The sequence below is a fragment of the Carcharhinus amblyrhynchos genome, chromosome 11 (genome assembly GCF_965287045.1).
Source record: "Carcharhinus amblyrhynchos chromosome 11, sCarAmb.v2.hapA, whole genome shotgun sequence".
NCBI lineage: Eukaryota > Metazoa > Chordata > Chondrichthyes > Carcharhiniformes > Carcharhinidae > Carcharhinus > Carcharhinus amblyrhynchos.
The window spans coordinates 90,252,084-90,468,012 of NC_137334.1; the positions used below are offsets into that span (position 1 = coordinate 90,252,084).

The 215,929-nt window shown below is 44.6% G+C and overlaps 3 protein-coding genes across 9 annotated transcripts; all 3 read left to right on the top strand.

Annotated features, from left to right (window-relative positions):
* The first annotated feature begins 30,613 nt into the window (after positions 1 to 30,613).
* cnppd1 (cyclin Pas1/PHO80 domain containing 1) lies at positions 30,614 to 61,435 on the top strand. The gene is made up of 8 exons (XM_080199536.1): positions 30,614 to 30,711; positions 40,842 to 40,944; positions 43,938 to 44,019; positions 44,987 to 45,107; positions 46,623 to 46,751; positions 49,064 to 49,125; positions 51,743 to 51,860; positions 55,214 to 61,435. The coding sequence occupies exons 1-8, from the start codon at positions 30,643 to 30,645 to the stop codon at positions 55,940 to 55,942; spliced, it is 1,413 nt and encodes a 470-aa protein (XP_080055662.1). The 5' UTR covers positions 30,614 to 30,642; the 3' UTR covers positions 55,943 to 61,435.
* Positions 61,436 to 74,781: 13,346 nt separating this feature from the next.
* On the top strand, positions 74,782 to 155,677 carry ttll4 (tubulin tyrosine ligase-like family, member 4). 3 transcript variants are annotated; one of them, XM_080199537.1, is made up of 19 exons: positions 74,782 to 74,854; positions 104,541 to 106,089; positions 113,066 to 113,130; positions 114,193 to 114,295; positions 115,168 to 115,292; positions 118,231 to 118,341; positions 121,291 to 121,367; positions 122,046 to 122,240; positions 123,931 to 124,013; positions 129,374 to 129,502; positions 130,527 to 130,649; positions 132,484 to 132,582; positions 135,906 to 136,040; positions 141,687 to 141,803; positions 143,120 to 143,207; positions 145,006 to 145,216; positions 151,103 to 151,173; positions 153,717 to 153,796; positions 155,445 to 155,677. In XM_080199537.1, exons 2-19 carry the CDS (start codon positions 104,630 to 104,632, stop codon positions 155,533 to 155,535), a joined length of 3,363 nt encoding a protein of 1,120 aa, XP_080055663.1. In that variant the 5' UTR covers positions 74,782 to 74,854; positions 104,541 to 104,629; the 3' UTR covers positions 155,536 to 155,677. The 3 variants fall into 3 exon arrangements, with proteins under 3 accessions (XP_080055663.1, XP_080055666.1, XP_080055664.1); XM_080199538.1 differs by lacking the exon at positions 74,782 to 74,854 and adding an exon at positions 75,082 to 75,128; XM_080199540.1 differs by lacking the exons at positions 153,717 to 153,796; positions 155,445 to 155,677 and adding an exon at positions 151,678 to 151,759.
* Positions 155,678 to 166,536: 10,859 nt separating this feature from the next.
* Positions 166,537 to 208,724, top strand: LOC145350324 (5'-AMP-activated protein kinase subunit gamma-1-like). 5 transcript variants are annotated; one of them, XM_080199542.1, is made up of 13 exons: positions 166,537 to 166,632; positions 179,470 to 179,521; positions 181,254 to 181,360; positions 185,357 to 185,438; positions 187,733 to 187,791; positions 189,593 to 189,638; positions 193,093 to 193,147; positions 194,915 to 195,041; positions 195,915 to 196,080; positions 197,936 to 197,973; positions 201,152 to 201,298; positions 203,811 to 203,973; positions 208,060 to 208,724. In XM_080199542.1, exons 1-12 carry the CDS (start codon positions 166,603 to 166,605, stop codon positions 203,925 to 203,927), a joined length of 1,026 nt encoding a protein of 341 aa, XP_080055668.1. In that variant the 5' UTR covers positions 166,537 to 166,602; the 3' UTR covers positions 203,928 to 203,973; positions 208,060 to 208,724. The 5 variants fall into 5 exon arrangements, with proteins under 5 accessions (XP_080055668.1, XP_080055669.1, XP_080055667.1 ...); XM_080199543.1 differs by having other exon boundaries at positions 203,811 to 203,904; XM_080199541.1 differs by lacking the exon at positions 208,060 to 208,724 and adding an exon at positions 205,554 to 206,049 and having other exon boundaries at positions 203,811 to 203,904.
* The last annotated feature ends 7,205 nt before the right edge of the window (positions 208,725 to 215,929 follow it).

Sequence of the window (215,929 nt, forward strand, 5' to 3'; positions counted from 1 at the left end):
TCCCGGGACAGAGACTGGACAATCCTCTTGGGACAGAGACTGGACAATCCTCTTGGGACAGAGACAGGACAATCCTCCCAGGACAGAGACTGGACAATCCTCCCAGGACAGAGACTGGACAATCCTCCCAGGACAGAGACTGGACAATCCTCCCAGGACAGGGACTGGACAATCCTCTCAGGACAGAGACTGGACAATCCTCCCAGGACAGAGACTGGACAATCCTCCCAGGACAGGGACTGGACAATCCTCTCAGGACAGAGACTGGACAATCCTCCCAGGACAGAGACTGGACAATCCTCCCAGGACAGAGACTGGACAATCCTCCCAGGACAGAGACTGGACAATCCTCTTGGGACAGCGACTGGACGAGGCAGGAGTTGCAGACTGCAGGCTGGAGGTTGAAGTTAGTGGCTGGAGATGTAGACTGAAGGCTGGAGAGGTGGGGGTGGAAGCTGGAGTGGAGGCTGGTGAAGATGGAGGTTGGAGGTGTGGAGGGTGGAGGTGCAGGCTGGAGGTGGGGGCTAGACTGGAGGCTGGTGGGGGTTTAGTAAATGGGTAGATGTCTCCTCTGTGTCCGGGGCAGTGACCCTGCCTGGGGCTCCAGGGAAGCAGCAATGGGGAGGGGTGTGAGCGGACCTGCTGCTCCCAGGAAGCAGCTCTCCAGGACGGGGAGAGGCTGAATTCGGGCGAGGCTGGCAGCAACTCCTCAGCGGAGGAAAGTGAGGAGCAGGTTTGTCTCGATCACTGAGAGAGGCTCCTCCAGAGCCCGGGGGGGAGACATGGGGAGGGGTCCCGCGGGAGGAGGTAACTGTCTCTGTCCCTCACCTGAATGTACAGCTCTGGTCACCTGGCTGAGAATTAGTGAGGATCTGGGATCCTGCCGCAGCTTAGACTCAATTCAGGGAGAGAGAGAATTCAAACAGTAACAGCTCATACCGAGACGTGAAACGGAGGAAAAGCAGATGGACCTTTATTCACCCGAACCCCTTTTACAAAAATCCCTATCCAAAACGCCAGAAATCCGACACCCAAAATCCCAACAATCTCACTGTCCCGAACTGCTCAGAGCTGGAGAACTGTCCTGTATTCCAGAGAGAATCCCTATTCCCCCTCCACTTCCTGAATGACAGTAAACTTTCTCCACTTCCAAACTTTCTCCCCAATTACAAAACTTTCCCCTCCCCAGTTACAAACCTCCCCAATTACAAACTTTTTCCCCAATTACAAACCTTCTCCCACAATTACAAGCTTTCTCCCCCAATTACAAACTTCCCCTCCACAATTACAAACTTTTTTCCCCAATTACAAACTTCCCCTCCACAATTACAAACTTTCTCCCACAATGACAAACTTTTTCCCACAATTACAAACTTTCCGCCCCTCAGTTACAAGCTTTCCCCAATTACAAACTTTCTCCCCAGTTACAAACTTTCTCCCACAATTACAAACTTCCCCTCCACAATTACAAACTTTCTCCCACAATTACAAACTTCCCCTCCACAATTACAAACTTTCGCCCACAATTACAAACTTTCTCCCACAATTACAAACTTTCTCCCACAATTACAAGACTTTCGCCACAATTACAAACTTTCCGCCTCTCAGTTTCAAACTTTCCCCAGTTACAAACTTTCTCCCCCAATTACAAGCTCTACCCCCAGTGTGAACAGCCAGAAAACAAAATAAAAAGCAGTGAACAAGATCAGAATGAACACACACACACACACACACACACAGAGCTCTCTGAGGACAGTCAGTGGTGTGACTGCAGTTTGGGACAAGCTGTGTGGAAGGGCTCACTCTGCACTGTCAGCTCTCTGTGTCTCTGGCTCCGGCGCTCTGCTCTCTCCTGTTCTGTGAAGTGTTGGGGAATTTGCCAGCGAGGGAACAATTACTTACTCTTCTCCCACACATTCGCTCATCTTACGCTCCTCGCTGACGTCGCTCCCGGCCAGAAAATGTTTATGTGTCAGTCAGTGAGGAGGTTTGATCGTTTCAGCGGAGATGGGAGGGGAGGTGATGGGGAGCCAGGGTCGCTGGCGGATCTGTTTACTGTAAGTATTGTAAGAATCCAGCATCAGAGAGGGGAGGGGGGAAACCACACGGTTATTCACCTGGCAAGCAGCACAGGTAGAAAGGGAGAGGGAAACTGACAGAGAGAGAGAGAGAGAATGTGTGTGTGTGTGAGAGAGAGAGTGTGTGTGTGTGACAGAGAGAGAATGTGTGAGTGAGTGACTGGGAGAATGTGAGAACCAAAGTGTGATGAGACTAAGAAAAAATATGAGAGAGTATGTGAGAGAGAGAGAGACAGAGTGTGTGAGAGAGACTGAGCGAGAGAGAATGAGAGAGAGAGTGTATGAGTGAGACAGTGTGAAAGACTGATTGTGTGAGAGAGAGAGGAAAAGAGGGAGAGAGAGGAAAAGAGGGAGTGAGAGTGTGTATGTTTGAGACAGTGTGAGACTGAGAGTGTGAGAGAGAGAGACTGAGAGAGAATGTGTATGTGTGAGAGACTGAAAGGATCTATAAGAGTATGTGAGAGTGAGAGACTGTAGAGAGAGAGAGCGAGAGAGACAAACAGACAGAGATAAAGAGAATCAGAGAGAGACTGTTGGAGAAAGAGTGAAAAAGACTGGGAGAAACTATGAAGGAGACTGAGAGAGTGAATGTGAGAGATAAGAGAGTGAATGTGTGAGAGAGAGATAGAGTGAATGTGAGAGAGGAGAGTGAATGTGCGAGGGAAATAGAGTGAATGTGAGAGAGATAGAATAAATGAGAAAGAGAGAGTGAATGTGAGAGAGATAAAGTGAATGAGAGAGAGATTGAATGAGAAAAGGAGTGAATGAGAGAGATAGAATGAGAAAAGGAGTGAATGAGAGAGATAGAATGAGAAAAGGAGTGAATGAGAGAGATAGAATGAGAAAAGGAGTGAATGAGAGAGAATGAAAGAGAAAAGGAGTGAATGAGAGAGAGATAGAATGAGAAAAGGAGTGAGTGAGAGAGAATGAATGAGAAAAGGAGTGAGTGAGAGAGAATGAATGAGAAAAGGAGTGAGTGAGAGAGAATGAATGAGAAAAGGAGTGAATGAGAGAGAATGAATGAGAAAAGGAGTGAATGAGAGAGAATGAATGAGAAAAGGAGTGAATGAGAGAGAGAATGAGAAAAGGAGTGAATGAGAGATAGAATGAACAAGAAAAGGAGTGAACGAAAGAGATAGAATGAACGAGAAAACGAATGAACGAAAGAGATAGAATGAACGAGAAAAGGAGTGAACGAAAGAGATAGAATGAACGAGAAAAGGAGTCAACGAAAGAGATAGAATGAACGAGAAAAGGAGTCAACGAAAGAGATAGAATGAACGAGAAAAGGAGTCAACGAAAGAGATAGAATGAACGAGAAAAGGAGTGAACGAAAGAGATAGAATGAACGAGAAAAGGAGTCAACGAAAGAGATAGAATGAACGAGAAAAGGAGTCAACGAAAGAGATAGAATGAACGAGAAAAGGAGTGAACGAAAGAGATAGAATGAACGAGAAAAGGAGTCAACGAAAGAGATAGAATGAACGAGAAAAGGAGTCAACGAAAGAGATAGAATGAACGAGAAAAGAAGTCAACGAAAGAGATAGAATGAACGAGAAAAGGAGTCAACGAAAGAGATAGAATGAACGAGAAAAGGAGTCAACGAAAGAGATAGAATGAACGAGAAAAGGAGTGAATGAGTGAGAGATAGAGTGAATGAGAGAGGGAGTGAATATGAGAGAGAGAGATCGCGTGAATGTGAAAGAGAGAGAGGGAGTGAGACTGAGAAAGTATAGTAGAGAGTGCATGAGAAGGACAGAGAGACTGAGAGATAAAGAGAAGGAAACTCAGAGATACACTGTAAGAGAGAGAGTAAAAAGACTGGGAAAACACAGAGACTGATGGAGAGAGTGAGTGTTAGAGTGAAGCTGAGAGTCTGTGTGAGACTGGGAGACACAGAGACTGTGAGAGAGGATGGTGAAAGATAGAGAGAGAGTCTAAGAGAGAGTGAGAGACTCTTGAACAGGATTGTGTGAGACAGACTGACTGACAGATCAGACTTTGAGAGAGAATGAGACAGTGGGTAACTGAGAGTGAGAGAGAAAGGAAGACATTAGAGAGAGCACCTGAGGGAAATAGAATGTGAGAGGGAGACTGAGAAAGACAGAGAAGGAGATAGATAGAGAGAAGGAGACAGATAGAGAGATGGAGAGAGAGAGAGAATATGAGAGAGAAACTTAGAAAGAGAGAGAGGTTACATGAAAGAGAAAGACATTTGAAAAGAGTGGGGAAAGGTATTTATTGGGGATTGGAGATAATCAGGATGGGAAACAGTGGAACGAGAGAAAGAATGAGAAAACAAGAAGCGCAACACAAAAACAGTGTGAAAAACAATAAACAAAGGGGAAAGCTGCAAAAGAGAGTGGGAAGAATGAGAAAAGAGGCTGTAACATAGGAAACAATCGAGCCAGTAAGCCCCCACAACACAGCAACGTGACACGTTAATCTGGTTTTGTGATGATGATTGAAGGATAAACATTAGCAAGGACACAGAGGAACATCTCTGCTGGTCTTTGAAATACCGCCTTGGATTATTTTCCCTTCACTGGGGCGGCCCTCGGTTTAACATCTTTTGAGAAAGGTGGCAGCTCCAGCAATGAAACAACTCACTCAGTGTCCCACCAAACTGTCTGCCTGGATTTTACACTGTGGATGAAGGCGCAGTGGGCAGAGGTATGAAATAGAGGAACAGAGAGAGGGGAAGAGGGTAGGGAGCGAAGACAGAGAGTTTGAGATGGTAATGAAAGGAAGACAAGGCCGTTTAAGATGATTGACCAGAAAATTGAAAACAGCATGAGGAAAAAATGTCTTTTTTTTTGCAACGAGTGGTTAGGGTCTGGAATGCGCTGCCTGAGAGTGTGGTGAGGGCAGATGCGATCGTGGCTTTTAATGGGGAATTGAAGAGAAAATATTCACAGTGCTTTGGGGACAAAGGCTGGGGAGTGGGATTCGCTGGTTTGCTGTTGTAAAGAGCTGGCACAGATACAAGGTGCTGAATGGCCTCAATCCGTGCTGTAACCATTTAATGAAATAGGGAAGCAGGAGGAAATGTAGGGCAAACAAACTTCTCTGGCTGGCAAAGGAGATAAAAATTGAGACAAAGAGGAAAAAGTGTACTTACAACGTGTCAGGCAGAAAGTACAGTTAAGAAGCAGGCTGAAGGTTCAGAGGGGAGGTGAAGGAGCAAATATGAGAAGCAAAGAGGGAGTATGGAAAGAGACTGGCAGCTAACATAAAAAGGAATCCTAAAGTATTTGATAGGCATATAACTAGCAAAAGGGCAGTAAAAGGAGGAGTAGGGATGTTGAGGGCTGCAGAAAGGGAATTTACACATGGAGACTGAGGGCAGAGCTGAGGTATTAAATCAATATTTTGCATCAGTCTTTATCAAGGAGGAAGAAATTATCCAGGTCATGGTCAATTGGAGGTGATTCAGACGCTAAAATGGCTTAAAATTGAAAAGGAGGAGGAATTAGATAGATTATCTGCACTTAAAGCTAATGAGGTACCGGGATGGAATGAGATAGAAACGTAGAAAGTAGGTGCAGGGGTAGGCCATTCGGCCCTCCGAACCTGACCACCATTCAATATGATCATGGCTGATCATGCACTTTCAGTATCCCACTCCTGCTTTCTCTCCGTACCTCTTGATCCCCTTAGCCACAAGGGCCACGTCCAGCTCCCTCTTGAACATATCTAATGAACTGATCCCCAACAGCTTTCTGTGGTAGAGAATTTCATAGGTTCACAACTCTCTGAGTGAAGAAGTTCTTCCTCACCTCAGTGCTGAATGGTTTACCCCTTATTCTTAGACTGTGATTCCCTTGTTCTGCACTTCTCCAACATTAGGAACATTCTTCCCGCATCTGGCCTGTCCAGTCCCATTAGGATTTTATATATTTGGATGAGATCCCTTCACATTCTTCTAAATTCCAGTCAGTACAAGCCCAGTCGATCCAGTCTGTCTTCATATGTCAGCCCCACCATTCCAGGAATCAGTCTGGTGAACCTTCTCTGACTCCCTCAATAGCAAGAATGTCCTTCCTCAGGCCAGGAGACCAAAACTGCACACAATACTCAAGGTGTGGCCTCACCAAGGCCCTGTCTAACTGCAGCAAGACATCCTCACTCCTATACTCGAATTCTCTTGCTATGAAGGCCAGCATGCCATTAGCTTTCCTCACTGCCTGCTATACCTCATGGCAACCTTCAGCGACTGTTCCACCGTGGCACCCAGGCCACGTAGCACTAAACTGCCACCATTCAGATAATAATCTTCCTTCCTGTTTTTGCCAACAAAGTGAATAACCTCACACTTAATCTACGTTATATGGCATTTGCCAAGAATTTGCCCACTCAGCCAACTTGTCCAAGTCACCCTCTTTCATCCTCCTCACATCACACACTGCCGCCCAGCTTAGCGTCATCTGCAAATTGGGAGATATTGTATTCAATTCCCCTTCGTCCAAATCATTAGTGCATATTGTGAACAGTTTGAATCCCAGCACTGAACCCTGTGATACCCGACTCGTCACTGCCTGCCACTCTGAACAGGACCTGTTTATTCCCACTCTCTGCCTCCTCTCTACCAATTACTTCTCCATCCACGTTAATGCATTAGCCCCGATACCGTGAGATTTAATTTTGCTCACTAATCTCTTGTGTGACCTTGTCAAAAGCCTTTTGAAAGCCCAGAAGGTACACAAGGATACTGACGGAAGTGACACTGGAAACTACAGGGACCATGGCCATAATTCTCCAATCTTCTTTAGACTCAGGATGGTTCCAGAGGAGCGGAGAACTGCAAACTTTGCACCCTTGTTCAAAAAAGGGTGTATGGATCAACCCAGCAGCTATAGGCCAGTCAGATTAACTTTGGCAATGGGGAAACTTCTAGAAACAATAATTCTGGGCAAAATTAATAGTCACATGAGCACGAGAGTTAATTGAGAAATGGCAGGAGGAATTTCTTCAGGGAAAATCATGTTTGACTAACCTGCCGGATTCTTTTGAAGAGGTAACAGGGAGGGTTGATGAGGGTAATACTGTTGATGTGGTGTACATAGATTCCCAAACGGCATTTGATACAGTGCCACATAGCAGACTTCATAGATTAATAGAATCCTAGAGCGCCGAAGGAGGCCATGCGGCCCATCGAGTTTGCACCAACCACAATCCCACCCAGGCCTCATCCCCACAACCCCATGCATTCAACCCCCCGGCACTAAGCGTGGTAATTTAGCATGGCCAATCCACCTGACCTCCACATCTTTGGAGACGAGTGAGACTTGTGAAAAGAGTTATAGCTCACTCACCTGATGAAGAAGCAGCGCTCCCAAAGCTCGTGATTCCAATTACACCTGTTGTCTGATACCGGAGTTGAGGGGGTTGAGCGATGAGGAGAGGCTGAATAAACTAGGCTTGTACTCGTTAGAGTTTAGAAGAATGAGGGGCGATCTCACTGAGACGTATAAGTTGATGAATGGGATGGATAGGATAGAGGTGGAGAGACTCTTCCCGCTCAGAAAGGACAGTAGGACTGGGGGCACAGCCTCAAGATAAAGGGGGGGCAGTTTAGAACGGAGTTGAGGAGGAACTTCTTCACTCAAAGGGTGGTGAATCTCTGGAATTCTCTGCCCGTTGAGGTGGTGGAGGCTGCCTCGCTAAATATTTTTAAGACGCGGGTTGATGGGTTTTTGATAAGCGAGGGGATTAAGGGTTATGGGGAGAGGGCGGGAATGTGGAACTGAGCCACGACAGATCAGCCATGATCTTATTGAATGGCGGGGCAGGCTCGAAGGGCTGGATGGCCTACTCCTGCTCCTATTTCTTATGTTCTTATGAATTTTACCTGGTGTTGTGAGACTTCTTACGTAGCTCGTGGAGTGAAAGGGATGGTAGCAATGTGAATACAGAACTGGCTGAGTGACAGAGAATGGTGACAAATGGATATTTTTCAGACTGGAAGAAGGTTTTGCAATGGAGTTCCCCAGGGGTCAGTGTTTCGACAGTTGATCTTCCTAATAATGTAGAGTTTGGCGTGCAGGCGATAATTTCAAAGTTTGCGGATGATAGAAGATTCCTCAGCATTGTGAGGAGAGTAGTGCAGAAATTCAAAAAAGCACAGACAGGTTGGTGGAATTGGTGGGTGGGCAGATCACAGTTGAAGCTCAAAGCAGAGAGATGTGAAGTGATTCGTTTTGGTCGAAAGACCACCAAGAGATAGAACAAAATAGAGATACAATTCTCAAGGAGCAGAGGGATCATTGAAAGTGGCAGGACAGGAGGCAAGAGTGGTTAATCAAGCATAGGATATCCTGGATTTATTAATAGGAGCATTCGCAAGCAACCTATGTTGAACTAGTTTGGCCTCAGCTGAAGTATTGTGTCCGGTTCCGGGGGCTGCACTTCAGGAAGGATGCAAAGGCATCGAAGAGTGCAGAAAAGACTCACAGTGCCTCAATGAGCGGCATGGTAGCACAGTGGTTAGCACTGCTGCCTCCCAGCTCCAGGGATCTGAGTTTGATTCCCGGCTTGGGTAGCTGTCTGTGTGGTGTTTGCATATTCTCCCCGTGTCTGCGTGGGTTTCCTCCAGGTGCTTCGGTTCCTCCCACACTCTGAAAGACATTGGCCATGCTAAATTGCCCCTTAGTGTCTCAGGATGCATAGGTTAGAAGGATCAGTGGGGTAAGCATGTGGAGTTAGGGCCTAGGTGGGATTGTTGTCTGTGCAAACTCGATGGGCCAAATGGCCTCCTTCTGCATTGTAGGGATTCTATTTAAAAAATAGTTTCGGGGATGAGCAAATTCAGTGATGAAGATAGATTTTTTTGTTAAAATTGTCACAATTTTACATTAACACTGCAATGAAGTTACTATGAAAATCCCCTAGTCGCCACACTCTGGCATCTGTTCGGGTACACTGAGGGAGAATCTAGCATGGCAATGCACCTAACCAAAATGTTTTTCAGACTACGAGAGGAAACAGGAGCACCTGGAGGAAACCCACACAGACACGGGGAGAATGTGCAGACAGTAACCCAATCTGGGAATTAAACTGGGATCCCTGGCGCTATGAGGCAGCAGTGCTAACCACTGTGCCACCGTGTGGGGAAGTTGGGACTGTTTTCCTTAGAGAATATAAGGCTGTAAGGAGATTTGATCAAGATGAGGGGTCTGGACAGAGTAGATAGGGAGAAATTGGTGGAGGGATGGAAAACCCATGGACACGGATTTAAAGTGATTGGCAAAAGAAGCAAAAGTGAAATGAGGAAAATCTTCTTCCTGCAGCGATGGTTAAGATCTGGAGTCATCTGTCCATGGGGGCCAGGTTACAGGGAGATGGCAAGAGACTGGCACTAGCTGAGTGGCCCATTTGGAGAGCCTGTGCTGATATGATGGGTCGAATGGCCTCTTTCTGCACCATAACAATTCTGCAGTTGTGTGAAAGGAGAAAGAAACGATAGAGACAGTCAGTGTGAGTGAGAATAGACAGAGAAAGGTGCAGGTTGGAGCAAAACATAAATACGTTGGAAAGGAATGTAAAAGGAGCATCTGAAAAAAAAATCAAAGTGTGAAGTGGAAGTGCCAGGTGATAGCCGAGACACACGGGAAAAATCAAAATAAACAAAGCAAAAATAGGCTCAGGAAGTGAAGGAACAGGAGATAATAGAACAGAGAATGTGAGGGTTAATGTGTGAGACGGAAAGACAAATAGAATCATAGAATCCCTGCAGTGCAGAACGAGGCCATTCAGCCCATCAAGTCTGCACCAACACACTGACGGAGCACCTTACTCAGGCCCTTACCCTGTAACCCTATGTATTTACTCCAATTATCCCCCGACCTACACATCTTTGGACACTAAGCATGGAAACAACTTAGCATGGCCAATCCACCTAACCTGCACATCTTTGGAGGAGAGAGAGAGCAAAAGGGAAAAGGAGTGAGAGAGATAAAGAAAGAAAGAGTGAGAAAGAGATTGAGAGAAGTGAAGAGAGAAAGAAAGATTGCCTATTTCTATCTCTGTAACATCACTTGTCTCTGCCTCAACTCATCTGCTGTTGAAACACTCATCCTTGTCTCAATTTCCTCTGGCCTTCACCATTCCAATGCTGGCCTCATGCAATGGGTGGCACGGTGGCACAGTGGTTAGCACTATTGCCTCGCCAGGGACCCAGGTTCAATTCTGGCCTTGGGTCACTGTCTGTGTGGAGTTTGTACGTTCTCTCCGTGTCTGAATGGATTTCCTTTGGATGCTCCAGTTTCCTCCCAAAGTCCAAAGATGTGCGGGTTAGGTTGACTGGCCATGCTAAATTGACCCTAATGCCAGGGGATTAACAGGGTAAATGTGTGGTGTTACGGGAGAAGGGCCTGGGTGATTGGTACTGATTTGATGGGCTAAATGGCCTTCTTCTGTACTGTAGGGATTCTATGATTCTATGAATCATAAGCTTGAGGCTATCCAAAACTTTGCTGTCCCCTGTTTTGACGCAGCAAAAGCCCCATTCCCTTATCTTCCCTGCACTCACCAACAATCACTGGTTCCTGATTCAGGTATTAAACATTTCATTCTCTTTGCAACTCTGGTGCAGTTGTTGGGTCCAGCACAGACATCGATTGCCTCGGTAAGCAATGACACACGGTGAGTAAAGATGGCTCACAATTAAACGAGAGGAAAAGTCCGACAGGTTTATTTGGAATCACGAGCTTTCGGAGCACTGCTCCTTCATCAGGTGAATGGAGAGGTCGGTTAAACAATGCCTTTCCCCTTTTCCAGGGTATTGCAAATGAAGCCTGGCTGGAGTGTGGTCCCCGCTATAACATTAGAAATGTGGCTGCTGATTTGCGCACAGCAAGCCCCCACTATGATTACGACAGATAACCTCTTCTTTGTGATGTTTGAGGGAGGATATATTTTGATTCCTGTCCCCCTCCAGCAATGGGATCTTTTAATATCTACCCTGAGAGGATAGATGGGCTTTCAGTTTAACACCTCGTTCAAAAGATGGCATTGCTGACAGTGCAGCACTCCTTCATAGAAACTAAAAGCAGAATTAGGCCATTCGGCCCTTCGAGCCTGCTTCTCCATTCATTTTGATCATGGCTGATCATCGAAGCCAATATTGGAGCGTCAGCCTAGTTTTTGTGTTCAGGTCTCTGGTTTGAACCCATGCATTTCAGGCTCAGGGACAAGAGTGTTTTCTTTATTCAGTCGTAGGACATGGGCATCACTGGCTGGCCAGCATTTATTGCCCATCCCTGACTGCTCCTGGCTGGGCCATTTCAGAGGGCAGTTGAGGGTCAACCACATTGCGGTGACTCGGGAGTCACAAGTAGGCCAGACCAGGTAAGGACAGCAGAATTCCTTCCCTAAAGGGACATTAGTGAACCAGATGGGTTTTTCCGACAACCTACAATGGTTTCATGGACATCAGTAGATTCTTAATACCAGATTTATTTTATATTATTGAATTCAGATTCCACCATGGCGGGATCCGAACCCGGATCCCCAGAACATTAGCTGAGTTTCTGGATTAATAATCTATTGTTTATTGCCTACCAAATTAACGACAGCTGACACTACGGTGATACATGTTAATATCACAAAAGGCAATTTTACATTGCCAATTTAACTCTTTCTTTGTACAGAAAGGGACATTCATGGACCTTTCTCCATCTTTTAGAACGCGATATCCATTGCTTTAAGCTTTGTTGTTGAAAACTGAGTGACAGTGGGTGGGATTTTCCAACTCTTCCTGCCCATGAAATCTTCCAGTCTCACCGAAGATGGCACAGGTTCCTTGGCAGTCGGGTGACGCAGAAATGGCACAATTCCTACCCTCACCCAGTAGACAGGAATGTTGAGTATAAAAGCAAATAATAGTTTCTGAAATGATACTAAGATCTTGGTTGACTGGATCTCGGTCAGAGAAGGGGTGGAGTGAGGTCTGTTCTTCGTCTTGGAACATAATTTTCCTCCTTGGATGTCCAAGTCTGGACGCTCCATGTAAGAGTAACATAACAAGAGATAAAAAAGGTCAGCCAGATTCACAGTGCAGATGGGGATAAAAGATTATTGATAAAAAAGTGATGTGCTGTCAAAGTTTTCTGTCTTGCACTCATCAGAACAGATGCAAAAAAAACAAATTTAAGATTGTTGCCTCTTTTGAAATTTGGCATTATTGCATCTGCCCTGATGAGTACAAGGCCAAAAGATTTGACAGCTGTCCCTTTTTTCAACAATGCTCAAGTTCTGTATGAACAAGCAAAATGGCTTGGAAATTAAATTGGTTTGCATTGGAACAGTATTTGACAAGGATGAATATTGGAGATAGTGGAGAAAAGGGACAATATGGTATTAACACATGATGCATAGGCTGAAGGGCTAACACTGACAGAGGGCAATGGGCCCAATGGCCTCCCTCTATACCGCACTTGATTTTTTATTCACTTATGGGATGTAGGCACCACTGGCTGGGCCAGCATTTATTGCCCATCTCTGAAGCAACCACATTGCTGTGGCTCTGGAGTTACATGTAGGCCAGACCAGGTAAGGAGGCAGGTTTCCTTCCCTAAAAGACTTGCTAAGATTATTATAGGAAAACTGATAATTCCTCCAATCCCACCCCTCATGACTGGGACTTCTGTGTCTGCGTAGGTTTTCTCTGGGTGCTCTGATTTCCTTCCACAGTCCAAAAATGTGCAGGTTAGTGGATTAGCCATGGTATATGCACTGGTTAACGTGGTTAGGGCAGAGGTATCTGGGCTTGAGTCAGACGCTCTTTTGGAGAGTCAGGGCAACCTTGATGGGCTGAATGGCCTCTTTCTGCACTGTCGAAATTCTGTGGTTCTAATATCTGTCCAGGAAACTGACACTTTTTGCCAACCCTAACCTATATAAGTGACTGTACCTGCTAACCCCATCCATTATGGTAGCCTGTGGGGTGACACAGTGGGACAGTGGTTAGCACTGCTGCCTCACAGTGCCAGGGACCCAGTTCAATTCCCGCCTCAGGTCACTGTCTGTGTGGAGTTCACACATTCTCCCTGTGTCTGCGTGGGTTTCCTCCAGGTACTCCAGTTTCCTCCCACAGTCCAAAGATGTGCAGGTTAGATTGATTGGCCGTGCTAAATCAACCCTTGTTTTATGGGATTAGTGGGGTAAATATGAGGGGTTACGGGAATAGGGCCAGGGTGGGATTGTCATCGCTGCAGATTCAATGGGCTGAATAGCCTCCCCCTGTACTGTCGGGATTCTATGATTCTCAAGCTTTATTTCTTGTGATGGTTTTTCTCGCTAACCCTTACCCTGGAGCTGCTGTGTGTTTTCCATTTCACCCCCGTGCTATCAGTGATGTGGAGATGCCGGCGTTGGACTGGGAGTGGGCACAGTAAGAACTCTCACAATGACAGATTAAAGTTCAACAGGTTTACTTGGAGCCACAAGCTTTCAGAACACGGAGGTGAGTGCTGGGAAGGAGCAGCGCTCCGAAAACTCATGATTCCAAATAAACCTGTTGGACTTTAACCTGGTGTTGTGAGACTTTCTTTACCATGTAATCAGTGGCTAATGCAATGTTAGGGGGATTAGCAGGGTAAATATGTGGGGTTATGGGAATAGAGTCTGGGTGGGATTGTGAGTCGTTGCGGACTCAATGGGTTAAATGGCCTCCTTTTGCACTGTATGGGCAGCACAGTGGTTAGCACTGCTGCTTCACAGTGCCAGGGTCCTGGGTTCGATTCCCGGCCTTGGGTCACTGTCTGTGTGGAGTTTGCACATTCTCCTCGTGTCTGCGTGGGTTCCCTCCGGGTGCTCCGGTTTCCTCCCACAGTCCAAAAATGTGCGGGTTAGGTTGATTGGCCGTGCTAGAAATTGCCCCTTCGTGTCGTGAAATGTGTAGGTTAGAGGGATTAGTGGGTAAATATGTAGGGATATGGGGGTAGGGCCTGGGTGGGATTGTGGTGGGCACAGACTCGATGGGCCGAATGGCCTCCATCTGCACTGTAGGCTTTCTATGATTTAGTGTCAGTTCTGCAGGATGCCTCCAGCGAGTAATGCTGCCATTGAATTGCCAGCTCAGAAACAGGCCACTCGGCCCCTCTGCTGGCTGCTGGTGTTGCCAGACTTGTCGAAGGGAAAGGTGCCGGGTGGAGGAGGGGAAGGTTTCATTGCACTCTGAAAATCAGCTGCAGTTTTTGCAACTGGGCAGTCCAGCCTGGATCATGTTGGAACTCTCTGCTCTGTTAACACTGCTGGAGTCACAGCAGCGCCCGTGGGCTGCGAGTAAGGAGCAGCGATTGCGGGATTGGCCTGAATCTTGAGTGTATTTGGTCAGTGAGATGCTGCGGATATTTTTAAAACCCTCTCTCCTTTTCCCCAGGTGTTGGAGAGAGGTTCCAGGTTAGCTCGACAGCGCCTCCCCGCGGGGGTGGGAACCCTCCAACTAGTTGACTACAGAGAGGCGAACTCCACAAGTTGAATACTTTTGGGGGTAAACTTGAACTGAAGCGGGGTGGGGATAAACATCCTCCCGTTAATCAGGGCTGAGATTTTGTGTTCCCTTTCTTACAGAAGTTTTTAAAACAAGACCCACCTCCCCCGCCCCCCGAACCCCTGCCTCCAAAGGCAATAACATCAGTGAACTCATTCTAACATACTCACGTCCTAAAGTATCTTTTCTGACCAGGTGGAAATATTGTATCGGGGACAGAGTGAGGAGAGTAGAAGCAGCTGCTTGTCGGAGAGTGAAGGTTTAATTAGAGTAAATAAGGAGAAACTGTTTCCTTCTGGCAGGAGGTTTGGTAACCAGGGGATGAGGAGTTTGAGATAATTGGCAAAAAGACAAGAGGCAAGAGGAGGAGGAATGAGTTATTTAAGCCATGAGTTATGGTGAGCTGGAATTCAGCTCCTGACTGAGGGATGGAAACTTTTCAGGAAAAACTCCCCGAAAGGAAGCAGATAAAAAAATTGAATTTTTTTTTTAAATTGATGACCTATGTCCCATTTGGGACTCCTGTGAGAAATGTCATCTCAGTTGGGAACTGTGTGAAAATTGTTGTTCCTGTTGGGACTCAGGTGCCCTCGAAGGTGAAGTAAGAAAGTCTCACAGCACCAGGTTAAAGTCCAGTTGGTTTATCTGGAACCACGAGCTTTCGGAGTGCTGCTCCTCCATCAGGTGAGTGGCCTGAAGACTCACCTGATGATGAAGGAGCAGCGCTCCGAAAGCTCGTGGTTCCAAATAAACCTGTTGGACTGTAACCTGGTGTTGTGAGACTTCTTGCTGTGCCCACCCCCCCAGTCCAACACTGGCATCTCCACATCATAGAAGGTGAATCTCTGGAAGATGAAACTCTAGACGGCATAACCTTGGAATGAAAAGCCCTGGAAGGTGAAACTCTAGAGAGATAGGGTGACAGATATCTTAGAATGAATTCCATTCTCACTGGAAGAAAGGTTGTTTGCTGCTGTACCAAGGAAGGTAGATTTGCCATTGACACTGTAATTCTCGCAGCTGGTTTTCATAATTTATCATTGAGAAATTGGAATGTATTTGGGTTGTAACGTACAATGTATTTGGGTGAATTGTTTAAATAAAGAGAAAGTTGGGGCAGAGGTTGGGATTATCGCCTCTTCAATGAGCTGAAACATTCTTGATGGGCCAAATGGCCTTCTCTTGTGCTGTATGATTCTGTTATCCTGAGTGTGTGAGCTGGCAGCTGGGAGGGTGGGGGTGGTCAGTTGTGTCTGCTGAGGTTAACAGTCACATTACATTGTTATGGAGGGTGGTACAGTGGTTAGTACTGCTGCCTCACAGCGCCAGGGACCTGGGTTCGATTCCCGGCTTGGGTTGCTGTCTGTGTGGAGTCAGCATGTTCTCCCCGTGTCTATGTGGGTTTCCTCTGGGGTTTAGCAGGGTAAATACGTGGAGTTGCGGGGGATAGGGCCTGGTTGGGAGTGCAGGCTCGATGGGCTGAATGGCTTCCTGCTGCACTGTAGAGACCCTATGATCTGATAATAATGGGCTGAATGGCCTCTTTCTGTACCATATTAAGGGTGGTCATGGGGGTGTGGATGGGGAAAGGGTTTCCAAACAGCAATATAGAGGGGGCACTTAAAATCATAGAATCCAGTGCAGAAGGAAGCCATTTGCCCTCTAACCAAGCATCCTGGGGCACTAAGGGGCAATTTAGCATGGCCAATGCACCTAACCCGCACATCTTTGGAATGTGGGAGGAAACCGGAGCTCCCAGAGGAAACCCACACAGATATGGGGAGAATGTGCAAACTCCACACAGACAGTGACCCAAATCGGGAAGCGAACCCAGGTCGCTGGCGCTGTGAGGCAGCAGTGCCAACTACCGTGCCACCTGTGAAGAGAGAAACACAGACAAAGGTGGGCCACTGTACATGCTTATAGAGCAAATCACACTTTGCGAAGCTGGATTCACAGGTTCCTCACATGGCAAAATTTCCTTTTGTGAAATAAAAGTTCCTTTGAGTTCAGCACAGAATACGTGTCAACAGGTGGAATGGGAGATGGTCCCAAAGCTTGTATCTTCACACCTTCTTTAGTAAAAGTCTAATTGAGTGGTTTATAAAGAAATGGATTTGGTCTAAGTATCAAGTGAGTTCACCGTAACCGCAATTGAATAAACAACTTTAGTATTAAAGAAAGAGTGCGCGTCAGGCTCTCCAACAAAGGCAAATGATTAACAGTCAACAAAGTTGTTATTGCCCATGAATAGGCCCAATTGTAATATAGTTTCCCGAGGCTACTGTACTGCAAATTTCATTAAAACTTCAATTAAATTCTGACCGCAAAAAAAAACAGGTAGAACCTGATTGCCTGGAAGAGGAACAAAAAAAGATTTTGGAGCAAGAAGAACACAAGTAGATCTTTTATAACAATTACCTGGGCAGGACAGGCTGACGGCCCAGCTTACACTTCTGCCCACACAACCTCCCTGCTCGCCAACACCACCTCCCCCTCCCCGACCCACTCCCCAACTTCACTGAGACAACCTTTACAAAGGGGATGATTTTTACTCTCATATCATCAAAAAACAATCTGTTTTTTTCTTCCCTGTTTCAGAGCTGTCTACTGCCCTCCCCTCACCCACCCCCTAGCCCCCACTTCCCTCCCCAACAAACTGAGTAACGTTAACTCCCAGGGACAAGTAAGTGAGCAGAACAGACAGGGAATTTTTTTTAAAAAAGCGGTGGCCACTTTCTGGAAATACCTCCTCAGTTTACCCGAGGCAATGAAACAGACTCCATAGTTACCGAGAAGGCAACACCAAACACGCTTCAGTTAACTCCATCATCACCCCAACATATATGAAAACAGAGAGGAAGGAGGCTGGTTTATCTATAGCATTTGTCACAACCTCGGAATACCCCAGAAGTGGAGTCTCTGCTGCATTAAGGCTGGGACCAGAGTTTTAATACAGGAAATAAGGCCTTAAACGCTAGAGCAAATTACTTCATTTTCTATCACTTGCTACGGACATATGAATTAGGAGTGAGTTTAAGTTTATTTATTAGTGTTAGAAGTAGGCTTATATTAACATTGCAATGAAGTTACTGTGAAAATCCCCAAGTTGCCACACTCGGGCGCCTGTTCAGGCACACTGAGGGAGAATTTGGCACGGCCAATGCACCCTAACCAGCATGTCTTTGGGCTGTGGGAAGAAAGAAGAGTATCTGGAGGAAACCCATGCAGATACATGAAGAATGTACAAACTCCACACAGACAGTGTGGAATCTAACCCAGGTCCCTGGCGCTGTAAGGTAGTAGTCCTAACCGTTGTGCCACGGTGCTGCCCTTGAAGTAATCTGAACCCTCTGTACCCTTAGGGTGGCACAGTGGTTAGCACTGCTGCCTCACAGATCCCGGGGCCTGGGTTCGATTCCCAGCTTAGGTCACTCTCTGTGTGGAGTTTGCACATTCTCCCCATGTCTACATGGGTTTCCTTCGGGTGCTCTGGTTCCCTTCCACAGTCCAAGGATATGCGGATTGGGTGCAATGGCCATGTTAAATTGGCCTTTAGTGTCCTGGGATGCATAAATTAGAGGGATTAGCGGGATAAATATGTGGAGTTACAGATATAGGGCCCAGGTGGGATTGTTGTTAGTGCAGGCTAGATGGGCCAAAGGGCTGAATGGCCTCCTTCTACACTGATAGGGTTTCTATGGTTTCTTAGTGATAGATTCCAGCAGTTTCCCTATTTCCTATTAACTGTTCTCTCTCGCAGGAGAGAATGTTAAAGATGTAATCATAAGAACATAAGAACATAAGAAATAGGAGCAGGAGTAGGCCATCTGGCCCTTCGAGCCTGCCCCGCCATTCAATAAGATCATGGCTGATCTGTCGCTGCTCAGTTCCACTTTCCCGCCCTCTCCCCATAACCCTTAATCCCCTCTCTTATCAAAAACCCATCAACCCGCATCTTAAAAATATTTAGCGAGGCAGCCTCCACCACTTCAACGGGCAGAGAATTCAAAAACTGTGAATGATCTTGAGGAGAAGCTGTTTCCTCAGCAGGGTCAATAACCAGAGGGAAACAGATTTAAGGTAATTGGCAAAATAACCAGGGGCAAAATGAGGAAGTTTATTTTTCCTCAGTTGTTGAAATCTGCAATGTTTATTTAATCTTTCACGGGATTTGGGCATCACTGGGGTGGCCAGCATGTGTTGCTCATCCCTAATTGCCCTTGAACTTAGTGGTTCGCGAGGCCATTTCTGAGGGCAGCTAAGACACAACCACATTGCTGTGCATCTGGAATCACATGTAGGCCAGACCAGGTAAGGACGGCAGATTTCCTTCCCTAAAGGACATTAGTGGACCAGATGGGTTTTTGATGGTAGTTTCAGGCCTGCCTAGCTTGTCCATTACTATGTGAAGTACCATCTTGAAGCAAGACCATATGATGCAGTGAATATGAAGCCAAAGGTTTTCCTGGGTGACACATTATTGGAGATGGGTGAAGTTATTCTATCAGTGCAAGAGGATGAAGAGAATGGGCACCATTAATTAGAGGAGATTATTGATATCTTGCAGCAAAAGACTAAACATTTAAGTTCCAAATAAAGTTGCTCATTTTGAAAGACTTATTTATCATTAAATGTTGATTTACCAAGATCCAGAAGGCTGTTCATTATTCAAATGGCAATTCATAAACTCTATTGCCTGAGTCCTAATTTTCACCAAGTTCCTTTAAACCACCACCTCAGGGCTTGCATGAGCAGTCCAATGATGCCTTGCTTTTTAAAATTCAGACTAATTTTCAATTCCAGACTTTTTATTTTAGTTATCGATTTCAAATTCCACCCGCTGTCATTGTGGGATTTGAGCTCTTGACCTCCAGACTTAGGCCTGGACCCAAAAGAGAAAATGATGGAAAATCTCAGCAGGTCTGGCAGCATCTGTAAGGAGAGAAAAGAGTTGGCATTTCGAGTCCAGACGACCCTTTGTCAAAGTTTAGGCCTGGACCTCAGGATTACTTATCGAATGACATTTATTGCAGAAGGTAAGGGGGCATGGAGTTGGGGGTAGAGTGTTAGCGTGGATAGAGGATTGGCTGTCAAATAGGAGGCAGAGAGTGGGGGTCAATGGGTGCTATTCGGATTGGCGGTTGGTGACTAGTGGAGTACCCCAGGGGTTGGTGCTGGGGCCTCAGCTATTTATCATTTATATAGATGATCTGGAGGAGGGAACCGAGTGTATGGTGTCGAAATTTGCTGATGACACCAAGATTGGTGGAACGGCAAATTGCGCGGAGGGTGTGGAGAGTCTGCAGAAGGATCTAGATAGGCTGGGCGAATGGGCCAGGAACTGGCAAATGGAATTTAATGTTGGCAAGTGTGAGGTGGTCCACTTTGGTAGGAAGAATGGTAGGAAGGACTATTACTTACGTGGCGAAAAACTGCAGCAGGCGACGGTGCAGAGGGACCTCGGGGTCCTTGTGCATGAGTCGCAAAAACCCAGCTTGCAGGTGCAGCAGGTGGTCAGGAAGGCGAATGGGATGCTGGCCTTCATAGCGAGGGGGATTGAATATAAAAGTAGGGAGGTCTTGCTGCAGCTGTATAGGGCATTGGTGAGGCCGCAGCTGGAGTACTGTGTGCAGTTTTGGTCACCGCACTTATGCAAGGATATTTTGGCCTTGGAGGGAGTGCAGAGGAGGTTTACTAGGCTGATGCCGGAATTGAGCTATGAGGACAGGCTGAATAAACTAGGCTTGTACTCGTTAGAGTTTAGAAGAATGAGGGGAGATCTCATTGAGACGTATAAGATGATGAATGGGATGGATAGGATAGAGGTGGAGAGACTCTTCCCGCTCAAAAAAGACAGTAGGACTAGGGGGCACAGCCTCAAGATAAAGGGGGGTGGTTTAGAACGGAGTTGAGGAGGAACTTCTTCACTCAAAGGGTGGTGAATCTCTGGAATTCTCTGCCCGTTGAAGTGGTGGAGGCTGCCTCGCTAAATATTTTTAAGACGCGGGTTGATGGGTTTTTGATAAGCGAGGGGATTAAGGGTTATGGGGAGAGGGCGGGAAAGTGGAACTGAGCCACGACAGATCAGCCATGATCTTATTGAATGGCGGGGCAGGCTCGAAGGGCTGGATGGCCTACTCCTGCTCCTATTTCTTATGTTCTTATGACATCACCACAATACCACCATCTCATTTGAATATGCTGCCTGAAGGAGTGGTGGAATACAGATTGAATAGTAACGCTCAAAAGAGAATTGGAGAGATATTTGAAGAGAAAAGGTTAAATGGTTATGAGGAAGGAATGTTGCGCGGGAGGTGGGGAATGGTGAGGGAAGAAGGAAGGTTTTTGAACAGCGTGCTATTAGACTTTGGAATGTGCACCACAACTGACTATTGAGGTTGGAACATCATTTTAAAAAGGAATGGGATAAATAGTTGATTTGGAGGAATGTCATTAGGTCAGGGATAAGGGAATGGGATTACAGGACAGAGCACCAACACTGAGGGCCGAATGGTCTCCCCCTGTGCTGTGCTTTATATCATTCCAGGAAAACTTTCTTTTCCTGCTCAAAATCATGAAGGTTTCTGGGCAGATAGAGAATTTTTTTTCCCCATTGTTGGAAGGGCTGCAAGCCAGAGGTGATTGGCAAAAGAACTAGAGGCTACATGAAGAAAAACATTTTTGTGAAGTGAATGAGTAGCATCTGGAATGCATTCTCTGAGGGTGCGTAAGAGGCAGATGCAAGTGTGGCTTTCAGATGGGAAATGGATAAATACCTGAAGAGAAATAGATTCTGGGACTGTTGAGAAAAGGCAGGAAGAATAAATAAGCAGCATATTATCTAAATGGTGAGAGATTGCATAGCTCTGAGGTACAGAGGGATCTGGGTGTCCTATTGCATGAATCACAAAAGGTTAATATACGATACAGCAAGTAGTTAGGAAAGCTAATAGAATGTTGTTGTTTATTGTGAGGGGAATTGAATACACAAAGGCTGTGCTTCAGTTGTACAGGGCATCTGTGAGACCACATCTGGAACGCTGTGTATGGTCTCCTTATTTAAAGAAGGATGTAAAAATGCATTGGAAGCAGTTCAGAGAAAGTTACCAGTCTAATGCATGGAATTGGTGAGTTGGCTATTGAGGAAAGTTTGTACAAGCTAGGCTTATATCAGCAGGAATTTAGAGAGTAAAAGGTGACCTGACTGAAACGTATAGGATCCTGAAGTGTTTTGACACGGTGGAAAGGATGTTACCTCATGTGGGAGAATGTAGAACCAGGGGCCGCTGTTTAAAAATAAGGGGCCACCCATTTAAGGGGAATTTCTTTCTCTCAGAGGGTAGTGAGTGTTTGGAACTCTCCTCCTCAAAAGCTGACTTTTAAGGGATAGATGAATAAACAAAGGAGTGAAAGATTATCAGAAATAGGTGGGAAGGTGGAGTTGAGGTCACAAGCAGGTCAGGCTTGAATAGTGGAGCAGGTTCAAAGGGCTGTGTGCCCTATTCCTGCTCCAAATTTGTACGTCTGTATACAAGGTCGCAAATGTAGCCCAATCCATCACACAAACCAGCCTCCCATCCATTGACTCTGCCTAGACTTCCACCACCTCGCCAAAGCAACCAGCATAATTAAGGACCCCACACACTCCAGACATTCTCTCTTCCACCTTCTTCCATCGGGAAAAAGATACAAAAGTTTGATGTCACAGACTAACAGACTCAAGAACAGCTTCTTCACTACTGTTGTCAGACTTTTGAATGGACCTATCTCACATTAGGTTGATCTTTCTCTACATCCTAGCTATGATGGTAACACTACATCCTGCACCCTCTCCTTTCCTTCTCTATGAACGGTATGCTTTGGCTGTATAGCTTACCAGAAACAATACTTTCTACTGTATGCAAATACATGTGACAATGATAAATCAAATCGTTTGTTCTTCTGAGTTACTTGCACAATGTAGTCGAGGTAGGTAATATGGGCGCATTTAAGGGGAACTTTTGAGAGAGAAACAGTTTCAAAGATAACTTTAGATGATGAGGAGTGTGGGATGTTTGTGTGGAACACAAATACCAACACAGAATGGTTGGACCAAATGGTTTTATTTATGTAGAGAAATCAATGTCGTCATGACTTGTTTGATTTCCAGAGTGCCAAAAAAACTGCTGGATTCCACTGCGAGGAAAGAGAAGTCAGCGAAAACGGCAGACAGGGATAGCGTGCAAATGGAAAGACAAGCAAAAAGAGGGTACGAGAGAGAAAAAAAAGTTTATCTTAACGCCACTTAACCCTGCTTGCCATCTTCAACCATCTGTGCCTGACGAGTTGCCTGCCTTGCACAGTTCCACAGACTGAAAGTCTCACGCTTTCGAATCCGTCCAGTGTCAACAGATTTGCCTTGAGGGGTAGGTGCCCAGTGGAGAGACAGCACAGCGAGAGAGGCAAAGTCAGGAGCTCTCGCACGCATCCCTGAACAGCGGGCGGTGCAGCAGCCTTGGCAAAGGCCAGCGAGGGGGGTCACATTTGCCAGCCCACACACAGCAGGCACCAGTGGATCCCGCTGGTGGGGAGGAGGGGGCATAACTTAAAGAGTGGGAAAATAACTTAGAAGAAGGAAGGAATGTGAGTGTTGTAAAAGAAAAATATTGTGATATGGGCAGAGCAGCAGGAATATTAATATTAAATGATTATTGATGTCATTCCTTTTCCATCCTTTCGCACATTCTGAATTGAATGAAGTCATGTGGCTGTTCTGTATGTAAGGTTCAACCCTAACCTTTATCCCCAGCACTTTTGAGATCAGTACTTTACAAGCTTCTAGTTAATGCTTGCCTACACCTACTTAAATCTATCGTAATACTGGAATCACTTTTACTTATTCAGTTACCAATGCTATGGAATGCCATAAGCATACACAAGGGTCATGGGTGGAGAGGGGTCTCATGGTGTTAAAATGGCAGCGCGGGCTCGTTGGGCCGAAGGGCCTGTTTCCCATGTTGTGTTGTTCTTTGTTCTTTGTTCAATGCCATCCATTCCCTCAAACCCTGCCCCAACTTCTGTCTTGTGATATCATTCCTCTGGTTGTCTAATCTCACATGCCTTCCACCCCATCACAGACCTTCCAGTTCTTTCTTCCCGCCTCTCCACCCTTTCTCTGCCTTGCTTAGAAACTATTAAATCTCTAACTTGTTCCAGCTCTGATGGAAGATTACCCAACCCTGCTTCTCCCCCGGAACGAGTTTCTGTTTTGTTTTATTTATCTTAACATCCACCATATTTTGCTTTTGGTTTGGAGATTGACCAATATAGTATTGTCTTTTGAACTGGCCAATGATACCTAATACAGAATTGTGATTGGGCAGTGGTATCCAGTGTTGCTACTGTTCAGTGAAGAGCAGATGACTCCAGTCCAGTGTCCTGGTCAATATCTCTTCCTCAACCAACACAACTAGAGAGCAAAACTTTCCTGTCCCGCCTGCCACAGGAATCATCCGGAAAGCAGGGAGGTCTTGCTGCAACTGTACAAGGCACTGGTGAGGCCGCAGCTGGAGTACTGTGTGCAGTTTTGGTCGCTGCACTTGCGCAAGGATATTTTGGCCTTGGAGGGCGTGCAGAGGAGGTTCACTAGGCTGATACCGGAGATGAGGGGGTTGGACTATGAAGAGAGGCTGAATAGACTGGGTCTGTACTCGTTGGAGTTTAGAAGGATGAGGGGGGGATCTTATAGAGACGTATAAGATAATGAAGGGGATGGATAGGGTAGAGGTAGAGAGATTCTTCCCACTCAGAAAGGACAGCAGGACTAGAGGGCACAGCCTCAAGATAAGCGGGGGGGGGCAGTTTAGAACGGAGTTGAGGAGGAACTTCTTCACTCAAAGGGTGGTGAATCTCTGGAATTCTCTGCCCGTTGAAGTGGTGGAGGCTACCTCGCTAAATATATTTAAGACACGGGTAGATAGGTTTTTGGTAGGCAAGGGAATTAAGGGTTATGGGGAGAAAGTGGGAAAGTGGAACTGAGCCACTTCAGATCAGCCATGATCTTATTGAATGGCGGGGCAGGCTCGAAGGGCCAGATGGCCTACTCCTGCTCCTATTTCTTATGTTCTTATGTTCACAGCGGGCGGGACAAAAAATTTGGCAGACCGTGCAAAGGCCTGTTGATCTCGGGCAGGGGTTTCCAATCTTGGAGTGAGGTCTTGACTGAAAAATCCTGCCAGGTTGTCTGTTTATTTGCGTATCGCTTTTGGTGGGAGCTTGCTATGTGCAAAATTACTGCTGTGTTCCCTACAAGTGACCACACTTTTCACTGGCTGCAAAACACTTTGGAACATGCTGAGATCATCAGACAGGTTTGCAGCGTCCAACGTTGATTTTGAATTGACCAGTTTTGGTCAATGTTACTTTTTTCATAATGTCAATCCCAGGATTACAGTGACATTTAGAGACTGGATGGTTCTCTTTTTCTCTGACACATGTAGGAACATTGATATGTTGAAGAGTCTCCATATGAAATTCCATAGATGCACTTCACTCACCCAGTCAGAAAAACTGAGACAGTTATGTACGAATTAAGAAAGCACAGGGTCAATCTCTGAATCCTACGATTTAATTGATTAGAAAAATACTGATATGGGCAAAATACTGCAGATGCTGGAATCATAGAATCCCTACAGTGCTGAAGGAGGCCATTCAGTCCATTGAGTCTGCACTGACCACAATCCCACCCAGGCCCTCTTCCCATAACCTCGCATCTTTACCCTGCTAATCTGCTGACACTAGGGTCAAATTAGCATGGCCAATCGACCTAACCCGCACATCTTTGAGAAGAGACGGGAGCACCCAAAGGAAACCCACGCAGACATGGGGAGAAAATGCAAACTCCACACAGTCACCCAGAAACTGGAATTGAACCTGGTACCCTAGTGCTGTGGGGCAGGGGTGCTGACCACTGTGCCATCATGCAGCCCAATCTGAAATGAAAGCAGAAAATGCTGAAGAAACTCAGCAGATCAGACAACATCTGCAGAAAAAGAACAGAACCAATGATTTGAGTCAGAGTGACCCTTTGTCAGAGCAGAGAAAAACACTGATAATTGGTATAAATCTAATATTTATCTCTGCATGAGTGGTTTAATAATCACACTCCCACCTCTGAGTCAATAGGCTGTTGTTTCAGGTCCCTCTCCAGAGAACTTCACTGCATAATCTCAGCTGATAATTCTGTACTGAGGGAGGGAAAGTTACACGTGTTACAGGTGTCATCTTTCAGAGACGACATTCAATCAAGGCCCCATCTGCCCTAAAAGAAGCCCTACTTGAAGAAGAATAATGGTGTAATGGCTAATATTCACTCCTCAACATTACTGAAAGTGGTTAATCTGATCACTAATGTTGTGGCTGTTTGTGGGATCTTGCTGTGCAAACAGGTAACCACGCAGTCTGCATTATAACAGTGGCAACACTTCAGAAGTGCTGAATTGATTGCACAACAGTTCAGCATATCATGAGGTCACAATCTGTGCTGTGGTATAAGTCTATGGGTGCTATGGTGCAGGTCTATGCAATGGGTGCTATGGTGCAGGTCTATGCAATGGGTGCTATGGTGCAGGTCTATGCAATGGGTGCTATGGTGCAGGTCTATGTTGTGGGTGCTATGTTGCAGGTCTTTGGGTGCTACAGTGCAGCTCTATGGATGCTATGGTACAAGTCTATGGGTGCTATGGTGCAAGTTGATGTTATGGGTGCTATGGTGCAAGTTGTTCAGGGTCCACACCTCAAAATTCCTCCTTCACTTTGAAGTGCTTTGCAATATCCTGAGGTCATGAAAGGCGCCATAGAAATGCAAGTCTTTCCTTTGACACTATCCTTCCTTCTACAATGCGCAAGCTTTTAAAAACTAAACTTGGCATCATCCAATCATTACTTGATGACTTGTGAGACTCCTTTCCAGCCGAGGGTATTGTCCGCTGTGGATCTGAAGCAATGGTTAATTTTCTCACTGACAAACAGGAGCTGAACTGCAGTTGGATTCAGAGTCTCCCCACCACAAGCATTGAGGGTATTTTCCTCAGGGGCTGCTTGTATCTTACAAACATCGACCCTCTGTCTCCCTGACTGACAAAGGCTATAATTCCAAAATCCCCAAGAAATGAGCTTTTTTTTAAAAGAAAGCAAGTTTGTAATGACACCCTTTTGTTTGCCAGGAATAATACCCAAGTTTGAAGCTGTAAGCTGTAATAAAATGCGCAGTATTTGTGAAGATTTAGCAAAAAAAAATGATTAAACTGCCCTAGTTACTGAGCTGATTACAAGTACTGTCATTTTATATGTTTTCTGTTAAAATACCTGTTTAAGCTCAACTACTAGACACATGATGAATGTAACCGGCGCCATCTGCAGTGCCTCCAACACATGAGCATGCCAACTCAAGCCTGTGGTCTCTAAACAGTGACTGGGTTTTGTGATTTGATTTATTGTTGTCGCATGTATTGGGATACAGTAAAAAGTATTGCTTCTTGCGCACTATACAGACAAAACATATCATTCACAGAGATAATTAGGGAGAAGGAAAAGAATGCAGAATGTAGTGTTGCAGTCAGAGAAAGATCAGCTTAATATATGATAGCCGTGATGTGGCATTGCCGGCATTAGACTGGTGTAGGCACAGTACGTAGTCTCAAAACGCCAGGTTAAAGTCCAACAGGTTTATCTGGTAACACGAGCTTTCAGAGCATTGCTCCAAGAGCTTGTGGAGTTTGCCTGGGCACTCACCTGATGAAGGAGCGGTGCTCCAAAAGCTTGTGCTATCAAATAAACCTGTTGGACTTTAACCTGGTTTTGTGAGACTACTTACTGTAGCACAGTGGTTAGCAGTGCTGCTTCACAGCTCCATGGTCCTGGGTTCGATTCCTGGCTCAGGTCACTGTCTGTGTGGAGTTTGCACATTCTCCTCGTGTCTGTGTGGGTTTCCTCCGGGTACTCTGGTTTCCTCCCACAGTCCAAAGATGTGCAGGTTAGGTTGATTGGCCGTGCTAAGAAATTGACCCTTAGTGTCCAGGGTATGTGTAGGTTAGAGGGATCAGTGGGTATAATATGTAGGGATATGGGGGTAGGGCCTGGGTGGAATTGTGTTCAGTGCAGACTCGATGGGCCGAAGGGCCTCTTTCTGCACTGTAGAGTTCTATGACGATGGTATGGTAGGTCCATTCAAAAGTCTGACGGCAGTAGGGGAGAAGCTGTTCTTGAGTCGGTTGGTACGTGACCTCAGACTTTTGTATCTTTTTCCCAATGGAAGAAGGCAGAAGAGCAAATGTCCAGGCTGCTGGAGTCCTTAATTATGCTGGCTGCTTTTCCAAGGCAGCATGAAGTGTAGATGGAGTTAATGGGCGGGAGGCTGGTTTGCGTGATGGATTGGGCTACTATTGTAAGACTGCAGATACACAAAATGAATTGACACAAGTGCCTTTAATGTTACAAGGCCCTTCACAGTTAATGCAATCGGAGAAATAATGCCTCTGGGTCAAGCAAGAAGATACTGGGTGGAATTTTACTAGCTCGCCCCGCCCATCGATGGGCAGAGTGAGCTGGTAAAATCGCGCAAGAGCCAAGAGATCAGGATCACAACTGATTTCTCGCCTCGCAATTTTGTGAGAGCCAGATTTCCAGTGAAGTCAGCCTCTTGCTGAGAGGTGGAGTAATTTATTGAAGTATATTGAAATTCTGATCTGCATGTGTTCACTGAGCCCAGCACTCAATCATCCAGGCTCAGTTGCCTCTATGGCCTCGCCGGGAGAGGTTCAATCCAGCGAGGAAAACATCTACTCCCCAAGAACGGGGAACAGTCCTATTGGCCTAGCCGATGGAACCAATGAACAAAGAACAACACAGCACAGGAAACAGGCCCTTCGGCCCTACAAGCCCTCAGTGAGTGCCTCACTCCAATCCCTCTTCTACCTACGACTTTTGTCTACATCTCATGGACTCTACAATAAAGGGGAGAGAATTTAGAGAATTATATGTGCGCCAGATTAAGGGAGATCCAATTTAGGGACAATTTATTAACACCAATGAGCCTAAAAGTCTAAATGGCCATTGAGAACCCCAGGAAAGCCAAGGGTAAAGGGGGGGTGTTGCTTGGGCAGTCCCAGCCTGGCAATGCCCAACCAGCAGTGCCAGGGGCCAGGCCTATGGGGGCAGAGCTTATGAAGAAGGGCATGATGGGACAGCCCAATGGGGTGGGGAGGACGGTGAGGGAGGCCCGCTGTGCATACTGCAATAGGATTGAATCTATGGAGGGAGAGGGGCCTGCTGCCACTCTGAAGGCAATTGGATCGGGGGGGCACGGGGGGGGGGAGCTGTCACCACCTTGTAATGTGATCGGATTGGAGGGGTCCTGATCACGCTGGACAGCGGGGGTGAGATGCCCATGCATTGTGGGGTTTGTGATTAGCTGTGCAAGGTGAGGGAGCTGGTTGAGGTTGCCTGCAGCAGTAGGGGCCTGACAGCTCTCCCCCTCTCTGTCCACCAGACCCCTGCAGAGGTCTGCATATGCATTGTAGCTTCCTCTACAGGCTATCTGGCAAATTGAGACAGCCCACTGCCTGCAGCAGCTCAAAACAATCTACAACATTTTTTCAATGACTAAGTGTATAAGATTGGGTGTGAAAACTCACCCAAAAATGGATCAGGAATTCTCCCATTTTCATACTATCTGGACACTTGGAATCAATCTTACAAAATTCCACCCATTATATAAGCAAAAGAAGATATTACAAAGGTTTGGTCAAAGTGGTAAATTTCATGGAAAGGAAGAGAGAGTGGAGAGGTTGATGGAGGGAAATAGAATCCATAGAATACTTAAAGTGTGAAGGCCATTTGGCTTTTCAAGTCTGCAGCCACTCTCTTACAGACTATCTTACTCAGGCATTCTCCCCATAACCCCGCACATTTCCCATGGCTAATCCACCTAACCTAGACATTTTAGGACAAATGGCCTGCTCTTTATCCTCATCGGCCATTTCCAATTGTCCATCCCTTTCTCACTGTTCCACTCTCCTGTCTACATTTGCCATTTCCTCCTCTTCCCTGGCTGGTTGTCCATGCACTCCCATGTAATCTTGTCCTTTTCCTCTCTCTTGCTGAATATTCCCTTTATCTCCCTCTTTGCTTCAGTCACAACAGCCAGAGAAGCTTAACAGTCACACAGTATGTTATCATTTTGAGGAAGACTCCTCTTTCCTGCTCTCCAGCTGTCTTCCTAGACTCCGTCCTGCTGTTCCAGGCTCCGCCCCAATATCTGACCCCGCCCCTCGCATAGGCTCCGCCCCTCGCACTGGCTCCTCCCCCTCTACTTCTGGCCCCTCCCCCTCACTCCAGCCTCTCTCCATGGCCTCTTCCCTTCCCCATCTTGATCATAGAGCTCTCCCTCTGGCCCCGCCCCCTGTCTCCTTGACCCCGCCTCCTCTTCCGGGCCCACCCCCCCTGGCCCCACCCTTCTCCCGTCCCCTCCATTGGTTCCGTCCCTTCCCAGCCCCGCCTACTTTTCCTGGCCACGCCCCTCTCCCGCCCCCCCTTCGCCCCGCCCCTTCCCCCCCTCCCCGTCTTCACCCTGTCACCGCCCCTTTCCCCGACTGCCCTCTCCATGGCCCCGCCTTCTCTCTGGCTCCTCCCCTCTCCCTGGCCCTCCTCTGCCAGGCCCCTCCCTGTCCTTGCCCCGTCCCCCCTTGCCCCCCCTTCCCCGACAATGTTCCTCACCATAGCCCCGCCTCCTTATCCTGGCCCCGCCTCCTCACCCCCCCCCCCCCGCCCCTCCCAGATCACTGCCCCCTCCCTCACCATTGACCCGCCTCCTCATCCTGGCCCCGCCCCTTTCCCTGGCCCCTTTCCCCGCCCTGCCCCCCTCCCTGACACCTCCCCTTTTCCCGCCCCCTCCCCTTTCCCTGCCCCCTTCCTCACCCTGGCCCCCCCCCCCTCCCCGCCCCGGCCCCCCCCAAATTCTCCTGGCCCCGCCCACGCCCCCCTCCCCTCCTTGGCCCCGCCCCCTCCCCCGGCTCCTCTCCCTGCGCTAAGATGGCGGACTGGGTGGACTCTCTCTTTGACTCCCGTTCCTTCCCGCGCTGTGGGCTCCAGGAGTTTAGTGTGAGTGTCTCTCCCGCGGCAAGGCTGCTATTCGGATCGCAGGGCTCGGCTCCGATAGCAGCTCACTGAGCCGGGCCTCCCGCCCCGGACTCGGCTGAGTCCGCTCCCCTGCGCTGAGCGCAACGCTGGCGGCGCCGCTCCAAACTCCAGGCCGCGGCTCAGGGGCCTGTGAGCGGGATTACAACTCGGGGCTGGGAAGGCGGCAGCTTGCCCTCCACTCAGCATGAAAATCTTTATAAACAATACATTCTAGGTTTTGCTTTGAGATTTGCTGTCTGAAATGTTAGTAAAAGGCTGTTTAATCTGGCAGTTGTTTCTGGGCTGGGGGAAGAGTTGGGTGTTTATCTGGGGGTCAGTGGAGTTGGGTCTGGCTTCCATGGACAATAGAGGGGCTGAGGGAGTGTGAGTTGGAGGTGTCGGAGCTCTGGGCTCAGACATGAGGCTTAGAGGATGAGGAAAAGGGATGGGAACAGCTGGACAGGCAGCCCTGACCTTGCTGAGACACAAATTAGTCATCTTTCCAATGCATTAAAGGGGTAGATTAGTTGCGGAGTCCAGGATTATAAGGGATTACTGCCAGGCCTTTCAGGGGCGAACAGAAAACAAAGTGTTGGGGAAACTCAACAGGTCTGATAGCATTCTGTGGAGAGAGAATAGAGCCAATGTTTCGAGTCTGGATGACCCCTCATCAGACCTAAACTCGCGTGAAGTTGGTTCACTTATTCGCACACAAGATGAGGGTCTGTTTAGCTCAGTTGGATGGACAGCTGGTTTATGATGTCAACAATGTGGCTTCAAACCCTGTTCCGCATTCTCAACCTTGTCCTTTGCCTGAGGTGTGCTGATCTTCAGGTTAAATCACCACCAGTCACCCCATTCAGGACTGCACAGTGGTTAGCACTGCTGTCTTACAGCGCTAGGGACCCCGGTTCGATTCCCAGCTTGTCTGTTGGAGTTTGCACGTTCTCCCCGTGTCTACGTGGGTTTCCTCCAGATGCTTCGGTCTCCCCACAGTCCAAAAAATGTGCAGGTTAGGTGGATTGGCCATGGTAAATTGCATGTTCGTGTTAGGGGGATTAGCTAGGGTAAAATGTATGGGGTTATGGGGATAGGGCCTGGGTGGGATTGTGGCCGATACAAATTCGATGAGCTAAGTGTCCTCCTTCTGCACTGTAGCGATTCTATGATTCTACAAAGTGGCTTCAACCCCTGTCCTGCCTTTCAACCTTGTCTCTTGCTTGAGCTATGCCAATCCTCAGGTTAAATCACCACCAGTCACCCAATAGTCATCTGGGAATATAGTGACTTTATAGAAAATTAGAATTCCTTTCTGTGAATGACAAATGGTGCTACGTAATTTGTTAATTGTAAGTCTGGGATTGATGTCTGGTTAATTAAAGGTATTTATGGGATATGAGAAAAGAGGTTTAGTCATGGATCGGCCATGACCTTTCTAAAATGTTTCAGGGCCTAAATGGCAGACTCCTGTTCCCAAGTTCCTACTAACTTGGTGGAGATGACAAGCAGGTGTTTGATAGATAACAAAATCCAGGGGTTACCCTTGCCTTACAGGATGATATTGGAAGATTGAGATTTGGCAGAACTGACTGTCCAATGGTTAATCCAGCTGTTCGCCAGTCATCCTCTTTGGAATATTTACTGGGTATCAGCAGTATAGTTTGACTTGATTTATTATTGTCACATGTATTGGGATACAGTGAAAAATTTTGTTTCTTGCATGCTATACAGGCAAAACATACCATTCATAGAGAACATAGGGGAGAAGGAAAGGAGAGGGTGCTGAATGTAGTGTTACAGTCATAGCTAGGTTAGAGGGAAAGATAATAAGGTAGATGCATTCAAAAGTCTACTTGCAGCAGGGAAGAAACTGTTTTTGAGTCAGTAGGTATGTGATCTCAGACTTTTATACCTTTTTCCCAATGGAAGAAGATGGAAGAGCGCATGTCCGGGGTGCGAGGGGTCCTTGATTATGTTGGCTGATTTTCCGAGGCAGCGGGAAGTGTCGATGGAGTCAATGGATGGGGGGCTGGTTTGCGTGATGGACTGGGCTACTTTCACAACCCTTCATAGTTTCTTGTGGTTTTGGTCAGAGTAGAGGCATACCAAGCTGTGATAAATCCAGAAAGAATGCTTTCTATGGTGCATCTGTAAAAATTGGTGAGAGTTTTAGCTTACATGCCGAATTTCCTTAGCCTCTTGAGAAAGTAGAGGCGTTGGTGGGCTTTCTGAACTATAGCGTTGGCGTGGAGGGACCAAGACAGGTTGTTGGTGATCTGGACAGCTAGGGAACTTGAAGTTCTCGACCATTTTCACTTTTGTTACTGGACTAATAATCCAAAAGCCTGGGCAATCAAGGATGTTAGTTCAAATCCGAAGGCAGTTGGGGAACTGCAATTCAATAAATTAAATACAATTGCCATCAAAAGCTAATATCAGAAATGGTGACCATGAAACAACTTGATTGCTGTAAAATCAGATGTACTATTGTCCTTACTGGGTCAGGCCTGCTGCACAGGATTACAGACCCACAGCAATGTGGTTGCCTCTAAAGCAGGCCTTTGTGTTGTATTCAAGGGGGCAGCTCACCACTACGTTTTCAAGGTTAAATAGTGATAGCCACATTCTGAGTTTAAAATAAAGCGTATTGAATGATAAAAAATGCGAGTGTACCAAGGAGAATAACTGGGAATGGCAACATTGAAGAATTTGCTGGGAACAATAACTGAAGGAAACAAATGGTTGAACAAATCAACCGATGCAAAAGTATCTTGGTGAATGAATAGCCAGAATCTAGGTAGTTGTATCTGCTTATTGTATTGTGTTAATTTTAAAGTGCATGTGTTTTAGTGCTGCTATTCTGTATGCTGTGAGTGTAGTTACTATCATTAGCAGGATGCTGTGAAATAATTTCACTTGAGAGAACTCCACTTAGACTTGATGCCTCAGTGTGGTGTTAATACAGGTCTAATACACAATCAGAAGTACCTCAACACCAGGTTAAAGTCCAACAGGCTAATTTGCAATCATGAGCCTTCAAGCATTGCTCCGTCATCAGTGAGTAATGGATTGGGATGCGTTCACAACCTTTTGTAGTTTCTTGTGGTCAGAGCAGGAACCATACCAAACCGTGATGCAACCAGATAGGATGCTTTCTATAGTGCATTTGTAAAAATTTGAGAGAGAAGATGAAGGAGCACCTGAAGAAGGAGCAGCACTCCAAAATCTCCTGATTCCAAATAAACCTGTTGGACTTTAACCTGGTGTTGTGAGTCTTCTTACTGAGCCCACCCCAGTCCAACGCTGGCATCTCCACATCATGATCTGTTATCAGGAAGGGAGCTGTTAAATTTTCTGGGCCTTCAGTGAACCGAGACAGATTATTATCTTCTGTTCAGAAGATCACAACACTCACTTGTTCTTTTGCAAACTTGCTGAGTAGGGAGCAGACCTTTGCCAAATTGTTTCTGCAGTTTTGGGCCATTAGCAGAGAGTGACCCCAGCCTCCGTCACCACTTATTGACCCAGGTTGAAGTTGGAATGTTTAGCAATGGAAAAAATAACATGTCACTTGCTACTCGAGAAGCCAAAGAAAAGTTTGCCAAATGTGCAGACCTTCCAACCTGATGAAAATTTTATGAGGGTAAAGATCCAGCCAAATGTGGGCTCTCACATGTGGATTCACTGGCTTGATTCATGCACCCAAGTACTCACTGGTCTATCATGAACCAATATAATAACAATGCCAATAAACCCAAGTATGGACGGAGAGTCAAGTGCAAAATATGAATAAGTAAATATTATTCTGCTTTGGAACATTTGAATAGATTGTTTCTAAATAATATTTGAAGAGTTTTGAGCTAAATCCAGGAATGTTCAGAATCCAAGAATGAAGGGAGAAGATGGGAGGGTTTTTTTTATCCATTTTCAACACCCAGTCAGTAGTACTGATAGAAGTAGAATCCATAATTGCCATTAAAAAATTATATGGATCAATATTTACATAGGCAGAAGAGAAAATAGCCATGTAACCATGCTGGTGTTTATGGTACTTTTCTTCATACTTTACCACTACAAGGTGCCACAGTGATTAGCACTGCTGCCTCACAGTGCCAGGGCCTCGGGTTCGATTCCAGCCTTGGGTGACTGACTGTGTGGAGCCTGTGCGTTCTCCCAATGCCTGCATGGGCTTCCTCTGGTTGCTGTGGTTTCTTCCTACTATCCAAAGATGGGTAGGTTGGCCATGATAAATTGCCCCTTTGTGTCGGGGGGATTAGCAGGATAAATATATGGGGTTACAGAAATAGGGCCCGAGTAGGTTTGCTATTGGTGCAGGCTTGATGGGCCAAAATTGCCTCCTCGTGCACTGTAGGGATTCAGTGCATGTGTATCCTATTCCTTTATGTGGTGTACTTACTTAGCATGCCTTTAAATTGTTATTGATAAAAGTATTTCACTGGCTTAGTTTCATTCCTCTAATGGATAGCGGAGATGCAGCCCAGTTGTGGCTGCATTGGAAAGTTCACTATGGCAGTCTAAATGGACTCTTTACAAAGAGCTCATTTATATTTAGTCTGACATTCATTATTTCCTGTCACCCTTTACCTGATAGAAGCTTCTAAGTCCAATTGGGGCAGATCAGAAGAGGTCTATTGTTAAGGGTTGGGCAGATCGCATCCAGAGTCCTATGTCAAGTCCTTAATTTCCGAAAGAGTACCGTTACTCCTGAGATTGTGCAGAAGTCAGCTTCGAAAGCGATTCCTGGCATCAGGAAAGTTAACCTATTGCCAAATGCAACAGAAGTGTAGTACTTTGTGTTTGCAGAAGGAGAGAATTTGAGGTAACCTCACTGAAGTTAAAGTTGATTAATGCGATTGTTTTTCACCATTTCAAAGTGTTGCAAAATCATAGAGTGACAGTTACAAACAAGTAAATAATGAGCAAGAATAATAAGGTGAAACCATTTTTATGGAGATAAGCTGAGTAGATTACCAAGGGAAATCAGTTCAGTGACCGTATAAATGAGTTCAAGAGACAAAGATGTTTGTTTCTGCAGAGGTCAGGAGTTGAGGGTTAGTTGGTAAGGTTGAGGGCAGTCAGAGAGACAGAATGGCCTTTTGGTATTTCAGAAAATGTTGAAGCTGAAGATGAAGTTTGTGATGAGTTTCCAGGAGTGCCAACTTTGCTTATCACTTGGACTCAAGTAAATAGTACATCAGCCTTCCATTGCAATACCACACTAGCAATCATGAGTTGTGGCAAGTAGTGAGATTGGATTAAATTAATCTGACAATTTGTCACCCAGAACCAGAGAATCAATAACCATGAAAGCTGTCAGATTGTCAGTAAAACCAAATCTCTTATGGCACCTTCCAAATGCGTGACCATTACCACCCAGAAGAACAAGGATGGCTAATATTTACGAGCATCACCACCTCCAAGCTACATACCATCTAAGTGAGTGGGCGAGGGTCTGGCAGATGGACGTCAATGTTGGTAAACGTGAGGTCATCCATTTTGGTAAGAATAACTGAAAAATGGACTATTATTTAAATGGTAAAAAATTGCAGCAAGCTGCTGTGCAGAGGTACTTGGGTGTCCTTATGCAGGTATCTCAAGGAGTTGGTTTGCAGGTGCAGCAGGTAATTAAGAAGGCAAATGGAATTTTATCCTTCATTACTTGAAGGATGGAGTTTAAAAACAGCAAGATTATGTTGCAGCTGTATAAGATGCTGGTGAGGCCACACCTGGAGTACTGTGTACAGTTTTGGTCTCCTTACTTGAGAAAGGATATACTGGCACTGGAGGGGATGCAGAGGAGATTCGTAAGTTGATTTCAGAGTTGAGTGGGTTGGCTTATGTGGAGAGACTGAGTCGACTGGGGCTATACTTATTGGAATTCAGAAGAATGAGGAGAGATCTTATAGAACTATATAAGATTATGAAGGGAATAGATAAGATAGAAGCAGGGAAGTTGTTTCCACTGGCAGGTGAAACTAGGACTTGAGCAATGCCTTAAAATAAGGAGAAGCAGATATAGGACTAAGTTGAGGAGGAACTTCTTCACACGAAGGATTGTGAATCTGTGGAATTCCCTGCTCAGTGATGCAGTTGAGGCTACCTCATTGAATGTTTTTAAGGCAAGGATAGATAAATTTTTGAGCAGTAAAGGAATTAAGGGTTACGGTGAGCGGGCGGGTAAGTGGAGCTGAGTCCACAAAAAGATCAGCCATGATCTTATTGAATGGCTGAGCAGGCCCGAGAGGCCAGATGGCCTATTGCTGCTCCTAGTTCTTATGTTCATTCTCACATGGAATTATATCACCTTTCCTTCACTCTAGCTGGGTCAGAACTGCCAGTAAACACAACTGTGCTGCATGGACTGCAGCAGTTCAAGAAGGCAGCTTGGCCTTCTCAGGGCAATTCGCAATGGGCAGAAAATGCTAGCTGGCAGTGCACAAATCCCTGAAATGAATTTTAAAAAGTTACTGCTTTCCTTGAATGAAGACTCCAATCACCACTTGTGACTCCAATTCTACTGCATAATTCAATATTCAGGGAGGGACAATATTACAGTGGTTCTTTGTGTATGGAACACTTTCTAACAAGGTCAGAAATTAATGCTTTCTGTGTAAAATGTTCTGTTTTCCTTGAAGAATTGCTTTACTGTTTTGTATAAAATGTTTTCTTTCTGAAAACATCCTCTTAGGTTCATGAAGCATTTTTCCATTCAGTTCTCAGACAGTGGATTGCACTGCATTGCAGTGCACCCCCATCCAATTTAGTGGGACCTGGTGATTCAAAGCAAAGGGATTATTAAGAGTGGCCTGAACTTGAGATACAGGCGTGAATGGAAATAGCTGAAGCTAGATGCTGCTGCTTACTCAGCTAGCAGAGGTGGTACATTTAGAAATAAATGTAAATGTTCTCTCTCGTCTCAGAGGACCATAGACTGCTTTCCTCTTTGAGAGAGAGAGAGCTGATTGGTGGTGATTTATTCTGAGGGTCACCACACCTCAGGGATAACCTCAGCCAGTACAGAAATTGAACCTGCACCGCTGGCCTCGTCCCAAATCACAAACTAATCATCCAGCCAACAATGAGATAAGTAACCAGTGAGATCAGAACGGCTTGCATTTACAGAACACCTTGCATGATATTGGGACTTCATAAGAACATAAGAAATAGGAGCAGGAGTAGGCCATCCAGCCCTTCGAGCCTGCCCCGCCATTCAATAAGATCATGGCTGATCTGTCGTGGCTCAGTTCCACTTTCCCGCCCTCTCCCCACAACCCTTAATCCCCTCTCTTATCAAAAACCCATCAACCCACGTCTTAAAAATATTTAGCGAGGCAGCCTCCACCACTTCAACGGGCAGAGAATTCCAGAGATTCACCACCCTTTGAGTGAAGAAGTTCCTCCTCAACTCCGTTCTAAACCGCCCCCCTTTTATCTTGAGGCTGTGCCCCCTAGTCCTACTGTCTTTTTTGAGCAGGAACTTCCCAAAACATTTTGCAGCCATGAGGTACTATCACTGTTATAATACAGAAAATTCAGCAGCCACTTTGCACACAGCAAGCTCCCACAAACTGTCATGAGATGATGAACAAAGTAATCTTTTTCATTGAGCGATTGACTAGGTTACAATTGTTTTTGCTGGAGTTCAGACCAATGAGGGGGGAATCTCATAGAGACTTTTAAAATTTGAACAAGTCTAGACAGGGTAGATGCAGGGAGGATGTTCCCATTGATAGGGGAGCCCACACCAGAGGTCACAGTCTCAGGATTTGGGTTGACCATTTAGGATGGGGCAGAGGAGACATTTCTTCACCCAAGAGTGGTGAATCTGTGGAGTTCATTACCATCGAAGTAACTGATGCCAAAACATTGAATATATTCAAACAGCTAGTTATAGCACTTGGCAAATGGAATCAAAGGTTATGGGGAGAAAGAAGGATTAGGCTATTGAGTGGATGATCAGCCATGATCATAATGAATGGCGGAGCAGGCTCGAAGGGCCCAATGGCCGCCTCCTGCTCCTATATTCTATGTTTCATGATGTTGGTGAGAGTTGAATTATTGAGTAAGACACGGAGGACTGCCTTCCTGTGAAACAGTGTCATCTTAGAATGGATTGTGGTTGGTGTGGACTCGATGGGCCGAATGGCTTCCTTCTGCACTGTAGAGATCCTGAGGGAGTTTTATTGTTGGTTTTGATCTCTATGTTGCCTGTCTCATTCAATCTGTTTGTCAGCTGCTGCACTTGGAACCAGTCAGCAAAGTGTCAAATGCATCCTATGCACAAGACTTTTAAAATATTAGTTGATAGATCCAGGTTCCATCATGACGGTGACATTGTCTGTTGTTGCCGGACGCTGAATTGTTGACCAGGATATGATGGGGGGGAACACTCTGGCCGGTCCAGCAAAGCATAAAGAATAATCAATCACCAGAAGGAACAAAAAGTAGGTCAGAACTGGCTTTGTAATGATGCCACTGCCCTACATGTGACCTCAATAACTAGACTGTGTAACACATAGACAGAGCCTGCAGAGACAGTTTTAACTGCATTTTAAGCCAGCATCAGGAATTGAATGACATTTTTAATATCTGTTGGAAACGATATTGATTCTCAGGTGCTATCTGCAAAGCAGTAATTTTATCCACAAAGTTTAGTGTCATTCCTATCGAGGTTTTTTTTTTAGTGGCATATTGCCAGTGCAGCTTTACAATGGCGATCAGAGGCTATTGACAAATAAACCCTGGTGTACTGCATGCCATGTAGGTTTAGACTGACTGACTGGCATATTCGGTACAAGTGGAAGAGATAATCCTAGATTACATGAAAATAACGTACGTGGTATGGTACCCATGATGTGGCAATGCAGGTGTTGGACTGGGATGGGCACAGTAAGTAGTTTCAGAATACCAAGTTAAAGTCCTATACTTTTATTTGGAATTATTCGAGATCTGTAGTCCTTTCGGAATCTTGACTGCTTTCTTTGTAAAAACTTGATATCTGTGTCAATATGTATTATCTTCTTGGAGATCCTCTCCAATTTGAGCTAGCAATTTCTCTGTGTCGATGGTAGCCATGATGTGGAGATACTGGCGTTGGACTAGGGTGGGTGCAGTAAAAAATCTCACAACGCCAGGTTGTGAGGCTTCCACTCACCTGATGAAGGAGCAACGCTCTGAAAGCTTGTGATTCCAAATAAACCTGTTGGACCTGAACCCACTGTTGAGACACCTTGCTGTGGTATGGTATGGGCACAGACCAGTCATTGAAATTAGCCATTGAACAAAGTCCTTCGTATTTAACTTGGTAAGACTGTATGAATTTTGTTTTGAGTTTTTCATGAGCTATGACAACTTAGTGCTACTGGAGATATGGTGGTGAAATTAATAAACAGTTTGTTAGTTTTTGGCACTGCTGATGAATAAACTGCCTGTTCATTGTTCTTCAAAACAATGCCGCAGGCAGCTTTCTTCAAGGCCAGCGCCAAGTGCTGTAACTGACTGCAAAATTCTAGCTAATGTATTTTTCATCTTTTGTTCTTGTCCACGGTGTTGCCTGCACGTGGCACTCCCTTAGGAAGATTGTGTGTATAATTCTCAATAAGTTTGGTCACAGATTTGTTGATGACTCTGCAGCATAATGTTCAGGCTCCCTCATTCTGGCCTCTCGTACATCCCTGCTTTTCATCGCTCCACCATAGATGGCTGTGTCTCCTCAACTGCCCCAGCTCCAGAATTCTGTCCCTAAAACTTCCCAACCCTTCTATCTCATTTTCTTCCTTCAAGACATTTCTTAAAATCGACCTCCATGACCAAGCTTTTGGTCACCTATCCCAATATCTCCTTACGTGACTGAGTGTGAAATGTTCTTTGGCATTCACTCCTGTGAAGGGTCTTGGGATGTTGTTACTGCTGTAAAAGTTGTACACCAATGCAAATTTGTAAGATTGCCTGGCTGCAACACTGGTGGTCTTTTATGGAGTTTTAGTTTCCTGAGACATATCGTAGAACTGAAAAGTTTTAAGTCCCTCTTTAAGACAGAGGCACCAGTCGGTATTTTTGCAGCTAACGCTTGCCGTTATTTCTCTCTGTAGCTTCTTCCTGGCCACAGCAAGCTGACGGAGAGAGTGAAAAAGCGACTCTACTACAGTCGGGATATGGATTACAACATGGATGCTTTGTCCTGTCCTGTCACTGGTACGTGTGTGTCTTATTGACATACAAGGCTTTGGTTAGTTCCTTGATAAAAATATTTCTAATTGTAATAATTTGCTGACAGTTGTAGAAACATATGTTGTGGGAAGATTTCAGAATGCTGACGGCTCCATTTTAAGGAACCATATAAATACAGGTTTTACATATGCAGTTCTTTGGGCGCTGTGGCTGTAGTCTTTCTGACCGCAGCTTTATCCCTTTGTCGGGGTGAAGACTGTACCAGCCTGCTTTGGCCAATAGCTTGCACATTCCATTTTAAACCAAATTGCTGACCACCAGTGATGCCATGTTTTGATTTTGATTTGATTTATTATTGTCACATATATTAATATACAGTGAAAAGTATTGTTTCTTGCTCGCGATACAGACAAAGCATACGTTCATCGAGAAGGAGTGCAGAATGTCATAACTCCCAGTAATGTCACCGTGAACATTGCGATGTAGGCGATGCCTTGAGGGGATACTCAGCGCAAGGCCAAATCCAGAAATGTTGATGGCGCAGTTATGCATTCCCGATGACCAGTTGTTGAGGTTACACTTGGCTTAAGGGTATGGTGGTTGCTTACAAACAGACTTGCCGTTTGTTTTCCCAGATCTGTGTATATCCATGTGGTTGAGCTATTTAAAAAAAAAAGCAAGAGCTTGTAATTAGAGGGATCTCTCACATTCTTCAGACATTCTGATGCAATTTATAGCCATTTAATTACTTTTGAAATGTGATTTTGTTATGTGGGCAAGCATGACAGTGGATCTGGACAAAGCAACATACCACAGACGTCAGTCAGCCAAATGATAATGGGTGGTGCAGTGGTTAGCACTACTCCCTCACAGTGCCAGGGACCCGGGTTCAATTCTTGCCTCAGGTCACCATCTGTGTGGAATTTGTATGTTCTCCCCATGTATGCTTGGGTTTCCTCCAGGTGCTCCGGCTTCCTCCCACAGTCCAGAGATATGCTGGTTAGGTTGATTGGCCATGATAAATTGACCCTAGTGTCGGGGAGATTATTAGCAGGGCAAATATGTGGGGTTATGGTAATAGGGCATGGGTGAGATTGTGGTCAGTACAGACTCGATGGGCTGAGTGGCTTCCTTCTGCACTGCTGGGATTCTGTGATAAGTTATTTAGTTTTTGATCATGTCGGTTTTGGGATGAATGTTGGCCAAGGGACAGGGAGAACTATAGTCCCGTACGATCTCCTGAGCGTTGTCTCTGTTTAGCATCTCTGACATCATAGCACTGTCCCCAGCTCTGTCCTCTAAAGTCCCAAAAGGTAATTGTAATTTTAAATACATTTTTGCAACTTGAATTTGTCACTAGTCACCAGTGATGTCGCTCAGTATTCAGCGCATACATAACATGAGAAATTTGACATGAAGAGCACATGATCCAGAGATATTAAAATTTATTTTTCACGGAATGTGGGCATCACTGGCTAGGCCACCGTTTTCTATCCAAGATGGCAGCGGAGCAAGGTGACTTTTTGCAAACTGTGCCGAGCATACCTTCTAATTCTATCTTTCACACTCATTCTATGCTTCTAAAACTTCACTCTAACTCTTTTAAACTCTGTAACAATGTTTTAATACATTCTTCATTCTCATTTTCTTCTCTATGAACGGCATGCTTTGTCTGTATAGCATGCAAGAATACTTTTCATTGTATGTTAATACATGTGACAATAAATCACATCATTTATCGTCCATCCTGAATTGCCTTGTAAACATGGTGATGACCGCCTTCTTGAATCACTACAATCCACGTTTGTGAATACACCGACAGTGGAGTTCGGAAAGGTGTTCCAGGATTTTGACCCAGCGACAGTGAAGGAAAGATGGTGTAGTTCCAAGTCAGGATGGTGTGTAGCTTGGAGGAGAATTTGCAGCAGGTGATGGTGTTCCCGTGTATCTTTTTTTCCAGGTGGTAGTGGTTGTGTTTGAAAGTTGCTGTTGAAGGAGGTTTGATGAGTTCCTGCAGTACAGCTTGTAGATGTTACAAATTGCTATCACTGTGTATCGATGGTGAAGGGAGTTAAGGTGGTAGATGGGGTGCCAATCAAGCAATTTGCTTTATCCTGAATGTTGTCGAGATTCTTTGTGTTGTTGGAGCAGCAGTTACCCAGGCAAGTGGAGAATATTCCATCATGCTCCTAACTTGTCCCTTGTGGACAACATAATATGCATTACAGGTAAGAATGAAAATATAAAGCTGAATTGGGAAACTACAAACAAGTTGCCTTTCTAATTGACTGCCTTTTTGAAAGAAGAGTTTCAAGTGAAATATCCAAAAGCCTGGAAGAAACATTAAAAAGAAAAAGTTTCAGTTTGATGTTAAAACTTTTTGGGCAAGTCCCATGTATTATATGCATGGGGACATCTGAGTGCTTCCCCAGAGCACCTTCTGGGGAACATCCAGAGACTGAGGCTTCTGGGCTAATTAATTGGGCTTATGACTCTTGCTAGGAAGCACATACATTCAGATGCATTGACCCGACTTCGGCAAACAAAAAGAATGTCTTCAAGCTTTTCATTTTTATTAGTGTCACAAGTAGGCTTACATTAACACTACAATGCTGTTTCTGTGAAAATGCCTAGTAGCCACACACTGGAGCCTGTTCAGGTACACTGAGGGAGAATTTAGCACGGCCAATGCACCTAACCAGCACATCGTTCATAGCACCCCAGAGGAAACCAACTCTTTGTGCCTGTTTTGAATGATACAGAAACATGGGGACCCTGTAGTTCCACATTACCTACTCCATGGCAACACCTTGGCCCACCTGAGTCGACTTGCCAGCCAGTCAGCTCCCTTTACTCCTATAGTATAAATTGTTGTGATTGTTTGAAATTTGCCATTCTTGTGATTGGTGTGATGAGTGCAAGACGAAGAGCTTCAGCAGCATGTGCTTCTCTCCAGCAATATTCATGTTCTGTACTATCAAATGAAGAAACTAATTTAAAGACCTTGTCTCTTTCAGACATTGCTGTAGAACTGCTTCAGAAATCAGCACCAAGTCCCATCCGAAAACTCCGGAAGAAGTATGCAGCTCATGTGGCTAGGTAGGTTTATAGATTAAGTTGCAGCAGGTAGTTGTCTAATCTCTATTTGGTGCGGATTGTTGGTGAATTATTTTTAGATGGACCTGTGATGTGCAAGAGTTCCCAACAGGCATCGTTCTTGTTCTCCAACAGTTATTGAATGTCCTGCAGAGTGCAGTTTTTGTTCTGCCGCCCTGTCTTGTATTTCTGGAGCTATGTCTTGTAGACTTTTTAGAAGGAGAAGACATGAACAGTCAAAGTTGGAGGGATATCTAGATGGGGGGGTGGTGTTGGGTGATTCATAGCTGGCAAGGCTAGGGAGTGACTTTTCCCAAGCTAGTTAATGCGGAACTTATTTTTAATTTTCAATTATTTTTGGGACATATCTGTTTAGTAACAGCAGATGTGTTGCTCATTCCTGATTTTCCCAAGGAAGTGACAGTGGATCTTATCTGTGAACTTTCTAGCTTTTCTGAAGGCACTTTGGTTTACAGCATTATTGTGCTCTGAAAGATCTTGACTAAGAGTAGCCATTAATTGCACTGTCTTCTGAAATTGTATCAGTGATATTGAAAAATCAACATAATTTCAAGCAGGCCCTCAACCTATCCTCTCCATTCTATTTTCCAACCCTAATCTTCATCTAATGCTCACCAAATAATCATCAGCATGCATGGGGTGGCATGGTAGCACAATGCCAGGGGCCAGGGTTCGATTCCCGACTCAGGTCACTGGCAGTGTGGAGTTTACACATTCTCTCCGTCCCTGTGTGGGTTTCCTCTGCGTGCTCCGGTTTCCTCCCACATTCTGAAAGACGTGTTGGTTAGGTGCATTGACCCAAACAGACGCTGGATTGTGGCGACTAGGGGAATTTCACAGTAACTTCATTGCAGTGTACTCACAAGTAAGCCTTACTTGTGACTGATGAATAAACTTTTAACTTTACTTTAAAATCTATAAGGGTTAATGATGCCTGCTTTTTCCACAGGGAGGCCTGTATTTCACCTTGTGCAATGATGCTTGCTCTTGTCTACATTGAGCGTCTACGCCATCGAAATCCGGAGTACCTGCAGCAGATCTCATCATCTGACCTTTTTCTAATATCCATGGTGAGTAAAAACCGCAGCACTGTCTTTGCTCATGCAAGCTGCAATTAGGAGTGACTTACACTCGTATAGTCTGTTTCACAACTTTGGGACATCCCAAGCACTTTGTAGCCAATGAAGAACTTTTTCAGGTGCAGTCACTGTTGTAATATGGGAAACCAGTTTGCACACAGCAAGCTCCCACAAGCAGCAGTACGAAACTGACTGGATAGTCTGTATTATTGATATGGATTGAGGGATTACCCTGCCGATTTTTGAAATAGTACCATGGGATCTGTGTTCAACTAAGAGGACAGGCATGGCCTTGGTTCTTATTCACAAAATGATACTTCCCATGGCACTGCACTCCCTCAGTACTGTTCAAAGACTTTAACCTGCTTAAAGTACCTGAATCCTTACTGTTTTCTAAGTCTTGTTTGTTTGCTGCAATGAGCATAGAGTCAGAGGTTTAAAGCATGGAAACAGGCCCTTTGGCCCAACTTATCCATGCCATCCTTTTTTTTTCAATCACTAAGCTAGTCCCAATTGCCCGCATTGGCCTACATCCCTCTATACCCGTCCTCTCATGTAACTGTCTAAATGCTTTTTAAAAGACAGAATTGTAACCTGTCTAAATACTTTTTAAAAGACAAAATTGTATCCACCTCTACTATTATCTCTGGCACCTTGTTCCAGACATTCACCATGCTCTGTGTGGAAAAAAATTGCCCCCTGACCCTTTTGTATCTTTCCCCTCTCACCATAAACCTATGCCCTCTAGTTTTAGACTCCTCTATCTTTGGGAAAAGATGTTGACCATCTAGCTAATCTATACCCCTCAATATTTTATAAACCTCTATAAGATCACCCCTAAGCCTCCTACCCTCCAGTGAAAGGAATCCTACTTTATCCAGCCTCTCCTTATAACGCACACCATCAAGTTCCAGTAGTATCCTAGTACGTCTTTCCTGCACTCTTCCTAGTTTAATGATATCCTTTCTAGAATAAGGTGACCAGAACTGTACACAGTATCTTAAGTATTGCCTTACCAATGTCTTGCACAACTTCAACAAGACAGCCCAATTCCTGTATTCATGATTGAATCTGCTGTGTCTTCTTCTGTTCCCCATCTAACTCTAGCTCCTTCTGGATGCAATGAATCTGGAATCTTCTCTACTCCAGATCCATTAGTTACTAACCCGCCTGTAATAACAGGAAATAATTTCACTCTATCTACTCTATTAATACCCTTAATAGTTACTTCAGAGTAATTAATTTGATGTGAAGACTGCTGTCATGTTTCTAAGCATTAGATAAGAAACTGTATCATTGGAAATAACATCTTCATTCTTTTAGCAAATGCTTGTTGGCTTGGGAGGCCTGTACCTCATCTTGTGCAATTAAAATACTTTCTAAATGATTGCTTAGAAAGTTCACAGAACTGTTTTTGTTAGGTAAGGTTACTTTTAGCTAGTGCTCCTAGTGTAGAGACTGTGCCTGTGAGTGTTTTGTTTTCAAGCATTTTTGGCTCTGTTACAGATGGTTGCCAGTAAGTATTTGTATGATGAGGGAGAGGAAGAGGAGGTGTTTAATGACGAGTGGGGAGCTGCGGGCAAGCTGGATGTTCAAGTGGTCAACACACTGGAGATGAACTTTCTGCGGGCAATTGTAAGTTACCTGAGCTGTCCATTTGATAATATAATAAGTATTATGTTAATAGACTTGCACCTACAATAAACCTTGCACTTGAAATGTTTCACCTGACACACTTGCAAAATGAAATAAAAACTCGCAGTCATTAACCCCATGAGAGATGTGGTGTAACACAGTTATATAGAGGTTTACAGCATGGAAACAGACCCTTTGGCCCAACTTGTCCATGCCATCCTTTTTTAAAACCCTTAAGCTAATCCCAATTGCCTGCATTTGGTCAATATCTCGCTATTCCTGTCTTACCCATGTAACTATCTAAATGCTTTACAAAAGACAAAATTGCCTCTACTACTACCTCTGGCAGCTTGTTCCAGACGCACGCCACCGTTTGTGTGAAAAAATTGCCCCTCTGGACACTTCTGTATTTCTCCCCTCTCACCTTAAACCTATGCCCTCTAGTTTTAGATTCCCCTACTTCTGGGAAAAGATACTGACTATCTAGCTGACCTGTGCCCCTCGTTATTTCTAATGTAAGAGTTAATGATGTGAATGTATTCAAGAGGCAGCACTTAACGTTAAAGTTTATTTATTAGCCACAAGTAAGGCTTACATTAACACTGCAATGAAGTTACTGTGAAATTCTCCTAGTCACTACATTCCAGTACCTGTTCGCGTCAATGAACCTGACCAACACATTTTTCAGTCTGTAAAAGAAAACCAGACACCCAGAGGAAACCCACACAGACATGGGGAGAACGTGCAAACTCCACACAGATAGCGACCCAAGAGTTGGTTCAAGCGTTATGGGGAAAAAGCAGGATTAGGCTATTGAGTTGGACGATCAGCCACGATCATGATGATTGGCAGAGCAGACTCAAAAAGCCAAATAAAGTTTGAAGTTTATTTATTAGTCACACGTAAGGCTTACATTAACACTGCAATGAAGTTACTGTGAAATTCCCTTGGCTGCCACAGTCCGGTGCCTGTTAGGATCAATGCACCTAACTAGCACATCTTTCAGAAATGGCCTCCTCCTGCTCCTATCTTTTGTGTTTCTGTGTGAAGTTCCACCAAATATTATTACTGGAGCAGGAGCACTGTTATCCAATATACCTCCCTCGTGCTTACTCCTTACAAGCCTCTGCAGCAGAATCACATCCTTGTAAAACACCCTTTTTGCATTTGCTCTGAATGCCATTTTGGGAACAAAGACCAGCAGACAATCTATAAGATTTCTCCTTGGGCTTAAATTGATAAACAAAGACAGAAGCTATTCAACCCATTGTACTTTTTCTTGGCTCTTCAGCCCTGTAATTTTTCTCCTTCAAATACTTATTAAGTCTCCTTTTGGAGGATCCTATTGAATCTGCTTCCTCCACCTTTTCAGGCAGAACATTCCAGATCAAACAACTCTTTTTTTTAAAGCTTCCTCATATTTTCCTCTGGTTATTTTGCCAGTTATCTTAATTTCTGTCCTCTGGTGCCACTGGAGATAGTTTCTCCTTATTTACTTTGTCAAAGTCATTCAAATCTTCTTTTAGCCTCGCTGCTGTAAGAACAGTTTCTCAAATAAAAGCTGTAGCTACTGGAAATACTCAAAGTCTGTCAGCATCTGTGAAGAGAGAAGCAGAATTAACATTTCAGGTCTATGAGTTTTCGTCAGAACAGTAAGTGTAAGTGAGCTCTTATTCAAACAGCCTGTTTTCAGGCTGCGCTGACTGATTCTTGGTACGGGGGAGGGGAGGGTGCTGTTGAACTTAGTCTTAAGTGCTTAGGAGATGTGTCACTTGCACCACCTCTTCAAAACCTTGACTTAAAAGTGACTTTCTGGCCGAGAGCTTCTTGATAGTCTCAGAGCTAAGTGACTCTGAGACCTAGACCAATAGGCGGCTTGGCATGTCACACAATCCTCCCCTTGTATGAAATTGCGGGCCATTGTTCATTGTGAAGCTAGAAACGAATATTCCTCACAGTGTGAGATGTATCGCCAGAGTTGTCAAGCAGAGAGTAAGATCCAAATTGAGGATCTTCAGGAGAGTTAGAAAGCTGCTTTATCAGAAGACATCAAAGAAAAATCTTGAATCTGTCTGAACTTGGAAGTGGGTGAGTATTGTGAGCAAGGTATACACTTCCCTAGATCACTTTTCTGAGTTGACCTTTTCTTCAGTCAGGCTTCAATTAATTTTATGATGTTTGTCACGCTTTCATTAGGAGCTGTCATTTGGCCAATGGCAGAAGCGTTGAAAAAGAAGTTTATTAGTCCAATGGTTAGCTGTCTATAATATGAAAACTTGTAACTAAATGTCTCTTTTCCTTTGGCTTTGCAGGATTGGAACTTGTACGTAAATACCCAGGAATTCTTTGAGCTTTTGAGTCGATTGGAGGGAAGGTAAGTGCTAGGTGTTGGTGAAAAGCACTTGTGGTTATAGTTTGATGTGTTACAGTGCTGAAGTTTACAGTGGTAAAATGAGTAAGCCAAACAAACTAAAAATGCTGTCCTGGTGACTTCTGATACATAGAAATACTCTGACCTCGGATCTTCTGCACTGGTGTTGTCCAATAGAAATTGCTGACTAGTCATACTTGTGGCTTCAGTGGCACTTTAGCTACTTAAATTGATTTTTTTTAACCTGAAAATGTCCCGAGCAACTCTCAAAACACATTATATTTTGCAAATGTTATTACTTAACAACTACCACCATTCAGTAACCAAAGATGTAATACAGCAATCTTACCATTTGTCTTGACAATTTACTGAGGAATGCACAAAATATTTAGAGTTCCCCTGCATGAGCCATGCAAATAGTTAATGAGGTCACATGCCTAACAGCAAAGTCCATAACACAATTTAATTTACTGATCTGAAATACAATTAACTGCATTGGGATTTCCAATTAGTCTCCTGTCCAATACACTGACCACAGTATTGTTGTGTGATATAGAATGGGCTCCAGAGAGCATTTCAAACTGTATAAGCTTCAACGGCAAAGGGAAAATGATTTCTCTGGGCACTCTCAGCCCATCGAGGGTAACAAATTACAGCTGTCTCCAACTGCCAACCCTGGCCACTATCCTGCCAGATGTTATCAGCCAACTTTTTTACACAGAGGATGGTGTGTGCCTGGAACTCGCTGTCAAGGGAGGTAGTGGAAGTGGATACCATAGTGACTTTTAAGGAGTCTCTTGACAAATACATAAATTGGGTGGGAATGGCGGGATATAGTCCCCGCAAGAATAGGGAGTTTTAGTTCAAATGGGAAGCATGGTCGGTGAAGGCTGGGAGGGCCGAAGGAGCCTGTTCCTGGGCTGTAATTTTCTTTGTTCTTTTGGATGAGACATTAAACTAAGGCCCTGTCTGCCCTCTTAGAGGTTCACTGGTACTGTTTGGCAGAAAAGCAGTCAAGTTCTCTTAGCTGTCTGGACAATATTTATTCCTCAACCAGTGTCACTAACAAAGATAATCTGGTCAATCACACATTGCTGTCTCTAGGATCTTGCTGTGCATGCATTGGCCATCGTGTTTCCTAACCTTACAATGGAAACTACACATCAAAATTGCTTTGTTGTCTGTAAGTCAACGGAGATCCCGAATTGACATCAGACATTGGAGCTGGAGGAACTATATGTTCTCGCCAGCCTGTTCTGTCATTCAATATGGTGCTAACCACTGCATGGTGGAGCAGCGGTTTGCACCTCTGCCTCACAGTGCCAGAGACCAGGATTCAGTTCTAGCCTCTGGTCACTGTCTGTGTGGAGTTTGCACGTTCTCCCCTGTATCGATGTGGGTTTCCTCCGGGTGCTCTGGTTTCCTCCCACAGTCCAAAGATGTGCGGGTTAGGTTGATTGGCCATGCTAAATTGGCCTTACTGTTGGATAAATGAGGGTTACAAGAATGGGGTTTGTTTGAGATTGTGGTCGGTACAGACCCGATGGGCTGAATGGCCTTCCTCTGTACTGTAGGGATTCTATGATGATGAGATCATGGTACACCTCACCAAGCTCTACTGTCCTGTTTTATCCACATATTCCTTAATTCCCTCAGTGTCCCAGTATTGATTTCAGCCTTCAGTTAGTCCCACTGTCCTGCAGACCTGTCCTTATCAGATACAATTCCCTTCAGTAATTTATTACTGAATCTTGTTTGCGCTGCCAGTCCATATGCTCCTGCTGGGTAATGGAAGGAGATTTTGCACCCAGATAGCTTTTCATGGAGCTGCTTTTGAGCAGGAATTCAAACCTAGAGCACAGCAACTAAACAGAATTCATAATTATGGCTGTAACAGTTTTACATTTATATAGCACCTTTCATGACCTCTGAACGTGCCAAATCGCTTTACTGCCAGTTGACAGTCAATTTGTTCCCACAAGCAGCTGTGACCAGACCATGTATTTAGTGATGTTGATTGAGGGATATGTTTAGTCAGACACTGGGGCTGACTCCTGAGTCTCCAGCGCTACCCACACAGCCGCAGCAGACCTGTAATTGAAAAGCTGTGTTTTGTCATGAATGATTATAATTGCAATGGTTTACATGATATATAACCTTGCTGTGGGTCACATGATCAGCTTATTAGCGATTTTACAACTATTCAAAACTACTGGGTGGCACAGTGGTTAGCACTGCTGCCTCATAGCGCTAGGGACCCAGGGTTCAATTCCTGGCTTGGGTCACTGTCTGTGTGGACTTTGCACGTTCTCCCTGTACCTGCATGGGTTTCCTTCGGGCGCTCCGGCTTCCTCCCATAGTCTGAAAAACTTGCTAGTTATGTGCATTGACCCAAACTGGCTCTGGAGTGCGGCGACTAGGGGAATTTCACAGCAACTTCATTGCAGTGTTAATGTAAGCCTTACTTATGACACTAATAAATAAACTTTAACTTACAGAATGTTAACGAGCTCCCCTTGCCCAATCCTTCAGGAATGAACTCACAGGAGCTAAAACAGAAACATATCAGACACCTTTCCAAGCCCTTTGGGTTTTAATATTGTTCCTTCACATTTTGCAGGGTTGCTGAGTCACAAGGACTGAAAAGAGGCTGGTTCACATACACTGATTTGTGCGTGATATTGGAACAGGCACTGTGGCAACAAGCGTTTGCAGAACTCTACCAGCATGTTGTTAAGGTAGTCACACCCTTATTAATAGTTTGATTCTTTACGACAAGAAAGAAGGAAGCTGCAGAGCAACTAAATGCATGTATTCAGTTTCATTCCACAGAAGAGGTTCCCCATAAGACAAGATCAAAGTCCCTATAATGCGGGCAATCCTACAACAACTCCATTGATTTCAGAAGGCATATCATGACCACATTGCTGGTTCCTGGGAAATGGGTGACACTGGCTTTGCAATGTTCAGTGGAGTCACACCCAGGCCATTTTCTCATAGTGGTATTGTAACTGGGCTAGTAATCCAGGGAGCTAGGATAATGCCCTGGGACCCAGGTTCAAATCCCACCATGGCAAATGGTGAAATTTGAATTCACTGAAACATCTAAACTTAAAAGTCTAATGAAACTAATGTCATTTAGGGAAGGAAAATTGCCATCCTTACCTGACCTAATCAACACATGACTCCAGAGCCACAGCAGTGCGGTTGATTCTTAAATGTCTTCTGAAATAGCCTAGCAAGCCACTGAGTTGTATCAAAGTCGAAAAGAAATGAAACTGGACAGATAACCCAGCATCGACCTAGGCACAGGCAAACTCAGCCCTGTGGATCCTGCAAACTTCTCCTGCCATGGGGGTCACGCTGGCACAGTGGTTAGCATTGCTGCCTCACAGTGCCAGGGACCTGGGTTCGATTCCCAGCTTGGGTCACTGTCTGTGTCTGTGTGGGTTTCCTCTGGGTGCTCCGGTTTCCTCCCACAATCTGAAAGACGTGCTGGTTAGGTGCATTGACCCGAATAGGCGCTGGAGTGTGGCAACTAGAGGAATTTCACAGTAATTTCATTGCAGTGTTAATGTAAGCTTTACTTGTGACTAATAAATAAATGAACTTTAGTAACAACCTGGGACTTATACAAGCTAGAACAAAAGGGTGGATGGTGGAATAGGTTTGTGTGTGCACATGCGCTGCTGTGTGAGCAGTGGGACAGGGATTGAGAAGAGGGGCTGTTGAGTATATGGGGTGTTGGGAAAGGGACTGTTGACTGTGTGGGGGTGTTGGAAACAGTAGCTGAATGGGAGAGGAGATTGAGAAGAGGGACCACTGGGTGGCGAGTGGGGGAAACCAGGGGAGGGGAGTTGGTTTGTTTGTGTAAGAGGAAAAGAGGAGCTGGTGTAAGGGGGAGGGGGGAGCTGAGGGGGTGGGTGTGAGGGACTCAGCTAAGTCTTTTATCATTTGGGAATATGGGGAGCTTGGCAGAAACCTACACAAGTGCATAAAATAATATTTTTACAAAATACTTTAAATTCACATGTTCATATATACAAGGTATATGTTGATCAATAATATACAAGCTTTAATAATTATATATTGAATGTTGCAATGCTTTGTTGCTGTTTTGTATGTGTTGGGAACCCGAGGTTGTTTGGGAAGTACTGGCGTAGTTAATGCTGTGGAGACGTGAGTTCAAACCCCATCACAGCCAGTGGGGAGTTTAAATTCAGCTCATTAAATAAATCTGGAATAAAAAAATTAGTACCAATAATGGTGACAGTGATAAAAACTGTGAAAAATCCCATCTGGTTCACTTATGTTCTTTAGAGAAGGATATCTGTTGTCCTTACCCAGTCTGGCCCATATGCAATTCCAGAGCCACAGCAGATCTGGCAGCACCTATAAAGAGAGAAAAGAGCTGACGTTTCGATGTCCCTTTGTCAATGCTTTGTCACAGATGCTGCCAGACCTGCTGAGATTTTCCAGCGTTTTCTCTTTCAGTTTCAGATTCCAGAATCCACAGTAATTTTCTTTTATCCAGAGCCACGGCAATCTGGTTGTCATTTAAATTGCCCTATGAAATTAACCGAGCAAGTCGTTACAGCAGAATTAATGATGGTCAATAAATGCTGGCCTTGCCAGCAATGCCCATATTCTGTGAATGAATAAAAAAAACCATTGTTCAGATTTTGAACCAAGCCAGGTAAATTTATGAGCCAAGTTGTGTATTGTTCTCTTGGGATTAATTGTCCTCAGATGTCTACCATATTTTCTATCAACCAATTAGCACTCTTGAAGAGACATTATGTATGGAGCAATAAAATGCTGCAGATGTTGAAAACGTGAACTAAAAACAAAGTGCTGGAAGTGCTGAGGTCTGGCAGAGCCTGTGAAGAGAGGAACAGAGCTTGTTTGTTTCAGGCTGATGACCTTTCATCAGAAGTAGAGAAAGTTGGAAATATAACGCGCTTTAGGCAAGGAACAGAGAAAGGAGGAAAGAGCAGGAGGGCAGGTCTGTACTAGGGTGAAGGCAAGAGAGATTTGACATAGGGGTTAAAGTTCCAATGACTTTCCATCATCGTCAAGACAGGTGCAAAATGGTAAGAGGAGGAAATGTAATTAATTCTTTGACCCACCTACTGCCTCTTAGACACCTTTTCTCAGTTGCAGGAGAGCCTTGGGTAATTAGATGGTTATTAGTTGCAGGAGAGCCTTGGGTAATTATTCTGGAATCTTGTTCATCAATAACTTTGCTTTATCTGCTGATCATATAATCTCTACAATGCAGAAGGAAGCCATTTGGCCCATCGAATCAGCATCAACCATAATCCCATCTAGGCCCTATTCCCACAACATTACATATTTACCCAGCTAGTCCCCCTCACGCTAATGGTCAATTTAGCATGGCCAGTTAACCTAACCTGTACATCTTTTGGACTGAGAGGGGAAACCTGAGCACCCAGAGGAAACCCACGCAGACGCAAGGAGAACATGCAAACTCCCCACAGACAGTGACCCGAAGTTGGAATTGAACTGATATTGGTGGTTAAGTGAAGCTTTGAAAGGCAGCTTTGGCACATCATCATGTTCTGTTTTTGCACTGGGTACACTGCAGTTTCATAAGAACATAAGAAATAGGAGCAGGAGTAGGCCATCTAGCCCTTTGAGCCTGCCCCGCCATTCAATAAGATCATGGCTGATCTGTCGTGGCTCAGTTCCACATTCCCGCCCTCTCCCCATAACCCTTAATCCCCTCGCTTATCAAAAACCCATCAACCCACGTCTTAAAAATATTTAGTGAGGCAGTCTCCACCACTTCAACGGGCAGAGAATTCCAGAGGTTCACCACCCTTTGAGTGAAGAAGTTCCTCCTCAACTCCGTTCTAAACCACCCCCCCTTTATCTTGAGGCTGTGCCCCCTAGTCCTACTGTCCTTTCTGAGCGGGAAGAGTCTCTCCACCTCTCATCAATGTCACTGTCTGTTTCATCAATGACTCTAATATGTTGTATAGATTGACTGCAGATTTGAGAAAGGATTAAAAAATTGAGCTGAATTAGATGGATTTTCAAATCTTTGGTCTTTTTTCTTTCCTTATAGGTCGCCTGCATGATGGGTCTTGTGTATCTAACCAGTGTTGCAGGAATTATCGCTGGAACTGCAGTTTTACGACAGGCAATATGCTCAAAGGGCCAAGTATATGTGATCTCCCAGAACCAGGAACCTGTTCTCAGCAGAGAGATGGTCTTGGACCCAGTGGAGTGCATGCAGGAGGCCAAGACCTTTCTTCCAACACCACTTGACACGGCTGCCATTAATTTGGCCTGGTCTCCGAGCGCTCCTTCCAGTCTTCCCTGCTGTATCGTAGGAACTGATCCTGGTCGTGGGAATTCTGGCATTGCAGTGACTGCATTCTGTCTCTGGGGAACTGTCCTGACCTCTCTCACTTACAGCACTGACCTGAGGACCATCCGAGACAAGCCCGGAACCGCACCACCCATTTCTTGCTCAAACTGTTGTAAACTGCAGAGTGAGGCCGGGCTGGCTGTCAAATGCGGGATGTTGAACCAAACGTCTGTCAAGATGGCCTTTCGTCACACCCCATTGGAAATGCACACCCCCCTCAGTACAAAGGCAATCCTGCCTCCTGTTGGATGTGACAGCTGCACAAAGCACACAGAGATAAACGGCAAACAACCTCCTTTGATTCACGGCATTGAGAGACTGATGAACATCCTGTGCCTCCCTGGTTCCCTGAGGATGAGTAGATGCCCTGTGGAAACAGCAATGGCATTTAGCCAGCTTGTGATGCCAGTCTTACCCAGTTAGGGGGAAATCAAGCTCCCTTCCGGCGCACTTTGAAATCGATGACCACAGCCTCGTTGGACTGAACTCTCGTTTCCTGATCCCAGTTATGAACACTGAAGCAATCTTAAATCCAGCAGTCAAACCAGCAAGACGAATGTTAAAGCCACAATACCATCTTGGTCAGCCACAAAACCTGGTGGCCAGAATTGGCAGCTATACCCAACCTACACACCACTTAGAAACACCATGAATTCATCAAGTTTGGGCTTGGTAGCCAACTAGCCATCATTGTATCTTCCGAGACACAATTGTAGACACAGGGAGCTATGTTCCTCTTCGCTAACATGAGCAATAAACGTGGTTTATAAAAAGGAACTTCAGACCCTTGTATCAGATGTCTCAAGGTGCTTTGCAGATGATGAACTACCTTGTTGGAAGTGCAACAGCTCTTTACGTTGGCGAACATGGCAGCAGCTTTGTGCGTAGCAGCTCCCAGTAAGAAACAACAAAGTGAATAATCTGTCTTTATTCTCGGTGCTGTTGGTTGAGGGAGAAAATCGATCTTTAAGCACAGCTGTGGGGTTTCTTTCCCATCCATCTTAACAAACTGGCACCACCAGACTGTAGCTCCGTTTGTCAACTCACCTGATGAACAGTGTCTCCAGCAGTGCGGCACCCCCACAGTCTTGCACCATAGCATCAACCTGGAGTAAGTGCTGAAGTGCTTTAACTGAAGCCTGATGCTGAATCTTTTCACAGAAGATGAAGAAAATATAACGCAAACATTGAAGGCTAGTTGTAATTTGCTGACTGTATACTTGCGATGTAGGATTTTTAGATTTTAAATCTTTTTTTATTATGGCAATCGGGGTTTTTTATTGGGAAGGTTGGATGAAAGTTGCTAAGAATTGGATGTAGGTTCCTCAAAGGTCCACATTACTGAAATGCTAGCAATGTGTTGGTCTCTGATGTTGAAGGACATGAAAAAAAGGACATACCACTCATAACGTTCGAAACTTACACACCTGTAAATTTACTAGAAGCGGCCTTTCCTGCTGTATGAATATCAGTTGTATTCTGTATTGTATATACAATGCAAGTTTACAGTGGGGAAGTACCAGACGGTGAGGCTCACTTTGTAATTGCATTTTTTTCTTTAAAAGGTGTGTTTTGTTTTGGTTAACATGGTGACTTCGGGTTTTGCTTTAATACAGCAGTTTCAGAGATTATAAAAAGTCTGACATGGACTTTATCACTGAACCAGAACTTTTTGAAAAATAAACCTTGGGTGCAACAAATGGACTCGACAGCTGTGAAGCAACAAAGTTGACATTGCCACTTTGCTCTGAAGCACTCGCTGTGCAATTGGAATAAGTCATCGTTTTTGGGCCAATTGCTGAGCAATAGTTGAGCACCTGGATAAGAGAGGACATTGAGGATTTAAATTTTATAATTAGCACTTGAGTTCATTCAATAATCACTTACTAGGACTCGGCTACAAGGATCATCTTTTAGTTGCTCCCAAAACAATGTAATGCATTAAAAAGCAGTCTTGTACTTGTGGAACATGCAGTCAAAATATAAACACCCCTCTCTCTGTCCTCCTAAGTGAGTGATTTTGGTGCGATCTATTTTTGTGACCTGTTAATTTGCTGCCCATGTCTTTGTCTTCAATGACAAGCTTTTCTCTGTTCCCCTCCTTCACCCCACTTATTTCCTAGTTTTCCGGGATGGCTGCCTTGTGAGGCTGTGCAGGGTGCCCGTTTCCCTTGCTTCTGCTGATCCTCTCTAAACTTACTTAGCAGTGTAGCTGAGATCAGAAGTTTAGGTGGGAATTCAGTCTGCTTCCCCATGCCCCCTTGTTTGCTGCATTTTATACACTGAAAGTCTGAGCTGACCAGGCAGCAAACTCTCAGGCCCCACCCCTGTTTTGCTGCTTCCAGCCAGGGCGTTTATAGGGCTTTTGATGGGACGGAAGGAAAAGTCTAGGAGACTGCTGCTTCTCATCACTGCCTAATACCCTCTCTATGTATTTGCATGTTCAGAGAGGCAAGGACAGGATTGGATCCGACTCCCCTCGGTTTGATAGCCTGCCAACATTGAGGCTTAAAACATGAAGATTGATAGGTTGATTGGCCACGCTAAATTGACCCTAGTGTCAGGGGATTAGCAGGGTAAATATGTGGGGTTACGGGAATAGGGCCTGGGTGGGATTGTGGTCAATGCAGACTCAATGGGCCAAATGGCCAACTGCATGTAGGGATTCTGTGATAGGGTGAGGAACAGGACACACATTACCTAAGATGGCACAGCCCGTTGAGGAGTCTGTCTGTGCCTCAGGAAAGGGAATTGGCAGACAGTGGGGTTGAAAAGAAGTATCAGTCCTTCAATACATTTCCTCATCATGCAACTAATTCCCAGCTAATCAAGCATCCCCCAAAAACTGCACATTTGCTGGCTGTTTTGAAGTGTAAGTCACTGCTGTCAAGACACCAATTTGTGGCGTGACAGTAGGAGGATTAGAACAGCTCCCAAAACTGTGCATCAACACAGTCAGTGTATTAAACAGTGTCACAGACAACAAAAATACCCTTTCCACCAGTAACCTTGGAAATGTTGAGTCTTAGTAGTCTAGAGAGTTGCAATTGCGTGCCTTTCTCTTATCTCTTTTGACAACCAGAAGTTTATTATAGTGTGAGATAAACCAAACTCAACAAGGCAGCAATGTAATTGTTGTGACTGAAGTGTATTTTTTTGGGATATTTGTAGATCTCTGCACAGACGCTTCAGTGCTGGCCCTGACAGGGTTGCTAAACCAGTAGAGGAGGTTAATTACAAAATGCTGGAAATCTGACATAAATACTGGAAACATGCAGTACCTCTGTCAGTGTCTGAACACAAAGACAAGTTCAGATTTTGGTTTCCCAGACTTACAGCAGCCACCGATTGCCAAAAGGCATTTGGTGTGCTGTTGCTGTGGGTTCGCCTCGTACACAATTTCACAGTTTCAGCGCTAGCCTTGCCATATAAATAAAAGCCTCCCAGCCCTCAAGCAAAATATAGATGGTGATTTGACAAAATGGAATGTTGTGTCAGGGTGGGGATTGACCTTGGCAGGTTTTTCAGACCTTATTCCCGATTCCCCACTCTGTGACATTAGAATGATCAGTATTGCTGAATTGTTTGCTTCTAGCTAATAAGTTCACTGGGAGAAAGTTTACTAGTCAGGATAGGTCTCTTGTGTCAGTTGCTTTAGGAGAATTATGTTTCAGGAACCTTCTGTTCATCCTACCACAGAAAATCAAAACTCATTTGATTCCCCTCTTCCCCAGCTTATGTCCAGCCTTTTGATTTACTGCCTTCCTCTTTGTTACTGTTTTATCTTCCCTTTGTTTTGGTCCCTCCTTCATTTTGTTTTCTCCTATCTTTAAAATGATTCAGTACAGGGTGGTACAGTGGTTAGCACTATTGCCTCACAGCGCCAGGGATCTGGGTTGGATTGCTGGCTTGGATCACTGTCTGTGTGGCATCTGCATGTACTCCCCATGTCTGCGTGGATTTCCTCTGGGGGCTCCAGTTTCCTCCCACAGTCCGAAAGACGTGCTGGTTGGCCGTGCTAAATTCTCCCTCAGCGCACCCAAACAGATGCCGGAGTGTGGCAACTGGGGGATTTTTACAGTAACTTCATTGCGGTGTTAATGTAAGCCTACTTCTGACAACAATAATTAAACTTTTCAAAAAAAAGAAAACCATTTGGCCCATCATGCCTGTGCTGGCTCTCTCAAAGAGCAATCCAAATTCTTTAACTCCCCTCACCCTAATCTTTCCCCATACCCTTGCAAAGTTTTCCTTTTGAGTACTTATGCAATTTCATGTTCTTTATTATTTATTAGCATCAATCTATTGTCACAGTCATTTGCATAATGAGCTGAGGTTCATAAGAAAAAATAATTCTTTCAAACCTTGATTTACTCCACAATTTAAATGCAGAAGATCCACAATTTCTCTGAAGCGAGGAATCTGTTATTACAACTGCAGAACATTTCATTTCCTGAAATCTCGCAAGAAGCTCTTGCTGGATGTAAGCCAATTTTTAAAATGTGATCAAGTGCTTGTGCTTTAACTTTAAATGTTAGGCTATGCCGTTAGTTTGGGAAATATGGATTTTAATAAGGCTCCATTTGGATAGCTGAGAACCAGGGTGTAACACTTGAGGGGGCCATAAAAGGGCAGCATGGTGGCACAGTGGTTAGCACTGCTGCCTCATAGCTCCAGGGACTTGGGTTTGATTCCCGGCTTGGGTCGCTGTCTGTGCAGAGCCTGCACATTCTCCCCATGTCTGTATGGGTTTCCTTCGGGTGCTCTGGTTTCCTCCCGCAGTCCGAAAGACGTTCTAGTTAGGTGTATTGGCCATGCTAAATTCTCCCTCAGTGTACCCGAACAGGTGCCGGAGTGTGGCGACTAGGGGATTTTCATGGTAACTTCATTGCATTGTTAATGAAGTCTACTTGTAACTAATAAATAAACTTTTACTTCATTTTTAGCAATTGGGGAAAGATTTTAGAGAAAGAAAAATAAATTCTTCCACCCTTGTGTTCCACAATGTGGCCCAATTGCCCATAAATAAGAACAGGAACTCTGGAAACACTGCAGATCATGCAGCAGAGAAAGAAACAGAATTAATGTTTCAGGTCAATGATCTGTTTTTATGTCAAGTGCCCCGACGTCTTTCTGCCTTTACACAACTCACACAGGTAGCTTAACTTGCAAATATTAAAAGCGTTTCTTCTTGACTGACTTTTGCTCTGGTGGTTGGTGGACCCCAACCGTAGGAGGAGCATTGAGGGTCACAGCAAGAACAAAGCATGTCAGTTCAGGCTTCAATTTAAAGGCAAAAAGTTCCAAACAAGTTGGTTAAAGAATGGCAAAGGTTCAGAGCAAGCTGGAACTTAAAAAGACCACAATGGGGTTTTTATTGAATGAAAAATGGTACAATACAGTTCCAGTCTTGCTATGCAGGATCTCTGTGCTGTGTACAGTATTTCTAATTTTTCTCATTGGCAAGTAATAATGCTGATTAAAGGAACACATCCAAACAAGGTTTAATGTTTTTCAACAGGATTTATTGTTACGGTAGATTTACCACAAACTTTGTGTTTCCATCCTACAGTTCTTTATCAATAATAGAAAATCTTATTTGGTTAATAATGCATTGAAACCAGTTTTACTGGTGAAGTCCTTCAATTTTCTGTAACGCAGTTTCACTTGCAAAAGATTTATCAATTTATATTCATTTATACTTAACATGTAATTCACTTTTGAAATTCTTACATGCTAGTATTAAAAAGGCAAAAAAAGTGCAAAATTATTCCTGTTTTTATGGTTTTGCTAGTCTTGTATTCTTGTCAATCCTTTGTGACACAGCCACACCTTTTTTCAGAGTTATTGGTTACACTCTGCATTGTTTTCCTATCAGATTGTTTGTTTCTAATAAATTATCTCAATTGCATTGAAGTTCAGTTTTAAATATTGGTGTCCATCTTTGAAAGCTGGAGTTGTAATTCAATCATCACAAAGAATGTTGCTTTGATGTGCTCAATGATTTGTTTTATTGTCACATGTATTAGTGTACAGTGAAAAGTATTTTTTCTTGCGTGTTATACAGACGAAGCATACCATTCATAGAGAAGGAAAGGAGAGAGTGCAGAATGTAGTGTTACAATCATAGCTAGGGTGTGGAGAAAGATCAACTTAACGCAAGGTAGGTCCATTCAGAAGTCTGACAGCAGCAGGGAAAAAGCTGTTCTTGATGAGTAGGTTGGTACGTGACCTCGGACTTTTTATGCCTTTTCCCAACAGAAGGAGCTGGAAGAGAGAATGTCTGGGGCATGTGGGGTCCTGAATTATGCTGGCTACTTTGCCAAGGCAGCAGGAAGTGTAGACAGAGTCAGTGGATGGGAGGTTGGTTCGCATGACGGACAGGGATTCAGTGTTAACTCATGATAAAACAATTCTCATGTCCTTTACTCTGGCAATCATATCAGCTCAATTTTGAAGTTACTAAAATTTCTCCAGAAAAAATACTTGTATATTCCTCAATCAAAATACCTCAAGCACTAGAAATTGTCAATATCTAATTTACTGTATCTTGTGCATTCATAGTTTTGAATACTTCCATTAAATAACCCCTTCTAAAAGTTATTTTCAAATTTCAAAAGTCTTTCTTTACATTTCTGTTTCCTCGTACGAGCAACGTTTGCATAGTATCCTCTCTCTGACTTCAATATCCTCCTTGAATTTTGGAGTCGCATATTAATTAGGAGCAGGAGTAGGCCATTCAGCCCCTCAATCATGTTCTACCATTCAGTAGGATCATGGCTGATCTAATTGTCGCCTCAATTTCACTTTCCCTGATACCTTTTGACTCCCTTGTTAGTGAAGACTCTTATCTCCCCGAGAGAGAGAAAAAAATCTCATCACCATCTCAAATGAGAAATCTCTTATTTTTAAACCTCCCCTTTTTTTGTATACTCCCCCACAAAGGGAAACATCCTTTCAGCATCCTCCCTGTCAAGTCTTGTGTTTTAATAATACCACCTCTTAATTCTTCTAAACTCTAATGGGCCCAATCTGTCCAGCAATTCCTCCTAAGATAATTCCGACTTCAAGGGTGAAACCTCTCTGAAACACAATTAAATAAGGAGACAAAAGCTGTACACAGCACTCGAGGTGTGGCGCCACCAGTGCCCTGTACAGCTGTACCAAAGCATTCTACTTTTAAATTCCAATCCTCTTACAATGTGAGCAGTTTTGGGCCCCATATCTAAAGAAGTATGCGCTGGCCTTGGTAAAGGTCCAGAGGAGGTTCACAAAATGATTCCTGGAATGAAGAGTTTGTCGTATGAGGAACGGTTGAGGACTCTGGGTCTGTACTTGTTGGGAATTTAGAAGGATGAGGGGGGATCTCATTGAAACTTACAGGATACTGCGAGGGTTGGGTAAAGTGGATGTGGAAAGGATGTTTCCACTAGGAGAAAAGACTAAAACCAGAAGGCACAACCTCAGGCTAAAGGGACAATCCTTTAAAACAGAGATGAGGAAGAATTTCTTCAGCTAGAGAGTAGTAAATCTGTGGATTTTTTTGACACTGGAGGCCAGGCCATTGAGTGTCTAAGACAGAGACAGATAGGTTCTTGATTAATGAGGGGATCAGGGGTTATGGGGAAAAGGCAGGAGAATGGGGATGAGAAAAATATCAGCCACAATTGAATGGTAGAGCAGACTCAATGGGCTGAGTGGCCTAGTTCTGCTCCTATGTCTTATGGTTTTAACTGTGGTGTTATTAAAACTTAGAAGAACAACTTTTGTTCATATAGCACCTTTCAGATCTCTGGATGTCTCAACGTACTTTTCTGCCCGTGGGAGAGGGAAGCCAAGTCTTCATTTTAGCATGTCAACCAATAGAGCAGCACTCCCTCAGTCCTGCACTGGAGTGGAATGCTGCATTAGATCATACATTCCAGTTCTAGAGTGGAATTTGAAACTTCGACTGGTCTCAGGTGAACACAATTTCGATAGATTCATCAATACATCTCAACTTTTGTATTCAATTCTTGCCATAAAAGCCAGCGTTTCGTTTACATTTTTCATGGGCTCAATCCAGAAGGTGGTTTTAAAGTCCCATGAATTGGGGATTGAATATAAAAGTAGGGAGGTCTTGCTGCAGCTGTATAGGGCATTGGTGAGGCCGCAGCTGGAGTACTGTGTGCAGTTTTGGGCGCCGCACCTGCGCAAGGATATTTTGGCCCTGGAGGGAGTGCAGAGGAGGTTTACTAGGCTGATACCGGAGTTGAGGGGATTGAGCTATGAGGAGAGGCTGAATAAACTAGGCTTGTACTCGTTAGAGTTTAGAAGAATGAGGGGAGATCTCATTGAGACGTATAAGATGATGAATGGGATGGATAGGATAGAGGTGGAGAGACTCTTCCCGCTCAAAAAAGACAGTAGGACTAGGGGGCACAGCCTCAAGATAAAGGGGAGGCGGTTTAGAACGGAGTTGAGGAGGAACTTCTTCACTCGAAGGGTGGTGAATCTCTGGAATTCTCTGCCCGTTGAAGTGGTGGAGGCTGCCTCGCTAAATATTTTTAAGAAGCGGGTTGATGGGTTCTTGATAAGAGAGGGGATTAAGGGTTATGGGGAGAGGGCGGGAAAGTGGAACTGAGCCACAACAGATCAGCCATGATCTTATTGAATGGCGGGGCAGGCTCGAAGGGCTAGATGGCCTACTCCTGCTCCTATTTCTTATGTTCTTATGTTCTTATGAATCTCCAAATCTCTGGTTTTCCACGTCATTCTGCTTTCTCCTGTCAAAGTGTAAGCTTTTCACCAAATTTTAGTGTAGTAACATGGCCCTTTTAAGGGGTCAATCCTTTTGATGGCCCCCCTATGGAGGGGCCATGCAGGAAGCCGAACCATTCGACTGCGGTGATAGGGAGAAGAGAGTCTCCTTGTATTGCAGTTCTGTCAGATCCTAATCTTGCATACAATATTATGTTGATAAATCATTCATTGTTGAAGCTACAATGAGTCACCTTCGACTTTACCACACTGGCAACAAGGCAAACCATTGATAGTTGTCAGGAGATTGCACTGTGCAGTTAGAAGATTAAATCTAAGTTTAAAGTATGTACGTGTCACAACTAGGCTTACATTAACACTGCAATGAAATTATAGCGATCCAAGAAGACACTTACAGTAATGTACAGAAGGCTGTGGAGGCCAAGTCATTGAGTGTCTTTAAGACAGAGATAGATAGGTTCTTGATTAATAAGGGGATCAGGGGTTATGGGGAAAAGTCAGGAGAATGGGGGATGAGAAAAACGTTAGCTATGATTGAATGGTGGAGCAGACTCAATGGGCCAAGTGGCCTAATTCTGCTCCTACGTCTTGGAGTCTTATATGGCATATAAAAATACTTTCAATTGGAAAGATTGAAGCGCTTGACCCAGAACTGGAAAGCTACAATATGTTGAAATTTTCTATTATTTGCTTGTAGCTAATGAGATCGCAACAGGTGAAAGGTGATACTACTCTCAGTCTGTGGCCCATTAATGTAAAGCCAACTGAGTCTAACATCGTCTGACACTTCAGACACACAGTCTTTTGACCAAATAGTGGAAGTGATAAAGGATCATTTTAACTCCCAACCCTCAATTATCATGTTGAGAAATAAATATAATTCTGCAGTCCAGGAGTTAGGGGAGACTGTATCCAGTTTCATGGCCAGTTTCGGAGGTTAACAGAGAGCATTGTGAGTTTGGCCCAGCTTTAGGGGAGATGGTAAGAGACTAGTGTGCAGAATCAACAACCTCACAACACAGAAAAGGCTGTTGGCTGGAACTCAAATCTCTTTGGAAAAAGCTGTGAAGATGACCCTGGCAAATGAATGTGCTGAGCAGAGCATAAGTGAACTATAAAGATAAAAGTTTTAAAGTTTAATTTTGTGCAACAAGTAGGCTTACGTTAACACTGCAATGAAGTTACTGTGAAAATCCCCTAGTCGCCCCACTCATGCCTGGCTACACTGGGGGAGAATTTGGCATGGCTAATGTACCTAACCAGCACATTTTTTGGACTTGTGGGAGGAAACCCAAACAGACAAGAGGAGAATGTGCAAACTCCACACACACACTGACCCAAGCTCGGAATCGAATCCGGGTCCCTGGCGCTGTGAGGCAGCTATGCTAACCCCTGTGCCACTGTGCTGCCCAAGGTGATCCTAATGAGGTACCGGTGAGAGTGCAGTAGAACCCAAGTAAGGTAGAGCAGCATTGGTGGCGGAAGCTTGTTTTTGATGTGGGGGAGAGCATTCCCAAGAAATTTGCTGGTGCAGAAAGTATGTATGTTTTGTTGTAAAAGTAAGAGTCATTTACAAACATGGTGCAGAATGAAGCAGGCAGAACCAAATACATTAAAAAAACCCAACAACGTTAGTTTAACTTTGTTAAAGAAGTTGGCTGCAGAGCCTAACAGGGGATCTAAATCACACACTTTACACCAGGACCAACTCAATACAGTACCACCAATAGAAATAGCTCTGATGGTCAACAGCAGATCTCTTCAACACAGTTCGACACAGGAGCCGCAGCCCCAGACTTGGGGAGCAATCATTCCGATAACTTCAAAAACACTAGCCCAAAGTTACATTTGGTGGCCAGGTATCGATAAATCAAAAGAATGGTCTACCAGTGTCTGAATGTGAAGCCCATCAGGGCCTCCACATCCCGGGACAGGAAGGGACATCAGCTGGAGCCAGGGGAGAGAAGAGTTTGGCAGTTCTGTCACACCATTATCCTGTACGTATATGATATTGAGAATAAATCGTTCACTGTTGAAGCCACAGCGACTCACCTTCAAATTTACTACATTTCGCGACTCACATTTATTGCCCTTGAATTCACGCACAAGTGAAACGAGAGAGGTTTCCGAGCATCTGGGATTGTAACCCAGCATGGCTGGCACTTTTAGAACACAGGAGGATAAAATGATATTACTGCAAATAAGTTTTTATCATTCCTGGGATATAAAAGTGGCTGCCAACGTCAGCATTTATTGTTCATTCTTGGTTGCTCTGAGGTGATGGTGTCAGACAGTTTTTGAACAGAGTGGCTTGTTGGGTCTCCTCGCAGGACTATTAAGAATCAACCATATTGGTGTGGGACTGGAGTCACGTATAGGCCAAACCAGGTAAGGTTTCTTTCCCTTAAAGGAATTCAATGAACCAGTTGGATTTTTATGACAATCCAACCTCTTGGTCTCGATTGCTGATGTCAGGTGGATGTTCTGTAGCAGTAACTGTATCCAGCTGTGAATGACTCAACTCTGCTCTTGTTGTTTGTGATGTCACCTGAGATTGCTGCGTTCCAATTCACTGCCAGTCACCTGCCAACCTCAATTATGAAGTAAATAAATAGGCAGAAATGGAAATCTTGGTTTTGAATGGCTTAACATTACAAGGCATCATCGTGACAACTGTGTGGAGTTTGCACTTTCTCCCCATGTCTGCGTGGGTTTCCTTTGGGTGCTCCAGTTTCCTGCCACAGTCCAAATATGTGCAGGTTAGATTGGCCATGCTAAATTGCCCCTTAGAGTCAAGGGGATTAGCAGGGTAAATGTGTGAGGTTACAGGATTAGGGCTTGGGTGGGATTGTAGTAGATTGTAGGCTCAATGGGCTGAATGGCACCTTTCTGTATGGCAGTGATTCTATAATAATTAAACCGGGTCTGGGAATATGCACCTTTAGTGATGAGAAATCTATCTATTTCCTTAAATAGCCACAGCTTCTGAGAACTCCAGAGGTTCACCACCTTCTGAATGAAGAGATTTCTCTTCATCTGAGTCCTAAATGGCCTACCTTACATCCTGAGACTGTGACCCCTTGTTCTAAACCCTCTATCCTGACACTGTGACCCCTTGTTCTAAACCCTCTATCCTGACACTGTGACCCCTTGTTCTAAACCCTCTAGCCTGAGGAAACAACAAATTGTGAAAGATGACAATCAACACATCCACAATTCCTTGGTCTTCTCCTTTAGTGTCCTGAAATACATAATAGTATTGATTTAGTATATTGAAAGCTGTCTCTTTTTTTTAATTTATTCATGTGACATTGGCATCGCTGGCTGAGCCAGCATTTATTGCCCATCCCTAGCTTCCAAGGGTTGAGAATCAACTACATTGCTGGGGCTCTGGTGTCGCAAGTAGGCCAGACCAGGTAAGGATGGTAGATTTCCTTCCCTAAAGGACATTAGTGAACTGGATGGGTTTTTCTGACAATTGACAATGGATTCATGGTCATTAGTAGATTCTTAATTCTAGATATTCAAATTCCACCATCTGCTGTGGCAAGATTCGAACCCAGGTCCCCAGAAGGTTAGCTTAATTTCTGGATTAATAGTCTAGTGATGATAATACCACAAGGCCACCGCCTCCCTGTTAGGAAAGTGTTTTCTTCTTTCTCTTGCAAATCCAATTCAATGATTGAAGCCAAAAGACCTGATAAAAGTATGGAACAAGAAAAAGTAGTGAGGTTAATTAAGGCTATTTGCTCCAATTCACTATGTCACTGATGCTCCTGATGAAGGTGCTACAGAGCTTCACCTCATTCACTTAAAGCTGAGTGTATTTTGCATTATTCACACTAGTTTGTTAGCTTTCTGTTCCATGGTGTCTCAGGATGTATCATATTCCACAAGACACTTAATCCCACCCTCACTGTGGATCTGAACTGGATACTCAACCAGCTGAGTTTAAAGGTGTGAACCAGGATATTCAGTCTAAAATGAATGGTCGGTACTGGTTAAACAATTGGAAGTGCAGCTCAGGTGCAGGATCAAGGCTAAGATCAGGTGGAATGTCTGTTCTTGGCAGCTTGGATCTAGTGTGTCTCTTTTGTAGGGAACCATGCATTGGTTTCAATTTTGGAGCAAGCAAGGAGATGGATAAAGGATTTTGCCCTGTGCTCGCTGCGCAGTGGCTTTGTTGTGGAGATGCCGGCGCTGGACTGGGGTGGGCACAGTAAGAAGTCCCATAACACCACGTTGTCTCACAACAACAGGTTTATTTACAGTGCTGCTCTTTCATCAGGTGAATGAAGAGTTGGGTTGACAAACTGGGCAACCTGATGCTGTGAGACTTCTCACTGTGCCTACCCCAGTCCAACGCCGGCACCTCCATATCATGGCTACCACCGACACCCCAAACTGCTGGCTGAAAGTGGACAGGATCTCCAAGAAGATTGCGCATCTCGACACAGACATTAAGTTTATCTTGTAAGTTGAGTCTGTGTCTATGTATGCCCTGTTTGTGAACTCAGCTCTTCACTCACCTGATGAAGGAGCAGCGTGCTAAAAGCTTGTACCATTGGATAAACCTGTCGGACTTTAACCTGGTGTTGTGAGACTTTTTACTACTTCATCAGGTGACTGGAGAGTTGGGTTCACAAACAGGGCATATATAGACAAAGACTTAATTGCAAGATAATGTTTGGAATGTAAGTCTTTACAGGTAATCAAGTCTTTACAGGTACAGACAATGCGAGACCTCACGCCTGCGTGATAAGAGTCCATCGTCCAGACAGCTTCCCCAGCTGTACAAATGCGGGGAAAATGTTCTCCTGGGAAGAAAAACAAACAGGAAACTGGATGGTCAGCAACTTGAAGGGTGATGCTGTTTAAAAAAAAGGATGGATCATCACTCTGCATAGCAGCCTTGCTGCTTTCCCCTTCTGACGATCAAATCAAAGCAATGATTGTTGCTCAGTTCTCAACCCAGATGGCTCACTAGATCACTTCAGAGGGTAGTTAAGAGTCTGCCACGTTGGTGCGGGACTGGAATTAAACGAAGGTCAGACTGGATAACTGCAGCTGATATGCTTTGCTAAAGGACATTCGTGAACCAGCCGTTTACTTACAACAGCTTTTTCATAAGTCCATGAGATATAAGAGCAAAATTAGGCCATTTGGCCCATCGAGTCTGCTCCGCCATTCAGTCATGGCTGATATGCTCCTCCTCCCCATTTTCCTGCCATCTCCCCATAACCCTTCAACCTATTAAAAATCTGTCTAACTCCTCCTTAAATTTATTCACTCTCCCAGCATCTACCACACTTTGGGGGTAGCGAATTCCACAGATTCACAACCCTTTGGGAGAACTAGTTTCTCCTCAACTCTGTTTTAAATTTACTAGCCCTTATCCTCAGACTATGACCTCTCGTCCTAGAATGCCCCATAGTGGTCACTTTTACTTGGACCAGCCTCACCTTGACATATTTTTATTTATAATATCACACTTGTGCATAAGGAAAAATATCTAATTGCAGTATTAAAGGAGCAAGAAGCTCGCCTACTGTCCAAGTCATTTTTCTCAGCTAATACCACCAAAACAAAAAGGAAATCAGGTTAATTTAGTTTGTGTTGTGTATCATTAGAATCCAGACAGGGCAGAAGGATGTCATTCAGCCATCAAGTCTGCACCGACCACAATCTCACCCAGGCTCTATCCCCATAACCCCATGCATTTACCTAGCTCGTCCCCTGACACAAAAGGACAATTTAGCATAGTCGATCCGCCTAAATCGCACATCTTTGGACTGTGGGAGGAAACCGGAGCACCCAGAGGAAACCCAGACAGACACAGGGAGAATGTGCAAGCTCTGCACAGACGGTGACCCAAGCTGGGAATCGAACCTGGGTCCCTGGCGCTGTGAGGCAGCAGTGCTAACTAACCACAGTGCCACCGTGCTGCCCTGTGGGATCTTGCTCTGCGAAAGATAGCTGCCATGCTCCCCTAAATGACAACAGTCAGTTTTAAAGTACTGGATATTATATCATTCACTGTTGCTAAGAGACGCGTTCAAGTGCTTTATAAGTGCAAGTCTTTCTAAAGCTGCAGATGCAGGAAATTTGAAACATAAACAGAAACATCTGGAAACACTCAGTGGGCACATTAAGCATCCACGGATCAAACAGATGATTATTATTTCAGGTACAGACAGAGTTGCCAACTCCGGTTGGATGTATTCCTGAAGGTTTCATCATATGGTTTCCTGTGCCTTTTTCAAGCAAACAACCTTTAACCCTAGCTCCAACACTTTTAAAACTAACAAACTCCCAAATTTCTCGCAATGTTGATAATTAAGTTCTTAGAAGCTCCAGCGTGATAGCGATAATTTGGCAACCTGAGGTACAGAGCAGCAGTTCTCAAGCTTTGGGTCGCCACCCCAATTTATTTATTTCGTATTCATTCATGGGACATGGGTGTCGCTGGCTGGCCAGCATTCATTGCCCATCCCCAGTTGTGGTTAGCACTGCTGCCTCACAGCGCTAAGGACCTGGGTTCCATTCCCAGCTTGGGTCACTGTCTGCGTGGAGTCTGCATGTTCTCCCTGTGTCTGCGTAGGTTTCCTCCGGGTGCTCCAGTTTCCTCCCACAGTCTGAAAGACATGCTGGTTAAGTGCGTTGGCCATGCTAAGTTCTCCCTCAGTGTACCCGAACAGGGGCTGGAGTGTGGCGACTAGGGGATTTTCACAGTGACTACATTGCAGTGTTAATGTAATATTTGTGACACTAATAAATAAACTTTAAACTTTAACTCTTTAGTTGCCTCTTGAGAAGGAGGTGGTGAGCTGCCTTCTTGAAATGCTGCAACTCATATGTGCTGTGGGTTGACCCAAATACAATTGGGGTGGTGGAAACAACAAATGGAGGTCACAGGATATAAAATCATGTTAATCTAAAGGATTAGTTAAAGCTGAAGGATAAATTATAGGATAGTGTTAAACTAGAAAGAGTTCAGAAAAGGTTTACTGAGACTTGATGGTTCGAGTTATAAGGAGAGGCTGGGACTCTTTTTCCTGGAACGTAGGAGACTTAGGGGTGATCTTATAAACGTCCATAAAATAATGAGGGGCAGAGATAAGATGGATAGTCAACTTCTTTCCCCAAAGGTCGGGGAGTCTAAAACTAGAAGGCAAAGGTTTAAGCCATGAGGGGAGAGATACAAAAGGGTCCAGAGGGGCAATATTTTCATACAGAGGGTAGTAAGCTTCCAGGGGTAGTAGGAGAGGTGGTTCAAATTTATCTTTTAAAGCATATTTAGACAGTTACATGGACAAGATGGGTATAGAGGGAGATGGGCCAAATGCAGGCAATTGGAACTAACTTAATAATAAAAACTGGGCAGCATCAACAAGTTGGGCCAAAGGGCCTGTTTCCATGACTCTATCTCCCCCACTCCTTGCATTGTCCCAGCGTTGGGACACTTAGGCCGCAGTGACTGTGATTGGACGTGCTGTCAAGTGACAATGCGTTCACGTAAGTACATAAGAGGTTCCCCTGAGGTGTCCTCACTGCAGTGACGATGGAAGGAAACGCAAATTTAACAACCGCAGGAGCCCCCCGAGAGCCTGGGATTTTCATATTCGTATGATGTGTTGATCTATAACACATGAACTTTAATAATTATATCCTGAATGTTACAATGCTGATCTAATGCTGCTTTGCTTTGGTTGGCGGCTGGGACTGTGTTAATCTTCAAGCGTGAAAATGAGATCAAATTTGAAAATAGTTTGGGAAGCACTGGAATAGAATCTTAGCCGTATATGGAAGAAATTATAGATAAGTAACCTTTCAAAAGACCAGAAGGCTGTATGTTGCCTGACAAGAGGATATAGTGATGTATCTCTCGCAACTCAAAAATAGAATCAAAAGCACAGAAACAGGCCATTCAGCCCAACTGGTCCATTCATGGTCCACTTGAGCCTCTCCCTGACCCCTCTGCAGCTTACACTATCAGCAGAACACCCCCCCCCCCACCACCCCACTGCCCCCCACCACCCTTTCTCCCTCATGCAGTTACCTAATTTCCCCTTCAATGTATCCATTTTCTCCAGGGTTGTAGATTAGGTTGTGTTTCCCAGCATTTTTGCTCTTCATTCTAATGGCAGGTCTGTGACAACAATGAGAAGTTACATTTCTGTCATGCTTTGACTATAATGAAATGACCCAAAGCACTCCACGGGTGCGTAATCAAACAATTTTGGTTCCAAGTCACATGGGGTGACAATAGAACAAAAGCTTCATCACATAAGTTCCTACCTGCTTCAAGAAGATGACCATCCCAGAACCAAAGAAAAGCCAGGTAGCATGCCTTAATGACTATCGTCCAGTGGCTCTGGCATCCATCATTATGAAGTGCTTCAAAAGGTTAGTCATGGCACAAATCAATTCCTGCCTCAGAGACTGCCTGAATCCACTATGGTTCGTCTATTGCTGCAACAGGTCCACAGCAAACGCCATCTCCCTGGCCCCACACTCAACCCTGGATCACCTAGATAACAAAGTCAGACTCCTATTCATAGACTACAGCCCAGCCTTTAAAACCATTATTCCTCCAAGACTCATCTCCAAACTTCGTGGCTTGGGGTTTGTCTCCTCCCTCTGCAACTAGATCATAGACTTCCTAACTCGCACATTGCAATCTGTAAGGAAAAGAAACAACCCCTCCACTTTCTCAGAAGACTAAGGAAATTTGGCATGGCAGCTACTTTTACAGATGCACCATAGAAAGCATTCTTTCTAGTTGTATCACAGCTTGGTATAATTAAGGACCCCACGCACCCCGGACATTTTCACTTCCACCTTCTTCTGTCAGGAAAAAGATACAAAAGTCTGACGTCACATACCAACTGACTCAAGAACAGCTTCTTTTCTGCTGCCATCTGACTTCTGAATGGACCTACCTCACACTGATCTTCCTCTACACCCTAGCTATTGACTGTAACACTACATTCTGCACTCTCTCCTTTCCTTCTCTCCGTTCATCCCAAGCACCACAGAGTGAACAGCCATTTTTGGTGGACATCCGTGCCTATCCCACATTGGGTTCTTCCATCCCCAGAGGACCCACTGAGGATGAAACATAGAAGAACACAGAAACTAGAAGGAGAAGGCCATTCGGTCCTTCGAGCTTGCCCCGCACCATTCATCTTGGGGCCACATTGGACTTGGTACAGGGTAATGAACTGGGCCAAGTGTTAGATTTGTTTGTGGGAGAGCACTTTGGAGATAGTGACCACAATTCGGTGTCTTTCATAATTGCAATGGAGAGGGATTGGGCCATATGGCAGGGCAAGCTTTATAACTGGGGGAGAGGTAATTATGATGCGATTAGGCAAGAATTAGGGAGTATAAGATGGGAACAGAAACTGTCAGGGAAAGTGGAGCTTTTCAAGGGACAAATACTGCGTGACCCTAATAGGTATGTCCCTGTCAGGCAGGGAGGAAATGGCTGCGTGAGGGAACCATAGTTTACAAAAGAGGTTGAATGTCTTGTCAAGAGGAAAAAGGAAGCATATGTAAGGTTGCGAAAACAAGGTTCAGTTGGGTCACTTGAGGGTTACAAGATAGCAAGGAATGAGCTAAAAAAGGGCTGAGGAGGGTTAGGAGGGGGCATGAGAAGTCCTTGGCAGGTTGCATCAAGGAAAACCCCAAGGCTTTTTACTCTTTTGTGAGAAATAAAAGAATGATCAGGGTGAGGTTAGGGCTAATCAAGGACAGTAGTGGGAATTTGTGCAAGGAGTCAGAAGAGATAGGAGAGATGATGAATGAATACTTTTCTTCAGTGTTTACCAAGGAGAGGGGCCATATTTTTGAGAATGAGAGTGTGATACAGGCTGATAGGCTGGAGGAGGTAGCTGTTCTGAGGGAAGATGTATTAGCAATTTTGAAAAACCTGAGGGTCGATAAGTCCCCTGGGCTAGATGGGATATATCCTAGGATTCTTTGGGACTGCAAGATCGACTGCTCTACCTTCACCTAAAATCACAAATAGCAGAGGACCCAGCACTGATCCCTGTGGTACACTGTTGGTAACTGGTCTCCAATCTGAAAATTTTCCATCCACCACCCTCTGTCTTCTTTGAGATATGATGTGGAGTTGAGTCCACGAAGAGATCAGCTATGATCTTATTGAATGGCGGGGCAGACTCAAGAGGCCAGATGGCCCATTGCGGCTCCTGGTGTTCCTAGAAATTAAATCAAATAGTAAATCAAATTAAATAAATCAAATAAATGAAAACAAATAATTAATCAATTCAAATAATTAATCAATTCAAACCATTGTTTCTCTTTCCACCCACTGCGCGCGCCCCCGCCTCCAGGCAGCGCGCACGCCCCCGCCTCCAGGCAGCGCGCGTGCGCTCCCGCCCGTCGGCGGCGCGCACGCCCTTCCTCACCCTTGTCACGTAATGTCACGTGGGCGCGCACGTTGTGAGCGCGGGATTGGCCACGCGGCGTGCGGTTGCTAAGGGAGGATCGGCCCGGCCGGCTCGCCGTCTGCTCAGCGGCATCGGCAGCAGCGCTCCGGGTGATGAAGTGAGTACAGTCCTAGTGCTCGGATCGCACACTGAAGGGAAGGGAAGGGCAGGGCAGGCCTCCCGAGCGGGGGTGGAGGGGGGGGAATGTGGTGAGAAAGCCCAGTAACGGCGGTGGTAATGATGATGAGCGGCCTGAAGCCCGGCAGCCGAGGCCTAGCGAGAGGAGCGGGGGGGGGAGGAAACAGAAGCCCAGAGTCAGAGGCTGTCAGCCGGGGCACCCCGGCCCGCGGATACACAGCGGACAGCGCTTAGCGTTACCCGCCTGAAGCCCGGTAAGGGAGGGAGGGGGGCTGGGTGCTGTTGGGGGGGGAAGGAGAGGGGGGTGCTGTTGGGGGGGGAGGAGAGGGGGGTGCTGTTGGTGGGGGGGGAGGAGAGGGGGGTGCTGTTGGTGAGGGGGGAGGAGAGGGGGGTGCTGTTGGTGAGGGGGGAGGAGAGGGGGGTGCTGTTGGTGAGGGGGGAGGAGAGGGGGGTGCTGTTGGTGAGGGGGGAGGAGAGGGGGGTGCTGTTGGTGAGGGGGGAGGAGAGGGGGGTGCTGTTGGTGAGGGGGGAGGAGAGGGGGGTGCTGTTGGTGAGGGGGGAGGAGAGGGGGGTGCTGTTGGTGAGGGGGGAGGAGAGGGGGGTGCTGTTGGTGAGGGGGGAGGAGAGGGGGGTGCTGTTGGTGAGGGGGGAGGAGAGGGGGGTGCTGTTGGTGAGGGGGGAGGAGAGGGGGGTGCTGGGTGCTGTTGGGGGGGGGAGGAGAGGGGGGGGCTGGGTGCTGTTGGGGGGGGGAGGAGAGGGGGTGCTGGGTGCTGTTGGGGGGGGAGGAGAGGGGGGGGCTGGGTGCTGTTGGGGGGGGGAGGAGGGGGGGGGGCTGGGTGCTGTTGGGGGGGGGAGGAGGGGGGGGGGTGCTGGGTGCTGTTGGGGGGGGGAGGGAGGGGGGGTGCTGGGTGCTGTTGGGGGGGGAGAGGAGGGGGGGGCTGGGTGCCGTTGGGGGGGGGAGGAGAGGGGGGTGCGATTGGGGGGGAGGAGAGGGGGGGGCTGGGCGCCGTTGGGGGGGAGGGGAGGGGGGGCTGGGCGCCGTTGGGGGGGAGGGGAGGGGGGGGCTGGGCGCCGTTGGGGGGGAGGGGAGGGGGGGGCTGGGCGCCGTTGGGGGGGAGGGGAGGGGGGGGCTGGGCGCCGTTGGGGGGGAGGGGAGGGGGGGGCTGGGCGCCGTTGGGGGGGGAGGAGGGGGGGGCTGGGCGCCGGTGGTGGGGGGGGGAGGAGAGTGGGGGGCTGGGGGAGGGGAGCAGGGGTGCTGTGAGGGGAGGGGAGCAGGGGTGCTGTGAGGGGAGGGGAGGGTTGGGGAGAAGTTAAGATGAGTGCTGGGGAAGGGAGTGGAAAGGCTGAAATGTGTGCTGAGGGTGGGGAGAGTTTGGGTTGGGTGAGATAAGTTTGTTTATTATTGTTAGAAACAGGCTTATATTTGCACTGCAGTGAAGTTACTGTGAAAATCTCCTAGTCGCCACATCTGGTGCCTGTTCGGGTACACTGAGGGAGAATTTAGCGTGGACAGTGCACATAATCAGCACGTCTTTTGGACTGTGGGAGGGAACCAGAGCACCCAGGGAAAACACAAGCAGACAGTGACCCGTGTTGGGAATCCCTGGTACTGTGAGACAGCAGTGCCGACCAGTGTGCTAGGTGCTGAGGGTGGAGTGTGGGAAGAGATTTGGATGGGTATTGGGAGAGAGGTGCAGGGAGAGTCTGGATGGTTGCTGGGGGAGGGGGTTTGGTGTATTGGAAGGTGGGTATGGCCTGGCAATGGGGAAGAGGGTGTGGTGAAGGAAATGGGTAGTGAGAGGAGGGTGGTTGGGAATGGATTACTGAAGGGTGATGTTGGGGAAGGAGGTGAGGGAAGGGGTGGTGGGTGGGTGAGGGTCCTTTTTTAAAGGCCTTGCAAAAATTGATCTCAAATGTGCCTGTCTTCAATCCTCTTTGTTATCTTAAAATAATTCAATCAAGATTTGAATGTCTGGCAAAGCTGATGAAAAAAAGCCCAAATTATAACTACAAGGTTAAGGAAATTGATTTGAATGTGTCTCTTGTCAGCCTAAAGGGATCAAATGTGGCAATGTGAAGTTGAGCAACAGTAATGAGTGATCTTGTGGAATGGTGGAGGAGGCTAGTGGAGCTAAATTGCTGCTGTGGCTCCCGTTTCTTATATAATTGGGTTTTTGCACAGTTTACTTTTCTGTTATACCAGCAAATCGGATTATCTGTTTAATTTAAACTTGTTTGTTTTTAGAAGCACCTTTGCATCATTAGATTTTTTTTATTGCAGATTAAAGCCCACTTTTGAGAGTTTTGCTTTTTCAAAAATGCCAACGCAAAATTTAGAATTGACAATTTATGGTTCATGAGTTTGGGCAAGGTAGGGATGACTTATTTCAGTCTTTGTATCTGAGCAGAAAAATCACAAGATGGGTACAGAAGAGGAAGACCATTTAAGCATCTGGTTCATAATTCCGAAATAACCTGCGCTGCTTTTCACTATTTTGAACATTCTGGGAGAACCCGTTTGTGCTGCTTATCTAGTTTACTTCCAGGGTGCTGACTCTGCTGTCTAATTTTAAGGTTGAAAGGCAGTGATTTCTCTTTACACATCCTTTGGTGCTGGATCTTGCAGGCTTTTTGCAAGGCCTCCAAGGTTTGGATGTCTCTCTATTGTCAAGCCAGAATTAGACAGGGTATGTGAGGTGTGCTCTGACTGGTACAGACTAGCTTATGTATGGATTGCTCCATTTTGTATCCTGTGCAGTTTCTGTTTCAGAATTGTATTTAGTGTATTGAATTCCTGCTTGACAAACAGTAGTCATAACTTTGAGAATCCGAAATCTGATGCAACTCTAGATAATCTAACATGTCGGTTGACAGTCATACCCCATTTCCCATTGCGATGTGTTTGTACATGAATAGATTTTTTTCTGCCCTTTATTCTGCGCTTAATACCCTAATTGATTTTAAAGGTCCTTGGCTACCTCTTGAGATGCACTAGTATCTCAATTGCATTTTCGTATTGTCTGCGAATTGAAACCCTGTAATGTAACACCTGAATTCAGTATCTCTCTTCCTCATTGAGTTATCAGGAGCCATTATTGACTTTTTAATGGAACTTAAGAAAGCATACATTTATCAGATTTGTTTGTGAACTCATAAACGTGGGCCAGGACATGCAAATAAGCCATAGCAACCAACTATCCAGTGGCACAGTGGATAGCACTTCTGCCTCACTGCACGAAGGACCTGGGTTTGATTCCCGGTTTGGCCACTGTCTGTGTGGAGTCTGCATGTTCTCCCTGTGCCTGCGTGGGTTTTCTCCAGTTTCCTCCCACAGCCTGAAAGGTGTGCTGGTTAGGTGCATTACCATGCTAAATTCTCCCTCAGTGTACCCAAACAGGCACCGGATATGTGGCGACTAAGGGATTTTCACAGTAACTTCATTGCAGTGTTAATGTAAGCCTATTTATGACACTAATAAGCTTGAACTTATTAGTAGTTTTTTGGTTCCTGTACCACTTATTCGTCTCTGCAGTTATCAAATGTAATCTTAAATAAGGTTTGGGCTGTTAAGAACTTTGAGATTCAATCTTTTAAAAATAATCCTGTTAATGTTCTAATGTTCACAGCTCCAGTGTTGAAAGCATTGACTCCTTGCTGTGGTGTTCTCCTTGATCTCTTGGTCAAGTGTTTGTTGTCCATGTGTGAGCAGTGTCAAATTAGTTGACAGAAACAGGCATTTCAGGAAAAAGTGACTGCCTTAACAAGTCCACACACATCCTTCTAAGATTCATGAGTGAAAGATCATCCTGAAGTTCTAGGCTCCATATGCCAGACTATCAAGTTTAGATTGCATAACTCTTGCACAGACTAAGATTCAACCCTGAGCCGATATGGCCTGTATGGTTAAGCTATTAAATGAGTTAGCATAATATATGAAAATGGCTTCCAAAGGAACTTGACATGAAACTTTGTGCACGTCTCTCAAAACGTTCTACATTCATGCTTAGCCTACTTCTTAAAATCACTGGTACATGTGTGACCTGTAATCTATGTATTTCAGTTCAGCAAATGCCAGCCACAGATGATATCCCACTGGAAATGTTACGTGTAATGTGCTTCGTCGCTCAAGAACATTTTTGTATCAGAGGGATCATGTTAATCGAGCAGTTAATTTTATCAGTTTAAACTTCTCAAATTACTGATGGCTCCAAGGAACTGGTCCTTGGATGGCAAACGTCTACTGGACTAGAGAGAGCATTAAGTGTTGGCATTTTGTGTGCTCTTAGTCAACAAAATGCTTCTGAATATGATGCAAGATGTTCATAGCCATGCAAAATATTATGCCAAATGCTCCCAACAGTCATACCCACTAAGTAGATGCGAGATCTGACTGGCTACTGCATTGTGCAGAGGAATCAAGGAAGGCAATGCCTTTGCAGATTAGATAGAGTGGGAAGTCGTAATTTGCGCAGAACAGATTTTTAAGCAGTGTAGTAGGTCCCATTAATGACAGCAGCCTCCACAGAAAATCTGGCTGAAATATTACAGCAGGTACTTACTGTTTTGGGGCATTTCTGGCCAAAAGTTACTCTCCTGTTTATAAACTTTGGGGAGGTGGAGTAAATGGCGGTTTTGTTGTGAATTGTAACTAGACGGAAACGACCTTGCATTGATATACTGGCATATAAGCATGATGCTAAAGCACCTGATCTCTAATGAATTTCATTTGAAACATAGCTTCTATGATGTATGTTAATTTGTACACAGCAAGGTCCTAAAAGTGAACAAAGGACTGGAAGTTCATCTACATTTAATGGTTCATTGGAGAAAGAAAAATTCTATATCAAATTGTGACAGGCCTTTGCACAGAATTAAACCAGACCTCAGTTTAGTGCCTTACCTGAAAACGATAACTTTCACGATGTCACACTCTTCTTTGTGCTCAAACCCTGGAGTGAGGTTTGGATCAGCAGTCTTCTGACTTTGCTGATGACAGTTGATTTTATTCTGTTAGCTCCTATCTCTTGTATTCTTGTGTATGTTTATGTAACTGCTTTAAAAAAGATATATGCAAGTTGCTTGCCTAAAAATGCATATTAATGTATTACATATTAATGTCATTAATTGCACAATGGCTTCATAATGTGTGAATGCAGGTGAACAATAATTTTGAAAGAGATGTATATAGTACACTTGCAGGCATAGTGTTTGCACTGGGAATAATATACAGGTGTGGACAGAGAAATAGGGGCTTAAGCACTTAACTCTCCTAATGATGAGTGCAGGCAGATAAAGTCATAAAGGCCAGTAGCATGGGTAATAGTAGATACTTGGATAAAACAGGTGAGTAGGATGGTGCTGTAGTGATTTTGTTTGCTGTAGCAAGGAGCTGGATCAGACATGACCTAAACGGGTTAATTGAGATGAGAGAAGTGTACTGGTCATATAATCAAAGTAGAATATTATGGATGCTGGAAACCTGAAATAAATATGAAGTTCTGGAAATGTTCGGCAGGTCTGGCAACTTCTGTGGAGAGAAATATGACTCTTCAGGCCAGTGTTAGCAGTCATTGTCAGATGTTGGATTGCTTTAATAGGAGAATAGTTTATGCTGAGTGGTGGACTCCACACTGCTTGGAATTTCCCCACTTCTGGATGGAATCCTAAATTGTGAACGCTCTACAAGTATTTCAGCACCATGGGGGCAGTGGGGCTATAAATGCTGAAGATAAAAAGAATCACCTCACAACTGGCAGTGAGATTTTAGCTAATCTTACTGTAGTGGTGGGATGGGGTGATAAGGGAACTTCATTTCCAATTGACTCAACCAGCCCTGCATTTGATCTGTTAGTAAAAGGCCAGTCATGGCCTTGATGTTCTAATAGCATGTTATCTGAATGGCTGGATTCAGAACCACAATCAAAATGTGTTCATGGTGCTGATCCCAGAGTCTTGAGGAGTTGTATGGAACAATGAAAATTGTGGATCACATATACATATGGTATAGGTGATGCGTTCTTCATTTGGACTTGGTGTATTTTTCTGCAGGATTTAACTCCATACCTCTTGCCACTCTGGGAGGGGTAGTCAGATGAAGTAGTGAGGGACTGTGCCACAAGACTTGGATTTGGGTATTGACTGAAATTTGTGGATCTGAAAGTCCCTGTTTAATTTCTGGTTTTATAGCCACTGAAAGCTGTTGGAGCACATTCCCAGGTTTGTTCCTGGTTCAAGAAACTTGAAGAAGGGGGAGACTAGCTTTTGAATTGCCAACTGTAAGTTGGCTAGCACCATCTGAAGTGGGTAGAGGTGGCAGGAAGATTATTCATCTTATGTTCACCATATCTAGGTGTGATATGAGCAAGTACAGTATGCATCCTGGCTAGATTAGCAAATGGGCTTATTTTGAAGGGATTAAGGGGAGTTCCTTTTTGTGGTGAGTGCTGAAGTGATGTGTTCAGTGTATCTAAAGATAATATTGATGTGGTAGGGGCGTATGATTCCTGTATATATATAGAACATAGAACATTACAGCGCAGAACAGGCCCTTCGGCCCACGATGTTGCGCCGACCAGTTAAAAAGCAGTGACCCTCTAACCTAAACCAATCCCTTTCCATCCATAAACCTATCCACGGATCTCTTAAACGCCCCCAAACTAGGCACATTTACAACTGCAGCAGGCAGGGCATTCCAATCCCTCACCACCCTCTGGGTAAAGAACCTACCCCTGACATCCGTCCTATAACTACCACCCCTTAATTTAAAGCTATGCCCCCTCGTGCTAGCTTTCTCCATCCGAGGAAAAAGGCTATCACTGTCCACCCTATCTAAACCTCTAATCATCTTATATGTTTCAATAAGGTCCCCTGTTAGCCGCCGCCTTTCTAACGAAAACAACCTCAAATCCCTCAGTCTCTCCTCATAGGACCTCCCCTCCATACCAGGCAACATCCTGGTAAACCTCCTCTGCACCCTCTCCAAAGCCTCCACATCCTTCCTATAATGTGGGGACCAGAACTGCACACAATACTCCAAGTGCGGCCGCACCAGAGTTTTGTACAGTTATGGACTCTTCTGTATTAGCTGTTGGTCAGTAAGTTTAAATGCTTCATTGATTCAGGATGTTTTAATACTGGATTTTAACAAATAGCTTGTTCACGTGAAGCATGCTATTTGCTCTGAGGCTGATCTTAGGAGCACCTTTAGCTGCCATGTTTTATACTTGTGAATGAACAAATACGTTGTCAAAGCAAAGTTTTTGCTTCAATAATCCATTTTCCTTCAAGAGCAAAATGTTTCTATTCAATTCGATGATCTCAGCAACGTAGCAGTAGTAATGCTTACTTGGCCTCAGCACCTTTGGGCTACAGGGAGGAAAAGCAGTCCAGTTTTGAACTCATGGTCTGCAGCAATGCCACATTGTTCCCATGTTCACAACAGATTTCCTTCCCTAAAGAGCGTTCCTGAAACATAGAAGATAGGAGCCAGAGGAGGCCATTTGGCCCTTTGAGCCTGCTCTGCCATTCATCAGATCATGGCTGATCATCCAACTCAATAGCCTAACCCTGCTTTCTCCCCATCATCTTTGATCCTGTTTGCCACAAATGCTATATCTAGCGACTTTGCGAATACATTCAGTGTTTTGGTATCAACTACTTCCTATGGTAATGAATTCCATAGGCTCACCAGTCTTCTGATCTCTGTCCTAAATGGTCTACCCCAGATCCTCAGACTGTGACCCCTGGTTCTGGACACCCCCACCATCAGGAACATAGACCACCTGAACGCCCTTAAAGTTGGCAAGTCCGCAACTGCTGCAGGCAGGGCATTCCACGCCTTTACTACCCTCTGAGTAAAGAACCTACCTCTGACATCCATCCTATAATTACCACCCCTCAATTTAAAGCTATGTCCCCTCATGTTAGCCATCACCATCCGAGGAAAAAGGCTCTCACTGTCCACCCTATCTAACCCCCTGATCATCTTGTATGCCTCAATTAGGTCATCTCTTAACCTTCTTCTCTCTAACGAAAATAACCTCAGGTCCCTCAGCCTTTCTTCCTAAGACCTTCCCACCATACCAGGCAACATCCTGGTAAACCTCCTCTGCACCCTTTCCAATACTTCTACATCTTATAATGCAGCGACCAGAAATGTACGCAATACTCCAAGTGTGGCTGCACCAGAGTTTTGTACAGCTGTAACATGATCTCATGGCTCCGAAATTCAGTCCCTCCACCAATAAAAGCTAACACACCATACACCTTCTTAATGATCTTATCAACGTGGATGCCAACTTTCAGGGATCTGTGCACATCTTCCTGCATTTATCCTGTTTAGTCCTGTTAGAATTTTATAAGTTTCTATGAGATCCCCTTCATTCGTCTGAACTCCAGGGAAAACCACCCTAACCTAGTCAATTTCTCTTCATACGTTAGCCCCATCATCTCTGGAATCGGCCTGGTAAACCTTCACTGCACTGAATCAGTTGGGTTTTCTGATAACTGACAATGGTTTCATGATCATCTATAGATTCTTAATTCCAGATATGTTTTAATGAATTCAAATTCCACCATCTGCCGCGGTGGGATTCGAGCCCAGGACGTTGGCTGAATTTCTGGGTTACTAGTCTAGTGATAGTACCACTAGACAGTCACCTCCGCTTGTCCTTTATCTATGCACGCACTGGGAAAATTTTTTAGCAAGAGTGCAATTGTTATGCTTCCAGTTTACAATTGTACTGATCAGTACTTGCAACTTATTTAAAAATAAATTTTTAGTATAATAAACTTGGAAGTTTGTTGTTTGTTGAAAGAAGTATAGTTAAAGTCTCTTATTCTGTGTACCAGTAGTGACGGTAACTGACCATTTTTGAGAAAATGTGAGTACAAGTTGTTTAAGATCTGACGCTTTTGAACATTTTTCTATTTAGGCAATTTTCCTCAAATTTATGTTTCTTCATGTGATACTTTGCATCTAAAGGTCAACTGTTTAATTTTAGGTAATTAGGAAGAATGCAGAAGGGGCTAAATATCATGAGTATTGCGTTAGGCTGAGATTTGCAAAATATTAATACAATTGATGTTTATAAGATTATTATAGTTTAAGATTTTTTTCTTTTGGTTTATAGGATTACTTTTTAAAGTAGAGTAGATGAAAAGGTATATGTGATCTGTGCTGATCTATGTCCTAAATGGTCTACCTCAAATCCTCAGACTGAATCCTGACAGAAAGTTGGCAATCTTGTTTTCTTGAGAGAGAAATGCAAGATTTTTACATTTGAAGGCAATGATTACAGTTTCTGAATTTACAATAGGTACACCCTGAGACTTCCAAAGTGCTGTTGTCATTGAGTTATAAATAACTGCATAAAATCTACATCTACTTTTAAGATGAAAGGAAGTTGGAATCAAAGATAACTAATATTTGTACTTATTTCCGTTTGTCATGGGAAAGATGATATAGGAAGTCGCTGAGGTCAAGTTGCAGGTTTCCCTATAATTCCAGGAATAATATCAGCAGGCACCAGTTACAATTTTGTCTTGTGTGATCTGTGGCTATCTGAGAGATCCAGCAAAAGAAAGAAGTAGTTAGGCCTGCCCCTCAAATAGAGAAAATACTGGCTATCGCTCAGTACATAGAACAGGATTAGGAGCTAATGCACATATTGAAGCCCTAGTCTGTGAGGGATTATAGGAAGCTGACAGGTTTTCCTAGTTTGGAGCTGGAGGAAGAAATTTATAGTGTAACCCTCAGTGAGAAATGCTCTAGGATACAGATTATCCAGATGGCAAAGTAAAAAGTAAGCAATCCATTGGAAACTGGGAGAACCTGTCAAGTGTTTGTGATAAAACACTGAATAAACTAGGCTTGTACTCGTTAGAGTTTAGAAGAATGAGGGGAGATCTCATTGAGACGTATAAGATGATGAATGGGATGGATAGGATAGAGGTGGAAAGACTCTTCCCGCTCAAAAAAGACAGTAGGACTAGGGGGCACAGCCTCAAGATAAAGGGGGGGCGGTTCAGAACGGAGTTGAGGAGGAACTTCTTCACTCAAAGGGTGGTGAATCTCTGGAATTCTCTGCCCGTTGAAGTGGTGGAGGCTGCCTCGCTAAATATTTTTAAGAAGCGGGTTGATGGGTTTTTGATAAGAGAGGGGATTAAGGGTTATGGGGAGAGGGCGGGAAAGTGGAACTGAGCCACGACAGATCAGCCACGACAGATCAGCCATGATCTTATTGAATGGCGGGGCAGGCTCGAAGGGCCAGATGGCCTACTCCTGCTCCTATTTCTTATGTTCTTATGTTCTTATAAGAATTGTAATTCCATACAGACAAGTAACAAAGAACTATTTATTTCTAAAGTATAAACTGCTGAGAATAGTGTTAAGTCAATAGTTGTTTCTAGTCATTTAATACTGTAAAAGTTTTAAAACTGGGAATCTCGATGTATTATTCTTTTAGCTATTAACTGGAAATTCAGATTACCCTTCAAAGTTATTCGTCCCTACAGAGATCATAATACCTATTGCTACACTTCAGATCTGCTGTTCAATCTGAATAATAAAAGAACGCTGGCCCTGTTAGGTTCTCAGTTTTCCTTTAAACTACCTGCAACATTAAACGTTGGAGTTGTCTTCTGTCCCCACCCATTGGAATAATTGTCCATAATTTTATTGTTGTACTTCAAGTCATAATTACTTAAACAATAGAGTATTTGTCCATCACTTCATTCAATAAGGTGTACCTTTTCAAAATAGTGACTTATTAAGCTGCTTGCTGCTGATGCCCTGTCAATAAATTCTAGCTAATGCTGAAATGACTCGTGTTGGGTTTTGATTACAGAGCTTAAAGGTACAAGTGTTTTGTCAGCAGTACTTGACCTGTTCTGTCAGGCACATAGGACTAAAAGCATTGTATGTTTAATTACACAGCAGAAGGATTTATAGTGCCTGTGTGAGTAAGTGAGTAATGGCTGTTGATGGCATAAGTGGGAAAATCGTGTCTCTGGAATTGTCCTACTGGCTTAATGACCTGAACAGTTGTATTATTAACACAAAGCTCTCGTACATTTTTAGCTGAAGTAAGTAACAATTATTGGTCCCTTTTGTGCAGCCAATGCCTACAGAAACACTGATTTCAGCAGCTACTCTGTTTTTATGTCATCGGTTTAGTTTCTGTTTGTTCAGCATTACAAGATTTGTTTTTAAAAACACAGAATTCCTGGTCTTATACTTTCAAATCCAATGTAATTGTGTTTTTGAATTGACCTGTTAATTCTTGTTTAGCGATCATTGTAAGCTGAAATACATGGGAAATGGATGGAATTGCAGAATTACACATTTGAAGCATTGATTTAAAAATCTCACATAATAAGAATAGAATTTGGCTGGTCCAATCATATTCTGACACAGCACTTTTTAATTCTTTAATGGGTTGTGGGCATCACCGGCTAGGCCACCATTTTGTTGCCCATCCTTAATTGCCCTTGAGAAGGTGGTGGTGAGCCTTCAACTGTTGAAGTCCAGCGGGTGTAGGCATCTTGTAGCTGTTAGGGTGGTAGTTTCAGAATTTGATCCAGCTACAGTGAATGAATGATAATATAGTTTCAAGTCTCAAGTATGTGAATACATGGAGCATCTTAAATAAAACTGGGGAGTTGCAGGCACAGATTGCATTGTGGAAATATGAAGTTGTGGCGATAACTGAGACCTTTTTCAAAGAACGGTATGACCTGTTGTTAAACATTCCTGGGTACAAGGTGTTCAAAAAAGATAGGAAAAGGAGCGGTGAGAGCATTGAAGTGCTAGAGAAAGAGGATGTCCCACAGGGTTCAAGGGCAGAATAAATTTGGCTGCGGCTGAGGAACGAGGTGTAATTACATTGCTCAGTGTAATCTATTGACCACCAATGAGTGAGAAGGATGTGGAACAAAAAACCTGCTGGTAAATTAGGGTTGCAAATTCTAGAGCAGTGATAATGGGGGACTTCAATTACCTGAATTGTCCAAGTGAGGGCAGTAGAACAGCCACGCTGATTGGCTGTTTCAGGTAAGACTTGCATACGTGCAGTCACTGCTACCAGAAGGTGGACCTCTGGAAGACACCCCACCCCCACTCCCCCACCTTTTGTGTGTGGGCAGATATCCGGGTGAGGGCAGCAGAGTGGTGATGCTGATTGGCTGTTTCAGGTAAGATTTGCATAGGCACAGTCACTGCTACAAGAAGGTGGTTTGTGGAGGAGCTGTTATAAAGGGGCAGCCTGTGAGGGGAAAAGTACCAGCAGCAGCCAAGCCTGTGGCAGCACACCTGGTTCTGCTGTAGAGCAGGGTTGGTCAAAGAGCAAGCAGCAGTAATAGAAGACTCACTAGTTAGAGGCACAGACAGGCATTTCTGTGGTCGCAGTCAGGATTCCAGGATGACCCTGGTGCCAGGGTTAAGGACATCGCTGAGCGGTTGCAGGGCATTCTTAAGGGGGAGGGTAAGCAGCCAGAATAGTTGTACATATTGGTACCAATGACATTGGTAGGAAAAGGGATGAGATCCTGAAACTTGAATGAAGAGTTAAACAGAAAGCTGAAGTGTAGGATCTCGAAGGTAGTAATTTCTGGTCTCCTCCTGTGCTACATGCTAGTGAGAGTAAGAATAAGAAGATTAAGCAGATGAACGTGTGGCGTGAGAGCTGGGGCAAGGATTTAGATTTTTGGATCATTGGATCTCTTCTGGGGAAGAGCTGACTGTTCAAGAGGGTGGGTTACACCTGAACCGGAGGGAGACTAATATCCTGGCAGGGAGATTTGCTAGAGCCACTTAAGAACATAAGAACATAAGAAATAGGAGCAGGAGTAGGCCATCTAGCCCTTCGAGCCTGCCCCGCCATTCAGTAAGATCATGGCTGATCTGTCGTGGCTCAGTTCCACATTCCCGCCCTCTCCCCATAACCCTTAATCCCCTCTCTTATCAAAAACCCATCAACCCGTGTCTTAAAAATATTTAGCGAGGCAGCCTCCACCACTTCAACGGGCAGAGAATTCCAGAGATTCACCACCCTTTGAGTGAAGAAGTTCCTCCTCAACTCCGTTCTAAACCGCCCCCCCTTTATCTTGAGGCTGTGCCCCCTAGTCCTACTGTCTTTTTTGAGCGGGAAGAGTCTCTCCACCTCTATCCTATCCATCCCATTCATCATCTTATATGTCTCAATGAGATCTCCCCTCATTCTTCTATACTCTAACGAGTACAAGCCTAATTTATTCAGCCTCTCGTCATAGCTCAACCCCCTCAACTCTGGTATCAGCCTAGTAAACCTCCTCTGCACTCCCTCCAAGGCCAAAATATCTTTGCGCAGGTGCGGTGCCCAAAACTGCACACAGTACTCCAGCTGCGGCCTCACCAATGCCCTATACAGCTGCAGCAAGACCTCCCTACTTTTACATTCAATCCCCCTCGCTATGAAGGCCAGCATCCCATTCGCCTTCCTGACCACCTGCTGCACCTGCAGGCTGGGTTTTTGTGACTCATGCACAAGGACCCCGAGGTCCCTCTGCACCGTCGCCTGCTGCAGTTTTTCGCCACGTAAGTAATAGTCCTTCCTACCATTATTCCTACCAAAGTGGACCACCTCACACTTGCCAACATTAAATTCCATTTGCCATTTCCTGGCCCATTCGCCCAGCCTATCTAGATCCTTCTGCAGACTCTCCACACCCTCCGCACAATTTGCCTTTCCCCCAATCTTGGTGTCATCAGCAAATTTCGACACCCTACACTCGGTTCCCTCCTCCAGATCATCTATATAAATGGTAAAAAGCTGAGGCCCCAGCAACAACCCCTGGGGCACTCCACTAGTCACCATCCGCCAATCCGAATAGCACCCGTTGACCCCCACTCTCTGCCTCCTATTTGACAACCAATCCTCTATCCATGCTAACACCCTACCCCCAACTCCATGTCCCTCGACCTTCTGCAATAACCTCTTGTGAGGTACTTTGTCAAACGCCTTCTGAAAATCCAGAAAGACCACATCCACCGGCTCTCCTCTATCCACCGCCCTAGACACATCCTCATAGAACTCCAGTAAATTTGTCAGACACGACTTCCCTTTAATGAAACCATGCTGCGTCCGCTCTATCAAGCAATTGCCTTCAAGATGCCTCGCAATTTCCTCCTTAATGACGGATTCTAACATTTTACCTACCACAGACGTTAAACTAACCGGCCTATAATTCCCCGCCTTTTGCCTGGCACCCTTCTTAAACAACGGCGTAACATTAGCCGTTTTCCAATCTTCCGGCACTTCCCCGGAATCCAGCGACGTCTGGAAAATAACCACCAAGGCACCCACTATCACCTCCGCCATTTCTTTCAGAACCCTCGGATGCATTCCATCCGGTCCTGGGGACTTGTCCACAATCAGCCCCTCCAGTCTGTCGAGCACCGCCTCTCTAGTAACAGTAATGTCATTAAGACCCTCCAGTCCTACCACCTTTCCATCACTAACACCCAGCAAATTATTCACGTCCTCCTCCGTGAAGAGTTTGGCAGGGGGGTGGGACCCAAAGCAGTAGAGAGACAAAGAGAAGGTTGAGGACAGCACAGAAGTTAAAAAAGAGCACATTAAATATAAAGGCAGTGTCAGTAATCCTAGTACCAGACAGATCAGACAAAAGCAAGATAGAGCAAGGGAAGTCCAGATTAAACTGCATTTATTTCAGTGCAAGAGGCCTAATGGGCAAGGCAGATGAACTCAGGGCATGGATGGGTACATGCGACTGAGATATTATAGCAGTTACTGAAACATGGCTAAGCGAGGGACAGGACTGGCAGCTCAATGTCCCAGGTTACAGATGCTATAGGAACGGGAGATAAGAGAGGAGAGGGAGTTGCACTTTTACTTAAGGAAAACATCACGGCAATACTGAGAGGGGATATGTTGGAGGGTTCGCTCGCTGAGTCTATATGGGCTGAACTGAGAAATAAGAAGGGGGAAACCACTTTGATAAGATTGTGCTATCGGCCCTCAGATAGTCGGCGGGAAATTGAGGAGCAAATATATGAGGAGATTACAGATAGCTCCAAAAAAATAGGGTGGTGATAATAGGGAATTTTAACTTTCCCAACATTGACTGGGACGGCCATAGTATTAAAGGTTTGGATGGTGAGAAATTTGAGTGTATTCAGGAGGAATTTCTCATTCAGTAAATGGATGGGCTGATTAGAGAGGGAGCAAAACTTGACCTCCTCTTGGGAAATAAAGAAGGACAGGTGACAGAAGTGTCAGTGAGAGATCACTTTGGGACCAGTGACCATAATTCCATTAGTTTTAAGATAGCTATGAAGAATGGCCCAAAAGTTAAAATTCTAAATTGGGGTAAGGCCAATTTTGATAGTATCGGGCAGGAACTTTCAACAGTTAATTGGGGGAGTCTGTGGGAAGGCAAAGGGATGTCTGGTAAGTGGGAGGCTTTCAAAAGTGTGTTAACCAGGGTTCAGGGTAAGCACATTCCTCAGAGTGAAGGGCAAGGCTGGTAGAAGTAGGGAATCTTGAATGACTTGGGATATTGAGACCCTGATCATGAAGAAGAAGGAGGCACATGATATGCATAGGCAGCTAGGATCAAATGGATCCTTTAAAGAGTATAGAGTTGTAGGAATAGACTTGAGAGAAATCAGGAGGGCCAAAAGGGGACACAAGATTGTTTTGGCCAGTAAGGCAAAGAAGAATTCAAAGAGCTTCTACAAATACATAAAGGGCAAAAGAGTAACTAGGGAGAGAATAGGACCCCCTTAAGGATCAACAAGGTCATCTACGTGCGTGTGGATCCACAAAAGATGGGTGAAATCCTAAATGAATATTTCTCATCAGTATTTGCTGTTGAGAAAAGCATGGATGTTAGGGGACTTGGGGAAATAAATAGTAATGTCTTGAGGAATGTACGTATAACAGAGAAGGAGGTGCTGGAAGTCTTAAAGTGCATCAAGGTAGATAAATCCCTGGGACTAGATGAAGTGTATCCCAGGACACTGGGAGTCGGAGGGGGGGCGGGGGTTGGTGGTGGTGGTGGAATTGCAGGTCCCTTAACAGATATTTGAATCATCGATAGTCGCAGGTGAGGTGCCTGAAGATTGGAGGGTAGCAAATGTTGTGCGTTTATTTAAGAAGGGCTGCAGGGAAAAGCCTGGGAACTACAGTCTGATGAGCCTCACATCTGTAGTGGGTAAGTTGTTCAAAGGTATTTTGAGAGACAGGATCGACGGGCATTTAAAGATGCAAGGACTGATTAGGGATAGTCAGCATGACTTTGAGTGGAAAATCATTTCTCACAAATTTGATTAAGTTTTTTGAACGGGTAACCAAGAGGGTAGATGAGGGCAGTTCAGTTGATGTTGTCTACATGGACTTTAGCAAGGTCTTTGACAAGGTACCACATGGTAGGTTGTTGCATAATATTAAATCTCATGGAAACCAGGGTGATATAGCCGAATGGATACAAAATTGGTTTGATGACAGAAGATAGATAGTGGTTGTGGAGGATTTTTTTTTCAAACTGGAGGCCTGTGACCAGCGGTATGCCTCAGGGATCGGTGCTTGGTCCACTGTTACTTGTCATTAATATAAATTATTTAGATGAGAATTTAGTAGGCGTGGTTTGTAAGTTTGCAGATGACACCAAGATTGGTGGCATGGTGGACAGTGAATAAGATTATCTACGATTGCAACGGAATCTTGATCAATTGGGCTAGTGGGCTGACGAATGTCAGATGGAGTTTAATTTAGATAAATGCAAGGTGATGCATTTTGGTAGGTTGAACCAGGGCGGAACTTAATCAGTTAATGATAGGGCGTTGGGGAGAGTTACAGAACAAAGAGATGTAGATGTACAGGTTCACCTTTCTTTGAAGGTGGAGTCACAAGTGGACAGTGGTAAAGAAGGCATTCGACATGCTTGGTTTCATTCGTCAGAACATAGAATACAGGAGTTGGGACGTCTTGTTGAAGTTGTACAAGACATTGGTAAGTCCATACTTGGAATATTGTATACAGTTCTGGTCACCCTAGTATAGAATGGATATTATTAAACTAGAAAGAGTGCAGAAAAGATTTACTAGGATGCTATCGGGACTTGATGGTCTGAGTTAAAAGGAGAGGCTGAATAGACTGGGACTCTAATCTCTAGAGCGTAGAAGGCTGAGGGGTGATCTTATAGAGGTCTGTAAAAACAATGAAGGGCATAGATCAGCTAGGTAGTCATATTTTTTCCCCTAAGGTAGAGGTAATTGGTTTAAGGTGAGAGGGGAGAGATACAGAAGTGTCCAGAAGGGCAATTTTTTCACTCAGGGTGGTGACTGTCTGGAACAAGCTGCCAAAGGCAGTAGTAGAGGAGGGTACAATTTTATCTTTTAGAAAGAGTTTAGACAGTTCCGTGGGTAAGATAGGTCTAGAGGGATATGGGCCAAACGTGGGCAATTGGGACTAGCTTAGAGTTTTTAAAAAAGGGGCGGCATGTGCCACACAACAGACCTGTGAGAAGTTATAACCCATGGAATAAAAGGGACAGTAGCAACATGGATACAAGATTAACTGTTATTCTGCTTTCTGTTATTCAGCCAATTAATACTTTTTGAGTTAGAGGGAGATTTGTACTGGTATTCCCCAGGGGCCTTAATTGTAGGGCGTTGGGGAGAGTTACAGAACAGAGATCTAGGGGTACAGGTTCATAGCTCCTTGAAGGTGAAGTCACAGGTGGACAGAGTGGTAAAGAAGGCATTCAGCATGCTTTTCTTGATGTATATTAATGATCTAGATTTTCGTGTGCAGGGGGACAATTTCAAAGTTTGCAGATGATACAAAACTTGTAAGTGATGTAAACTGTGAAGAGGACAGTGTAGAACTTAAAATGGTAATTCACAAATTGTTGCAGTGGGCAGATAGGCGGCAATTGAAGTTCAATGCAGAGAATTGAGATGATACATTTTGGTAGGAAGATCATGGAGAGGCAGTATAAAATGAGGGTCCTTAAAGGGTGCAAGAGCAGAGGGACTTGAGTACATATATACTTAAGTCATTAGAAGTGGTAGGGCAAGTGGAGAGAACAGTTAATAAAGCATATAGTATTCTGGGCTTTATTAATAGGACATAGAATACAAGAGCAAGGAGGTTTTGCTGAACTTATACAAGACATTTGTTAGACCTCAGCTGGACTATTGTGTATAGTTTGGGTGTCACATTATAGGAAAGATATGAATGAATTGGAGGGAGTGCAGAAGAGGTTTTAAGAATGATTCCAAGGATGAGAAACTTTAATTATAAGGGTGGATTGGAGAGGTGTGGACTGTTGTCTTGAAAGAAGGCTAAAATCATGAGGGGACTGGACAGAGTAGATCGGAAGAGACTGTTCCTGCCCATGAACAAGAGGGCATAGATTTAAAGTGATTTGTAAAAGAATGAAATGCGATATGAGAAAAATCTTTTTCCCACAATGAGTGGTTAGGGTCTAGAATGCTAACTGTGGTAGAGGCTGTTCAATTGAGGCGTTAAGGAGGAGAGCATTAGATGATTATTTGAATAGAAACAATGTGCAGGGGTTCAGGGAAAAGGCACAGGAATGGCACCAAGATGGTGTGATCGTTTGGAGAGCTGGTGTAGACACAATGGGTTAATGGTGGGTGGCCCCTGTTGCTGTAATGATTCAATGCTTCTGTATGCAGCTTGGAGGAGAAATTGAAGTTGTCTGCTGCCCTTGTCCTTGATGGTTTAGAAGTTGTTGTCAGAGGAGACATGAGTTTCCACCTTGAGCAGCACCTTCCAATTTCCAGCCTCTACTATTGGGAAGGATAATAAATACTTGCAGAAATTCAATGGTTCAAATCCTAAAGAAGACCTAGTGCTTGATCATAGTTCTCAATACTGACATTGGTAGAACTAACATGAACGTCTGCAGCTTGGAGTACCACATAGTCAGTTGGAAAATGATGCTGATGTCACAGAAATTGATTGTGAACATAAGAACATAAGAAATAGGAGCAGGAGGAGGCCATCCAGCCTTTCGAGCCTGCCCCGCCATTCAGTAAGATCATGGCTGATCTGTCGTGTCTCAGTTCCACATTCCCGCCCTCTCCCCATAACCCTTAATCCCCTCGCTTATCAAAAACCCATCAACCCGCGTCTTAAAAATATTTAGCGAGGCAGCCTCCACCACCTCAACGGGCAGAGAATTCCAGAGAACCACCCTTTGAGTGAAGAAGTTCCTCCTCAACTCCGTTCTAAACCGCCCCCCCCTTTATCTTGAGGCTGTGCCCTCTAGTCCTACTGTCCTTTCTGAGTGGGAAGAGCCTCTCCACCTCTATCCTATCCATCCCATTCATCATTTTATATGTCTCAATGAGATCTCCCCTCATTCTTCTAAACTCTAACGAGTACAAGCCTAGTTTATTCAGCCTCTCGTCATAGCTCAACCCCCTCAACTCCGGTATCAGCCTAGTAAACCTCCTCTGCACTCCCTCCAAGGCCAAAATAACATCTTCAATGCAAGTATGTTGAGCTATTTAAGGGCAACGGTCTAATGCTTAAGTTAGCATGCAGGTTTTATCTCTGAACCATGAGTCTTCCTATCAATCAGGTGCACTCTTTGGAATGGGTTTTAGTCAAAATTTAGCTGTAGGCCCATAACTAGGGCAGCACGGTGGCGCAGTCGTTAGTACTACTGCCTCAAAGTGCCAGGGACCCGGGTTCAATTCCTGGCTTGGGTCACCATCTCTATGGAGTTTGTACCTTCCCTCCCATGTCTGCGTGGGTTTCCTCCCACACTCCAAAGATGTGCGGGTTAGGTGGATTCGCTATGATAAGTTGCCTTTCGGTGTCAGAGGGACTAGCTAGGGTAAATGCATGAGGTTTTGGGGCCTGGATTGTGGTCAGTGCAGACTTGATAGGCTGAATGGCCTCTTTCTACACTGTAGGATTCAATGATCAAGGAATCAGACACACTATCAATGCATAACTCCTTGCTAAGATGCCATTTGGGTTTCACCTCCTATCATGCGTCTCGGAGTGAATTATAGAACATAGAACATTACAGCGCGGAACAGGCCCTTCGGCCCACAATGTTGCGCCGACCAGTCTTATTTTTTAAAAAAAAACATTGTCCCACTAATCTAAACCAATCCCTTTTCGTCCATAAACCTATCCACCAATCTCTTAAACGCCCCCAAACTAGGCGCATTTACAACTGCAGCAGGCAGGGCATTCCAGTCCCTCACCACCCTCTGGGTAAAGAACCTGCCCCTGACATCCGTCCTATAACTACCCCCCCTTAATTTAAAGCCATGCCCCCTCGTGCTAGCTTTCTCCATCCGAGGAAACAGGCTATCACCATCCACCCTATCTAAACCTCTAATCATCTTATATGTTTCTATAAGATCCCCTCTTAGCCGCCTTCTTTCCAGTGAAAACAACCCCAAATCCCTCAGTCTCTCCTCATAGGACTTCCCCTGCATACCAGGCAACATCCTGGTAAACCTACTCTGCACCCTCTCCAAAGCCTCCACATCCTTCCTGTAATGTGGGGACCAGAACTGCACACAGTACTCCAAGTGCGGCCGCACCAGAGTTGTGTACAGTTGCAACATGACGCTGCGACTCCTAAATTCAATCCCCCTACCAATAAACGCCAAGATACCGTACGCCTTCTTAACAACCTTATCTACTTGATTCCCAACTTTCAGGGATCTATGTACACATACACCTAGATCCCTCTGCTCCTCCACTCTATTCAAAGTCCTCCCGTTAGCCCTATACTCAACACATCTGTTATTCCTACCGAAATGGATTACCTCACACTTCTCCGCATTAAACTCCATCCGCCACCTCGCGGCCCAGCTCTGCAACCTGTCCAAGTCACCCTGCAAACTTCGACACCCTTCCTCACAATCTACCACACCTCCAGATTTGGTTTGTTAACTGACTTGTGTCACCTGGTGTGGTTTGATTTGAATTTGCAATCAATTAGGATACTTTTTTAACATTTGTTCTTAATGTTACCTTTAAGGTCAGCAACTATTCCCCATCTCTGTTGCCCTTGAATGTAGTGGTAAAATATCATCTTAAACTGTTGCGATCCATGTGGTGTTGGCTGGGAGGGAACTCCGGACTTTTGACTGAGCAGCAATAAAATAACAGTGCTAAAGTTTCAGATCAGGATGGTGAGTTTCTTGGAGGGAAAGTTGGGGTAGTGTACTGAAGCATTTGCTCTTTTAGGTGGTAGTGTTGTTATTCTGGGAGGTGCTGTCAAAGGCGCTTTGGCAAATTGCTGCAGTGCGGCTTGTAGATGCTACACTTGCAATGCTTGCAGTTGCATTGGTGGTGGAGAGAGTGAATGTTTAATGTGGTCAATGGAGTGCCAATCATGCTGGCTGCTTTGTCCAGGATGGTGTTGAGCCTCTTGTGTTGTTGGAACGACACTCATCCAGGCACATGGAGAATATTTCATCATGTTTCTGCCTTGTAGATGGTGGTCAGGTTTTGAGGAGTTGAGTTTCTCACTGCAAAATTCTTAATTTCTGGTTGGCTCTTATGTTGGACTTTAACCTGGTGTTGTGAGGCTTCTTACTGTGTTTACCCCAGTCCAATGCTGGCATCTCCGCATCATTGCTCTTATAGTCGCAGTATTTATATAGCTGGTGCTGTCCTGTTTCTTGTTGATGGTAACACAGTATACTCTGGTTTCTCTTGATCCTATAAATATGATGGTGAGAGATTTATCTTTTCTTGCCAAATCATCAAAGAAGTTAGATGACAGATTGAATTTTGTTTATTTTGGATTATGAGCTACTATATTTCTTAAAACCTGCAATTATCACTACTTAAATTTAAACATGATGGTTTCTGAAGCCAATTAAACCAAAAGGATTTATATAGTCATACAAATGCAAAGTACATCTACAATAGGAAACAAGAGGGCACACATGTGAGTTAGAGTAAAAGTAAAGTACAAATGATAGGAGATACACAGTTGTAGAATGGGTCACCTAGCAATTTTAAAAACAGGTGATTGAGTTCCTTAACTAGGGAACAACATTGGCTACAGAGGCAACTCAGTGTAATGCAAAATTGACTGGATTACTGTCAGACTATAGCTGAAATCGGTGTGTGAGATTAATCCAAGATTACAGCTCTTGAATGACTGACATTAACAGTAATGGATAGCCAATTTATTGGACAGATTAGAGTCTATTTGGTGGTCACCAGTGTTTCCAGAGTTTGACCATCTTGTCTTTATAAATGGTGTGGTTAAATTTATTAGTTTATTCATTTTGGTGGCATTGTTCTCCAATGCCAGGCAGATGAGCTAACTGGTGGCGTTTTCTGTTACCCTTGAATTCTCACCTCCCACTGAATTCACCCTATGCACCAATAACTATCTGAGCTAGTTGGCCTAACTTCATCTGCCTGATCTCTGATAACTTGTACTATTAAGTGAAATATGCAAGTTTTACTCTAACTCACTTATGTGCCCCCTTGTTTCCTATTGTAGATGTATCTTGCATTTGCATGACTATATAAATCCTTGTTGGTTTAATTGGCTTTAGAAACCATCATGGCTATATAGTTTGTATTTCCTGGTATTCAATTTAACAATCAATGCCATTTTCTTTCTCAGCACTTCTGAATGATTAAGCATAAATAGACTGCATTTTGATCGCTATCTATTTTCATAGATCTGAGAATAGGATCATAGAATCTCTACAGTGCAGAGGAGACCATTCAGTCCAACAAGTCTGCACCAACAACAATCCTACCCAGGCCCCATCCCCATAATCCCACATATTTACCCTGCTAATCCCCCTGACGCTGAGGCAATTTTGCATGGCCAATCAGTCCAACTTTTAAATCTCTGGACTGTGGAGGAAACCAGAGCATCTGGATGAAGCCCACGCAGACACGGGGAAAACGTGCAAACTCCACACAAACAATTACCCATGGTTGGAATTGAACCTGGATGCTAACTACTGTGCCACCATGCTGCCCATAATTTTGATTAATGTGAATTTTTTTTCAATGTTCTGTTTAACTCTACGAATTGTTTTATTTGGCTTGGGGTAGAGACCATGAGGGCAAATTTGATTGTCAAGGGTTTATGTTTCTGAAGGAATAATTTGTGTCAAATATCGGTTCAGTTCCAATGATAATCACTAATTTCAGAAAATCTTTTGCAAATGTTAGCCATTTTTATAAACAGCATTTTGCCAACAATTAAAGTACCCACACTAATGAAAAATAAATCAGTATTAAATTCCCACAACGGGAAAATCTAAGGATGCCATGATCTGCATTTGGAGGCATGGGCAATTCTAATTGAAATTATCAATTATTAATTGAAATATCAGCTGATATCGTAAAAGTATATGAAAAGCTATATGATGACGTTATCATGGGCAGCACGGTGGTACAGTGGTTAGCACTGCTGCCTCACAGCACCAGGGACCCGGGTTTGGGTTACTGATTGTGCGGAGTCTGCACATTCTCCCCGTGTCCGAAAGACATGCTGGTCAGGGGCATTGGCCATGCTAAATTCTTCCCCAGTATGGAATGTGGCGACGAGGGGATTTTCACAGTAACTTTATTGCAGTGTTAATGTAAGTACTTGTCAGTTCCTGACCAGTTCAATTGATGAATCCTTATTATGCATAGCCTAAACCAGGTGTAAGTTTAAAATATTTAATTATAGCAAAGTAGGGAAAGGAGGATAGAATTGAAAGAAAAGTAAAATTAGTTTTTAATTTTAAAATGTCTCCAACAATAATCTGAAATAATTAAATGTCATATTTGAAAAGTATATTTTCAGTACTAGAGAGATTGCTTGGATAGTAATTAAAATTTAGCTCACCATTTAATAATCGCTTCTGTTTGAGTGGATAAGTCCTAACTTCTCAGTTGGGTTTGAGACCAGGTACTTATTTGTCATGTCGAATGATTTCCATTCATTTGTCCATTTGGATTTTGCATTGAAGTCCTGTGTGGGAGGATTTTTCTAGGTCAGCTTTCTTGGTGGCTGAACTGAATAGATCAGCATGAAATGGGGCGGGGGGGGAGGGTGGTGATGGGATGGGGCATTGAGAACCTTGTCAGTTATTTTGTGGGTTGATGCAAGTCGGTGGATATATGGGAAGTGATGCTTGTCAGGACAGGGAGCCAAGGGGATGCTACACGTTTGCATGTGAATAGCTATATGTTGCAATATTGTTCAAGTTCTGACAAGTCCTTGGTTAGTGTCAGTCCAAGGTGTCTAAGTTTGGTGCTTGAATTGCGAAGCAGATTAAGTTGGCATTTATGAATTGTGGCGTGATTAGTTTTTGGAAAATTATTTACATACAAATAGAACAAGCTTGGAGCCAGTACTGAGTCTTAGGGGAATTCATTGGTTTATTTTATGCCTGTCCAAAATAAACTCTGAAGCTTTTAGTCAGCCGGTGGGCGGAGAGCTCATGATAGCTTCAGGAGGAGGTTAGTATGCCAAACGGTGTGGTAGAAAGCTGTGAGGTGCAGAAACACATCATCTATCTTCACGTTTTTCTGAAAACTGTTTTTGATGTAATTGGTAAGGGCCAGTACCTATCCCCCTGTGCTGCAGTCCTTGTGGAAAGCAGCTTGGTCTACGCTAAGGACTTTGACAATTGGGAATATGAGTTGGAGAATGAGGCATTCAAGGTTTTACATTTGCTTATTATTTAGGAAATTTTGGTAAATTATAACCAGCACATCCACTTTCTCTCAAGTTTAATCTTTTAGAACCCTAGAATATAAGCAATTAGAACCTGGGGATTTGTTAGATTTTACTTCCTTGAATTTCTCTTGTATCCTCTGTGCTAATATTACTTTGGTTTCCTAATTCTTAAGTTGCCCTTGATTTTTCGTATGCAACTTGTGTCTTTTAACATAAAAACTGATGCAAAATACCTCCACCTCATTGGTTCTAGGTAAGAGGGAAGCACAGTCAAAGTATATGTCCAAGTGATCACTTATGAAATGAATGGGATGCCATCCAACAAATTTTTGATTCTCCCCAATCTGGAGCATTTATGACTTAGAAAATAGAACAGTACAGCACAGTACAGGCCCTTGTGCCGAGCTATGTCCAAACCCAAGATCAAGCTATCCCACTCCCTATCATGGCAGAGGTGATAGTGGATGCCTTGGTGGTTATTTTCCAGACGTCGCTGGATTCCGGGGAAGTGCCGGAAGATTGGAAAACGGCTATTGTTACGCCTTGGTTTAAGAAGGGTGCCAGGCAAAAGGCGGGGAATTATAGGCCTGTTAGTTTAACGTCTGTTGTAGGTAAAACGTTAGAATCCGTCATCAAGGAGGAAATTGCGAGGCATCTTGAGGGGAACTGCTTGATAGAGCAGACGCAGCACGGTTTCGTTAAAGGGAAGTCGTGTCTGACAAATTTACTGGAGTTCTATGAGGATGTGTCTAGGGCGGTGGATAGAGGAGAGCCGGTGGATGTGGTCTTTCTTGATTTTCAGAAGGTGTTTGACAAGGTACCTCACAAGAGGTTATTGCAGAAGGTCAGGGGGCATGGGGTTGGGGGTAGGGTGTTAGCTTGGATAGAGGACTGGTTGTCAAGTAGGAGGCAGAGAGTGGGGGTCAATGGGTGCTATTCAGATTGGCGGATGGTGACTAGTGGAGTGCCCCAGGGGTCGGTGCTGGGGCCTCAGCTATTTATCATTTATATAGATGATCTGGAGGAGGGAACCGAGTGTAGGGTGTCGAAATTTGCTGATGACACCAAAATTGGTGGAAAGGCAAATTGTGCGGAGGGTGGTGAGAGTCTGCAGAAGGATCTAGATAGGCTGGGCGAATGGGCCAGGAAATGGCAAATGGAATTTAATGTTGGCAAGTGTGAGGTGGTCCACTTTGGTAGGAATAATGGTAGGAAGGATTATTACTTACGTGGAGAGAAACTGCAGCAGGCGACGGTGCAGAGGGACCTCGGGGTCCTTGTGCATGAATCGCAAAAACCCAGCTTGCAGGTGCAGCAGGTGGTCAGGAAGGCTAATGGGATGCTGGCCTTCATCGCGAGGGGGATTGAATATAAAAGTAGGGAGGTCTTGCTGCAGCTGTATAGGGCATTGGCGAGGCCGCAGCTGGAGTACTGTGTGCAGTTTTGGTCGCCGTACTTACGCAAGGATATTTTGGCCTTGGAGGGAGTGCAGAGGAGGTTTACTAGGCTGATGCCGGAGTTGAGGGGGTTGAGCTATGAGGAGAGGCTGAATAAATTAGGCTTGTACTCGTTAGAGTTTAGAAGAATGAGGGGGGATCTCATTGAGACGTATAAGATGATGAATGGGATGGATAGGATAGAGGTGGAGCGACTCTTCCCGCTCAGAAAGGGTAGTAGGACTAGGGGGCACAGCCTCAAGATAAAGGGGGGGCGGTTTAGAACGGAGTTGAGGAGGAACTTCTTCGCTCAAAGGGTGGTGAATCTCTGGAATTCTCTGCCCGTTGAAGTGGTGGAGGCTACCTCGCTAAATATTTTTAAGACGCGGGTTGATGGGTTTTTGATAAGAGAGGGGATTAAGGGTTATGGGGAGAGGGCGGGAATGTGGAACTGAGCCACGACAGATCAGCCATGATCTTATTGAATGGCGGGGCAGGCTCGAAGGGCTAGTTGGCCTACTCCTGCTCCTATTTCTTATGTTCTTATTCTGATGTGCTCCATGTACCTATCCAATAACCGCTTGAAAGTTGCTAAAGTGTCCAACTCCACTATCACAGCAGGCAGCACATTCCACACCCCAACAACTCCGAGTAAAGAACCTACCTCAGACATCCCTCCTATGTCTCCCACCATGAACCTTATAGTTATGGTCCCTAGTAACAGCTACTTCCACTAGAGGAAATTGTCTCTGAACATCCACTCTATCAATCCCTCTCATCGTCTTCTAAACCTCTAAGTTGCCTCTCATCCTCCTCTGCTCCAAAGAGAAAAGCCCCAGCTCCCTCAACCTTTCCTCAAAAGATCTACCCTCCAATCCAGGCAGCATCCTGGTAAATCTGCTCTGCGCTCTCCAATGCTTCCACATCCTCCTTATAGTGAGGTGACCAGAACTGCACACACTATTCCAAATGTGGTCTCACCAAGGTCCTGTATAGTTGCAGCATAACCCCACAGTTCTTAAATTCAAACCCCCTGTTAATAAACGCTAACACACTATAAGCCTTCTTCATGGCTCTATCCACTTGAGTGGCAACGTTCAGAGATCTGTGAATATGAACCCCAAGATCTCTGTTCCTCCACATTCTTTAGAACCCTGCCATTGACCCTGTAATCCGCATTCAAGTTTGTCCTACCAAAATGAATCACCTTGCACTAATCAGGGTTAAACTCCATCTGCCACTTTTTGGCCCAGCTCTGCATCCAATCAATATCTCCTTGCAGCCTACAAAAGCCCTCCGTTTCATCCACTACTCCACCAATCTTGGTGTCATCAGCAAATTTACTGACTCACCCTCCAGCCCCCTCTTCCAAATCATTGATAAAGATCACAAATAGCAGAGGACCCAGCATTGATCCCTGTGGTACACCGCTAGTAACTGGCCTCCAGTCTGAAAATTTTCCCTTCAGCATCACCCTCTGTCTTCTGAGATATGATGTGGAGATGCTGGCATTGTACTGGGGTAAACGCAGTAAGAAGTCTCTCAATACCAGGTTAAAGTCCAACAAGTTGATTTGATAGTAAACCCACTAGCTTTCAGGGTTTGACCGTTCGTCAGGTGAGTCACTAACCTGGTGTTGAGACTTCTTTTAATGAGATAGCCAGTTATCTATCCGATTGGTCAAATTTCCCTCTATCCTACACCTCCTTACTTTCTTCATGAGCCTACCAAAATCCAAGTATATGACATCAACGGCTCTACCTTCATCTACACATCAGAGAATTCAATCCAATTTTTGAAGCAAGACTTACCCCTCACGAATCCGTGCTGACTATCCCGGATTAAGCTGCATCTTTCCAAATGGCCATAAATCTTATCCCTTAGGACCTTTTCCATTAACTTATTGACCACCGAAGTAAGATTAACTGGCCTATAATTACCAGGGTCACTCCTACTTCCTTTCTTGAAGAGAGGAACAACATTTGCCACTCTCCAGTCCTCTGGCACAATCCCCATGGACAGCGGGGACCCAAAGATCAAGGATAACGGCTCTGCAATCTCATCCCTAGCTTTCCAAATATCCTAGGATGTATCCCGTCTGGCCCAGGGGGCTTATTGACCCTCAGGTTTTTCAAAATTGCTAATACATCTTCCCTCAGAATATCTACCTCCTCCATCCTATTAGCCTGTATCTCTCACACTTCCTCAAAAACATGGTCCCTCCTTAGTGAACACTGAAGAAGAGTACTCATTCAGTGCCTCACCTATCTCTTCTGACTCCATGCACAAGTTCCCATTACTATGCTTGACCAGCCCTAACCTCACCCTGATCATTCTTTTATTTTTCACATAAGAGTAAAAAGCCTTGGTGTTTTCTTTGATGCGACCCGCCAAGGACTTCTCATGCCCCCTCCTAGCTGTCCTAGGCCCTTTTTTAGCTCATTCCTTGCTTCCTTGTAACCCTCAAGTGACCCAACTGAACCTTGTTTTCTCATCCTTACATACGCTTCCTTTTTTCTCTTGACAAGACGTTCAACCTCTTTGTGAACCATGGTTCCCTCACGCAGTCATTTCCTCCCTGCCTATCAGGGACATACCTGTCAAGGACACGCAGTATTTGTTACTTGAACAAGCTCCGCTTTTCATTTATGCCTTTCCCTGACAGTTTCGGTTCCCATCTTATACTCCCTAATTCTTGCCTAATTGCACCATAATTACCTCTGCCCCAATTATAAGCCTTACCCTGTCATGTGACCTTATCCTCTCCATTGCAATAATGAAAGACACTGAATTGTGGTCACTATCTCCAAAGTGCTCAAATCTAACTCTTGGCCCGGTTCATTACCCAGTACCAAATTCAATGTGGGCCTACCTCTTGTCGGCTTATCCACGTACTGAGTCAGGAAACCCTCCTGCACACACTACAAAAAGTGCCCCATCCGAACTATTCGACCTATAAAGGTTCCAATCAATATTTAAAATGTTAAAGTCACCCATGATAACTACTCTGTGACCTCCACACCTATCCATAATCTGCTTTGCCATTTCCTCCTCTACAGTTCTATTACTATTTGGTGGCCTATAGAAAACTCCTAGCAACGTGACCTCTCCTTTCCTGTTTCTAACTTCAGCCCATATTACGTCAGTAGGCAGATCATCCTTGAAATGTCTTTCTGTAGCAATTAAACTATCCTTGATTAACAATGCTACTCCTCCACCTCTTTTACCATCTTCCCTACTCTTACTGAAACATCAATACCCTGGAACTGGCAACAACCATTCCTGTCCCTGTTCTAACCATGTCTCCTTAATGGCCACAACATCGTAGTCCCAAGTACCAATCCACGTTCCAAGTTCACCCACCTTATTCCAATTAAAACTTAATTGTTTTTTGTCATAAATGTCAAACCTGGCTTAGGGTGCTGTTTAATCTGTTGTGTTCATATGGAGATTGCTTGTATATTTAAATATGCTGTTCAGTTTTCACTACAATTGTATATTTCAATTTTCCAGGTTCAACGAGGATGCTTTTTTTTTCCTATTCTTCTTCTACTGTGCAACTTCTGTTGAGTTTGCCTGTGTTGTGAATAAAATGGCAGTTCATGGCTGCACCCAAGACTGAGGCGTATCCTACAGACCCCAGTTGCAAAAACAACCACAAGATTTCACTGAACTCTAGTTCAAAATCCTACCATTCTGCTCAACCACAGGAGGGTAGGCCAGCTTATTCTGTTTCCCAGCATCCACTATGGGAATGGGATGGCTACAATGTGATTGCACCAGTAAGGAAACAAACTCCTTGCCCAGGAACGTCTCAGCATGTTGGTTCTCACCCTTATCCTTCACTGCCTGGAGGTAATGGCAAATCAATACCATCGAATTCCCACACTAGTTTTCGTTCAAATATTTTGATCAGTCCTTTTGAAAATACATCCATTCATGACCGAACTGGCCATGGTTATAGATCTTACCAGCGTCTTGAGTCCTTGGGTTCACGGTTTAGTGGACTAGGAAGTAGAACTACAGTGTCAAATTCAGCATACGTTAATGACTTTATCCCTTCACTCCCCTCTAGAGCAATCTCTTGTGAAAACCTAATGAAACCCAACAGTGCCATTACCCCAGTTTCACAGCACTGTGGTTCTCGTAGTGCAGGTTGTGAACCTCTGATCTTGGGCAAAAGTAGTCCTAGCCAAACAGGTAAACCTACCTCACTATGTTGCAAACCTTTGCTGAACACAAATGCGTTCATGAGACCCACCAGTGCCAAAGTGCCTATGCACCAGAATTGGGACAAGAGTGTCAAGCCTGCAACTTTAAATGGAAACAATGAGATTGGAGACTCAGAAAATGTAGCTAAACACAATGGAAGCAGTGTTAGGACTTTATCGGGCAATGCTGTACATTTTAGCACAGATCTTAAAATCGACCGACCTTTTCATCAGACTGAACATTTCCATGGTAACTTGAAGAGCGCCATCAAGCTAACGAAGAGCAGTGCTGGGGATCCAGAATTAAAGTTTACAGAAGCAACACAAAGATTATCAGAGGACCGCGTTCTGAAGAATCATGTGTTTGAGCGATGTGTGACATTTTCAAAAGAAACAGAAAGTTTACCTTCCCAAGGTTTCCATTTTCAGAATCGTTCCTTTAGCAGTGCTGCAGCATTGTCGAAAAGAACTGTGCCAAATCCCACTTTGGAGAGGAATAATTTCCAGACAGTCTTGAAAGCTGAACGGACTAGTATCACTGCTAACCTGGAGCCCGCAACAAAAGAGAATAGCGCAAGTAAAGAAAATGTCAATGCTCGTGCTAACAAAAATCCTACTGGCATTTTGTCCACCAACGTACGCATCCAGAATAATAGTCCAGTCAGTTTTACAAGATCCCTTGCCTCGCACCATGAACCTGACCAAACCAAGAAGCTGATCTCTGTTTCTGCCCCTAAAACAAGCATTGGCTCAGTCACGCTGCAGATTGCTGCTATGCAGCTCAAGTGTGCAAATAAAATTGAAAAAACGATGGAAAAACCCAAGAATGAGGCAGGTTCTCAAGACTCGGAGTAAGTATACTTTCAGTATTTCCCATCTTGTAATTGTGTTGTCAATGTTCCATCAAGTTGTTACAAAGGACTGATTAACATTTAAGATGTGATGTGGAGATGCCAGCGTTGGACTGGGGTGGGCACAGTAAGAAGTGTCACAACAACAAGTTAAAGTCCAAGAGGTTTATTTGGTAACACGAGCTTTCAGAGTGCTGTTCCTTCGTCGTCTTCATCTGATGAAGGAGCAGTGCTTTGTAACTCCATTGTCCTGTCCAGCTTCTCCGGCAGAATTGAGAGATGTTCACTCTCCAGTGTCCTGTCTCCAACTGCAGTATATTCAGCTAAAAGCTTCCCTAACTTGCAAGAACTCCTAGTCGCTAAGCAGCCCCCTGCTACGACTAAATCTTCATGCTGTAATCCTCTCTAAGCACAAGAGGATCACAGTTGGAATTGAAACCAACTCCCACACATAACCACCTTTATCCAACATGAATCTAGCCATGGGTTTTACTTACAGGCAGGGAAACATTACATTAAACACACTTAAAACTGTACCTTATTTCTAATGTTTACCAACACAAATATAAATCTCATAAAACTACCTTTGTTTTCCTAACAATATGCTAAAAAAACTGAAAATGAAAGGTTGAGAGAGTGGGCATGTGGGGATGGAGAAGGGAGAGCATTCAAGTTGCAATGTTAACTTGAACTTGTTAGGTCACATTTCATTAGCTTTTCAATAGATACACTCTGCTCCATATTGTGCGGAGAGCTTTTTTTTAAGCATGTGTCTACTTATGAATGCAAACAATCAAAAGGAGACGTACGTTACTTTACGTATCTCCATATGTTACCATGTCTGATTTTACTGTTTGTGTTGATTATCAGAGCATAAACATTTCTTGCCAACTGCAGGAGGAAAAAAAACAGTTTTTTATATTAGAGTTTCTGGACGAATTTACTTGTAATCAACATCAGTTCTGTATTGTGCTGTGCTTATTATAAACAACAAGTCTGCTTGAAGACGCAATAGTGATAGAAATTTCTATGTTCTTTCAACTGTTGATGTGTTCAACAATGATGGCTGCCGCTACTTATGCTGTGGTTCCACAGAAGCTGGCTGACCTCTGGTTCCTTGCCCTTGAGGGTTACTTTGTCTAAGCTGGTACTTACAAAAAACAAAGCAGGTTAGCTGGCTCACTCCGCACAGATGACCTGATTGTTTCGTCGCTCACTACCCACAGGTGCGCTTCATGTAATGATACTGAACAGGGAGTCTGACCAATTTTCCCCACTCTAGCTTGCAGATCACAATCAGTGGTAACACATCCACTATAAGGCACCCTCCACCCCAGCCACTGAACTGCTAACTCGACACATCAGGTTCCTGCTGAGTCTGTGTGTCTGCTATGTGAAAGCAAGATCGAACCTAGCTGTGATGCACCAGCCTTCTTCCAGACTTCTCTGGCCTACAAGGAAGGTACACTGAAATACTGCCTGTTGTTTTGTTCTGGCCATTGGAACAAATCTGACCTCTGGAGTGAAAAACCTTTTGAAATGAAGCTTGTAAGTTATTTCTTCCCACGAGTAGACTCCAAGTGTTTGTTTCTCTACAAAACAAAGTAAAAGCTTGCGGATGTTGAAAATCTTAAGTAAAAACAGAGAAAATGCTTGGGTGATCTGGCAGCAACCACTTGTTTTTCCAGTTTAGGGTTCACACTACCAATAGAGCGACCTGGGGAGTGTCTCAGCGTGGTACAGGCTGGTGGTTTGCAATTCAGCCATCAGTCTGTGCTATAGTGATCACCAGCTGTTAAACAGCTTGTCAAGAGACATGGTTGATGCTTGTGCAAAAGGACAGAGAGTGTCACACTTAATTTCTCAAAGGCAGGAGGAAAATAAAACGTATAGAGGCATTTGAAGGTGTTGGGAACTGAGTCAAGAACTTAGAAATGCACTAAAAATGTACGTGAAAATCAACAGAACGTCATATTGTACAAGCATGGCAGAGCGCTTTCCCACTGCAACCGTTCTCCTGTAAATCTGGTCTGAATTGAAACCACGGATCCAATGTGAGAGGAGAGCACACTAAAAGCAGGATACATCAGTCCATGAAATATTTTGTTTGTATTGCTACACCAAACTCTTGAAACAAAATGTCTGCTCTTATCAAAGTGAGTGTGCATGTTGATCCTGCAGTTGCCTGCGTAAAATTCCTTAATACAGTAAGTAGCCTCACAACACCAGGTTAAAGTCCAACAAGTTTATTTGCTAGCAAACACCACTAGCTTTCAGAGCACTGCCCCTTCATCAGCTGAGTGAGGGTTCTGTTCACAAACAGGGCATATAAAGAGACAAATTCAATTTACAGAATAATGATTGGGATGTGAGTCCTTACAGCTAATCAGTTCTTAAAGTGACTGGAGAGAGCGTTAAGCATAGGTTAAAGAGATGTACGTTGTCTCCAGACAGGACAGTTAATGAAATTTTGCAAGTCCAGGCAAGTCGTGGGGCTTACAGATAGTGTGACATGAACCCAAGATCCCTGTTGAGACCATCCTCGTGTGTGGAACTTAGCTGTCAGTCTCTGCTCAGCAATTCTGTGCTGTCGTGTGTCATGAAGGCCGCCTTGGAGAATGCTTACCCGAAGATCAGAGGTCGAATGCCTGTGACTGCTGAAGTGTTCCCTAACAAGAAGAGAACACCCTTGCCTGATGATTGTCAGGAGCACTCCTTGTCACAATGGATGTCTCGGCACTCTACACCAGCATATCCCCTATGACGATAGGATTGCTGCAACTGCTTCACCACTCAACACTGACAACTGTTGGTTTCCAGACGCAATTTTATTACTCATCCACTTCACCCTGGACCACAATGCCTTCACCTTCAACAACCAGTTCTTCATCCAGACACATGGAACAGCCATGGGGACCAAATTTGCACCTCAGTATGCCAACATCTTCATGCACAGGTTCGAAGAAGACTTTTTTACCGTACAGGACCTTCAACTGATGCTATAGATATACTGATGACATTTTCTTCTTCTGGACTCATGGTGAACAATCACTGAAACAACTATATGATGGCATCAACAAGTTCCATCCCACCATCAAATTCACCATGGACAATTCTCCGGAATCGGTTGCATTCTTGGACACATGCATCTTCATTTAAGGATGGTCACCTCAGCACCTCACTATACCGCAAGCCCATGGATAACCTCACGATGCTCCACTTTTCTAGCTTCCACCCTAAACACGTTAAAGAAGCCATCCCTACAGACAAGCCCTCTGCATACACAGGACCTGCTCAGATAAGGAGGATCGCAACAGCCGCTGAAAGATGTCCTCGTAAAAACAGGATATGGCACTCACTGATCGACAGTTCCGATGTGCCACAGCAAAAAACTGCACCGACCTAATCAGAAGACAAACACAGGACACGATGGACAGAGTACTCTTCGTCTTCCAGTACTTCCCCGGAGCGGAGAAGCTACAACATCTTTTCCGGAGCCTTCAACATGTCACTGAAGGCGAATATCTCGCCAAGCCATCCCCCCCCCGCCTTCAAACAACCTCAAACATAGAACATTGCAGCGCAGAACAGGCCCTTCGGCCCACGATGTTGCGCCGACCAGTTAAAAAACAATGACCCTCTAACCTAAACCAATCCCTTTTCATCCATAAACCTATCCACGGATCTCTTAAACGCCCCCAAACTAGGCGCATTTACAACTGCAGCAGGCAGGGCATTCCAATCCCTCACCACCCTCTGGGTAAAGAACCTACCCCTGACATCCGTCCTATAACTACCCCCCCTTAATTTAAAGCCATGCCCCCTCGTGCTAGCTTTCTCCATCCGAGGAAAAAGGCTATCACTATCCACCCTATCTAAACCTCTAATCATCTTATATGTTTCAATAAGATCCCCTCTTAGCCGCCTTCTTTCTAGCGAAAACAACCCCAAATCCCTCAGTCTCTCCTCATAGGACCTCCCCTCCATACCAGGCAACATCCTGGTAAACCTCCTCTGCACCCTCTCCAAAGCCTCCACATCCTTCCTATAATGTGGGGACCAGAACTGCACACAATACGTCAAGTGCACCAGAGTTGTGTACAGTTGCAACATGACGCTGCGACTCCTAAATTCAATCCCCCTACCAATAAACGCCAAGACACCGTATGCCTTCTTAACAACCTTATCTACTTGATTCCCAACTTTCAGGGGTCTATGTACACATACACCTAGATCCCTCTGTTCATCCACACTATTCAGAGTCCTCCCATTAGTCCTATACTCGACACATCTGTTATTCCTACCAAAGTGAATTACCTCACACTTCTCCGCATTAAACTCCATCCGCCACCTCTCGGCCCAGCTCTGCAACCTGTCTAAGTCTCCCTGCAAACTATGACACCCTTCCTCACAATCTACCACACCTCCGACTTTGGTGTCATCAGCAAATTTACTAATCCACCCAACTATACCCTCATCCAGATCATTAATAAAAATTACAAACAGCAGTGGCCCCAAAACAGATCCCTGAGGCACACCACTCGTAACCGAACTCCATGACGAATATTTACCATCAACCACCACCTTCTGTCTCCTATCTGCTAGCCAATTCCTGATCCAATTTCCTAGATTACCCTCAATCCCATACATCTGCATTTTCTGCAGAAGCCTACCATGGTGAACCTTATCAAACGCCTTACTAAAATCCATATATACCACGTCAACTGCCTTACCCCCATCCACCTCTTTGGTCACTTTCTCAAAAAACTCAAAGGTTAGTAAGGCATGACCTACCTGCTACAAAACCATGCTGACTATCTCCAATCAATTCATTACTCTCCAAATAACTATAAATCCTATTCCTAATAATTTTTTCTAAAACCTTGCCCACAACAGAAGTAAGACTCACCGGTCTATAATTCCCGGGGAAGTCTCTGTTCCCCTTCTTAAACAATGGGACAACATTCGCTATCCTCCAATCTTCCGGTACTATACCTGAGACCAACGACGACCTGAAGATCAGAGCCAGAGGCTCTGCAATCACCTCTCTTGCCTCCCAGAGAATCCTAGGGTAAATCCCATCCAGACCAGGGGACTTATCTATTTTCAAACCCTCAAGAATATCCAGCACATCCCCCTTATCAACTGCAATACTGTCTAGCTTACACCCCTGTAACCCAGTGTTCTCCTCAGCTACATTCATGTCCCCCTGCGTGAACACCAAAGAGAAATATTGGTTCAATGCCTCTCCAATCTCTTCCGGTTCCACACACAACTTCCCTCTGCTGTCTGTAACTGGCCCTAATCTTGCCCTAACCAACCTTCTGTTCTTAACATACCTATAGAACGCCTTAGGATTCTCCTTGATCCTATCAGCCAAAGTCTTCTCATGTCCTCTTTTAGCCCTTCTTAACTGACTCTTCAGCTCCCTCCTAGCCAATCTAAAGCTTTCTAGTGCACTACCTGAGCCCTCAAGTCTCATCCGAACATAAGCCTCCTTTTTCTTTTTAACCAACGAATCAACTTTTTTAGTGCACCACGGTTCCCTAGCTCTACCAATTCCTCCTTGCCTGACAGGGACATACCTATCAAGGACTCGCAGTAGCTGCTCCTTGAAAAAACTCCACATTTCGGACGTTCCCAGTCCCTGTAGTCTCCTAGTCCAACCTATGCTTCCTAATTCTCTCCTAATAGCCTCATAATTACCCTTCCCCCAGCTAAAACTACTGACCCGTTCATGCCTATCCCTTTCCATCAGTAAGGTGAACGTAACCGAACTGTGGTCACTATTACCAAAATGCACACCAACTTCCAAGTCTAGCACCTGGTCTGGCTCATTTCCCAGCACCAAATCCAATATAGCCTCACCTCTAGTTGGCCTATCTACATACTGAGTCAAAAAACCTTCCTGCACGCTTTGTACAAAAACTGACCCCTCTATTGTCTGCAGCAAACTACCCAGCTTTCAGGAGAACAGCGACCACAGCACCACAGAACTCTGCCACAGCAACCTCTGCAAGACATGCCAGATCATTGACACAGATGCCATCGTCTCATGTGAGAACACCATCCACAGGTACAAAGTACGTACTCTTGCAACTTGGCCAACATTGTCTACCTGATGTGCTGCAGGAAAGGATGTCTGGAGGCATGGTACAATCACCAGGCAAGACTGTTGTCTTCCTGTTGGGGAGCACTTCAGCGGTCATGGGCATTCAGCCTCTGACCTTCGGGTAAGCGTTCTCCAAGGCAGCCTTTATGACACGTGACAGTGCAGAGTTGCTGAGCAGTGACTGATAGCCAAGCTGTGCACACGTGAGGATGGCCTCAACTAGGATCTTGGGTCCATGTCGCACTACCTGTAACCCCCACGACTTGCCTGGACTTGCAAAATCTCACTAACTGTCCTGTCTGGAGACAATATACATCTCTTTTAACCTACGCTTAACGATCTCTCCACTCACATTGTCAGTACCTTTAAGACTTGATTGGAGTGTGAGTCTTTACAGCTAATCATTTATACTGTAAATTGAGTTTGTGTCTTTATATGCTCTGTTTGTGAACAGAACCCCCACTCACCTGACAAAGGAGCAGCGCTCTGAAAGCTAGTGGCGTTTGCTATCAAATAAACCTGTTGGACTTTAACCTGGTGTTTGAGACTTCTTACTGTGTTTACCCCAGTCCAACACTGGCATCTCCACATTATAAAATTCCTTAACTCAGCTATGCCATTCAAATGAAAACCAAATGCTGTTAAGTGACTTAGTTCCTTTATTACTCCTGCTGTATTTTAAACAAAAAATCAAACTGAAACAAGCTTGCTATATGTGCAATTTCCCCTGGCCAGCCACTGAGATTCTCTCCTGTTTTGGGATATAGGGGAAGAAGTGGGTTTTAAAAGAAATGCTGCTGGCATTTAACACAATCTACATTGTAGCATTGCAATTTGTCTAAAACATGCTCTGTATCTTAACAGGCAAGAGACTGATGAGGAAGAGCTTGCGGATGGACTGGAGGAAACTAGCAGCCAGGAGTGTGATGGTAAATACAGCACCCCATGTCTTCAGTAATGAATGTTTTCTTATCCCTGAGTTCCTCCTCCGTTCCTGAAAACCACAGGATTCTGCAGCCATTGGTGTATGTTTGAACACTTTGATACAAGATGCCTTATGAAAAGTGTTATTAATGGAACAGCTGGGTGCAAGCTTATGAGCCGCTTCTGTGACTTTGTTTTAAATCTTGTCTCTAGTTTCAGCTTAGTCATTTTATTAAAAGAAAAGCTTAGACCCGCTTTCAGTCTAAACTTTTGTCCCCAGATTTTGATCTTAAGTCATGGGAAAACTTGAATCAAAATTTGTTTATTGTTTTCCACATTTTCATTCTAGACTTTTAATTTATTTTCTCCAAAAAAACCACGAGTTACTGTATTTCACTTTGCATCGCTCTGGAGGCCACCAGAAAGGGTGAGAAATAATAAACTGGAGCTTGAATGACAATTAAGATATTCTTATGTTGCATTTTCTCACGGATCTCCAAACTTGTACATTACCAACAAGCATGTTATTCCTGGAAATGTTTTTTCTGTTTTCCATCATCTTCAAAACTAATTATTTTATCAAGCTTAAAATCAAAATTTTAGTTGGTTTAAATACTTTAACCAATGACACTTAAATGTGTGAATACTAAATCTTAAGAATTAGAAGCAGGAGTTAGCCATTTGGCCCTTCAAGCCTTCTATGCCATTCAGTAAGGTATGGCTGGTCTTGTTTCTCAAATGTGCCCTATCAACATCTGTCTTGAATAAACTCAATGACTGAATATCTCCAGCCAGCTTGGGCAGAGAACTCCAAACTTTTACAATCCTCTTTTTATGAAGAAATTTTTCCTCTCATCTTTATCCTAAATGGTGACTCCCAGTTTAGACTCCCAGGCAAGGAAACATCCTACTAAAAGAGCACTCTTCCTTACATTTAGAAAATGTAATTAAATTCAATTTATTTTTTTCTATTTTTAAAGCATATACCCCCTCACAAGCATAGCCGTTAGTTGCTCATAATTGTTAATATTTGTTTTACTGTAACCATACTTGTTGGTTATTTTCAGAAGAGTCAGAGTGTTCCACTATCTCAGATTCTTTTTCTGCTGAATCAACAAATGGTTTATCTAAGGTGAACTTTAGTGATCTACCTGAATCTGCTGCTGCCAGGTAAGTTTGCCAAAGCCTCTTAACCCATTTGATTGAAGACCTTTGAGATGCTTTCCTCTTATTTCCTAGTCTTCTCTCAGGGATTCAGTTTATCTTCCTTCTCTTCTCACATCCTGTACTTCAAGAAGGGTTATTGCTTTTACATGTATTGATAGCTTGATGAGCAAGACAGCTCCTCCATATTCAAGATGGGTATATGGATATTGTCAGAAAAAGCAGAAGCCTTTTTTAATATGGAACATTGTTGATAAGAATATAAGATTCTCTATTAGGGCTGGAAACATTTCTTAAATTGCAGTTGGAGACTTTGCACTGCTGATTAATTACTGCAGTTGTAAGAGGGAATTTTTTTAGCAAATGCATGTATTACAGCCTCCACACATTGCACAGCCTTACTACATCTTTTTCAGCTTTCATATGATGCTTCCCTAATGAATCACCATCCAACTTTCTGAACAAAAATCCCACCATCCTCCCCCCACTCCAATTTTTAGAAATGAATGTTCTCATTCTGTAGCCTAGAAGTTACTTACAGTACAAATCTTCACTTTACTGCAAGGAGGAATGAAATTTAAAGTCTTCATTTAAAATTTTTTTTAAAGTTCATTCTTGTCCAGCTACAGTAAAGAGGAAAATTGTGATCGGTCTCTCCCTGCCATCTTGGTTGAGTGAACAAGCATCCTGCTTGCTCCCCATTGCAAATAAATGTTTAAAGTTCTGTATTTTCTATGTTGATGCTTTGAAAAATCTTTGCACTCTTTTTAATTCCCTGTGTCAGCATTTTTTCATATGATGGTATTTAGACTACAGCAAGTTTATCATGGTACCCTGATATACACGTAATTATTCTCTGTCCTCCTCTTATTCCTTAGGAATGTTTTTACTACTTGCTACCCGCAAGGACCTGAATGTAAAATTCAAGTTAAGCCGGCATTGATAAAAAGTCTGTTTCACGATATGCCTCTGACGATTTACTTTGGGACTGCGAATGAGAGAAGTAAGGAAGAAAGCCTAAATTTACTTGTATTTTTTAATTGTTTTAGTAAAGGAGATTATATAAATCGATAATGCTGTAGCATTGTCACAGGACAAAATTAAAATTTGCATCACTTTTCCCATTTGGGCTTCATACTTTACCTTTTATTTCCCAGTGAGTCTCTCCTTTCCCCTATCTTCTTTCTGTATGACTTTTCCTTCCTCTTTTAAACTTATCACTGAGACCAGGAGTCTCACTTTGGGACACAAACTCTTCCCCAGTGTGAATTCATCCTGAAGCTGTCCTGTAAGAGATTTTAAATTTTGATTTGTGATTTTCTTGGCCATCCCAAATTGTTGTAGGTGGCATTTGCCTTTCTGAACTCCAATAGCCCCTGTGGTAGAGGTGTGCCCACGGTGCTGTCTTGTGTTTGTGGGTTGGGTGGGGGTTGTTTTATCCAGTAAATCCATATTAGGAATAATTTATGATCACTTATTGATGCACGTTTTAAAAATTTCCACATTATTTTAAATATCACATTCTTCCAAATTTCTGATCCGGAACATAAGTACAGTTCAACCACCACATAAACATTCGAGGCCTGAGAAGGAACAGAAAATTTAGAGGCTGGTCCCAGGATTCGATTATTTCATTAGCAACATCTTTTAAGACCCGAAGATGAAGTCCATCAGGACCCAGAGGTTTGTCAGCCTGCAGCTCCAACAGTTTGCAAGGTATCATTTCCCTGGTGATTGTAATTTTCCTGAGTTTCTCCCTCCCTTCAAATGCCTGATTTACAGCTATTTCAGAGATGTCACTTGAATTCTCTACTGTAAAAATTAATGCAAAATACCTGTTCAATTCACCTGCCATCTATTTATTATCTATTGTTAGTTGCCCAGACTCATTTTCTATTGGACCAAGGTTCACTTTAACTTTTCTTATTCTTTGCTGTTCTTTATATTCTGTCCAATCTTCTGACTTGTGCTTTTATATGCTTTTTAAGTCTGATACTGAACATTTTTAGTTAACCACAGAAAGTGGGATAAGTCTGGTGAACCTTTGTTCGTTCCTTTTTTGGCCAATATATTCTCCCTTAGGTAAGGAGTCCAAAACTGCGCACACTAGTTCTGGTGTGGTCTCTCCAAGGTTTTATACAACTGCATCAAGTCTTCCTTATACGTGTACTCAAATCCAGTTGCAATAGAGGCTAATGTACTATTTGCTTTCCAAATTGCTTGATCGACCTGCTGCTTGGTTTCAGGGCTATGTGGGCCAAGAGCTTGTGGGTCCCTTTGGGCACCAATACCTCCCAATCTTTCCCCATCTAATACTCTGCTCTATTCCCCTACCAAAGTGAATAATTTCACATTTTTCCATGTTATATTCCATCTGCCATATTCTTGCTCACTCACTTAACCTGTCTGAATCCCCTTGAAGCCTCTTTGCACCCTCCACACAACTCTCATTCTCACAAAGCTTTGTGCCATTAGCAAATTTGAAAATATTACATTCGGCTCCTGTGTCCAAATCATTGATTTAGATTGTGTATAGCTGGGGCTCAAGCACTGATCCTTGTGGTAACCCACTCATTGAAGCTTGCTAACCTGTTTCTCTCTCTCCTGTTTTCTGTTCGTTAACCAATTTTCAAACCATTCCAGTAAATTAGCCCTAGTCCTATCTTGCTCAAGTTATGTTTACTAGTTTCTTGTTTGGGGCTTTATCAAAAGCCTTCTGTAAATGCAAATACACCATAAAGACTCATAAGGAGGGAACAACTAAAACACAAGAGATAGCTAGCCAGTAATACAAATACGGACAGTCACATGTCTTGGTATACAGTGAAAAGTATTGTTTCTTGCGTGCTATACAGACAAAGCATACCATCCGTAGAGTAGTGAAGGAGAGAGTGCAGAATGTAGTGTTACAATCATACCTAGGGTATAGAGAAAGATCAACTTAATGCGAGGTAGGTCCATTCAAAAGTCTGATGGCAACAGGGAAGAAGCTATTCTTCAGTTGGTTGGTACGTATCTTGAATCTTTTTCCCAATGGAAGAAGGTGGAAGAGTATGTCCGGTGTGCATGGGGTCCTTGTTTATGCTGGCTGCTTTTCCAAGGCACCGGGAAGTGTAGACCGTGTTAATGGATGGGAGACTGGTTTGAGTAATGAACTGGGTTTCGTTCCTTTGTAGTTTGCCATTTTGGACAGAGCAGGAGCCATACCAAGCTGTAATAGAATGCTTTCTATGGTGCATCTTAAAAGTTGGTGAGAGTTGGTGTTGTGGACATGCTAAATTTCCTTAGCTAATATGATCATCCAAAGATTAGAAAGTTGTGAAATGTGGTTTTGGAAATGGAAGGGGCAGGCCAATTGGAGAGGATACGAGAGCAATGAAGAAGTTCTCAGGACGGTGAAGGAGAAAAGATCATCGGTGAACATAATCAGGAAATGACAAGAAGGTTGGATTGTCCAAAGATGTGAGAGTTAGGTGGGTTGGCCATGTTAAATTGCCCCTTAGTGCCAGAGGAATTAACAGGGTAAATATGTGGTTTTATTGGAATAGGGCCTGAGTGGGATTGTTGTTGGTGTAAGCTCAATGGGCCAAATGGCCTCCTCCTACATTGCCAGGATTCTATAATTCTATGACTAATTTCTGAGAAATGAGAATTTGCTGAAACAGGTAATTGAAGGAAGATTAAAGGGATGTAGAACCAAGAGGGAGAAAGAGAATGATGGTGTTAGACAACTTGAAATTTGGCACAAAATGCAGATCAAACTTTGGACCTTTGATTTGTGTGGCTCAGCTGCTCATCGTCTTAAACAGCCAGACTTTCCTTCCTGCTGGTAATCTAAGTTTATGGCCTGCAAAGTGATCCAGTGCTTCAAATTTCATCTTTTAGAACAGAGTCTGTATAAACTCTGTTTTACTGAATGACTGACCTTTGATATTCCACAGTTGAACTGTTACCATGGGACCAACGGAGACAAATGAAATGGAAAATGTCCAACGTGACGCCAGTAGTTGTGAAAAATGCCATTGCCAGATCCCATTTCAAAATCACGAAAAGTAAGTAATTGATCTGACGTGTGTTAGCACTGACAAATGAATCTAAACCCATTGATTATACTTTGTTTAACTTTGATAATTGCATCTGATCAGTTCTACTGGTTGGAGGATTTTGTGGAAAAAAAACAGGAAGAATCTTGTTCTGTGATATCTCAAGATAACACTTTATATCCTAAAACAGCTGAATAGTACCAAATCTATTAAAAGTGGAATTTGGTTTGATCAATAATTTAGTCAGTGGCCATTTTATGGTAAAGAACTGTTTTGCATATCCTTGATAAGAAAACATATCAAGCGCATCTGGTAAATGGTATATATTTGGGTAGATTTGTTGCTGTGCTGCCATTTTTGAGTCTGTCACATTTCTTCACGGGCTGTTAGTCAGTCTAGCCCAAGCCTTTGTATAGCAAACAACATCTCAATAAATCTGCCTTGTTAACTGCAACCAACCCATGTTCTGCGACTCCACAAGTGCAACATATAAAATAGGATAAAAGTAAGCTGATGATGAGGAGCAAATTAAAAATTTTCTCCTCTCAAAAAGAAAAGAAAAATTGAAGGGTTGAACTCCTTTTGATGTTTCCGATGACTGGAAGAGGGTCAGCAGCAGGGGAATGAGTTGCACCTGACATTGGACAGGTAAGATAATGGAGCAGAAGGAAAGGTCCCTTCCAAAAAGTAAAATCTGAACAATCCGAAGAGTTAGACCACAAGTCATCGGAGCAAAATTAGTTCACTCGGCCCATCAAGTCTGCTCTACCATCCAATCGTGGCTGGTATTTTTCTAATCCCCATTTTTCTGCCTTTTCCCTATAACCCCTGATTCCCTTATTAATCAAGAACTATCTATCTCTGTCTTAAAGACACTCAATGACTCAGAGTTCAGGATGTAGAACTCACCACATGCTCAGTTATTGTGAAAAATGGACCTTGCATTGCATTAAAATCTACAGCCAGTCATTTCATTGGCTCCCACTGGAAAACAAAACTAGACCACTTGTTATCAAAAAAAAAAGTTACTGCACAGATTCTGGTAAGCTAGCAAAAATGACAGGGATGTTTGGTGCCTTTGTTTCTTTTGACGAAGAATCCAGAACTGGAAGTCTTGGGGCTCAGAGCAAGAGCAGGCAGAAAGGATTGGTTTAATTTGGCACCATGTTCGGCACAACATCGTGGGCCTGTTCCGTACTGTTCTATGTATTGTGATTCCAGAGGATTTTATAGTCCCCGCTTTTCTGAATACTATTGGCAAAACTTTCAATTTATTTTGAAGATAGCTCAATTTGTGGAAACCTTAAAATATCTCATGGGACAGTGTGAATTTGGTGATTCTCTGGATGATACAATTCAACATTGTGGACTGAGGAATGAGGCTGAACAGCGGAGATTTCTAATCATGAAATATCTTAAAACAGCCTTAGAAATAGCCACTTTGATGGTGCTTGCTGCTAAGCAAGCTTCTCAGCTCAGAGCAGGCATGAGGATCCATAACATGGGCACCTCCCAGTGGAATTCCATTCAGCAACGGTTATGCCAATGCTGTGTAAAAACAGGCCAGTCACGGGCTAATTGCTGGTACAGAGACAGCAACTGGAAAAACTGGGAAAATTGGTCACATAACACAAGCTTGCTGGTGGAAATCAGCTTCTCCAGGGCAGATTGTTCGAGTAAAAAGTCAGAATACACGTGAAAGGAAAAATGAAATGAATTCCACAAAAGAATTCACAATGTGGAAGAGGAAAATAATCTCGACAATGACCACACACATGAATCTGATGAGGACTTATAATTAAACGCACTTGGAATTCAAAGAGAAATTGAATTGGGTGGCACAGTAGTTAACCATGGACCCGGGTTCCATTCCCGGCTTGGGTCATTTGTCTATGTGGAGTTTGCACGTTTTCGCCGTGTCTGTGTGGGTTTCCTCCAGGTGTTCCAGTTCCCTCCCACAGTTTGAAAAATGTGCTGGTTTGCTGCATTGACCCGAACAGGCACAGGAGTGTGGCAACTAGGGGAATTTCACGGTAACCTCATTGCAGCGTTAATGTAAGCCTTACTTGTGACTAATAAATAAGCTTTAAATCACCGTTTCCTACATTATACACCAGCTGCCAAATTTGTACTCACTTAACCTATCCTACCTCAGTTTGCAGACACCTTATATCTTCAAAACTTTCCTCTCTTATTACCAGCAAAGTTCAACCATACATTCAGTCCTTCATTCAAGTTATTGATATCAATTATAAATAGTTTAGGCACCTGCACTGATTCCTATAGTGCTCCACTCATCACATCTTGCCAACTCAAAAATGACCCATTTATCACTACCCTAGTTCCTGTCACTTAACCAATCTTCTATCCTTGTAATATGTTACTCCCTACATCATGAGCCCTTATTTTGCCTAGTAAGCATTGTCAAATGCTTTCTGGAAATCTAAGTGCAGTACATTCACAGATTCCCCTTTATCTATGTTGCTTGCTTGCTTTCTTAGAACTTTGATAAATTTATCAAACATAACTTCCCTTTCGTCCAACCATGTTGACTCTGCCTGATTGTGTTGCACTTTTTGAAGTGCAATGCTATAACCGACTTAATAGATTCCAATATATTCCCTGAAACAAATGTTAAGCTGACTAGTCTGAAGGTTCAGCGTGACAAATGGTTTCTGGTGTGAGATACTATGTAGCAATCTGTCCCTACATGAGAAATCAGCAGAGGAGAGAGAGATTTGTGGCAAGGATAGATAAATTTTTGGACAGTAAAGGAATTAAAGGTTGTGGTGAGTGGGCGGGTAAGTGGAGCTGAGTGCATGGAAAGATCAGCTGTAATCTTACTGAATAGCAGACCAGGCTCGAGGGGCCAGATGGCCTACTCCTGCTCCTAGTTCTTTTGTTCTTTATGTTAGAAACTTGCCTTAAAGTAGAAAATTCATGTTTTATACATTTCAGAATGTTATGATTGGCTGGGCTGCTGGGGACATCACATGAAATCACCGCTATTCAAGACCCTCCGGGAATATCAGAAGGTAAGCAGTGGGAAATTCAAAATCTTCACAGTGCTGGCCTCTTCCTTCTGTGCAAGCTTTTTTTAAATATTTGTTGAAATGTTTAACACAAGCACACAATGATGAAAATCTGAGATCGTAGAAACAAGACAAAAGTGGATGACTCTTTGGGGCCATTGAGCCATACTGAAGTTTTAATTTTCCTTTGCCCTGTACACAATTTTACTTGTAATTTTGGAATTATTCTCCCATTGTCCATGCCTGCTATACCCTTGCCCTAAAATGAAGCATCAAGAGCCAAAGCAATGTCTTTCACAAAGACTGAGTGGCTTGATCCAATTTTAGCATCAATTTGCCTTTTATGACCCTAATCCTGAATAGATCGAAGAACTGTGTTCCTCCAATTCTGGTGTTGGGGTACTAGTACTAACTGACAGGAAATGCAGAGTTGGACTAACTGTAGTTAATGGGGTGTCTCAGGGATCAGTGCTCAGATCTGAACTATTTGCAGTCTACATTAATGACTTGGATGATGGAACAGAATGTATTGTTGCCAATCTACTGGTAGTATAAAGATAGGTGAGAAAGTAAGTTGAGAGTCAGAAGATGGATATAGATCAGTTGAGTGAGTGGGATAAAATGTGTTAGATGGGACATGCCTGTGGCAGAAAAATTAATTCTCTATATTTTCCTTCCTAGTTGAATCATTTTCCAGGATCATTTCAAATTGGGCGCAAGGACCGCTTGTGGCGTAACTTGTTAAGAATGCAGGTGCGATTTGGGAAAAAGGAATTCAACTTTTTCCCGCAGTCCTACATTCTCCCGCACGACATCAAACTGTTGAAGAATGCCTGGGGCGATAGCACTAGCAGACAGAAATGGATCATCAAACCGGTGAGTTAAGTCAGCAAGTTAATTGAAGATGTTTGGAAAAGGAACCAGAAGAAAGACAGAATTTTTTGTTATGCAGCACGTTATGACCTGAAATGCCTTGACACTCGGTGCAAGCAGGTTCATTATGAACTGAATTGGGTTTGCGCTTGAAAAGGGAAAACATTTTTGGCTGTGTGGAGAGAGCAGAGATGTGATCTTCCTTCCTGGTTTGTGAATGTTGACGATAAAGCCAACATTGGTTGCACATCCTTCATTGCCCTTGAGAACGTGGCGGTGGTGAGCTGCTCCTTTGAACTGCTGTGATTCATTTGGTGCAGGTATACCCAGAGTTCTGTTAGGAAGGAAATTTCTGGCTTTTGTCCTTGCAATAGCAAAGGACGGCAATATAGCTTCAGGACAGGACATTGTGTGACTAGGAGGAGAACTTGCAAGTTGTGATGTTCCTATGTATCTGCTGCTGCTCGTCCTCCTAGGTTGTAGAGCCTGCAAGTTTGGAAGATACTGTTGAATGAAACTTGTTGAATTGCTGCAGTACATCTTGAAGATGGTGCACATTGCCGTCATTGTGCCCTGGTGATAGGAGAAGTGAATGTTGTAGGAGATGATGGGATGCCAATCAAATGGGCTACCTTAATGCTGTCACTGTTGTAATGGAAGAAATGTGGCAGCTAATTTGTGCACAGCCAGCTCCCAGAAACAAAAATGTACAATAACTGGATAATCTGTTTTTGTGGTATTAGTAGATCAGTGTTGGCCTGGACACCACTTTGATAAAAGCTACATAAAGTCATCCCAAGCCATTCCATCCCTCTAATACCAACCCCTGTACAGTATTATGAAATAGTTTGTCACCAGTTCAAAGTTAATAGAATTATTCCTTAGCTGTTTTCCTTACCTCTCTAGATCTATTCCTGCTAGAATGAAGGAAATTCTCAGGAACAGTTAGGGATCGGTAACACATGCTGGCCTTTAAGTGATGATCAGATTCCATGAAATAATTTTTTAAAAAAGTAACTTTGACTTGTGTGGTGAAGAGTTGGTGACAGTAGCTCCCAGGCTGCAGCTGACTAGCATGAGGCAATAGAGAACGCAGCTCCATCTTTCTGTGAGAGCATTGGAAGCTTGGACACATTCAGAATATAGTACTATATTACCATAAAATCCCTAAGTGCAGGAGAAGGCCATCAAGTCTGCACTGACTGTATTGCAGGTTCTTTGCCTCTGCAGCATAGCATAGTGCAGTCTATCACGACTTCAACGTAATTACTGGTTGAAGCCTATTTCAAGTAAACTTTTCTGGAAACTGCATTAAATGAAGGGATTAGGAAAAATTAACCATGAGTATATTCACCAGATAAATTGAGTTGGGGTGAGTCCTTCTCCTTTCCCTATAGTTTTGAACTGTCAGTTTTCTGATGCCCTATTCCAGGTATTTACCACCTTTCGTTTAACTATATACATCGGGAGTAACTGGGGATCAGAACAGAAGCTTGGGCTACCCTATCCACTTGTGTAGTTCTAAGTTTGGAATGCAACTGTTTATACAGTGGGTCAAGATAGTAATCACATCAGAGAAGCAAAATAATTGCTGTTTTGAAATATAGCACTCAGACTTTAATAGAGAGATAATTAGACTGCTATCTATTGGCATGCTGATTTTTTCACCCCTTCTGTTTTCTTTTTAATATAGCCTGCATCTGCCAGAGGAATTGGCATTCAAGTCATTCACAAATGGAATCAAATCCCCAAGAAACGACCTCTGCTGGTTCAGAAGTAAGAATTTATTTCTGTATGAAGTGTGCACATTTTATATATTCAAAAGATAAATATGTGAAACATGTAGGTCTGCATACATTAAAATAAAGGCAAAATACTGCAGATGTTGGAATCTAAAATAAAAGCAGAAAATGCTGAAGAAATTCTGCAGGTCTAACAGCATCTGTGGAGAGAGAATAGAGGCAACGTTTCTGCCCTGACTAAGGGTCATCCACGCTCAACATTGGCTCTATTCTCTCTCCACAGATGCTGTCAGACCTGCTGAGTTTCTCCAGCATTTTGTTTTTGTTGTAGGTGTGTACACATGCTGGTTTATGTTTATATACACATTCATTTATACAACTGATGTATAAATCTGTGTTGTATTCTATGCATGCTCATCAACAAGGTTATGAATACCATACTGTGGCTTTAAGTGATTGTAGAAGTTATGGAAAATTGACGGAGGTAAAGTATTTTGTGGCAGTGATGACCAAGGAAAGTATATGTCGAAGTAGATGATGCGGGGAGGAAGAAATATAAATGGACGCTGGATGGAAATAACAATGGCACTCAAAAGCTGCACTGCACTCTTTTTGATATTGTCTCTGGATTGGAACATGTGAATTTCTTAAGCAAAGAGAGTGGTAACGGTAGGAAGTTATTTATTCATTCATGAACGTGGTCGTCGTTGTCTGGTAAGCATTTATTGTCCACCTGTAGTTGCCCTTGGAGGGCAGTTGAGAGTCAGCCACATTGCTGTGGCTCTGGAGTCACTTGTAGGCCAGACCATAAAACATAGCAGCAGAATAAGGCCAATCGGCCCATTGATTCTGCTCCACTATTCAATCATGGCTGATATTCTCGTTCCCATTCTCCTGCCTTTTCCCTATAACTCCTGATCCCCTTATTAATCAAGAACCTATCAATCTCTGTCTTAAAGACACTCAATGACAGGGCCTCCACAACCTCCTGCGGCAAAGAGTTCCATAGATTCACCACTCTCTGGCTGAAGAGACTCCTCATCTCTGTTTTAAAGGATTGCCCCTTTAGCCTGTGGTTGTGCCCTTTGATTCTAGCTTTTCCTACTATTGGAAACATGTTCTCCAGGCCTTGCAATATCCTGTAAGTTTCAATAAAATCCCCCACCCTTCTAAACTCCAACCAGAGTCCTCAAATGTTCCTCATATGACAAGCTCTTTGTTCCAGGGATCATTCTTGTGAACCTCCTCTGGACCCTTTCCAAGGCCAGCACATCCTGCTTTAGCTACAGGGCCCAAAACTCCAAATGGGGTCTGACCAGAGTTTTCTACAGCCTCAGAAGTACATCCCTGCTCTTGTGTTCTAGCCCTGTCAACATGAATGCTAACATTGCATTTGCCTCCCTATCTGCCGACTGAACTTGCATCTTAACCTTAAGAGAATCTTGAACAAGGGCTTCCAAGTTACTTTGTGTTTCTGATTTCCTAAGCTTTTCCCCATTTAGAAAATGGACTATGCCTCCAATCTTCCTTCCAAAGTACATAACCTCACACTTTTCCACATTGTATTCCATCTGCCACTTTGCCCACTCTTCTAGCCTGTCCAAGTCCTTCTGCAGCCCCCCTGCTTCCTTAATGCTATCTGTCCCTCTAAATTGTTGTATCTTCTGTAAACTTAGCAACAGTGCCTTCAGTTCCTTCTTCCAAATCATGAATGTATATTGTGAAATGTTGTGGTCCCAGCACTGACCCCTGAGACACACCACTAGTCACCAACTGCCTTCCTGAAAAAGACCCCTTTATCCCCACTCTCTGATTTCTGCCTGTCAACCAATCCTCTATCCATGCAGGATCTTACCCTTAACATCATTGGCTTTTAACTTATTTAACAGTTTCTGATGCAGCACCTTGTCAAAGGTCTTCTGGAAATCTAAATAAATCACTTCCACTGGTTCTCTTTTATCTAACTCCCTTGTTACCTCCTCAAAGAACTCTATCAGATTTGTCAGACATGACCTTCCCTTGATAAAGCCGTGCTGACTCAGTCCTGCTTTATCATGCATTTCCAAGTACTCCTCGATCTCATCTTTAATAATGGCCTCTAAAATCTTGCCAATGACTGAAGTTAGGCTAACCAGCCTATAATTCCCCGTCTGCTGCCTCCCTCCCTTCTTATCAGCAGGTGTTAGCTGCTTTCCAGTCCTTTGGAGCCCTCTCTGCCTTCAGTGATTCATGAAAGATAACTACCAATGCCTCCACAATTTCCTCAGCTATTTCTTTTAGGACCCTGGGGTGTAGTCTGCCCGGTACAGGTGATTTATCCAACTTCAGACCTTTCAGTTTCCCCAAAACCTCCTTAATGACGACTACCACACTCATCTGTGCCCTCTGATTCTCCTGAAGCACTATAAAGACTGATGCAAAGTAACTATTCAGTTCTTCTGCCATTTCCTTGGTCCTATTATTACTTCTCCAATCTCATTTTTCAGTGGTCCAATGTCTATTTTTGCATTGCGTACCTTTTTATATATTGGAAAAAACTCTATCTTCTTTTATATTACTAGCTAGCTTACACTTATATTTCATCTTCTCCCCCTTTGTTGCTTTTTTACTTGTCCTCTGCTCACTTTTAAAAGCTTCCCAGTCCTTTGGCTTCCCACTAATCCTCGCTACTTTGTATGCTTTTTGTTTTGCTTTTATGCTCTCTTTGACTTCCCTCGTCAGCCATGGATGCCTTGTCCCCTCCTTAGCATATTTCCTCCTCCTTGGGATGAATTCCTGTGCCTCCCGAATAACCCCCCAAATCCCCTGGTAAGGACCAGGTAAGGATAGCAAATTTCCTTCCCTAAAGGACATTAGTGAACCAGATGGGTTTTTTCGACAATAGTTTCATGGTAATCAGTAGATTCTTAATTTCAAATTTTTCTATTGAATTCAAATCCCACTTGGCAGATGATGGACTTTGAATCCGGGTCCCTGGAACATTAGCTGACTTCCTGGATTAATGATAATACCACTCGACCATTGCCTCCCCAGTTGTGGGAAAAGTTGCTGGAATCTGTCTTTGGGGGAGAGTGATGATCGCTAGGATGGATTTGTGAGTTGATCAGAAAGTTGGTATGGGTTTGTGAGGGGTAAGTCGTGCCTTACTGTTTTGGTTAAATTTTTTGTAGAGGCCACTAACATAGTGGATTGGTGATAATGTATAAAAGCTTGACAGATGGACTTTCAGGAGATGTTTAATGTCTTCAGGTAAGAGATTATCAGCAAAAATAAAAATGCATGGAATTGGAGTTAACCTTGTGATGTTGATTGGAAATTAGTTTTGGTATAGGTATAGAGAGCAGGAATAAAAGGAATATTCACTGGTCGGATGTGACAAGTACTGTTCCCCACATCTGTACTGGGATGTCAGCTTTTCACCACATAACTTGGATGAAAGATTAAAATGTTGCATATTCATGTTTGAAGATTACAGCAGATAGGAGGCACATCAAGTTATATAGCTGGCAGCAGGAGGTTGCAAAGGGTTAGAAACTGTGGGGAAAAGCTATGACAAGTGGGATGCATTGTGCAGGAGGGTGAATTCCACCAGTTTTTTTAATGTATGACTAATGAATTGAACTATGAATAATGGTTAGGGGCTAGGGTCTGTGTAAGTTTTGTTACCCATGTTCCTGAATTGCTACAATTCTGGGCACAAGTACAAAGTGGTTAATTTATTGTTGGTTTTGTGTCAAGCAGGCATACAAAGGGGTGGAGGCTATGCTTTGTTTGTACTCTGTGGTCAGGTGCTATGTATTCCATTTTGGCACGGTCGCGGATGCCCAGGGAGGTTATCCAAGCCTCTGAGAGGGTACAATGTGCAGATTCACAAGCATTAAACCAATAATTAAAGGAATAAATTAAAACATAGGCCAATTAACTCCCTTTTTTGATGTCCTGGTTGAGAGATCTGCCAGTGAACTCTCTACTATGGTTTACCACAAACCTACCTTCACTGGTCAGTGTACATGTTGGGATTCTTACAGTTCTACGCAATATAATCTTGATCTTATTAGCCATCCAGTAAATAGGACGTAATCCATTTTCTCACCATGCAATCTTGCTGCTGAAATAGGGCTCATCAAAGACTGCTGGATAATGGCTACCCCAGTCAGATCATTTTCTACTGTAGTGCAAACTCCCATAAGGGCCTAAGGCCTTGTTTTCATCCAAGAAGAGATTCCACTCTACCTCAGATTGCTCTGAAAGGACAAGGTGTCTCAAATATTTGAGCAACAAGTGAAGCTAGCTGTGCGGTAGCAACATTAATGCTTTTGCCGCTAACTTGAATCTGCCTTCAAGTCAATTAAAGGACCAGTGTGACTCTAGACGTGTAGGTCATGTGTCCCAAAGACTGGTGAATTATGTCAAACAGCAAGTCCCCCTCTGACTGTTCGTAACATGCAATGTACAGACTAGACTGTGCCCAATCAGCGCATGCTTGCCACGTTCAAAATGGTGTCCAACATCAGATGCAAGTCCGCAATTGGATGTCATTTGCTAAATAATCCTCAGTGTGCTAAGAATTATGTTGATAACCAATTTAAAATTGTCAATCAAGCTCACTGTGTAGCGCATTGAATTATTATAAGCTACATATATTAATGCCAGGGCCCTGATCTTTGTAGACAGAACATGTATACACATTGCATCTGTTTTACTGAAACACAATAATGACATTCCTCATGGCAATGCCTCAACTAAATGAAGTCAAGCTGTCTAGTTTTAATGTCAATTCTTGGCAGTTAACTGTCAGTCACCATCAACTGATGCACTCTCCGTGGCAATGTATCTAAATCAGAGTGCACTTGCCAATCAATCATTACAGTCTCCTCATATGGTATAAATTTGCTGTCTGCCTTGGATTTGTATTCTTGCAAAATGTCCTGATTCAAGACAGAAATCTTTGACAAAAAAGTGTTTGTTCTTTTCAGCAAAAAACTTGGTTTTTCTTCCTTATGTTTGGTAAGCTGTAAGTTAACTGAGCTGTTTAAAATGATGAAGGCTATTTCTTCAGGTGGCGCAATTCAAAACCAGAAAGGTCTATAAGCAGAAATAGTGGTTAGGAGTGAAATCAAGAAAAACATTTCTGTGCTCAGGATAGTGGATGTCAGAAGATCTCTCTTCCCCACCCAGCTTGTATCTCCCAAAAAGATATTAATATATTCAAGGCTAAGATCAGTGAAGTGAAGCAAATTTCCAAATGCAGTTACAGAATCTCGAAATAAAAGATAAATGTAATCTGTTCTGTCAATATAAACTTGCAACTGTTAACAGCGTGTTAACATCACTTATGTGGGTAAGCACAGTGAGTCCTGCATTTATTTTCAGACTTAATTTTCTTTACTCTAGATACTTGCACAAACCCTACCTCATTGGCGAGAGCAAGTTCGATTTGAGAATTTACGTCTATGTGACTTCTTACGATCCTCTTCGCATCTATGTGTTTACAGACGGCTTGGTCCGTTTTGCAAGTTGCAAGTAAGTTTAAGTAGAAGGTCGCTGTTTGCTGGCGTGCAATTTGGGTCTGGTGGGGCATGTGTCAAGATGTAGGGTTACTGCATGTCCTTATGACTGGTCCCACCTGAAGTACTAATCTACTTTTCACGTCATTATTTTTACCTTTGATATTTTATGCAACTTGAATTCAATTTAGAGTTTGCGGTCCTGTCACTCTTACCATACTCTCCTCCCCAAACTACTATAAATCAGCAGGGTAATACCAGTTATTTGTAGTTGCTCTAGGGATGGTGCTATATTCTGTCAGTCAGCTGCAGATGCAGGGGATTATTTTAACCACGAGTGAACAGTGATTGTCCTCCACAGCTTTCAATTTGGTGTACTGTTCACTGCTCACAATGTGGTACTCTCAATTTTGTAAGACTGAATGTAGATTGGGTGACTGCTTTGCCAGTCACTTCTGCTCAATATGCAAGCCTAACCCTCACTTTCTGGTTGCTTGCTATTTTAATCCACCATCTTACTCTTGCGCTTACACTTCAGACCTCTGCTGCAGTTTTGCTTCAATGAAGCTTAATGTAAACTCAGCGAACAACGCCTCACCTTCTTATTTGGCACTTTACAGCCTTTATCGCTCGTCAATTATTTCAGCAATTTTATACCATAAACTCTGACCCCATTCTGATTTTTTCTTGCCCTGTGCTGTTCTGAATCATGTTTTTCATGCTTTTGCTTTTAGATAGAGCTGGTCATTATTTGCCATTCACAGCCACTCTGGGCCAGCGTTTTATTTCTTTATTACAGCCATTACCAATCCCTTTGCCTTTTATTCCAGTACATATTCGTCTCCCACCACCTACCCTATCCCAGGGCTTTCCTTTACTTCAACAACACTACACCATCTGGAATAAAACAGTCAGTGGAATAATATTACTGCAGTCTTGTACAACTTCCTTTGATATTTGACTCTGATATTTTCATGGTGATTATTCCTTCTGTACTGCCATTGTTTGAAAGTGGTGTTATTTTCTGTTGTGTTGCTCAGGTATTCGTCTTCCATGAAGAGCCTTGGTAACAAGTTTATGCACCTTACAAACTACAGCGTGAATAAACTGAATGCAGAGTACAAGCCCAACAGTGATGGAAAGCTCTGTCAAGGTCACAAATGGTAAGAGTGTAGGAATCTTAGCTTAAAGACTGAACTTAGTAGCTCATGTGGAAAATAGGTGCATTAAGAGTGTGATGGAATGCACTTTACTTGTCAAAGCTACACAGGTTTGGGCAACACTCAAAGCCTGACATCATCCAGGGCAAAGCAATCCACTTGATCAGCAGCACTCGGCTATCCTAAACATCTGCTCTCTTCATCACTGGTACACCATGGCTCCAGTGTGTAGTAGCCATAAGAAACCTTGCAGCACCTTGCAAACATGTGACATCCATTGCTGAGTAGTTCAAGGGCAGTGGGTACATGGGAACAGCATCACCTCCAAGTCACGTGGCCCCCTCACTTGCAAGTAAATCACAGTTCCTTTCATTGTCACCAGGTCAGAATACTGGAGTTCCACTCCAAACATCGTTGTGGGCAGCACCTTCACCACACAGACTGCAACACTTCAAAAACAAGGCAATCTACCACACTTTCAAGAGAAATTGGGGCGGGTGGCAATAAATCTCTGCCTTGCTAATGACACCCACATCCCGAGAGTATGAACAATTTTCCTTTTTTTTTTAGAAGAAAGTATTCTTGTACAGCCCAGAACCAGGGATAATTCAATGGCAGATGGAGTTTAATTTAGATAAATGTGAGGTGATGCATTTTGGTAGATTGAACCAGGACAGGACTTACTCAGTTAATGGTAGGGTACTGGGGAGAGTTACAGAACAAGAGATCTAGGGTACAGGTTCATAGCTTCTTGAAAGTGGAGTAATAAGTGGACAGAGTGGTGAAGAAGGCATTCAACATGCTTGGTTTCATTAGTTGGAACATTGAATACAGGATTTGGGATGTCTTATTGAAGTTGTACAAGACATTGGTAAGGCCACACTTGGAATACTGTGTACAGTTCTAGTCTCACTAGTATAGAAAGGATATTATTAGACTAGAAAGGGTGCAGTAAAGATTTACTGGGATGCTATCAGGACTTGATGGTTTGAGGTTTGAGTTTTAAGTAGAGGCTGAATAGACTGGCACTTTTTTCTCTGGAGCGTATAAGGCTGAGGGTGGTCTTATAGAGGTCTGTAAAATAATGAGGGACATAGATTACTAGATAGTCAGTATCTTTCCCCAAGATAGGGGAGTTTAAAACTAGAGGGCATAGGTTTAAGGTGAGAGGGGAGAGATACAAAAGTGTCCAGAAGGGCAATTTTTTTTGCACAGTGGGTGGGGTGAGTGTCTGGAACGAGCTTTTGTCTCTAGACAGTTGCATGGGTAAGATGTGTATAGAGGGATATGGACCAAACGCGGGCAATTGGGATTAGTTTTGGGGGTTTTTTTAAAAAAAAGGGCAGTGTGGACAAGCTGGGCCAAAGGGCCTGTTTCCATGCTGTAAGCGTCTATGATTCTATTTGCCTACTATCCTGGAGGGTGCTACTTTACAGTTTAAGGAAACTAGAAAACAAAGCTCAGCAATGACACCAGCCTGGGTGGGCCCAAGAGGTTTTGTGGTGCTGCTGAGCCTTTGTAGCATGTGGCATTGCTTTCCTTTCTCTCCTATCCCAGGTATTTCGCAAATTTCAAAATTTCTATTGCTCGCTCTGCTTTTTAACTTTTCTTGACTATTAAGATTGCGCTTCTCTGAATTTTCTCTTCCTACTCCTCTGCTCTTTCGTATATCTTCACTCTGCTGACATTGGGACTGCCTTCAAAACTACCTGTCTCCCTGTCTACAATCTATAAACCTTTAAAAACCTACACTAGTGTCAATGTGAGACTACGCGTGTTAGAAGAATTCAGGTTCATTTTTCAGTCTGTGCTGATTTTTCTCTGTGATTCTGTCTAGGAGTCTTAAGGCATTGTGGGCATACCTGAATCAGAAGGGAGTGAGGACCGAAATACTGTGGGAGCAAATGAAGGATGTGATTATCAAAACCATCATAGCGTGAGTAATGAGGGGGATCTTATTGGGTAACAGCCAAAAACTGCAAAAATTGGAGATCGTAGCTGCAAGTTTTTCCATTGTGTCTTCTAAGCAAAGTCAGCATTTTGCCATATTATGTGTGTGTGAGTGAACGTGTGCAGTGAGGAGAATGTGTTCTATTTAAGGTGCGATTTTCCTTTCTGGCAGCATACTTTGCTCAAGTTAAACATTCAGAAGGTTCAAGCCACAGCTTCTCCCCTGGCCACATCCTCTAACCACTGAATCTGGTTTTCGTCCCCAGCCACTGGCTGAAGCTCAAACAGACGATTTGTAGCCTCAGCATGTTATTTGTGCTAGAGAAAAGATGTAACTAACAGCTTGAGTTTGGAAACAAAGGAGGCCAGAGTATCTTGTGTGCTCCTATCTTAGTCGATCTGCTGCTGATAACTTCATTGATGCATTTATGAACTCTAGACTCACCTATTCTAATGCTCATCGGGCTGAACACTCAACCCTGAGGTCACTTTTTCATTCAAAGTCTTTCCTGCTGCAGCCTTGCCTGCATTAAATCATGGTGTCCCTATGTTTCATATTAAACATTCTCAACACTATAAGATATAGGAGCAGAATTAGGCCACACGGTCCATCCAGTCTGCTCTGCCATTCAATCGTGGCTGATATTTTATTCATCCCCATTCTCTTGCTTTTTCTCCATAACTCCTGAACCCCTTATTAATCAAGAACCTATCTACCTCTATCTTAAAGGCACTCAGAGACCTGACCTCCACAGCCTTCTAGTTTTTCATACCAGTAGAAACATCCTCTCCACGTCCATTCTATCCAGGCCTCGCGGTATCCTGTAAGTTTCAATAAGGTTTCCCCTCATCCTTCTAGACTCTGAGTGCAAACCCAGAGTTCTCAACCGTTCCTCATACGACAAGCTCTTCATTCCAAGAATCATTCTTGTGAACCTCCTCTGGACCCTTTCCAAGGTCAGACGCCCATCCTTAGATATGGGGCCCAAAATTGCTCTCAAACTCCAAATGGGGTCTCACCAGAGCCTTATACAGCCTCAGAAGCACATGCTCTTGTATTCTAGCCCTATTTAATTGCTTTCATGGTTTTGCTGCTCTTTACTTCTGGAGCCTCCTCCAGCTTTACAATCCCACTCAAAGCCTTCCTCTGAGTCTTGACCTCTTATCCATTCTCCTTTTTTTCACCCCAGCATTGGAAACTATGCTTTCAAACTTGTTTCCTTAAACCCTACTGCCTCATCACCTCACTCTCCTCCTTTATTCCTCCCCATTAAAATTTTGGTTCATTCCTAATGTTTCTTGTGCTCAGTTTATGATATGACTCTATGGAAATGCCGTAGACTATTTTTCTGCATTGAAGACCCAAGTTGTTTCCTCTATCCTATATTTCCTGTCTTGGGTCATATTGGCTTGGCTCAGACGCTTTGTTGTTGGATAATTGCAATTTCAAACCTTCTGTCAGATTCGAGCATGTAAAGGCTAACTCTCCAGTTTGTATTGAAGGATTGCTCAGTCGTCTGAAACGCTAGATGAGACTAGAATCTCTCTTTTTGGCTATGTAAATATTACAATGCAGTGTTCAGAGAGGAGCAGGGGATATGCGAGTCCTGGGGAAAAAATCCTTCCTCAGTCAACATCTCCAACTAAAAGTCAGTCATTTGACTGCAATTGTTTTTGTAGCAGTCGCTATACTTCAGAACAATCCCTTGCTTTAATTGAGCCTCTAAGTTTCCATGAAATGTTGTTTTCAGGTGAATATTTGAATTAGGGAACATTAGCCCTCTCTTTTATTGTCTTGTATTCCATTCTTATTTTTGCCATCGTCGTATATCTACATGTATAATGGAAACATCCTCAGATTAATTTGTCTTGCTGCAATTACTCACTCCTTCCGGGGTAATGCTGCATAGACATGTAATGATATGTCAGGAGCCGCAGATACTAAGCAGACAGTAGAGAGCAGTTAAACAAGGTTAAAAAGGTAAGATTTTAATGAAGAATGATTTTAGAGGAGCGAGGAATAACAAACCACTAGAGCTTTAGCAGAAGAATTTCAGTGTTCAGGGTTATATGTGGATTGTTTTAACCTGTTATCATGTACATTTAATGTTTATGCACATGGGAGATCAGGGGAAGGGTAAAGCTGACGAGTTTACTGGCATGCTAAAATCTGACAGTTCTGTCAGGCTCTTTACAAATAAATAACCTCATTTTGGAGTTAGAATTTCCTCTTTGTTTTTGTTGGCAATTGTGCAAGTCTATACAATGGAAAGATAGATTCCATTATTTGATAAATTTGCCTTGGTGTCTGCAGAATTCAGGAGTGAGAGATGGTGTTTGCACGGAACGCATAGGATACCACTTGGCAAGCCAAAGGAGGAGGTTTTTAATGGTGTGGTGTACTCTTAAAGGAGCATTAAAGCTCTAGTGTGAATTGAACTGCATTAATTATCATCATTTGTGAGACACCTCCAATTTGTAGCACTAAAGTCATGAGTGATTAAACTTTTCCATCTGAATTTGGTATTGGCGAAAGGTGTTACGTAAATACAAATTGTTGTTGAAATTTTTGGAAAACAGGCCATTCTTCCCAGCTGGCAAATGCAGATGTTCATAATTCACACAAGCTTCCTTCCATCTTGTCTCTTGCCACCCTGCTCCCATACCCACGTTTCCATTTTCCTTTGTGTGCAGCACACCCCGCCCCCCCCCCTTTAATGTTTCATTGTTATCTGTTTCAACTACCCCATGTGGTGCCTCTTCTACATTCTGAACACTATTTGATCTGTTATTAGTTATCATTTTACATTTCTGCTCTGGACTTGCTCCATAACATTAATCATCAAGTGTGAAGCACTTTGGACAGCCTGAGCATCTGAAAGATGTAACATAAGGAAAAGTTTTGTCTTCTCCTCCTAGTCCAAGAGAATAACGCCAACAGTAGCTTACCTCTTGCACCAGCGGGGAAAGAAAATCCTATGATTAACCGATAGGAAGCCCCTCTACTTAATTCCTTTGGGTGGAATGCAAAGTTTTCCTGTGAAATCTAGAAATATATTATTTAAAAAATGTATTAACCACGGCAGGAGTGTTTGATATTTTCCACAATCTGGCCAGAAAATTACTCTGCCTCTGTCTATAGGGGTGAGAAAGCCATTGTGACTGACTGCAGCATAAAGCATCCATGTAGGAATTTCATAAACACTGTTGAAAAGTTCCAAATAGCTTTTCTTAAAAAAAAGTTATTTTCTTTTTAACTGGTTATAATTGGTTTCAGTTTTTATTGACATTTGTGATCTTTCGCTGCAGCTCGGAATCTTATGTGAACGGCCAAATACATTTATACGTACGGAATCGTTACACTTGCCACGAGCTCTTCGGATTTGACATAATGCTTGATGAGAACCTGAAACCATGGGTTTTAGAAGTCAACATCTCCCCAAGGTACAACTATAACATTGCAGTAATTAACCATTGCAGAGTAATTAGTTTTTTGAGGAGCTAACCAAATATGTTGATGAAGGTAATGTGTTTTTAATATAGTCTATCGGGATTTTAGCAAGGCTTTTGAAAAAGGCCCCTCATGGCTGACTGATCAAGAAAGTAAATGGCCCACAATTTCCAAGGCAGAGTGGCACATCGGATTCAAAATTAGCTGAGAGGCAGGAAGCAGAAGGTGATGGCAGAGGAATGTGTCTGTGACTGGAAGTCTGTTTCCACAGGGCTTGGTGCTGGGGCTGTTGTAATTTATGGTGTACGTTAATGATTTGGACTTGAATGTAGGTGGATATAATCAAGAAGTTTGAGGATGACATAAGAATTGGTGATTAATAGTGAAAATAGCTGTAGACTGCAGGAGAAAACAATGGATTGGTCAGGTGGGCAGAGCAGTGGCAAATTCAGTGCACAAAAGAATGAGGTAATGCAGTTGAGGAGGGCTAACAAGGCAAAGAATTACACAGTGAATGGTAAAACCCTACCAAGCACTCTGAGGATTGGAGGGACCTTGGAGTGCATATCCATAGAAGGCGGCAAGGTGCATAGGTAATGTTGTTAAGCAGGTGGCTATTCAGCTCATCAAGCTTGTGTCAGTACAAGGGCTATTGACACTCCCTACTCTTTTCACACAGTCCACATTTTTCTTTTCCTTTTCATATACTAATTTAATTTTCTCAAATTATTATTAATTATCTTTCCACCACTCTTTAAGGCAGTGCGTTTTGGATCAGGATGACTTTTTGTGTGGGGAAAGAAAAGTTCTTTCCTTTGGGAAAAGAAAAGCTCTTGGGCGGGATGGTGGCACAGTCATTAGCATTGCAGCTTCACTGCTCCAGGGATCTGGGTTTGATTCCTGGCTTGCGTCACTGTCTGTGTGGAGTTTGCACATTCTCCTTGTTTCTGTATGGGTTTCCTCCCACAGTCCAAAAGATTTGCCGGGTGGGTTGAATCACCATGCTAAAATTGCTCCTTAGTGTCCTCGGATGCGTAGGTTAGAGGGATTAGCAGGTAAATATGGGGGTAGGGCCTGGGTGTGATTGTGGCCAATGTATACTCGATGGGCCAGATGGCCTCTTTCTGCACTGTGCAGAGTCTATCTATTTGCATTGTCTCCCTACTGCTGGTTTATATCTTCAACTGAGCCCTTTGGTTGCTGACTCACCCATCAGTACATAATGCAAGTCTATTCCTTACATAAAGGTGAAGCTCTGTCTGAGCACAGGTCCTGGTAGAAACAGCTCAGAGCCAGGTGCTAAATTGTTATTCCCATGCTCGGTCCTTGTGTTATAGTTTCACACAGTCAAAATCCAATAACGGGTTTCTGCCTGTAAGCAGTAGTAGATTGCAAAAGTGAATTGGATCCTTACTTGGAGGGGAAAATTTGCAGGGCTTATGGGGGAAACAGACTGATTTGTATCTCCTTTCAGCAAGCCTGCACGGTTTGGAATGGCTGTATGATTGTATAATGCTGAAGGTTTTAGTCCTCTGTAACTGAGGTGAAAGTGCCTGGCCATGAGCTGAAGACCATTTTCCAATCCACTTTTTCTGAGGTATTAAATTGTTATCAGAAAAAGTTAATTGTAATGGAAATGTAGCATATTCCTTTTTTTTTCCCTGTAACCTTAGTGGTGCCAGTGTGTTCCATGTGCTCAGTGCAGTGTAGGAAACAGGTTCTTTGAAAATATTCAAAAGGGACTTAGATTTCTTGGTGCTCAGCAGAAATTTACTACGATGGTTAAAAAGGACTGTAGGAGGAGAGGTAATAAGCCGTGGATAACGAAGGAGGTGAAGGAAAGTGTTAAATTAAAAGCGGAGGCGTTTAGAGTAGCTAAGAGTAGTGGGCGAGAAGAGGATTGGGAGAGGTTTAAATGTCAACAAAGATTGACAAAGAAGTTGATAAAGAAGGGTAGGAGAAACTATGAAGCTGGGCTAGCGCTTAATATAAAAAAGGATAGCAAGAGTTTTTATAAATATATAAAAAGGAGGAGGCTGACTAGGGTGAACGTTGGACCCTTAGAGGATGAGAGGGGGGACTTAGTGGTAGGGGATGGGGAAGTGGCTGAGGTCTTGAATAACTTTTTTGTTTCGGTCTTCACGGAGGAAGACGTGAATAATTTGCCGGGTGTTAGCGATGGAAAGGTGGTAGGACTGGAGGGTCTCAATGACATTATTGTTACTAGAGAGGCGGTGCACGACAGACTGGAGGGGCTGATTGTGGACAAGTCCCCAGGACCGGATGGAATGCATCCGAGGGTTCTGAAAGAAATGGCGGAGGTGATAGTGGATGTCTTGGTGGTTATTTTCCAAACGTCGCTGGATTCCGGGGAGGTGCCGGAAGATTGGAAAACGGCTAATGTTACGCCGTTGTTTAAGAAGGGTGCCAGGCAAAAGGCGGGGAATTATAGGCTGGTTAGTTTAACGTCTGTTGTAGGTAAAATGTTAGAATCCGTCATCAAGGAGGAAATAGCGAGGCATCCTGAGGGGAATTGCTTGATAGAGCAGACGCAGCACGGTTTCGTTAAGGGGAAGTCGTGTCTGACAAATTTATTGGAGTTCTATGAGGATGTGTCTAGGGCGGTGGATAGAGGAGAGCCGGTGGATGTGGTCTGTATTGATTTTCAGAAGGTGTTTGACAAGGTACCTCACAAGAGGTTATTGCAGAAGGTAAGGGGGCATGGAGTTGGGGGTAGGGTGTTAGCGTGGATAGAGGATTGGTTGTCAAATAGGAGGCAGAGAGTGGGGGTTAATGGGTGCTATTCGGATTGGCGGATGGTGACTAGTGGAGTGCCCCAGGGGTCGGTGCTGGGGCCTCAGCTATTTACCATTTATACAGATGATCTGGAGGAGGGAACCGAGTGTATGGTGTCGAAATTTGCTGATGACACCAAGATTGGTGGAACAGCAAATTGCGCGGAGGGTGTGGAGAGTCTGCAGAAGGATCTAGATAGGCTGGGTGAATGGGCCAGGAACTGGCAAATGGAATTTAATGTTGGCAAGTGCGAGGTGGTCCACTTTGGTAGGAATAATGGTAGGAAGGACTATCACTTACGTGGCGAAAAACTGCAGCAGGCGACGGTGCAGAGGGACCTCGGGGTCCTTGTGCATGAGCCGCAAAAACCCAGCCTGCAGGTGCAGCAGGTGGTCAGGAAGGCGAATGGGATGCTAGCCTTCATAGCGAGGGGGATTGAATATAAAAGTAGGGAGGTCTTGCTGCAGCTGTATAGGGCATTGGTGAGGCCGCAGCTGGAGTACTGTGTGCAGTTTTGGTCGCCGTACTTACGCAAGGATATTTTGGCCTTGGAGGGAGTGCAGAGGACGTTTACTAGGCTGATACCGGAGTTGAGGGGGTTGAGCTATGAGGAGAGGCTGAATAAACTAGGCTTGTACTCGTTAGAGTTTAGAAGAATGAGGGGAGATCTCATTGAGACATACAAGATGATGAATGGGATGGATAGGATAGAGGTGGAGAGGCTCTTCCCGCTCAGAAAGGACACTAGGACTAGGGGGCACAGCCTCAAGATAAAAGGGGGAGCGGTTTAGAACGGAGTTGAGGAGGAACTTCTTCACTCAAAGGGTGGTGAATCTCTGGAATTCTCTGCCTGTTGAGGCTGCCTCGCTAAATATTTTTAAGACGCGGGTTGATGGGTTTTTGATAAGCAAGGGGATTAAAGGTTATAGGGAGAGGGCGGGAATGTGGAACTGAGCCACGACAGATCAGCCATGATCTTATTGAATGGCGGGGCAGGCTCGAAGGGTTAGACGGCCTACTCCTGCTCCTATTTCTTATGTTCTTATATGCTGCGTACTGAAAAGGCATTTGTAGAGAAGAACAAGAGAGTGGGGTGTTAATGTCTTGTCAACTATATTAAATTTAAGAGAAACGGGCAAATTTATTATTTTTGAGCACGTATAAGTAGGGAATAGCTGGGACACAAGGCAAATGAGCTGGTGAGCCATGAGACAAGTAAGTAATGAAAAGTAATTGTGACTTGGTTTCACCTTAACTATCCAATCTTGGATCCTATAAGAATGGGGCTAATCAGATGGTTATTTCAAAAGAGCCCTGCACAGGCTCCAATGCTGTGTGGTTCTGTTGTCTGCTGCAGTCTGGTTTGGTTCTGTTGTCTGCTGCAGTCTGGTTTGGTTCTGTTGTCTGCTGCAGTCTGGTTTGGTTCTGTTGTCTGCTGCAGTCTGGTTTGGTTCTGTTGTCTGCTGCAGTCTGGTTTGGTTCTGTTGTCTGCTGCAGTCTGGTTTGGTTCTGTTGTCTGCTGCAGTCTGGTTTGGTTCTGTTGTCTGCTGCAGTCTGGTTTGGTTCTGTTGTCTGCTGCAGTCTGGTTTGGTTCTGTTGTCTGCTGCAGTCTGGTTTGGTTCTGTTGTCTGCTGCAGTCTGGTTTGGTTCTGTTGTCTGCTGCAGTCTGGTTTGGTTCTGTTGTCTGCTGCAGTCTGGTTTGGTTCTGTTGTCTGCTGCAGTCTGGTTTGGTTCTGTTGTCTGCTGCAGTCTGGTTTGGTTCTGTTGTCTGCTGCAGTCTGGTTTGGTTCTGTTGTCTGCTGCAGTCTGGTTTGGTTCTGTTGTCTGCTGCAGTCTGGTTTGGTTCTGTTGTCTGCTGCAGTCTGGTTTGGTTCTGTTGTCTGCTGCAGTCTGGTTTGGTTCTGTTGTCTGCTGCAGTCTGGTTTGGTTCTGTTGTCTGCTGCAGTCTGGTTTGGTTCCGTTGTCTGCTGCAGTCTGGTTTGGTTCCGTTGTCTGCTGCAGTCTGGTTTGGTTCCGTTGTCTGCTGCAGCCCGGTCCGGTTCCGTTGTCTGCTGCAGCCCGGTCCGGTTCCGTTGTCTGCTGCAGCCCGGTCCGGTTCCGTTGTCTGCTGCAGCCCGGTCCGGTTCCGTTGTCTGCTGCAGCCCGGTCCGGTTCCGTTGCCTGCTGCAGCCCGGTCCGGTTCCGTTGCCTGCTGCAGCCCGGTCCGGTTCCGTTGCCTGCTGCAGCCCGGTCCGGTTCCGTTGCCTGCTGCAGCCCGGTCCGGTTCCGTTGCCTGCTGCAGCCCGGTCCGGTTCCGTTGCCTGCTGCAGCCCGGTCCGGTTCCGTTGCCTGCTGCAGCCCGGTCCGGTTCCGTTGCCTGCTGCAGCCCGGTCCGGTTCCGTTGCCTGCTGCAGCCCGGTCCGGTTCCGTTGCCTGCTGCAGCCCGGTCCGGTTCCGTTGCCTGCTGCAGCCCGGTCCGGTTCCGTTGCCTGCTGCAGCCCGGTCCGGTTCCGTTGCCTGCTGCAGCCCGGTCCGGTTCCGTTGCCTGCTGCAGCCCGGTCCGGTTCCGTTGCCTGCTGCAGCCCGGTCCGGTTCCCTAGGTCAGGGTTACTGTGACCGACAGCACACAAACATGAGAACAGTGTCCTTGAGCGTAAACTTGCTGAAATTGTTTCAACCCATGGAACATAAATGGTTTTAAATTTTTATCAAGGTTTATTGGGTTTTCCAGAGTCTTAAATGCTTTACAGTTAGTCCATTTTTGGTGCTCAGTGACTTAAATAAGATCACCCCTTTAAAATGGTTTTCATCTTCTTGCTGAGTTGATGTAACCTTTAATCATCTTCTTAACCTCTTGCACTCAGCCTACATTCAAATTCCACGCTGGATGTTACCATTAAGGGACAGATGATTAGCGATCTTCTGAATCTGGCTGGATTCGTTATTCCTCATAAAGAAGACGTAACTCCAACCATAAAAAGGTAAATCAGTGTTTCTCATCTTGACAAGTTCTGCTTCGTAGTGCTCTCTGAATGGATGAGTCAATGGTTCCATCTCAAGTCTGTATGTGACTTTCCTCAGTAAATGACAGCATTTCTGAGACAATTTACAGTTTGCTCATCATCTAAATAATGTCAACAAAGTGACTCTAAATTTGTCTTTTTTTTTACAAAGTACCTATGCTGTTTTATGAAGTTGCTTAATTCAAGTAGCGTAATTACTTTAAATTAATTGAAGCATCCTGTATTTAACCACACAAAGTGCTAAAGGATACGGCTGGTTAGCAGGAAATTGAGATTAGGTTTATCAAATACAACACACACATGATGGGAGAGTGTAGAAGGTATTGATTGTGCTGCAGCAGAATGACCCCTGAGTCAGTCAAAAAAAGTCTTCCCTGTTTCAAATAAATAACAGCAAATTACTGCGGATGCTGGAATCTGAAACCAAAAGAGAAAATGCTGGAAAATCTCAGTAGATCTGGCGGCATCTGTGGGGAGAGAAAAGAGCTGACGTTTCGAGTCCAGTTTTTCAAGGGTAAAAGGCATAGAAAGTTGGAGATATTTATACTGCAGGGTAAGGGAATGCTGCTTCTCTGTAGTGATACCACAAAGTGTGAAGGCAAATTCAGTCTCGTGGATCTCAACAGTTTACAAAATCTTCAAAATTTCCATAAAATATGGGGGTGATTCACCCCCAAAAAAAACGAAGTGCTCAACAAGTGGGAGATTTTCCCCCGTTTTCTGGGCATACTTAGTCTGTTGAATCTCTGGCACTCGGCATCACAGAGTGCCGCAGGGGGATTCACGCTGATAAGGAAGGGGCGGGGCCTGAACCCACCCTAGAAGCTGGCGGCATGGTGCTCAGCGGGCCACTGCGCATGCGCCGACCTGTCAGTAGCAAGATCAACATGTGCGCACTGGCCCTGCCCCTTATCTGTCGCCGGCCTCCTGATCACTGACTTCCTGACCCCCAAGAGCCTGCCTGTTTCCCAGCCCCCCTCTTCCCCCGATCGCCAGCCTTTCTGCCCCCCTTCCCACTTCCATACAATACTAATTGATGTTCTCATAATAGGCCACAGGATGGAAAAGGTAGGGAAAGGTGGAAGTTGGTGCAGTAGATGTTATGGGTGATTATTGTTAGCGCAGGATAGAAATTTATGCTGAATCCAGCTGTACTGCACCTGAGCAGGGAGTGCATGACAGTGGCACAAATGGAAAAAGGTTTCAATTCCTCAGCATTAATGTCCTTTTTGAGTACAGTGAATTAAACCTTGCTTTTTTTTCTCGTTCTGTAGTTCTCCAACATCGCCAAAAAGCAATGAACTTTCTCCAGACGAGAAACTGAAGCGAGTCTACTACCTGAGCCAGAAGTCGCCTCCTTTGGTAATTAATCTTTTCATTGCAGAAGTGTAAAGAGACAAGATATTACCATCCCTGATATAACAACTGATCATTAATTATATATCTCACACTGTTCATTCATTTTGAACAGTCTGAATTCTATTTGTTAGAGTTTGCTCCTTCTGTATCTTGTCATCTAACTGTGTGTAATTGAGCAGGTGCAGCAACTTGATGCTCCAGTATACTCAATAGAATGCACTGTTAACAAAAGCCTGATGCACTTTTTCACCAAAGGCTTTGCCAGTTTTAAGATTTGGGTTTTGCATGGGTCGTTTTAAAAGAACATTGCTCTCCATATTTTCCATCTTTTTTGAAAGTTTTATTTATTACTCATAAGTAAGGCCTACATTAACACAGCAGTGAGGTTACTATGAAATTCCGCTAGTCACCACACTCCGGCGCCAGTTCAGATCAATGCACCTAACCAGTATTTGGGAGGAAATCGGAACACCTAGAGGAAACCCATGCGGATGTGAGGAGAACGTACAAACTCTGGACAGACAATGAAGCTGTGAATCGAACTTGGCTGCTTAGCGCTGTGAAGCAGCAGTGCTTGCCACTGTGCTGTCCACTGCTACCATGCTGCCCAAGCCGGTGTTAGGTAGAGGGAATGAGTCTGCTGTTTGTCACTGGCTTCCTCTCATCTGGTTCTTGGCACGTTAGGTACTCTGGATGCCCATACACCTGTTGCACATATGTCCCTGGTACATCAATCGCTGTGCATTTCTTTTCATGCACATCTGGAGAATGTAATGTTTGATGTCATTCTGATGAATAGACATAAGAGTTGTTGAATTTTTTGGTGCTTAGAGTGTAAATTAAGTGAAGAGAAGGATGTTTGATTCTGTGTGTCAGCCAGTCTATCTCCATGGTCTTTGACAATCAGACTGGGTCACAGAATCTCTACAGTACAGAAGGAGACCATTCAGCCCATTGAGTCTGCACTGACCACAATCCCACCCAGGCCCTATTCTCATAACCCCACTTATTTATCTTGCTAATCCCCCTGACACTAATGTCAATTTAGCATGGCCAATCAATCTAACCCGTACATCTTTGGGGTGTTGGAGGAAACTGGACCACCAGGAGGAAACCCACACAGATACGGGGAGAAGGTGCAAACTCCACACAGACAGTGATCCAAGCCAGGGATCGAACCTGGAGCACTGGTGCTGAGAGGCAGCAGTGCTAATCACTGTATCAACCACCATGCCATTGGTTGCACTAACAAAAACAGTTGTTGCTCACTCAGATCCAGTTAACTTCATTCAAAATGCATTCATCACCAAGCTTTGTGTAAAGATTCCAACAGTACTGTTAGTGGAGAAACCCAGGTCTAGGCGATGGGTCAATGTTGTTTTGGATAGGGGTGGGCTGGGGAAGCAGAAAAGCTGCTCTGTTAGATGAAGTAATGTTAAGTTGACAGATCTTTGAAGATTGCAAGAGAGTGCTGAGAACCAGCATGGTTCTGAAATTCCAATTACAATAGCAGACAATGCAGTGAGTCTTTATTTGAACATGGCACAGAACATACAGGGTAACATTGCACTGTACTACCTCTTTGCATGTGTGCCGTTGAGGTGCTAATTCTCATAATGTGCAATCTGCTCAAGGAAATCAGACTGACTGAGGGTCTACAGTCTAAATGTTGCCTCGTTCACATTACAAATGCTAACGGATAATTGTATTTTGAACTTATACGAAAGACAGAAAGGTGATGATTTGATTTTTAATATAGATTTTATATATTTATAGCTATGATTGTTATATAATGTTTCAGAATTTCTATTCCTCTCTGCTGGATGTTCTTACCCCCGATGATATCCGGATGTTAATGGAATCCGAGGATGAGTACAATCGACGGGGACAATTTGAACGGGTGTTCCCTTGCCAGCACTCAACCCGCTATCTCCAGTTCTTTGAGCAGCCCCGTTATTTCAACATGTTGCTTGATCTATGGGAGCAGAAGTATGGTCAGAACAGACAGGCAGGTACTGTGAAATGTTTTAAAGTTGTCTTCCTTGGAGCTGCCTGGGGAAGAAAGTGAAGAACCAGCTCCCTTCTGCTAAAACCTTGCCCCAGATTTGCATTGCACTGTGAAGTAGATGCTGATTGCCATTACCAGACCTATTGGGTCTTGGTGGATGCCTGTTTTCTGTTGTACATACTGTGGAAATTAGATAATGTCTGAGAGACTAGGAACTTGCAAAGTAAGTCGAGGGGATAATAGGTAGGTGAGGGAGCAGTAGATGAAACATAGAAAATAGATGCGGGGTTAGGCCATTCAGCCCTTCGAACCTGCACCACCATTCAGTGTGATCATGGCTGATCATGCACTTTTTCAGTATCTTGCTCTTGTTTTCTCTCCATACCCCTTGATTTCTTTAGCCACAAGGGCCACATACAGCTCCCCTCTGACATATCTAAGAAACTGGCCTCAACAGCTTTCTGTAGTAGAGAATTCCACAGATTCACAACTCTCAGCGAAGCTCTTATCTCAGTCCTGAATAGCTTACCCCTTATTCTTAGACTGTGACCCTGAGTTCTGGACTTCCTCAACATTGGCAACAATCTTCCCGCATCTAGCCTGTCCAGTTCCATCAGGATTTTATGTTTCTGAGATCCCCTCTCTTCTACGTTCCAGTGAATACGAGCCCAATCGATCCAGTCTCTCTTCATATATCAGTCCTGCCATTCTGGGAATCAGTCTGGTGAACCTTTGCTGAACTCCCTCAATAGCAAGAAAGCCCTTCCTCAGACTAGGAGACGAAAACTGCACACAGTATCCAAAGTGTGGCCTCACCAAGGCTTGGTATAACTGCAGCAAGTCATCCTTACTCCTATACTCAAATCCTCTTGCTATGAAGCCCAGCATGTCATTAGCTTTCCTCACTCCCTGCTGTACCTGCATGCCAACCTTCAGTGACTGTTCCACCATAACATCCAGGTTACTTCCTTCCCCTTTTTCTAAACTGCCACCATTCACATAATCTTCCTTCCTGTGTTTGCCACCAAAATGGATAACCTCACATTTATCCACATTATATTGTATTTGCCCATTCAGCCAGCCTGTCCAAGTCACCCTGCAGTCTCTTAGCATCCTCCTCACAGCACACACTGCCACCTGGTTTAGTGTCATCTGCAATTTACAAATATCCATTCAATTCCTTTGTGTAGTTAGAAATGTACAATATTTCACATGGAAAGAAAAAGTGCATGTTATCTAATAAGGAACTAGACACGTCAGTATACTGTGTTCATTGCTAGAGTGAGAAATCAAATAGACTCCTGAACTGTACAGTTATACTACAACATGCATTGCAAAATGCCTATGCTTAAGCCTGTAGCGAATACTAGTGATGAGGATGGTGCTGAATTCTCATTACTGAGGTGTGTTGAAGCTCTGGAGATGGTGCAAAAAAGACACTTGAGGACAGCCAAATGAAAGTTGGGTTTTTCAGCTTTGCTAATGCAAATTGATACAACACTGGAATTTGCAAAATTGTACCAAACTCCAGAGTTCAGAGAGGATGTCTTGTAGCAATCATGTCTTGAAAATCATTCCTGCTCATTCACCTGAACCATACGTGGAAAATTGAAGTCCGTTCAGACAATTGAGCTTGCTCCACCATTCATTATGATCTTGGTTAATCATCAAATTTAATACTCTGATTCCACGTTCCCCCTCGTATCCCTTGATCCTTTAAGCCCCTAGAGCTATATCTACTTCCTGTTTGAAATTAGAGAATGTTTTGGCCTCAACTACTTTCTATGATACTGAATTCCATAGATTCATCGCTCTGGGCGAGGCCTTTTCCCCTAACCTCAGGTTTACCCCTTATTCTCAAATGATGACCCCTAGTTCATTCTCCCCCTCCATCAGGAGCATTCTTTCTGAATCTATCCTGTCTAACCTTATTAGAATTTTAGAAGTTTCTTTGCAATCCCTTCTTCCTCTTCTAAACTTCAACGAACCTGATCCTAACCAATTTAACAATCCTGCCATCCCAGGAATTAGCCTGGTAAACTTTTGCTGCACTCCCTTCACAGCAAGAACATCCTTCCTCAGATAAGGATACCAAAACTGCACACAATACTCCCAAGTGTGGCCTCACTAATGCCCGATTGTAGTAAAACATCCCTATTCCTTCACTCAAATCCTCTCACAATGAAGGCCAACATACCATTTGCCTTCTTTACTGCCTGCTGTACCTGCACGCTTACTTTCAGCGATTGATGCACAATGACATCAATGTATTATTGAGTATCCATCTCTCAATTTACACCCATTCAAATAATCTGCCTTCCCACTTTTGTTACCAAAGTGGATAACCTCACGTTTATCCACATTATACTGCATCTGCCAAGTATTTGCCCACTCAAGTCACTTGAAGTATCTCTGCATCCTCCCACCTAGCTTTGTATCATCTGCAAATTTGAAGATAATTAAGTTCCCTCATCCAAATTAGTAACACATATATCGTGAACAGCTGAGGTCCTGTCATTTTTCGCTGAGGGTGGTGAGTGAGTGGAATCGGCTGCTGTCGGTGGTGGTAGAGGCGAACTCGCTGGGGTCTTTTAAAAGACTTCTGGGTGAGTACATGGGATTTAATGGGATTGGGAGTTACAGATAGTTCTATGGCCTGGTAGGTATGGATATGATCGGTGCAACTTGTGGGTCAAAGGGCCTGTTTGTGCTGTAGTGTTCTACGTTCATACATCCCTGAGGCACTCCACTAGTCACTGCCCCACCAATCAAGAAAAGACCCATTTACTCCAACCCTTTGCTTCCAGTCTGCTAACCAGCTTTCTTTACTGCCTTCTTTACTGCCTGCTGTACCATCTCGAGATACTATCCACAATCCCATGCACTTAACTTTACAGAATAATCTGTTACGTGAGACCTCGTCGAAGCTTTCTGAAAATCTAAATAAACCACATCCACCAATTTCGTCCTGGTCAACCCAACTAGTTATATCCTCAGAGAATTCTAGTAGATTTGTCAAACATGATTCCCTTTCGTAAACCCATGCTGACTTTATCTGATTTCACCACAGCTTTCCAAATGCTGTGCTATGAAATCCTTGATAATGGACTCTAGCAACTTTCCTGCTGGGTTCACTGGTCTATAGTTCCCTGTTTTCTCTCTACCTCCCTTTTTGAAAGTGGGCTTACGTTAACTACCCTCCAATCTGTAGAAACCATTCCAGATTTCAAAGAATTTTGGAAAGTGCCCACCAATAGACACCAATCTACTATTTTTAGGGTCACTTCCTTAAATACTCTGGGATGAAGATTATCAGGCCCTGGAGATTTTTCCATCTTCAATCCCATTAATTTCTCCAAAACCATTTCTCTACTACTTTCCTTCAGCCCCTCACTAAAACTTGTGTTTCTCAGAACTTTGGTATATCATTCATGTCTTCTTTTGTGAAGACTCGTGTACGAATTTAGTTCCTCAGCCATTTCTTCCCTATTATGAGTTTCCTGTTTCTGATTGTAAAGGGCCTACATCTTTTTTGTGATCTTTTCTTCTTTGCATACCTATAAAAATCTTTGCAGTCAGTTTTTAATGTTTCTTGCAGACGTGCTTCCATACTCTATTTTTCTTTCTTAATCAATCCCTTGGACCATCTTTGCTGAATTTTAAACTGTTCCCAATCCAGTCTATTGCTTTTTCTTACTAATTAATATGCTTCTTCTTTGAATCTAACATTATCTCAGATTTCCCTTGTAAGCCATGTTTTGGCCACAGTTCCCTTTCCACACTTGTGCCATATAGGAATAATCAACTTTGAGTTCATCTCTTCATTCCTTGAATGCCTACCATTATCCTTCCTTGCAGTAATGTTTTTTCAATCCATTATAGCCAACTTAAGCCTCGTACTATCATAAATTACCTTTATTGAGATTCAGGACCCTGGTTTCATAATCAGCTACCTCACTACCCACCTGGTAAAGAATTCGATCATGTATGGTCACTCATCCCCAAGGGTTCTCTCAAAACTAGACTGCCAACTTATCCTGTCTCATTGCACAATACCCAATCCAAGATAGCTTATTCCCTTTTTGGTTCCTCAATGAATTGGTCCAGAATGCCAATGCTACAATGTTTTCACCACAGCATTCAACTATCTCTTAAGCAATTGTTGCGTTTTTGCCAGCATGATTGTAACCTGGAAGACAAGAAAGATTTGATCAGCCTTTAAGAACTTACTGACGTCAGATGCTGAGCTAAAGGCTGGGTTAATGTTGGAAGAGGTGTGCTTCACCTGTCAGTTAATGTTGTAATCCAAATTCTTCCCATTTTGCCCCACTAATTTCTCCAGATCGTTTCCCCAACGCCATTCCATTTGAGCAAAGATATTCGGAAGCCAAAAAATGAGTCAAAGTTCTTTATTTGTATATGATTTATTAGTTTTTTTGTAGACAGTATGCTGCCTGGTTTAGAGCTTGTTGCACTACAAGCCCTGGCGTGCACAGATTGCTGTAAATCCAGTTATCTGAAAAGTTGGGGTGTTATTTATGATCTGACAGGATTATGGCTTGGGGGCAATATGTAAGGTTTACTGGGTAGCAGATGGTTCTATGTATTGGTTGACAAGAGATGGTAATCTGATTTTTTTATAATGTGTGATATGTGCAGTGTTCATACTATAACCAAGTAGACAATAAATAGCTCCTGTAACATTTCTGCCAGCAAGCGCCCTGCCTGTTGTAGAATCAAGCTTTACACACAGCAGTGGATTCCCAGCTTCTATTTTCTGTCAGATTGTAAGTGCAGCAGCAGTACTGGCGTTTCAGCTGGGTTGACTTGGTTGACTCCGGGCTAGGAAAACAGTAGAGACCACGTTGGCTTCACTATTCCTGTCGAGAAGTGCGGGCAAGGCACGTTTGGGTATGTCTCCCATATCTTCTGCATGGATTTTGTTGGGGACCAGATCTGAAGCTCCACGGTGTGTTGTGAAGTTAGCCTAGACCTCAACTTTTTTAATTTTGGCATAAGGTGTTTCAGTCCAGGTATGATTTGATTTGATCCATTAGTAAGCTTTTATTAAAACAATAGCACAGTTAAAATGTAACAAGAAATCAGTATAACCTTTACCAGTTGAAAATACATAAACATGACCAGGGGTGTAATTCTTAAGAGCTATTTATATTTCCAATGTAAATAATATCCTCACAGACATAAATACCTCTTCAGAATAAGTCAGCACAAAAAAGTCAACTCGTGCTTAATAGATTTCGGGCCTTTTAATCCCTCTGGACAGATACAGAAAGACACCTGTGTTCTTACTCCTATACAGCAGCCTCCAGAGAGAGGGAGTCAATTTCAGAGAAAGCAAGCTGTTTTCTGGCAGGTTCCAGTCTCCAATCTTTAGGGAGAGAGAGAACTACTTGTCTGGACAGCTCACAAATAGCAGTTGAGCTTGTTTTTTCTCTGAGCCTAGCCCTTCCCAATCACAGGACTTTTCCTGTCTGTCAACCTAATCAAACTCAGCTCTGAAAAACCCCAGGGGAAAACAGTAAAACAACAACACTACATTAGCCCAGGTTAAATCAAATATTCCAGCTGTTAAGATCAATTATGCTTCTGCAGTGTCAATAGGCTGCCACTTATAGACAAAATGGTACCAATAATAGAACTGACTGTTAAAACAAATCCTGCACAAGAAACGGGACAGACATCCATTTCTTAAAGGCACAGGGTGGTCACAATGTGTTTGTGAATAATGCTGGTTGAGTGAAATGACAAAGGATGGCTGGTGCCTGGAGACCACATCCCAACAAAACTAGAGAAGGGCGCAATGCTTTAACAAAAGGACGTTTTGTTTTTGAATCCTATTTTATACTCCGTTACATTTATCTTCTTACAGGGATTAATATGTTGAAAGAGCTGAGTTATAGAAGGGTTCACCTTGGACTATCTATTCATCCTGCACATATTGTGAGTAACCACAAATATTTGCCATCTTCTGTGTCAATTTTTAAAATCATTTGTTTGAATCATTGTGAGTTTTGTATGATGCAAATTGCTTTAATAGTGCAATGATTTTGGCACAGGCCAGATCATCCGAGGAGTGGTGACAAATAAACATCCTCCAAAGGGAGGAGAAGGTAGTCACCATGGGCTTGTAAGCTAGCTGCTGGTAGTAGAAAATGCAGGATTTCAAAGGATCTTAACACTGTCTAAGATGTGCATCTGTGTACTATATCTCAAAGTCTTTCCTAGATTTTCTAACTTGAGACCAGGTTGAGCCATACTTTTCAAAATCGGATTTGTAAATCATATGTTCTGATCTGTACAACCCTCAAAAATATTTGAACAAGCTCCCAGAGGCAGCAATAACAGATATCATCATCTTTCATAGCCAGTGCTCCACGTACATTGTGTAACTAAAGATTTCTCCCACTGTCAGCAGCTTGTCTCGTTGATTTTTTTCTCTTGAAGGGCCGCAGTGAATCTACATTCTCTCCACGTGATCTGGAGTGCTATTCCAGAGGTTGATGAACCTGCCAAAGAAAAGGAAGGAAAATCGCACTTCGTAAATTGCAATAGTGAGAATATCTATAAAGCAAGAAGCAACAACGGTCAACCCAAACCGTTCTGGTGCATAGCCACCTTTTTATATGCTGAATTTTACACAGGCACTACAGTACTGCATCTTTTAAAAATAAAAGAGAAATACAATCTTGAGTTCTTGTTATGTAGTGATGAATTATTTGCAATATGATCACCAACCAGGTTGAAATGTTTAAGTGTCATTAAAATGAGATTTCTGCACATCACTTCTGAATATAATGGGGAATTGCAACAAATCGCATTTTGAAAAAGGAAGGTGATCAAACATGTAATTGTACACGTTGGTGAAAATGACGTAGGTAGAAAGAGCAGGGAGGGTCATATGAGAGCAATTCAGGGAGATGGGTGCTAGGCTAATAAGTAAGGCCTCTCGGGTAGCAATCTCTGGACTGCTCGTGGTGCCTAGCACTAGTGAGGCTAGGCACAGGGAGATTCTACAGTTGAATGCGTGGCCAAAGGAATGGTGCAAGAGGGAGGGTTTCAAATTCATAGATCATTGGGAAGTCTTCAAGAGAGGATGGTACCTGTACAGAAAGGATGGATTACACCTTAACTGGAAGGGCACAAATATCCTGGCTGGGGGTTTTAATAGTGTTCCGACAGGGTTTAAACTAGTGTGGCGGGGGGGTGGGGATCAAAACAATAGGTCAGTAAGCAGTGAGGCTGGGTTCGAGCTGGGTGCCAGGGTAAAGCTAGCTAAGAAGAAGAGCATTTTGGAGGAGGGTGACCTGAGTGGGCCTGGAGGTCTGGAGTGCGATCGCTTCAATGCGAGGAGCGTAATGGGTAAGACAGATGAATTTAGGGCCTTAATGCTTACCCGGAATTTGGATGTGGTTGAAGTGACGGAGACTTGGTTAAAAGAAGGACAGGACTGGCAGCTGAATATGCCGGGGTATAAATGTATTAGGCGAGACAGAAGAGGGTTTAAAAGAGGTGGGGGAGTAGTGATATTAGTTAGGGAGCATATTACAGCAGTGCAGAGGGTGGACAATTTAGAGGGATCATGCAATGAGTCACTGTGAGTGGAGCTCAAAAACAGGAAGGGTGCAATCACTATGCTGGGGGTGTACTACAGGCCACCCAACAGCCCATGGGAAGTGGAGGAACGGATGTGTAAGGAGATTCTGGATAGGTGCAGAAAAAATAGGGTTGTTGTAGTGAGAGACTTTAATTTCCCTGGTATGGACTGGAAAGTGCTTAGAGCTGGCAGTGTGGATGGGGAGGAATTTGTAAGTTGTGTACTGGAAGGGTCTTTGGAACAGTATATAGACAGTCCAACTAGAGAGGGGGCTATACTGGACCTAGTTCTGGGAAATGAGCCTGGCCAGGTCGTCAAAAGTTTCAGTAGGGGAATATGTGGCAAATATCAGAGGGTCATTTTTTACGCAGAGGGTGGTGGGGGCCTGGAATGCGCTGCCAAATAGGGTGCTGGAGGCAGACACACTGGCATAATTTAAGAATTACCTGGATAGTCACATGAGCAGCCTGGGAATGGAGGGATATCATAATTGGGTGAGTTGCTAATGAATTGATATGGTTATATCTGCTGGTATACAACTGTGCTGGTGTATCCAAATTATTGATGTACATAATGAAAACTAATTTAGCTGTCTTATTCCCCTCAATTATTTTATTACAAAATTATCCCATCTCAGTATAGTGGGGAACATCACTTGTCATATCCTGCTACTCAGATTATGTTTCCATTTTCTTTATTTGCCTCCCAATAAGTCACAAGGTTATTTCCAATTTAATGCCTTTTCATGTTTACCAATGATCTCTATTATCGTGAGCCCTCTTGAAACATCTCTGGTTGCAGTTGATCCTTCTTGCTGTAACTTCAGCTATTGATTGTATTTGAGTTTTCCCAGGTAAAAAGTAAAACATTCTGTTTTTCCTCTTGCCAGTGGCGCCCACCTGGACTTAATTTCATTCCAAAGTTGGATCTTGGAATAAATGGAGACTGCACGATTAATTCTTCCCAGAGGTAAGAGCATCATAGAGTGGATTGGAGGTAGAGAAAGCCAGCAAGTGCTATCGTTTGAAATAACAAGATACTTAGGTTGGCACAGTGGTTAAAGGGCATCTTGACAAGTACGTGAATAGGATGGGAATAGAGGGATACGATCCCTGGAAGGGTAGGGGGTTTTAGTTCAGTTGGGCAGCATGGTTAGTGCAGGCTTGGAGGGCCGAAGGGCCTGTTCCTGTACTGTTATTTTCTTTGTTAGCCCTGCTGTCTCACAGCGCCAGGGACCTGAGTTCAATTCCTGTCTTGGGTCACTGTCTGTGCGGCGTTTGCATGTTCTCCCCGTGTTTGCATGGGTTTCCTCTGGACGCTTCAGTTTTCTTCCATAATCTGAAAGATGCGCTGGTTCAATGTATTGGCCATGTTAAATTCTCCCCCAGTGTACCCGAACAGACGCCGGAGTGTGGCGACTAGGGTATTTTCGCAATAATTTCATTGCAGTGTTATTGTAAGCCTGCTTGTCACACTAAAAAATAAAACTTTTTTTAAAAACTTAAAAGCTTCAGATAATACCTGACCCCCCTCTTTTGAGCATATTAAAGGTTATGAGGCAAACCTATTCAAGCACGGATTGCCTCTAATATTTTAATCCATTTGTTTTAGGACAGTTCTCATAAAGGAAAGGAATTTCATTTTTTGTTCAAGGCCTCTGGACATTCCAGTACAAACATTCTGAAGAATAGTCACTATTGTCATATAGGAAAAGCAGCCAATTTCCATATAGCAAGCTCCAAAAGCAGCAGTGAGGCAAATGACCAGATCATGTGTTTTGGTGGTGATGGTTGAACAATTTTAATTGCTTTGTCATTTCCACCTCTGCCTTTGGCTGCTTAGGCAGTAGACTCTAGAATTCCCTCCTTGAATGTCTCTGCCCCACTTCCCTCTCTCCTTTAAACCCCACTTCATTGTTCAAGACATCTGCTCTAATATTACCTTGAGTGACTTGATATTACATTTTGACATTATGACACTCGTAAGACATTTCATTACATTAAAGTAATTGTTCATAAATACTGGCTAGGAAACTTGCAGAAAGCCCCTTCCTAGCTTGAAGGAACACCATTGAAAAGCTATAGCACAGGAGGCAGCTATTTGGCCCATCTTGTCCATGCCAGCCCAAAGACAGCCAGGTGCCCTTTCTAATCTCACCTTCCTGTACCTGGCCCAACATCCTGGAGTTTTTGTGTCTGGAGAAGAAGGTGGATGGAGCCACAGTCTAGCTGGCACTCTATGCTGCATTAGTCTGCCAGCCTAAATAAGTTGTCCTCAGAGTCTCCATCAGGGAGATTTTAGCTCACTGATCCTGAATCATGCAAGAAAGTTACAGAATCCAAACTGTAGCTAAAGAGAGAAATGTATTTTGATTTGTTTAAACCGCATTAGGTAAAACTGCCACTTTACTGATGTATACTGAGAAGTTTACTTGAAAACCTTGATGGAAATGTGCAAACAGAACAGGAACTGAGGGGTGGCTGCTTTGTAGAGAACAAACTGCTTTGATTGTGGGTTCTTGCAGTATCCTCCTCTCTAATAATTAAAGCTGCAGGGGTGGCAGAGAGGCAGAACTAAACAGCCTGTTCATAAGGGACCTGTTTTGTTTTATTTGCAGTCGGGAAATGGTGCCAAAAAAGAAAATAACTGTGAATCAACAGCCCAGTCTTACTCCACCGCAAGCAGTAGAGGTCCAGCAGTCGTCCTGATGGCTAACAGACCAGCTGCTACCACAGCTGGCTCATGGAGTGTTCCCCGTCGTCCAGCCAATACTTCTGGAAGTGAAACTTGCAGCTGATTGTCGACAGCTTGATCTGTCAGATTCATACGTCTACCTCAGCTGAGGAAGAGATGGGGGGGTTTGGGGGAGTGGGGTGGTGGGGGAAGCAGGGGAATTGACCTCTTGCCAATCACAGGGCCGTGTGTTTGTTCAGCACAAAGCCGCTTTGATTTAAGTCCTTTTGTTACAGCAGTCATCCACCAGATTGTAAAATGTGCACTTTGCATCTAAACAATCCTAACCCTTACTGAACTGCCAAATTAATTATAATGCAGAACTGTTATCAGCTTTCCACTTGGCAGCATTTGACTGATGTCCAAGAGTCTTCATGCAAAAAACCCTGGGCTACAAATTTCAGATGGACACCATTACTGTCTCTCCATAGCGAACAATTTTTATAGTATGGTGAATGACTTTACAGTTGGTGTGAGAATTTTTTATCTGCCAATCAGTACCCCACAAAGATGTTTTAAACAGTGGCTTGGGCCTGCAGGAACATGTATGATGTGAAAAGTGCATATTATCTCCCTAATTTTGATCTATTAATGTTTTAATTTATTGTTGAGACCTGGTGCATTGTTTCACTAAGTTATTTACTCCTTCATTCATTCCTTGGCTGTATTGAGCTGAGAGAATGTTCACTACTGTACTCATCACTGACACAGTGAGTACCTTGTTAGATTAAAGATTAGCATTCTTTATATAATGATGTCTCTGAGGCCAAATGTTATGTCTTATAGTTTGAAATTGCCTTTGAAGCCATGTTACAAGATTACTGCAGAATATTGGTTGAGAGTTCAGCTCTCAAAAGAAAATACATAAACAATTTAGTAAATCTCTGCAATATTTAGACTTGACTATTGAGTATAGGTGGGGCCAGTCTTTACAGATGCAGTGTCTTCTAAGTAGAGGTAACAGATCATTCAAGCTCTTCCATGGATGAGAACTAATGGGTAATTGTCTGGTACCCACTGGTAAGCATCCAGACCTGTTCGAGGCTGTGGTAAAATTGAGACAAGCTAGCCTTTAGGTCAGAGCATCAGTAGTTCTGATGAAGTCCTGATCCAGATCTATGCATTGTTGTTACTGAGAGGCTGATCCACAGTGCAGTGTTACTGATGCAGGATTCCTCACCTTGCCACCATAGAAGTTGCGCACTCTGATGTGGATGTTCATTTTGCGGAGATTGTTATTTCAAGTCTCCATCTCCTTCATCAAATTTCTGTGTACCTTCCCCAGATAATCCTCAGAACTGTTCCAGGCAGTCCAGTGACCAACCCCTCTTTCTCTTCCCACCTCTTGAGGAAGAGCTTCCACTCTACTTACCACCTTGATACGATTGTTGCAAACTTGTGGGCATACCCCACTGCTAATCCACCTCATTGTTTTTGTTTGGGGATGAGAGGGATAGAATCAACATTGAAGCTGTACTGGCTGATCTTAGATTGTGTAGGCAGCCTAACTGAATCGCAACAAAGGGAGGCAGAAGCTTGAAGCTAACCACCTGATATTTTTCAACTCCACATAGAAGTGCTCAGGCTTGATTTGCCATTTCCCCAATAATTTAGCTGTGTGCGTGTTTGTTGAATTGGATATTGAATTGAAACAGACAGAATTGGCACCCAATGAACAAGGCTTGCACTGCTTCCAAGTTGCCAAGAAGTTGGGAGATTGCATCAAAGGAAGAGGCCTTTAACATGTTGTTAAACTTCTGCAAATACAAGTGCCTTGAATGAAAGTAGAAGAGGTGGCGGGTGGATAAACTGGCTGAACAACTTGAACTGTGCAATGAGTATGAATGAAATGAGCCTTATGGAGTGGAGTTGCCTTCTTTAGCTTTCTGGTGCACATTTTTTGTGACTTTGTAGATGACTAGTTGAATGCTTCATGTCCACTTTAATCTCTCCTGCTTGTCATCCCTCAAAAATTCACGTGGGTTATAGAAGGGAAACATTTTTGGTCTTTTTTTTTTGAGACCTTCAAATTTTTTGGGCGATCTTGGAGTTCCCTATGAGAGAGCATAGCATCCATCTTCAACCCTTTCCTAGCTACAGGAATTGCTGAAACTCCAGTGAGAAAGGGTTAACTTGTGTCTAGCTCACCTGATGTTGTTTAACAGCTTAGCGGGTGATGGATTGTACTGAGCACTCAGGCAGCGCCAAGCAGTGGAGTTTCCTATTGCACTTGCCCCGTAACTGCTGAACACCTCCAGTAAGGATAGCAATCGCCACAAGGCGGCAGTCTCCACATTTCAGTTCCCTGATGATAAAAGTATACATTCTTTTTAAAATAATATGTCAAAAGATCACAACCATGAGTTTCTCGGGCTAATTTCTACCCTTGTCTTTTGATGTGTGAAAAAGGTTTTTCAAAAAGCTTTTGATCTTCTTAAATTATCTTGTGCATTCACCAATTTTGACATGTTTACAAGTTTGCTGTGAATTAGGAAGGAAAATAACTCTGACCGCCTTGAAATGATAACTGAAAGATGATGGCTTCCCTGTGGGATTTCCAATACACTTTGTTTTAATAATGGTAAACCTATTGTTGCAAGAGCAGTTCACGATTTCCCCCAACTAATATTTCCCTCTCTGCCCTTAAGGTAATGGGCAAAATTGTATTTCTGGCAATAATTCCAATAAATAATTTGCTTTCAAGAACATATCAGTTAAAGTCATAGATTACTAAACCAATAGTGAGAAGTTGCATTGGAGTAAGCCTATTAATCCCAGTAATATAACTTAGAATCCATTTGTATGTACATATATATATATGGCTGCTTCAAATTGTATGCAGCCTATACTACTTGTTGCTTGTCCAGGGTCTTGTCTCCTGAGAAGGACTGTGTAAGAAATCCCACAAGGGGCTGCGTATCTCCTGATTTAACCCAATTGTGTAAGGAATTGTTTACAAGACTGGCAGGGCCCATGAATTCTTGCAAGTATTCAGCCTTTGGCTTTTCCACCATGAGTTCTGTTTCTCCCCTGGTGCACTGAATCCAGCTCAGGCGGAGGGCTCTGTCCCCCAGGGGCCAGCGTTCTGGGAAAAGCAAAGAGAATGGATGCCTTTCTCAAACTGTGATACATGTTTACTGAGAAGCAATTTTATAATCTAAAATCTGTTTTGTGAGGAACAGATATTTTTTAATGAGAATTACTAGCAGAACTATGTGTATTCTGTTATTTGTCTACTGTCACTATGTTTACCTATTTCCCTAATGCCTCTGCAGACCTGGTCAAGATCAGTTTCTATAAACAATGCAGGAACTGTCGAGGACTGCAGTTTGGAGCTGAGCAATAATTTTAAGAATCCAAATAAAGATATCTTGCAATTAATGTTCTATATTTTTGTTTATTTGTTTCCAGTACCACTGCAGTTGTGCATCTTATTTATTAGTCGCAAGTCAGCTTACATTAACACTGCAGTGCCCCATAGTCGTCACGCTCTGGCTCCAGTTCGGGTACACGGAGAATTTAGCATGGCCAATGCACCTCATCAGTATATCTTTCAGACTGTGGAAGGAAGCCGGACCACCCGGAGAAAACCCATGCAGACTCCGCACAGACATCTACCCAAACCGGGAATCAAAGCCAGATCCCTGGCGCTGTGAAGCAGCAGTGCCATCCACTGTGTCACTGTGCTGCCCTATCTATTAAGCAAAAGGAGATTGAAGCGTATAGGTGATAAGGCAAGTCGAGTTAGCTTGGATTCTGGGTGGAACTTGCAGAAGCACAAAATCGACAAGCCTTGGATAGCGTTTAGACGATAAGACGTTAGTGAAAGTGTGGATCAAGCGGGCTGAAAAAGAAAATTAATTACAAATTAAAATGGAAAAGGGAATGGAACCAAGAGTCCTGTCTTTGAGATGGTCATCTTGTGATTTTAAATCTCTTAGATCGCCCCTTGATCTTATAAACCCATTTGAATACAGACCAGGTTTATTCAATCCAGCGTCATTATTTAACCGTTTAAGTTCTACTATTCTAAGTAATCTGTGCTGTACTGTTTCCAACATCAATATATTCTACCTTGGGGATAGTGCCCTTCAGAGGGGATCTGACCAAGGCTTTCTGCACCTAAAGCATCAGTACCTCCCCATTTTTATTTCAGCCTCCTTACAATAAAGGCCAATCTTTTGTTATTCTGACAAACCCACACTTCAATATCATTTCCTTGTAGCCACCATTTGTCATCTCTTAACAATCAAAATGTGTCCCTTGTGGGGCAGCACGGTGGCACAGTGGTTAGCACTGCTGCCTCAGCTCTGGGGACCCGTGTTTGATTCATGGCTTGGGTCACTGTCTGTGTGGAGTTTGGACATTCTCCCAGTGCCTGCGTGGGTTTCCTCCAGGTGATCCAGTTTCCTGCCACACCGAAAGGGTTATGAATCTGTGGAATTCCCTGCCCAGTGAAGCAGTTGAGGCTATCTCACTGCATGTTTTTAAGGCAAGGATAGATAAATTTTCGAACAGTAAAGGAATTGAGGATTATGGTGAGCGGGGCAGGTATGTGGATGGTGCTCCTGTGACATTGGGACATTGCATTTAATTAAAGACGTTATGTAAATATTCTCCCATGAAGCGCCTCAGGATATTTTTATTATTCGTTCATGGGACATGGGCATCGCTGCCTGGCCAGCATTTGTTGCCCGAGGACAGTTGAGAGTCAACCACATTGTTGTGGCTCTGGAGTCACATGTAGGCCAGACCAAGTAAGGACAGGAGATTTCCTTCCCTAAAGAACATTAGTGAACTGGATGGGTTTTTCCGACAATCGACAATGGTTCATGGTCATCAGTAGATTCTTAATTTGAATTCAAATTCCATTATCTGCTGTAGCAGGATTCGAACCCGGGTCCCCAGAACTTTAGCTCAGTTTCTGGATGAATAGTCAAGCAATGATACCTCTGGGCCATTGCCTGGTGATATTACTACTACATTAACATCAATTACTACGAAGGAGATTGTCATCGACTTCAGGAAGCGTAAAGGAGAACATGCCCCTGTCTACATCAATGGGGATGAAGTAGAAAGCGTTGAAAGCTTCAAGTTTTTAGCTGTCCAGATCACCAACAACCTGTCCTGGTCCCCCCATGCCGACACTCTAGTTAAGAAAGCCCACCAATGCCTCTATTTTCTCAGAAGATTAAGGAAATTTGGCATGTCAACTACGACTCTCACCAACGTTTACAGATGCACCATAGAAAGCATTCTTTCTGGTTGTATCACAGCTTGGTATGGGCTCCTGCTCTGTCCAAGACCATAAGAAACTACAAAAGGTCGAGAATGTAGCCCAATCCATCACGCAAACCAGCCTCCCATCCGTTGACTCTGACTACACTTCCCACTGTCTCAGGAAAGCCACCACCATAATTAAGAATCTCACGCACATTCTCTCTCCCACCTTCTTCCTTCGGGGAAAAAGATACAAAAGCCTGAGGACACGTACCAACCGACTCAAGAATAGCTTCTTCCCTGCTGCTGTCAGACTTTTGAATGGACTTACCTCGCATTAAGTTGATCTTTCTCTACACCGTCACTATGACTGTAACACTACATTCTACACTCTCTCCTTTCCTTCTCTATGAATGGTATGTTTTGTCTGCATAGCGTGCAAGTAACAATACCTTTCACTGTATGTTAATACATGTGACAATAATAAATCAAATCAAATAGAAAGGAACTTCCTGTTGCCACTAATACATAACATGTTCTTGCAGGATGTTAAAAAAATAGTCTTGATCTATAATGCCCAAAGCAAACTGGGCTGAGGATATATGAATCTGAATCAATGTGATGAGCAATGACTGTACAATGCTGATGTTCAACTCACGTGGATGAGATAATGATCTAGTCAATATTGGCCAACATGTTCAGCATGCTTACCAGGCCAGTACTGCTATATTTAGCAGCGTCCACCCCTCTCCCCACCATCCCCCTCTGAACTATATATAACTTGGACCTTGCAATTCATTTCAATGTTTGGAGTATTACTATTACATCTTACAGCAGGTGCAGTACAATAACAAATGTCATCATTTGATTTACAGCCGACATTTTTTAATTAACACGTTACAAATGCTTATATTTTTGAGAATAAATCTTTCATCAGGGATAATTTTTTTTAAAACTTCACCTCCATACAATCCGGTTGAATACTCCAGAACAGCACTGACAAGACTGCTGTATTGGTGAGAGTTGCCATTCTTTGGATGACTCACAGCGCCAGGGACCCGGGTTCGATTCCTGGCTTGGGCCACTGTCTGTGTGGAGTCTGCACGTTCTCCCCATGTCTGCGTGGATTTCCTCCGGGTGCTCCGGTTTCCTCCCACAGTCCAAAAGACATGCTGGTTAGGCGCATTGGCCGTGCTAAATTCTCCCTCAGTGTATCTGAACAGGTGCTGATGTGTGGCGACTAGGGGATTTTCACAATAATTTCATTGCAGTGTTAACGTAAACCTACTTAGGATCATAGAGCCCCTACAGTTCAGAAGAAGACCGTTCAGCCCATCAGGTCTGCACTGATGACAATCCCATCCAGGCTCTATCCCCATAACCCCATGCATTTATACTAGCTTGTCGCCCTGACACAAAGAGGCAACTTAGCACGGCCAATCCACCTAACCCACACATCACAGCTTGTGGGAGGAAACCGGAGCACCCAGATGGAACCCACGCAGACACAGGCCATGCTGGGATTTGAAAATGTGTCCCCAGAACAATAGCCCGAGCCTCTGGACTACCAGCTGAGTGACATTACCATTACACCACCATCGCCTCAGTTGTTTCAACATGGGTTCAATTAAGCAAAGTCACCCAGATATTTGAGCCTTGCTGATGGTTGGAGTCTCTGTGAAACTGCTTGAATGGGCTGCCAGAAATTCTAGTTACATCTTGCTAGACTCTAGATTCTTCCACCTTACCTGGTTTGCCTGATGGTTTAGCTGCACATATGTCAGCTTTACTCGTAACTCCCTTAACTCGATTCCCCAATGATGATGAATGTACCTGTTCAATATGAGGGTAAAGATAGTGAAACCTGAGGTTCAAATGGAGAATATTATCAATTGCTTAAGTATTTTGCCGCTGCGTGAAGTTGATTTCGGAAAAGCAGAATAAATTTTCTTTCAGACCACACAACTACTCTATAAAGCAACTGATTAATTTATTGAACATTAAGTGAGCAGTTCTTAATAGAGACAATATGTTTATAGTCATTATAAGCAACAATGCTACTTTACCAAAACAAATTTTTCCTTCACTAACTCTCTGCATAAATTGGATATTTGGACATTGCATATTGGAAACCAACCTCCCATCTATTGACTCTTCCCACTGCCTCGGCAAAGCAGCCAGCATAATTAAAGACCCCACATGCCCCAGGTATTTCCTCTTCCAGCATCTTCTGTCGGGAAAAATATACAAAATTCTGAGGTCACGTATCAACCGACTCAAGAACAACTTCTTCTCTGCTGCTGTCAGACTTTTGAATGGACCAACCTTGCATTAAGTTGGTATTTCTCCACACCCTAGCTATGACTGTAACACTACATTCTGCATTCTCTTGTTTCCTTCTCTATGAATGGTATGCTTTGTCTGTATAGCACGCAAGAAACAATACTTTTCACTGTAAGTACATGTGACAATAATAAAATCAAATTGAATCAAATCAGATATTTGGAACAGTATCGCTCATTTCTGATAAGGAAGAAGGCTATTATAAGAACTTCTGATTAACTCTTACACTACTTTCTGCCTGGTGTGAAACTGGTGTGATGACAATAATCTCTCCCTCAGTGTCAACAAAATGAAGGAGATAGTCATTGACTTCAGGAAATGCAGTGGAGAACATGCCCTTGTCTACAGCAATGGTGATGAAGTAGAAAGGGTTGAGAGCTTCAAGGTTTTAAGCATCCAGATCATGTCCTAGCCCCCCATACCAACACTATCGTTAAGAAAGCCCATCAACTCCTCTAATTTCTCAGAAGACGAAGGAAATTTGGCACATCAGTTACGACTCTCACCAACTTCTACAGATGCACCATAGAAAGCATTCATTCCCGTTCAATCACAGTTTGGTATGGCTCCTGCTCTGCCCAAGACTGCAAAAAATTACAAAGGGTTGTGAATGAAGTCGAGTCCATCATGCAAACCAGTCTCCCATCCATTGACTCTTTCTAAAGTAATCAACATAATCAAGGACTCCATGCTTCCTGGACATTCGCTCTTCCAACTTCTCCTGTTGGGAAAAAGATACAGAAGTCTAAGGTCACATACCAACTGACTCAAGAACAGCTTCTTCCCTGCTGCCATCAGATCTACCTCGCATTAAGTTGATCCTTCTCTACACTTTAGCTACGACAGTAACATTATATTCTGCATTCTCTCCTTTCCTTCTCTATGAATGGTATGCTTTGTCTGCATAGCGTGCAACAAACAATGCTTTTCACTGTATACTAATGCATGTGACAATAATAAAACAAATCAAATCAAAACAAAATAATAAAGCCCAAATGCAGTCCTCAAATTTATCTTGCAGCTGCCTCAGCATAAAACAAATTGAAAGCCACTCCTATGTAACTACCTTGGATGGTTAGTGATTCACAGGTTTCCAAAATGTGCAAACCTACAAACACAGAAACCATTTACTGTAAAATTGGAAGATATTTCTCAATGTGCATCTGTACATAGCCAAGGTGTCAAATTGGTCAAACCAGACAGAGTGTGACTCCAATGCAGAAAGGGCTTGAGGTGTACTGGTATAATGCTCTGGGGATCCAGGTTCGAATCCCTCCACAGCAGGTGGTGAAATTTGAATAAAAACTCAAATAAAACCATTGTGATTGTTAGACAGACTGGGCTCACTTCCACTGGAGTTTAGAAGAGTGGGGGGCAGCGGGAGGGTGGTAACTTGATTGAAGTTTGTAAGACCCTGAGCGTTTTGGTAAGGTGGATGTGGGAAGGATGTTTCCTCTTGTGGGTGAGACCAGAACTAGGGGACGCAGCTTTTAAATTAGGAGTTGCCTTTTTAGAAGAGAGACGAGGGGGATGTTTTTCTCTCAGAGGGTTGTGTAACTTTGAAACACTTTTCCTCAGGAGGCAGTGGAGGCAGGGTCACTGAATGGTTTTGAGATGGAGGTAGATAGATTTTATTAGGCGAAGGTGTCAGAGGTTTTTGGGGGTAGTTGGGAATGTGGAATTCGAAACATAAACAGATCAGCTGTGATCTTATTGAACGGTTTGATCTCAACTCCTGTATTCAATGTTCTGACCAATGAAACTAAGCATGCCGAATGCCTTCTTCACCACTCTGTCCACCCGTGACTCCACTTCCAAGGAGCTATGAACCTGTACCCCTAGATCTCTTTGTTCTGTAACTCTCCCCCGTTGGAAAGGACAGAGCACGGAAGGCAGGAAGGATGAGAGATTTTAGATTATACAATACCCTTTGCTGCTGTTGAAGTGATGCCAGCGCCCACCAGACTGTGTCAGTGTGTTGGAGAAGGGAGTTTCTGGGAACGCTGTACCATCGTGACCTGAGTGAGAGAGGCTTCATAGGCATATGCTGAGCTGGTGCTAACCATGTTTGGGGCTTTATTGAGAATACAGTTGTTGGTGAACGCAACTCTGGGTCCAAAATAATTGGATAGAAAGTGAGAAATCATGCAAAACTGAGGCCAAGTTGGAAAGACTGTAAGATTGCACATGACGCCACATTTTTGTGGAAGGTAAGAGTGCTTGTAACTATGTGAGCGCACCAGGCACCTTGAGTGGACTACTTAAAATGATCATAGAATTCCTGCAGTGCAGAAGGAGGCGATTCAGCCCATTGAAACTGCACCAGCCACAGTCCCACCCAGGCCCTATCCACAGAGCTCCATGCATTTACTCTAGCTAGTTCCCCTGGCACTAAAGGGCAATTTAGCATGGCCAATCCACCCAACTCGCACATCTTTGGACTGTGGGGGGAAACCGGAGCATCCAGAGGAAACCCACGCAGACACGGGGAGAACATGCAGGCTCCACACAGACAGTGACCTGAGCCGGGAATTGAACCTGGGTCCCTGGCATCATGAGGCAGCAGCACTAACCACTGTGCCACCGTGCCACCCTAATTGATCTGAAATTGACCTTTTTATTCAAAATATCTTTTACCTGCTAAATAATGCTTTAACAATGTTACTTTTAGTCATTTGTTACAGTAAATGTTTTATTTATTTTGCGGGATATGGGCATCATTGGCTGGGCCCAGCCTTTACTGCCCATCCCTAACTTCCCTCCATGTCCAAGGGCATTCCAGAGTCAACCACAGTTCTGTGGCTTTGGAGTCAGATGTAGGCCAGACCGGGTAAGAACAGCAGATTTCCTTCCCATTAGTGAACCAGATGGGTTTTTACAGCAATCGACAATTAGACTTTTAATTCCAATTCTTCATTGAATTCAAATAAGGGACACCTTGTCCCATCTTTCTCTAGTCATTGTGGGCATTTATTTTTAAGAGGTTACTAGACTCTGGGGATTGTAACATTATCTACACTCCTATTTATAAACCGTCTAAACATTTCAATTACATTTCAGTCTGTAGCTCACTCCCGGGTGTCCATTATTCTACACATAAACCATCTGAACCCCCTCAGTTCAATTCCAACCTGGAACTCACTGCGGGGTATCCATTATCCTAAACATGCCTCGTTTGAACCCCTCAATTAGAGTAACCTCTTGCAATCCTGAACATTCACACTGCGATTTGAACCTGATCTCTCAGTGACTGCGCAGCGTATGGTGGAGTACTCTGTGAAGCTCTGCTGTGTGTATATCAAGCTACAGGCAGCCCTGTCCCAGTAAGGAGAACTCCTCAACAAGTCTGCCAAACTAGTGTGACAGATTTAGGCAGCGTAGCAAGTTGTTTGCATTCCCGGTCAGGAATGGAAGTGTGGTGGTATATGGAGACATACATAGGCTGAAGTGTGAACTCTACCGAGAAATCAAGGGGCAGAATGCAGGAAAGTGAGGAGCCAATAGAAAAGGTATAGGTAATGTACAGTGGGGGGGAGGGGTGCTGGGGAGAGGGGGGTGGGTCAGTGCAGGAGAAGTATCTTGTGTTTCTATCCTGCATTTAACTATGCAGCACTTTCTGTACATTGTCCTTGCTTGCTCTCATTTCTCTCTCTCCTCTCTACAAGCTTCTGACTTATTCCTGATTTTAATTTCTTTCCTGTTTCTCTTCATTTGATTTTCTTAGCAATTTTTTGCACTGCTTCTTTCACTGTCTGCAACACACTCTCAGCTCCCCATTCCCTGGCTGTCTGCCTCTCTTAGTTCCCCATTCCCTGGCTGTCTGTCTGTCTCTCTCAGTTCCCCATTCCCTGGCTGTCTGTCTCTCTCAGTTCCCCATTCCCTGCTCTGTCTGTCTCTCTCAGTTCCCCATTCCCTGCTCTGTCTGTCTCTCTCAGTTCCCCATTCCCTGCTCCGTCTCAGTTCCCCATTCCCTGCTCTGTCTGTCTCTCTCAGCTCCCCATTCCCTGTCCTGTCTGTCTCTCTCAGCTCCCCATTCCCTGCTCTGTCTCAGTTCCCCATTCCCTGCTCTGTCTGTCTGTCTCTCTCAGCTCCCCATTCCCTGCTCTGTCTGTCTGTCTCTCTCAGTTCCCCATTCCCTGCTCTGTCTGTCTCTCTCAGTTCCCCATTCCCTGTCCTGTCTGTCTCTCTCAGTTCCCCATTCCCTGCTCCGTCTCAGTTCCCCATTCCCTGTCCTCTCTGTCTCTCTCAGTTCCCCATTCCCTGCTCTGTCTGTCTCTCTCAGTTCCCCATTCCCTGCCCTCTCTGTCTCTCTCAGTTCCCCATTCCCTGCTCCGTCTGTCTGTCTCTCTCAGCTCCCCATTCCCTCTCTGTCTCTCTCAGTTCCCCATTCCCTGCTCCGTCTGTCTGTCTCTCTCACTCCTTGAAGTTGGACTGTGAGTAACTTTCTCCCGAGGCATAGGTTGTATCTAAAAACTCGTTTCAAAGCCAATGATAACTGTGGTTTTCCTGGGCTGATACAATGGGAAGTGTCCTATCTGGGCAGGGATAAAGAGCCCGTTGTTTACATACAACTCAGACAAAGTGTTGCCGCAAGTAAAACTTCCTCCACCTTCTCCTCCACACATTGTGGCAAGGACACTTTCCACAATACTTTCTCATCCCACTCCTTCCCCTCCACCCTATAAACACGCACACATTCAGGCTTAACAACAAGTAGCTGTGAACACAGTTCTCTCCCTTGCAACTTTATCCTGTCACATACCTGATCTTTTAACAGTCTGGCCTCTCCTGTTTTGGTCACTTTGCCAGTTTTATCTGTTCTTCCCTTCTCACATGTTGGCACAGTGCTGAGCACTGCTGCCTCACGGCGCCAGGGACCCGGGTTTGATTCTGGCCTCGGGTGACCGTGTCTGTGAAGTTTGCACATTCTCCCCGTGTCTGCTGAGGTTTCCTCCGGGTGCTCCGGTTTCCTCTCACACTCCAAAGATGTGCGGGTTAAGTGGATTGACCATGCTAAATTGCCCCTTAGTGTCCTAAGATCTATCTATAGGTAGGGGGGAATATCCATGGTAAATGCACGGAATTACAGGGATGGGGTGGGGTGGGGGCTGGGCCTGGGTAAGATGCTCTTTCGGAGAGTCGGTACAGACTCGATGGGCCGAAAGGCCTTCTTCTGCACTGTAGGGATTCTATGATTGTGTAATCTTCCTCTCCTGTTTGTATCTGTAACTCCTCTTTGTCAACCTATACTGTTCTCCATTGTCCTCCTCCTATTCCACAGCTCAGGATCGATCATCTGCTCTCTTTGACGTCAGACATTCTTTTCTGACTGCACATTTTTTGTTTCCTGTCCAAGTCTCTCCCTCTCTCTTTCTCTGTCTTTCTTTCTCTCTCTCTCTTTCTCGCTGTCTCTGTCTCTCTCTCTCTCCCTTTCTCTCTTTCACATACTCCAATTTTGCACTTTCTTTCCACCTCTCATCTCCCTTCGCCTATATTTCTTTCCCTCTCTCCCTTTCTCTCTCTCCCTTTCCCTCTCTCCCTTTCCCTCTCTCCCTGTCCCTCTCTCCCTTTCCCTCTCTCCCTTTCTCTCTCTCCCTTTCCCTCTCTCCCTTTCCCTCTCTCCCTGTCCCTCTCTCCCTTTCCCTCTCTCCCTGTCCCTCTCTCCCTTTCTCTCTCTCCCTTTCCCTCTCTCCCTGTCCCTCTCTCCCTTTCTCTCTCTCCCTTTCCCTCTCTCCCTGTCCCTCTCTCCCTTTCCCTCTCTCCCTTTCCCTCTCTCCCTTTCCCTCTCTCCCTTTCCCTCTCTCCCTTTCCCTCTCTCCCTTTCCCTCTCTCCCTTTCCCTCTCTCCCTTTCCCTCTCTCCCTGTCCCTCTCTCCCTTTCCCTCTCTCCCTTTCCCTCTCTCCCTTTCCCTCTCTCCCTTTCCCTCTCTCCCTGTCCCTCTCTCCCTGTCCCTCTCTCCCTTTCCCTCTCTCCCTGTCCCTCTCTCCCTTTCCCTCTCTCCCTTTCTCTCTCTCCCTTTCTCTCTCTCCCTTTCCCTCTCTCCCTTTCCCTCTCTCCCTTTCCCTCTCTCCCTGTCCCTCTCTCCCTGTCCCTCTCTCCCTTTCCCTCTCTCCCTGTCCCTCTCTCCCTTTCCCTCTCTCCCTTTCCCTCTCTCCCTTTCCCTCTCTCCCTTTCCCTCTCTCCCTGTCCCTCTCTCCCTGTCCCTCTCTCCCTTTCCCTCTCTCCCTTTCCCTCTCTCCCTTTCCCTCTCTCCCTTTCCCTCTCTCTCTTTCCCTCTCTCCCTTTCCCTCTCTCCCTGTCCCTCTCTCCCTTTCCCTCTCTCCCTTTCCCTCTCTCCCTGTCTCTCTCTCCCTTTCCCTCTCTCCCTGTCCCTCTCTCCCTTTCCCTCTCTCCCTGTCCCTCTCTCCCTGTCCCTCTCTCCCTGTCCCTCTCTCCCTGTCCCTCTCTCCCTGTCCCTCTCTCCCTGTCCCTCTCTCCCTGTCCCTCTCTCCCTGTCCCTCTCTCCCTGTCCCTCTCTCCCTGTCCCTCTCTCCCTTTCTCTCTCTCCCTTTCTCTCTCTCCCTTTCCCTCTCTCCCTGTCCCTCTCTCCCTGTCCCTCTCTCCCTTTCCCTCTCTCCCTTTCCCTCTCTCCCTGTCTCTCTCTCCCTTTCCCTCTCTCCCTTTCCCTCTCTCTATCACTCTGCATGTTCTTTGAGGGAGGGGCTGTAACCACATTTCCTCTTGTCCATTTTTTAAAATTCCAGATTCTTCTATGCTGCATCGTATTGTTTCTAACTCAAATGGTAAACGTTTCCGAACTTCAGAATGTTCACTTCACTGTTGAACTTCTAAATATTCTAAATTATTGGAGGCCTTGAATAACTTTTTTGTTTCGGTCTTCACGGAGGAGGACGTGAATAATTTGCTGGGTGTTAGCGATGGAAAGGTGGTAGGACTGGAGGGTCTCGATGACATTACTGTTACGAGAGAGGCGGTGCACGACAGACCGGAGGGGCTGATTGTGGACAAGTCCCCAGGACCGGATGGAATGCATCCGAGGGTCCTGAAAGAAATGGCGGAGGTGATAGTGGATGCCTTGGTGGTTATTTTCCAGACGTCGCTGGATTCCGGGGAAGTGCCGGAAGATTGGAAAACGGCTAATGTTACGCCATTGTTTAAGAAGGGTGCCAGGCAAAAGGCGGGGAATTATAGGCCTGTTAGTTTAACGTCTGTTGTAGGTAAAATGTTAGAATCCGTCATCAAGGAGGAAATATCGAGGCATCTTGAGGGGAACTGCTTGATAGAGCAGACACAGCACGGTTTCCTTAAAGGGAAGTCGTGTCTGACAAATTTACTGGAGTTCTATGAGGATGTGTCTAGGGCAGTGGATAGAGGAGAGCCGGTGGATGTGGTCTTTCTGGATTTTCAGAAGGCGTTTGACAAGGTACCTCACAAGAGGTTATTACAGAAGGTCGGGGGCATGGAGTTGGGGGTAGGGTGTTAGCGTGGATAGAGGACTGGTTGTCAAATAGGAGACAGAGAGTGGGGGTTAATGGGTGCTATTCGGATTGGCGGATGGTGACTAGTGGAGTGCCCCAGGGGTTGGTGCTGGGGCCTCAGCTATTTACCATCTATATAGATGATCTGGAGGAGGGAACCAAGTGTATGGTGTCGAAATTTGCTGATGACACCAAAATTGGTGGAAAGGCAAATTGTGCGGAGGGTGGTGAGAGTCTACAGAAGGATCTAGATAGGCTGGGCGAATGGGCCAGGAAATGGCAAATGGAATTTAATGTTGGCAAGTGCGAGGTGGTCCACTTTGGTAGGAATAATGGTAGGAAGGATTATTACTTACGTGGAGAAAAACTGCAGCAGGCGACGGTGCAGAGGGACCTCGGGGTCCTTGTGCATGAGTCGCAAAAACCCAGCTTGCAGGTGCAGCAGGTGGTCAGGAAGGCGAATGGGATGATGGCCTTCATTGCGAGGGGGATTGAATATAAAAGTAGGGAGGTCTTGCTGCAGCTGTATAGGGCATTGGTGAGGCTGCAGCTGGAGTACTGTGTGCAGTTTTGGGCGCCGTACTTACGCAAGGATATTTGGGCCTTGGAGGGAGTGCAGAGGAGGTTTGCTAGGCTGATGCCGGAGTTGAGGGGGTTGAGCTATGAGGAGAGGCTGAATAGATTAGGCTTGTACTCGTTAGAGTTTAGAAGAATGAGGGGAGATCTCATTGAGACATATAAGATGATGAATGGGATGGATAGGATAGAGGTGGAGAGACTCTTCCCGCTCAGAAAGGATAGTAGGACTAGGGGGCATAGCCTCAAGATAAAGGGGGGGCAGTTTAGAACGGAGTTGAGGAGGAACTTCTTCACTCAAAGGGTGGTGAATCTCTGGAATTCTCTGCCCGTTGAAGTGGTGGAGGCTGCCTCGCTAAATATTTTTAAGATGCGGGTTGATGGGTTTTTGATGAGAGAGGGGATTAAGGGTTATGGGGAGAGGGCGGGAATGTGGAACTGAGACATGACAGATCAGCCATGATCTTATTGAATGGCGGGGCAGGCTCGAAGGGCTAGATGGCCTACTCCTGTTCCTATTTCTTATGTTCTCATGTTCTTATTGGAGAGGATTCTTCGAGACAGGATTTATTCCCACTTGGAAATAAGTGGATGTATTCATGAGAGGCAACATGGTTTTGTGAAGGGGAAATCGTGTCTCGTGAACTTGATCGGGTTTTTCGAGGAAGTGACGAAGATGATTGATGAGGGTAGGGCAGTGGATGTTGTCTACATGGACTTCAGTAAGGCCTTTGACAAGGTCCCTCATGGCAGACTGGTGCAGAAGGTGAAGTCGCATGGGATCAGAGGTGAGCTGGCAAGGTGGACAAAACTGGTTTGGTCAAAGAAGACAGAGGGTAGCGGTGGAAGGGCGTGTGGAAGGGTGTGTTTCTGAATGGAGGGCTGTGACAAGTGGTGTTCCTCAGGGATCAGTGCTGGGACCTTTGCTGTTTGTAATACATATAAATGATTTAGAGGAAAGTGTAACTGGATTGATTAGTAAGTTTGTAGACAACACAAAGGTTGGTGGATTTGCAGATAGCAATGAGGACCATCAGAGGATACAGCAGGATATAGATTAGTTGGAGACTTGGGTGGAGAGATGGCAGATGGAGTTTAATCTGGACAAATATGAGTTAATGCATTCTGGAAGGTCTAATACAGATGGAAATATATAGTAAATGGTAGAATTCTTAGGAGTATGGATAGGCAAAGGGATCTGGTGTACAGGTACACAGGTCACTGAAAGTGGCAATGCAGGTGGAAAAGGTAGTCAAGAAGGCATAAGGCATGCTTGCCTTCATCAGCCGGAGTACTGAGTTTAAAAATTTGCAAATTGTGATGCAGCTTTATAGAACCTTCGCTAGGCCACACTTGGTGTTCAATTCTGGTCACCACACTACCAGAAGGATGTGGAGGCTTTGGAGGCCATACAGAAAAGATTTACCAGGATGTTGCCTGGTATGGAGGGCATTAGCTATGAGGAGAGGGTGGAGAAATTGTTCTCACTGGAGCAACGGAGGTTGAGGGGAGACCTGATAGAGGTCTACAAGATTATGAAGGGGCATGGACAGAGTGGATAGTCAGGAGCTTTTTCCCAGGGTGGAAGAGTCAATTACTAGGGGGCGTAGGTGTATGGTGCGAGAGGCAAGGTTTAAAAGAGATGTACGAGGCAGATTTTTTTACACAGAGAGAGTGGTGGGTGCTTGGAAATCATTGCCAGGGGAGGTAGTGGAAGTGGATATGGTAGTGACTTTTAAGGGGCATCTTGACAAGTACATGAATGAGACGGGAATAGAGGGATATGGTCCCTGGAAGGGTAGGGAGTTTTAGTTAAGTCGGGCAGCATGGTCGGTGCAGGCTTGGAGGGCCGAAGGGCCTGTTCCTGTGCTGTAATTTTCTTTGTTCTTTGCTCTTTGCAACCAAAGTCTCCCCGCCCCTCCCCCCGCAGAACCCCAAGACTTTGGTTTCCAGGAAGCTGGTCGGCAGCTCTTGGGAATAATGCATCCAGATCACTAGTCGGCACAGTTAAGGTCGGAACTACGATGGTATCTGATCTTCTTCAAACCTCTGATTTTCATCCTTGATTGATGAAAACATTCTTGGCAAATGCTTTCACTTTTGATTGTCTTGCGCTGGTTGAAGAATTTCACCTCTAGAGGCACGATACGAATGCCTTCGCCATCCCTCGTAATCGTGTCCTCAGTTCCGAAAACCAGCGCATTCCAGGCCCCCACCACCCTCTGTGTAAAAAAACTTGCCCCCGCACATCTACATTGGTCACTGGTTTTCTGTCCTCCCTGTATATGGTTTCACCTCGGCCTGGATGCTGATGGGGATTCTATAGCCAGTGAGCTGACTACACATCCTTGACAAGATTGTTGTCCTGTTCAGCTCCGGCCAACATTCCTGTTGTGTGACAACGCATCTGCTGTTCTCTGCTCATCTTCTAAGTATTCGGTGGTGGCATCCGATCTCGTGTCTCAGTGGGAATCTCTGGATTCTCGCTGACAACTTTACTGGACCTTTTGGTATTTAATAAAGTGATTGGACTGTGGACTGGAGGCTTATGATCTGGCCAGAGAACCTCTCACACGACCGTGAGGTTGCCAATGCTTCCTCTTTGATTACAGCGTGTCTTTTCTCTCTGTCAGTGACCCAGATACATAACACACTGGTTGCTCCATCGATCTGAATAGTTCTGCTCCTATTCCTGGCGCTGACACATCCACTATAACAGCATCTCATCTTCCGGCTAGTCACATTACAGCCTTCCAGTCTCTAGGGCGGCACAGAGGCACAGTGGTCAACACTGCTGCCTCACAGTGCCAGGGGACCCCCAGTTTAATTCCTGGCTTGGGTAACTGCCTGTGTGGAGTTCCCACATTCTCCCTGTGTCTGTGTGGGTTTCCTCCCACACTCCAAAAACATGCGGGTTAGGTTGACTGGCTATGCTAAAATTGACCCTATGTTAGCAGGGTTAATAAGTGGGTTTACAGGAATAGGACCTGGGTGGGATTGTAGGTGGCACAGACTCAATGGGCTGAATGGCCTCCTTCTACACTGTAGGGATTCTATGATTAGCTTTACCCCACCTCAACTCCTTTGTTTTCATTTCATTTCATTTTTACTGTTCTCCTATTTTTATTGCCTTTATTCATTTTTTTTCCCCTCAACTCTTTCCCCTATTTTCTCCCTCTGTCCTTACCTTTTCTCCCCCTTTGCTTCCCTTCTCCACCTTTTTCTCCAATTTACTTCTCTCCCACCCATTTCTCTCCCCTCCCTCCACATCTTCATCTGTTTACCCTCTGATTTCAGCTTCTCTGCCGTGTGGCCATTCGCACCCTCTGTTCTCTCTCTGGGCTGCCATTAGCAGCCTTTCCCCTGGTTTCTGTGACTGTGACCCATCTTTCATTCCCTCCCCCTGCAGTATAAATATCTCCCACTTTCTATGCCCTTTGGCTTTGACCAAGGGTCATCTGGACTCGAAACGTCAGCTCTTTTCTCTCCTTACAGATGCTGCCAGACCTGCTGAGATTTTCCAGCGTTTTCTCTTTTTGGTTTCATCCACGCTAACTATTGTGGACAGTCCTGGGCTACAGTGTGCCAATATGCCCGGTGAAATAAGTGTGTTCTTGACACTCTGGAAGATATTTGTTGATGTTTTCCCCAATACCATGCTTGGTCTTGTCTGAGCAATTGTCATGGTGGTTTGTTGATCAGTGCCAGATTAGGGAGGAACGTCCCCCTTTGAGTGACCATCTCCCATGAACCATTGGAGCTGTGTGGGTGGCAAAAACCCAGTCTGCAGGTGCAGCAGGTGATCAAGAAGGCGAATGGGATGCTGGCCTTTATAGCGAGGGGGATAGAATATAAAAGTAGGGAGGTCTTGCTGCAACTGTACAGGGCACTGGTGAGGCCGCAGCTGGAGTACTGTGTGCAGCTTTGGTCGCCGCACTTGCGCAAGGATATATTGGCCTTGGAGGGAGTGCAGAGGAGGTTTACTAGGCTGATACTGGAGATGAGGAGGTTAGCCTGTGAAGAGGGATTGAATAGACTGGGTATGTACTCGTTGGAGTTTAGAAGGATGAGGGGGGATCTTATAGAGACGTATAAGATAATGAAGGGGCTAGATAGGGTAGCGGTAGAGAGATTCTTCCCACTTAGAAAGGATAGCAGGACTAGAGGGCACAGCCTCGAAGTAAGGTGGGGGGGGACGGTTTAGATCAGAGTTGAGGAGGAACTTCTTCACTCAAAGGCTGGTGAATCTCTGGAATTCTCTGCCCGTTGAAGTGGTGGAGGCTACCTCGCTGAATATATTTAAGTCACGGGTAGATAGGTTTCTGATAGACAGGGGAATTAAGGGTTATGGGGAGAAAGCAGGAAAGTGGAACTGATCCACTTCAGATCAGCCATGATCTTATTGAATGGCGGGGCAGGCTCGAAAGGCTAGATGGCCGACTCCTGCTCCTATTTCTTATGTTCTTATAAAACATCTTTCATTGCCTCAGCCTTTTGGGGATCTGCTCTGTTGCCTGGTATGTGAACCATGTATCCCACAAATTCCAAGATGGGTTTTGAAAACTCAAATTTACTCTTAAGGTTTTTCCCCATTTCTCTCCAGTGTTCCCCCTCTCACTCTTGTTTCCTAGAATCATAGAATCCCTACAGTGCAGAGGAGGCCATTCGGGCCATTGGGTCTACACCCACAACAGTCACACCTTATCCCCCTAACACCACATGTTTACCCTACTAATCCCCCTGAAGCTAAGATGTAATTTTACACAGCCAATCAACCTAACCTACACATCGAGTCATAAACCTCTACGACTCTATCTTTTGGACAGTGGGAGGAAACCGGAGCACCCAGAGGAAGCCCACACAGACATGGGGAGAATGTGCAAACTCCACACAGTGACCCAAGCTGGGAATCAAACGCGGGTCCCTGGCGCTGAAGCAGCAGTGCTAACCTCTGTGCCACCCCATGTATGGCGGGTTTGTGGATCAGGATTTCATCTGGACAGACATCAAATCCCACAAATAACTGCCAGTGTTTTCTCAAAGATTTGTAAAGCTGATATGATTTCAAAGGGAAGGAGATTGAAACAGTACCTCCCGAACTGGGTGATAACTGTAGTCAGTAATTTGGATTCCTCATTTAAAAGCAGTGGGCAGAAGCTACTGTTTGCATGCAACTTTCCAAAAATTATACCTATTGCTGGCTTTGCCAGACTCTTATCTCATTGGGTGAATTTTCCTTTCCACTGGCTTGTTTAACTGTGAGAGATCAACACAGATAGAGATCTATAAAATAATGAGGGGCACAGATCAGCTAGACAGTCAACATCTTTTCCCAAGGGTAGGGGAGTCTAAAACTAGAGGCCATAGGTTTAAGGTGGGAGGGGAGAGATACAATAGTGTCCAGAGGGGCAATTTTTTCACACAGAGGGTGGTGAGTGTCTGGAACAAGCTGCCAGAGGTAGTAGTAGAGGCAGGTACAATTTTGTCTTTTAAAAAGCATTTGGATAGTTACATGGGTATAGAGGGATATGGGCCAAATGCGGGCAATTGGGATTAGCTTCTGGGTTTAAAAAAAAGACAGCATGGACAAGTTGGGCTGAAGGGCCTGTTTCCATGCTGTGTAAACCTCTATGACTCTATACATACCGAGTGACTGGGTTCTTATACGGGAGCAGAATTCAGAGACCAGCAAGATTATAGGATCCTACAATGCAGAAGGAGGCCATTTGGCCCATTGAATCTGCACCAACCACAATCCCACCCAAGACCTATCCCCATAACCCCATGCATTTACCCTGGCTAGTCCCCCGACGCTAAGAGGCAATTTAGCACGGCCAATCCACCTAACCTGCACATCTTTGGACTGTGGGAGGAAACCAGAGCACCCAGGGGAAACCCACGTAGACACGGGGAGAATGTGCAAACTCCACACAGGCAGTGACCCGAGCTGAGAATCGAACCTGGGTTCCTGGAGATGTGAGGCAGCAGTGCTAACCCACTGTGCCACTGATGATTCCCTCTGGCAGCGTTGACTCATTTTCTGTTAATGTGGCTCTGGAACCTTCCTTGGATTGGAGCAAACAAGCTGGGTTTTTTTATTAATGTGATGTGCTCGACTGTTTTTAGCTTCTCCAGATCCTCCAAATAGTTTTGGGAATTCTGTCCTGAATTCTGTTGATTTTGCTGTGTTTCTTCATTTGTCATCTTTGTCAAAGAATAAGAATGTAAGAAATAGGAGCAGGAGGAGGCCATCCAGCCCCTCGAGCCTGCCCCGCCATTCAATAAGATCGTGGCTGATCTGATAGTGGTTCAGTTCCACTTACCCGCCTGCTCCCCATAACCCTTAATTCCCTTATTGGTCAAAATCCTATCTACCTGTGACTTTTAAGTGTTGTCGATGCTTTTCACTCAACAGTGAACGTTTCTGAATGAGGGACACATACAAAATTACACTGATTTCTCTTCTTTTGAACTGGGCTTTAACAGCTAATGGAAAGTCAACGTAATTTTCAACTAATTGATATAACTCACAAATAAAGGAATCTAGTTCCCTCTCCTGCTCTTTAGATGCACTGAATGAATTTTGCTCTTTCCATAACAGTGTTTCTCCAAAGACTGAAATAAGTACCAGAGGTTTTGATAACTTGTTCATTAGTCACCGTGTATTCATCAATGTCCTGCCTAACCGTGACATCACCCACACATTTGCCTCTGGGGTAAAGTAAGGTATTGACCTGTTCCTTGCTAGTCAGGAGACGAAGAAAGTTTGGCCTGTCTACTACAACTCTCACCAACGATGGTGAGAGTCGTAGCAGATATCTTACAGATACACCATTGAAAGCATTCTTTCTGGTTGTATCACAGCTTGGTATGTTTCCTGCTCTGCCCAAGATCGCAAGGATCTACCAAAGGTCATGAATGTAGCCCAATCCATCACACAAACCAGCCTGCCATCCATTGGCTCTGTCTACACTTCCCGCTACCTCAGCAAAACAGCCAGCATAATTAAAAACCCCACACACCCCGGACATTCTCTCTTCTATCTTTTTCCTTCAAGAGAAAGATACAAAAGGCTGAGATCACATATCAGCCGACTCAAGAACAGCTTCTTCCCTGCTGCTATCAGACTTTTGAATGGATCTACCTTGCACTAAGTTGATCTTTCTCTACACTCTAGCGATGACTGTAACACTACATTCTGCACTCTCTCCTTTCCTTCTCTACGTACGGTAGGCTTTGTTTGTACAGCACGCAAGAAACAATACTTTTCACTGCATACTAATATATGTGACAATAATAAATCAAATCAAATCAAATTCTCTGCAGTCCAGATGCTGTTCTGTACCTGGTAAACATAGAAACATAGAAAATAGAAGCTGGAGTAGGCCATTCAGCCCTTCGAGCCTGCTGCACCATTCATTTTGATCATGGCTGATCATCAAGTTAAATATCCTAATCCTGCCTTCCCACCTACATCCCTTCATCTAACCTGCAACACCAGTTCTGTCACTTCTCACCTCAGGTAAAAGTGGGATTTTTTCCCAGGTCTTCTCTCTCCTTTAGACCTTCCTGGAGTTCAGCTGAAGATTTTCCTGTGATGCCCATGTCCTGTAGTTGCTTCTCTTGCTGCTTCTCCCAGTTGTTGGACTCTTGGCTCCCTGTCTCTGTGTTTAGCCATTGGTTATCATTGCTTTGGCCTCCGATATGCCAGTTCTGGGTCTACAGATTAGTCTAGAGGCAAGACTGTTGGTAAAGTTTGTCATTTATTGAACATGATACAGTTCTAAGTGCGTACAATACAGACTCATATGAGGCTCTACGTAGAACTGTCTCGTCCCATGCTCTGGTGTAATGTGATCTTAGGTCACTGATGATGTGGAATATTTATTTACATATTTAACATTAACCCTTACTACCTTTATGTCTGTGCCATATTAATTGAGATTGTATCTAACACCTAATGGTGTTGGATGCTTTGGAAGGTGCTGTCAAAGGAGCCTTGGTGAGTTCATAGAATCCATAGAATCCCTACAGTGCAGAAGGAGGCCATTTGGCCCATCGAGTCTGCACCAACCTCTGGGGCGATCACCAACGCTAAGGTCCAATTGGCCCCTCAAGCCAGGGGACTCTCTTCTGCTGTGTTGCCCTTGAAGGGACAATCAAAACAATCACCACAGTGGTGGGAGGGGTCCCAGTCCGGGAGGGGGGTGGCAGGGTGGGTCGGGGGCTCTCTGTAGAGTGTCGAACTCCAATGTTAAAGAGTTGGGTAATAATCTGTATTCTGTTGTTCAGCTTCCAGACCTGGATAGCAGCCTGTTTGAGAAGTTCCTGCCTGACAAGATTGGTGAGTGAAGAGATTTAACCAATAATTGTTTTTAAATGACCAGACACTCATCAAATTACAGGGACTCTGAGATTTATTGTCTGCATTTCACCCTCTTGGATTTAATGTCATAATAAATAACTCAATATTCTCATCAATTCCTGAATGGTGTCAGTTTTTGATGGGAGGATTTATGAGATCGGGATAAATTCACCCAATAGACATAAACCCAGCTCTGGGAAGGTCACACTGTGATGCTCCAACCATCAGGGGTGACCAGTCCAACATTTCTGGGTGTTTATCTGTTTATACGTAAGTTTAAAAGAAATTTTTATGGGCTGTAGGTGTCGCTGGCTAGAACAGCATTTATTACCCATCCCTAACTGCCTTGGAGAAGGTGATGGACAGCCATCTTCCTGCAGTCCATCTGGTGTAGGTACACCCACAGTGCTGTTAGGGTGGGAGTTCTGGGATTTTGGTCCAGCGACAGCTGATATATTTCCAAGTCAGGATGGTGAGTGGTTTGGAGGGGGATCCTCCAGACAGTGTTGTTCCTGGGTGTCTGCTGTCCTTGTCCTTCTAGGTGGTAGAGGTAATGTATTTGGAAGGTGCTGCTGGAGGAGCCTTGTGTGTCAGTAGCGAAGGGAGTGGATATTTAAAGTTGTGGATGTGTACTAATCAAGAAGGGTGGCATGGTGGCACAGTGGTTAGCACTGTCGCCTCACAGCGCCAGGGGCCCGGGTTTGATTCTCGGCGTGTCTGTGTAGAGTTTGCACGTTCTCCCCGTGTCTGTGTGGGTTTCCTCCCACAGTTCAAAGGCGTGTGGGTGGGTTGGATGGATTGGCCATGGTAAATTGCCCCTTAATGTCAGGGATTAGCAGGATAAATATGTGGAGTTACGAGGATAGGACCAGGGTGGGATTATTGTTGGTGAAGCCTTGATGGGCCGAATGGCTTCCTTCTGCGCTGTAGAGATTCTATGAAAACCAAGTAAAGTTTATTTATTAATCCTAAGTAAGGCTTACATTAACACTGCAATGAAGTTACTGTGAAAACCCCCTAGTCACCACACTCCAGCGCCTGTCGTGCCTGGTTTGATTCCCAGCTTAGGTCACTGTGTGGAGTCTGTATGTTCTCCTTGTGTCTATGTAGGTTTCTCCGAATGCTCCAGTTTCCTCCCACAGTCCAGACATGTGCGGGTTAGGTGGACTGGCCATGCTAAATTGCCCCTTAGTGCCAGGGTAAATAAGAACAAAGAACAACACCGCACGGGAAACAGGCCATTCGGCCCAATGAGCCCGCGCTGCCATCTTAACAATGTGTTTTTCCTCCTCCACCCTTGACCCATGTCTATGCTTATGGTACCCCCATTGGAAACCAGATTAAGGGGAGAATAATCTAGGGACAATTTGTTACACCAATCAGCCCTAGAGACCATCTTTGGGGTGTGGGAGGAAACCGGAGCACCCGGAAGAAACCCACGCAAGCACGGGGAGAATGCGCAAACTCCCACAGACACTGGCCCAAATCCATGTGTCTGCACAGCAAACAGTGCTAGTCACTGAGCTGGGGTTATGGGAGTGGGATTGTGGTCGGTGCAGATTCAATGGGCTGAATGGCAATGTAGGGATTCTATAATTTTATGATGAGACAGCGGGGCACATGGACAGGGCTAAATGGACACAGGTCCAGTTTGGGGATTAAATGTTGACATTGAAAGCAGTTTAATCTGACACTGTTTCTCCCCTGACAGGACTGGAACCCGATGCTGACATCTACATGAACTTCATGAAAGCCCATCAGTGCTATGATGCAATCCCAACCAGTTCCAAACTAGTTGTGTTTGATATAACTCTGCAGGTGAGATAAGGGAGGGAACATTAGCACAGAGCATGGTTTACATAGAATATATGACAAGAAAGGTCAGGAAGGCGAATGGGATGCTGGCCTTCATAGCGAGGGGGATTGAATATAAAAGTAGGGAGGTCTTGCTGCAGCTGTATAGGGCATTGGTGAGGCCGCAGCTGGAGTACTGTGTGCAGTTTTGGGCGCCACACCTGCGCAAGGATATTTTGGCCCTGGAGGGAGTGCAGAGGAGGTTTACTAGGCTGATGCCGGAGTTGAGGGGGTTGAGCTATGAGGAGAGGCTGAATAAACTAGGCTTGTACTCGTTAGAGTTTAGAAGAATGAGGGGAGATCTCATTGAGACGTATAAGATGATGAATGGGATGGATAGGATAGAGGTGGAGAGACTCTTCCCGCTCAGAAAGGACAGTAGGACTATGGGGAACAGCCTCAAGATAAAGGGGGGGGCGGTTTAGAACGGAGTGAGGAAGAACTTCTTCACTCAAAGGGTGTTGAATCTCTGGAATTCTCTGCCCGTTGAGGTGGTGGAGGCTACCTCGCTAAATATTTTTAAGAAGAGGGTTGATGGGTTCTTGATAAGAGAGGGGATTAAGGGTTATGGGGAGAGGGCGGGAATGTGGAACTGAGCCACGACAGATCAGCCATGATCTTATTGAATGGCGGGGCAGGCTCGAAGGGCTAGATGGCCTACTCCTGCTCCTATTTCTTATGTTCTTATGTTGTTATGAAAGCAGGCCATTCGGTCCAGCAGGTCTGTTCTGGTGTTTATACTACATGTAATCCTCCTCTCACACATCTCACTCCATCAACTCCATTACCATTCATTCCGTGGGTGGTACAGTGGTTAGCACTGCTGCCTCCCAGCGCCAGGAACCTGGCTTTGTGTGACTGTCTGTGTGGAGACTGCACATTCTCCCCATGTCTGCATGGGTTTCCTCTTGGCCTGTGTAGGTTTTCTCTGGGTGCTCCGGTTTCCTCCCACACTCTAAAGATGTGCGAGTTAGGTTGATTGGCCACAGTAGCAGGGGGATTACGAGAGGCTTCGGGGACAGGGCCTGGGTGGGATTGTTGTCGGTGCAGACCCAATGGGCTGAATGGCCTCCTTCTGCATTGTAGGGATTCTATGATTCAAATTGTATCCTTGCTATTCACTAAAACCACTCTCTGTGGTGACAAGTTTCACATTCCCGCCACTCTCTGGGCAAAGGTAGGATTTATTACAGACTATTTTATTTGTGGCCTCTGGTTCTGGCCTGCCCTGCAGGTGGAGATGTTTTCTTCACATCTATACTATCAATATGGATTTAAAAACCCTACTCAGATTAATGATGTGGAGATACCGGCATTGGACTGGGGTCAGCACAGTGAGTAGTCTCACAACACCAGGTTAAAGCCCAACAGGTTTATTTGGTAGCACGAGCTTTCGGAGCACTGCCCCTTCATCAGGTGACTCACCTGTTGGACTTTAACCCAGATTAATGAGGAGGTGCTGGAACTAGCTGGAGAAAATAGGAAGTTAGTGAATAACATCAAAGGGAGGAAGATAGTCCAAGATCAGGTGTAATGCCTTTTCTAGTCAGCTTGGATCTTGCTTGCCTCTGTCCGAGTGCTCCGATTTTCTCCCACAGTCCGAACGACATGCAGGTTAGGTGGATTGGCAATGTTAAATTCTCCCTCAGTGTACCTGAACAGGCGCCGGAGTGTGGCGACTGGGGGAATTTCACAGTAACTTCATTGCAGTGTTAATGTAAGCCTACTTGTGACTAATAAATAAACACTTAGAAAAAAACATTTAAGTCAGGATGGTGAGCGACTTGGAGGGAACTTGCAAGTGATGGTGTTCCCAAGTGTTGGCCAATCTTGTCCTTCCAATGTCATGGGTCTGGTAGGTGTTGCCAAAGGAGCCATAATGAGTTGCCACAGTGCATCTTGTAGATGGTACACACTGTTGTTTCTGTGGGTCAGTGGTGGAGGGAGTAAATGTTAAGTTGATGGATGGGGTTCTAATTAAGTATGTTGCTTTGTCCTGCACAGTGTGGAGCTCCTTGAGTGTTGCTGGAGCTGCACTCATTCAGGAAAGTGGGGAGTATTCCATCACACTCCTGACTTGTACCCTCTAGGAGGGGGGCAGATTTTGGGGAGTCAGAGAGTGTGTTACTCATTGCAAAATTCCCGGCCCCTGACCTGTTCTTGCAGTCACAGTATTCACACGGCTGGGTCCAGCTCAGTCTCAGGTCAATGGCAGCCCCCAGAATGTTGATAGTGAGGGATTCAGCAACATCATTGATTGTCAAGGACAAGGCTAGGTTTCCCAGTTATCAGAAGGGGAGATCGATGGAAAATGTGGGAAAGGGAAGCCGAGAGGAGAAGGGGTGACAGATATAATGGACCGGATACAGGTGACTTTTGTGGAATGTGTAAGGACAGCACAGGTGGACCGAGGTGGAGTCAATACTCTGGGAAGAAGATGACACCAGTGTATGAACGAAAACTATCAAATCCTATCATAATTTTAAAGACTTCTATCTAGTCAAGTCCAGTGTTGTGGTATCTGTCTCTTTAAGACAGCACAGCAGAAGATGGTCACGTGGTTTCAGGGACCAATGGGAACTGAGAGTGAGTGATCACCCCAGAGGGGAGGGTCCTCCCTCGGGTGGATCACATCTGGAAGCTGTGTAATAAGCATGTGAGCACTGGAGCCTCTCCAAGGCAGTCTGGGGCTGTGTCCCCCTCTACGTAGTTTCTCTTTATCAATGAATATGTTTTGTTCCTGATGTAACCTGAATGTCTTAGCGATGCCGTAACTGCCATTACATAACAACAACAACTTTTCTTTTCTAGCAAAAAAGGTCACAGCCTGTTCAATGTTTCGTGAGAGATTGAGCATCTCACTTTTGGCTATTATTCTAAGAAATCATTTTTACACCTTCCACAATGCCTCAATATTCTTTTCCTAATGTGAAGACCAGGTCTGTCCACAGTCACTCCAAACATCATCTAACAAGTTTAACCTAATTTTCCCTGCCCTTCACTTCCATCCTTTGGGGAATGATTCCCCCAAGAAAGCCCCCCCTCTGCCCAGTCACTTTGTTTACTGTGTTAAGCTGCATTGTTACCATTGGTGACCATCATATCTGTACCCCCAGATCCCTCTGTTGCTCTACTCCACTGAGACACAGATTTTCCAAGGATTATGGGATGTTTTTATTCTTCCTACCAAAATGAACGACCTCAAAATGATCTCCCTGGAGGCTCATTCAACAACTCCGTACCAAACAATGGAGGGATTTGATTTGATTTGACTTTGATTAGATTTAATTTGATTTATTATTGTCCTATATATTAGTATGCGATGAAGAATATTATTTCTTACGCGCTGTACAGATACAGCATACCATTCACAGAGAAGGAAAGGAGAGTGCAGAATGTATTGTTAGTCATAGCTACGGTGTTGAGAAGGATCAACTTAGTGCGAGGTAGGTCCAATCAAAAGTCTGATGGCAGCAGGTAAGAAGCTGTTCTTGAGTTGGTTGTATCTTTTTCCTGAGGGAAGAAGGTGGAAGAGAGAATGTCTGTGATGTGTGGGGTCCTTAATTATGCTGAGGCAGCGGGAAGTGTAGACAGAGTCAATGGATGGGGGGCTGGTTTGTGTGACGGATTGGGCTTCGTTCATGACCCTTTGTAGTTTCTTGTGGCCTTGAGCAGAGCAGGGGCCCATACCAAGCTGTGATACAACCAGAAAGAATGCTTTCTATGGGGCATCTGTAAAAGTTGGTGAGGGTCGTCACGGACATACCAAATTTCCTTAGTCTTCTGAGAAAGTAGAGGCGTTGGTGAGTTGGCATCAATCCTGGTTCTGGGCACAAGTGAGTGACATAACTGTCAGGGGGGTGTTGGGCAGGGGGATGTTGCTGGTGTTGGGGGGGTGGGGGTGGGAAGCAGGAAAATAATCGAGAGCAAGAGAAAAGTTGTTTTCTTCTTTTCGCACAGGTGAAGAAGGCATTCTTGGCAATGGTGGCAAACGGAGTGAGAGCAGCTCCACTCTGGAACAGTAAGGAGCAGTGCTTTGTAGGTGAGTTTTAAACCTGTGCATTGAAGGGTGATGGGAACAGAGCCACGTTTGGGAGATTTAATTGTTGGTAAGAATTGAACGACAACATTGAACTTGCATTTCCATAACACCTTTCATGATGGACCTCAGGACATCCCAAAATGCGTTGCAGGAAATGTTTCACTTTTTAGGTGTCATGAGTGCTGTCAGTAAGTTTATATGGCACACTGCCAACTAGTCACTGTTGTAATATTGTAACTGCAGCAGCCAAAGTTCGCATAGCAAGATCCCACAAAAGCATATAGGATATAGATTGACTGGAAAATTGGGCAGAGAAATGGCAAATGGAATTTAATCCGGACAAATGTGAAGTGATGCATTTTGGTAGATCCAAGAATACTGTATCCAATTCCATTCTACCAGAGGGATGGGGAGGTGCTGGAGAGAGTGCAGAAATGGTCTACCAGGATGTTGCCTGGCATGGAGGGCATTAGCTATGAGAGAGAGATTGAATAAACTGGGAATGTTCTCCCTGGAAAGACAGAGGCTGAGGGGCGACCTGATAGAAATTTATAAAATTATGAGGGATATAGATAAGGTGAACAGTTGGAAACTTTTTCCCAGGGCAGAAATGACATTTACAAAGGGGCACAAGTTCAAAGACGGCATCCAGTATGCTTGGTTTCGTCGATCAGAACGTTGAATACAGGAGTTGGGACATCTTGTTGAAGTTGTACAAGACATTGGTAAGGCCACACTTAGAATGCCGTGTGCAGTTCTGGTCACCCTATTATAGAAAGGATATTATGAAACTCAAGAGAGTGCAAAAAAGATTTACTAGGATGCTACCCAGATTTGATGGTTTGGGTTATAAGGAGATGCTGGATAGACTGGGACATTTTTCTCTGAAACATAGGAGGCTGAGGGGTGATCTTATTGCAGTCTATAAAATAATGAGGGGCTAAATAGTCAACATCTTTTCCCAAAAGTAGGGGAGTCTAAAGCTAGAGGTCACAGGTTAAAGGTGAGAGCGGAGAGAAGCAAAAGTGTCCAGAGGGTGGTGAGTGTCTGGAACAAGCTGTCAGAGGTAGTAGTAGAGGCAGGTACAATTTTGTCTTTTAAAAAGTTTTTAGACAGTTACATGGGTAAGCTGGGAATAGAGGGATATGGGCAAAATGCAAACAGTTGGGATTAGTTTAGGGTTTTAAAAAAAGGGCGGCATGGACAAATTGGGCTGAAGGGCCTGTTTCCATGCTTAAACCTCTATGACTCTATTTATTAGTGTCACAAGTAGGCTTGCATTAAAGTAAAGTTTATTTAAAAGTTTATTTATCAGTCGCAAGTAAGGTTTACATTAACACTGTAATGAAGTTGCTATGAAATTCCCCTAGCCACCACCACAATCTAGTACCTGTTCCGGTCAATGCATCTAATCAGATCATCTTTCGGACTGTGAGAGGAAACCAGAGCACCCAGAGGAAACCCACACAGACACGGGGAGAACGTGCAGACTCCACACAGACAGTGACCTAAGCCCGCAATCGAACCCAGGCCCTTGACACTGTGAGGCAGCAGTGCTAAAGAATGTAGTAGATATTGTCAGTGCAAACTCGATGGGCTGAAGGGCCTTTTCTGCGCTGTACAGCTCTATGACTCTATAACATGGAGCAGAGACAGGACAGCACAGAGGGGAACAATGTTTAACCTACCAGTCAGTGCACGTAAAGAGCAAAGTGGGGTCGGGAAGTCGGTGGGGGGGGGAGGGGGGGGGGGGGAGGGGGGGGGGGAGGGGGGGGGGGAGGGAGGAGGGGGGGAGGTGGGGGGGAGGGGGGGGAGGGGGAGGGGGGGGAGGGGGGAGGGGGGGAGGGGGGAGGGGGGGAGGGGGGAGGGGGGGGGGAGGGGGGATGGGACCTCAGCATTCTTTGCCAAATTATTACACTGACACTGGGCCACTCTGTCTGTGACCTCCTGTTACCTGACATGACTGAGAATGAGCATCTCCTGTGTATCTTCCAGAGCCACGGTATACAAGCAGACCCTCCTACACAGACAGCAATTCGAATCACTCGTAACACTCACTGAGTAATCCAAATTCAAATTGGGGTTTTGGGGGATTATATTTAACTGACAGAGTTAGCATTGAATTTCAGTCTGTTATATGATAGCGGGCGAGAGGTGTCTAGCCAAAGACCATCTCTCTCTCTCTCTCTCTTTCCCTCTCTCTGTCCTTCTTATCCCTCCACTTATTTGCCCTGTTGATGTTAATGTTGACCCATGGCCCTCTTTGTAACTGCTGCTCTTTCTACTCTCCCCAGGCATGTTGACAATTACTGACTTCATCAACATATTACACAGATATTACACATCTCCGATGGTAAGAGACTATTTTCATGCTTCTCTTTGACCGAGGGTGAGCTTTTTTAGTGTTGAACGGAGGCAAGAAGGGCTTACAGTCCCTGTGGCAGCTAGGGGAATTTCATAGGAACTTCATTCCAGTATTAATGTAAGTCTTACTTGTGACTAATAAAAATAAACTTTTAAATAAACTGTAATGTAAGCCTACTTGTGACACTAATTCATAGAGTCATAGAGGTTTACAGCATAGAAACAGGCCCTTCGGCCCAACTTGTCCATGCCACCCTTTTTTTTAAACCCCTAAACTAACCCCAATTGCTTGCATTTTGCCCATATTCCTCTATAGCCACCTTACCCAAGTGACTACCTAAATGCTTTTTAAAAGACAACATTGTACCCACCTGCTCCTACTTGCGTTCTTACGCCTTATTTGGATTGGACCCCTTTGTTTAAGCATCGTATGTAAGGAGTGAAGGAGGTCTAACGGCACCGTGGGCAGTGACCTGACCTCTGAGCTAGAAACTCCAGGTTCAAGTCCTGTTTCAGGGCTTGATGGCCAAAGAAGGTGCATTCGCTACACGGCTAAACAGGTTGATTATCAGCCTGTACGCCCTTCCAATCTGCCTGGCGACAGGCGGTAAGACTGGGAGAGTTTCCTGGTCTGCTACACTGCAGAAGGCAAGAACAAACTACTGCTGAACTTTACCAAGTGTAATCATGAACCAATCCAATGGAAGTCATGGTCACCAACTCCCTCTTAAAACACGGCAGCTGAAGAGATTTTTTTATTTGATTTGATTTATTATTGTCACATGTATTAGTGTACAGTGAAAAGTATTGTTTCTTGTGTACTGTACAGACAAAGCATAACATTCATAGAGAAGGAAAGTGCAGAGAGTGCAGAGTGTAGTGTTACAGTCATAGCTGGGGTGTAGAGAAAGATCAACTTAATGCCAGGTAGGTCCATTCAAAAGTCTGACAGCAGCAGGGAATGTGGGATGTGGGTGTCGCTGGGTTGGGCCAGCATTTATTGCCCATCCCTGAGGGCATTTAAGAGTCAACTCCATTGCTGTGGCTCTGGAGTCATATGTAGGCCAGACCGGGTAAGGATTACAGATTTCCTTCCCTAAAGAACATTGGTGAACCAGGTGGGTTTTTATGACAATGTTTCCATGGTGATCAACAGACTTTTAATTCAAGGTTTCTTATTGAATTCAAGTTTCACCATTTGTTGGGGTGGAGATTCGAACCCAGGATTACTAATCCAGTGACAATACCACTACACTACTGTCTCCCTGTGAAAGGAGTGAGGAGCAGTGAGAAAAGTCACTTTGACAGGACACAGTTGGGTGCATTATCAACAAATGTCATTCGCGTAGCAGTTTTAACAAAAATGCCTCACAAGAGCATAAACAGACAAGTATCTGGCACCATTTCAGTCAAGGAAATATCAGAATGGGCAATTAAAGATTGGGTCAAAGCAGTAAGTTTGTAGGAAGGTGTTACAGTTGGATAGGGAGAGGTTTCAGGAGGAGGTGCCAGAGTTTGAACTCCAGCAGTCGGAGGTACAGCTGTCAGTGGTGGAGGATTGAAAATCGGAGAGGCTCGAGAAGCCCGAATAGGAGGGCAGCAAAGAGTCCCGACGCTGGTCGAGCCAGAGGAGGTTACAGAGAACAGAGGGAGGGAGCCGAGGCCAAGGGGGAATTTAAGGTTAGAACTGATGCGAGGAATATCGCTATTAGCTAATGGTAACTTTGTGAAAAGCAGTTTTTATTGGTTTATTTGATCAAGGGTAATATTTGATTTACTTTTCTTTTCAGGTGCAAATCCATGAATTGGAGAATCATAGGATTGAGACATGGCGTGGTGAGTGGGTCAGGGTGTGTGTGTGTGTGTGTGTGTGTGTGTGTATGTACACGTGCGTGTATGTGTGTGTCTGAGTGTGTATGTGGGTGCGTGTGTGTGTGTGTGTGGGGGAGGGTGTGTGTGCACGTGCGTGCATGCGTGTGTGTGTGTCTGAGTGTGCGCGTGTGTGTGTGTGTGTGCGCACGTGCGTGCATGCGTGTGTGTGTGTCTGAGTGTGTATGTGGGTGTGTGTGTGTGCATGTGGGGGGGTGTGTGTGTGTGTGTGTATGGTTTGTGTGTGTATGTCCAAAGTTGTCAGTTGGCCATACTAAATTTCTTTTTTGAAGTTTATTTATTATTGTCGAAAGATGGCTTACATTAACACTGCAATGAAGTTACTGTGAAAATCCCCAATACACTGAGGGAGAATTTAGCATGACCAATGCACGTCTTTTGGACTGTGGGAGGAAACCGGAGCGCCCAGAGGAAACCCACGCAAACACGGGGAGAACGTACAGGCTCTGCACACACAGTGACCCAAGCCAGGGATCGAGCCCTGGCGCTGTGAGGCACAGCCCCCTCGTGTCCCAAGATGCGTAGGTTAGGGGGATTAGCGGGATAAATGTGTGGGGCTAGGGAGATAGGGCAAGGAATGGGCTCGGGTAAGGTGCTCTGTCTCCTTCTGCACTGTAGGGATTATATGGTTCTTGATTGGCACATATTTCTTAAATATTTATTCTGCTTTAATAATTCACTCTTTTCACTTGCTCCAATTCCATCACTGATGTTTTGCTAGTGGTCATGTTCTCGGGATTATGTCACTTCCCTTATCAAGAGTAGGCTGCGGTGAAGCATGATGGGAACTAGACTGAGTAAATCAATCAAAATCATTGATTGTGGACATGTGACCAGGGTTAATGGAACATTTACCGCTTCTGTCTGGGTCATCCGGCTATACAAATTTACGCAGAGTTCTGACTGTAGGTTGCGGCCAGAATAACTGTTGTTATGCAGGAAGAATGGTAACCAATTTGTGCACAGCAAGCTCCCACAAACAGCAATGTCATCTCGAATTAAGGAGGAAAATTGACAAGACAACCCTTCCGTTCTCCTTTCAATGGCTCCCAGGGGATCTCTCAGATCCTCCTGAGAAGGCAGAGTGGGCCTCTCGGCGCGGTGGCACAGTGGTTAGCACTGCTGCCTCACATGGCCAGGGACCTGGGTTTGATTCCCCATTGGGCCACTGTCTGTGTGGAGTTTGCACACTGTGACTCCCTATATCTGCGTAGGTTTCCTCCGGGTGCTCCGGTTTCCTCCCACAGTTCAAAGATGCGCGGGTAAAACAGATCGAGCATGGTAAATTACCCCTTAGTGTCGGGGGGATGAGCTAGGGTAAATACATAGGGTTATGGGGATAGGGCCCTGGGTGGCATTGTGGTCAGTGCAGGCTCGATGGGCCGAATGGCCTCCTTCTTCACTGTAGGGACTCTATGATATAGGAAATATAAGAGGGAAGTTAAGAAAACGATTAGAAGAACAAAAAGGGGCCATGAGAAAGGGCTTGCGAACAAGATTAGAGAGAATCCTAAAATATTCTATGAATACATTAAGGGGAAGAGGTTAACCAGGGAAAGAGTAGGGCCCATTAGAGACCATGGGGGTAATCTGTACGTGCACATGCTGGACACTAGAATGGTGACCAACGAATACTTCACTTAGGAGCAGGAGGACAGAATTCCGGAAAGGGTATTGTGAGGACCTTGAGCACTTTGACACAGGGAGTGAGGAGGTATTGGAGCTTTTGACAAGCTTAAAAGTGGACAGGTCCCCAGGCCGGAATGAATTGCATCCCAGGCCACTGTGAGAGGCGAGGTAGGGAATTGCAGGAGCTCTGACACAAATTTTTAATTCCTCTCTGTCCACGGTGGGGGAAGTGCCAGGTAACTGGAGGATGGTGAGTGTGGTTCCAATCTTCAAGAGGGTTCTAATTTTCAAGAAGGGTCCCAATCTTCAAGAAGAGTGGTAGAGATGAACCAGGGAATTATAGACTGGTGAGTCTCACATCAATGGGAAGGAAACTCTGGAGAAAATTCTGAAGAAGGGAATTAATCTCCTGTTGGAAAGGTATAGGTTGATTTGGGATAGTTAGCATGACTTTATCAGAAGGAGGTCATGCCTAATAAATTTGACAGAATTTTTCGACAAGTGTCCGAGTGTGTGGATAAGGGTGGTGCAGTTGATGTAACTTATATGGATTTTAGCAAAGCTTTTGACAAGATCGCCTTTGACAATTGCCCTTTAATGTCCCAAGATGATAAGGGGATTAGTGGGACAAATGCATGGGGTTCTGGAGATGGGATGGTGGGTCCACCTGGGTAAGATGCTCTGTCAGAGAGTCAGTGCAGACCCGATGGGCCGAATGGTCTCCTTCTGCACTGCATAGATTTTGCGATAAACTGTATCAGATGCTGTTTTGGGCGCGGTTGGTGTTTTGTGAAGAGTTTGGGTCACCACATCACAGGAAGGACGTAATTGTTCTGGAGAGAGGGCAGAGGAGATTGACAAGAATGTTGCCAGGGCTTAAAAATTGCAGCTAAGCGGGGAGATTGGACAGGCTGGGGATGCTTTCCTTAGAACAGAGGAGGATATGGGGCAACATGATGACGGGCCTTGAATGGGTAGACAGGAAAAAACCTGTTTCCCCCGGCTGAAGGGTCAGTAACTAGGGGACATAGGCTGAAGATGATTGGTGGAAGGATTGGCGGGGACATGAGGAAAATCTTCTTCACCCAGAGGGCAGTGAGCATCTGGAATTCACTGCCTAAGCTGGCTGAAACACTCAACTCCTTTAGGAGCTATCTGGATCTGTATGTGAAATACTGCCCCATGCGAGGTTACGGGCTAGCTGCTGGAAGGTGGGATTGAAATGAGCAACTAGTTTCTATTTTCTTCCTTCTTTGTCCAGCACAGATGCGATGGGTGGAATGGCCTCTTTTAGTTCTGTGACCTTTCTAGGTTGATTGGGTTTGGATTTATAATCTTTGCATTAAGTAATTTAATCACGGTAGCACAGTGGTTAGCACCGCTGCCTCACAGCACCAGGGACCCGGGTTCGATTCCCGGCTTGGGGTCACTGTCTGTGTGGACTCTGCACATTCTCCCCGTGTCTGCATGGGTTTCCTCCAGGTGCTCCGGCTTCCTCTCATAGTCCAAAGATGTGCAGGTTAGGTGGATTGGTCATGGTAAATTGATCCTCGTATCAAGGGGGATTAACAGGGTAAATATGTGGGGCTAGGGAAATAAGGTCTGGATGGGATTGGGGTCATTGCAGATTTGATGGACCAAATGGCCTCCTTCTGCACTGTAGGGATTCTATGTTTATGAGTGAGCATCTTAAACATCACCTCTCTTAATCAGCTGGGGATGTACTTGGGCCTTGTTCAGTTCAATCATTTTACTTTCTTCTTTTTCCTAGAGATTTATTTACAAGGTTCCTTTAAGAAACTGGTCAGTATCTCCCCAAATGACAGGTAAAATGATTACTCTGTGCACTATACCCAGTTTGATCCCACTGTTACAGGAGGGGTAGCAGAAACTGCTTTCATCCGAGTGAAATAGCAGACGCTGCCTATCTTTTTTTATACATTCTTGGGAAGTAGGTATTGCCAACGAGGCCCATCGCTTGTCAAAATGGTGATGAAACCTCCCTCCTCCTGAACGAATGAAGTCCTTGAGGAGATATTTCTCCAATCTTACTATTCAGGAAGAGGTTCTCGGGCTTTGACCAGAAGCGCTGAACGAATGGTGATGATATATGTCAATGCTAGGATGGGGTTTGACTTCCAGGGGGTTGGGAGGGTATGGGGTGGGGGATGGGAATTGGGGTGGGTGAGTGGGGAGGGTGTTGTTGGTGGGGGGTGCTGGGGCGGAACTTGCAGGTTGTGGCAATCTCATCCACTCGCTGCCCCTTGTCCTTCTAGGTGGTAGAGTGGCCGTGATTTGGAGAGCGCCGTTGAACCAGGAGCGAGTTGCTACAGCGCATCATGTAGACTGTACGCTGGCTGGAGTGTAGAGTGTGCAGCGCATTGTGTAGACTTTACGCTGGCTGGAGTGTAGAGTGTACAGCGCATTGTGTAGACTTTACGCTGGCTGGAGTGTAGAGTGTACAGCGCATTGTGTAGACTGTACGCTGGCTGGAGTGTAGAGTGTACAGCGCATTGTGTAGACTGTACGCTGGCTGGAGTGTAGAGTGTACAGCGCATTGTGTAGACTGTACGCTGGCTGGGGTGTAGAGTGTACAGCGCATTGTGTAGACTGTACGCTGGCTGGAGTGTAGAGTGTACAGCGCATTGTGTAGACTGTACGCTGGCTGGAGTGTAGAGTGTACAGCACATTGTGTAGACGGTACGCTGGCTGGGGTGTAGAGTGTACAGCGCATTGTGTAGACTGTACGCTGGCTGGAGTGTAGAGTGTACAGCGCATTGTGTAGGCTGTACGCTGGCTGGACTGACTGTTTGAGCCATTGGGGTGGAGATATTAATGCCTGCAAAAAAAATTACCCGTGCACTTGGGAGAGGAAGAGTCTGAACTGTTAGAATCCAGTACTAAAAAATAGTTTGCGTTTCACAACCTTGCCCCAGAGCACTGTACAGCTAATGAGGCACTTCTGAAACGTTGCAGTGTAGGACACATGACAGCTAATTTGTGCATAGCAAGCTCCCACAAACAGCAGTCTGGTAATAGCCGGAGTATATTAGCTATTAGGTAAAGGGTAAATCTTGGCTAAAGCCACTGGGCTCAGATTTCCACTGCTGATCTTCAAAGCAATGGACGGGCCACGGGAATGGGTTTCTAAACTTCTTGGAAAGACAGCTCCTCTGACAGTGTGGCACCTTCTCAGTTCTACACTGATGAGTCAGTCTGGATTGTATGTTGAAACCCTGCACTGTGGGATTTGAACTCCCAACCTATTGTGTCAGGGGTAAGAGAGCTACCTCCTGAGCTATGGCTAATCAGCTTTATGTATCGTGGTACTGACTGATAGCTGACATAATCCTGTCACTAAGCCTACATGTGAAGGAGGTCGAGGGGAGGTGAACCTTTTGAGGCAAGAACAGAATAGCGACAAATAATACAAAGGAAAGACAATTCACCTCCTCAATATCATTGAGGTGGAGACCAGGCACATCTGAGGGATGCCTGTCCATCTCTCGATGAGGAAGTTTTATTGTGTTTAAGTACCGACTGTCCCCCTGTTGTCGGATTTTAACCCACCCATTTTGCTTTTTCCACCTTAGCCTATTTGATGCAGTTTACTCTTTGATTCAGAATAAAATTCATCGGCTGCCAGTCATCGACCCTGTATCCGGGAACGTGCTCTACATCCTGACACACAAACGCATCCTCAAATACTTCCATCTCTTTGTAAGTCTCTCACCCACTTTACGTTTGAAGATAAGGATGGGATTTATGCTCAAAGCTTGGAGAAAAGGAGATTATTGTCTAGATGAGCTGGAACGTAGAACAGTACAGCACAGTACAGGTCCTTTGGCCCTCAATGTTGTGCCAAGCTTTGTCCAAACCCAAGATCAAGCTATCCCTATCATTCTGGTGTGCTCCATGTACCTATCCAATAACCGCTTGAAAGCTCCTAAAGTGTCCGACTCCACTATCACAGCAGGCAGTCCACTCCACGCCCTCTGAGTAAAGAATCTACCTCGGACATCCCTCCTATATCCCCCACCATGAACCTTATAGTTATGCCCCCTAGTAACAGCTACATCCACCCGAGGAAATAGTCTTTGCACATCCACTCTATCTATCCCCTAAGTTGCCTCTCATTCTCCTCCGCTCTGAAGAGAAAAGCCCCAACTCCCTCAACCTTTCCTCATAAGACAAGGCAGCATCCTGGTAAATCTCCTCTGCACTCTCTCCAATGCTTCTACATCCCTTTTATAATGAGGTGACCAGAACTGCACACAATATTCCAAATGTGGTCTCACCAAGGTCTGGCATCGTTGCAGCATAACCCCACGGCTCTTAAACTCAAACCCCCTGTTAATAAACACTAACACACTATAAGCCTTCTTCACGGTTCTATCCACTTGAGTGGCAACCTTCAGAGATATGAACTCCAAGGTCTCACAGAAATCAAAGGTGCTTATTTGGAAAAAGGCAGTGTTCCCATGTATCTGCTGCCCTCATCCTCCTAGATGGTAGCTTGGAAGGTGCTGCCCTGTTTGTTCTGACAATATTCAGTTAGCTGACCTCCTTGTGTTTTTATTTGTGTTTCCTCAGGCCTCGAAGCTCCCCAAGCCAAGCTTTATGAAGAAGACTCTTCAGGAGCTTGGGATTGGGACGTACAAAAACGTGGCCCAAATAGAAGAGACGTCATCAGTCTACGAAGCACTCGGGGTCTTTGTGGCAAGGAGGGTGTCTGCTCTACCTGTGGTTAACAATCTGGGTAAGTAATAGGAGGGGATTGGATAGGACTTTAGGCTTTTGCAATACAAACTATAGGGTTTGAGATATAAACTGTAGGGTTTTGAGATATAAATGCATATTGATGCTGAGAATTTAGACAGAGTGGAATTGGATTTACTGGATGGAGATAGCTAAGCTATTGAATTCTGAGAGAATGGAACCTGCAGAGATACTTTCACTGCCTTGGAAACATTCATCATCAAAAGGCAAGGGGGGCTGGAGATTGGAAGTTGGGCATCAATTGAAGCTTTTGCAACTGAGATTCGAATGTTTTTGCTGGGTAAGTGTATACAGAGCTGTGGATCGCTGGAGTACAGATTGGCCATGATTGAATTGAATGTCGTAGCAGGTAGCTGGGACAGCATTAGCGCACCGTGAGTTCATGTCTCACTCGAGACTCTGCACTCTTCCAGGGGATGTGGGCATCACTGGCAAGGCCAGCACTTGTTGCCCACCCTAATTACCTTAGAACTAAGTGGATGACTGGGCTAGGATCACTCTGGCCCTGGAGTCACGGGCAGGCCAGCTCAGGTAAGGAAAGCAGATTTCCATCCTTAAAAGTGAACCAGATGAATTTTTATGACAATCAATATAGTTGCCATTAGTGAGGCTAGCTTTGTATTCTAGAAAGACACACCATGGTGGGATTTGAACCCATGTCCCCAGAGCATTAGCCTGGACCAGCAGATTAATGTAAGAACTAGAAGCAGGATTAGGCCATCTGGCTCTTCAAGCCTGCTCCATCATTCAATAAGATCATGGCTGATCTTCTCATGGACTCATTTCTACTTACCCACCCAGTCACCAATAGATTACTCATCTAATGACATTACCAATACACCATAATCTCCCCTAAGACTTGAATACAAAACCTAGGCTGACACTCCCAGTGCAGCACTGAGAGACTGCTGCCCAGGTAACTGTTTCGTTTTGCAAGAAGGCTCCAGCTTCCCTCCCAGGAGGATGTAAAAGATCCCATAGCCATTTTTTCCAAGAAGAGCTGGGAGGAATTATCTCTGGTACCCTGACAAAAGTTAGCCTTCAACCAACAGTACTGAAAGGAACACATCAGGTCATTTATCCCTGCCAGGCTTGTGGGAGTTTGTCGTGTACGAAATGGCTTAAATGTATTAAAACAATGACTACAATTAGAAAATGAATAACTGGCTGTAAAAAAAAGTGTTGGGGATTGTGCAAGGTGCTATATAAATGTAATTTCTTCTCCTCCTCAGACAGCTCAAGATTTATTAGGAACAGCAACAGGGTAGCATGATGGCACAATAGTTAGCACTGCTGCCTCCCAACGCCAGGGACCTGGGTTCAATTCCGACCTTGGGTCACTGTCTGTGTGAAGTTTTTGTGTTCTCCCCCATGCCTGTGAGGGTTTCCTCCGGTTGCTCCGCTTTCCTCCCACAGTCCAAAGGTGTACAGGCGGATTGGCCATGCTAAATCGCTGCTTAGTGTCCAAAGATGTGCAGATTAGGTGGATTGACCATGGAACATCGCCGCTTAGTTAGTGTCCCAAGATTAGCAGGGTAAATATGTGGGGTTACAGGGATAGAGATGTTCTTTCAGAGAGTTAGTACACTCAATGGGCCGAATGGCCTTTTTTTACACTATAGGGATTTTATGATTCTGTTCTATGAACTTGGCTGTCTGTAAATTATTGAGAACAGGGATTTTGAACTCTGTGTTTCCTTGCCTTGATAAGCATTATCATGCCTTAGAGATGTGTAGAATAAAATCGCCTGGATGTGCCTGTGTGTGTGTGTACCTGCTCTGACTGGTTTACAGTATAGTGATCACATTCTCATTTACTGTTCCTTTTATTCCAGGTAAAGTGGTGAATCTCTACTCCCGCTTTGATGCTATAGTAAGTACTGCACTTTGAAAGTCTCAACACAGAGGCAGAGACATGCACGATAGATTGGAGAAAATGCAAAGTACTGCAGATACTGGAATCTGAAACAAAAACGCTCGAATATTCTCAGCCGGTCTGACAGCATCTGTGGGGGGAGAATAGAGACAACGTTTCGAGTCAGGGTGAATCCAGCCTCCCAAGATCCAGACTCAAAATATAGCAACATAGAAGATAGGAGCAGGAGGAGGCCATTTGGCCCTTCGAGCCTGCTCTACCATTCATCACGACCATAGCTGATCGTCCAACTCAATCCTGCTTTCTCCCCATAACCTTTGATCCCATTCGCCCCAAGTGCTATATGCAGCTGCCTCTTGAATACATTCAATGTTTTGGCATCAACTACTTCCTGTGATATTGAATTCCGCAGGCTGTCTCCTCTGCGATGGTGCAGAGGGACCTCAGGGTCCTTGTGCATGAGTCGCAAAAACCCAGCTTGTAGGTGCAGCAGGTGATCAGGAAGGCGAATGGGATGCTGGCCTTCATAGCGAGGGGGATTGAATATAAAAGTAGGGAGGTCTTGCTGCGGCTGTATAGGGCATTGGTGAGGCCGCAGCTGGAGTACTGTGTGCAGTTTTGGGCGCCGCACCTGCGCAAAGATATTTTGGCCTTGGAGGGAGTGCAGAGGAGGTTTACTAGGCTGATACCGGAGTTGAGGGGGTTGAGCTATGAGGAGAGGCTAAATAAACTGGGCTTGTACTCGTTAGAGTTTAGAAGAATGAGGGGAGATCTCATTGAGACGTATAAGATGATGAATGGGATGGATAGGATAGAGGTGGAGAGACTCTTCCCGCTCAAAAAGACAGTAGGATTAGGGGGCACAGCCTCAAGATAAAAGGGGGGCGGTTTAGAACGGAGTTGAGGAGGAACTTCTTCACTCAAAGGGTGGTGAATCTCTGGAATTCTCTGCCCGTTGAAGTGGTGGAGGCTGCCTCGCTAAATATTTTTAAGACGCGGGTTGATGGGTTCTTGATAAGAGAGGGGATTAAGGGTTATGGGGAGAGGGCGGGAAAGTGGAACTGAGCCACAACAGATCAGCCATGATCTTATTGAATGGCGGGGCAGGCTCGAAGGGCTGGATGGCCTACTCCTGCTCCTATTTCTTATGTTCTTATGTTCACCTCCGTCCTAAATGGCCTACCTCAAATCCTCAGACTGTGACCCCTGGTTCTGGACTCCCCCCACCATCAGGAACATCCTCCCTGCATCATCTATCCTGTCTAGTCCTGTTAGAATTTTAGAAACATTGGCTCTGTTCTCTCTCCACAGGTGCTGTCCAGCCTGCTGAGATTGTCCAACATTTTCTGTGTTTGTACGATGAATTGGGGTGGGTGGGTGGGGGGGTGTGCTGGCCAGGGAGAGGGGCTCAAATTTGTTGGAAAGGTCCAAGCGCACTGTAATTGGAGATCGGGAGGCTCCTCGTTGCTCTGGGACACACATCCTCACTGGGAACCCAAAATGAACTTTCCAGCTCTCCAGGGAACTGCAAAATCCATCAAATTCAACAACAAAAATCCACATTTATACCAGTTTTAGTTCATTGATTAGTGTCACAATAACACCGCAATGAAAATCCCCTAGTCATCACATGGCCAATGCACCAAACTTTAACTTTAATGCACTTTAATATTGTCAAATGTCCCAATGCCCTGCCTCACAGGAGCGATTATCAAATAACATTTGACATCCAGCCACGTGAAGGGATAGGGAACAGATAACCGAATGCTTGGACAAAGAAGTATATTTTATGGAGTATTTTACAAGGGGAGGAGGAGGTGGGGAGTTTTAGACAGGTTTTATACAACTGCAGGTATGCACCTTAAGTGTTTTTACTTCCTTTCACACTCTGAAGACATTCCAAACAGCCTCACCGCTAAAAGTAACATTCTTTGCAGTGTAGCATGGTAAGATCCCACAGACAACAACGAGTTGGTCACCAGGTCATCTTCCTTTGATATTGGTTAGAGATAAATGTTACCCCTGGGGTGGACTCCCCTGTTTGTCTTCAAACTGTGCTCACCTGACACGGAATCTCAGTTTAACATCACACTCAAAACACAGCATCTCTGATAATGCAGCACTATCACCGTGCTCCACTGAGGTGCCAACTAGTTTTCATGCTCAAATCCCTGGGGTGGGACTTGAACGCACAATTTTGTAAGGCCTGACTGCCTTTTCCACGGTCTCCACCTCAAATAAAAAGCTGAAGGCTTTGAACTCAAATTATCATCCTTCTTTTCAAATCCTGCCTCCGGCCCACAATTCTCTGAGATCTTGGCACTCCTCTAATTCTGGCCGCACTCCCAATTCCCATCCCTTTATCATTAGAGGCTTAAAGGGAAGGGTTGAAGGGAATTGGTCAAGTTTTCTCTTTGTGGGACATGGGTGTCATTTTTTTGGCCAGCATTAATTGCCCATCCCAAGTTGCCCTTGGAAGACAGTTAGAGTTAACCACATTGCTGTGTCTCTGGAGTCACGTGTAGGCCAGAGCGGGTAAGGACAGCTGATTTCCTTCCCTAAAGGACATTAGTGAACCAGATGGGTTTTTCTGATAATTGGCAATGGTTTCATGGTCATTCATAAATTCTTAATTCCAGATATTTTCTTTTTATTGAATTCAAATTTCACTATCTGTCATGGTGGGATTTGAACCTGGGTCCCCAGAACATTAGCTGAGTTTCTAGATTAATAATCCACCAATAATTCCACTAGGCCATCACCTCCCCACGTCCATGTTTTCTATCTGACACTCGATGCATGGAAGCAAATCTGTAAGCCGTCTTTAAATAGGCATTGATTCTGGATTTGTAGAATTTAGAATCATAGAAAAACTACAGCACAATCAGGCCCTTCGGCCCACAAGTTGTGCCGATCTTATCTCTACCTACTAGGCTTACCTAAAACCCTCAATCCTATTAAGTCCCATGCACTCATCCAGAAGTCTCTTAAAAGACCCTATCGAATTTGCCTCCACCACAACCGACGGCAGCCGATTCCACTCACCCAGTAAATACAATTGGCCATCGTGGGGAGGTGGAGCGATGGGAAGGCCAATAGTGGGAGCTTGGTGGTTAACCGTGGTGATTAGGGGTGATCGAAACTGGTAAACCTGTGAACAATTCCGCTTCTCTAGAATCTCGCTGCACAGCAAGCTTACAACAATCTGGATATCAGCATCAAGCAGTCCCTGCAGCAACGCTGGCATTGTTTCGAGAATGTCCTCAAGTGCTACGCACACGAAACATTGGAAGTCATCATTGAGCGCCTCGTAAAACATGAGGTGAGTAACGAATAAATTCAACCACTAAGATCGCTTAGATTCAGAGAATCTCGACAGAGGCTGCTCAGTCCACTGGGTCTGTACCAACCCTGACAGAGTATCAAACCCAAACCCTCTCCCCGTAACTCCAAACATTCACCATAGTTAATCTTTGGACACTAAGGGACAATTTAGCATGGCCAATCCACCTAACCTGTACACCTTTGGACACTAAGGGGCAATTTAGCATGGCCAATCCCCCTAACCTGTACACCTTTGGACACTAAGGGGCAATTTAGCGTGGCCAATACACCAAACCTACACATTTTTGGACACTAAGGGGCAATTTAGCATGGCCAATCCCCCAACCTACATATTTTTGGACACTAAGGGACAAATTAGCATGGCCAATCCACCTAACCTGTACATCTTTGGACACTAAGGGACAATTTAGTGTGGCCAATCCCCCAACCTACACATTTTTGGACACTAAGGGGCAATTTAGCATGGCCAATCCCCCTAACCTATACATCTTTGGACACTAAGGGACAATTTAGCGTGGCCAGTACACCAAACCTACATATTTTTGGACACTAAGGGACAATTTAGCATGGCCAATCCCCCAACCTACATATTTTTGGACACTAAGGGACAAATTAGCAAGGCCAATCCACCTAACCTGTACATCTTTGGACACTAAGGGACAATTTAGCATGGCCAATCCACCTAACCTGTACACCTTTGGACACTAAGGGACAACTTAGCATGGCCAATCCACCAAACCTACACATCTGCAAGGATGACATGCAAATTCGTGAAGCGTTCCATTTTTTTTAATCGGGTGACACGGTGGTTAGCACTGCTGCCTCACAGCTCCAGGGATCTGGGTTCAATTCCCGCCTTGGGTAACTGTCTGTATGGAATTTGCACATTCTCCCTGTATCTGCGTGGGTTTCCTCCCACAGTTCAAAGATGTGCATTGGTCATGCTAAATTGCCCTTTAGTGTCTCAGGATGCGTAGGTTAAAGGGACTAGTGAGGTAAATATGTGAGGTTACAGGGATAAGGTGGGATTGTTGTCAGAGCAGACTTGATGGGCCAAATGGCCTCCTTCTGCACTGTAGGGTTTCTATATTTCTATGATTTCTATGATTTTTGGACTGTGGAAGGAAACACGCAGACACGGGGAGAATGTGCAAACTCCGCACAGTGACCCAAGGCAGGAATTGAACCCGGGTCCCTGGCATTGTGAGGCAGCAGTGCTAACCACTGTGCCACCGTGCCGCCCTCTCACAGCCACAGGTAAACACCCTTCACTGTAAGTATTTCACTTACTGTCTTTACACGAGGGGCAAACTGGAATTTAGCCATGGAGTTCCCATGGCCTCTTTATCACATAGTCACAATCTGGGAGTGAGCTACAGTCTGGAATCTAATTGAGGGTTTCAGATGGTTCATTTTCAAAGAACGGGACCCAGGAGTGAGTTAGAGACTGGATTCTAGTCAGGGGGTTTGTGGACTGGTGGTGGAGAGGTGAGGGCGAGAGAGAGGTTGAGTCTGGCGATATATAGAAATACAGTTACCTTGGATTGAGTTACAGGTTTGGAATCTAATTGGATAGCTAGAATCTTCCAAACCCTTGAGGGGTAAGGGAGGTAGACATTTAATTAAGGATGTGGGTAGTTTATACAGGGATTCCTCACTTAAAGTTATGCTTATGGTCCTGACCACCACAACTTTGAGTGAAATGACTTTAAGTGAATCATAGTTTCCCATAGGAGTCAATGTTAAAGCTGGAGATAGGTTCCTTCAGACATTTGTCACTTGGAAAAAGTCAATATAGAAATTGAAATACTGTACCCTAAATCTACAGAACTATTCATGTCTAACTGAAATAACTTGTAAAATGAAATGTGTCACTCAATAAATACAGTAAGATAGAAAAGACAATATTTAAGCAAATACACTCACTCATCGTAATTTTAGTTTGACCAGGTTCCACCTTATGGCAGATGTTAGTTGGTGTGGGTAGTAGCTGAAGTCCCAGGACTACCAACTTCGGGCACTAGATGGAGCCCAGGACTCCTGTGCAAGTTCAGAATTGGAATTAGGAGCAACTGAGGAACAGAGTCCAGAGACTGGGGTATAAACAGAGGGCAGGAGACAGCTTCTCCCCATCTGCTCAATGAGAATCCCTCAGCATTGTGAGCTGTCCATTATCTCCCCATAACCTGCTCCACTTTGAGGAGAACAATCACAGATTTTCAGGTCTCTTCATAACACTGAAATCTCACACCCCTGCTACCATTCCAGCCAATCTCCTTGTATCCACTCCAAAGCATTGACATCCTTTCTAAAGTGTGGTGAACGACACTGAGACCTAATTAGTGATTATTAAAGGACCAGATTGTTAATGGAACTCCAGGCCTGAGGCCTGGTCACACCTGGATACCAGGTTAGGATGGATTGTCACCTCAACTCTTCTTGGTCCTCCCGCCTCACCTGGCTATTGTCCCTCTCCTTTCCTCCCTCAGGTTCATCGGTTGGTATTGGTAGATGAGGAGGATGTTGTGCAAGGAATTGTCTCACTGTCTGACATGCTCCAAGCATTGGTTCTGTCTCCAGCAGGTATAAATGCTCTTGACTCCTGAACAGTCACGAGTGTCCTCTCTTCTGTATCATTCTAGAGTGATTCAGGTAGGTAGTGAGCTGCCTGTTGAATGGACTTGATCTAGTCTGCACTCGAGTGATGGGGAGGAATCAGCCCTGGTCTACAGCAGGCACAACATACAATGTAGTTCGCATCCATACGCATCCAATTTCTGATGGTCAACTCCTATCCCAAAGTTGCACGGACTCTTGCAAAGAGTCAGGATCCGCACTACATTTTATTTTGACCTGGTTGCACATCGTGTAAATGAAGGGCTTGGTCTTCTTTGGCTTTGGCCTTAGCTTCCTGCACACTGCCTATGGTTACCTCAATGCACCTTGGTGTGATGATACCTGTCAACATTTTGAGTGGGGGGCTGGCGGGTGTGGTGTGGATGGCCACTTTGGGGCCCAGATGGCTTTCCATGTCTGTGACCCGGGTCATACTCCATCTGTGCGAGACGCAAAACACACTCCTGGCACTTGTGCCGAGCTCCAAATTCTCTGTTCTCGCTGGCAGCGATGGTGGGGCGTGAGTGGCCAAAGAACTCTGGCCCAAAACTGGACTCGGTGATCTAGCTGAGGCTTGGCTATAAGGATAAAATAATATGCTTTTCCTCAGTCAATAAGTAGACACCAAAACTCCATTCACTCCAGCTATTGGTTCACATCTTTGAACCTTCGCAGGTTTCAGCACTGAATGTCCCAGACCTCCTTCTTTCTCAACTGGGTTTAGGAATTTTCCCTGAATACTGTATAGGCCTCATCCACGGGCATAACACTGCGTTTTGCTCATTTACAATTATTTGTCATCCGAGAACCCTATCCCCAAGTACTCCCAGCTGTAGTTGAGCATTATCCACAATGTTGGCAGATCTTTATTTATTTATTAGTGTCACAAGTAGACTTACATTAACACGGCAATGAAGTTACAGTGAAAGTCCCCCAGTCACCGCACTCCAACGCCTGTTCGGGTTCACTGAGGGAGAATTTAGCATGGCCAATGCACCCTAACCTGTGCGTCTCTCAGACTGTGGGAGGAAACCCACGCAGTCACGGGGAGAATGTGTAGACTCCACACAGACAGTGACCCAAGCTGGGAATTGAACCTGGGTCCCTGGCGCTGTGAAGCAGCAGTGCTAACCACTGGGCCACTGTGCCTCCCCTCAAATGATCTGAAGATTATTTCTGTCTTGTCATGTTTAGAAATGATTGGTTGGGGTTGGGGGGGAGATATGGTGGAGTCTCGATTAATAGAATCCTTACAGTGCAGAAGGAGGCCAATCGGCCCATCAAATCTGCACCGACCACAATCCCACCAAGGCCCTATCCCCGTAACCCCACATATTTACCCACCTAATCCCCTGTCACTAAGGTCAGTTTAGCACGGCCAATGCAGTGAACCACAGCGCATCTTTTGGACTGTGGGAGGAAACCGGAGCACCCGGAGAAAAACCACCCAGGGAGAATTTGCAGACTTCACACAGACAGTGAACCGAGGCGGGAATCGAACCCAGGCCCCTGCACTGTGAGGCAGCAGTGCTAACCATTGTGCCACCGTGCCGCTGGGATAAAATGATGCCTTCCATCATTATTAACCCCGCTTCCTCCCGATCTTTCTTCACTAGGTATTAGGATAGACTGCTTATACATGTTGTATCTACTGCATTGTAAATGAAATGCAATGTTCAACAGACTGCTAATAGAATAATGCAGCATCAAGTCTTGGCTGTCAACTTCTATCCGCTTTAGTGCGATTTAAATGCATGGAGATTGACTTGAGAAATTGCCCCTAATTGCAAGTATAAACTGGGTGCCCTTTTTATCGGGGTCTTTACATACATTTATACTTGCCTAGTAGTACAGAACTTAAGCATTGCTGAAAAAAAGAGCCAGGCTGTCAAAGCTTTTAATCTTGCACTCATCAGGACAGATGCAAGAATACCAAATTTCAAAGGGCACGATAATTTATGCTGCATGGGAAAAGCTGCTCATTGGCTGGCAAGTCAACTCTGATTGCTCAAGGCATTGCCATGATGAATGGACTGAGGAACTATTCTCCTCTGGTGTAAAGGTCAGATGGCAGAATGTGTTAACAGCAGAACAAGGGTCAGGGTTCTGAAAGAAAAACATAGATTGTCTCTGTGGGGAGGAGGGGTGGGGCTGCAATTGGGAAAAAAATATCAAAATGGAAGACGGAGGCTGGAGTTTTCCAGTCGTTTATACCGGCGGGATGCTCTGGCCCCACTGCAGTGAATGGAAATTTGCCTGGCGCCAAATTCTTTGTCCAGTGGCAATGGCGCGTGAACGTCTAGAAAATTCTGGCCAGAGAATTTCCACTCCTCCCTGACCTTTCACTTTCCTATGAAATAGATTAAAGAAGCCAAAGAAAGATAATTAAAATGGTAATGATAATAACTTCAGCTGTCCAAGGTTTCCTGAGGAACCTATGTTAATATTCAATCATGCTCAACATTATTTCTTTGAATGAGTTAATTCTTATTGAACTGACTAATCTTTAACATTCTTGAGATGGGCGCTAAGAAACCCAATGCTCAAGCATTGGATCCCTGCTTTAGTTTAATAACCAGAAGTGATAGACTGGTTAAATCCTGATACTATCCTAGTTTACAGTGCCCATGGAAGGAAAGTTTAGAAAGACTACAAAGAGTTCCCCTTATAAAGAGAGCTATTCCCCAATGACTGTCCCACAATGACTGTCCCTCAATGCCCTTCACTCAGTCTGGATCTCTCACCCGTACCTCACCCTCGCAAAAGTTCCTGCTTTGTGAAGTTAGAGTCATAGAAACCCTACAGTGCAGAAGGAGGCCATTCAGCCCATCGAGTCTGCACTGAGCACAATCCCACCCAAGCCCTATTCCCGTAACCCCACCTATTTACCCTACTAATATCCCTGACACTAAGGATCAATTTAGCGTGGCCAATCAACCCGCACATCTTTGGGTTGTGGGAGGAAACCCAGAGGAAACCCACTCAGACAGCGGGAGAACGTGCAAACTCCACACAGACAGTCACCCAAGGCCGGTATTGAACCCGAGTCCCTGGAGCTGTGAACGGTGCTAACCACTGTGCCACCGTGCCATCCTTTAATCTTCCTCCATTACAAGCTCACTCTGTGACAGCGACTGCAGAATAGATTTTATCAATATCTGCCACCAGCTTTGAGTGCCCGTCTTGTAAAAAAGAGCGTAAAAATCACACTCTCCTCCATTCCATTGAATGGACCAGTGCACCAAGAAGGAAGCTACAATTCTTTCTCATTCATTCATGGGACCTGGGCGTCCCTGGCTGGCCAAGTATTTATTGCCCATCCCTAGTTGCCCTTATTCAGGGAGCAGCTGAGAATCAACCACATTGCTGTGACTCTGGAGTCACATGTAGGCCAGACCGGGTAAGGATGGGAGATTTCCTTCCCTAAAGGACATTAGTGAATTGATAGGGATTTTTTTCCAATGATCGTTTCATGATTATCAGTAGATTCTTAATCCCAGATATTTTTTATTGAATTCAAACTCTGCCACCTACCTTGGCAGGATTTGAACCTAGGCCCCCGGAAGATTAGCTGAGTTTCTGGATTAATAGTCTAGCGATTATACCACTAGGCCGTCACCGCCCCCTAACTTGCCTTTGCCTAATCTTTTATCACATACTTAGCCTAGCCTAAAATTGCTTGATTGGATCTAACAAATTACTTATTGGCAAGCACATCCGTCAATTTATGCTTAGCGAGTACCCACGAGTGACTAAATTAACTGTTTCTTTCAGCCGAAGGAGGAATGTTGGCCAGGGCACTGGAAGGATACCGTACCTTTTCATAATTGTCCCTAAATTAATCTCCCCTCAATCTGGTTTCCAGTGTGGAGTGCCATAAGTGCAGACAAGGGTCACGGGTGGAAGAGGGGACTCACAATGTTGAAATGGCGGCGCAGGCTTGTTGGGCCGAAGGGCCTGTTTCCCGTGCTGTGTTGTTCTCTGTTCTTTGTATAATGCTGCCATGTGATCTTATATCTAAGCAAGTCGAGAAATAGGGAGCAACTTTCCATGAGCATTATTTGATATCTGGTCTATTCCTATCTCTGCATGTATCAATGCCATTGACGTTGGCTCTCAAAGCGCCCACCAGAATTGAAGCATAGCGAGAGGTTTTTGCCGCGGCCTGGAGGGATGCAGCTCATCCTTGCTCATGTTGGCAGCTGAGGTCAGCAATGAACGCATGATCCGACACAGAGGTCCAAGTCTTCTCATTTCTTTTGGATTGGTTCTGTGGGGTTCTCAATGGCAGCTTCCACTGCCATACCTGAACGTCAGCGGCCTGCCAGGGAACGACCTTTGTGAAATACAAATGGACCTCAGGGAAAGAAGAAAGTGACTCAGTGAAGCCACCAGCAGGTTCTTCTCTTGGCTAAATGTCTGACACGCAGACTCCGATTTCAAATACTCAGAGTGAAGGATAGTCCGCGTCAGAACCCATGGATTTAATTCCTATTTTTAGCCCACTGATCAAACAACAAAGAACAAAGAACAAAATCAGCCTGGGAAACAGGCCCTTCGGCCCAACGAGCCCACGCTGCCATCTCAACACCACCTCTCTACTCATGACCCCTATCTTTACTCCGATCAATGCTTTACTCCGATCTGTGCTATTTTAGTAGCTTTGGGTTAGTGACTTCATTAAAGAAAACAAGAGTGAAACTAAGGCGGATGAAGAATACCGCACAAAGGAAGCAAAAACCTTTCGAAATGAAATGCAGTTTATATAAAATTGTTTAATTCTTGAATGTTGTGTTTTTCATTTGTGCTGTACTTCATTATATTCCAGCCAAGAGCTGCCACAAATCCTACAAAAAGAAATCTCACAACACCAGGTTAAAGTCCAACAGATTCATTTTGAACCACGAGCTTTCGGAGCACTGCTCCTTCTTCAGGTGAGCGGAAGCCTGTTGGGCTTTAACAGTCCAACGCCAGCATCTCCACATCACAAATCCTATAGACCAAGGCTGTGGGATAAACTGAAATGCTGGTTGTATTTTACCAACTCATTTACAAGTTTACAGAAAGTTAATAGTTAAGAAAGCCCACTAATGCCTCTACTTTCTCAGAAGACTAAGGAAATTTGGCACATTAGCTACGACTCTCACCAACTTTTACAGATGCACCATAGAAAGCATTCTTTTGAGTTGTATCACAGCTTGGTGTGGGCTCCTGCTCTGACCAAAACCGTGGGGAACTCCAAAAGGTTGTGAATGTACCCAGTCCATCACGCAAACCAGCCTCCCAACCTTTGACTCTGTCCACACTTCCCGCTGCCTTGGCAAAGCAGCCAGTGTAATTAAGGACCCCACGCACCTTGAACATTCTCTCTTCCACCTTCTTCCATTGGGAAAAAGCTACAAAAGTCTGAGGTTATGTCCCATCGACTCAAGAACAGCTTCTTCCCTGCTGTTGTCAGACTTTTGAATGGACCTACCTTGCATTAAGTTGACTTTTCTCTACTCCCTAGCTATGACTGTAACACTACATTCTGCAGTCTCTCATTTCCTTCTCTATGAACTGTATGCTTTTTCTGTATAGCGCACGAGAAACAATACTTTTCACTGAATGTTAATACATGTGACAATGATAAATCAAATCAAATCAAAAAATGTTTAACATGCAATCCATGTTAAAGTGAATAAGTACAATACAATGTTAATATGTCTATAAAAGATTTTTTAAAAAGTAAAAACGTAAGCCGGGATTCTCCCAGTCCGCTGCATTGCTTGAGTGAGGGGTGGTTTCGGGGACGGAATTGGGGAAGGCAAGCGGTCAGAGGACAGCAATTGGGAGGCTGGCAATAGAGGGTGAGTGGAGCCAGTGACATGTGCTGATCTCCACATTAATACAACAGCACATGCGCAGTTGCCCGCTCAGTACTCTGATGCCGGCCTTTCGGGCAAGATGAAAACTTGCCACCACTCCGCCCAGACCCCCCCAAACTTTTCAGCATGAGTTGGTCTGACTAATTCTGTGTTGCACAGAGTGTCAGAGATTCATGCCAGTAAGTACACCCAAAAACCAAGCAGGGCATTCTTCCCTTTCCCTGCCTGTTGGGCGCTTAGCTTTGTTTTGGGGGGAATCCCAGCCATTGTCTTTGTTCTAATACTGAATCCAATAAAACCTTAAAAATACAATGCCACAGCTAATATCAATTTAAGATTACCCATCAATATTCATAGAAATCATAGAACCCTACAGTGCAGAAAGAGGCCCTTCGGCCCATCGAGTCTGCACTGACCAACAATCCCACCCAGGCTCTATCCCCTTCCCTACACATTTTACCTACTAATCCACACATCTCAGGACACTAAGGGGTAATTTTAGCATCAACCTAACCCACACATCTTTGGACTGTGGAAGGAAACCGGAGCAAACCCACGCAGACACGAGGAGAGTGTGCAAACTCCACACAGACAGTGACCTGAGCCAGGAATCGAACCCAGGTCTGTGGAGCTGTGAAGCAGCAAGTGCTAACCACTGTGTCACCCAAAGCAATGTTTACCCTAAATCCCCGAGTGAATCGGTTGTTGGGCAGTTTGATACAAAAGCTACACATTCTTCACAATATCCGACGCCAGGATCTATGTGCACTCCGATAGCTTCCACTGAATTCTTTTGTCTCTCCAAAGAGGGATATTGCAATGCCTTGTGAATCTTTAACTTCATGGCCATGGATGCCGAAGATAGGCAGTTCAGTATTTGAAAGCAATTTTAAGTATTAAGTTTACTGAGAAGCAAGTTAATTACGATACATTAGCTAATGGACCCTTGATGGTTGAGAGCAGCTCACTGATTCCAGAGGGTGAATGGACATTTGACACAGAGTGTGCTGACCTGAGCAGCTTGTGAGTGTGAGGGAACCCTTCCCCTGTCTCCTTCCCTGTTCCAGCTTCCATTGGGCGAAGGCAGCTGCCGAGGACTGCGGCCTGATGCGGACTGCCAGCACATCCGAATAGGAGAACAGCAGTCAGTGCACAGAGGGAAGCTGAACCAAACAACAAGGGACGGTGGGGGAGGGGGAGGGGGCGCGTTGGGACAAGCCAGGGGAACCAAAATCAAAACGGGGGAAGGGGAAAGTCCACAGCCTAAATTTGTTGAACTCAGTGTTGAGTCCAGAGCGCTGTTACAGGCCGATCAACATAACCTGTTCTCCTATCATCGCCACCGTTAAAACACTCTTCAGTCCCTAATGGCACCATTCGCGTCCTCTTTGCCTCACGTCTATGACATCTTCAGGGCAGCACGGTGGTTAGCGCGGCTGCCTCACAGCACTAGGGACCCGGGTTCGATTCCCTGCTTGCGTCACTGCCTGTGCAGAGTTTTCACGTTCTCCCCATGTCTGCGTGGGTTTCCTCCCAGTCTGAAAGGCATGCAGTTTAGGTGCATTGACCTGAACAGGCACTGGAATGTGGCGACTAGGGGAATTTCACAGTAACTTCATTGCAGTGTTAATGTAAGCCTTACTAATAAATGAACTTTAAATTTGTTTTACTATTATCACATCTAATGGTATATGTTTCCCGTGCTGTGTTGTTCTTTGTTCTTTGTAGTAACTTAAGGTGACTCAATGTGGCAAACTAAAGGATATATTGATTGAAAAATATACATAAGAACATAAGAAATAGGAGCAGGAGTAGGCCATCTAACCCCTCGAGCCTGCCCCGCCATTCAATAAGATCATGGCTGATCTGTCGTGTCTCAGTTCCACATTCCCGCTCTCTCCCCATAACCCTTAATCCCCTCTCTTATCAAAAACCCATCAACCCGCGTCTTAGATATATTTAGCAAGGCAGCATCCACCACTTCAACGGGCAGAGAATTCCAGAGATTCACCACCCTTTGAGTGAAGAAGTTCCTCCTCAACTCCGTTCTAAACCGCGCCCCCCCCTTATCTTGAGGCTGTGCCCCCTAGTCCTACTGTCCTTTCTGAGCGGGAAGAGTCTCTCCACCTCTATCCTATCCATCCCATTCATCATCTTATACGTCTCAATGAGATCTCCCCTCATTCTTCTAAACTCTAACGAGTACAAGCCTAGTTTATTCAGCCTCTCCTCATAGCTCAACCCCCTCAACTCCGGTATCAGCCTAGTCAACCTCCTCTGCACTCCCTCCAAGGCCAAAATATCCTTGTGTAAGTGCGGCGACCAAAAAGGGTTTAACTGCACAAACATACAGATCTACTCCTAACAACATTCTGATCCAAACTGTAGATTCTCAACCCCGGGCATGCACCCCCTCACTTCCAATATGCTCACACGTCGTGCTCCATTGGTTCTGGCCTGATCACATGGTCTGTGAAGGACCACCCATTAAAGGGACCACGCTGCTGCAGTTTCAATCAGATCTCCTCTCATCCTTTTAAACTCTGGTGAAACTCTGGTAGTGTGGTGACCAGAACTGCGTGCAATACTCCAAATGCAGTCCAACCAAGGTTTTACATAGCTGCAACATGATTTCCCAACTCCTATACTCAATGCCCTGGCTGATGAAGGCAAGCATGCCACACGCCCTCTTAATCACCCTGGCCACATGCGTTGCCAGTTTTAAGGAACTGTGGACCTGCACGCCCAGATCCCTCTGTGTCACATGTATTGGTATATATTTCTATAGTAACTTGAGGTAACTCAGTGAGGCAAACTAAAGGATCTATTGATTGAACAATACACAAAAGGGGTTTAACAGCACAAACATACAGACCTACTCCTAACAACATTCTGATCCAAACTGCAGTCTCATTCAAGCCAATCTCTCCTCAATGGACAGTCCCACCAACTCTGTTATCAGCACAGTGTACCTCCGCTGCGCTCTCTCTGTGGCAAGTGAGGTAGGGAGAACAAACCTGTACACAGTACTCCAGGTGTGGTCTCACCAAGGCCCTGTACAGCTGCACTAAGACATGCCGACTTCTTGAATCCTCTTGCAATGAAGGCCAAGAGTCTCACTGCTCAGTGAAGCAGAATCATATCTTGCAATGTGGGTTGCCAACCAATACAGGGGAGCTACCAAACCTACTGGGCTTGTAAAATCCATCGCTTAGATCCTGCTAACCACATCTGTTTCACAGGCGGTGTGATAGATCTCCAGTTAGCATGAAGTGCTGGACAAACAAACATACACTCTCTCATAGAGAGGCCTGCTGAATGGGCTCTTGTGTGTCGGAGGAGAGCGGTTACAGGCTCAAAGAGATGAGTAATGTTGCTGATACACCTCTCCCTCCTAGTGCGGGTGAATGCAGAGGTAACATCATGTGGACAGAACATTAAAACAAGGCCCCATCTCCGCTCTGAAGTACATAGAGAATATGGGCACTATTTTCAACAACAGGGGAACTAGCGTTTGGTGTCCTGGCCAATAGTTATGCCTCAACTACAGCTAAAAAAAACAAATTATCTGATTGTTATCCCACTAAAATTTGTGGAATCTTGCTGTGCATAAATTGGCTGCTTCTTCCCTGCTGCCATCAGACTTTTGAACAGACCTACCGTGTATTAAGTTGACCTTTTTCTTCACCCTAGCTATGATTGTAACATTATATTCTGCACCCTCTCCTTTCTTCTCCCCGTGTACTCTATTAACAGAAAGTTTTGTCTGTGACAGCTCACAGGAAACAATATACCAGGGCTGCTGAGACTAGATGCAGATTTTTTTTGTTGTTAGGAAGTCCAGAACTATGGGACATAGTCACAGGATAGGAGATAGACCATGGAGGACTGAGAGAGGAAACATTTCTTCACTGAAGGAGTGAACCTGTGGGGTTTTCTATCACAGGAAGCTCTTTCAGAGAGTCAGTACAGATGTGATGGACCAAATGGTCTACTTCTGCGCTATAGGGATTCTATATTCCTTACTGACCCACAAGTTGCCTTCCAATTTACTACAGGGATATTGCCAGGACTGGAGAATGAGGAAAGCTTGCATAGTCTAGGACAAGTGCCCCTGCCACCATGCCCAAGATGCTCCCCCCTTATCCATCAGCACACTGTGAATGCAGTTCATATGATCTACAGGCCCTGCAGTATCTCATCAAGATCTGCCAACCTCACCCATCACGAAGAGCAAGAGAGGGCAACGTCACTATCATGGAAGGTGGGCATTGTTGGCAAGGCCAACATCCTGCTGCCCATCCTGAGTTAACCCCCAATCTGCGTGGCTAAGTGTGCCATTTTTGGAGGGCAATCAAGAATCATTGACATTGCTGTGTGTCTGGAGTCACATTTGGCCAGACCAGGCAAAGACAAGTGTAGATTTGACCGTCACCATTTTGCTGAAGAGTTTAGCCACACGGGTGGTGAGGAGGAAATCTTCAGCCTGCAGGAAGAGAACGGTCAGTTGACCAGAAAAGTGGAAAATGGAATTTAATCCAGAGAAGGGCGGAAGAATTTCTTTGTGTGGGCATTTGTGATAATAATTGGTGGTAGTTGCCATGCATGGTCATGAGCTTTCAGTTCCACATTTTATTAACTAAATTAAACCTCCGACACAAGGTCGTCTAAATTACTCATCCCATTACACTAGCACTGCACCATCATCTCTTCCAGCTGGAGCACCCGTATCTCAGATTGAGTCATAGAAACACAGAAACTAGAAGCAGGACTAGGCCATTCAGCCCTTCGAGCCTGCTCCTCCATTCATTTTGATCATGGCTGCTCATGGAATTCAATATCCTGATTCCCTCCTTCCTCCCATATCCCTTGATCCCTTTAGCCCCAAGAGCAAAATCTAATTTTTTGTTGAAATCAGACGTTTTGGCCTGAGGTACAGTCTGTGAATCGATGCCTAAGGACGATGCTCACTCTGGTGAGGTACAGATTCACGTCCTTTACAGGAACAGAATTTGAGTCTGCGCCCCATAAGGAGACATTAGGACAGGTGAGCAAAACTTGGTCAAAAAGGTTTTAAGGAGCAACTTATCGGAGCAGAGATAGAGGGAGCGAGAAGGGGAGGTTTAGAGAGAGAATTCCAGAGTTTTGAGCCCAGGGGGTTGATGGCATACCCGAGCATGTAAAATTGGGACAGATTGGAGGAACGCAGAGATTACAGAGCGGCTGGGGATCAAGGATCACCGGGAACAAAAGGGGATTCCTGAGTGAGAAAGCACTGGATCTGGATGTTGGTAGAGGCCCAGGATTCAGGTCCATCCTGACTGAGGATGTGAGCTTTGGAGAATGGGAAGGTGGAGGGGGAAGAGGCTGGCTGTGCTGGGAGAGGGAGCAAGGGTTCATGAGCCTTGTGGGTATGCGGATGGGTGGGCAGGAGAATGGGACCCAGTTTGTCACTAATGCTTTTTGAACCTTCAGATGCCAACACGATTTTTTTGTTCTATATTTGGGTGGGGTGGGGGTGGGGGGGGGCAGTGGGGGGTGGGGGGACACGAGTTTGATTCCTTTCATGGCAGCTGGTGGAATTTAAATTCATTGAATAACACCTGGGATTGAAAGCTTGTCTCAGTAATATTGACCATGGAACTATCACCGATTGTCTTAAAAACCCATCTGGTTCACTAATGTCCTTTAGGGAAGGAAATCTGCCGTCCTTACCAGGTCTGGCCTACATGTGACTCCAGAGACACGGCAATATGGTTGACTCTTAACTGCTCTCTGAGATGACTGAGTGAGACACTCAGTTCACGAGCAATTAGGGATGGTTAATAAATTCTGGCTTTGCCAATGATGCACACTGATCCCATGAAAGGATAAAGAACACTTATAGCCTGATGAAGGGTCATCCAGAAGGGTCTTCTCTCCCTCAATGTCAACAAAATGAAGGAGATTGTCATTGACTTCAAGAAACATAGAGGAGACCATGCCCCTGCCTACGTCAATGGGGATGAAGTAGAAAGGGTCAAAAGCTTCAAGCTTTTAGGTGTCCAAATCACCAACAACTTGTCCTGGTCCCCCCATGCCAATACTACAGTTAAGAAAGCCCAGCAACGCCGCTCCATTCTCAG

Excerpts from the sequence above, each read along its gene's own strand:
- cnppd1 (XM_080199536.1), top strand. The coding sequence starts at position 30,643 with ATGGCGGACTGGGTGGACTCTCTCTTTGACTCCCGTTCCTTCCCGCGC. Across the intron at positions 30,712-40,841 it reads GTGGGCTCCAGGAGTTTAGT|CTTCTTCCTGGCCACAGCAA; the intron begins GTGAGTGTCTCT and ends TTCTCTCTGTAG. Across the intron at positions 40,945-43,937 it reads TTTGTCCTGTCCTGTCACTG|ACATTGCTGTAGAACTGCTT; the intron begins GTACGTGTGTGT and ends TGTCTCTTTCAG.
- ttll4 (XM_080199537.1), top strand. The coding sequence starts at position 104,630 with ATGGCTGCACCCAAGACTGAGGCGTATCCTACAGACCCCAGTTGCAAA. Across the intron at positions 124,014-129,373 it reads CGACCTCTGCTGGTTCAGAA|ATACTTGCACAAACCCTACC; the intron begins GTAAGAATTTAT and ends TCTTTACTCTAG. Across the intron at positions 130,650-132,483 it reads CTCTGTCAAGGTCACAAATG|GAGTCTTAAGGCATTGTGGG; the intron begins GTAAGAGTGTAG and ends GATTCTGTCTAG.
- LOC145350324 (XM_080199541.1), top strand. The coding sequence starts at position 166,603 with ATGCAGGAAAGTGAGGAGCCAATAGAAAAG. Across the intron at positions 179,522-181,253 it reads GTTCCTGCCTGACAAGATTG|GACTGGAACCCGATGCTGAC; the intron begins GTGAGTGAAGAG and ends CTCCCCTGACAG. Across the intron at positions 197,974-201,151 it reads ACTCCCGCTTTGATGCTATA|AATCTCGCTGCACAGCAAGC; the intron begins GTAAGTACTGCA and ends CCGCTTCTCTAG.